General features: G+C 38.5%; 35 protein-coding genes across 46 annotated transcripts; 17 read left to right on the plus strand and 18 right to left on the minus strand.

The window, feature by feature from the left end:
* Positions 1-20630: 20630 nt before the first annotated feature.
* RB195_016856 (uncharacterized protein) lies at positions 20631-24323 on the minus strand (the record flags this gene model as incomplete). Its single annotated transcript, XM_013449819.2, has 6 exons — positions 20631-20718; positions 20808-20887; positions 22273-22386; positions 22974-23127; positions 23783-23865; positions 24258-24323. 6 exons carry the CDS (start codon positions 24321-24323, stop codon positions 20631-20633), a joined length of 585 nt encoding a protein of 194 aa, XP_013305273.2.
* Positions 24324-40734: 16411 nt separating this feature from the next.
* RB195_016857 (uncharacterized protein) lies at positions 40735-54836 on the minus strand (the record flags this gene model as incomplete). Of its 2 annotated transcripts, XM_064183590.1 has the most annotated exons (8): positions 40735-41194; positions 41260-41772; positions 42911-43441; positions 43584-45839; positions 46375-46475; positions 49281-49448; positions 52644-52751; positions 54720-54836. In XM_064183590.1, 8 exons carry the CDS (start codon positions 54834-54836, stop codon positions 40735-40737), a joined length of 4254 nt encoding a protein of 1417 aa, XP_064039471.1. The 2 variants fall into 2 exon arrangements, with proteins under 2 accessions (XP_064039471.1, XP_064039470.1); XM_064183589.1 differs by lacking the exon at positions 42911-43441 and having other exon boundaries at positions 43584-45833.
* A 953-nt stretch (positions 54837-55789) lies between these two features.
* RB195_016858 (uncharacterized protein) lies at positions 55790-57253 on the plus strand (the record flags this gene model as incomplete). Its single annotated transcript, XM_064183591.1, has 1 exon — positions 55790-57253. The coding sequence occupies one exon, from the start codon at positions 55790-55792 to the stop codon at positions 57251-57253; it is 1464 nt and encodes a 487-aa protein (XP_064039472.1).
* Positions 57254-57419: 166 nt separating this feature from the next.
* On the plus strand, positions 57420-57794 carry RB195_016859 (uncharacterized protein; the record flags this gene model as incomplete). The annotated part of the gene is made up of 1 exon (XM_064183592.1): positions 57420-57794. The coding sequence occupies one exon, from the start codon at positions 57420-57422 to the stop codon at positions 57792-57794; it is 375 nt and encodes a 124-aa protein (XP_064039473.1).
* Positions 57795-60051: 2257 nt separating this feature from the next.
* RB195_016860 (uncharacterized protein) lies at positions 60052-73051 on the minus strand (the record flags this gene model as incomplete). Of its 2 annotated transcripts, XM_064183594.1 has the most annotated exons (8): positions 60052-60140; positions 60219-60478; positions 61076-61474; positions 63456-63556; positions 67402-67432; positions 67499-67557; positions 70910-71017; positions 71808-71873. In XM_064183594.1, 8 exons carry the CDS (start codon positions 71871-71873, stop codon positions 60052-60054), a joined length of 1113 nt encoding a protein of 370 aa, XP_064039475.1. The 2 variants fall into 2 exon arrangements, with proteins under 2 accessions (XP_064039475.1, XP_064039474.1); XM_064183593.1 differs by lacking the exon at positions 71808-71873 and adding an exon at positions 72986-73051 and having other exon boundaries at positions 60052-60478.
* On the plus strand, positions 73017-74641 carry RB195_016861 (uncharacterized protein; the record flags this gene model as incomplete). The annotated part of the gene is made up of 2 exons (XM_064183595.1): positions 73017-73173; positions 73233-74641. 2 exons carry the CDS (start codon positions 73017-73019, stop codon positions 74639-74641), a joined length of 1566 nt encoding a protein of 521 aa, XP_064039476.1.
* Positions 73241-74641, plus strand: RB195_016862 (uncharacterized protein; the record flags this gene model as incomplete). Its single annotated transcript, XM_064183596.1, has 1 exon — positions 73241-74641. The coding sequence occupies one exon, from the start codon at positions 73241-73243 to the stop codon at positions 74639-74641; it is 1401 nt and encodes a 466-aa protein (XP_064039477.1).
* Positions 74642-74974: 333 nt separating this feature from the next.
* Positions 74975-75337, plus strand: RB195_016863 (uncharacterized protein; the record flags this gene model as incomplete). The annotated part of the gene is made up of 1 exon (XM_064183597.1): positions 74975-75337. One exon carries the CDS (start codon positions 74975-74977, stop codon positions 75335-75337), a length of 363 nt encoding a protein of 120 aa, XP_064039478.1.
* A 161-nt stretch (positions 75338-75498) lies between these two features.
* RB195_016864 (uncharacterized protein) lies at positions 75499-98973 on the minus strand (the record flags this gene model as incomplete). Of its 3 annotated transcripts, XM_064183599.1 has the most annotated exons (21): positions 92688-92833; positions 93111-93183; positions 93282-93464; positions 93656-93767; positions 93859-93984; positions 94153-94235; positions 94292-94447; positions 94771-94964; positions 95060-95234; positions 95714-95807; positions 95861-96050; positions 96117-96259; positions 96405-96492; positions 96567-96717; positions 96791-96912; positions 96966-97056; positions 97133-97306; positions 97363-97455; positions 97528-97648; positions 97719-97798; positions 98407-98502. In XM_064183599.1, 21 exons carry the CDS (start codon positions 98500-98502, stop codon positions 92688-92690), a joined length of 2691 nt encoding a protein of 896 aa, XP_064039482.1. The 3 variants fall into 3 exon arrangements, with proteins under 3 accessions (XP_064039479.1, XP_064039481.1, XP_064039482.1); XM_064183598.1 differs by lacking the exons at positions 92688-92833; positions 93111-93183; positions 93282-93464; ... (16 more) ...; positions 97719-97798; positions 98407-98502 and adding exons at positions 79313-79452; positions 79543-79630; positions 80768-80905; ... (8 more) ...; positions 86238-86318; positions 86528-86633; XM_064183600.1 differs by lacking the exons at positions 92688-92833; positions 93111-93183; positions 93282-93464; ... (15 more) ...; positions 97719-97798; positions 98407-98502 and adding exons at positions 75499-75626; positions 79342-79452; positions 84107-84211; positions 90781-90827; positions 98953-98973.
* On the minus strand, positions 75700-76968 carry RB195_016865 (uncharacterized protein; the record flags this gene model as incomplete). Its single annotated transcript, XM_064183601.1, has 2 exons — positions 75700-75822; positions 76861-76968. The coding sequence occupies 2 exons, from the start codon at positions 76966-76968 to the stop codon at positions 75700-75702; spliced, it is 231 nt and encodes a 76-aa protein (XP_064039480.1).
* A 1059-nt stretch (positions 98974-100032) lies between the features above and the next one.
* On the minus strand, positions 100033-104188 carry RB195_016866 (uncharacterized protein; the record flags this gene model as incomplete). The annotated part of the gene is made up of 9 exons (XM_013449815.2): positions 100033-100051; positions 100396-100506; positions 101686-101760; positions 101842-101915; positions 103151-103327; positions 103389-103532; positions 103637-103750; positions 103806-103993; positions 104125-104188. 9 exons carry the CDS (start codon positions 104186-104188, stop codon positions 100033-100035), a joined length of 966 nt encoding a protein of 321 aa, XP_013305269.1.
* A 1117-nt stretch (positions 104189-105305) lies between these two features.
* RB195_016867 (uncharacterized protein) lies at positions 105306-108187 on the minus strand (the record flags this gene model as incomplete). Its single annotated transcript, XM_064183602.1, has 7 exons — positions 105306-105435; positions 106020-106162; positions 106246-106326; positions 106426-106477; positions 106539-106665; positions 107669-107815; positions 108025-108187. The coding sequence occupies 7 exons, from the start codon at positions 108185-108187 to the stop codon at positions 105306-105308; spliced, it is 843 nt and encodes a 280-aa protein (XP_064039483.1).
* A 5733-nt stretch (positions 108188-113920) lies between these two features.
* RB195_016868 (uncharacterized protein) lies at positions 113921-121719 on the plus strand (the record flags this gene model as incomplete). Its single annotated transcript, XM_064183603.1, has 16 exons — positions 113921-114061; positions 114128-114220; positions 115497-115611; positions 115729-115823; positions 116472-116572; positions 116912-116981; positions 117038-117139; positions 117203-117271; positions 118285-118387; positions 118951-119060; positions 119128-119191; positions 119349-119437; positions 120148-120298; positions 120396-120502; positions 120803-120936; positions 121605-121719. 16 exons carry the CDS (start codon positions 113921-113923, stop codon positions 121717-121719), a joined length of 1659 nt encoding a protein of 552 aa, XP_064039484.1.
* A 1010-nt stretch (positions 121720-122729) lies between these two features.
* On the plus strand, positions 122730-124010 carry RB195_016869 (uncharacterized protein; the record flags this gene model as incomplete). Its single annotated transcript, XM_064183604.1, has 4 exons — positions 122730-122755; positions 122831-122966; positions 123046-123183; positions 123348-124010. 4 exons carry the CDS (start codon positions 122730-122732, stop codon positions 124008-124010), a joined length of 963 nt encoding a protein of 320 aa, XP_064039485.1.
* A 3066-nt stretch (positions 124011-127076) lies between these two features.
* Positions 127077-128363, plus strand: RB195_016870 (uncharacterized protein; the record flags this gene model as incomplete). The annotated part of the gene is made up of 4 exons (XM_064183605.1): positions 127077-127244; positions 127385-127667; positions 127721-128236; positions 128308-128363. The coding sequence occupies 4 exons, from the start codon at positions 127077-127079 to the stop codon at positions 128361-128363; spliced, it is 1023 nt and encodes a 340-aa protein (XP_064039486.1).
* Positions 128364-130908: 2545 nt separating this feature from the next.
* Positions 130909-131235, minus strand: RB195_016871 (uncharacterized protein; the record flags this gene model as incomplete). Its single annotated transcript, XM_064183606.1, has 1 exon — positions 130909-131235. One exon carries the CDS (start codon positions 131233-131235, stop codon positions 130909-130911), a length of 327 nt encoding a protein of 108 aa, XP_064039487.1.
* Positions 131236-131409: 174 nt separating this feature from the next.
* Positions 131410-132963, minus strand: RB195_016872 (uncharacterized protein; the record flags this gene model as incomplete). The annotated part of the gene is made up of 3 exons (XM_064183607.1): positions 131410-131562; positions 132597-132868; positions 132942-132963. 3 exons carry the CDS (start codon positions 132961-132963, stop codon positions 131410-131412), a joined length of 447 nt encoding a protein of 148 aa, XP_064039488.1.
* Positions 132964-136694: 3731 nt separating this feature from the next.
* On the plus strand, positions 136695-153520 carry RB195_016873 (uncharacterized protein; the record flags this gene model as incomplete). The annotated part of the gene is made up of 14 exons (XM_013449806.2): positions 136695-136719; positions 145672-145764; positions 145890-146012; positions 146122-146232; positions 146359-146474; positions 146702-146859; positions 146925-147042; positions 147967-148082; positions 148152-148299; positions 148392-148558; positions 148619-148727; positions 148785-148888; positions 150634-150703; positions 153380-153520. The coding sequence occupies 14 exons, from the start codon at positions 136695-136697 to the stop codon at positions 153518-153520; spliced, it is 1599 nt and encodes a 532-aa protein (XP_013305260.2).
* Positions 153521-156941: 3421 nt separating this feature from the next.
* On the plus strand, positions 156942-162416 carry RB195_016874 (uncharacterized protein; the record flags this gene model as incomplete). Its single annotated transcript, XM_013449804.2, has 10 exons — positions 156942-156965; positions 158479-158565; positions 160173-160319; positions 161068-161154; positions 161242-161334; positions 161427-161548; positions 161692-161788; positions 161840-162009; positions 162068-162262; positions 162350-162416. 10 exons carry the CDS (start codon positions 156942-156944, stop codon positions 162414-162416), a joined length of 1089 nt encoding a protein of 362 aa, XP_013305258.2.
* Positions 162417-164282: 1866 nt separating this feature from the next.
* RB195_016875 (uncharacterized protein) lies at positions 164283-172877 on the minus strand (the record flags this gene model as incomplete). Of its 3 annotated transcripts, XM_064183610.1 has the most annotated exons (10): positions 164283-164419; positions 164781-164938; positions 165606-165748; positions 168531-168589; positions 169785-169942; positions 170050-170211; positions 171244-171378; positions 171445-171587; positions 172389-172507; positions 172703-172877. In XM_064183610.1, the coding sequence occupies 10 exons, from the start codon at positions 172875-172877 to the stop codon at positions 164283-164285; spliced, it is 1389 nt and encodes a 462-aa protein (XP_064039489.1). The 3 variants fall into 3 exon arrangements, with proteins under 3 accessions (XP_064039489.1, XP_064039490.1, XP_064039491.1); XM_064183609.1 differs by lacking the exons at positions 164283-164419; positions 164781-164938; positions 165606-165748 and having other exon boundaries at positions 168432-168589; XM_064183608.1 differs by lacking the exons at positions 168531-168589; positions 169785-169942; positions 170050-170211; ... (2 more) ...; positions 172389-172507; positions 172703-172877 and adding exons at positions 165400-165534; positions 166018-166136; positions 166686-166860.
* A 4737-nt stretch (positions 172878-177614) lies between these two features.
* RB195_016876 (uncharacterized protein) lies at positions 177615-182340 on the plus strand (the record flags this gene model as incomplete). Its single annotated transcript, XM_064183611.1, has 7 exons — positions 177615-177717; positions 177814-177926; positions 178608-178750; positions 180051-180185; positions 180257-180436; positions 180508-180665; positions 182204-182340. The coding sequence occupies 7 exons, from the start codon at positions 177615-177617 to the stop codon at positions 182338-182340; spliced, it is 969 nt and encodes a 322-aa protein (XP_064039492.1).
* Positions 182341-182410: 70 nt separating this feature from the next.
* On the minus strand, positions 182411-184876 carry RB195_016877 (uncharacterized protein; the record flags this gene model as incomplete). Its single annotated transcript, XM_064183612.1, has 3 exons — positions 182411-182572; positions 182638-182762; positions 184723-184876. The coding sequence occupies 3 exons, from the start codon at positions 184874-184876 to the stop codon at positions 182411-182413; spliced, it is 441 nt and encodes a 146-aa protein (XP_064039493.1).
* A 4887-nt stretch (positions 184877-189763) lies between these two features.
* Positions 189764-202124, plus strand: RB195_016878 (uncharacterized protein; the record flags this gene model as incomplete). Its single annotated transcript, XM_064183613.1, has 18 exons — positions 189764-189835; positions 190927-191044; positions 191122-191228; positions 191303-191369; positions 191627-191719; positions 192667-192800; positions 194295-194357; positions 195640-195794; positions 197702-197809; positions 197965-198052; positions 199206-199391; positions 199457-199597; positions 199657-199746; positions 200532-200602; positions 200788-200920; positions 201748-201824; positions 201904-202048; positions 202113-202124. The coding sequence occupies 18 exons, from the start codon at positions 189764-189766 to the stop codon at positions 202122-202124; spliced, it is 1860 nt and encodes a 619-aa protein (XP_064039494.1).
* A 994-nt stretch (positions 202125-203118) lies between these two features.
* Positions 203119-211290, minus strand: RB195_016879 (uncharacterized protein; the record flags this gene model as incomplete). Its single annotated transcript, XM_064183614.1, has 21 exons — positions 203119-203270; positions 203344-203452; positions 203517-203580; positions 203680-203815; positions 203967-204051; positions 204925-205048; positions 205103-205242; positions 205344-205442; positions 205569-205688; positions 205783-205887; positions 205978-206076; positions 206154-206330; positions 206524-206654; positions 206742-206870; positions 207040-207109; positions 207249-207392; positions 207462-207515; positions 207786-207886; positions 207950-208014; positions 210676-210765; positions 211202-211290. 21 exons carry the CDS (start codon positions 211288-211290, stop codon positions 203119-203121), a joined length of 2283 nt encoding a protein of 760 aa, XP_064039495.1.
* A 273-nt stretch (positions 211291-211563) lies between these two features.
* On the minus strand, positions 211564-215056 carry RB195_016880 (uncharacterized protein; the record flags this gene model as incomplete). Its single annotated transcript, XM_064183615.1, has 2 exons — positions 211564-211698; positions 214919-215056. The coding sequence occupies 2 exons, from the start codon at positions 215054-215056 to the stop codon at positions 211564-211566; spliced, it is 273 nt and encodes a 90-aa protein (XP_064039496.1).
* Positions 215057-216396: 1340 nt separating this feature from the next.
* RB195_016881 (uncharacterized protein) lies at positions 216397-227242 on the plus strand (the record flags this gene model as incomplete). 3 transcript variants are annotated; one of them, XM_064183616.1, is made up of 22 exons in its annotated part: positions 216397-216467; positions 219586-219599; positions 219719-219817; positions 219872-219981; positions 220044-220152; positions 220213-220277; positions 220475-220599; positions 220704-220807; positions 220971-221093; positions 221157-221267; positions 222172-222351; positions 222413-222511; positions 225002-225120; positions 225183-225303; positions 225495-225616; positions 225894-226001; positions 226064-226180; positions 226241-226303; positions 226361-226449; positions 226601-226666; positions 226948-227062; positions 227144-227242. In XM_064183616.1, the coding sequence occupies 22 exons, from the start codon at positions 216397-216399 to the stop codon at positions 227240-227242; spliced, it is 2229 nt and encodes a 742-aa protein (XP_064039497.1). The 3 variants fall into 3 exon arrangements, with proteins under 3 accessions (XP_064039497.1, XP_064039498.1, XP_064039499.1); XM_064183617.1 differs by lacking the exon at positions 219586-219599 and having other exon boundaries at positions 216397-216463; XM_064183618.1 differs by lacking the exon at positions 219586-219599 and having other exon boundaries at positions 216397-216463; positions 219887-219981.
* Positions 227243-228672: 1430 nt separating this feature from the next.
* RB195_016882 (uncharacterized protein) lies at positions 228673-228954 on the plus strand (the record flags this gene model as incomplete). Its single annotated transcript, XM_064183619.1, has 2 exons — positions 228673-228773; positions 228825-228954. The coding sequence occupies 2 exons, from the start codon at positions 228673-228675 to the stop codon at positions 228952-228954; spliced, it is 231 nt and encodes a 76-aa protein (XP_064039500.1).
* A 219-nt stretch (positions 228955-229173) lies between these two features.
* Positions 229174-236815, minus strand: RB195_016883 (uncharacterized protein; the record flags this gene model as incomplete). 2 transcript variants are annotated; one of them, XM_064183621.1, is made up of 10 exons in its annotated part: positions 229174-229318; positions 230551-230604; positions 231838-231924; positions 231994-232089; positions 232162-232238; positions 232837-232918; positions 235056-235142; positions 235381-235457; positions 236628-236701; positions 236788-236815. In XM_064183621.1, the coding sequence occupies 10 exons, from the start codon at positions 236813-236815 to the stop codon at positions 229174-229176; spliced, it is 807 nt and encodes a 268-aa protein (XP_064039501.1). The 2 variants fall into 2 exon arrangements, with proteins under 2 accessions (XP_064039501.1, XP_064039502.1); XM_064183620.1 differs by having other exon boundaries at positions 236628-236728.
* A 1850-nt stretch (positions 236816-238665) lies between these two features.
* Positions 238666-240811, minus strand: RB195_016884 (uncharacterized protein; the record flags this gene model as incomplete). Of its 2 annotated transcripts, XM_064183623.1 has the most annotated exons (7): positions 238666-238711; positions 239091-239251; positions 239323-239406; positions 239466-239545; positions 239761-239821; positions 240451-240585; positions 240737-240811. In XM_064183623.1, 7 exons carry the CDS (start codon positions 240809-240811, stop codon positions 238666-238668), a joined length of 642 nt encoding a protein of 213 aa, XP_064039503.1. The 2 variants fall into 2 exon arrangements, with proteins under 2 accessions (XP_064039503.1, XP_064039504.1); XM_064183622.1 differs by lacking the exon at positions 240737-240811 and having other exon boundaries at positions 240451-240582.
* A 3073-nt stretch (positions 240812-243884) lies between these two features.
* RB195_016885 (uncharacterized protein) lies at positions 243885-249230 on the plus strand (the record flags this gene model as incomplete). Its single annotated transcript, XM_064183624.1, has 11 exons — positions 243885-243968; positions 244311-244421; positions 244588-244759; positions 245037-245127; positions 245269-245366; positions 245432-245587; positions 246644-246774; positions 246849-246968; positions 247370-247471; positions 247614-247715; positions 249147-249230. 11 exons carry the CDS (start codon positions 243885-243887, stop codon positions 249228-249230), a joined length of 1251 nt encoding a protein of 416 aa, XP_064039505.1.
* Positions 249231-250492: 1262 nt separating this feature from the next.
* Positions 250493-253212, minus strand: RB195_016886 (uncharacterized protein; the record flags this gene model as incomplete). The annotated part of the gene is made up of 10 exons (XM_064183625.1): positions 250493-250513; positions 250582-250677; positions 250741-250878; positions 251354-251483; positions 251545-251663; positions 251736-251897; positions 251956-252090; positions 252169-252291; positions 252962-253058; positions 253121-253212. The coding sequence occupies 10 exons, from the start codon at positions 253210-253212 to the stop codon at positions 250493-250495; spliced, it is 1113 nt and encodes a 370-aa protein (XP_064039506.1).
* A 1583-nt stretch (positions 253213-254795) lies between these two features.
* RB195_016887 (uncharacterized protein) lies at positions 254796-257683 on the plus strand (the record flags this gene model as incomplete). 2 transcript variants are annotated; one of them, XM_064183626.1, is made up of 7 exons in its annotated part: positions 254796-254934; positions 255123-255211; positions 255298-255406; positions 255470-255568; positions 255950-256024; positions 257110-257229; positions 257673-257683. In XM_064183626.1, the coding sequence occupies 7 exons, from the start codon at positions 254796-254798 to the stop codon at positions 257681-257683; spliced, it is 642 nt and encodes a 213-aa protein (XP_064039507.1). The 2 variants fall into 2 exon arrangements, with proteins under 2 accessions (XP_064039507.1, XP_013307546.2); XM_013452092.2 differs by lacking the exon at positions 257673-257683 and having other exon boundaries at positions 257110-257294.
* A 307-nt stretch (positions 257684-257990) lies between these two features.
* RB195_016888 (uncharacterized protein) lies at positions 257991-263383 on the minus strand (the record flags this gene model as incomplete). Its single annotated transcript, XM_064183627.1, has 13 exons — positions 257991-258143; positions 258336-258491; positions 259266-259394; positions 259460-259534; positions 260212-260317; positions 260813-260895; positions 261584-261675; positions 261736-261859; positions 262649-262730; positions 262831-262907; positions 262983-263055; positions 263176-263234; positions 263369-263383. The coding sequence occupies 13 exons, from the start codon at positions 263381-263383 to the stop codon at positions 257991-257993; spliced, it is 1224 nt and encodes a 407-aa protein (XP_064039508.1).
* Positions 263384-264611: 1228 nt separating this feature from the next.
* On the minus strand, positions 264612-273379 carry RB195_016889 (uncharacterized protein; the record flags this gene model as incomplete). Its single annotated transcript, XM_064183628.1, has 16 exons — positions 264612-264788; positions 264905-265055; positions 265605-265776; positions 265850-265971; positions 266289-266431; positions 266846-266914; positions 267159-267262; positions 268048-268224; positions 268309-268412; positions 269003-269076; positions 269732-269836; positions 269914-270003; positions 270739-270900; positions 271726-271809; positions 271998-272156; positions 273314-273379. 16 exons carry the CDS (start codon positions 273377-273379, stop codon positions 264612-264614), a joined length of 1959 nt encoding a protein of 652 aa, XP_064039509.1.
* Positions 273380-280524: 7145 nt separating this feature from the next.
* On the plus strand, positions 280525-281474 carry RB195_016890 (uncharacterized protein; the record flags this gene model as incomplete). The annotated part of the gene is made up of 2 exons (XM_064183629.1): positions 280525-280562; positions 281129-281474. The coding sequence occupies 2 exons, from the start codon at positions 280525-280527 to the stop codon at positions 281472-281474; spliced, it is 384 nt and encodes a 127-aa protein (XP_064039510.1).
* Positions 281475-288358: the final 6884 nt, after the last annotated feature.

Below are 288358 nucleotides of genomic sequence, written 5' to 3' on the forward strand. Positions count from 1 at the left end.
TTATGAATACAGCTCAGGAATGCTGCTTGCGATTTTCTTCTCCAGATTTTCTCAATACAATTTAATTTTTTTTTCTTCATTTCCAATTTCAATACAATGTAATTCGTGGCTAATTCAAGTAATTTCACGTAATAAGTAGATGATTTCATTATTTCACTTAATAAATAGGGAATAATTTTTATTTTTACAGATTTTTTCGCTTTTAAAATGATTGGCATTGAGACGAATTAACAGCTATAAACACCTGGTGCGAAAATTAAAGAAACTAAAAAAATTAAATTAAGTAAAAATTAAGAATTAATTAAAAACAAGTAATATTTAACTGATGGCAAGAAGGTGGCAGGTGTTAGATAGCACTAATGTGAGCGGGAAAAAAAGAAAGATGTGCACTTTTGCGTCAATTTCTCGCTGTGGATAATTAACAGTTTTTTTTTTCTTTCAAATAACTCTCTCATTTGATTGCACATAGAATAAATTAAAATAAATTGAATAGCCCAACTATCGTACATATAGAGGATTTTAATAGGTTTTTTTCCATAGCCATAGATTACTCGTCCCCGAATAGTCTGCGCTCTCAAAAACAATACATATTTATGACGGGGAACAACGTTTTCGTGTTGTTTACCAGGAATTTTCGAGGAATTTAAAGGACCGACAATTCCAAAATTTAAAGGATGGACAGTTGTGGATGAAAAACGTCACATTTTTTTTGCGGGAATCATCCTTTTGCAGAAAAAAAATGGGGACGAGAGCAACTCGTCCGCTCAGTCGAGGCTCGGCCCCAGCCCATATTTCGTGCCGAGAAACAGTTAGTCTCTGCAGATCTTTGCATTTTTCCCAAATGTTTCTCTTCAATGAATGGATGTATCCCAAGGATAAGATTAAAAATAAATTATCCTATCAGAGTTCAGCTACAGTACACCATCTGACGGGCTAGGACGTTAGAAGAAATGAAAACATACGACACACGTTTAAATAACAAACGACCTCGTTGAAATTTAATCTCTCCGGTTAGACTTAAAGTAACAGAATACTCGTGTGAATTTCCGTCTAAAAATGTGGATAATGCTCGAAAATCCACGTCTCGTCCCCGGAATCGTCTCCGAATCGACAACTTTGATATCTTTGAACAGTGAAGTTTAGAGAATCCTCAAACCTAAGTACCATGCAAATATTTATACAAGATCATCTCATCCTCTACCGTACTCTTTAAGTATTCACGTGTTACTGTGAAGCATTTGTCAATGGATAATGGATTTTGTTTACTGAAGAGAAGAGTTTCGTTCAACCGTCATTTGAGTGGTGGTTTTAGCATGGATTAAGGATTTATTTTTGTGCAAAAAAAAGTTAAATTAGGTTTGTAATGAAAATTTCGTTACCATACCCTCAGTTTTTGCTGATGACAGCAATCAGAAATTCGTTTTCTAAGCTGGGCTAATTTTACAGTAAACTTTAACTCGGCCTATTTTAACTCCTATTTTAACTCACAGTAAGTTAGTGAACAACAGAAATTCGTTCTTCAAGCAAAAAAATAGAAGTACATTAAGTTTATGAGATGAGCTAACCAAATATATTCGTTCAGAGAAGATTCTAATGAAATTGGCACAGCTGATGAACCAACGCAACCATTTCCCTGGATGAATTCGTTTAAAAGGAGCATTTATTGTTTGAGTTGCAGAGTTGATTCGAATTTTTGCACAAATTTTTGCAGAAAAATATGAGCTAGCCCGATAAAATTCTATTCTTATGGCAAAAAATTATTGAATTCTCCACTAAAATCACCCGAGCAAAAAACGATAAAATCCAATTGAATCCTCGCTGGCTTACAGCAGCGCCAGTAGCTCAATGACCTTATTTTTCTTGTGATGGTTAATCTGAAACCGTCCGTACAAATTTCCAGAATTTCTCTGGAGTTAGTAGATTTTAAATATCTTCCAAGACCTTATAACTGGAACGCTTTCTTTGATTTGAAAGAAAAGATATCGTTAAGAATTCAAAAACATCCGAAGAATCCCCTGGAAAAGGCGTCTAGTATGTACATGTTCCTTTGCACATTTCTTATTTGAAATTCATTGAATACCTTAGTGTTTTTGGAGGGTTTTTCTGGATAAAACAAAGAAATATGAATGTACGTGCTGTTGTTGTGTCAGGATCTCAAGGTGCAACTCGAACAGTGAGGATTTGAATAGAAATCCAGGAACCGAGCACCGAGACCGAGTCATCGAAAGGAAAAAAATCCGAAATCGCCCACAAAGCTCAAAATTTCCCACGATATGGACATATTTCAGCAGAATTCAGTTAAACACTCAAACAAGTACAGAGAACAGCATCCAAGAAGTTCACTGGAAATGCTGGAAAAATTTATTTACGTCTACGCTGTACGCTTGTTCTATGTCCAGCTCTAAATTGTACATACATACATGGATTTTGTTAGATTGAGTCATAAATAACTTCCGCTATGTTTTTCATGCATTTTTTCATTTTTTTTAATTGTTATGATGATTGATGAGTGATTGTGACGTTTTGATGTTCTCTTCAAGTAATTTTCTTTGAGGTGGATTTTGTTCCAATATTTCCTTCAAAATATCGTTATCGAAGTCTGAAGGGTGATCACCCATTGGTTCGTCGTTCAGGGTCCCATCTCCAGAATGAACATTGACAAATTAATGTCTAACCGCTGACCTGTTTCCGCTTTTTCAACGCACAAACTGTTTCTTTTCTCATAAACCGTGCCCGCGGCACTGTTACCTTGTTCAAGTTCCTAAAACATCACATAGCGTAAGTGGAATTTTTTTGTGACACTACATTTTTAAGGTAAACAAAAAAGTATTAGTAGTATTAGTAGTATTTTTTGATAAGTACTAGTATTATTATTAATAATAATTATTATTAAAAATAAATAATTTAAAATGAAGAAATATTATTATTAATATTATAGTATATTATAGAAATATTAGTATTATTATTAAAATTATTATTATTATTTTTAAAAAAATATTAATGAGTGTATTTTTTGATTGTCCAATTTCAAGGTGAACAAAAAAAATTAACATAACGTGCACAACATTAGACTGCTATCTAACGTCTAGACCGAAGTTCTGTCTGGGTAACGGGAACAAAAATCCCTTACGTGAGTAACCCCGTTGTTTGCGTAAACAATAACAATGGGTACCACCATGTACTTGGGCGGAAGTTATTTATGACTAATTATTTAGGCTTCTCCACTCGGCGCCGTCGAATGCTCCTGGATTCTTTCATTGCACTGTGTGTGTACATAATTTTGCAAAAGTTCAAAAATAAGTCCCCTAATATTTATGAAATAAATTCCGTGCGAACCGTTAGGGGTCGGGGAAAAAGCGAGAAAAAGGAAAAACATTGAAGCATCTGGAATTTAAGGACAACATCACCTTCTAACATCTGTGATATTCTACATACTTCTGCGGGTAATTAAGGAATATTGAAAAGTTTCCGATCTGTGGAAACCCAACCTAAATCCGCTGTTTTGGTAATCCATTGTATGCGTAAACAACAACAATAGGTACCATGTACCTGGAAGGCGGATGTTGCTTATGACTCAACTTAATAACATGCCAGGAACCAAGTGACCAGGATTTCCTGGTCTTCATAGAATCGTAGACGAGTGGTCACGCTACTCATCCGACAATGGCCTTTGTTCTCCGTCGTTACCTCATCCTTATGTGATTTTTCTCGCCTTAGACTCATTTCCGCCACTCGTTAGTGGTAGCGAGCGTCTCAGTAGAAGTTCGTTACGTGAAAGTTCAAGTGAACGAATTCGTGGGAAACGACCCGCACGGACACGGAACTGGCTCAAGATCCGAGCATACACTTTTATTTTTATGGATTGAGGTTATTTATAATGCGAGAGGTTGCGTGTCCATGCACGGGAAACGGATAAAATTACGGGAAATGAAGCAATGTTTTGCCACACGATTCTCACAAGAAACCATGGATTCAATGATAGGATTTATGAACTAGTTATTACACTCCCACATAAATTCATTTTTCGAGTTTCTGAACTTTTTTTCTTGAAATATTCTTTAGTTTACAATAGTTTTAGAAAAAACACACGTTGCACCACGACAGACCACTACGGAGGAAGGAAAAATTCTAGTGGGCTTTTTATTCGCCACATAATCCAGCAATTCACTTCTTACCAGTTTTAGTTGGTAATTAGTTTTAGTTTGTGGTTTTAGAAAATTTTTCTAGTTGTTCTCTAAGAAAAAAAAAGAATGAATATTTTTGGACTGAGTCTGATTGTTTCACATTCTTCCTTACAAATCTTAAATTTAGGTTTAAAGTTCAAGATCAAAAACTTTCTGGTTTAATTTAAGTTCTTAAGTTTGAATCTTAAGAAAACTTAAAAACTTAAATCAAACCTAAAAGTTTAAAATCTTTATATCAATTTATTTTTTTCGAAGAAACTTGAAAATTGCATAATCTTTCTCTTTTTATTTTGAAACGTAGAAAACAAGCATCGCTAAACGTGACTTTCATACGGAAACACTGTAAAAATATAATAAATGAGCAAAATATTCGAGTTGGACACATATATTTATCATACCATCGATCGTAATTAATTATCCTTGAAACTATTCTACCTCTCTAAAAGATTTAGCTTACATGATTACAATTACGTTACTTAGATTATAAAGATCAATGATCGCGATAGATGCAAAATAAATTGCTGCCTGATGCCCACTCAGCGTCATCAGAAAAAACCGGATCAGAACAATAATTATTTCTGGATTTTTTTGTTGGTACACGGCAGACAGACTAGACAGCTTCTGTGATAAATATGCAATGTAAAAGTATATATACCTAGATAGATCCTTAAAACACTACTATAAAATCTTAATATCCTTAAAATGCTACTATAAAATTTCTGATATAAACTATAAAATCTCTCATAAATCAAATCCTTATTGAAAAAACCACTTTTTTTTTGGAATTGGATTTCGTAAGTTTTGCTCAGCAAAAAAAACACAAACACATAAAAGTTCTTTTTTGATTTCGAAATTACGTTTTTCCTTTTTTTTTGCTGAGACAGACGATGTGAGTTTAAGCCAAAGAACAAGTGAATAAATGAATGAGCGAATGAATGAATGAATGAATGAATGAATGAATGAATGAATGAATGAATGAATGAATGAGTGAATGAGTGGATGAATAAATGAATGACTGGCTGAATGAATGAATGAATGAATGAATGAATGAGTGAATGAGTGAATGAGTGGATGAATAAATGAATGACTGAATGAATGAATGAATGAATGAATGAATGAATGAATGAATGAATGAATGAATGAATGAATGAATGAATGAATAAATGAATGAATGAATGAATGAATGAATAAACAAATGAATGAATGCTAGTCGTGTGTTTTCTTCCTCTTCACCTCTATCCGTCAATTACAACGTGTTCCTTGGCGGAATTTTCTTCAAAGCACCAAGGATTCGTCGCTGATTTGCGTCACTGAATGGATATGTACATGAGTCGCGTATGTTCCACGGACGTCATGTCATCTGTCATCATCCTCTCAACATATCGCTGTTTAACGGTGTAAATTTTTTCTCGGACGAGACGGCACCATATGGTGGATCCTACGGTGCGATCCATGCGGTTGATGCTCTCCTTCGAAAATGGGAAAAAACCGGAGAACATCTAATCTTTTCCAAGCCAGAGTGATTTAATTTTCTGAAAAGTAATACTTCGTGCTCAGAATGGAAGGCCGCGATAATTGCCCGAATCATCAACGAATCATTCTAATATAAAATTTTGGTGGATTTTCGAATTTCGCAAAGAAAAATTCAAATAATTACAGTAATTTGTTCACCTCTTACCGTAATTGGTCATTACACTCAAAATAATACCAGTTATTTATTAACAACAAACAAACAAGTGCTCAAGTTATTTCATCATCGAAGGACGTACTTTACAACAACAACAACAAAAAAGCGGGAAAATTTGAAACCGATTTAATATTTTCGACAGTTTAGCTGGTTGTCGAAATAAAAAAGTTTACTATCGGAAGAACTAATGAAAATAAAATGGTAAACTCGTTTACGTTCTAATTTAAATATGGTGGAGAAATTTTCTAGATTATTCTGAAACGCCTAAATATGTGTTGTTTTTTTAACATCTCACAATTTTTTGAGAGCACAAGATAATTTGAACAACATTTAAAACTTGATGTTACCCGAAAAAAATGTTTGTTTTTCGGATGAACGCCGTCAATCCAGAATTCATTCAAGTCATGACATGCAAAACTGCTCTGTCACGCATCAAATGAGATTTTCGGCTTAGATAAATGAAAACAATTTTCAACTAGGAAAACATGCAACAAAAAAATAAGAAAAATAAGAAAAAATAAGAAAAATAGATTCAATTTGAGTGCATGAAAAAATTTGGGCCATTTTTCAATGGCCTGTCCCAATAATAGACAAGAAAATACGGAATAAAATACGAAGAAATTGCTTAGGATAAGCTCCTGAAAAATTTGTTAATGACTATAAATCTAGTTAAAAAAATTCAGTAACAGGGACCACGTTGAAAATTGAAATTTTGAAATTCTTTCCAGAAAAGTACGCCTTTCAGAAGTTTATTGATTTTTCGATTTGAATTTTCAACTTTTTTTGTTTTTCTGTTAGAAATCTTTATCCAATAAGTAATATATATCTTATTCCACCTACGCCTGTATAAGATAAAGAGAAAAAACCCTAGAAATTATTCACTACTATCTTCTTTCTTACATAATTAATACATAATTAACGTGTATGAATATTTATAAGAAATTATAATTATGTACTTCCTGAAAGAACCATCTATGTACTACTATTTTCTTTTTCTCCTCTTTCCACATTCCCTATTTTTTAGATCGTCTTAGTTCTGTATGGGGAAGGAACTAGCGAAAACAGATTTCTGATCTTATCCCCTTTCTAGGATTACAAGAAAATACTTGCTTTTTTTTAGTTTCTATCGAAAATATGCAAGAAATGAATGCGCTGAAGAATTAGCTTTGGATCATTTCAATAGTGCAGATAATAACGGAAATTTAATTTGAGGTTTGAGGATAGAGGTAACCCGGAAGAAAATAAGTAAGCAAAGATAAACAGACCGAAGAACTGCTGTACGAACGAATAGGTGCTTCTCCGCAAACTGTGTAATTTCACATTAGACGATCGCCAAGGCGATAAGATCCTGGAAAAATTAGAGATGGAGATGCTCGGATTCTTATGCCCGAAGGGCTTACAACAGTAGATAGACTTCATCCGAGAAAGAAAAATGACACGAAAATTTTACAGTTTAGAACATGAAGCAGAGCATCACTGATGTTCATCTTATTCATCTTTTTTTTTCTTCTTATCTTATTTTCTTCTCCTTATCATGTTCTTTTTCATTTTTTAAATTTTTTTATTGGAGAACCGAGCCAAATTTTTACAGCAGCAGGATGTTTGCGTTCAAATGTTTTTCAAGATTTTTCTCGGACCTTTTTCTAACATTTTTAGAGGAAATTTTATTTTAGATTTTTTTTTTGGAAAAACAAAGTACTAGCGCTAATGCGCTAGAGAGGATAGTAAATTTTTCACGTACCATGCAGTCTTGCCATTGCACACCGCAGGTTATCGTCAACCTTCATAATGGGACCACCATGGAACATATAATATTTTGCTAAAACCACGGGGTTATTTTTGGTAGTGGTTTAGTCCTTTTCTGGGCTATGGATTTCTGAAGAATTCCAAAACATCGAACTTTTTTTCCGCCTGGATGACCCTGTCAGGGGACAAACCCCTGCTGCCCATCGACCCCCACTGACACTTCTATGCCACTATGAGCAGTAAACCGTTGTAAGGAGTTCCGGAGATGTTCGTCAATAGAACCAGAATATTCTTTTTGCCGGGAAGGAATAATTAGAGAAAACTGCTCGAAAATGAATAAGACCTACGGAAAAAGGGAAAAATTGAACACTCAGATCAGGAAATATTACGCCAACCTCCGTTGAACTTTTTTGACTCACGCAGATTTCTGCGCTGGTAACCTGTGACAAAAATGAATGCACCCTGTTTACAAATCCTCACTAAATTAGAAAAATGCGAGTTAACCGCTTTATTTCCATTAGTTCTTCCAAACATGATTTTTTCTATGTAGACAACCAATTAAACTGTTGGAAAAATTAAGTTGATTTCAAAATTTCCCGTTTTTTTTTTTGTAGTGCGGAACGTCCATCGATGATTCACATTGAAATAAGTTGGATAGTGATTTGAATTTTTTTAACTTTTTTTTTAGAATTCACTATGCAGCACCTCAAACAATTTTTAGGAACTTCAAATTAAATTTACTTTATAATTACCAGTTGCTAGCCTCTAAATATCAACATTTCTTTGAAATCTGCAAAGAAAAATTCTTTTAGGATGAAATTCTTCAATTTATTCTGGAGAGCATACGGTAATGTAGTAAGCATGGAAAAAGGTTGTTATAGTTGTAACCGGAAGCTCTTAGAAAAGTAATATGATACGTATGTACCTCCTCTTTGTTTCGTCTCGTTAACAAGAATAGAAAATTTGCGCGGCGATGGATGAAAGGGAGGAAAGAGACGCGGTGATGGATGAAAGGAAGGAAAGAGACGCGGTGATGGACGGATGGATGTGTGTGTGTGTGTGTGTGTGTGATGAACATGGAAACATTACAATCATCATCATTCACCACGGTGTGCGCTTTAACCAACAGCGGCGATTACATCACTAAACAAGTGACAGGTGTTGATTTGTTCGTCAGTCGTTGAACACGCCTACGTTAAAAAATTTCATGGAAATTCACTGTCCTTTATATTCATCTATTTATGAATTATTCACTTTTTCCTTCTTTTTTCGTAGATAATCAAATGAGATCCGGTGAAGGAAATTAAAGTAAACTAGAAAATTGATTTAATAGAATAACGCACACAGTAACCGTAGACGAAGTATCAAATGAAAACAAAAAAAAACTATGGAAAAGACAAATTTGCTGTATAAATAGCTATAACTAGTAACAACTACTAACTAAAAATCAGAGTTAAAATATCACGAACGTGATAAAAAGTATTAAAAAATATAGAGGAAATTAAAAATTAAAATTAAATCAAAAAGTAAGAGGATTCCATCGACTGACTTCCGTACTAATCCATATATTGTCATCGTTAGAGTGCTTGTCCACACTATTATGCTAGATTATAACGGAAATGATAGAAAAATGGCAAAAAGTACATCTATCTTATAGCCCTGAAGGCATCACCCCACGAGTCTGGGGTGGTACGGGTATCAACCGAGTAATCCCCATACGGGGTCGTAGACTGTGGTGAAGAGGGTGATTCCGTTCATCTCTTCCTGTATCAGTGTAAACGGACAGCGGGAACGCTGTTTCTTACGTCGGCTTCTGTTGCGATGCGCACCCTTTGCGCCTCGGACCGCTTGCGATTCGTCCGAATGGGTTTTCGACGAATCGCAGGCGGGCCTAGGCGCAAAAGGTGCGCATTGCAACAGAATCCGTCATAAGAAACAGTTCCGAGGTCGTCCGTTCACACTTATAGAGAGAGAAATGAACGGAATCACCCTCTTCCCCACTATCTACATACGACCCCGTATAGGCATTACCCGGCTGGAACCCGTACCACCTTAGATTCGTCGGGTGGCTCCTTTAGTGTTCTAAATCGTTGGGGTTGCAAATTTCCACAACATGACTCATTAAAAAAAAAACTAACAGACGTTACGTGCTGGTAGGAATCATCATCGCTTAATACATAAAGAAGCAGATGTAACGTTTTTCAAAGTACCAGATGTATCGCTTCGTATATATAGGTGACAAAACCAGGGTAGATTAGTTAGATGATAACTTTTACACCATTTTTCTCTTATGTGCCACTGGTCGTGTAATACTCGTCTGATTTATCGCACTCGTATGATATCCATGTAGTATGCATCGCTGATTTGCATTTATTTCTTTGCACCACACTATATATGTAAAATTTGATTACCAAATTTAAGATACCGGTAACAAGTTGCTCTGACATCGTCTGTGTACGCCTTGTACAGTGGCAGCGTAGCGTTCGCCGCTGGAAAAGCGTACATAGAAGAAAAAAAAAGAGAAAAATACGTCTAAAATCTAAAATAAATCGAGAAGAGAAGGACCGAAAAGGGAAAACTCAAAAGAATTTTTTTAAGGTGGCTCCAAGTCCTGCTTATGGTTGAAGCTGAGCTAAAGAAGAGGAACTATGCGAAGGGTTCTTATCTTTACGCGGATCCAATCCGTGCCTAGAAACAGTTTTGTGATGCAACACACTAATTGTAGATGTTTTGGGACACAAGCGCGAGATGATGAGACGTAGCATATTTACATAATTTTTATAAAATACCTAAGGAAAAATGTAAAATTATGTACTGTACCTCTTAATGGGCTGTATGCAACGTTGTTAAATGACTTTTTTTCCGACGTATCGGCAAATTGCATTCTTCCGAGCTTGGAATGAGCGATTCGACCCACAATATAATAGATCAAATCTCTTCCGAACTGGGCAGGGGAAATTCTTAGTCTACTTTTCTATCATTAAAGACTATCCATTAGACCTAATACTCAGTAAGGATGGAGAAGCCCCGGACCGGTCACTGACTGATCAGCCACAAATGCGAGTGGTTCGCTGAAATAAGAGAAGCCGTCCCGTATATGTCACGAGTTGCTTCGTAACTGAAACGCATACGTAAATAAAAATTCCTCCAAACATTTTTAATCCAACGTTTTTTAGGTCCTCTTGATCAAGTTTTCATTCAAAACTGCTACGGCGATTTATGGACGGCTAGAGGTGTCGATTCCTTCCACTACCCTTCCCATTCGCGGTTGCTTCTTAACACGAACGGAAAACGATCGTGCCAATTCGTGAACATATGCGCCGGAGCAGCTTATGCAATAGATAAGGTAGAATCTATGGTTTTGTCCCTTAAAAATATGTAATAATACGGTTTTTATTCGACCGATAATGCCAAGCAATGGCCAAGATTGTTAACAGTCTTTTTTACGATGTTGTCCCCTTCGTCAGAGCCAAGAAAGTCAGAATATTGCTTGACATTCTCGATAGAATACTCGCAGTTATTATGCCAAAATTCAAGGAAAGTCAAACTTTTACGATTCTGGCAGTTCTATGGAATACTTTTATCTTACAAGACTTTATAAACTGACTGACGTTTCAATTGTTCGGTGGTATTTCTATAACAAAGCGACTGCTCACGTCAAACAGCGGTAATGACGCTTATTCGCTACGTTCGTTTCATCGGAGATTTATGGGACCCTATTCATTCAGAGAGTTTCTGGTCGTTGCGCCCGAGTAGCACGACTTTTGTCACATTCCAGGCTTTCGTCCATTGCATTCTTGAGAAATAGAGAGCTGCTCACAAGTCAGAGTCAACGATTTCATACTCCTTTTATACTCTACTGTCAACGCAACCTGCAGCCTCCTTCGTTTAAAATGAATGAGCTGAAAAAGTGCGCCAAGATGTTTTCGTTAATTCGTAAAGACTGCTTGGACTAACCTAAAGAATTAAGAGGGAATCTTGGATAGCCTTAGGCTTCTCACCAGTTACCAGTGTTTTATTTATTCGAACTACGTACACAACACATCAAAGTGACAAACTCTTCAACGAGAGAGCTCTTTCCCCGTTCATTCATACAATCATTCATTCATTGGTCTATTTATTTATTTATTTTCGTTTGGTCCAAGTGACAAAACAGTCATCGATACACAGGGAGTAGAACAACAGGGAAAATTCCAGAAAAATCTGGCAAAACCTAGAGATTCAGACATTTCATTTTCGCTACATAGACAGTACAGAGAAAAGGCATTTTAACTTTTGCCAAAAACAAAATAGTCAAGATGGCGCCCAACCTCCGACCCATGGCTAAATCTCCGAGTTGTGCGAAATTCATCCTGAACTACCTGAAGATATTGGGAAGTTGAAGCACGAATTGTTGAAAACCATCAGTTGAGAGAATGAGAATCTGTGCAATATGATGATTTTCATGTTTTTTTTTCCGGAGGTAGGTCAAGCACAACCTATATCGCAGAGTAATTAGACACATTTGTATACAGTTAATTCACGTTATAACACTATATTACTACAATTACTCCATAACGCTGTCTACGACATGTGCTACGCTTTCGCCACGCGCTACGTTTACGCGCCGTACACTTGTGCCATTACGCGGTCAGCGTCATCAAAAATCAACATCTTATTACAACGGGTGAGGTTTATCATAATGGATAAAGTTTCTGGCGTTAATCAATCCACTTGGGATGCGCCCCCACGTTCACTTCAATTCAGGATTGTTTGAGTTTACGAACGTGTAACTGGCCCAAACAATGACTTGCGGTGGCTAGCCGATGTGTCAAGTCAGTTTTTTTATCCTCCCAGACAGGTCTGGTACCAATTTATCGACCCCGGAGGGATGAAAGACTTGGTGAGCACAAGGGCGGATTCGAACCTCCGATCAACCGTGCAGGAAGCGGAACCTCTAACCGCTATACTACACCCGCCCAGGTTTATCATAGGTTCAACATTTCTTTCGTTTCACACTGCGAAATAAAACAATTTTATGATATTGGAGGTACTTCTTTTTGTTTGAGCAGCTTTTTATGTGCATTTTATTCGGATGAGCTGCCTCAGAAGTGCTAAAATTTTCTTTTAAATCGTAAGATTTTGAAATACATTGCCATGCGTACAAAGTTCTTCGCTTCTAGTTGGTGATAATGCGCAAGTTCACACGGTAAAGTCGATTACATAGTTACAAACTTTGGTAAAGGATTCAATCTATAACACGGGACGTCAGGAAAAAATCGCACGGGTCAGAATCAGAGATATTTCTCATTTCTTCATAAAGAGAAGACTTATTAGAGATATTTCATATTTTTCTATTTTCTTCATCGAGAAAAATTCTAAAGTTCTACTAGAAATGGAAAAAAAGTGTAATTAAGCGAGTCCCGGCACTGTGCACTGGCACTGAAAAGGATGACTGCAATTATTTCTTATCAAAAAAAAAAGTTGGATCCCTGTCATTTCATTCCTCAGGAAAGAACAAGACTAGGAAGTTTTTGTTTTCGTCGACTTATCAACATCATTTATTCAAGAAAAATTCTCAATTTCTCAAGCTCAAAAAAAAAAATTAAAATTTGAATCTATTAATCCAAGCAGTTGTTGTGGGAAAGATATGTATGTTCATAACGGAAAGAAAAACACCCATTATTTTCTTATGATTTCCTCCCGTCTGTCTCCCATTTAAGCACGAAGAACATCTAGATGTTGCAAAGTTTCAAGCTGTGTGCTTAGCTTTCCGGACACCGTCATTCATCGAGATAAGGATGCTTACGAATGCAGTGAAGAATGACACCGGGGAAAGAAAAAGACGAAACAGCGACAGCAGCGGAAGAATTCAAACGTTCAACTCTCAAAATCCGATGAAAAAGCTGCACAGATTTTCATTTGATGCGGAAATATCATTTTTTGACGAGGGATTTCCAACAAAAGACTCAGTCCACTATAATAAATAACGCTAATCCACTAATCCAATGTTGTCATGAACAAAGCGTAAGTTCAACTACAGTACCAGCATCGTTAAGGAAAAAAAAATCCCCAAAAACTACCAATGAATAGGTGTTCAAAACCGAATTTTTCTGCTTGGGACCCGGAATGGAGCACACTAATATGACTAATTCCAGAAATTTGTGAAATGAAATTGCGAGACGAGACGTCGAGGACGATGAGGTTTGATGCCAAACAACTAAATTTTATTTACAGCTCGTTATATTGTTGTTTAGTCAAAGTTTTCCCTGCGAAACAGGGAAAGAGGCTCAGCTAGGAGAGCCTCCATCTTCCTATTATGATGCATAAGAAATCAATCGATCAATCAGTGTCTACCAATCAATCAATGCGTATATACCCACGTTATTGAAATGATTTTGAAATGATTAATAACCTTAATATAAAAAAAATCAAGCAGATCTTAGATCCTCTACTTTAATAAAGTATAAGTGATTTTCTAATCTAGGATCTGCTTGATTTTTTTTTTAATATTAAAGTTATTATACAAATAATCATTCAGCGAGTCCCATTCCACTGCTTTTGCAGTTTGGATTTTGCATTTTTCACATATTTCTTCTTTTTTCACAGTTTTCAGTCAATAATGACTCATATCATATTCTTTTCTGCTAACATCAAAAAGGATTTGTGGATAGGGCACAATGAAGTCTTTTCAGGATTCTAACGAACTCCTGAGGACAATACACGGATGTTAGTGACTGATTTAAATAAGAATTGTCCTAAAACGAAACATAATTACTCGCAAAACCTATGATATTGTGTTTTAAATATTAATTCTTAAGAAGTAAGTTAAACAACTAGTGAGAACCTAAATAAATATTTGTTGGATTAGAAAATAAATAAACAAGGTAAGGAAGTGTCAAACGGGGCTTAAAACAAACATAAATTCCTCTTCTTTTGAATCCAGAAAACACTTAAAGAGGTGATGTGAATTTCGTGCAAAAAAAGCTGAGAAAATTTCTAAACTATCCGCTGGATTAACCATAAAAGGGCACATTGTTTATGAAAGTCGTTGGACGCGCTCACAGGGCGATGCATCAGGACGGAAAACATGCAATTTGTCTTCGTAACCAATGTGGGTGAACACGAAATCGAATATACACGAGCAGGTCCCCCCCCCCCTCCCCAGAAGGCCAACGGCTAACGATAGCTTCAAAGATTATCCGATTCTTGGAATATTAGAGCGGAATGGTGCGAATAATGTGGAAAAGCGGAGACTTTTTTTTCGGGAATCGAAAAAAAAGAGCGAGAAAATTAAAGCGTGATGGAAAACGTTTCGTTGGAGAATTTGAGGCGAGAAGAAGTGAGAGAGGTGGGAGGTGGTTCGGAACGATAACCATAAAATCAATGAGGTCACATCGATCGAGTACCATTTCTGGAGGTCAAACCACGAACTTTTCCGCCGCTGAAGAAGTTGCTTGAATGCAATGAACATGCGATTACTGGCCGTAATTGTTCTGAGGGGGGTTCGGGAACGGAAAGAAATTTGGAGGAAAATTCTATTGCGTTCTTTTCGGAGGAAAAAAGCAACACATCATTATAGAGTCCCATTACAAGCTAATTTTACTGGTTTGAGCGTATTCTACCCTATAATCTAAAAACCACAACGAAACTAATCCACAATCTTTCCTTAGTTGAAAATAATTGTTGTTACCTACGTAATTTTTAAAATTTCAACAAAAAAAAAGAATCTAAGCGCAGTGTAGCGCTAAAGTCAAAAATTTGAACTACAAAACTGACTATTATTGTAAATTCCACTAATTTTCTACGAGTGCTCTTCAAATTTTGTCTGCTGTCACGAACGGATATTGAAAAAAATTCAAAATAAGTCATTTTGGCAGCTCCAAGTAAATCGAAATGTTATTTTATTCTGATCCGTTTGTACGCCTAAATTTTTAGCAATTTTTTAGATCTGAGCCCATCCGAGAGGGTTTATGAATGCAGCGCCGTTATTTTTGAACAGGAACCTTTCGAAAAAAAAAACTCGTTGGCTTATTTTATAAACAAAAGTGAGATGTAGATTTTGTGGATGACATACACAATTTTCGGATCATAAACAACAATCAAAAACATAATCATAAACAACAGAGAGATGTTGGTTTTTAAAGATGTAAATTTTGTGGATCACTTGAAATTACTTGAAAGAAATTTACAGGATCCAAAGGAGGAGAAGGAAGGAAGGAAGGAAGCGGGTTTTTTTCCTGGTTGATGTAACTGCAGAGGGAGAACTAATTAGAGATAATGACGTCCATGGAAGCTTTCAGCGGGAAGTAATAGAGATGTGGTGCACAGTCAGCAAATGTGGACAATGAAGGGAAGAAGGATGGCAAAAATTAATAAAAAAAAAGTAATAAATTAATAGCAAATGAAACCTACAGCTCAAGGATAGAAGTAAAAATAACAAAAAATTATTCAAAAAAAGAAGCTAGCAGAACTAATAACGTTTCGTTGAAGTAAATCTGGATGAGGAGAAGTTTCGAAAGACATGAATGGAACAATAGAGTCGAGCATTTCGTCTCGCCTTCCTGGCTCTTTGTTCCCTTTTTTTTCAAAACCGCTCGCTCTTCATTTGAAAGTAATGCCAGTTTTGAGAAAGTGCATGCATCTGTCAACTACTAAGCAGCAACAGTTCGTCATGAATTTTAAACGTATGTCAGTCAGCTCGAGGTCGAAGTCTTGCACTGATTCTGGAATTACGTCGGGAAGAATGAGAGCAGTAGCGTGTGTGTGTGGCTTCGTTACTCGGCTTCGACGTCTTCTACGATCGACCCCACTACCCCGAGCTTCAATTCCCCAGGTTACGTATGTGATTCCACTTCGACGTTACCGACGACTATAAAGATCCTATTTCATTGCAGACAAATGAGAATGGATGAGCCAGGCATTCCAACGGAAAAAATTGCTTCAATTGCAGTTTTTCTGCACTATAATTGCTTTCCGGAATCCCATCAACACATCAAAGGGGATCTTATGGATCCCCTACTGAATCCTATTATCTTCTTCCGAAAGATTTACGATAAGTAGAGTAGTCAATTCCAAAATTCCCCTGGAAATTTCTCACGTTTGCCGCTGGACAGCCAATAGAATGATAAGAAAAAATGGCTAAGACTAATTACTGTACTGATTTCCTGATTTTAGGTCCCAGGTAGATCCTCCCCTGATCCAGATAGATTAAAAATTGAACCAAATCGAATGAATCTTTCCTATCGACACTTCCCATGTCATGCACATTGTCTCTGCCGGGTCCAGGTCGAACATATCGATGAAATAACAAATTTCTTTCTTTCTTTTTTTTCATTTCAATTTATTCCGTCGATCCTCAGCGGTGTACGTGAAAAAAAGTTAAGAAAGACTGCTATTTTTTATATTTCATAATCTGATTGTTATTTTTTTAACTGAAGTTTTGAAATCCTTTAATATCCTTCAATTTATTACACCCGGATTGTTATTGGAATGACTTCCAATATTTCGTCCTGCCAACTTTTACTAAGGTATAAAGGGTAAAGAACCAAGTGTCTGGAGTTAATCAATCCGCTTGGGATCCGCCACCACGTTCACTTCAATTCAGGGATCGTTTGAGGTTCACGAACGTGTATCTGGCCTATACAATGACTTCTGGAGGCTAGCCGATGTGTAAAGTCAGCGATTTTATCCTCCCAGACAAGTCTGGTACCAATTTATCGACTTCGAAGGGATGAAGGGCTTGGTGAGCACTAGGACGGATTCGAACCTCCGATCGATCGTGCAGGAAGCGGAACCTCTTGCCGACTGCGCTACACTCACCCGTGCTAAGGTGTTGTTGTACCTTTTCGTCCACTTTTTTACTATTCATTATGTCATTCCGGTAATAAACTATCAGAATGGAGAATTTGTTTTCACAAAGTATCCGTGAATTGTGTATTCCTTTTGAATCTCCGTGAGAACTTTTCGGTAGATCGTTCGAGTTGGCTTCGTTTATATGTGGGCCGAAAGTAGTCCTTATATTCTCAGTGAATAAGTTACAGTTTCCATTATAATGACATTTTTTATGAATGAATGTGAATTAATTCAACATGTGACTTACCTTACTCGAAATAGTTCAATCCTATGAGTGCCCTTTAAGGTAAAGCGTACCCTTTTCAACAAGTTTAAAGGCAGCGTATCACGATATTTTATATATTTTATATTTATATTTATATAATTTATATTTTATTTATATTTTCACGTGGTACAGAACCCAAAGCGAAAGCGTAGAGTTCGGGTAATAGATTGCAGAACGCAGCATGGGTTCGCTCATCTTTCCCTAGCCTCCGTAAGCATAGGCGGTGTGAAAGACACCATTTTTCCCTACGAAATCTGTTGCACGCGCCGCGTCCACAAGCGAGCGGTCAAAGATCAATGATGTCTTCTCCTAGTCAACCTAGTCAGTTGGAACCAAAAATGAATAGGCTGGTGAATAGACCGCGTCGTGCCCATAGAGGCACATTCTAACGTACCTCGTAGAAAAAAAGGACGTTCCCACGCCCTTTTTAACGACGATTAGGAAATTATGAGCGAAACCACGTCGGGTTTTGCATCAGACTATCTGAACTCTACGCTTTCGCTGTGAGTTCCGCATCACTTCGGATCACTTTGCTTGAATTCCTTCGAATAACGGTAAGCGTATTTCTGCCTCATCTCTCTGTATAATTATTGTTATTATGATTCTTGTGGTGAAAGGTGAGCGGTCTATAAAAAGAATGACATCTCTTCACGATTAATGATGCTATGGGGTGCGTTGCACCGCTGATTACCGAAGGGTACCTTTTTGGATGACCAAATCCATACTGAACCCTCGGAACTAGATCCAATATCATCTGTAAAACCGGATAAGTACGCGCTGGCTGTTAAGTGAGCTGGTGGACTTGGATACATTACTGTCTGATAAAATATCTGCCTACGGATAAATTCACAGTGCAGTGGAAATATTTATTCACTCGAACTTTGCTTGAAAGAGTGGATAAATATTTCTAATGGGTGATCGCGAAGAGATGTAGTTCTTGATTGGATTGGATTGGAATTGGAAATGTTTATCCAATGAATGCCTAGTCTCGCGGCAAAATACCATCGTAACGAGTTTGCGTCTCCAGATCCTCCAAAATATACTGGACAGCAGGAAAGGAAGGAGAAGCTGTCGATGGTTCCATTCCAACTGTATTTTTCTATTATTTTTTCTACTATTATTTCTCTTCCGAAAAAACAAATATACGGGCTTTGCAGCGGATTTTTCATCTACCAAACACATATCCAGCAATGAATCGCTTCCACGTGTGAGTTCAGATTGATGTCCGCGGAACAGCAGTTTCGGATCCTTAAAATAAGACGATGATAACGTCTGCAGAACCACTTTGTAAATTATTTATTATTATCTCCTCGCCGAATTTATTACCATGCATTCTTCTCACACATAAAACAGAGAATTTCTTTTTTTACGTCATATATATTTAGAAAGCGAGACGTGGCGTTTGTTAATCTATCAGAGTCTGTGGAAATTTTTACTTATTAAATTTAATCAATTTTAACTTCTACTTGTTTATTTATTTTATTTGATTTAGTCTGTAAAAAAAAACTTTCATCGATGTCAATGAATGATTGTGGGAAACCCGTAAAGAACGGGTGTTGCTTTTTTTCGTGAACTAGTAAATGAGTTCTTGACTGGGACACCCTTCAAGAGAAATTTATCTTTCAGTGATTCAGTCGCTCATCGCTGAACTGCAACTCCTTTTTTCCTCAGGTGTGGTTTTCCATCGAACCACAAAACTATCTCTTTCACTAGCTAACTCATCATTTTCTGAATCATATCCTAAATTTAATTGGGTCTCTGCAAATCTTTTTCGCCATTTTTGATCTCTTTTTTTGTATTCTGAAATACGCATGGAATTCATATTCTGTTCTGAGGAGCTGCTGGAGGATAATCAGACAATCGACGCCAATCTCTACATTAAAAAAAACTCAGAACTTGACCGATGCAGTGTGTGGGGAACGCCCAAAACGAAGTTGAACTAGCGCTACTGCATGAAAATCGCAGGATCTCACACTGAAAATGTCACGGGGGAATTTCTAGAGGTCCCATCCTCTCTAGGTCCCATCCTCTCTACAGATCTTTCCTCATCCGACCATCACTTGTTCCAAGTTCCAGCCAAAGCGGCATCTGGGCGAAGAAACTTTCAAAGACCTCCAGAAACCTTAGAAACGTACTCAACCGCATTTTATCGTCGTAGACACTCTCTTTCTGGAAGAAGGGCATTGAGATATTCCCCGCTAAGTGGCTAGATGTTGTGGATAATGATGACAATTACACTGTTGATCCTCGATTTGTACTAATAAAATGAAAATTTTCCACATTTTTTCCAAAAATTCGGGAAAAAGATTTGCAAAAACCCGTTATAGAAAACAAGGTGATGAAATATTCGGTATTGGTCGGTTTCTTCAAAATTCTCCTATGCTCTCGATTTTATTTCAGGATCACAGAGGTTACTGAGCGGGAGGAATGATGGTATCAGATCCGAGTTCTTATCCGCTGTGTTCTGAACAAGTCTGGATAAGAGAGATAATTGTCCTGGCGCGGCATCGAACCATTGACCGTGAAGGTGAAGTTGTGACTTTTTACCACTGCGCTTCACCCGGCAAAAAAAAATCCAATTATACAATCTAAGAACAGTCTTTATCAAGTGAAACACATACAATATGTCGAATTTTGAAAAACATGTGGTAAAGCGAATTGAAAAAAAATATGATTTTTGATATCGAGGAGAAGCGCGTTAAGCTAAGGATGCGACTCAAATACATACGTCCGAGGAAACGAAGTACGATGAGCAAGCATGAAAGCACATCTCTCAGAAGCTCCCGATTTCCGTTGCATACGTATAGATGAGCAACGTAATTTGGAATGTAATTTTCTGGATGTATACGGTAATATATGTAGCGTTAGTCAAAAATAAAGGAAAACAACTGGATGCATCGAAAATATTTTCTGTCTAATTATGGCAGTTCTCATTAAGATCGCGTAGCTTACGGCGTTCCTCGAAAATTTGTTCCATAATCTCCTTTGTGTTGACTTTGCAACTGAAAAAGGTAGTATATTTGGTGGATTTAAAAGTACACAGGGATTTTCTTTCTTTTTTCTTCTAAACCTCATTCTTAAGTGTACTTACTCCTCGGTCAATGGGCAACACTTGGCTAGTTCCGAGCATTGTTTGTGCCATATTTTCGTGTCCTTTCGACAGATAAGTGCCTGAAAAAAAATTGTTCCAGCACTTTTTTTAAACGTAAACACAACACTAAAAAGTGATCAGGTCAATATTTAGCAAAGATACAGTTTCGCTTCCAATATCGGAAAAAGAAAAGCTAAAGAAAAAATAAAAATAATAGTTTAGGAAATCTAAAAAAATCATAAATTTCGCAAATCGTTGACAAGTCTGAAAATTGGTAGAAAATCCTGGAAAAAACAAAACCAGCGGTAGTTGACGCTTTTTCTCTTTACCATATTTTTGACAAAAAAATAAAAATAATAGTTTAGGAAGTCTAAAAAATCATAAACTGCGCTAATAATTGACGAGTCTGGAAATTGGTAGAAAATCCTAAAAAAAAAAAAAAAACCAGCGGTAGTTGACGCTTTTTCCCTTTAACATATTTTTGACAAAAAATAAAAATAATAATTTAGAAAATCCAAAAAAATTCATAAATTTCGCAAATCATTGACGAGTCTGGAAATTGGTAGAAAATCCTAGAAAAAGACAAAACCAGTGGTACGCAGCTTTTTCCCTCTAAAATATTGTTGATTTCCTACTAATGATGTATTTTTGTTACCTTATTACAATTCACATCACATTCATCCGGAAACACGAACAAATTTAGTCGATTTCCTCTAGTCTAACTAAAAACTTCTGCATACTAACGGTTCTGGGAGTCGTAATAATTTACGATACACATTTAGAGCAACCCTAGTGCTATCGTTAAATACACTAATAATTCAGGAATAATCTATAAGACGAAAATTTCATCAATCTACGAAGTTCGACACGCACTTTACTGATCACTACCTCTTGCCTAAGGTCATTATAGCCTCTTAACTGGTTCTTTCGTCCAAGCATTTGAAAAATTACTATTTGAGTCTACTCCAAAGCAAAGTCAAATTTTGCAATTTTTTTTTCTCATTAACACTACTAAATTTTTTTTTTGAAATTTGCTAACAATAACAGTATTAACAGTCAAAACGATCATAATTTCGATTCTTTCTAAATACCCCTAAGAAAGTGTTTACTAACGAAAAAATCTATTTCAAAATCTGCTCTGAGTCAGCAAGAGAAAAGATTGGTAAATTGTTCGACTCATCAACGAAATGATCCAGGAAATGCTTTTCATTTCCGGATGACAAATATATTGAATGATTCAATGCATTTCAATCACCTTGATGACTCATTACTATTCACGGGAAATGATGAATTTTTCCAGAAGAAAAAATCAAAGCACATCTGCGATTGAACGAATCCGCATGATCAGAATATTTTTAAGAGATGAAACAACATTTCCTCGCGAATATGAGTTTTTCCAGGAATTTTTCAAAATGATATTCTTCTTTTAGTGTTTAGACACAAGCAGTTGTATGTTCAAACAAACCTTTTGCCTTGAATCTCCTTTTTTCGATCCCCGTTTAATGGTCGAAGAACGTTTCCTCCTTTGATTATCCGGTACGAATGAGAATTTCGAATGTACGGAGCGGCATGCTCGCAGCTGAACATAAATATTTCAAAGGGAAATTAAATAAATTAAAGAAAAAATTCAAAAATTTGGGCGAATTCTTCAAAAATAGACCTTGTGAATGTAGGCGAGAACTGGTCTTATTCTTTTTAGGAACATGACAGAGATTAGCATATTAACTTCTTTGGTTCTCTTGCGCGTAAATTTCTCTCCCCTTTATTCTAGTTTTCCCTAAACTCTTTGAGAATGTATTTTCCGACATGTTGTTTATTTTCCGATGGAAATAAGATAGACGGATAGACGGGTTTTTTTAAGAAAAAAAAAGTTACTAAAAAAAAAGGCAATAATTTTGCCTAGAATACCCAGAATAACTTTTCAGCCGTGTAGAGGATAAAGGAAAAAGTGTCTAGGATTAATCAATCCGCTTGCGATGCACCACCACGTTCATTTTTATCCTCCCAAACAAATGTGCGGTACCAATTTACCGACCTTGGAGGCGCGGTTTAGTTGCCGCTAGAGCGGATTCGAACCTCTGATCGATCGTGCAAGCACAGCGAAGCCTCTTACCGCCTGGGCCATAGCCATCCCTTGACCTCGTATAAAATAAAGAAGATACTCACCTGATCTTTGTTAAGAGTAGACTCGGATACAATAGCATCCTTGATATTTTTCTGAACACAATCCCTAGCCAATTCTGCTCTACGTAGATGAAGACCGTTTAAATCCATTTTTACGTCCCATTTTCGTCGTGTGCAGGAGTCGGAGGTGCTCATTCTGATTTTAATAATGTATGAATTAATAACGGAACTAATAAATAGAATGAATGAATATGGATGGATGAATGTGTGAAGTTTCGATGAGGAAAAGAATATACGATTAGCTGGATCAATGTGCATGTGTAGAAAAATAAATCAAAGAGATAGTGAACAAAAAGATAGAGGAGAAGAGGAATGAAAATTAGTGGATGGTGTCATCCATGATAAATTCATAGAAGCTAGTTAGAAACTGAATGAATGATAGGTTGACGAGTGGATAAAGTTATTTATTTATTTATTTATTTATTTATACACACAAATGGTGCAGTAAGAAAGGAAACCCTTATTTTATTCGAGCCAAAATAAAAGAAAATCCGATATTTAATTGACGTGACATAAAAAAAATTAAAATATGATTGGATTGACCGTTCATCTGGATGAATAGATAATCACCTAATAAATATTCAGTAAATATTGATAATTATAATAATAATACTGATTCAATATGACTTTACTTTAAATATTAATATTAATAAATATTCAATAAATATTCCCTTATCAAATAACTGGATTAGTGGACTGGATAAGAATAAGTTAGATATTCAGATAAAGTAAGGAATAAATCAAAGAGTTCGGATGAATAAATGAAAAGACGATAAGAAAATTGAACTTACTGTACATTTCTCTCAGTCAGTAAACAATCATTTTGTTTGGTTTCCAGACGTTTCATACAATCCAAGTAGTCTTCGCAGAATCCCTCAATATCATACAATTTTTGTTCTTTAAAAATTATTTCTGACTAGGCAAGCGTTTTTTTTTTCATCGTTGTCCCCATTTTTCGTACCTCTCTACGGTTCATGGCAAACATCACTCAAAAATCCAGTGCGCACAAAACTAGTCCTTTTTTGCCCTGTCCGTCTGTGGTGATCGACATAAATTCGAATATGAGGACAAATAATGTGGTGGTTGTCGAATGTTTACTCAACGACAGCTGTGAAATTGACACAAAAGTATGAGAAAAATTGAAGGTTGCCACACCACGAGTCAATACGAGGAATAGCACAAAATTCAGGAGGAAAGGAAAAGTGGTGCTGATAAAATCAATTTAAAAAAATTCATAAATAAGTAAAATAATACAGAAGAGCAAACCTCGGATGCAGTTGTCGCAGTTCCGACGACAGATGCGATCAGGACTACGAGGAGTAGAGCAGACATCACCGCATAGAGCACTGAAAAATCTCCATTAGCAGCAGGAATCCAGAAAATCCACGAAAACTGCACATAATGCCAGGCATCAACACAAAATATATTCTTGGATAATGTGGATGTGGAAATTTCATTTACTATTAAGCAAAATCTCTCTCCTTTATACAAAATAGAAATAGTATGTCTATAACAGGAAAAAAATTTATAATAGAAAAAATTGCAATAAAGTTATGATAGGAAAAATTAATGGTGATAAGTAAATATGTAGTAGAAACAACAAAGCGAAAAGAGGAAAATGGACAGGAAAACGGCTAAATCGCTCAATTTTCTCGATCTTTGGAAAAAAACATTCTAAGTCGACCATGAATTATTTATTTTATATTGTTTTGATCACTTTTCTCAGATTTCCTCACTTCTAGAGGATATCTTCATGTGGGATTTGAATTATTTAACAATTGTGCTCACCTATACACTCGAATATGAGGAAAAAATTGATAAACAAGAAAAAGGCGAAGAAAATAAGAAAACGGACAGGAACGTTTTCTCATTAATAGAGAGAAAGCAGAAAAAAAAGTGAGTGGGGAGAAAAGTACGTATGTTCCTCGTTTTTTATTATTTTTAGGTCTCCTATCGGGAAAACTAGGATTTTTTTCACTACGAATGTGTACATACCTCTGTCAGAGGCTAAATGAGAGGTGATGAAGCGTTAAAAGAACTGGTTCTTCACACACACACACACACACACACACACGATTCTTTATGTGTTTTCTTCTATAATCTGTCATACTTTTATGTAGTGCATTGAACAATGGATTGCTCCTCGCCACAATGAAAACTAAGTCATCGAAAACTTCACTACTTGTTTAAGAATCTAGTCCTTACTCGCTTTTTTGGTGAGGGAAGAGGGTGGAGGAAGGACACCACTCTTTCGGACACAGAGACACAAATTCTCGAATTCTTCTCCCGTTCGTTGGCGCTTGCACTTTTTAATAAAAGAAAGCCTACCACTTCCCCAAACGAAAACACCATTCAGCTGTAAGAAAATAAGAAAACCGTGCGTTCACCACGAGTTACTGCGGTTCAACCGCACCGTCTTCCTCTCACTTTCTTTCTCTTGCTCAAAGATAAGTTAAGAAGTCATAGTCTCATTGAAATAAACAAATAGTAGCCTGCAACCCTGGATACTGCAAGACGTGATTGCTAGGAATATTTCATGGAGCCGTGAGAGAGGTAGGAGGTAAGTAACTCTCGTATAACTGGAAGAAAATGACATTTCAAAAAATCCAAAAATTTCAAAAAAAAAACCACAGAAAAGGTGTTGATAGTTCTCAAGGAAAACAATGAAATACTACATTAAAGGGGAAACAATGTAGATTTTCTAGGTCTAAAAAAAGCTCATAGAGTTTCGGATGTGCTGAGAACATTGCGATGGATGCAAAAAATCCGCATAGACGGCATGGTACGGTCTAATTTTCCGTAATAGTCACACTCATTACTTTATGAAAATTATTTCAATGGGTTCCGAACGCAGAAAAAATTCAGAATAACTTACAAATCTTCCAAAAATTTCCCACTACAAACTTATTTTATGTATTGTAAAGTTAGTATGCATCTCTAACAGCAACGTAATAATTTTAAAGTTCCACAAAATTTATCAAAATTTTACTTTAGTCTTTTTTTTTTACCAAGAATTGATGAAAAGTAACTAAACTACGTAATGTAATTTGATTTAAATATATATATAACTTTATGAAAATTTATTAATTAATCTTTTTAGTCAAATACAACAATGGTGCGCCATAAAAAAAAGAAAATCATATTCTTTCCGTGTAAAAACAAAAGTTCTGCGCTTAAATTTTTGGTACCACAAAATTTTCACGGTCTACAAAGTCTTATGTAATAAAATATAGTTCAAAAGTATAATTTTTGAATTATTTTGTACAAGATTTTGTGAATAAGCTACGTGATTTATTTCTGTAAAATTTATCAGAAACTAGAATATAGTGAGAAAAATGGATTTCTAAGGATTTTTCCCAGTTTTACACAGCTTGCTACCGCTGTTCGCTGGAAGATGGCAGGAGAAAAACAGAACCAGTTTGTTTCAACGGTGCCTACTGCCATCACTTACAAGTGGCTACAATCCCACTATCTATCGAATGTCGAACGTTCCATCTATTAGCAGCAATTTTCTGCTGTTTTCATTGAAAAAATTTCTTGAAAATATTATCCAGTAAAAATTGTAGAGAAATAACAGAAAAGACGAGAAGGAAAAACGAGTATGTCCGCATAAGATGAGGTGAGTTCGCTCACGTTCACTACCAGTGGAGTGAGGTGAGTGAAAATATCGTATGTAAGAGGATAATTGTCAGAGACTCCACGTCCTCCGTTTGAGTGTCATTTCGTTTGTCGACCTTCCATCATTCGGCAGTCTTTCCAATATTGATCAAATATCGGCGATGCAACAATCATTTCACGATCGGATTAGCTCGTGGGATTACGGTAAATGTGGTATGCCGGTAAATTTGGTCGCAGTGGACTGGTTTGCTAGAATAAAGTGATATGAAAGAAGGAAAAACACAGGTGGAATGAAAATAAATAATATATATTTCACAAAAATTTTGAAAGAAAATAATAAAAATAGAAAATCAAGAATACCCACGGATAAAGGAAAGTCACTGGCTTACACTTTCAAGGATTAATACCTGCAAACGACTTCACCTCCAGGAAAAATGAGCTCGAAAGGAATTCCTTACAAAAATTTCTAATTTTCCATGAGTTCTGAGTGGAGTTGATAAGGAACACCACTGAGATATTGCTTATGAATTAGTGCTTTTAAGTCCTTACCATTTAAATCATTTAAGCCGAGCAGAATATGCTAATTTAAGTTTTTTTTTCAACTCAGGGACTTTACGCCTTGAAAACTCCCACTCTAATGGTTGGTTTCCATCCCTCTATTTGCTTTTTTTCGGGAATTCATCGATTACATTCCAAAAGAAGAAGAGTTTTTTTTTGAAATCCGTTCATTTATTCAAATCACACTACCGTCCCTCCATTTTCACAGCTCCCTCCATTCCCTGAGAACATTTTCCACTTCCATTTTTTTAATGAACGATTAGGAGGCTTGTTTTTTCCGCCCGAATGGAGACTAAAGTGGCATTTTTTCCAGTTTCAAAGAAAAAATCGATAGAATCTTAAAAGACTCAATGGGCTTCTACAATTTCTTAAAAACCAAGAGTGTACGCTCATTCTTATGAAAAATATGAGGCAATAAATATAATATATTATAAAATATAAAAAATATGGTTGCTTGTTCACCTGGTAACATAAGGACAGCGTAAGCTTGTGAAAAAGTAACTAGAATTAAGTTTACGATATGAATAACAAAATTTAGGCGATAAACAATAAACATTAGCCTAAAAAAGCTTTTTCCTATTTCCTAACTTTAAATTCTCTCTTTATGCAAAAGAGAAAGGAGAAAAATCTGGTTATATTGTTTCGCGTTCTGAATTCTTCACTTCTTTTTCCACAACTCCTTAGGATCTTCCAGTAAACACTTCAATTTCTACATAAACTTCATTTTAGATGTGTTCCTCACGTAATGAACCTCTTCGGGAAAAAATAAACAACTCAGAAGGAAAAACGGTAACATACAGAGAATACGAGCAGAAAACCCCCGAAGACATAAGTCAATAGGACATCTTACGGAAATTCTCCTGGGATATTATATATGTGGTGCGTCTTTCAGCAATGCAGCTAATAATTCTTAGAGAATGATGTTCTGCTGCGTGAAAGTGCAAGTGCCGCTCTAAGCTATCCGTGCATCATGTGGAATAAACATAAAGAACAAAATACGAGAGGAAAAATTCAGAAAAAAAACTGTCCACGGGGAAAAAAGTGGCGGTAATTTTTTTTTCTGTTGTAATTTTATACTGGAATTGATAAGAAAAAATTAGATAAAATTTCAAATTTACTAAATAAAAAAATGAACTGACTATCACATTAAATTTAAAATTTAAGAAATAAAAAAAAATAAACTTGAAATTACGTAAAATCTCAAATTTTGTTGAATAGAAATATCAAAGTGTCAAAGATCAAATAGAAAATTGCGCAAAATTTCCACTTCATAAGGATTGTTTTTGTTTTTGTTGTTTTTTTCCGTTATTTTTTAAAAACCAAATAAATCAAAAAATAAGTACTTAGGATTAAGTTTACGATATAGATAAAGAAATAAGAATAGAATAAATAAAAAATAAAAAAAAAAGAAATAAAAATATGGGAGTGTGGAAGTGTTTTCGAGGATTTGAAAGAGAGAAGATTTAAATTTTATAAAGTGATGATTTTTTTTCCAAAAAAAAAGAATGATATAGAAGAGAAAATTTTTTGTTGCATACGAGTTCAAATGTCGACCGTGGTGATCTCGTCCAAAATCCGGTCAAATCACATGAAATACATCGCTAAACATAGAAAAAACAAATCATCCTCATTATTATACAACGATTCGTGTTTGTTATGGGAATAACACGCTGTCGAAGTGGTGCGCAACTCGTCGTCCGTGAACTGTGTTGTCCCTAATCGCGAGCATACAGTGAATAACGAACAACGAAAATCACTGACATTGACGTAGCGCACCACGGCGTACGCTACTGCGCTCGAACACAGAAAACTATTTGGGGTCACCTGGACGACGTGAACCATGGATAACTTAGCAATTTGTTCGTGGATGCTCTCTTCCACACAAAAAAAACGAGCTGTCGCAGAACTCCTGTAGCGAATGCTCTTTTTTTTTCTCGAAATTTCATCGAATTTTTCCTAATTTTCTTATAATTTTTTCCTTATGATCTTATGTATTATATTCTTATTATATTATATCTCTTCTTTTTCTTCTCTTCTTTCTTTTTCTTTCTCGCACTGGAACTTAAATGTAGAGAGCGTAGATTCTGATTAGATCGCATTGGATCCACGAGAATGATTACCAGCTCCATCATCAACAAAGGTTGAAATCCTTAAAAATTTTGAGCTGAATTCGGATCGGATTTTACGAGTTGCAATTTTCGTTCAACCTCGAATGGGAGCATAAATACTTTCATAGAACTCTAAAAAATTTTATTAATGAAAAAATCGTAGAAATGCAGAAATGACTTATGGAAAACAAAAGACTCCCATGTTTGTTTCAATGGATGTCACAGAGATATGAGAAAGGGATTTGTGGATACAATTTAAAAAAAAAACTTTTGGAGATCAATTTTATAAATTATTACTCGCTAGGCAAACACTAAAAAACTAGGATAATTTTTGATCCATTTGAATTTTTCCATTTTTAGTTTTTGTTGCATCTGAGTGGAAAAAGAGGAAAGGATCGAGAATGAAATTTTAAAAAATTTTATTTCTATTATTACAAAAAAAAGGGCGAAGTTTTTCTGGTTTTCAACATGGAGGATACGGTTTCGGTTTACTGATTAACATTTTTTAAATTCATTTTAGGAGTTAATATTATTATTATTATTCATTTTAAGAGTTACAGTCCTTATGTAAAGAAATTCAGCAAACCTCCCATAACATGACTCTTATACAAATATGAGTATGATGAATATGATTTTGTGGAATTATTCAAGGTTTTAAAAATTATTGCTCATTTTATCAGCACTAAAAAAGGTACAAGAGTGACGAGGATAGAAAAGAAATGAAGACGAAAAACTGTAATGGTGATGGAAGACAGAGAAGAGTCCGCTCACTTTTGCTAATTTTCTATTCATTGCCGCATTGAGGGGAAAAAAGGAGGAATGTTAGAAGAAATGCCACCTGTCAAACATCCATTGTTGCATTTCTTCGACACTGGGACCCTTACGTCTATGCACACACACACGCACAGAGTAATATTATACCCTAGCAACTCGAGAAATTGGGAACCACAGCTTACCCTAATCGTAGCATGCTTGATGGTTTTGCCGGCGCCTCCGCATGGAAGAGCTTACGAAGATTTGCTTATGCATGAAATATTCTGTCTATTTCATTACTTTGAGGACCCAGCTACCCAAAACAAGGATAAAAAATGATTCTTGGATTTTCTGGGACCTAACTTTTAGCATCGATAGGGAGAAATTTTATTTTTATTATTTTTAGGATATTTCTTTAGAACTTATCAGAATAAGTCCCTTCTTCGGTGAAGGACCATGGGTGAAAATGTGAATTTTTGGTAAAAAAAAAGTAGCTTTCGAAGCAAGATGTGCCACAATTTAAAAGATCGTTGCCAATCCTTTGGAAGAATTTTACGCTTGAAACAATCGATTCGTACTGTTTTTTCTTCCAGAAATTCTTCACCGACGCCCACTGATGGATGATGTGAAGACATTGGAGAAAGCAAATACCTAACGAAGGACATCGTATTGATCGAAAGGTTAACAGCTATAACAGAATAAAGTAAAGTAAAGCTGTTACTAAAAGATTACCATTGCAAAAATTTTAAAGAATAATAAGAATAAAGAAAAAAGATGAGGGTGTAGGCGGTTATGTTGCCCCCGGACGAGCGCAACGCATCGCCGCAACTCAGAGACCGTAGTGCCGTTTTTTCCAGCCGTTAGAGACCTAGTTACCGTTGTGAAGAGGCTTTAAATAATGCTGTGTAGGTACGGTGTGACTTGTTTGTGGCTACTGTAGATGGATTAGAGACATTATTAAGTTACATAGCAGGTTGAGGGTTTTCATGTTTTGAAGATTAAAGTCGTCATTTACAGTAGCTGCGAAAAATCAGTTGACAAACGCTTTTTCGAGGTTTTCTCTTTTGAAAATCGCTGAAACGTCTCCAAATTTGTACCAGAGATGTCGTTTGGTATTAGAAACCTTTTCTAAAAAATATGTTTACTTTGCTGTTTCAGGAATAGTATTATTTCCGTATTAAAGTATTAAACTGAGGATGTCTATTTTTCACTTTTTCAATTTTTGACAATTCAGCGATTTTCAGAGAAGAAAACGTCGAGAAACTGTTTGTCAATTGATTTTTGGCCGCTACTGTAGCTTGGAATTTTTACGATCCTCCAGTTTTTCCCCACTCCCTTCTTTCCCCTACCAAAACTCGGAGAGCATAACAGCTTGTCGATTGTTCTCTAGCGATGATTTTTTTCTTCAGCAATTCCATGAAGAAAATCCTTTCTTTTCGGTTGAAATCATGAAAGAATTTGCGAAAATCCATAGGAACAAAAACAGAAAACAGATATGGCGTACGAGAAATCTTTTAAAAAGCAACGACAAACAAATTAACATAATTCAAATATTGTTATAAAATAGAGGAATAATAAGAGAGATAAGGAAAAAAAATTAATTTTTATGTTATTCATTTATACGTATGTAAGTGGTTTGAATCATAATGTGTATTGAATAAATGCGGTGGCGTTTGCTCAGGATGGAAAGGACAGCAAATATGGCTGACGATGACGAATCCACGACGCGTAGTCATCAACGACCAGACAAAACAAAGAAAACACAAGGAAAAGGGCATTCTGTATTGAATTAAGACGAAAATTTTGAAGAATCACGGGCGCAAATTTCTAGGGAAATCATAGGGAAATTTGTATAGATCTAGCACTAAAATGCAAAAAAAATGTAGAAAAAAAAACAATCATGAAACCTTGCAGTACCAGAATAGTGGGAATCTAGAGGCTAGTATTTATTTTTGTTTTCTGAATATTCATGATAATTATTTTGAGGGGAATTCGAGAAATTTAAATAGAACGGGAAAAGTCGAATGAAGGGAACGAAACGCATTGATGAGCAGTTTTCTGGAAAATTCGGCGATGGAAAAAATTTCCGCTGAAAACTGAAAGAACGACATACGTTGTTCGGTTAATACACACCCAATTCAGACACAAGTGAAGAAAAATGTCTGCAACCAGTTCACAAGGCAATTATTTAAATTTCAAAGATCATAACAAAGGATAGAGTAAGGTAATTTGTTCTGCAAGTAGATAATCGAACGGCAGATACGAGAATTGATTTTCTTTTAGATACGGAGATCATCTCGAATAATCACGCTGTAACTGCCGTAAAATTTACGCAAGTTCTCAGTGGCAAAATCTTGCAAAGAAGACTAGACATATTTTTATGACGAATAAAACCGATTAACAGAAACTATTCTACGTCGAACATGCACCTTCCGATGCCAATAAAATCGTATCAAACTTGTTTGGAAAAATAAAAACATTGATCCTATTCATGGACTATCCTCTGTAAGTCATTCTATAGGCCATATATCCCTCATTCATAAACGTCTGAACGATTCTGAATAAAAGTTGCATGTGTTAGGGACTTTCAAAGGTGTTACACCTCATTCCTTTTTTTCAGGAAATAGCAACGATCCATATGTTTGCAGAAAAAAATATATTCATCTTTGTTTTTCATTACCGAAGACCTCGTGAGGCTTTGTTCAGTCACTGTACTCGGTTACTTGTGGTCAAAACATGTGGATGTCAATGAACCCAGCTAGAAATACCTAAACGCATCCGTACCGATCCGGCTCGAATTGCTTTCAGAGATCAAAAATCCCCAATCAGAAAATAGAAAAGAGATCTTGATTCAATCCCTGGAAAACCAACCCTCCGCTAATCTCCGTGCTGGGGACGCTAATTACAGTGAAATATGTATGTATGTAACGTCATAAAGTGAGCATTGGAGAAAGTAATTACAATAGTGCAATTGCGGACGTTATGACGATTTTGCTAGAAAAAATGGAATTGAAATGCGCCTATTTAGGTTGATTAAAAGTGGAAAAAATGAGATTAGACCGAGAATGATGCGGATCGAATCCGAAAAATTACCCACACATATCGTTGTCCAGGGGGAAAAAGAGATGGATTTTATTGCGAACAAAATGCCGGAGAGGATGTCGGAAGGTTTCCATAAAACGTCAATTGGAAATGCAAGAATCATACTTTGTCGGTTATTTCATCGGAGAAAGTCATATGAAAATGTCTCAGCCACAACGTTTGTTAATGTTTTTTAAAATCTTGCTACAATGCTTTAGAGGACAATGGTTTTGTAGAAATTCTTTAAATGAGGGTTTGTGAGGAGGTGAAGCTGTATCCTTAAAAATGACGTGGTTTTTTCGTGGAAAAATGTATAGAATAAAATAAAATGAAATATATAGAAATGATAACATTTACTTGTTAAATTCAAAGAAAATGAGCAATAAGAAAAATAAGTTGTACAATAAAAAAACACAAATAGCATAAAATTGCGGAAAAATAGCAATTCAAGGAGAGAAAAATCCACTGAATTCAAATTTGATACATACTTCCCCAATAATGAATGGAACTCGTTAAAAGACCCAGGAATATTTGGTATTTGTTGTGCCCACCAGACTGGTGTAGGATTGATTGACACTGATCATGACCAACCTGCTGTGGTAGACCAGAAATAAATGAATTCGTGAACTTAAGGAGAAGAAGAAATTCCTCACAATAATTAAAAATTAAACGATAAAATGTGAAAAATTTCTTAGATAAAAAAAAACAAATCGGAGAATTTCAAGCGTATCTCAATGTTCTGGATAGCAGAAGCTTCACCGATTTGCTTTTTTTCAGAATGAAAGTCACGCAGAAAATTTGGGTTGTTTGAATTGTTGTTGATGAAGATTGGAGATTTGGAGAAAAAAATTGAAATGCACTTTTGGAATGCAAAGCAAATCTTCATGAAATGTCTCAAATTTGGTGTCTTCACAGTTGATCTGTGTTTTTAATTGGCTTTTCTTCGTCAAAATCCTACCTGCAATAAAGAAATTGTGCAAATAAAAATTAACAAAAATATTATTTTAAAAATTCGAAGAAAAAAATCATATTAATCGCTAACATCAATATGTAGGTAATAGAAAAAGCAGTTTAGAAAAATCATGGATGTATTGTTCTCCATTCTTTTTCCAAAGCAAAGAAGAAAAGTTGTGGATTTCACGAATCCAGCTCCTGCTCTTCTTCCTTAGAAAATCGACGCCGCAATTTCGGCTTAGGCAAACTTAATAATCTCGAAACGGATCATCGCTACGCTTTTGCCGCACACATATTCTTTAGCCGATAAGAGTTTTTGAGACGAAAAGAATGCAAAGCAATTTTTTTGGGGTTGACTCAATGGAAGAATCACACAACTTATAGGAAAAAAAACTAGACTTTTATTAAAAGATAATAATAAGCTTACCATGGAGAAGAAGAGAAAAATGAGGGAAAAAAGGAGAATGAAAGAAAAAACTAAATAGGAATAAGCAGAATAAAGTGGTCACATTATATTTTAAATTAATAGTTAGAGTGATCTATGGCGTGAGACTCAATCACTGAGTCACTAAAAATTGTAATGCAGATCAAAAATCGCTGTTTGATGCGTTTCAATGGAGAAAAAAAGAAAAATGAGGAAAAAAAGAAGAATGAAGGGAAAAGCTAAATAGGAATAAGCTGAACAAAGTGGTCACATTATATTTTAAATTAATACTTAGAGTGTTTCACAGCATGAGACTTAATCATTGAGGACAGTTAAGGATAGTTAAGGACATTTTTGAATTGTTTCTATTTAATTTAATTAATATTACAATTTAATTTAATTTATATTACTTTAATTAGCAAATAAATAAGAAATAAGCAAATAAATGTCTCAAATCCCAACGGATTTGTTATCTGGTATTAGGATGGTAAGGATAATTTCCTTATCCTTACCATCCTAATACCAGATAACAAATCCGCTGGGATTTGAGACCAAGAGCAAATTTCAGGAAGCTAGTCTTTGAAGCTACTATAAACAGATGATTAAGGTTCTGCTTTACTTCATACATACATCTGTATGGAATTCTTTATCGAGTTGTTCCAACTCAACGAGGATTTTTTTACGGATTTTACATGTGTTTTTTTTTCAAGGAGAAGAAAAACGAATCTCTGCTGGCTACTTTAAGTTCCATACTTTTTCTCCTTAGTACCAGAGTGATTTTTCTAACCTCTAAAATAAAAAGAAATATGTTGAGAAGAAGGCAACTAAACAATTTCCTAGCTAACATGAGGTATAATGTTTTACAAGACAAAGCAAACGGAAAAGAAGCTATGTAGTTTCCCTTGAGGATACTACCGTAGTTTGGAAATTTTCGGAATCGTTTAAAACATCAAAAAAAGGATATCAACGCGTTTATATTCAGCTCATGTCTTCATATTCGCATATTTTACTGGATTTGTAGAGCGTCCTCATTTTATCTAACTAAAAAATGTGCAAATATATATGCATAGACCAGAAAGTGCTTCCGGGAAAGGTCCACACATCCGCAAAGGCCTACGAAAATGGTTTCGTGTAATATTTTTGTTACGAAAGTTATTTCGAAGCTATCAAAAAAGCTATCAAAAAAGATTACTAAAAAAATCTTCATTAAGAAGACATTTATTTTCGTGGACACGGATCTGGGTGAAGAGGAGAATGGTGAGAGCTTAAAACCTCAATAAAACATAAATAAAATCCTACTAAATTAGGTTTCAGCTCAAAATTTCGCATTTCGTAACTCTCATAGTCATTATTCATATTTATTACCTTTATGAATAAATGCATTTTCTTATTCCTATTTACAAAAAAGAATCCGACAACTACAAAGGTTTTCTGATCCACGAACTCTTCACGAATCCGGGGAAAAGACCAACGATTAGAAACATAGTGAACCTATGAACGTAAGCAAGAACGTATCAAACATGTAAATCGCTGACTTCCGCCGGTGTCCACGATCTGGTGGTTGATGATCCGAAATTTTAAACTGCTCCCGGAAAAAATGATGTGATGTATCACAAAATCGACGAAGACTCCAAGGCTCTGATGAACAATGGAGAGGAGGCGGCGATTTCGATTTCATGCTAATGATGCCGAAACGCCTTTTCGTCGGGGGCCGCGAGAGGCTTCAGCAGTGTGTGCTGGTGGAGGGTGCGGAATAATGGCGAAGGGGACGGAAGGGAACTGAGATGATGAGTAAGAGTGAGGGAACGGATTAGACCGAAACGGAGATAGCTTCCATTAACACACTAACACATAATGGAATCGTGCAGTATCGGGAACAGCTGTTGTAGACGGCATTTGGTTCGGTTTTGAATCCTTAAGGAAACGCAGCGCAACTTCAAGAAACACTAAGAATATAAAGTCTTTTAGAGGGCTTTTCTTATTAAATATATTTTTAAAAAATATATATCGTAATCTCGTAAATCCTAACTTTTTGATTTTTGATAAGTCAAAATATCAAAAACAGAGCAAAACATTATCCGAAAATTCACTGGAAAAGATTTCTTTTGGTCATACTTCCATGCAAATCATTCACCAACTGGAAACGTCCTAATTCTGCAACCAAATGGAATTCGTCCACGTAATTTTATTTCTAGAAATGAGTTTGTCCTTTTCTATCTCTAGGAATCTACGAAATAACGAAGCTGTGGAGAAGGGGAATATTCGCTGGAAAATAGCTAAAATAAAAAGAATCTATGGCTATGAAAACAAGTATAATTCCAGTGCAAAAAATCATGGAAAGCATGCACTTCAATATGGATGAATTCAACTGATTTTCGAGAAAAATCCGACTTTTCTCAAATTTTCGTAAGTTTGTTTTGTTGGAATAACAATAACCACAGATTCGATTAGATTTTTCGATAACGAAAAAAAAAATCGGGTGAAAAAATATCCAGTGAGGAGATGTGATGTTAAAGAATTGGTGTGGCGTGAAAAAAAACGTATAAGGAAGTAAGGATATATTGATTGCTAATTTCCGAAAATGTAAACAGAAAGTTTGGAATAAGAACGGAAGCAGCAATTCCGAAGGATTAAGAGCATCGTCAAAACAATTCCATGATCGGAAAGAAGCTCTCTTTGTTTATAATATCCAGAGTGCGTCGGTTCCTTAAAATTCAAATATAAAAGTCATAAAAAAGGATAAAGTCACTGGCGTATCAATCCACTCGGGGTGCGCCAACGCGTTTTAGTGGAATTCATAATCGTTGAGGTTTTGGAACGCGTGTTGGCCTATACAGTGACTTGCGAGGGCCAGCCGATGATCAAATCAGTGTTTTTATTTATTTTTATATTTTTTTTTATTTTTATAAAATTCAAATATATATATGTATATATAATTATATATATATATATATAACTATATATGTATATATATATATCAAAGTTAGTGATATTTTCTTGTTTTGAGGACGAGGATTCGGTGAGACATTATTTACGGCCAGGCGTTTCGAGGATGTCGTTGATGTCCAAGGTCTGAATGGGCTCGATGTTTCTGATACCAAGTATTCATATTTTGTCTCCATCTTCCTCTCAAGCCTGGATGATGAGGCTCAATGGATCCAACTACATCTATATCGCAGTGGCATCACACAGCACAACAAACTGATCGGTCCCAACCACGAGCGGGTCCGGTGAACTATCACGTTGGAGGATTGTCACCCAAGGCGTATGAGATCTCCACACTGTGCATCGTCCTTGAGCAATGAGGTAAGGATATTGTTTAAAAAAACTAGATATGGGACAAAATTTCCAGAAAAAATTGGAACGCAAGAAGCTGCAGCATTTTTAACAGTACTGTAGTGAATTCCCATAGACAATGACGGGGTTTCTCTTTCTGTATCGTGCAGAATTGGGTGAAACTTGACTCCAAATGGTAATCGACGATACCAAACACGGACATATATATATATATATATATATATATATATATATATATATATATATATATATATATATATATATATATATATATATATATATATATATATATATAGCTAGTTGGCTAACAACACAACGTTCCGCTCTAATCGGCCCCGTATATTAGCGATCGCGTGATTTTGCCGTTCAGGATGCTTCACGAATAACTCACCATTCAAACTTGAAACAAATTATCCTCATGGCTAGTTTTGTGATTTCTTTCGTTCTCGATCTCCCGGTGAACATTTCTGTTGTTGTTTTAGCCACGTTGCGTAAAGTCGATCTTTAAAAAATATAGGATGAGTTTGTTCATCTCAGCGAGTTCGTCATTCATCAATTTGTTTTTTCAAAATTTCTCTGGGATACTTTTTCATTCTTGCAACGTGATTGGACACCCGTACACAAACATTTAAAGGCATCATCCCACGAATCTGAGGTGGTTTTTACGGATTTTCAGGTAGAGCATTCGTATACGAGATCGTAGATTATGGAGAGGGTGGTGATTCCGTCCATTCCTTACTAATTGCCGTAAAAAACGGCACGAAAGATGCGGCGCATGCACAAGGCTGGCGCGCTCCAATCGGACTTCTTGTAGAAAATATCGCGCCGGAACGCCCGAAGCCGTATCTTCCAGGCTGTTTATTTACGGCAATTAGGAAGAAATGGTACGAATACTCCACCTGATATCCGTACCACCTCAGATTCGTGGGGTGATGCCTTTAAATAAGACATTCAACCATGCCAATACCAGAGGCATTCTTCTTTGACAACACCACATAAGAGCTAAGCATGGCTAGAAATTCAGCAAGAAAAGACCACAAATGACTCTTATGAGGATTTTCGCTTCACCAGAAGCTCTCAACTGTTCAGCGTCGTTTAAATTATTAAGAATTTCGCGGCAAAAGTGTCCGCTGTGAGGAACAATTTGTCTTCATCATACGTTCAAGGTCTGATATCACGTCGACAAATCGCAGTCGTATGCAAATGAAGCATGGTAAAAGGATGGATGAAATAGATAGATCCCCTAGGACCACAACGGATCGAATAGATTAGAGACGAAATTAAGGAGAAGATAAAGTCTAAATACGTAGACCAACTGATGTAGGAGATTTAGATAGATGTGCCAAGACATGAAAAGTTTATTCCACATTCAATAATCGAATTAGGGCCAGAAAAAATAAAAAGATGAAAGGTCCCCAAATTCTGAACTTGATCACAGTACTTTTAAGCTCAGATAGGGTAAGTCAAAAAAAGTCAGTTAGTATAGCGCAAAAAAAACCTTCCAAACGATTATTAACGTTTAGAACACGAGCCAGGAATAAATAGAAGAAAGAAAGGAAAGGAAGGGAAACGAAACAGTAGAAAAGTAAAATGAGTCACGAAGAGCAGGCAGTATGGTCTTATATAGATGAGCATTGTTTTTACAAGTCAAAGTCAATGCTCGTCACACTTTGTTTTATGTACATGCTTCAATTTAGCATCTCCTTTCGGCTACATTTTCGGCACCACTCCAGGGACCACCCGTATCCGCTGACAGCACTCCAACTCATACTAATCGCTTAGATAAAGCTTGTCAGGTGTATTAAAAAAAAGATACACGAATTATGAGAGCGGGTGTAGCGTAGTCGGTTAGAAGTCCCGCTGCCTGCACAGTCGATTGGTGGTTCGATTCTGCCCTAGTGCCAACTAAGCTTTTCTCCCTTTCGGATTCGATAAATTGGTACCAGACTTGTTTGGGAGGATAAAAACACTGACTTGACACATCGGCTAGCCTCCAGAAGTCATTGTATAGGCCAGTTACACGTTCGTAAACCTCAAACGATCCCTGAATTGGAGTGAACGTGGGGGCGCATCCCAAGCGGATTGATTAACGTCAGACGCTTTATCCTTTTTCCTTTTACCAAATCATCAACTGGGGAGAATGACATCTCCATGACACAAACTTCAGCAACTTCACCGGTAGAACAATCAAGCAACAGTGCCGATACCAGCGGCATGCCAACGATACAGAAAAATCGAGCGACCTGACTATCACTCTCACAACACACACACACGATTTTCTCAACATTTAAATTTCGTCTGTAAAATACTAACAAATTACTACCGCTAACAAAATTGTCGACACATTTGTGGCCAGCGTAAAAAAATGTGGAAATAAAAACCACTCAAAGGTTCGTTTATTCTTTTTAAGCTGAATTTTAAGTTAGGTTGCTGGAAAAAAAAGAAATGTAAAAAGCGAATAGTCTTCTTAATAAATATATGGAAAGCCGGAGTGCATCAAATCCGTTCGGCAAAAAAAAGAAACCAAGCCAAGTGTTTTTTTCACCCTGTCGAATACTTTTAAATGTCGGAAAAAAACAAAATCTTTTCAATAATCAAATTTGAATTTGTAATGTATACAAACTCTTCTAAAGCTCCAGCAAATCGCTCTTTTTTTACATGAACTTTCTTCCAAAAATGTCTTCACCTTTTTAGAATTTCTCTAAACCTGTTTGTTTATATTTTACTCCCTGACAAATTGAGAAGAACCATCTGCAAGACAACGTCCATGCTTAACGTTTGAGTGAAAGTTCTGGATTGATTGATTTGCTCCTTAGTTGTTGAAAATACAAGTTGAAATAGGTAGGAAGATCTGAGAAAAATGTTCTAAATTTTATAATATACTTGACAACAAATGATACAACAAACATTTAAGTTTCCATTTACATTCACAGTTATTTTCAAATAAATTCTATAAATGAACAAGCCCTCCAAACAATATTTCCTGTTTTTGGAGTGAATTTGGCGCTATTGAACCTTTTCCAACGTTAGGAGAAGTGTTTTGTAAATCAGATGACTCCTTCCCCTGAGATGTTTCCTTCTTTTTATCATAAAGTTGCAACAGCTCTTTCACATTGTCTTTCGCCGGTGCTTTTTCAATTTTCTTCTGAACTGGCTTCTTAGTTTTACTCGGTTTTTGCTTAGCCTTTACAGCGGGTTTCTTCGCACTAACAGTCTTGGGAGCATTCGCTTTTAAAGGTTTTTTCTGACTACTGCCACTTTTTTCTAGTGATTTTTCCTCTTTTTCGATCGTCTTTTTCGAGGTACCTTTCCGTGATGTCGGTAATTTTGGGAATTTCTTCGTAATGAGAAACGCTACCACAACGCCAGCCAACACCACGGTGCCCAACGACAACAAAAGGATGAGAAGCCTAAAAAGAAGGGAAATATAAAGACAGTAGAGTTACATCTCTCTATTTTAGCAACTGTAACTAACCAACTACTTCCTTTTTCTTCCGCACTGGCACCGCTGCTCGGTTCGACAGCGGTGGATGATGTTGGTGAAACTAATGCACTAGTGGTTGTAATTCGTTCTGTTGTTGTTGTTAATGTTGTCGATCTCGTCGATGTGGTTGTGGATGTAGTTGGCTTCGTTGTTGTTGTTGATAACGTAGAAGTAGTGGTTGTTGTAGTTGTAGTTGTTGTTGTTGTTGTAGGTGGTTGTGGTGGTGGTGGTGGTGGTGTTTCCGGGGTTCTTGATGTAGTCGTCATTGTCGTTGTTGTTGTTGGTGGTGTCATCGTCGTTGTCGTTGTCGTTGTTGGTGTCGTAGTACTAGTAGTAGTTGTTGTTGTCGGTGTAGTAGTAGTGGTAGTAGCAGTGGTAGTAGTAGTAGTAGGAGTAGTAGTAGTAGTAGTAGGAGTAGGAGTAGGAGTAGTAGTAGTAGTAGTAGTAGTTGTAGTAGTAGTAGCAGCAGCAGTAGTAGTAGTTGTTGTAGTCGTTCCTATTATCCTTAAAGAGTACAATCTTACAAGTCACTGTTTAGCTTTGGCATAAAAAAATACAAGTATTTCAATTCCATATCGGAATTATTCTATCAGAGCGGCTGTGGCGCAGTCGGTGAAAGGTCCCGATAAATTGGTACCAAATTTGTCTGGGAGGATAAGAAAACACCGACTTGATCATCGGCTAGCCCCCGCAAGTCATTGTATATGCCAATACGCGTTCCAAAACCTCATCGATTACGAATTCCAGTAAAACGCGTTGGCGCATCCCGAGTGGATTGATACGCCAGTGACTTGACTTTTGACTTTAATTATTTTATCAGCAATCAGATTATTATCCTGCATTTTACGTAATCATAGTCATGATATATGATAACTGGCTTATCCTGTCACGTGTGTGTGTGTCAGGAAATTTGAGAAAAAGGGCGCGACGGGTCCACCGGCGTCGAGTTCGTGCGCCAGCGCTATAAGAGCTATAAAATGGGATGGGACGGGTCCCACGGCGTCGGATTGGTGCGTCGACGCTTCATCACCTTGACTCCTGTTGATCTTCGAACTGGTGCATACATAATTTATATATTTACCAGCCAGAATATCAAGCTAATGAATGAATCGAGAATTCTTGTGGTGCTCACGCTCATTGATCAATGAAAACTAGAAGAACTGGGACTTCCTGTATGTTTTTTCTATAGAAATAAGTTTGTCGTTTTTCTAACAACGCTTTTTTATCTTTAAAAATTCAGACAAGGATTAAAGATTCCATTGTGTTCTCCTTCTTGTGCTGATACTACTGTGCTTATAAATATAATAATTTTACTTATACAAAATAAACAACAAACAAACATGTTTGACATATTAGTCCTGTTATCCACCACAAAAAAGGACATCACCAGTTTCCTCTGACAATAAGTTGGGTTCCGGTTTTAGGAGAATTTCAAATTTTCCAACAGCGTCAAATAGGAGCCCGCTAACCACGTTACCATACGGGGTACATACATGTCCCGTATGGTAGCTCACAGTTAAAGTAGGATCACTATGTTTATCAGTAGTATGATGATATTCAGGTCATTTCATATTAACACATTGTCTTGTGGTATTCGTTAGGAAGAAAAGCTCATATTTTGAATCACCTTGATCACCTTCACTCCCGTTGATCTTCGAACTGGTCGAGCGGGCGCCAGTAATTCTTCCATTTGTCCCGATCGCGTGCCAGAGTAGCCCAGTGGTTCCTCCTTTCGCGTGGGACACGAAGAGCATCATATTTTTCTTTCAAGGACTTCGTGAAGAAATCTGACCATCGGGTCGGCGGTCTTCCTGTAGTGCGCTTAATATCGCGGGGAACCCAGTCGCTCACGGCTCTGGTCCAACGGTTGTCATTAAAGCGCATCACGTGTCCGGCCCACCTTATTTTACTTTCCTTGGCAAACGCGGCGGCGTCTCTAATCTTCGATCGCTGACGTAGGAGAGAACTTCGAATCCCGTCCCTCACTTGCGTGAAACGGGATACTCCTAGCATCACTCTCTCAATTGCGCGTTCAATGACGCTCACCGCGTTTTCTTCCTGCTTGCGAAATGCCCACGTTTCCGAAGCATAGGTCAAAGCAGGAAGTACGGTGGTGTTGAAGAGGTGAGCACGGAGCCGGGTGTTCCTGGTCTTCTTCACTACATCCTCGATGCTCTTGTACGCTCCCCAAGCCGCTCATCTCCTCCTGCCCAGCTCGGAGGTCACGTCGTTCATCATGTTCAACTCCCGACCCGTTGCTGGTGCATTCGGATATGTTCGTTCCGTTGAGCGTGAATGAAGCATCCGAGACCTACGACTTGCGCATGAACATCATCTTTTGTAGATTCAGCTGAAGACTGATGCATCCACATGTTTCGTCGAATTCGGTCAGCATTCGTTCCGCTTGGCTGATGCTAGGTGTTACCAGTACGATGTCATCAGCAAAGCGCAAATGGTGTAGCTGCCGACCATCAACCTTCACTCCCATGTCGTCCCATTCCAACTTTCGCATTGCGTTCTCGAGGGTGGCTGTGAATATTTTGGGTGAAATTGTATCACCCTGTCGGACCCCCCTCTTCACGTCAATGATGATGTTCTTGTAGAATGGCGAAATTCCGGTCGTGAAGTTACTGTACAACTCTCGAAGTACCTTTATATATTGAGTAGGGACGCCTTGGTTGTCCAAGGCTTCCACGACCGCTTCCGTCTCAACCGAGTCGAAAACCTTCTTTAAGTCGATGAAGGTGAGACAGAGCGGCATCTTGTACTCTCGTGATACCTCGATGAGTTTCGAAACAGTGTGAATGTGGTCAATCGTGCTGAATCCTTTTCGAAACCCTGCTTGCTCGCATGGCTGTCCTTCATCCAAGACTCTTTCAATCCTATTAAGGATTACTCTTGTAAAGAGCTTGTAGATGACGGACAGTAGGCAGATTGGGCGATAGTTGCCGATGTCATGTGGATCTCCCTTTTTATACAACAACACGGTCTTGCTGGTCTTCCACTGTTTAGGAACCTTGCATTCCGACAGATAACGTGTAAAGAGCCTCGCCAGGGTGTTGATGAGTACTGGCGGAAGGCTCTTCAGGTGTTCTGGTCTTATTCTGTCGGGACCGGGTGCCGTACGATTTCTTACCGACATGATAGCATGTCGTATTTCGGACGGGAGAACCTCTGGAATGACTTGTCCATCTTCCCTCAGATGGTGAGGAGGCAAGTGGACATGGCTGTCGAAGAGATCAGAGTAGAAGTCGTAGATGATTTTCTCCATCCCCCTTCTCGATGCAATGGCTGTTCCCTTTGGGTTCCGGAAAGCAGTCATCCTCGTCTTGCGACTGGCGAAGTCTCGACGGGCATAGCGGATGCTTTTCCCCGCCTCTGCAGCTTCAGCCAGCACTTCTGCTCTTCTCTCTTTAAGGTCTTCCTTTATCGCCTCTCGGCAAAGCCTTGCGAGCTCGGACGTGAGTTCTTGGTTCCCTGCGGCTCGTGCTGCTCCACGCTGGCGTATCAGCTCAAGAGTTTCAAGAGACAGGCGCCTCTTGGTGGTTTTAAAACTCTCAGCCTTCTTCGCGCAGTCGTGAAGGTGTTCGACAAGCCGGTCATATTCCTCGTCGATGTTGTCCATTGCGGAATCTTCCCAAAAGCCGGCTAGCGTAGCGAAGAGATCCCAGTTGATGGTAGTCCTGGGATTTCTCTCGCTGAACTTGGCGGCTTTCTCTGCTCTCCTTGTGAAGGAAAATCTTCCTCGGAGGAGGCGATGGTCCGATCCCGTGTAGAACTTTGGTACAACACCGACGTCCGTCAGGCAGAACCTTTTATTGACGATGATGTGGTCTATTTCATTACGGTACCCTCCACCTGGTGGCTCCCACGTCCAGCGTAAAGAAGAGGGCTTCTGAAATTGCGAGTTCCCATGGATGGTCTCAGTCGTCATGATGAACTCGGAGAGCCTCTCTCCCTGGTCATTCCATTGTAGGCCGTGGGTCCCGATGTGAAGTTCCTCCGGCGTTCTTCTTGGGCCAATCTTAGCGTTGAAATCGCCAACTATGACCTTGTAGAAGGCATGATCTTCTTGGTAGAACTTCTCCAGGTCCATATAGAAAGCTTCGACTTCTTCTTCTTCGTAGCTTGATGTTGGAGCGTAAACGACGAAGATAGTCAAAGCTGGTATTGGGCCACATCTTCTCATCCGCAGACGTCCGATTCGGGTCGTAAGTTGTTCAAAAGAGTCGATGTTCTTTGCCATACTCGTGTTGACGAGGACGCCAACTCCACCAACACCTCTACTGTCGCATGTCCCTAAGAACAGTTCTTCTCCAGTTTCATATACGGCGTTGAGAGGGTGACGTCGTCTCGTCTCGGTCAGTCCGATGACGTCGTACTTGATCTTCTTGGCTTGCATCATCAGATCTTCCATGGCCGCTTCCGATGCAAGCGTACGTGCGTTATAAGTACAGATCGCCATCCTAGTCCTTTTCCGTTTTGGTAGCCTACATGACTCCTGCAACCCCGTCCTACCTGGCGCTACCGTACCAGGCTTTCCTCCGGAATCAGGAGACTCTTTTCTATTACTGTGTTTCGCTTAAAATTTTAAAACCCATGGGCAGGTTGCAAGCCTCTAGTCCCATGAGTTTCTGGGAGAACTTTCGTTCTCCCGGTGTGGACATGTGGAGCTTATTTGTTGGAGGCGACTCCAAACCGCCTCCCTTGCACCTCCCAGTCACTTGATTGCAGGCTTTTGGCCGGACCGACGTGCGGGATACAAGGATGTCATGAGTCAGTCCTGGCTCAGCAGAAACAGGGAGTCCATCCCCTGAATCCACCTGCGTCTCTGGGCAAGCGCAAGGTCGCTTTTGGTCCGCGATTAGCCCCCTATCCGCCACCCGGGGACGCGCCACGTAGCCTCGCGACTAACCGGCTGTGATCCCTCTAGAGAGGGAGATCCGTGATCCGTCATTAATATTTTGAATAACGTTGTATTATGAGGGTAGTGCGTATGTAAATGAGTACAGATTCAACAACGATTGTATTTGATTGTAACTAAATCTAATAATGATAAACAACGTATTTGTGATTAATCTAATAATGATCCCCACAACTTCTTACCTGATTAACGCATTTCTTCTTTTAACAAGAGTATAATTAAACCTCATTAATCTCTCTGCTAGCATCTCAGTATTGATCCTTGACTTGCACTGTCTTCTCATCTTAAAATATCACATACTAGTAGGATAACAAAATGTTGCAAATGTTTAGCAAATGTTAATTTTTCCTTCAATCGCAGTCTGCTTTAGCTTAGAAACTCTATCGAAGGAAATAATTCATTGCGATGTTACATTGAAATCATACGAAACGGTAGATGATCTAACAACACTTCACCAAATTGTTAGAAGACAGTAAGACTTAGCATGAACTACTTAAATATCAAAACGTTGCGCAACTCACTGTTGATGATCCCCTATAGTACTTGAGCTCCTGCTGTTGGTTAATTTGCTTATGTTCATCACATCTCTTATATCGCACATCTCTTTCATCGCATACCTAATTTTATTTTCCTTGACATATGCGGCAGCGTCCCTGATTTTCGATCGTGGATGTTGGACTGAACTTCGAATCTACTCTATCCTTTGCATAAACCGGAATACATCTAGCATCACCGTTCAAATTGCGCGCGATGGCGTTGGTCGCTTATTCCTCCTACGTACAAAATTCTTAGTCTTGCGGAACGAAGGTCAAACTAGGAAGAACGTTGCTGTTGAACAAGAAAGCTCGAGACTATATGTTTTTGGTCTTCTCCACTACTTCCCTGATGTTTTCTGATGAAGTCACCTGGCATGACAAAATGCTGGAGCATGAGATCAGTTCAATTCGCTGGACCACAGACAGAGTGGAGTACAAGCAGCGGCAGACACATTGACGGAATTCTCCACTAATCTGCTCCAGAGGCCAGGCAACTCTCACTGCCCTTCATATTCGTCATAGATACCATAACGGAAGGTCTTCAAAAGCATGCAGCATGCATGCTACTTTACGCCGATGACATCGTTGACATCTCAAGACGAGAAGAAATTAAAAACTGAATTGTAGCGCGATAGGCTACTAAGTTGTAGTTGTAGTTTATGAAATATTCAGATATTTAAAGACATCACCCCCCACGAATCTGAGGTGGTACGGATTTCAGGTGGAGTATTCGTATACGGGATCGTAGGTTATGGAGAGGGGGTGGGGTGATTCCGTCCATTTCTCCCTGGAAACGGACAACTCCAGAATGCTGTTTCTTATGACTGACGTTGCAATGCGGAACATTTGCGCTCCATCCAAACCCGCCCCTCTGCCTGCGATACGCCGAAAACCCATTCGGACGAATAGCAGGCGGAGGGGAGAGTAGGGGGGGGGGGGGGGGGGGGGGGAACGCAAGGGTGGCGCGCTAAAATTGAGGACGTCGTAAGAAACAGCGTCCGGGTTTGTCAGTTTCCATTGATAGGGGGAGAAATTGACGGAGTCACCCCATCTCCATAATCTACGATCCCGTATACGAATACTCCACCTAAAATCAGTACCACCTCAGATTCGTGGGGTGATGTCTTTAAAATCAAAATGAAATCAACAGAAAACCCCAGTAAATGACGATTGGGGTAAACGCGACTGTCTACATCAACACTAATGCAACAGATCTCCAAAAAGCCTACGCTTTCAAATGTGTATGTGCGACGATCGTATCGATGACAGCATCATTGTGCACTAGGACTTTGTTTGTGTACGTGTACTGCATTGTTGAGGCAGGGATCAACCACTGATGTGTGCTGCTATAAGAAAATAATGATTGTCTAAAGTCAAAGTTATTCAAAGTTATATATAACTGTTATTCAACACCGAGCGCCATGGAGCGCCGAGATCAAACCGGCAATAATGGAAATTATGAAGAAATCTACAAGAGATAAAAATGCTACAATGGATACTTGATATAACCGGCCATGACCACATCCCGACATTGAGCAGAGACCAACTGTGGCCCTCGACAAATCGGTAGACGTGGCCCTGATGGTATGGTTAGTCTTACACAACTACTTTTTCCGCTCGATAGAGCTGGATTATCAGGCGAACGGCAAGAGGACTCGAATATCAAGTAGTTTAACCACGCTCCTTCCTTCTATACCAAATTCTTGTATTGGAATATTGATCAGCTAACGAAATTTTAAACGCCACCGCTCCTTTTCAATTTATTTTTTGCTCCAGTTTCCAAAATCGATCTCTATTTGATCTCAATTTTGAAACTTCCCAGATTGGTATAAGAGTCCTTTCCAAAACACTGAAAAGATAGATTCTGATGCTGGTGCTTCCGGCAGTTGATAGGTGGGAAAGGTTTACAGGTCACTAACGATTCCGTGAGCTCCGAAAATCCTCTGCCTGCTCATCCTTCTCATCTCATTACAAATTTGTAGGTAACTTTCCTTCGATCATCGATGAGGATTATATTTCTGCTATACCGAGGTTACAAACTTGCGTATATCCAGCACCGTAATCTTTTGTTTCCTATCTCCGTTATCTTTAATTTTTTCCTCCAATGGGGAAAACGAGGCAGAATAATAAATCTCAAAATCTCTTCCTGCTTTTCTTTCCGTTACACAATGTTTCAATCTCCACATCTCCAGAAAAGAATGCAGACTTCTCAAAAGTTGGAAATAAAAATTCTCTGGAAAAAACCGTCATCTCATAGCTACAATTATTTCAGCAGAAAAACGTTATTTTTAGCATCACTTCTAGCGTTTAGTTTTAGAAGTGACTGAGTTCTAAAGATGAACGGTTGTGAGCATATATGCAACTAAAAAAAACAGAATACTTTTGTACTCTAGTTTCCCATCAGGTAAATTTCAATCTTTAAATGCTTGAAAGAACTACGAAAATCTTACAAACTATTTTATTCAGTTCAGAGTGACATTTCTATGTAGTTCTATTTCTGTGTGAAACGATATGAGATTTAAAGTTCGGAAAAAGAATACGAAAGAACTAACTTCATAATTTATTATTCTCACGTAAGGACAGTTCTCATCGATGATGTAGCAGAGGTGTATAAATCCACGTATAAGTCTTGAACTGTTAATTTCTTGCCGCTCCGGAAGTTCACCTCTGATACTTTTGGGTATCATATGATACACCATATAAGTCATATGACTTTTATTCTGTAAAGCATAATTTTGACAAAAGCTTTTAAGGAAACTCTTTTTGTAGTGAACAAAATCTGAAAGAACAATTATGAAATTCTTCGTTCTGCAAAGGATTCATCTAATATTTCTCTATATTTTCTTATTTCTATTTCTATTCCTATTTTTAGAGTGCATTAGTTTATTTTGAACAATATAGAGACAAAAATTCTTCGTGTATCAATTTTGCAGTGCATGTTTTTCCGTGTTTCTATGCTCATCTGTTTCCTTGGACCCAGACCAGGCTGGATAAGTCTGCTCACAGACACAGCGGGACCTGACGAGACCACATACGGCTTCAAAACGATCTTCATATTCACTGCATAGACAAAAACGTTTTCCCTGGGAATTTAGAGTACACTCAGCACTACTAAAACGACTTAGAATTGTAGAACAATGTTCTCGAAATGTAGAAATGACACGTTTAGGGAAAAAAAACTGTGAAATCTTCCATCCATGAAATTTCCCTTAATTTTTGAGAAAAAAAGTTTAAGAGAACTTTGATAGAATAAAAGCAATTCTAATTTAACAGAAAACGTTACCACTATTAATTTTTATTGATCAGTGAAGACCGGCTTTAACCGGAAGCAACAGTTTACTTTATTCCTGAAGGAGTGTACAAGTTTGCAAAAACGTTTGTTTTCCAGTTGCCCTTGAAATTATCTGCACACTTCTACAGTAATTTCAAAAGGAGGTGAAAATCAGTGCAGTTCCGTAAGCGGCTGTGTCCGAAGTGGCGCGGTGGAGATAGCCGTTGAAGTCGAGGTTTCGCGAACTGCAGCGACGAATGGTGCTAGCGAGGATCCTCTCACAATCCTAACCGCTAAGCTCCACCGCTTCAAACGCTGTCGCTTACGCAACTCCACCATGCTTCGTGCCATCTTGACTCGACTATAACTGACCGATTACTTCATGTAGTAGTTCGAAAGTTCTTTTGCCTTGAAACCTCGGCATATTCTGTCTGTGTTTTGCTATAGTGTGCCTACGAGGTTTTTAGATGGAACCTTTATTTGCCTGACGTTTCGGCTTTTTCGCCGTCTTCAGAGGCCTAAATAGAGGATGACTGGAACAATGCTACGTTTGTCCGGTCAAGTGCCACACTACCCTGGGTCAGTGTTTCGATAATGATTCAGGGTAGTGAAAACAGGAACCCATCTACATTGAAAATGGTGGTCTTACGTGTTGCTCCACCGGATGTGGCGCGGCTGGTTACAAGCACTTGTCACTCAGTGTACCAGCGAATGAGTGTTACTGCGTGTAGATCACCAGCGACGACATAGATTATTTGATCTACACACAGAATATCAGGCGGTTATAGGTCACAGAGCGGTACAAGTGGCAAGAACTCATTCGTTATGGACAAGCATTCATTCTTATTATTCATTGAAGGGTTTCTTTTAAGAATAAAAAAGAATAAACCAGTACTGGCGATCTGCTTCATGAGCAGAATCGAAGAACCAGTACTTTCGCGTAGACCAATAATGTATTGCAGATATATTGACGACTGTTGCATCATAACATCAACACAGTCCGAAATGGACGAGTGTTTCCGAATACTCAACCAACAATCGCAATATATAAGACTCACACGAGAAACCCCAAAAGAAGGATGGCTTCCGTACCTCAACACACAAATAAGTACTTCAAACGGCATTATTAGAGTAAAGTGGTATCGCAAAGAAAGTTGCAAGAACATCATATTGCACGCCAAATCTGCACATCCGACTGCAGTAAAACGCGCAGTGATTCGTAATATGTTCAAAACCGCTAGTGAAGTATGCACTGGCAACCAAGAACGACACGAATCACGAAGACTAGCCTTGAAAATCGCATGTGCCAATGGCCATACAGTACGAAGAACCCGCACTGTAAATAGCAATATTCCGCGCGAAAACAAAATTTCTCTTTGTCTTCCTTTTATCTCTGACAGTGTCAGTGCCGCTGTTCAGCGCAGCATTATCCAAGCACAATTACAAAATGACGTGATCTTGGTAAATATCCCAAATGCAAACATCAAAAGCCAGCTTGTTAGAAACAGACTATATGATAGATACTGCATCTGTGAAAGATGTGTTATTTGTCCTTACGGAAAAACAGGCGACTGCGCAAAAATAGGGGTAATATATGAGATTGAGTGCTTGATACGCAATGCAACTTACGTTGGGGAGACCGGTAGGAATCTTGGAGTGAGGATTAATGAACACATGGCCGGAAAACGACGAAAAAGTTTGATAACACCACTAGGAAGGCACAGACATGAGGCCCACAACGGGAACGATTACGATGTGAAATGCGTTATACTGGCTCACGAAACAGAAATATCGGCAAGGAAGACGTTGGAGGCGTTTTTTTATTCTTAAAAGAAACCCTTCAATGAATAATAGGAATGAATGCTTGTCCATAACGAATGAGTTCTTGCCACTTGTACCGCTCTGTGACCTATAACCGCCTGATATTCTGTGTGTAGATCAAATAATCTATGTCGTCGCTGGTGATCTACACGCAGTAACACTCATTCGCTGGTACACTGAGTGACAAGTGCGTGCAACCAGCCGCGCCACATCCGGTGGAGCAAAACGTAAGACCATTTTCAATGTAGATAGGTTTCTGTTTTCACTACCCTGAACGATTATCGAAACACTGACCCAGGGTGGTGTGCCACTTGATGGGATAAACGTAGCATTGTTCCAGTCATCCTCTATTTAGGCCTCTGAAGACGGCGAAAAAGCCGAAACGTCAGGCAAATAAAGGTTCCATCTAAAAACCTCGTAGGCGCACTATAGCAAAACACTGACCGATTACTTATTTTCTATCTCTAAACGTCCGTGCTTTTTGAGCACTTTTCGATTTCTCACTTCAACTTCAAAATTTTGATTTTGGCATGCAGGTTACAACAGTCACAGTTATATCATAACGCTCAGGGTTCTCCACAATGAAGCTGAGCCCTTCCCCAAATTTCGACAGTAGAGAACTTTTACACCTTGAATTTCGTTTCTCTTAAAGAGTTCCCGTAAACGGTTGAAAAATATGAGGACCTGAGGTCCGCAAAGTAAATGCTCTCAATCGCGACAAGTTGTCAAACTATTTTAAGATCTAGAAGTTAGAAAGTGCTCAAGAAATCCAAATCGTAAAATCCTATCAAAAACCTTTGCATTTCTTATTGACTACACTCACAACATTTTCTTCAGTCCTGGGAAATTCGCTTGCAAAATTGAACCTGATATCAGACATCCGGCAATTCCTTACATTTATATACGTGCAAAGAAATACTCCGTTTCGATCCTACAATGCACATGGATTATCATGAATTAATTCTTCTTCCACCGCATGTTAAATCTCATCTCAAAAACGTCCATATCAACAACACTTTTTTCCAGCACAGAAAATGGATTATGTTGTTGTCAAAAACGGAGAATTCGAGTTACAAAAGTTCGTTGAAGTAGTGGATTTGTTGAGTTTTTTTTTTGAGTTCGTTCTATGGGTATGTCAATGGTACAGCACTTGCACAGTTTTGAATTACTCATGAAGCGGTAGTCTGCTTAAGTGCTTCACATTTGGTTGGACGAAAGTAGTTGTAGTGAATGCACTGGTTAGGTTTGCAGCCGAGCATGCAGAAAAGTTATAATTGCCCGATTGCATCTCTAAAATAAGGGAGTATGGATTGGAAGAGATTTCGCCATAAGTCTCGATTGATAACCACCAAATGGTAGCGACGGCATCGTTTCTGTTCTCTTAACTAGCACATAATCTATGCAACGTTGCTACGCTTTTCGTTACCTTACATAGTTGACCATCGGCTGCCTGATATTGTCGGCTTCGCCTTGTCTGCATCTTCGTCGAAGTGTGTTCGAGCATGGCTTTCCCCAACCTTCTCGATCTTCAGCAATACCTTGCACAGAAGCCATCCATTCGTTGCTATTTCATGTTCTGCAAAACTTGACCGCTCGCCTATACTACTCATCAATGCCGCGTATCCTCGGGCCCTCCTCTATCACTTCAATTCAGAACTTTGAGCTGGAAGAGGCCACCTGGTCGAAAACGAACATTAAAACATTCGTTTTCGACCGGGTGGCCTCTTCCAGGACCGAGGAGGCCAAAATGATTCTCTGAGGCTACATTCAATGTACTGATGCACTCCAGGTGACATTAAAATGCTGATGCCTTCTACATGTCATCCTCCTGTACATAATTTCCACATCCACATTATGTTTTCATTGTGACATACCACTTGCGTCTTTGGGCAGGCACAAAGTTGCCACACAAGAATTTGTCACGTAGCCTCCGGTATAACCTGCTTTATCCCTAGAGAGAGATCATTGGCCGTAGATCATGATGGAACGACGAGAGCGAAAAGGAAAAACAAAATTGCTAAATAGATTCTGAGTTCTTGTGGAGGCGAGCCAGGTATTCTTTCGTCGACCAATATTGAACGCTGACCTTCAGTAACTCATAAATCCCAGACGGAGGAAGGGATTTCAGCATTTCTGTGCTGAATACATCATAACCAGAATTTTCACTCTTCATTCTCGCTCTATGCTCGAGTTCAAGAGCTGACAGCGCATGCCGGTTCAGCAAGGTGATACCTTCAAATTCGTATGGCTGCTTCAGCGACAGCCGTTCCGTAGGCACTGTTGGGGACTTCTATCTTACCAATATACTGTTTCTGTAAAACATAGGGTTGTTGTTCTCCTACGCCTTCTCAGAAACTTCCGTTCTTGACGTCCATACGTTTTTGCTTTTTGTTTTTACAATTTACGACACAGCTCCTTCTTAGACGCTTTTATTGTTTGGAATCTGCATCCTGAAGCTTCCTTTTGGTCCGTAATCCAACGTAAGAGACAGAGCTTAGATTAGTGATCCGATTCCTTGAAGCGGCAAAAATGAAGACACTTGTGAAAATGATCTTACCAACGCATGCAAATAAAGATAAAGATGAGGAAAGATGCGGGCGCAATCTGTTTGAAATGATTTGCATTCGAATGGGATGACAATGCATTCGATTTGAACTCTGAATAGTTTAAGATCTATGAACACATAAACGACCTATACAACTAATTGCGGACGATAGCCGTTGTAACAAGCCTGGCCTTTCATCCTTTCAAGCTAATCTGTTATAACGGAGGGAATACCTGGTTCGCTCTAATGCGGTTTCAAACTAATGACCAAGTGAGCGTAGTGAAAGCTCTCACTGTTGTCCCACACTTTGCTGCTCAAAAAAACCTTATGTAGGGAATTAACGGTTTCGCTCACCCCTGGTGGGCATGTCAGATACGGTGCCGGATAATGCGGTTCATATTCCAGACGGCCAAGGTATAGTGCAAAGAGCAGAGGGAATGATGCAAGTAATGATAATAGGATTGTATTCATTCACAAAACCGACAATAACACCAGCAACAAAACAAGAATGAGACCGACTACGCATACTGTCCATACAAAATGTGAGATGAAGTGGTCACTAAGTAATAACAATAACATCTCTAATGCGCAGAACATCATTTGCGGCATTCTTCCAGTCAACAGCCATGTTCTCTAACAATGGGTTTTGTGTACATGTCTTCCAGTGCTCCGAAAATGTTTTGCCCTATGGTGATGGATTTGGGACAGTACTGATGTGCTCAGCACAAAAGATTGTGGGAGATTGCAGGGTTTGAAAACCTCTAAATCTTTAGATCTCTCCATCATCAAAAGACATATTGCAATCCCTTATCCCCTCAAGCGCCTCATCACCCTACAGAAAGCACTCAAACGGTAAGCAAACTCAACAGCAACACATAGGCTAGTACTTACCTCATTAGCTAGACTTGTTAACACAGCAGACCACCACGTACCACAACTGCGAGTCACAAGGGTTTTATATAGGGACCTCACGGCCCGCCCCGTAGATCAAAACCCGCATAGGTCTTGATATGGGGATAACTCGTTTGTGATCGCAATGCACTCATCCTTCTTGTTCATTTTTGGACTTTTGGCGGTTATCGAAAAAGCCTCTAGTGCACAGCGTGCTGTGATTTTGGACTCGTAGGATAATATACGAACTTCTACCTCTACTTCAGAGTCTGGATGATATATTCTACGGTGTGCTCCAAGTGGGGTGAAGGTTTTCATCAGTTCTGGATACTACAAGAATGACAACGTTCATTCATGACCACAGGCGGATCTTCAAAATTTTTGTGATGCTGACATTGGCTTAGATGATATGGTGAAGAGTAAACTTTGAAAAACAAAATAGACTTGTTAACACAGAAGACCACCACGTACCACAACTGCGAGTCACAAGGGTTTTATATAGGGAGCTCACGGCCCGCATTTGAAGGAGAATAATGGGTGAGTCAAAGTCCATTTGTGATTATATTCGCTCTGGTGCTAAATCTAGACTGCAGGAAAAGTTCAGACGATTAGTAGACCATCAGCAACATCAGAAGGTTAGTAAATCTGTTAAATCTACCTCTGTATATGCAGATCACAACGGCAATATTGATAATAAGAACAGTGCACAAGGTTCATTTCGTGTTTCTGTGATTGGCGATGTACTCATCTCAGCTGACGCGCTTTCCGTTTTGGATCTCGGCCCTAGTTTCGCGCCTGTGCAATCAATAAGTCCTGAGGTATCACGCAAGATTGTGGGCAGCCTCCAATTGGTTCATGGTAGGTTGCGACTGAGAGCAAAAGAAGAAGAGCGAAGGCAAGAGAACAGAATAGCCGAGCAAGTATCCTTACCCTCCATACCTTTCCCGCTTTCCCTTTTTATGATGTATAAACCACCTGAACTCAACCCCACGGTAGACAACAAGTTTCGAGTGTTCGCAACATCGGTGTATTCCGTTTTGGAGCGTTTCTCGAAAAAACATGTAAATTTCAATCTCACTGTCGCGCAATGCCGAGGCCTACATGAGATTCGCAATCTTATTACAGCTGGAGAGATCAAGGTTTCCGTTAGTGATAAGGGAGGCAAATTTGTTGTTCTATCACGTGAACTAGACAAGGCGATAACGAGACAACATCTTGAGGATGACAGTCTTTATGTCCCATCCTCCGCCAATGAGTTTAGAAAGCAATATCGCCGCCTAAACAGGGTTTGGGTAGAAACAACTGGAACAGCAGGGCTCCCAAAAAACTTTATTACGCGTCTCAAGAACGACTTACCTGCATGTCTAGTCCTATACACGCTAATCAAAACTCACAAGCTCTCTGAAAATGGCCTCACTTCGAACGATCCACGTGACTTTAAAATGAGGCCTATCATTAGTGGTATCGGGGGCCCCACGGATAGAATTTCCTGGCTGCTCAACATAATCCTAAATCAGCTGCTCAAATATGTTCCTGCCCACCTCAGCAGTTCTGGCAACTTCCTAAAACATCTCCGCAGTACCTCATTTGAGCGTGAATGTGTAGTAGAGACCTTTGACGTTACGTCACTCTATACGAACGTTTCAAACGATGTAGCGATGCAGGCTGTTCACGAACTGCTCACGCAGCGCCAGGCTTCATTGAACATGTATGGATTCAGCATTAGGCAGATCACGACATTGATAAACGAATACCTGAATTTCTCTATTTTCCGATGGTCGGGACAGTACTATCGACAACTTAGAGGTCTAGCTATGGGACAAAGGCTGGCACCCACTCTCGCCATTGTTTTCATGGCCAAGATAGAAAAGCCTATAATAGACCGCAAACCACTGTTGTATTATCGTTACATAAATGATTGTTGCGTCGTCTGCTCAACAACAAGCAGAACTAGACGCGTGCTTCAATATTCTCAATCAGCAGTGCCCGCACATTAAGTTCACAAGGGAGAGACCGATAGACAACTGGTTGGCTTTCTTGAATGTGCACATTTATTTGAGGATATGTAAGACTAAGTGGTACCAAAAACCCAGTAGCAAAAACATCTTAATCCACTATCTTTCAGCGCATCCCAGCAAAATAAAAAAATCTGTTATAGGTAACATGTGCAGAACGGCGGCAAGAGTCTCATCGAGTAGCCAGGAAAAAGCATGGTCTACAAATGTGGCCCATAAAGTAGCAATGTCCAATGGGTACCCAACTGGAGATGGTGCTACCCGACAAGCACGGTATCCCTCTCGAAGACCCAACGTAGTGGATGGCCCAGAGAAGATCCCTTTCTGTTTACCTTATATATCTGATGATATGAGCAGAGGAGTACGGGGCTATCTACGAAAAGCGGGTCTACAGAATGACGTGAGGGTTGTGGAAATACCTCCAGCAAACCTCAAGGGTCAGCTGGTACGTAACCGTGTGTATGATCGACTCTGCACAACTTCCAGCTGCGTACTTTGCCCGTATGGCAGAGAGGGTGATTGAATGATATCAGGAGTGGTGTATCGTATCGCGTGCAGGTTGTGCGGTGACGATTATATAGGGGAAACGGGACGCCCACTGTGTATTAGGGTCAAGGAGCATCTAGATGGACTCGCAAAATCAAAAACCTTCACCCCACTTGGAGCAGACCGTAGAATATGTCATCCAGACTCCGAAGTAGAGGTAGAAGTTCGTATATTATCCTACGAGTCCGAAATCACAGCACGCAGAACACTAGAGGCCTTTTCGATAACCGCCAAAAGTCCAAAAATGAACAGGAAGGATGAGTGCATTGCGATCACAAACGAGTTATCCCCATATCAAGACCTATGCGGGTTTTGATCTACGGGGCGGGCCGTGAGGTCCCTATATAAAACCCTTGTGACTCGCAGTTGTGGTACGTGGTGGTCTGCTGTGTTAACAAGTCTAGCTAATGAGGTAAGTACTAGCCTATGTGTTGCTGTTGAGTTTGCTTACCGTTTGAGTGCTTTCTGTAGGGTGATGAGGCGCTTGAGGGGATAAATCACTAATGGCTTTGAGTTTTCCAGGTTCTGACGAAGGCGATAACGCTGAAACGTTAGCCGTTGTTAAATAAAGACGATCAATACCAATCTTGGCTACAGCTCAAAGAAATCAATTGAAGCTATCCACTAGAATTTAATTTTTGTTTTTCAAAGTTTACTCTTCACCATATCATCTAAGCCAATGTCAGCATCACAAAAATTTTGAAGATCCGCCTATGGTCATCAATGAACGTTTTCATTCTTGTAGTATCCAAAACTGATGACAAATATAGCCACAGAATGAACGATATTTCTCTTCACATGTTTCCAATGTCCATTCCATTCCTCTTCCATTTTAAATTTCTCATGTCTTTTTCGCATGTCGTACAAATCCCACAAATCAGCTTCAGCCCCTTATCGGCTCGAATGAATGCATTTAAAAAATCTCACTTTAACTGCTCTGCACTTCATTTCAACTATTTGAAAAACCAAAAATGGATAAAATCTAACAATTCGCACTATCGCCTTACTGAGCAAGAAAAAATTCTCTATTTACAGGTTTATAAAGTTTTGGAAAAAAACTCTTCTTACTACTGTGTGAATTTTTCCCTTTCATAAAAAAACGCCACAAATTTCTCCACAACCCAATATTATCCACCCAGAAGGACTATGAAAATAACTTTGTGACTTAACAAACTATTGTTACGTTGATATTAGATCAAACCTGTAAATAAGGATGGTCATGAAATTTTAATCTTTTCCATTACATTTTGGGACTTAGGAGTGCATCAAACCCATTCGTTTAAAAACCTCAAGGCAACTGTTTCGTTCATTTTGCCGAAGACTATCGAATGTTAAAAGAAAACAGATCCTCTTGAGAACCTGAATTTGCGTGAAAATTTCCAACAGACCTTCCTGAAGTTTCACCAACGCTCTACACTTTATTTTCTACGTGAATGTTCCACCAAAGATGTTCTCGACCTTCAACGCTGCTTCAGAAGTTTCATTTTCTGTTTCTCTTTCACTCCGTGACAAATTGAGATAATAAGATAAAGAATAAAGTTGACATGACATGACTTGCGGTGGCTAGCCAATGTGTCGATTCAGTGTTTTTATCCTCCCAGACAAGTCTGGTACCAATTTGTCGACCCCGGAGAGATGGGAGGCTTGGTGAGCACCAGCGCCGATTCGAACCTCCGATCGATCGTACGGGAGCTAGAACCTCTAACCGCTACACTACACTTTCCTCTACTAAATTGAGAAGGGTCATCTGCAAAAATGACGACCTGACGTGATATGGGTTCCCCATGGAAAAGCTAGAGAGACGATTGGAGATTGCGTGATCAGGAGTGGTTCCGCTCATCTCTCCCTAATCGTAGTAAAAAAAGGCGTTTGTTTCTATGAGGTACGTAAAAACGCGCCAATTTGTACACGCTCAGGTTCCCTCAGCTGCCTTCTCAATGGTTTCTCTTTAAGCGGCAGTCGTGAGAACTCACTAGTTACGCTACGTAGTCAGATGTGGCACGTGCACAAGGACACAAGGAGGACCTATGCCACGCAAGATTTGTGGCATGCTGCCTTTGAGTGAATGTCCTGCATTTATTGATTTACTGCTTAGTTGTTGAAAATGTAAGTTGAAACAGCTAAAAATACCTCAGAAAATATGACACAAGTTTTATCTTCTACTTGACCACAAATGGTACAAAAAACATCTAAGTTTCCATCTACATTCAAAGTTGTTTTCAAATATAAAAATCCTATAAATGAACAAGCCCTCCAAATAATACTTCCTGTTTCTGCAGTGAATTTGGTGCCACTGGACCTTTTCTACGGTCAGGAGAAGAGCCTTGAGATTCAGATGATTCCCTCGACTTAGGTTTTTCCTTCTTTGCATCATACAGATGCAAGAGGTCTTTCACATTACCTTCCGATGGTGCTTTTTCAGTTTTCTTCTGAACTGGCTTCTTAGTTTTACTCGGTTTTTGCTTAGCCTTTACAGCGGGTTTCTTCGCACCAACACTCTTCTTACTACTAGTTCCGCTTTTTTCCGCTGATTTTTGCACACTTTCAACCTTCCTTCTCAACTGTTGTTTGCGCATTGTTCGGAATTTCTTCACAAGGAAAAAAGCTACAATTAGGCCTACCAACACCACGAGGCCCAACAACAACAAAAGGAAGATAGTCCTAAAAAAGGAAGATAAAAGTGCGAACAGTAGAGCTACATTTTTTGTTTCACCAATTTCATAAATACAATTTTTTCTCGATATCGTGTCTTTGGAGGCAGCATACCACGGATCTTAGGTGGTGCGGATTTCAGGTGGAGTATTCGTATACGTGGTCCTACGTTATGGAGACGGGAGTAGCTCCGCTCATCTTTCCCTGCATCACTGCAAACAGCCGCCTCCAGAATGCTCTTTGTACGACGCCATCTATTGCAACTGCTGCACTCTTGCGACGCCTCCGCCCCGCGATTCTTCGAAAATCAATTCGGACTGCCCCGATCGGCAGAAAGGGACGCTACGCGTGTAAGGGTGGCACGCTGCAATAGAGGGCATCGTACAAAACAACATTCAGGGGCCAGCTGCTTGCAGTGATTGAGGGTGAGATGAGCGGAACTACCCCCGTCTCCATAATCTACGATTCGTATACGGATACTGCACCTGAAATCCGTAACACCTCAGATTAGTGGTATGCTGCCTTTAAAGAAAGGATCTTACCAATCCTACGACTTCCTGATTCCTGATAGGGTTATGAGCAAGGAGAATAAAAATTATAACTAACATATCATCATCTTCTTTTTCTTTTTTCGTACTGGTAGTGCTGGTCATTTCGATCGAGGAAGGCAATGCTGCCGATGTTATAACTGTAGAGGGTGTAGTTGGTTCCGTTGTTGTTGATGATAATGACGTCGATGTTGTTATTGTTGTTGGAGTCGTCGTTGTTGTTGTTGGAGTTGTTGTTGTTGTTGTTGGAGTTGTTGTTGTTGTTGTTGTTGGTGTTGTTGTTGTCGTTGTTGTCGTTGTTGTTGGCGTTGTTGTTGTTGGTGTCGTAGTAGTAGTTGTTGTTGTTGGTGTCGTAGTAGTAGTAGTTGTTGTTGTTGTGGTAGTAGTAGTGGTACTAGTAGTAGTAGTGGTTGTTGTTGTTGGTGTTGTTGTTGTTGTTGTTGTTGTTGTTGTTGTGCTTAAAGAATACAACTTTACAAGCCACTGTTTAGTTTAAGCGTAAAAAACATAGGATTTTCAACCACATGTCAATATTTTAGTTCATCAACTCTCAGCTCATAATTCTGCATTTTACGTTATGTATGCATAATTTACCCGCCTGGACGTACCGCTAAGAATTCCGATAGTGCACGCTCCCCTCACAATGGAAATTAAAAGGAGTAGGAGATTTAACGACTAACAACGCTTTCTTCGTTTTTTTTAAATAAATTTAAACGTCAACAGAAGATTTCGTAGCTTTTTTCCTAAATTCACGTTTCTTCTAGACGTCGGTGCCACATTTCGAGATTAACTGAGAAACTGAGAATTTTACACCGTAACTGGATTTTACACCCTCATTCCTTCTATGCAGCTGTAATATGAAAACATAATCCAGAAGATGAGTTGTATCCAGTTTTCTCTGCCACATTAAATAACAGCGTATAACGGCATTGATGTGGCGGAGAACCAACAGTGAGTAAAGCTAGTAGATTTCGGAACTCAGCGTGGTTCCGCATATCCTTCCTTGATTGTAGTAAAAAAAACGGCGTGAGAGCCACTTTAGTTCCTACGAGGTACTTTAAAACGCGCCTCCATGTACACTTTCCGGTCCCTTCCGTCGCCTATCCATTGATTCCACGTGAGTAGACTGGTGAGAAGACATTACTGATCTCCAACCGCTCGCATAGTTCTGACGCTTTATTACTAAAATCATCGTAAAAAAAAAACGGCGCTCCATGATTCCGCAAGCCACTACCACAACACCACGCTTTCGTTATGGTTATCGCACTACGTCAAAATCGTGATACGCAGCTTTTAACACAGGACTATGCGCTAACATAAAATTATTTGAATATCATCACCTTACTAACAAAGATGAGGCTCCTATTTTCGATCGTATAAACTATTAGCTAGTATTTAAGCAGCTTCTGCATGTCAGTATTCAATTTTTAAAGGGAGCATACCACGGATTCAAGGTGGTGCCGATTTCAGGTGGAGTATCCGTATACGGGGTCGTAGATTATGGAGACGGAGGTAGTTCCGCTCATCTCTCCTTGCATCACTGCAAACAGCCACCTCCAGAATGCTGTTTTGTACGTGTTTTGTACAATAGACGTTATCTATTGTAACGCCCCACCCCTTGCGCCGCCTCCGTCCTGAGATTCGTCGAAAATCAATTCGAACTGGCTCGATAGGCAGTAAGGGACGTTACGAGTGCAAGCATGGCGCGCTGCAATAGAGGGTATCGTACAAAACAGCATTCAGAGGCCGGCTGTTTGCAGTGTTTCAAGGTGAGATGAGAGAAACCACTCCGGTCTCCATAACCTACGGCCCCGTATATGGATACTCCACTTGAAATCCGTACAACCCCAGATTCGTGGTATGCTGCCTTTAAAGAAATGATCTTACCAATCCTATGACGGCAGAGTAGGGCGAGAGTACACAAACGGAGGTGTACATGAGATAGCGAGATGCTACGCTTGCGCGCCAATCTGATGTTATTGGACCCGCCTCACTGGTGGAATTTCGTTACATACAAACATACATACATACGTACATATATACATGCACACGACAGAATAAGCCTGTTGTTATACAGTTTTTATGTTTTAGGTTTATGTTGTGAAGTTGCGAATTGAGAAAACTGCTGGAATCAGCGTAAAGTGTATTTCTACCTAGTTGCCGTAAAAACCGTCCGGACAATACGGTTTCGAGCGATCCGGCGCGCTATTTTCCATAACGAGTTCGAGTGGAGCGCGCCAGCCTTGTGCACGCGCCGCATCTTTTGGACCGTTTTTACGGCAACTAGGAAGAAAAGGACGGAATCACCCTCTCCCCCCTCCCTCCCCCCTGCTCTCCCTCCATTATCTAACATCCTGTATAAGAATGCTCCACCTGAAATCCGTACCACCTTAGATTTGTGGGGTAATGTCTTTAAATAGCGATTCACAACTGCTCACCTATTGAAGTCTCTTTGTCTTCGAATTATAGTGTCATTGAGTGCTCTATAATTTGCGAAAATGCCGACAAACGGGAAAGGAGGGGAGCACTCATGTACTATCTTAAAATAACGCATAATTACAGGTTAACAAAATTTAGCAAATAATATATTAAATTTTTCAGTTTAGAAGAAGAAGCGTAGTTTAGAAGTATGGAGACTAGGTCAACTCACTTTTGATATTGTTAGCAAGTTATGACTGGACATCCTTTGAATGTCGCTTCAAAAGCTTTTTTGCCCCCTGGGGATTCCATGTGCACTCATCAAAGTGTAAGCGAATCAGTTTTTCTCTTGTATGTCTTCAGACATAATCAGATAGCTATTCCATCTTTGATTGCACATTGTTTTATAAACTAAGGCGTTGTTTCGAAAGAAAGAGTTTAAAATATGCAAGTATCGCCAAACCCTTCAACGCATGAGAGCTCAGGTAACGGAGCCTGAAACTGTTCTCTTTCCTTGATACGTGACACACATTATTGTTGCGTTGCTGTATAATCGAGCGTAGGTTTGATACTCAGCGATGGCTGGCGCCATTTTCCGCGAAACGGCTTCCTTGAATTGTTTCTTTTCTTCTGTTTCTACATCTTTTTATATCAAATCCGTACACAGCCTCATAAAGGATGAAGAGTAAAGCTTCTGGCGTTAATCAATCCGTTTGGGATGCGCCTCCACGTTCAGTTCAATTCAGGATCGTTTGAGGTTTGCGAACGTGTAACTGGCCCGAACAATGACTTGCGGTGGCTAGCCGATGTGGTAAATCAGTGTTTTCATACTCCCAGACAAGTCTGGTACTAATTCATCGACCCCGGAGGGATGAAAGAATTGGTGAGCACCAGTGCGGACTCGAACCTCCGATCGATAGTGCAGCAAGCGGAACCTCTAACCGCTACACTACACACGCCCGCTAAGCTTCATAACTTCTCCTATTTCTAGAATAGTCAGTGAGCAGTCTAGTCCGCTTCCTTTCTCCGCAATCGGATTCCGTCACCAGCAACAACATCAGTGGCGGACACATTCCAGACTTCATTGACAATTGAAGTAGGAAGAGTTATGTTTGGACGTAATATGATAGCACGGCATAGATCATTTGCCACAGGTGGCCTATATACATGATTGGTAACACATTGTAAATTTGCGTTGCTTCTGCAAATATTGCTGTATTATTGGCGCACATGAGGTCGAACAATAGGAGTTCTTGATTAGGCTGGGACGTCTGGGAGCACACTCTCTTCTGGTCCAATTCCATCAATCAACCCCTTCTCATAGTTTCCATTACGGTTAGTCATCAGGTAACGGCATAGACCTGGGGAACGGTCAAGAGGTACCCGTATGATGTGCCGCCGCGTATCCACGAGGCTAATGAGCGTCGTTAATTGCACCGCGCGTCTCCTGATATCGTCATAATCGCTACAGTAACCTGACTGCTCCTCTTGTGCTACGTCTTCAAGATTTTCGCCGCGTCTACCGCTCTTACGACGATTTTTTGTCGCCGCACCTACAGCTCTTATGATGCGCTTTTAAAATCGAATGGAAAGGAAAGAACATGATATTAGATGTTGTTCGAAGGTCTACATAAAGTGTGCTTGTAAGTTAATATAAAAGAAGGAAAGAATGAAATAGGTTTGTATAAGTGATATGCCATTTAGAAATGCGAGTGAAAATGAAATTATCCTGTCTCGATTTGTTAGATGGGAAACACTCATTCATCTCTGGGAATGCAAGAGATGTTTCAAAAAATGTCCCACTGATCGGTGTTATGCTATCATTTTTACTTTTTTCTTCGCTTTCTAAGGATTTCTTTTTGCTCATCTAGCTGGGTAAAATTGACGTCCAACGATCAACGAGGCGCGAATAATGCCTCACAGACATACACTGTACCTAAAGGTATATCTCGAAGATACAAAGGTCTCTGTTCGCCACTAATATACCTAACCTGTCATATCGATTTTATACAGAGAATAGATAGAAATGAAGCGATAAAACGCTGTTGAAAGAAGTTTGAAGAACCATACAATTTCAAATTTCTATTATATAAAACTGTATAAAACGTACAAACATGTATTGAAATATTTGGCATGTGCTGTATATAAACATTATATCTATGTAAAATTTTGAAAAGGTAAAATGCAGAAAGGAGTTTAAAGAATGTATACAAAGTAATAAGCGCATAAATTTACTGTTATTATAGCTGCTGCAGTTGAAGTTGAACACGAATTCGCTGAATGGCATCGTGACAAACAAATACTTATGCACTGCTAGTTTATATCGAAGACATAGGGCATGAAATGTGTTAAATTATGAGATGTGTGGAAGTATATGCATGTTATTCTTTTCCCTGGAGCATCTTTTTGAGATAATTTCTACTTATGTAAAGTTACATTGGATAGAAGGATCTACTCCTTCTCTTTTATTCCCAATAATATGCGCTTAGTTTACTATATCCGTACATCAGAATTCGCTGCGGCAATTCGTTCTTCACTCCCTCTCCAAAATTCGCACTATCTACCGCTTCGTCGCGGCGCGAACGTCGCGCGCGGCGTTGATCAGAAAGCAATAGGTAGGCGGAGTGTAGGTGATCTCAGGCGGTCGTGGAGAATGTATAGCTGGTGGAGCGGCAGTCGTAATTACGCGGAGGAGTGCGGTGCTGAAGGGAGGACAGGAGCGGTCAGCCGGTTTTCACGGGTACCTCTTGTCCCGCACCCCATAGACCTTCCGCTTTCGGAATATGCCAATTCAATGATCGGATGCGAGAGCAGCATTGTCCGTTAGGTCTTCGCTATTGTATGCACTACATAGCTGAAGCAGCGATCAACCACCGGTGTGCTCTGTGGAAGGAAAATGCAGGTTGTCCAATTTAAAATGTATATACTGAACCATCATTCGACCTTAATCGCTCTATAGCGCCAAATGTTGACTTAGGAGCACAGAACAGAAAGTAGCATTGAAGTTATGTCGACGCCTAGGAGCGACTAAATGTGTTCCCCGCCCCCAAAAATGTGTGAAACTACCCTTTGACGATATGATGCGTCTTACGCAACTACGTTCCTCGTATGATCAGCATAGAGCTGGATTATCCAGCGAAGGACTGAGAGGACGACCGACACACCGATAGCTCGGTACGACTCACACTGACATGAAGCTGACGCGCAACTCGATCAAGCATATCAAAGTTTGTAATCACATGAATCACTTCGACAAAATTTTAAAAATGTCGATCTCAGCATCTATGAATCGTTTTTCCAGAGGGTTATATCAACAATTTGATGTGCTTCCAAAAAATTATGGCTGTCTTGTCATTCGTTCCAATTCCCAGTAGATTTTTAGAGAACTTTCGCTATAAAGTTCATTTCGAGCAGTATATTTCTGCCAGAGCCATGCTGCTAACTTGTATACAGTCAGAGTGGTAATCGTCGGTTTTTTTTATTTCCATCATCTTTAATCTTCTCCACAGGTAGAAAACGATTTGTCTCAAGGGACCACCATATAATTCCCATGACTATGGTTTCTTTCCATTTTCAACGCGTATATAGTATATGTATGCTTATTCTGGAGATTATTTATAATAGTCTGATGTAGAGATGTTTAGCCCTTTTTTAGATTTCAGCAAAAAAAACTAATTTTAGACACCTCTTTTAGAAGCGTTTAATCCTAGAACTGACTAAGTTTTAATGATGAAATAGGAAAAGAATATGTGCAATCAAGAAAGAAAACGGAGTACTGTGTACTTCAGTTCCCCTTCAACCAAGTAAATTTCTAGCAATCTTAGTCAATCTTTTAACTCTTGCCTGACAAAAGAAAAAGCATATGAACTGTACAAAGTCGGTTACTAAAAAAGGAGAGCTTTAGACAATTTGATGTGGAAGAACATGGAATGTAAACTGAAAAAAAAAGAATACGAGAGAACTAACTAAATTAAGGAGTGGAAACATCTGTTGAAAGCTAAAATATTGAAAATGGGTGTAGTGCATAACTCCAAGAATCCATATTGATTCATTAAATTCATACCGCAGTACTCCTTTTAGAGGACTGGGTGTGAATATCTTATAGAGGACGTAGGTTCGGTTCTGAAAACATAATTTTGACAAAACGTTGCCAGAAGCGCCTATTTATAAATGGGATTCACTGAAGACATTTTGTTTTCTTTTTAATTTTTCAATTTTGTTAACAAAATTCTTTGTTTTGCACAAAACTTTATGTAAACTTTTAGAGTGCATTACTTCACCTTTAACTATAAATAGATGTAATTTCTTCGTAGATGATTTTTTTTGCGAAATGTGTTTTTCTGATCTGTTTACTTAAAAATTCGTTTCCCTGTAGACAAACATGGATTAATGTTTGCGTGCAGACACAATGGAACACGCATAGACAAAATATAACTATTATACTGGCTCACGAAACAGAAATATCGGCAAGGAACACGATGGAGGCGTTTTGGATTTTTAAAAGAAACCCTTCAATGAATAATAGAAATGAATGCTTGTCGATAACGAATGAGTTCTTGCCACTTGTAACGCTCTGTGACCTATAACCGCCTGATATTCTGTATGTAGATCAAATCATCTATATCGTCACTGGTGATCTACACGCAGTAATACTCATTCGCTGGTACACTGAGTGACAAGTGCTTGTAACCAGCCGCGCCACATCCGGTGGAGCAACACGTAAGACCACCATTTTCAATGTAGATGGGTTCCTGTTTTCACTACCCTGAATCATTATCGAAACACTGACCCAGGGTAGTGTGGCACTTGACCGGACAAACGTAGCATTGCTCCAGTCATCCTCTACTTAGGCCTCTGAAGACGGCGAAAAAGCCGAAACGTCAGGCAAATAAATGGTTCCATCCAAAAACCTTGCAGGCACACTACCACAAAAAAAAACATAGACAGAATATGTCGAGGTTTCAAGACAAGAGAACATTCGAACTACTATCAACACGGTCTGCTAGTCGACTACGCTCATTGAAAACATCGATTTCAGCGATTCTTTGACTTTTATAAACACTCTTCCCAGATTTAATGAAATCGGATCTTGTTTTCTATTTTAGCTTATTTTAGCATTCGACCAACATTTCTATAACAATCATGTAAAACGGGCTTCTTCCTATGAATGTATAAGCATATTTTCACTTAAAGGCATCACCCCACGAATCTGAGGTGGCACGGATTTCAGGTGGAGTATTCGTATACGGGATAGCAGATTGTGGAGAGGGATTGAGTGTGGGACGATTCCATCCATTCCTTCCCAACTGCCGTAAAAAACGGCGATGCGGCGCCGCACAGGGCTGGCGCGCTCCAATCGAACTCCTTGTAGAAAAAAGTGCGCCGGAACGCTCGAAACCGTATCTTTCGGGCCGTTTTCTACGGCAATTAGGAGGAAATGAGCGAAATCACCCTCCTTCCCATAATCTACGACTCCGTATACGAATACTCCACCCGAAATCCGTACCACTCCAGATTCGTGGGGTGATGTTTTTAACGCTTTTCTAAAAGGTAGAAAGCTAAAATTTTTAATTTGGAATTCGTTGAGGGTAAAGAACACGACGGTAACATTTCATTCCATCTCCGTATTTCTCATCTCCGAAAGTCACAGAATCAAGTGCAGAGGTATAACTTGAAGACGGTACAATAGTATAAAAAAAGCAAAACTGTAAAGGTCATAGAAATTCAGTGGTTGCGATTACATAGGTGTTAAGAGCTAAAAAAGAAGGACAAAAATTTTTCCCTCACTCTGTTCTCTTAACCCAAAAAAAATTGTCCTAAAGAGGAGGTTGAGACTTTGGAACTTTATTACGTTGGTAACAAAACGTGCGAAACGCAGCAATAACGGCATTTCACGTTAACAAATGAAAAGGAAGAGATCCCCCTAACAGATAAAATAACAGGTCGTTAAAAATCTTCACGACATGTCTAAATATCTTTTGGACCACACAAATGTGTAAAGTATACTGGTGTCTCAGCTGTTGAGATCAGACGAGAACAAACGCTTTTTTGGAAAAGTAGCGCTGTTGTCCACAGCGAAATGCAGTCACTGCGCTGACATCCAAGAAAATAGGGCTCACTGTGATCGCGATCATATATTAATTACAATTTATGTATATACAATGTGTATGTAATGGCCTCAAAAATTCGAAGTTAGCAAAAACTGCAGCGCATTAAAATTTCAAACAACTAAACTGGAAGTAGAAATCAAACACAAAAGTCGAAGAGGGATATTGATCATCTGATCTAAATTTGTTGTGCATCACACAAAATCAGTGAAACCTAGTGCAGAATAATCGTACAAACAGCTTACTGTAGGTCCACACACAGCAAATTGTGACCATCTCTCAGTCTGAGCATATTCCACAGTAGACTAAAGCCTTAGAAAAAATGGCCACCTTACAATTCATTTGAAAATTGTTACTATCGTCTCACATAAGTTCCTATCCGAGTAACGAAGTATGTGTTGGCTTCATTCTTTAAGCGCTAGACATATACAGGAGTGATATACTTCTTTCTATAATATATAATTTTTGAAAGTTGGACGAGTTCACAAAAGATTTGCCAGTTGCTTTTGAAGTCATGTTTATGCTTCTAAAAGGGAGCGACAGCCGTTAATGATCTTAATGAAGAGTTTACTGGGTCTTCCTTATTCTAAATATCTTTAACTTTTTTCTATGACTTTTTTAAAATTCATGTATAAATTACAGTCATATTGCAGTTGCAGTTATGAGAGCCGTACAATAGTTTAACTATTTTTGAATTTTCAACAAATTTTCAAAAATTTTGGATGGAAATGAAAGGTGGATGGAGGTGAAGGTTTTTAAGATTGAGCTTGATAAACATAAGTTCTCACTTCCGACAAGTGACCGAGCTATTTTAAAACTCGAAAATTAGATAAAATGAAAAAAAATCATGTAGACGCTACAAATTTTAGAGGGGAAGATAGAATAGAAAGGACATTCAAAAAGTGGTCTTAAGCAACATACCTAAGGCTACCTAAGCTGGTTTATTTGGGTTAGAGCCACTAAATGGGGCTAGATGATTTAGTAATTCTGTTAGTTAACGTGAATACTTCAGGTTAATGACACTAATGTTTGTAGCAATTGAGCTTCAGGCGCACACCTTCGCTGTTCGTGTTTGCCGTCTCCGTGACTTTAGCGTGATTTTCACATGTAGAGCACCTTGTTAGTCTTTCAGACAAGGGCTTAAAAAATTACGACGAATTTTTACCCACGAAAAAACAATCGATGAATTAAGGTGATCATTCTAATCAACGTAATTGCGAAATGGACCAACCTTGTTTAGTGGCTCAGCCCTCATAAAATATGTTTAGTTAGGCATTACGACAACTTTTTGGTTCCTCTCCTGCTAACCCTCTTTTCGCCACTTCAGATCCTTCTTGTTCATGATATTGCTTAATAAACATACTCACTTTGAGTGCGTCTATCCTGGGAAATTCGTTCACAAATGTAAAAGTGTTGGAAACGTATGAGCAGTTGTCTATTTCTACATGAATACAAATATATACTCCGTTTGGATCCTGCAATTCAATCGCTGTATGTAAATCATTTATTACTCAATCCCAAATTTCTCAACAAAGAAAAACAAAAGTTTCGTATCAACAACCGTTTCATCATCACTCCTGGTGCAGTCTATAACATTTATCCGTTCGTATCTCTTTGGGTAAATAAAAGTAGATGGAATTATTAATGAAAAGAAAATTATGCGAGTTTGAAGAATGCTCTGTAGCAATGAATGTGTTTTAGGTTCTAGGTGGTTGAAAATGGCACAATATTTGTACCGCCTCCGACTGATCATTAATTAATACTCTGGTTTAATACGATGCAAAATACAGGTAAACGTCGGTAAATGTGGTGAACGCAATGTTTAGGGCGCTATCAAAGTTTGCAGAAGACGCGGAGTCACGCGATCGAATCTCCACAAACTAGTGATTATCGACTGAAAGCTGCCACGTCATGGCGTTTTATTAAAGGCATCACCCCACGAATCTGGGGTGGTACAAGTTTCCAGCGGGTATTGGCTATACGGGGTCGTAGATTGGGGGAGAGGGAGATTCCGTTCATCTTTCCCTGACTGCCGTAAAAAACGGTACGAAGTGTGCTGCTTCTAACGTTCCAAGGCGCTGGCGTTTTCTACGAAGAGTTGTGTTGGAGCGCGCCATGGTTGTGCACGCGCCGCATCGTACGACTTATAAGCATAACCTATCTGAAACCCGTACCACCCCAGATTCTTAAAGTGATGCTTTTAATAACTGTTTGTTGTTGCTTACTACGGGTAATTCATAAATTACTATCAGGTTGAAAACTAACTACACTTTGCAACATTTCATTTCTGGTTGAGCCGTTGGAAATCTCTTCATTCCCAGATTGAATCATTGGCAAATGCGAGAGTAATTGATGTAGGGCACCCATTTCTCATCTCCAGTTACCATGCAGTCCACTCAGTCAGATCTACAGATCTATCGCGGGAATTGAGCGTCAGAGCATCCAATTGGCGTATCTCCATACGAATATACGTCGATGAAGATGGTCCTCCTTGCTTGCACTGGAAGCACTTAAGCCAGAAAACAAGTTGTCTGACGAGGATCTTGTTTGACGGATTCTTCTAGACGATCTTCATTGAAGATGGATGGGCATCTGGTATGAGGTTCATCTTTTCTTTCTGAAATTTCCAGGCTTGAAGAGATAAGATCATCTATGAACCGTCAAGTGAGAAATCGTTCAGTCCCCCTCAGCAGATTGATTCCCATTGCTACTTCTCTCCCTGACAACTCCACACGAAACTCGAAAAGAATTATTGATATCAGCCCTTCACGAGGTAGAGTAATAGCACCGCAATAGGCAGCTATCAAGGGAAATATGCAGAACTTAGAGCAAATCAATAACCTATGGTATTTGGCTCAACCACGGATCTCCCTCACTAGAGGGATCACAGCCGGTTAGTCGCGAGGCTATGTGGCGCGTCCCCGGATGGCGGATAGGGGGTTAATCGCGGACCAAAAGCGACCTTGTGCTTGCCCAGAGACGCGGGTGGATTCAGGAAATGGACTCTTGTTTCTGCCTCTTTGTGGACTTTTGTTCTCTTTCTCTCTCTTTATGGACTCTTGTTTCTGCCTCTTGTTTTCCCCTGGACTCCCTCTTTTCTGCTGACTGACATCCTTGTATTCCGCACGTCGGTCCGGCCAAAAGCCTGCAATCAAGTGACTGGGAGGTGCAAGGGAGGCTGTTTGGAGTCGCCTCCAACAAATAAGCTCCACATGTCCACTCCGGGAAGATGGAAGCTCTCCCAAAAACTCATGGGACTAGAGGCTTTCAACCTGCCCATGGGTTTTAAAATGTTTTTGCATGTCACAGTAATAGGAAAGAGTCTCCTGATTCCAAAGGAAAGCCTGTTACGGTAGCGCCAGGAAGGACGGGGTTGCGACAGTCATATAGGCTACCGAAACGGAAAAGGACTAGGATGAAGATCTGTACTTATATGCACGTACGCTTGCATCGGAAGCGGCCATCGAAGATCTGATGATGCAAGCCAAGAAGATCAAATACGACGTCATAGGACTGATCAAGACGAGACGACGTCACCCTCTCTACGCCGTATATGAGACTGGAGAAGAATTGTTCTTAGGAACATGCGACAGTAGAGGTGTTGGCGGAGTTGGCGTCCTCCTCAACACGAGTACGGCAAAGAACATTGACTCTTTTGAACAACTTACGACCCGAGTCGGACGTCTGCAGATGAGAACATGTGGTCCAACACCAGCTTGACTATCTTCGTCGCTTACGCTCCAACATCAAGCTACGAAGAAGAAGAAGTTGAAGCTTTCTATATGGACCTGGAAAAGTTCTACCGAGAAGATCATGCCTTCTACAAGGTCATAATTGGCGATTTCAACACCAAAGTTAGCCCAAGAAGAAAACCTGAGGAACTTCACATCGGGACCCACGGCTTACAATGGAATGACCAGGGGGAGAGGCTCTCCGAGTTCATCATGACGACTAAGACCATCCATGGGAACTCGCAATTCCAGAATCCCTCCTCTCTACGCTGGACGTGGGAGTCACGCGGTGGAGGGTTCCGTAATGAAATAGACCACGTCATCGTCAATAAAAGATTCTGCCTGACGGACGTCGCTGTTGTGCCAAAGTTCTATACGAGATTGGACAACATCGACGAGGAATATAACTGGCTCGTTGAACACCTTCACAACTGCGCGAAGAAGGCTGAGAGTTTTAAAACCACCAAGAGACGCCTGTCTCTTGAAACTCTTGAGCTGATACACCAGCGTGGAGCAGCACGAGCCGCAGGGAACCAAGAACTCACGTGCGAGCTCGCGAGGCTTTGCAGAGAGGCGATAACGGAAGACCTTAAAGAGAGAAGAGCAGAAGTGCTGGCGGCTGAAACTGCAGAGGCGGGGAAAAGCATCCGCTATGCCCGTCGAGACTTCGCCAGTCGCAAGACGAGGATGACTGCTCTCCGGAACCCAAAGGGAACAGCCATTGCATCGAGAAGGGGGATGGAGAAAATCATCTACGACTTCTACTCTGATCTCTTCGACAGCCATGTCCACTTGCCTCCTCACCATCTGAGGGAAGATGGACAAGTCATTCCAGAGGTTCTCCCGTCCGAAATACGACATGCTATAATGTCGGTAAGAAATCGTACGGCACCCGGCAGATTATTTTCCGACAGAATAAGACCAGAACACCTGAAGAGCCTTCCGCCAGTACTCATCAACACCCTGGCGAGGCTCTTTACACGTTATCTGTCGGAATGCAAGGTTCCTAAACAGTGGAAGACCAGCAAGACCGTGTTGTTGTATAAAAAGGGAGATCCACATGACATCGGCAACTATCGCCCAATCTGCCTACTGTCCGTCATCTACAAGCTCTTTACAAGAGTAATCCTTAATAGGATTGAAAGAGTCTTGGATGAAGGACAGCCATGCGAGCAAGCAGGGTTTCGAAAAGGATTCAGCACGATTGACCACATTCACACTGTTTCGAAACTCATCGAGGTATCACGAGAGTACAAGATGCCGCTCTGTCTCACCTTCATCGACTTAAAGAAGGTTTTCGACTCGGTTGAGACGGAAGCCTTGGACAACCAAGGCGTCCCTACTCAGTACATAAAGGTACTTAGATAGTTGTTCAGCAACTTCACGACCGGAATTTCGCCATTCTACAAGAATATCATCATTGAAGTGAAGAGGGGGTCCGACAGGGTGATACAATCTCACCCAAAATATTCACAGCCACCCTCGAGAACGCAATGCGAAAGTTGGAATGGTACGACATAGGAGTGAAGGTTGATGTTCGGCAGCTACACCATTTGCGCTTTGCTGATGACATGGTACTGATAACACTTGGCATCAGCCAAGCGGAACGAATGCTGACCGAATTCGACGAAACGTGTGAATGCATCAGTCTTCAGCTGAATCTACAAAAGACGATGTTCATGCGCAACGGATAGGTCTCGGATGCTTCATTCACGCTCAACGGAACGAACATATCCGAATGCACCAGCAACGGGTCGGGAGTTGAACATGATGAACGACGTGATCCCCGAACTGGGCAGGAGGAGACGAGCGGCTTGGGGAGCGTACAAGAGCATCGAGGATGTAGTGAAGAAGACCAGGAACGCTCGGTTCCGTGCTCACCTCTTCAACACCACCGTACTTCCTGCTTTGACCTATGTTTCGGAAACCTGGGCATTTCACAAGCAGGAAGAAAACGAGGTGAACCTCATTGAACGCGCAATTGAGAGAGTGATGCGAGGAGTATCCCGTTTCACGCAAGTGAGGGATTGGAAGTTCTCTCCTACGTCAGCGATCAAAGATTAGAGACGCCGCCCGAGGGGTTCTCCGCGATATTAAGCGCACCATAGGAAGACCGCCGACCCGATAGTCAGATTTCTTCACGGAGTCCTTCGAAGAAAATTGTGATGCTCTTCGTGTCCCACGCGAAAGGAGGAACTACTGGGCGACTCTGACACGCGATCGAGTCATATGGAAGAATTACTGGCGCTTGCTCGACAAGTTCGAAGATCAACGGGAGTCAAGGTGATCAAGGTGATTGGTGAAGTCCCGACAGGAGCGGACTTCTTTCCCATCTCAGCTGCATCGCCCGAGGCTAAAGTTATTATCGCATTAAAGTCTTTTTTTATCGTGGATTCCTTACATTCCTAGTAAGCTCGCATGTGAGATCACTGTTCTCTGCGATTCCCACTACGTTTAAAAACTCCTGGCTTTTTCTTCTCTCTGTCGCGAGAGTATTCAATGATCTGATCATTTCTCTCGTCAATGCTGTTCATTGCAGTATCTCCGGGCTAACGAAGTGAACAAAAACCAGTTAATAGTCTTGAGGCTTCGCTCACTGGATTTTGCGCTTTTCCATTCCGTATGAAGCGTTGGGTTCAGAGCAGTCCATGAGAGATTGTGGCTGCACGATCGATTGATCTGTTGGAAACACTCTACTGCCGATCAGCCTTTCATCGCTCCAATAAAGGGTCCATAAATAATGAATAATAATAATAATAATAATGGTACCAGACTAGTCTGGGAAGATCAAAACACTGACTTGATACATCGGCTAGCCTCTGTAAGTCATTGCATGGGCAACCATGCTTAACAAATCTTTAGAACTGCAGTAAAGTGCGTTGATGCATCACAATTGGATTGCCAGACGCTTTCCTTTTTTACTCGTGTGGTGGAGGGAGGGGGCAATTTTCTCTGGAGGAATAATGCACCGGTGTGGTCTAGAACGTTGGTACAAAAGCGACATTCGTGGGGCAACACTTTTTACTCACGATAATGTGGTCCTTTTCGTTTACCAGCGTGCTCATCACCAGGTTTCTCTCAAGTCCAACGCAGAGAGTAGAGATAATGAGGATAGAAGTTCACGACGACGATTTTGGTCATTGTAATAAACTTCGAATCTCATCCTCCGTTCGCACCATTGTAAAGAATGGGGTCTGGTGTGCGATTGCTCAGGATTTCTTCGAAGGCCAATTTTTACATTCAAAACAGCAGCAGTTACCATATGGGAAACCGTTCTGAACCCGAAGGAACGTTTGAAGTCGCTTATAGACACCGTAACAAAGGAAGATGAGGCAAGAAGTAGTGACTACAGAAACCTTTCTGCTATTCTCTGCTCGATTATCTACACGTTGCTATCAAAGGTGACATTACCGTTTCTAAATAGAGACTATTCTTGGCCGTGCGCGTTTCATTTCCGTTGCTGGAATTCTACGAGCAGCCTATGACCAAAGTACATCCTATTATTACTCTTTGGTAAGAAATGTTGAACAATACCGCTCAAAGAATATCTGTATGAAAGGAAATATTCTAGGAATCGTTCTACTCACCTCCGGTGCGCATGCCCTGTATGGTGACGGATACTCTGGATCAAACATTAATTTAAACGCAAATAAGGAAGAGAATAAAGCAATTGATAGAAAAACGACTCTCTCCATCAATAAAGCCGATAAACCCCCAAAACAACGAAGTAATGAGTGAAACAGACTGCTGATATTGTTCACTCATCCTGTCAAACACTGATTACTGAGGGCAGGTAACAGAGAACATAATTTGCAGGAGTATTCCAGAGTGAACGGTCGACTTAAGCAGTGTCATGCGAAGGTCATGAGATCTATCAAGTCGGTGTTTTGTCCATTTGGCACCAATTTATCGACCATGAAGAGATAAAATGCTTGGTTAGCACCAGGGTTTCAAACCGTCAAACGTGCACTCATAGCCGCACCTCTTACCATACTCGTTATCCCCCGCACCACAATGGTATCAAAACATTCCTGTTTTCAGTTTTCGTTTCCTTCCTTAACCCCAAGAAGAATCACTAATATATTCATATTTAATGGATAATATATATTTAATAATATCTTATAAATCATTGATGTATTATAATTACATACCATCATTATGTTGCACACTATATATCACATAAAACTATTTTAGAGTAAATTATATCGTGTGTTGCGAATTCTTTACTGTTACACGTTGAAGGTAAGCCGGTAGAGTATGGGACAAGATCTTCCAGCCCTCCTCTGCATTTCTCTGTAAAAGTGTTGTGTGTTGTTGTTGTGCCTGTAAAAGTGTTTTTAAAGTTGATAACTTCATTTTCATTTTCTGCCGTCAAAAAGAGCAGGCACAAGTAGCGTAGCACAAAGGCAGCATACCACGAATCTGAAGTGGTGCGGATTTCAGGTGGAGTATCCGTATACGAGGTCGTAGATTATGGAGACCGAGGTGATTCCACTCATCTCTTCCTGTATCACTGCAAACAGCCGCCTCAAGAATGCTCTTTTGTACGACGCTATCTATTGCAACGCTCCACCCCCTGCGCCACCTTCGCCCTGCGATTCGTCGAAAATCAATTCGGACTGCCCCAATAGGCAGTAAGAGACGCTACGCGTGCAAGGGTGGCGCGCTGCGATGGTAGCCATTGACGAAGAAGTGGGGGGAAGGAACAGGGCAGTACTTATGGAAGGGGAAAGAATTCAATCATTACTACGGGTAATGTTTGGGTACTAAAAGTAAAATAATGATCCGCTTATCAAATAAAACGTTATAAAAGTGAACATATTGAAAATGAAATGAAATTTTGTGACGTGATTTCATTTTGTTGTTCTCGCTTTATATCTCAGCCTAACTCCCCCTTCTTTCATTTCTCATAGACGTCGGTAGGGATCAACACAAAACAACAACACAAGTGCGACACGTCATAGCGTATGCAGGTAATAATCCTATAAAAATAATTTTGCTCTAATTTTTCTAGTCGATATCATTTGATGAACGCGACACTAACCGCTGATCCGCTCTTCCTGGTTCTGCAGTTTTGACGCAGAGACGGGGCAGCGCTTTCACTCGTCAGTGCAAAAGATCTAACAGTGAAGGATTAGATCCCACAACTGTACGGCACCCGGTCACCACACCAATCCTGTATATCACTCGTCACTCGTCCGCTGTTCTACCCGACCTCCACCTGTGCGAAATTAAAGAAAAGAAACAGGGCTAGGGTATGAAGCGAGAATAACGAAGTAAGAAACCAGGTTCGACACTTCAAACTCTAATGTGTTCACAATTTTCAAGTTTTAGTTGATGAGCTAACCATTATTTCACTTCTACTACGTTTTCCCTCAAGTATAGATTAAATCCTCTTCTCTTCTTGATAACAATTCCTTTCTTTCCATCTCTCTCACTTCCTGTTTGAATCGTCCTTCGTGATCCATTGACACTACCAGTGGCCGCTGCTAGCTTGCCCTTGTGCACCTTTTTCGACGGCGGCACGTCTCCCCGTCAATATAAATGTGCAATACGGATTAATCCTCAAGAAACTAATCTATTAGACCCTGCATAAATTTCAATGAATTTCACTTCAACAGCTAGACCGGATTTACCTCATCTACGACCCCGTATACGGATACTCCACTAGAAATCCGCATCACCCCAGATTCGTAGCATGCTGCCTTTAAATCAGTGTACTTAGTACGAAAAGCTTTACATAGTCAGTAAATTGAGCTCTCTCTGATTCAAACCTTTTTCATATTGAAACATCACTTTGGATATCTTAGTTTTATTATGTAATAAATAAATTACTTATTATGCAACTTCGTGTTGGAAATCATAATTAGTCCCACTCATTCAAATTTTTGTACCCTTATTATCACATTACTATGGTCATTCTTAGCTCTGAAAACACTGATTCGAAAGTCTTTATTTCTGTAAACTTCATAAAATCAATGATATCATGCATCAAAGTGAAAATTTATAGAGAACTGTAAGAACCCTGTTTTTGTAACGTCACAGTTTCACGTCATTTTTGCAACTACAAATTTCTTTATTGGAGCGACATTTGTGTTGATCTCTGTCGGTTTTAGTCATTAGTAGTGGTGGTGGTCGTGAGCACTCGATCAATGTCAACAGTTGAATCGTAAGGAGTGCTAAATAAATGGATTACAGTGCGCAAACTGCGTTTTAGAAATGAAATGAAAGAAATCCTTCCCAAATTACACCTGAATCCACGCACTCACCTATCTCATTTCTGGTGTCGGCTGAAAACGTGCTCACCTCCCGCTTCGCAAGATTTGCCAATCGATCACTACGCTCAGAATAACCAAGCTAAAAGTTATGCTCTTAAAAATGAAATTTGAAAAAAAAAACTGCCGTTAATTAATATTCTCAACTATGTTTGATGAATCCACAATCAGGCATCTACTTACGAAATCACTCATCATTCTCGACTAGAGGATTTTTTCGCTCGTCAGGGAAATACGCAAGTTTCGAATACGATAATTTATCCTAATTTATCCCAATTTATCCATCATGTCATCTCAAATATCTTCAAATTTCAAATCAAACTTGCTCAGATACTGCTACAACCACCTCCTATCATTTAAGTGAGGAATTCCCACTGCAAAAGTACTTTCACGATTTAGGTAGGAGGCATTTTTAAATTCCTGACTGATAGTTCAAATATCCTATTTCAATATATTCATTAACACCATCAATCAATATTTTTTTTCTTTTTTCTATTTTTCAAGTTAAGGAAATACAGGAATGTTTACAATGTCTAATTTTGTCTTAGGTGCTGTTGTGTTGGAGCCAATACACCCTCCGTCTTCGAACTATTACTGAAAGTGGTTTGTGCATCGAAGCTGAAAAAAAAAATCAAGCCTTCAAAGATGCACAATCTAGAAGTTTCCAGACGTCACCTCTTTAGATTTCTTGTGGTCAAAGCGCATAGAAGTTTTACAAACTATGGTCAACTATTTGGCAGTACACAGTCAGTGATAGGCCTTGCCTTGCGTGCGTTTGAATTTTCCCAACGGGACGTACTGGGTATGGAGGAACGAGGAAAAGAGTAGAAGAAAAGGGAGGAGGGAGAAACGGAAAAGAGGGAAGAAATTCGATTGTGGTACATCACCTTCAAGAAGAAACAGAAAACAGAGGATTCCTACTTAAACAGCAATAGGATCTTCCTGGTCCGATACCAAATTGTACTCAAATTTTGCACAGGAAGAACCTAAAGCTCCAGCCTAATTATTAGTTCCTATCATTACACAGTTTTCAGTTATTTACACCTGAATTTCATGACATTCAACCAACAAAAATGCTGGGATTGTGTGAGCACTGTTTGGTTTAGAAAATCGCTAATAAATTAAATTAAAAATTAAATTAATAATTGTTATTTAAATCACTAATTGATAAATTTTGAATGTGTATTGCAAATTCAAAACATTTAAAAACTCAGCTCACCTCGAAAGGCCAAGCAAGCATTAATGCAGCGACAGCACTGCTCGTAAATACGTTTGCTATGATTGTCCGTCGAATTTCGGTGCAAACGGTTCGGCAAGCTGTTGACAGCAACTCGGCGGATTCTTGAGATCCATGGATCTATTTAAAAAATAGTTATGCATTTCAAAAGTCACAAATACCACATAAAAATGTTTTGGAACTATAATATAGGCCACAGTTTTTTTGATAAATACAATGTTGAACAGAAACACATAACGCACATAAATTAAATTATTAAATCATCATCCCACGAATCTGGGGTGATGCGGATTTCAGGTGGATTGTGCCTATACGGGATCGTAAATTATGGGGAGGAGCGTGAATCCGTCCATTTCATCCCATTGCCGTAAAAAAACGGCCCGGAAGATGCCCTCCAAGGCACAAGGCTGGCGCGCTCCTATTGAACTCGTTGCAGAAAATAGGGCCCCGGAACGCTCGAAGCCGCATCTTTCGGTCCGCTTTTTACGGCATTTGGGAAGGAAGAAATGGACGGAATCACTCTCTTCCTCATATTCTACGACCTCGTATAGGCATAACCCACCTGAAACTTGCTCCAACCCAGATTCGTAGGATGATGCCTTTAAATTGGTCTAAGATTCAATCCACAAAAAATCGAAAAGGTACGCATTTTTTCTTCACTACAACATTAATCTTGGGGCTCAAATATGAGGAAAAATCGAAAGATTATAATTATAATTATTTCAGAGAGCAGTAGTAAATGAATGAGACTACTTTCGTGCCATGCGTAAATTTATGAGGGAAATTTTTGAATATTTTTTTTTGTCTCGCAAGTCCATATAAAGAAGCACGTAAAAAATGTAGTAAGTAAAAAAGTAAAAAAGTAAAAGTAAAAAAAGTAAAAAGTGAAAAGTAAAAAAGAAAAAAGCACTATCTCCTCGTAAAAACGTCATGAAGCTAAATAAAGTGAAAAAATAAATAATAAATATGCACTCTTATTTAAATATAGGCAATAAAGAGATATATAAGGAGTGAAAGGAAGGATGAAGAATTTTCTGCTCTAGAACTGATACAATCATCCATAGAAGCTAAAATCGGGTGGAAAATGTCTAGTGGAATCGATCGAAATCCACTGAAGGTCGTGGCGTTTTGAAGCTATTTTACAAAGGGGTACAAAAAAAAACAGCTGCTTTTTTCTTTTTCCGTGTTTCAAACTGATTTTTTCCATGTGTCAAAGCTTGAATGGCTACTTCAATGGAACGTTTAGAAAAAGCTCTCAAAACAACCAACTAATTATCGAAAACACTAACCTTGTCCACTTTCACGACATTCTGATTGCAACACATTGCATGCGATGAAAAACATTGTGCAAACTTTCGGCAGCACAACTAAAAACAAACATAGAACTCTTGGAAAATGTTTGCATGAATGATTGGGGTAGTTCCGAGGAGGATATTTAGTGATAATTATACCTGTAACTCTTCTTGTTCGTCTTCCATCACATCGCATAACAAAAACTCTTTCCATGCGAGAACAGCAATCGCAAACTGAAAATTCAGCAAGTTTTTCTGTACTTATTTTGTTATAGGTCTTCACTAAAGTTAACAGTAACAACAGTACGTTATTGTAGAAATTCTTGAAACTTCTGGGCGGATGTCCATAAGTAGGCCCCTAGTTTTATTCTTTAACAACTAAAAATTCACCAAAAAAAATTACGAACTGATATAAATCACACGAGATCGCGCCAAAATCACAAACTGAAACCAATATCCTTGCGCTTTCCCTTCCTTTCCACAGAAATGTTGCATCGTAGGAATAGATTTGCTAACAAGAGTTAGTGTTCCAATTTTACGTGAACATAAACAACATAAACGTAAATATTCACGTTTTATATGTGTATTAGAGCAAAATTAATCATATAAAAATATTACAATGATGCGCAATTTTGTAGAAAATCTATAATTTTGGAAACCGAGTCGTAAGTCGCTAGGTCCATTTTCATGGGTCTAACTCTTCACGAAATTTCAGATAGTTCTGCTGTTGAGAAATTTAACGCTTAATACTAATGCGTCATTCTGAATAAGTCATTTATGTCAGAAATATGTTCAGTACTCCTACTTTCTTTTTGTTTACTTCGATGTTCTTTTTTATTTTTTAAACTTCATTTATACTTCTCATCTTCTCTTATTCTCAGACTTCTGCATTTTTGACCTAAGGAATCAATCATCCATCCGATGGACATTCAGTACTTTTCTCGGCCATATTTGTTGATTTGGCTATCTCTGTTGCCAAGCATTTTTTTAAATGTCAAAAAAAAGTTGCAAAAAGGGGCAGAAGAGAAAAAGGCCCAACCTAGTACTGTTTTGTATACTATATATAAAAACGCAGCCTCATTTCCTTTCTCAGTGTACCGGATGTACACGAAATATGTTCAACAGAAATTATGGATAAACAACTCACATCCGCATCATTGCATCCTAGATTCGCCTTAATTGCGAATGCTACCAATGGACATGAATCCTTTCGTAAACTTAGTTTGACATACCCTGAAATTTTTTTCTAAAGCACTTTCTTATCCTCATCATTTCAGAAAATTTTTATTAACATAAATGAAGCATATCGACAATCCCGTATAAGTGTAACTACATATGTATTAACGTCTACATATTTATTATACTTATGTTTAAATTTTAAATATAAGCATATTTAAAGACGAAAAAATGTTCTCAAATACCAATGAATAGAAAAATAAATGTAAGGAATTTTAGACCTCGAATACTTTGTTTAAAAAAAACTGCCACTAATTTTACAATAACTATACCGCTCTATTAGTTTTTCTAGTTTCAATTTTCTCTCCGCTGTTGGATGAAGCATTCTATTTTTGGCAGAGAGAGTTAATCTCTTTTTTGATCCAAAATTTCATAATCTTTCACAATTTTCATGATCTAAAATATTCGTTAAAAGGGATCTTCGAAATCTATGGAAATCATTGAACAAATACTTAATCGTCTACATACTTCTAAAGGAATGAAGGTTAAGCCAAGAAAATCTATTTGCTGCAATCCATTAGATGTTTCAAAAAGAAAAAGTAAATCGGTTTGTTCTGCCTCTAACCTCGTGTCTTTTTCGTGGATGGATCCAGAGAACACATAGCTTGCTGAAGTTGAGTGAGTGTCACCCAATGAGGAGGATACTTAAAACGAGCCACATCCATTATCAGCACCTTATCCGTACCAGAATGAAAAGCAGCAAGTGGAGAGAAATGACCTATATATCAGTGTCAGGATGTTTGTAGTACGTTGGAACGTCGCAAGAAAATACATTCACACAGAAAACCCAGACCGGTTCCGGTTTGTTCGAGTTGTGAACGATCGTAGCTGGCTACAATCACCTCTGCATCACTTCGTACTGAAGCAATCACATCTTCTCGAAGCATCCGGAGAAAATCTGAAAAGTTCTCTGTTCCTGAGTATTCAAGGAGCAGAAAAAAAAACCGGATAGACGCAATAATATCACAAACAGCTATTAATTCATTAATTACCAGTTCAAGTATTAACTTAAACAATTAACTCATATTTACCTCGTTTACGAAAGGAATCACGCAATATTTAGCACGCAAAAAGTACAACTTTTATATATTTAGCGTGGTGCAGATTTCAGGTGGAGTATTCGTGTACGGGATGGTAGATTATGGAGAGGGGGTGATTCCGTCCATTTCTTCCTAATTGCCGTAAAAAACGGCCCGAAAGATGCGGCGCCGCACAAGGCTGGCGCGCTCCAGTCCAACTCCTTTTAGAAAATAGTGAGCCAGAACGCCTAAAGCCGTATCTTCCGGGCCGTTTTTTTACGGCAATTAGGAAGAAATGGACGGAATCACCCCCTCTCCATAACCTGTTATCCCGTATACGAATACTCCACCTGAAATCCTGCCACCTCAGAGTCGTGGAGTGATGCCTTTAACACAAAAATAAAATAATAATAATAAAATAAACACAAAAAAGACTCTGAAATGCTGGAACCAGTTAAAATTCGATGCAGATTAGGTTACGTAGTGAAGTCGCATAAATACGAAGATGAAATCACTTTCACACCCGACTCTTTCAAATAAAATTACTTGAATGGAGCAGAAGCGACGGTTAAATAAAAGCAGCCGAACAGGAAGAGTTTCGTTTGGTGTACGGATAAAGGATGACACTGTCAGAAATTGGAGTCATCACGTTGAAGAAAAATGCTAATAAAATAAAACTTTAAAAAAAATATAAATATGCTAAGAGAGATGTTGCTAGAGATGGTTCTTACTGTGCCGTTCCTCAAGAAAGTCGCAACATTTCAAGATAAACGACTACATCGTAGATCTTCACATTGAAAAAATATTTTAAAAATTTGCACTAGATTAGAGACCATTTAGTCTATTCCCGAAAAGGGTGCATTCATTCTGCGAAAACCCCCTCAGAAACCGTCCCTTCTACGTATCTGCATCAGATCACAATTTTTTTCAGAATTTCATGGGAACTAGTTGATGACTCATAATTTTCAGTTCAATAGGACCTCAATGGAAGTTAAATGATCCGAAGACGACAAAAAAGAATTCAGCAATCGTGGCAATTTTTTTTTGAGGGAAAGTCTTCAATCGCAATTTTTGCACTGTCAAAAACCCACTCCATTTCTACTTTGCTTTCAAAAAGTACAACACTGAAAAAAAGAGAAACGTTCAAAAAGTACAACACTAGTTTCCATGAATTCGTCAAAAATAGGCAAATATTCACGGTGTGCATCTTATTTTTCCCACTACAAAAAGTTTAATTCGATCCTTACTTTGTTTCCAGAAAATTACAAATATACCTACATATTCTTGATAAAATTCCTCAGAAATACACAAATATTTATGGCGTTCATCTTTAACGTTCAAGAAGACATCGAGAAAACCAACAGTATAAAACACTGCACGCGTGATTATTTATCACTGGATCTTCAGATTTCCCATTCAAAAAAAGATGATAACAACACTTTAAAAATCCTTACCTTCTCCTTCCTTTCCATAACGCACATCTGCATTAAGTCGATTACATGAAGCCAAACATGTGAACTGCGGCAAATTGATACCAGTCCGAAAGAAAACTTCTCAGTAAACATTTTATGCCAATTTTCAGAAGCATTTGAGTAAGTGATAGCTGGATACACGAATAAAATTCCTAATCAGTAATAGCAAAATCAGAATAAAAAATATGAAACCAACTTTTTCACGTGTTCTAATGGAACACAACAGTCGAGCATTGTTTCGTGATAAAATCTCCACGGTGCCTTCCAAATTCGACCTGGATCCACCTCCAAGGCGTTCAATACCATCACTATAACAATCATTCAAAATTGTTTACTCACTTTCGACACCGCTAGCTCAATAATTTCTTTTCAAAATTCCAAGAAACTAAGGAAAATTCCTGAGTTTTCATTACAGAACAACGAGAACACTTACCCAACGTGCTGAGTCCACAATATGCTGGTTCATCTTGTGTTCGAAACTGTGCAGCTAGTTTAAAGTAAATGTTTGCATTCCCTTGAAAATACAATTAATAAATGCAGAAAATTATGAAAAAAGAAAATGAAATAAAAAAATTCTCTAGTTTTCCAAAGATAAGGGTTCGAAAAACGTTCACAGCGATTTCTTACAAAAAATTTTTTTTTTCAAACGAAGAAAAATTTTGCTCATTTTTTAAATTTCTTATGGGAAATGTTTTCAAAAAAAAAAGAAAAAAAAATAAAGACCTTCAAGTAGACTCTCCTTAAATAATCGTTTCCCTTCTTCGGAAGAGAAATCCACACATGTTGACGGGAGTGAACGCCGATAAAAGTTTTTCGCCGTCACCGACATCTCAGCCTAAAATGCCATGAAACTCATTGTACTTGAGACCTACTCAGCTCAAAAGCCGATCCTAGCAAGGAAAGCAAGTGAACGACTAGCTAAGCAGAAGAATGTAGACGTCATAGAAATTTGTAAATATTTACAAGTGATCAGTTGTGCACTCCACCGGCAACTATTCACTGAGGAATGAGAGGATAACGATTCCGGATCTTCTTAAGAAGACGATTGCAGATGGATAACCATAACCTAGAATATAGAAAATGAGACTTGTTAAAGGATTGAAAGACAGAAGAAAATTAATATATCGGAAAAAAACACTTCAGAAAATAGATTAGACAGAGAAGAAAATGAACAGAAAAATATATTAAAAAAATGGAGCAAATATCAGAGAGAAACATGTTTCGCATTTGGGTTTAAAAGTATGAGAAATCCCAGCACTTTTTCTTAAGGATCTTCACACGTTCCTTCTTTATAACTGGCGACAATCTATTGGGTTACAGAAAAAATCTAAGAAATTAGAAAAGAGAATTTTCGCTCTCTTCTTCAAGCATTTCGCAGTTTGTAAAATAAAAATTCAATCTCAAGACCAAATTTCTGATTGGTACCTTTCCCGCTGGAGATGATTAACACCTTTATCGATCAGAGAGGATCAACATAAATGCACAGGCATGTAGGGTGGTGCTTATAGAGCAAGCAATTAACTACACTACTGATAAATTCGACTTTCAATTAACCTCGGCATAATTAAAGGTATCACCCCACGAATCTGAGGTGGTACGGATTTCAGGTGGAGTATTCGTATAGTAGATTATGGAGAGCGAGGTGATTCCGTCCATTTCTTCCTAATTGCCGTAAAAAAGAAAGCCCGGTAGATGTGACGCGTGCAACAAGGTTGGCGCGCTCCAGTCGAACTTATTGTAGAAAATAGTGCGCCAGAACGCCCGAAACCGTACCTTCTGGGCCGTTTTTTACGGCAATTAGGAAGAAATGGGCGGAATCACCCACCTCTCCTTAACCTACGATCTCGTATACGAATACTCCACCTGAAATTCACACCACGTTAGATTCGTTGTATGCTCCCTTTGACCCACACATTTCCTTTTGATTGAGCCCACATCCCATTCAAAAACATGTTGCAGTCCTTCGATCCAGTAAACTTATCCTACTTACATTCCATGCAACAAAATTCGAGCAAACAAGTGATAGAAATGAAAATCATTCGGAAAGGAAAATGTTCTTTGTACAACAGATCAACCTCTCAAAAAAAGATCTCATATTCTAAAATGGGACAAAACGTTCACGCTGTGAGAAACCTGAATCCACACATTCAAGATCTAAAAGAAGCAGAACACCAGAAGACCAGAAGAAGACAAAGAAAGCGCTTCGAAATGGGTTTAATCAAATTTGTCGTGGAAGCCGTCCAGGTAATTTGGTTTCCACAGTGAAATGGAAAGAAAAGACAAAGCACGAAGTAAAACTAATATATTTATACATAAATAAGTGAATATGTGTTTACAGACAAACGTGAACAGCACGTAATGTGAAAAGCAAAATAGCACCTAATACAGTCTCTGGATTCAAAAGTCTCACTTTTTCCCCAGTTACAAACGTATTAAAAGAAAACAGTAATGTAAGCTATCGGTATTACAAAGAGAAACAAGGCTGAATTCGCATCTAACTAATTGTTGGTGTCTGTATTCCAGGTAATCCCAAATTTAATCAGATTAAGTAACAAAACCATGTGCTTTATCTACAGTCCAGAACCATGCTAAGAGGTTATCCTCCTAAAACTCGGTGTCCGACAAAATAATGACAAGCGAGGAGCACGGTCACAAACCAGTAATTTGGGAACAGCAGAACAAATTTTGCAAACTTCGTAGCACACTTATTCTTCCAATTTTTGCCATTTCAGCTGCATAAATAAGTAAAAATGACCTCGATAACACCAGAATCTTTGGAGGGGTGGCTGGACTCGTACAAATCAGAGACATTCCAGCGGAAAACTTTCGCGAGAAATTTTATTTGAACAATATTTTTGAGAAAAAAAAAACGAAGAAATTGAAAAAAGAGGTTCAGACATACAAAATTCAAAAACTGCCACATTAAAAAATTAGTTTTATTTTTTTAGTTCCTTCTGTACTTTACCTTCTTATTTCTTTCAAATCGTAATTGTTACCTAAATAGTTAATCAGTATAAGGACTTCGCTTTGGAACTCATGGGTTTGTGCTGAGCAAAATTTCTGAACCTAAGCCTCCTTCCTTTCAAACGGTTTACTTATTTTTTTAAGAAATAACTAAAATTAACTACTGGCTGGTTTCTATAAACCACATGCTTATTCCAGTGATTCTTCTAAAAATCCTCCACTTTCAGCAAAATTAAAACTGCTTTCGAAGAAATTTGTCATGACAGTAAAAATGTATTTCTGAATGAATCTGAATCCAATGAACAAAGCGCTATCTGTCATCTTAATGCATAAAAAATGTTCACGAACAATGAGAGCTGCTAGCCAAAATCCAGATTTTCGAGGAAAACACGTGGGTTTTCGAGAAAAAAAATCATTTAAATGTTATTAGCTTTATGACGTGAAAAAAACCCGCTGAATGAACAAAAATAAATAATTAAAAATACAATAATAAATATAGATACAATAACAAATATAATATATATATATATACAATAATAAATATAATAAAAAGTAGAACTGAAATAAATTATAGAGGATAAACAGCGGATAATATGAAATCCAATACACTTCGAACAGGAAGAGCGCACTCAGGTGAAAAAAAAGCATCAGAGCGGACGAATGTGCGGTATTGCAGAAACATACAAGTGAAAAATTCGATTCTCATCGATGCCGCTGTCTCCAATCCATCATATCTCTTCTTTCTTTATCTTTTTTCTTCTTCTAAAACATTTCCAAGGTCGCTTTAAAACGAATGACAGTCAAAATTTCGTCAATGCAAAAAGATTTCGTTATGAAAATTGATTATCCTGATTCTCAGATCAAATTACATAAGTCAGGTGATAACATCTATTAGATTCAATCTAAGTTTCCTAACAAACAAAACCAATCTGGCGAGTTACTCCCAGAAAGACGGGGTTAGGAAACAGTTCAAATAGAAATAAGCTGCTTTCCCGAAGAATGGAATAGAATGAGCAACTGCCAGGAACATCGGAAAGTCTCTTATCAGAAGCAACAACGTGACTACTCCACAAAAATGCAAACGGTGAAGAAATTACTGTCACAAGTTCTTGTGTGATTATCTCTAAGACTTAAAAATTTGGTAAGATCTTTAGTATGAAATTAGCATGAGATTGACCGTATTCTAGAGAAAATCTTCATAAGAGATCACTTGACAGGCAGAGAGAGAGGGAGAGAAAGAGAAAGAAAGAAAAAGAAAGAAAGAAAGAACAAGGTACTGAAGCCCTCGTTACATAAATGATTTTCAAACCCGTAGAGCTTTTATAATGCTATACTATACTACTCCAAATCTGTTGAATACACACATAAATCATGACTAGAGCATTAATTTTTAAAGAACGAACATCACGCCAAAGATAACGAAAATGTTCTTTAATAACGAAGAATGTAGGTGAAAAACATATAAGCACCCAATCGGACGCTTCATTCTTCACCAGTCAAAAAAAAGAACTGAAGACTGCAGGAAACGACGACAAAACGGCTACATAAAAGTCCTTTGAAGAAAGAAAAAAAAACCTCCAAAACTTCAGGCACTAAGCTTATTTGCTCCCAAAAAAAAAGAGAAAAGATTCAAAAGCAATCTTCGAAAAAAAATCCCAAATCAAAGAGAATATTCTCCAAAAAAAAGCGATTTTAACCAAAAACAATTAAGAAACACGTGGAAAACCCATAGGAAGGAAGTAGGCAGAAACGCAAACAGCTGCTCGTACAATGCATGCAGTATTGACAAATGGTGGCAATAGCAACGTAGAAAGATCACTTCCGATCAAGCGGGGAGATTATCCAACAAAAACATCCATCGACAACAGATGTAACTCTGCCCGAATAGATCTAACAACACGCTTTCCAAGTAGCAAATTCAATAATTATAAAGAAAAATGAACTCTGTGAAGACGGAGGTGGCTATGGACTTTAGAGAAGAAAAAAAAACCTATTCTGAAGTACAAACATACCTTTTTGTAGGTCACATTTGACTATCTGTTGGGGTGGTTTTGAATCCCTGCAAAAAAAGAAACATCGAAGTTAATGCTGGATTGCCGTTTGATCCCAATGTCCTTGACGAATATGGGATTTGGCACTACTACGCATAGTTGACATTAAAACCCATCCCTCAGAACCAAAATTCAAACACTGAACAGGCAGGCAGCACTTACAGTACTATTAGTAAGCGTGAACGTCTTGGTTATTACCAATCAGCGGATACATGGAGATGAAATCAGGATCTCATATGCAGACACATAGCCTACGAGGCCAGAAACCCTAAATCGCTTCAACTGCCTCTTTCCCCACCCATTATTTCACTTTAAAAAATAATCAAAAATGCGTAATTATTCTATTTCTTATTATATTATTCTATTTCTTCTTATTCTAATATTCATTCTCTCTTCAACAAACAACAAGACTACCGAAGATTCTTCTGTTTGCTTTTTTGCAACTTGAAACGTCAACTAATGAAATTTCTACAAAATCCGCTCTTTCGCCTATGTATGTGTTGTGTACGTCATTATTTCAATCATTACTATTCAAAAATGTGTAGGAACACACAAATATCCTTTCAAAAAAAAGTCGAAACCATATTTTTACTTGACCACTTCGTTGCTGTTACTTGTTCAATATCCAAAAAGCATGCAATCCGTATCGTAATTTGAATAAGCAATCCAATAAGCAGCATCACTGCGACCACATGTACGCAACAACTCTTTACATCGATAATATCAATAATATTTCATTCCTATCACAAAATACATTCAAAAAAAAGTATCATCACAACTCTTGTGGAATGTAGCAAAGAATGCAGAAGATTCAAACACATTTTCAAATACACTAGTTAGCGGCAACACTACGCAGACCGGTACTCAAGTACATGTAAGAACGGAGAGAAGAACTGTTAGCGATAGGTGAGCCCGTCTAATTTAGCGATGTAGTGAAAATTCGCAATGAGATTTAGTGGAAAAAAGGATTAAAACGGCAATTTCAAAGCAATGAAGAACGCTGCAAAATCTGCCATCCTCATAAAAAGAAAAAACTGTGAAGTGGAAAAGAAGGGAGGAATAGAAATCGATGAAACCGCGCCCACTTAACCATCACAAAAAAAAAAATCGAGCTAGAGGTAGAGAAAGAATATCGTGTTTTACTGTTAAAAGATGAGATAAAAGTAACAATTGAAACGGATCGTTTAAAATCGATGAAATTTTAAGGGCATGCATGCAAAACAGATTGAAGAAATCAATACATTCCGCTCTGTTTCATTCTTGTATCATGCCAGAATCACGCAAGATCGGCCAAAAGTACGTTCGGAAGGAGGTTGACTACATTTTAATGCTGGAAATGGTGGAAAATTTACTGTACTTTTCTAATGAGGAGATTAGCAAAGACAGTAATAGAGCAATCCTCCTACTTTAACCATCCATCCGTGTTTTCGGATAGGAAGAACGTATTCGCGTCTGCACTTATCACGTTGAGGAAACAAATAACTAAGCATTTATATGAATATAATGAGAGATTAAAAAAGAAGGTTCAAGTAAATGCTGCCCATTCAAGAAAGAATATCAAGATGTATAGGTTGTTGCTAGAAGCACTAGTTTGGGAAGATGTGGAAGTTTGAAAGTTAACCTCATGCTCACTCAAAGGAAATAAATTGGGAGCGAATTCGTCCCAGTTCTCAGGGGAAATCGGAGATTTTTCTCTATCTAGTGTAAGAAAATATCGTCTAGTGCAAGCAAAACTTAAAACTTCTAAAACAACATCTATAAAATGCTAAAGCGATTTCTACAGTTAATGCGGTCGTTAGCTTTGGGCAGTCAAAAATTTCGTGTGAAGGCAGTCTCATACACAGGATTAAATTAACAACTTTTTAGGATTAGAAGACATGCACAACCAGCTCAGCAACGCCACCAATCATCGTCATACTCCACTTCCACCAGCCAACCGCCATTTCAGGTGTTTGTCGCCTTGCTTGGATAAGATGGCGAAGCTGTCGTACAGTCTCAGAATCTTGATGTTCTCCTAAAAGTACAATATTTAAAAAGAATAAATGAAAATGAAAAAATCCTATTCATCTTCTTTTCTCTCTGTTCAGTGAATTAACAACTACGCTTGGTTCGCTTTCCGTTTCAAAGCTGATTGGTTCTAAATGAAAAGAGTTCCTTGCAGCTACGTAACAATTATCGAAACGATAATGAGCGGCCATTCCCTAATGGGGTGAGTACCCATCCCAAAGAAAATACAGAAAATCTCCTACGGTAATAACAACAGGTTGACTCGAAAGTAAAAAAAAACTTACCGTGTGCATGATGAGCAGCAACGGCGATCTCCAAGTTATGCGTGTTATCTGGATCAGATGGGGTTGCAGCAGGCTAAAGAGCATTTAAAATAAAACTTTACTACTGAAAAATTGCAAAAATTGGAAGCTGAAAATCAATTAGAGAGCACATAAAAGAACAAGAGCACCTACATTCTCGAGCAGAATCCAAAATCGCCGGTACGCTGGCATTTCGAATCCGTAGGTGAGGAAAACAAAATATGTTGTTCTTCGTCCAAACTCTTCTATATCTATATTCGTAAAGGACCAGGTCACCAACTCATAGCCGGAGAGAGGAGTCACGTGGAGGGACATTTTGTCAAAACCGCCGCGAAGCTGAATTTTATAGGAAGAATTAATATAAAGGTGCGGAACGAAAAATTGGCCAAATTTCTCGAAGTTATATGTGGAAGAAACAAACATTCAGCGAAAGCTTGATGAATAATCCAAAATATGAAGACAAACTTTTTTTGAAATAGAGAATGAGGACCAAAGATTGAAAAAAAGGATAAGAACGATGAGCTTGCCTCAAACGTGATATTCAGCCTGTTCGCGCCCACTTTGACACGATCGATCATCGTGAGCTTGATCGGGTATGGTACAGGTGCGGGTGATGGAACTGGTACCCATAGGGAATGCCTGAAAACCTCAGCTATAACACAATAAACAGTAATTTCGATAGCAAAATCTTGTAAAACCCAAAAAGAAGGGTAAAAAAGCTGAAGCTCACTCAGGTGGAAATAGTTCATGGATAGCGGTATAGTACGGTAAGCGACAATACTCGTCTTTGATTCCCGTACAGTTGGGTGCGGAGCTTCCTTGAAGGAAGGAATGCGCCGGTAGATCCTCAGCACCTCTAAAAACGAAGTTATAAACAAACTAACAACAAGTTCAAAGTTCCTACATTTTATGAATTATGCTATCTACGGAGTTGGTTATATATAGGCCTAACATTTTAATCGCAGAAATGTCAACAAATAATATACGAGTTTCTTCCCAAGTTTCACCAAACTTGGAAATTTACCTGAAGTCAAGTGACTGCACGAAAAGCCCGTTATCCTTCTGCACTACATTTCCTTCGAAATCATAAATAGTCCGATTCGTGTGCTATAAAAAGAATTTTTACTGCAAAAATCAAAAATCTGATACCACACCAAACCTACCAAGGCCACAATTCGTCTCAGACGAGGATGGTCATTACTATACTCATAAGGTACTCCTAGACGAGTAGTTACAAGTGCAATAAAGAAGAATATGAAAATTGCACATCCACACTTTATGAGGTAGTTCATACGTCGCGAAATGTAAAACAAGTTGTTCTGAAAAGTAATTTCGTAGTTAAGTAAAACAGATCCTTGTTCCATGCTACATCGGAGCATTGCAATTACCGAAGATATGTGAATTTTATGCTGAAGCTAAAAAAAAATGTTGAGCAGTGCGCTTGGAACGAAAAGCCTCATGACATTGGTCCTGTTTACTCTGTTTCGAGCCAAAGCAAATTAGCCACCACTTTTATTTCAGCGCATCAGATGCTCTGTAGATTCTATGACAAACAAAATCACAAAAAAAAAGTAAATTAAATGAGTTCAGCAAAGATTTCGCTCGTCTATTCGGCAGTGCTTTTGAATACTGCACAACTTACCACAAACAACACGAAACTCGAAGCAATGGCTAATCCAATAGGTGCCATGACGAATTCCGGATTCACAGCATTGCCGAGTCTTCCCATGACTGGCACGAAGAAGTCCACGCATTGGCTGATGGCATAAACGGCAAACACGAATACAGGCGCAAAGCATACAAGTTGGGTGTAAAGAAGGACACGCGGAGTTACTCCTACAGGAGAAAAAAATAAGAGAGATTGTAGTTAAAAACACGTTAACCGAGAACAAGAGATTCAATGTTTCAAAAAAAAAGAAACAAAAACTTACTGTTCACCAACCCTACGGCACCCAACACAAAAATGAGCGGGTCTTTCAGGAGCGGAAATATAACGTAATTAAAGACGAAGAAGGCAGAAGCAAAGTGATACGACGTCATCACGAATAGTACGGCGGCATATGTGATGACAATACTGTCATATTGTACCATTTCAATATGGCGCACCTAAGTGAATAATAATAGCGAATAGTCTTAGCTGAACAAAAAAAAAGAGAAAATAGCACAGATAAATGCAAAGAAAGTACTAGAGAGAAAATGACAAAGTTGTAATTGGGAAGAAAACCAAGTATAGACGGAAAAAACGGTGAGAAAAAAGAATAAGCGCGGTAATTCACAACATATTACTCCAAATTTCACTTATATAATGGAGTGATAACTTAAATTGTAGTAAACGTATTCTGAAAAAAAAAGAAATGTCTCTAATATTGATTTTTACTCTAATGTTTCGAGGTCACGATCTTCGGTAAAAGTATGAATGCTGATGATGGAGGCTATCGAAGTTATCACTGGCATTTATATAAATGTTCAGGGTCCTTGAAAGTCGATAACTTTGACCGAAGCAGAAAACAAGCAACTCTCAAGATATAAAAAACGACAGAATTCCTTTACGAGTAGCGTAGTAAAAATCCTTTAAAGGAAATCACCTTTGTCTTATCCGCAAAATACGTATGCACTGTGCATCCAGCGATCAGCATTGGTAAAACATAGAGCGGCCCAACAATTTCCGGTAATTTGTACCTGAATTAAAGTCCAAACCACATGATAAGGTAGATGACGTCGAAAAAACCCACCAACACATTAGGAGATCAAACTTGAGCACTAGTACTACTACTACCACCATAGTAAGAATCATAGTGAAGAATGCACAAATATGATGCCAGAAAGCTTCTCCGAGATCACTTAGAGTATAAGCACCACGTAGAATACGAAAAGCTACCAGACCTGCTACAAATGCACATGCGCCATAGTTGAGAATTTGTCCTGTAACAGAAACTTTATTTCAGAATGTTTTCACAACAAAAAAAAAACAGATATTGCCATACTTACCAATAGTGACTGTATAAAATATAGTAAAAAGACCAACAACGTCGTAAAACACCCATTTATTTGCTTCGTCGAACGATGCTGCCTGTACCAAATACGGACTTTTCAGGATGGCTCGAACAACTGCTAGTACATTCTCGCCAGCTCTGTAAAAAAAACGATAAGTGGAATTCTAACGAATTACTGAAAAAAAATAAGCGAAGCCCCCAAAGAACAAAAAACTTCAACAAATGAAGCTAAAAATTAAGTATTTCAATAGCACGTTAGTATTTAAGGATAAACATAACTTACCTCTGAATTGCACCAGCTTCGATCCGCCACTCTTCATCAAACTCGGTGTGATACACCCAGCCATTCTTTGTGTACGCAATATCAAGTCCTAAAAACCTAACATTAGATGTCCAATTAGAAAGCAATGTCAATTTCCTCTGAGAACTTTCTGAATCCACAAACCAGAAATTCGCCCATGATCACGGAAAATACGGAAATCTGTGTCAGAGGGAATAATACCAGACTGGAAAATTTCCTGTGCAAGAACACTGCAAAAAGGATGAGGTGCTGCTTCGAGGTAAGTTTGCAGGAGCCAGGAATTTCCAGGCCCAGCCTGAAAATGTTTCACTCCATTCACAGTTCAATGAATTTCTTCTAGTACACCTGTGAAATTCTCAAAAACTCACTTGGAATAAAATTTCACGTCCTCCCGCACCTGTGCCTTCGAGATTGATGAAAGCATGGATAGTATGCCGCCAAGGATGATTCTCAATAAACCCGTGAGCGCCTTGTAGAAAATTCTCTTCGGCTGAAAAACAACCTTTAGAATAGTGAACATGCTTCGAAAGAACTCAAATTTACCTCCATTGAACAGAAAAACTACATCATTTTGGAGCGGTTCTTCGGAATGCGACAAGACATTTAAGACATCCATCATAATAGCACACGACACCTGCGAAACGCAAATTGATGATTACCTCATCGAAATTACGAATAAATAAAAAACGCTAGAACATTTTTAAAATTACCGCATCATCAGTAGCTCCAGGAGTGTCTGGCATGGAATCGTAGTGACAATTTAGGAGTAAAGACTGCTGCGATGGGCCACTCGCAGGTCCCACACGTACAATGATGTTGGTGATTTTGTCGTAGCAAAGCGTAAAACTTGACAGAAATTTTAGATCGAAACATCCAGACGGCCTCTAAAAATCACAAATAGAATAGCGATAAAAGGAGAGTGTGGTTCGAAGAAAATCACCTGAACGTCCATCTCGAAACGGTTAACTCCTTTAGAAGTAATTGTTTGTTTAATATTGCTGATATGCCGCTGCATAACGTCGAAGGCTTTATGCTGAACATCATTGACGTGTTAACATTTTGAAAAATCTCTGGGAAAAAAGAAGCTGCATAGCAAACTGGCTACCTCCAGCGCAACCGAACCACTTGGTCTAGGACCAAGAGCAGTTAGTTCTTTGAGTAGTACACGAGCGCGTTCTTCGCTAAATTTGCTCAGATGGTCGGCTCCGATCACAGGTGGCATGTACCTAAAAGGTAACTATGTTAGAAAAGGAACGTTGAAAAACAAAAACAACGAAATTGTAGAAAAGGAACTACCTGTGTAGATAAACAACTCCCGCATAGATGACGCCAACGACAGCGATCACCAGAAGCCAGTGCTTGAAACCAATCGCTTCCTGGAAAATCCTCAATTTGGAAACGGTCAAGGAGAAACAGAACTGCCGACTAGAATTAGACAATATAGGAAGATTATTTATCCAAAAGAAAATCAAGAGATAGTATTTTAATTGAAAAGGATGAATATTTGAAAACAAAGAAAAATCCACTCATAGCGAGTGAACGCAGCGAAATCATTCCTTCATCACTGCAGTTCCGAGAATTGTGCGATTTAAGAAAACAGCTACAATAATCTCATGCGAATAATATATTCTGCGATATGGTCATAGGTAATCAGGCAAATACACTCGTTATCTCCACGAAAAGGGCGGAAACTTGCAATATATACCAATATTCTCTGCAGCGGATGAGTAAAATACAACAAAAATAGAATTACTAGAATACTACTAGAATTATTACTGGAAGAACAGCTGAACATAATCTGTTTCATCCGAAAACAAAATTGTGTGCTTTAAAAACAGTGATGTATAAACGTATAAAAACCTGCAAGACGGTTCTCTATCCATAGTTTTAACTGGAATTCAAACCAAAAACTCATTTCTACTCCTACGGATCACCCCTCGAGAAATCTGATATGATAAGAAAGCAAAGACTTTTTTTAACTCACGATGGTGCGGCGAGCCTTGTCGTCGATGCGCTCATAATAAGGTTGAGCGTTCGTGCCATTTACTGATGATGCAGCTGTTCGCCGCCTGACCTCCATCTACAAACATTAGAACGAATAATCCAAACTCAATAATAACTTAATATTAATGTCATAAGAACTGTACAATTCCACATATTAAGGAAAAAAACACTCTTCTGCACAATACGATAACTTCGAAGATATCCTTACATACTGTCACAACAGAAATATTCAAAACAACACTAACATTCATAGATAAGTACTCTTTTTTGACGATCCTGAGAGAAATAGAACACTCCAACAGGGAGCAGAATGCACCAGAAGAGTAATAAGTCGTTACAATATTTTATGGGACACAAAGGTGTAGCCCCTCGCCTAACAGTTGTTCATTATTAGAAAGGTGATTCATACACCAGTTATATGAACTACTACGAGGAAATTCTCACAAATTCATTCTATTCATCATCGTTGCCTTGGACCTTCCAAACCACCTGTCATTCTTTATTTCTCTAGCTGCGTCGGTAGTACTGCGCTGCCAAAGACGTACATCTAAGCACCTCAAAAAAATGGCAAAGGTGGTGCCACTCCCTCTCCCATGTACATTATCAAGAAACTAATTCGATGCACATAACACCAATATACCCTGCTGAAATTAAAATAACGACACAAGAATAGCTTAAACGAGGAAAGCACCTAACACCCCTGATAAAACCTATAAAAGAAGCTCCACAAAACGAATAACTGCGGAACTGAATAACCAAACTTTAAAAATGCTTACATAGTAGAATAGGCAAATTTACAGGCTTGAATACTGTTTTTACAAAGGTAATAACTGTCCCAAACAAACTAAATCTAGGCAGTGTCATCTCCTTCAGTCAAGACGAAGAATCGATAAAGTGAACTCTTTGGAGTCCAAAAAAAAAACACTAATGTCTTTAAGGGATATTATAGGACTCTATAGATGCGTTCCTGAAGCCAAAAAGCCAAAGTAGACTCCGACTGATATGCTATGTATTTTGTAATCTCTGGGAGTCTAAGAACCTGATTTTACTGCATGGGGATAATTTTGAACATAATGCGAATATTGAAATGAGGGTAAAAAGAAGCAGAGAAGAACAAAAATCAATCTAGGAACGTCACAACACACTTGATAACTACAAGCGAATGAGTGATATTCGAGAGAAAATTATTAAAAATGAATCTTAAAGTAGAACTGTAGACAGGTCCTGAAAATGCACTAAGGTAGGCTCTCCGCTGAAAAAGTGCAATCATACACATCAAAAATAGAAATACGAGAAAGAAGAAAATTTATTGCCAAAGTAGGCTAGAACAGTGAAAGGACCGAAATTATTACTGTTTCTGACGGAAGGATTCATCTTTTGAAAACAAAGGATAAATAAATTAGGAGTGCTACTCGCAAATGAAGAATATACATATTAGACAAAAAAACATCCGATTGACAGTAACCACAACACATTCTCGTTAGTTTTAACAGCGTACAAATGAAATCATTTCTTAGCAGCCAACTGCATAAGAATTTAGGAATACAAGGTAGGTGATACGACAGTAATAGTGAATAAAACACATTTTCTTGAGAATTTGGAACCTTCAATGGCGACGATCCCGCCTAAAAATAAACAGTATCAAATTGTGCCACATTTCTGAGTTGATTTTATGCAATTGCTCATGTAGGGAGTGGAAAGGGTGGCCCATTTTATGTACAACTCTGATAGCATTATCAGCGCCTAATCTCATTTGATAACTACGCAAGTAATTGACAAAAGAGATAATATGCAACAGGAATACATTACAACTATCTCAAAACTGGACCTTTCTCGGAAATTTGACAGAAAATCCAGAAATATCTCACGAATTGATAACCTAGTAAACGTTGGAGACTCCACATAAAGACATAACGATAACTCTCCCGACTTATTCGTAAACCAAAGGTCGATTCTGCCATAACCTTACCTGTCTCGATCACGATAACTCTCTCTTCCGGAACCTCGACGGTCATCACGTTCCCGATCACGGCGACGATCGCGATCGCGGTCGCGATCACGGTCGTTTGAGCGCGAACGACTGAAAGCAGCTTATAATATGCCAAAGATAGAAGAAAATGATAAAATATGCTTTAAAAATCATTGGAAAAATTTGATTTATATATGCATTTATAAACACAACAAGGACAAATGTGAAGCAAGTGTGAAAAACAATAGACACTCAAGCTGGTCGTCACGGAGCACCAGAACAATGCTTAATATGATTATTACCAAATGGGCATCTTCCAGATGTGCAAGAAATTATTGTCTAATGCTGCCCGGCCAAAAATTCGCGCTCCCTGTGCTGCGTTTAACTCTGTTTTCTACAAACATGCAGTAGGCGTACAGCAGTGATACCATCACTCGATTTCGCCACTGGGCTTGAAGCCAGCCACGAATAGCGTTGCAATGATATAGTCCTAGTCGCTTGCTCTCGTTTGAAAATCTCATCGTTTTGACCTGACTAATATGAAACTCTTTGATGTACATAGGGTGCATACAAGATCTTTAATTTGATGCATATAGTCCGCTCAAAACGACCTGACTTGTGGTGCAATTATGAGGACGACTGTGCTCGAAGTGAGTGGTGGAACCCTAGCTTAACACTCCGCAGTCCGACTGAAGCTTATAAATGTCCTAACACGAGCGCAAATGATTGTGCAACCCGGCAGTGAAATAGTGAAAGGGCGAGGAAAAAAATAAAGGAAATGTAGAAGCTCATCTTGTCTGTTTTATCTTAGTACAAAAATTGTCTAACCTAGCCTATTTTTTACTCTACGTTATTTAATGATCGAATGATGATGATCTTTTTTTATTGATCCCTCGTCAGCAAACTGCTCTCTCACATCCTAGTGATTCTCTTTTTACATTCTTACCATTAACTGAATCACTAGGATACTAATATAACATACAAAGGACCTCTAATGCAAACTGTTACGTTGCTAGGAGCAAGAAGAAGAATGCGAACTGTTACGTTACTAGGAGCAAGAAGAAGAATGCGAACTGTTACGTTACTAGGAGAAAAAAATGTGTAAGAGAACGAAGTAAACTATTAAAGCTCATAGGAAGCGAGGATAGAAAAGCAAGATCGATAGATTGCATTTTACTTATCTGTAATATCTCTATCACCATCGAAAGAGATTCATGGAAGGCTCAATATGAGTTGGATGTTGCGACTTCACCTGTTTGCAACATGAGCTGAATAGAAAACTGATCTTACCTCCTCTTCCGACTACTTCCAGTGTAACGGTCCCGGCGATCTCGTTCTTCGCGTTCTCTACGTGGCGGTGTTCGTCTGCAAGTTAAAGGACTGTACAATAACATAAACTACGGATAAGAGGAGAAAATGTATGAGATTATTATTTATTTATATTACCTTCTCTCTGCAAACCTTGGTCCAGCATCAAGTCCTCTTTCTCTCCGCTCTTTTCTACGTTCTTCTATAGTTGCCTGTAAATGATGTACTATGAAAAGATTTTCACGTTACCACATGGACTAAATAAAAAATCATGATATTGGTATATATAATATTATAGAGACTCATGGAAGGCTGAATCGCGTAGTACGAGCGAGATGACATGCGGATTTATCCAGGACGTCAGCGTGTGACCTTTGCGATTTCGTCACCCGTAGAGAATCCAGCGTACGGTATAGAGTGCTCACTCACTCGCTAAATTCAACAGCAGCCCCGATCCATGGGCGGTCAGACTGACTGAGAACTTAGTCAGAAAAAGACGAGAAAATCGTTTGCGTTCTTATCACAATTCTACCTACAGGATCGCTATTACAGAGTGTTCAAATAGAAACCCACGACAACTCTGTCAAATGCAACGGCAACAACGCGAACTTAGGCGCGACGTAATACCGACCTTAAAAAAGGCCACGATGAGCGATCCATCCAAAAACTGATTTGCATCCACAATGAATTTTTGCAAACAAATTGTGTATGACGAGGAAACAACAGTGAAAACAAGTTGGTTAAAGGGTAATAATAAAGTTACAGACAAAGTTAGCAAAAGAGGTTGCTTACTCCAAAGGTACAAAATCTGGAGCTCCTACGAACCAGAACTACAATAGATGAAATTGAATAGATGAAATTCCACTGGAAATGACTCTCATTCAACCGGACAGAAAGAGTCATCGAATTCCAGCGACCAAAATCCGGAAAAACCCAAGGTGGACCCTGCTTTACGTAAGATTTTTTTTTTACTTTTTTTTACCGAATAGATGAAATTGAACCACACCCATTTTTCTTCACGCAAAAACCCTGCATTTTTGGAATGAAATCTATCTACAAAAGAGAAGAACAATACAACCAACGTGCGCTATTGAAAAACCTTCAACCAATTTCTTGGGAGGACAACTAACGACTCATCACTCCATGTTTAGGTTAGTTAGTAAAAGCACGATTTCCATGCTAAATCAGTTAGCTTAGTTAAAGTACGGACTTGCGACTAATTTTAAACAAAAAAGAGAAATCAAAGAATTGTGTCCAGTTTGGATTCTCTTCCCAAAGTCAATATCCGGCAAAAAGAACAAAGCACTACTAAGCACTACTGCTACTATTATTATATTATTCTAATTTGTACAAGCGAGAATTATACACTAAAGCTCCAGATTTTGCTCATTGCAGTAAACAAATCATAACACGTGGAGCAAGCACACAAATCTAACAGAAAACTCACTTTCATTTCAGCATACTTTTCACGACATTCAACCATTCCGAGGTGCATTTTGCCACCAAAATGGTCTGCGATTCGGGACTCATGGTCCATTATGTTCAGCTGAGCCCCACAGTCCTCGCAAACTCGAAGCCTAGCGGCATTCGAGCCCGGACCGGCAAGACGAAAATCAGTCTGGCCCTAAAGTTTTCTATTATAGTTTATAGTTCTTCTAGCCGAATGAAGAAAAAGATGCATTCACCTCAAGCTCAGCCTTTCGAGCTCTCAGGTCTTCAACTGTCTTGGAAAGTTTCATTGACTCCTCGACCTTACCCATATTGCCTAGCTCTTCCATTTCAGCTACAGCTTTACCGATCTGTTCGCTTAGATCATTTATACGTTGTGCCTGAATATAAAAAAGAGATTAAGAGCAAAAAAATTGAAGATAGCCGTACAGAATTGAATCCCAAGTACTAAAAAAAGTGCACGCATATATCAAATAGAGATGACCTTCACAGCCTCCGCAGAATCTGTTTGTTCCCGAGCTTCTCTGTCCAATTTATCTTTGATACGTGAGATTTCATTGTCAACAACGCGGATAGCGTTCTCCAATATGTCGAAAGCCTTAAAAGCATGTGGTTTATCATTGCAAAGAGAAAAAATTAAAAAAAAAACTTACGTCCACATCATAGAAGTGATCTCTTTCCTTTTGTGCTTTCAGAAAATCTGCTTTATGAGCTGGTTCATGCGTTTTTCTACATGACACAAGTCCTTGCAGTCTGCTATCGGGTACTAGTTCGTAGGGACAACAGCCAATAAGGTACGCTCGACACACAGTGGGATGATGGTACGGAGGGAGATCCCGACCTTAAATAATAGAGATTATTAGGTTTAAGAAATGAAGAGAGTTGCAAAAAAAGGTAGGCGAGTCTCTACAGCTATCAAGTAAATGTAAATCGAAAGACAAAATTTAAAATACCGATGAATAAGTTCATCACCTTCTTCGCCTTCCTTTTGGCTTCCCATCAGTTGAGCTATCATATCACGCATTACGTCCGTCATATTGTCAGCGACCAATTATCCAGAATGAATCCTTTTCCCTGAGGCTAAAAATGACTGTGCGCTCCAGCAAACTACTACAAACAACAGTGGGCATGAAAGTGGCAAATATATGAATGGTGGATGTTACACTGATGATAACGATAACATGAGGAATCTCAACCTCAAGTAAGAAACAAATTCTGACAGGCGCACACATGGATTTTTTTTTATCAAGAATTTGAAACAGAAATCCTAACATGAAGAAGAGGTTACAACAACCAAAATTGATATACAGAAAACGAAAGGACTGTAGAAATCTTACATCGATGTGAAGAAGGTCATGCATTGAAGTTAACAACATCCTAAAAGAAGGCAATGAATGAGCTGAACCGAGGTTCGAACTTGTCTTGCCTTCCTCACTTACATCTTATGTCTCCAAACAAGCAATACATAAACCTTAACATCCTCTAGATTCTAGAAATTATCTCTAATCTACGACTAATCTTAAATGAAAACGGTATGGAAAACAGAACAGCGTGCGTCCATCACCAGTTTTCCAGACCAGTCCATACTATACTATAATTCGACATGATTGGCTAGGTGTAGCTTTTAGATCGATTGAGGCATAAAGTTCTGAAATTGACCGAAAGATGTCGTTTTGACAAGTATGACTGCTACGCAGCCACATTTAGCCAAGCATTTCAAATTAACCTGAACCTAAGGAGGAATTGGTGGGCAGTGGAAGTCCGGGTAAGCTTCGATCAATAAATTTCTAATCTCTTTTGAACTTCAAAACTTTACAAGTTAACATAGCAGTATGTTGACAAAATCGGCACAGTGCTAAGTGCAGTGCACTGTAGCGTGACCAAAGAAGGCACACACTGCTAGAGCAACACCTAGAAGTCAACACGTTAACGAGCAGAACTTCTTAAAATCGATCCTGAACTATCAACGACGAACGAAGGAAAGCTCTATGGAAGATCTGCATGGAAACGGCGAATTGTAATGCTGCACTACTCAATCCGATCAATAACAATCATGACGTACTATAGTGCGAACAAAGTGCGAATAAAGAACTATCCCTTGAAAAAACAATGGATGAGGTTTCATTCACACATATGAACCATCAGTTTTGAATTCATTTCGAATCACCGCCACTGCTACCGTTATTCTTCTGCTTTTTGGCAAGAAATCGTTGTCGCATGAGACGTCCGTATTGAGTAAGAAGCCAGGCAATAATTAAAACGCCGAGCGCCAACTCTATCATCCTAAAATAAAATTTCTTATTGCAGTATTGAGTAATAGGAGACAACGTTAGATGAAACTAGAGAGCACAGTCAAAAATTTACAAAATCACAAGTCGACACACACACCTTCACAGCGTTTCAATCAAATACATAGAAGATAAAACAGGTTACAGTTACATGCTTAAAGAAGGTAGTTTTATTTGAAATTTCTAAAAGGGATCCCCGATTCTATTTTTGTTAAAATCCAATTTACGCTAAACGATACCAAATCCTACGCTTATCAAGTAATCATTAGTGAAGTTTAGGCTTTTGGAGCCACTCCTCGCATTTATACTATACTGTCTATGAACACAAGTTTTCGTTTAAAGAGAGTGCAAATGCGAATCCTTCTTCAAAGAAATCGAAGTACTTTTGCAGAAAAGTACGTTATGTCATGTTAAAAAAAACCTCCAAGGTAATACAAAGGCCTAAATCTAACAGAAACCGACCTAGAAATGGCTCATATTAGCTCACAAAATGTTTATACTTAATCGTAAAACGTCCAGCGATCACCAATTAAGGGACTATACCGGCTACTCGGTGGGGGGAAAGGAAAGAACAACAACCTGAACGTCGTCATGCCTCTGAACAAATCGATTTGGACTCCATCGGACAAGGAAATACCCATATCATCTTCTTCCTTACGAATATCAGCCCAGAACTGTTGTGCATCCTTCGAGTATGCGACAACAACAACTGGCTCATATGCCTTAACGAAAAAAGGTAATGGTAGTGTGCCACGACTAAATTTACAACTTTTCATTTCTATACAAATAACCGAATAATACTTACCTTCTTTCCGTCTATCACAGCCCCTTCATGCAGAAAAGCAACCGCTCTGGAGTAGTCGGGACAAAAGATGATCCGTCTCACCTAAGCATATTGTGCCTTCAGTCGATCGCTGTCGCCTTATTAATAGTTATATATTGTGCTTCAGCCATGAGCGTGAAACGAAGGTGGGAAATTCCTCACCTCTCCAGCTCTTAGATAGCTTGTCACAAATGTTTTCATATCGATGCCTTGCCTATAAAAGAAAAGCATTAAAAAAATCAAACTTCTGTAAGAAATAAACTGCACTGTTTTACCTCGACAAAAACTCTGGCTGAAGTCCTTCCATCTGACCTTGACCTGTTGCCATTTGCGACAAAATTAGAAACGACATCACGAATGATAGGCCACCAACAATTAGCACGTATATACGTAGTTTGCGCACTGGAAAAAAAATGAATGTGCTTTGCGAAGGAAATTTTGCTTTGAGCGAGAGCTACACCAACAATTCCGGAACATACAGCAACGACTTGTAGTCTTAGGTAAGAGTACAGCTAACAATAAAGAAAAGGGCCAGAGCGAAGGAAAAACCCATATAATAATTTTAAGGAAGCGATACTTTCGTGGCCCCATCTTTCTTCACAACGCGCATGGAAATTAATTGCAAGAATAAGCGAGAGGCAAAACTCTAACCACCCCATCAAATTTGGAGACCTTCATCAACTCCTTACTGCCTAATCCTCTTTTTAGGTGTTAGGTTCTCCAGCAAATAATGTACGCTCAGTTCAATTAAACATATTTCAACGATAGAAATAGCATTCTTAATTGAAATAAAACTGTCAAAATCCATAGGTTTGACTGACATGGAAAATACGCATTCTATACACGTGACGATAATCCTAGATGCTGGGCCCTTTAAAGTCACCTTCATCAACTCCTCAGTGCCTAATCCTCTTTTTCCTTTAATAACCCGACATCAAAATAATAGGCTTGAAACTTTGTGAATTCGGAACTATCCAATGGTAGCCGAATTAGCAAATTCCATCATAGGTGCGACAGGGAAAAGCCGGACCCTCCTCAGGTGAAGGGGGTTTAGCCCATGGGGTGCAGCTAAAGTGAAGGAGGTGCTTTCGCCATCCGCCCAAAAGTGAATGAGGTAATTTCGCCAACCGTTCAAAAGTGAAGGGGGTCAAGGCACCGGCTCCGACTTTCGCATCTATGAAGTCCATCTGGAGCATGAATTGTGGCAAAACACGACTAATCCTCAAGATATTTCTCAAGGAAGTCAAGATTTAAAGGTTACTTGAAAATGTATAGAGTTTGGATTTTCAACCCCGTTTGTAAAAAGTTAAGACCTGTAATGAGCATATACATGACGGTCTACAAAACCTACAATGAAGCACTTGCTTCTCCTAATAGACACTTCACTATCGGAATAAAATCTTACGTAAAGCAGGGTCCACCTTGGGTTTTTCCGGATTTTGGTCGCCGGAATTCGATGACTCCTCTTTCTGTTCAGTAGAATGAGAGTCATTTCCGCTGGAATGGTGTCCATTGTCTCTATCATTTCCACGGGATCGAATCCACCGTATTGCTGCAATCAATATTAGAATCAGAACGCATCTAATTCAGATCACTGTTTACCATTAATCCCACCAAGATACGATACATTTTCAGAGATAAGAATTTTCTATTAGATAAGAACTAAAGCAAAAAGCGCCTATCTTTGCAGAGATTTCCAAAGTTTTCTATGACTCAATATAAAGCTTCTAAGTAAAACAGTAGAAAGAAAAGATGACGTACCGAACTTATCCACAAATACGAGGTCTTTGCAAAGCGTCGGAAAGTCGATGCAACTGGAATCGATCCCAGGCCTCCAAACCACAACCCCAGAATGAACTCTCGAGAGTGCTCGATACGGAAGTTGAATGCTCCGACAATGCCCACGAAATAGCGCCGATAGCATTTCTAAACCATAAGAATGTCCATATTAAAATCGTAAGAATGTGTAACAAAATATTTGGAATGGAGATCGTAAAAAGAATAAGAATAATAATAAGAGTTAAGTAATAAGTAAAAATTAAAAAGGTCACGGATAAGTTCAAGACTATTAAACCTAGGCATACTAAAGCAGATAGTGCAAATTAATGGTCATATTGCAAAATACCTTTTTTTTGTTTCTAATTTTAAAAAAACAGCTAAGAGATCTAACAACAGCGAAGAATTTTTGATGCTGGTGTCATTCCTATCCCAAAGGAAGCAGGAAGCAGCAAATGTAGGAAAATCCCTCTCCGTAAGTTTTTTGATCCGGATGGGCGTAAAACTCTCAACACGTAGACTACGAATCCTGGCTAGCGTTTTCAAAGCTCCCTGTTTCTGGATCGAAACCAAGCAATAAGAGCAAATTCTACGTTTTTTTTAAACCATACTGATATTCCACCTCTACTAGAAGCAGATAAAAAGCTAGACTCCAGGCAAAGGATAGTTAGGGGAAACACAATAGAGTCGCAAGAAAGAGCGTACGGAGAGTGGAAAGAAAAACACAGCTCTAAGACCTGGAGATGAAAAATGCCGTACTGCATGTGTAACAAAGCAACATGATGTCTAGGAACTACTTATAATTGTTAGATATACAAAACCAAGAATCAGTAGTTTCAAAGAGTAACAGGAGGGCTACACAACACTACAACAAGATCCTCATCGAAGAAAAAAAAACCGGTAAACTTCAAGACAAAATGTTTGGTTTGCAGACTTAGGAAAAGAAGAAAAACGAAAGAAAACGAAGAAGCGCAAGAAACCCAACATCCGAAAAGAGTACTGCGCCTCTTTCTGGTGATAAAAACATAACATATCAGATTCGCAGCCACTTATTTAAAAAAAAAACTAAGTGACCTGGAATTAACCCCTTCACCCATTCACAATGACAACAACAATGCACCCGCCAAAATTCGATAACGACAGCGACGGAAATATGGCATTGACCGCAAATGCAGACACGCATGAAACAGGGACGGATTAGAATACGCTTAAACTTAGAAAGAAGAAAGAAATAACTTAGACTTAGAAAGAAGGGAAACTAAATGTATAGCTACGTAGAGTAGAGTAATAAAATCCTCAGGACACATACAGTTCCTGCACTAGAGTCCCAGCGGATAGACAAGAGTTCGAGTCAATAGAGTTAAGGTTTGTGACATCAGATTACTGTAAAAGATAAGGCTTTGTATTGTTGGATTTTATGGGATGGGGACAGTCGTTACGAACCCACAGCCGATTAGGTGCAGCCGAATTTGTGCCTGCAGAATAGGTTGTCGGTAGGTGGGCAGGGATATCATGGACCCGCTCTGATCACTAAACTACACCTATCCAAATGAAGTCGTTTTTCTAATTCAATAACAGATGAGATTTGTTTCTGAGAAAATAAGAAAAAGAAGAAGAAACATAAAGTAACAAGTGCGGAAAAGTGTAATCCATGAAAAAGGAATGATAGACACAGGAATACTCATTAGTTCTAGAAAATAAATCAGAGAAAGATTATTGACTTCTGTATAGTCGTGTCAAAATGAAATGGAACTTGGTGTAGTTGCGTATCCGACTGCGTTCGAAGTAGTGCAGTGGAGCGTGGCAGTTATGTTCGACTGGAGACCTTTGTTAGCACCATTCTTCGCTGCAGTTCGCGATGGTCCCACCTTGATTCCAACAGCTCCTTCAACCGCGCCGCTTCGAGCAGAGCCGCCTACGTAACTGCACAGGGCTTCATGTCGTTTTGACCCTACTATAAGTAATCAATATTTAATCTTCAATTCTCATAATGTCTTATTCTTTGTGTTTGTCTTTATCTATCTTCTATTTGGGCTATTTGACTAAGAATTACAGAGGAATCGCTCGATTTATCTTCATACTCAGTAAGGCGGTACCTCCAAAAACGGCCGTAAAGTCAGTATAGCATAGAATATACATCGGAACCGTGCCCCAGGTTATTCTTACGAAGAATACTTTCCTTTCTTTTCAACTTGTTTGCTCCTTATTTGACGATTATTAGCAGAAAGTCAATCAAAACAGATTACAGTGGAGTCAGAACGAGATGAATCCAGATGCGGTTGCGTAAGCGGCTGCGCTCAAAGTAGTGCGGTGGAGCGTGGCAGTTATGTTCGAATGGGGACCTTTGTTAGCACCATTCTTCGCTGCAGTTCGCGATGGTCCCACCTTGATTCCAACAGCTCCCTCAACCGCACCGCTTCGAGCGTCTGCCGCTTACGTAACTGCACGAAGCTTCATTTCGTTCTGACCCGACTATAGGTAGTAACCTATCAATTCTTCAATTTTAATTTTTCAAAAAGTGAGACAAGTATTCAGATAGAAAAATAAGAATCTGAATAAGAAGTTAAGGAGTGAACAAGAAAATATTCAAGTATTTCAAACTTTAATCGTAGCGGTATAGTTCAGTACTACTTGCTTCAACGTCGCTTTTCATCATCTTCATAAATTTGAAGAATAAAATCACGAATGCATGCATTAGTTTCATTATTAATACCGGATGAGCGGGTTAGATGGCTGAGATAGGTGAAGCATAAGGTAAGAACAGCGCAATTGTCTGTTGATGCTGCTAACTACATACTGCGCAGCAAAATTACCGACCATCGTTCCCAGTCATTTCTCCGAAGGATAAATTGTCGAAGATGGGGTATGGGGTACTAACGATACACACCCAGATTTTATCTCTTGATTTTTTTAAATGAATCCAAATACAAAGTGAGAACTAATTTCCATCAGTTGGCTCACATTTTGAGACTTAAAATAGACGCACTTCAAAATTAGGCGTGTTTATTCCTAAAGGCCCGAACTGACTAAAAAATCAACGTCATCTTCTGAGCCTAACGTCGTCTGTGCTAAATTAAAATGACAGAAAATGTTGGTGTTGTGCTTCAAGGATATTGTGGACATTAAGGATGTAAAATAGGTATAGAAGAGCATAGGTACAGAGCAGCATAGTCAACAAAAACCTACAATCCAATTGAGGAAAGAAGGTTTTAAACAAGACAAAGGAAGCAGAGTAAGTTTTTTTTCTTTGCTGGTATGAGAATAAGCTTATTTCTTTTCTTTTCTTTTTTTTCTTTTTTTTCTACTTCTTTTCTATCTTTTTCTAGTAGTTTTCATCGCTGAAAAAAAACCTAGTAAATTGTTCTTACGACAAAATTAGTCTAACTCACATGACATCTCTTCTTCTCTCAAACTTAAAGTTCACGAAGCAATCAGCCGAGTAAGTTTAATCGAAAAAAAAGCTTTTCAGAGCTGTTAAATTGAATCAAACGCATTGATCGCAGAGAAAATTACGGATAACCTTCAAAAGAATAAGAACAAGGTTTCGTAACAGAAATGTGTAAGAAAATAGAAAAAAGACAACAAGAAAAAGTAAGAAGTGTTGAGTATTGTAGAAAATCAAAGTTTTTCGCCAGCCATGTTTTCGTATTGTAGAAAATCGAAGCTTCTGGAATAATCTGAGAACAAATACAGTGTCATCAGAGTGAAGGACGAAGTAGTTTTCAAATCAGAGTGAGAAAAGGAGGCCAAGGCTAGTTAGTGTTGGCGAAAATATGTATGTAAAGTCGTAGCCTTCTAGAAAATTTTAAAAAACAATTAAATAATTGGAGTTGACTTTCTGTAATTATTGATGAGAAAAATTGCAGAATAAATCTATGCAAAAGCATAGAGCTCACGAATTTTCGAGAAATCGCCCGAAAAATTCCCATATAATTCCTGGGTCAAAGAATATTCATATATTCAAAGTAAAGACGAAATAGAAGGGAATGTGTCCTCAGAGAAAAGAAAAAAAAACATGCTGAAAAGTTAGTACTTCCTATTCATATCGATTAGATTGCGGATACCTGCAGAACTGGCCATGCGTTGCGAACGCGCTTACATGCGTCGTCATGGCACCCGGTAAATTATATGGGCCTCGCATACATTTGAAATAACTCGTCAACTCTAAACATGGTGAGTTTTTGTTTTTCTACGTTGACAACTTACAACAGATACGGAGAAACCTCTACATGGTCATAGCTTAGTCGAAATCCTTTAATTCCTCTTTCCGGTCAGATAATCTGTGCTGAACTCCATATCCACTACAGATTATAAGCGTATTACGCCGAGATATTCGACGGATTTGCTTGTAAAAATTTCTGATCTTTGTATTAGAGGTGAAATACCACAAAAAACAAATTTCAAAGAAACGCCGAACATGGATATTTGTTTTGAAAAGGAAATATGTTCACGAATTACTAAAACTACTTTTCCGGGAGGTGTGGTCTGTTTTCTCCTCGAAATGAAAATCGACGTGTCTTTCATCGGAAAAATGAAAGTCGATGGATTAATTTCTTTCGTCAAAACAAATTTCAAGGATTTTAAGTGTAAGACTGAAAAGACGTCTTTTTTCTTAATCTACTCACTTATATAAACTCTTCAAAAAGATGAAAAAAAGCAATACTGACCTATTCATTATTATTAGCGTATTTTTCATGTACTTTTTACAACCTCTTTACATCGCTTCACAAGTGCATGGAAAATATCGAGAAATGATATATTCCACTCGCCCTTTTCGCTTACTCACGTGAGAGATCGAGGATGACCTGGAAGATTGGTGTTGTACAGTTGGACTAAAACGATATGACCTGTGATTTTAACGTAGAAGCGGCTGCGTTCGCGGTAGGACCCTCGGTAGCTCCAGCCAAAGAGCGGGGATAGGACTAGGACCTTTAACGCCACTTCGGCCGCAATCGCTTACACATTTGCGCCCCTCAAAGGCATCACCCCACGAATTTGAAGTGGTACGGATTTCTGGATTCGCATACGGGATCGTAGATTATTGAGAAAAGGGTGATTCCGTCCATTCCTTCCTAATTGCCGTAGAAAACGGACAGGAAGGTACGGCTTCGAGCGTTCCGGAGCGCTATTTGCTACAACGAGTTCGATTGGAGCGCGCCAGCCTTGTGCACACGCCGCATCTTACGGGCCGTTTTTTTACGGCATTTAGGAAGAAATGGACGGAATCACCCTCCTCTCCATCTACGACCCCGTATAAGAAGTCTCCACCTGAAATCCACACCGCCCCAAGATTCGTGGGGTGATTCCTTTAAGTCAGATCAAAGTCGTAAGTGAAGTCGTCGTGACCAGTCTACAACTCAATATTTTACATTTTATTAGAATATTTATTGTATCTCAATTTATAGCAGAGCTTCGGGTTCATAATTCCCAACTACGAGTAACTCTCAACCTTGAACGATCTCCAGGAAATCCCTCCTGATAAAGAGTCAGATATATGATATGCGTGATTATGCTCGAATCCTTCTGATTTCTCTAAAAAACGACGTGAGAAACCGGCTTCGTGACCAAACATTCCTACGAGGCACCTATTGACACGTCATATCTGTGGGCGTAGTAGTACGCGCAGCGCCCGCAAGCGAGCGGATAATCAACGGGGCTGCCCTCCAAAGCAAAACTTGAGAAATTTCCCGATGCAGTTTCCTAAGCTTCTTTTCAGGATAATAAGGAGAAAATAGGAGCATTATCACGCCCATACTCGTGATCTACACACCTAACCCTATGTTTTTGTGCAAGGATCACAACATCTTCAATTTCTGTAGGATGCTGGTTTTAATGTGGATACCAGGTCTATGAGCGCCGCAATCACATGAATTTCACATGAATGTTACAGCTCTTATCTCGTCTTCGACCGGCCAAAAAGAAGCAACCAGCGGCTACTCGTCCAAAAATAGCCCAACAGATCCCGGACCTCAATGAATTCCTCTTGAAAAGAGACTATGCAGCTGCTATATCGCTATTGGAGGTAACGTTGGACTTATAAGAGAAGCTATTTTTTTCAGAGTCAGAAAATTAATTGAAATTATTTCAGTTCAAACAAAAAAATGGCGAGAAAAATGAAACCACAGAACTATGGCTTGGACATTGCTATTTCAGATCAGGAGACTATAAGAAGGCTTTAGATGTAAGATATGAGCTCGGACAAACCTAAGTGGGATTCAGAGTAAGATATGAGTGAGATACGTAGAGATATATGATTTTATTCTACAAATTTATGGAAATGAAAAACAGCGGCATTGAACTATGGTAGATTCCAAAGTATAGCGCTATGCTTGAGGTTTTATTTCTTTGTTCGTTCCTTAACTTCTTATTCAGACTCTTATTTCCCTATCCGATTATTATCGTTGATCTGATCTTATTTCACTTTCTGGAACATTAAAATTAATGAATCAATAATTTACTACCTCTACCCGGGTCAAAACGATATGAAACGCGGTGCAGTTACGTAAGCGGCTTCGCTCGAGGCGGCGCAGTGGAGAAAGCGGTTGGAATCAAGGTGAGACCATCGTGAACTGCAGCGTAGAATGGTGCTAGCAAAGGTGAGACCATCGTGAACTGCAGCGTAGAATGGTGCTAGCAAAGATGCACAGAGCGTCATGTCGTCTTGATCCGAGAATAACTGTTTCTTTCCCTCTGCAATTTTTTCTTTTTTCTGTCTTAATGAACCTCCAATCCTACTCTGACCTTTCTATTTTTTCCATTATTTGTTTAAAAGAATGGCTGTGTAAATGGCCCACATTTTTAAGCTCCTGAGCAAACTATCCTGAAATATGTATGTGTCTCATCCTTCCTTGGATTTTTGAAGGCATCACTCCACGAATCTGTGGTGGTGCGGGTTTCACGTGCGTTATGCCTATACGGGATCGTAGATTATGGTGAGGAGGGTAATCCCGTCTATTTCTTTCTAATTGCCGTAAAAAAACGGCCTGGAAGATGCGGCGCAGGCACAAGGCTGGCGCGCTCCAACCGAACTCGTTGTAGAAAATAGCGCCCCGGAACACTCGAATCCGCATCTTCCGGGCCATTTTTTTAACGGCAATTAGGAATAAATGGACGAATCACCCTCCTCCCCATAATCTACGAAGCTGTATAACCAACCTGAAACCCCCACCACTCCAGATTCGTGGGGTGATGCCTTTAAAATCGTAGCCAGATCACTGCAATCACCTTATTTTCTGGGTCTGGTACGAGTTTCTGAAGAAAAAAGTCTATGTGAACCATCAAAAAGATTTTTTTTTGACATCAAACATTCAATTCTTTGTAAACGCTAATACCCATCAACATTGAATCCCATTTTTAAAAAATCCATTAACATTCTCTCCCGTCCCTGACTTGAGGCGTTTGCTTCTCTGCTGACGTTTCCCCATCCAGTTCTACTTCATCCAAAAATGTTCCTTTAGGTATATGAGGGCATGAAAAACAGTGGGAATGAAAATCCAGACCTTCCAGTGTTCCTAGGAATATGTTATTTCTACCTGGGGATGTATGAGGAAGCAAAAAATATAGCTGAGAAAGGTAAGTCGTTTCGAGCTTTCTCTTTTTCTGTTCCTGATACTCGATCTTCAACTTTTTCAAGGTCTTCTTCCCAATTCTATATTTATTTTTGTATTTCAAAATGTTTTTCTCTTTCAGCAGAGCGATCTCCACTACAGAATCGATTGCTTTTCCATGTGGCTCATAAACTTGGAGAGGAGAGACGATTAATGGCGCATCACCAACTTCTTGGAGTAAGTACATATGTGGTTCCCTTGGATTTGATGTGACCTACCCTCTGGAACACAGTTTCACTGGAAACCTTAGCTAATAGGATTTATGTTAGCTATCAAAATTTCGCGCTAACTGCGTCTCATGATCTCTCCAGGACCAATCCACGATCTGTTCGTCAGCACTTGCGTATACAAAGAAACTCTCAAATCGATAATAAACCCCTTACGTACGATATGTGAATGGGAAACAATCCAGTATAGAGAGTAATTCAAGAAAAAATAACGATAAAGCAATCCGAAAGAAATTAAGGAACCTTTCAATTATTTTATTCGCTAATATTTTTATTTTCCCAGATCTCACAACCTTATTTATTAATTCTCTTAATTCTCGGATTTTTCTCTGGAATTTTTGCGAAGATTCAGGAATCAACTTTGCGAAGGTGGCCAATAATAAGATCAGATTGTTTTTGTAGGTTCAATACATAATGATTTCCCTTAGGATGTTAATATTTTCGTCGGCTTAGGCATCAAACCAATAAACAGTAGAATGATCTAGAAAATAAATTCTAACATTATAATTCACTATAAAATACCATCGGACGATATTTAGAAGTTTGGGAAATATTCCTCAGCATGGTTTTATGGAAATAATATTTCCACGATTTCCAGAATACTATGGAGGATCAATTGTCGTTGGCTTCAATTCATTATATGCGTATGCACTACTCGGAAGCTATCGAAGTGTACAAATCGATACTTCAGGAACACGCGTAAGTGAGATCAAGGAACGGATCATTAAAAGTGGGCGTGATTCGGATAGTTTTACTCATTCTAGGGCATACAATATTGTCTAGCCTACAAAAATAGTGTACATAATCTCAGAAATATTTTTGTTCCGATATCTGCACACTATTTTCACTTTTTTTTTTTGTTTCAGTGCTGTTCGAGTGACTTTTAGAATCTGAACAACATAGAAAAAACACGAAAAAAAAACCCGAGAAAGGAAATGAAAAATCCTCATTCGCATTCTTGAACAAAATTTTCGATAAGAAAAGATTGTTATGGTATCCAAAAGAAAAAAGGAAAAGATAAAATCACTAAAATTCCAGAAATATGATCGCCTTGAACGTCTACATGGCTATGTGTTATTATAAGATGGACTACTTTGATGTAGCACAGGTTTGTTTATTTTCGAGGATTTTGACACATGGATACCTAGGATCAACTGCTCTTAGGAAGTGCTCGCCGTGTATCTCCGCTCATTCCCGGACAGTCCAGCTGCACTGAATTTAAAAGCATGTATAACTTTTAAAACATACAACGGCAAAGCAGCATTAGTGAGACGTTCCTTGTTTTTCATCTCTTATTTGACGAAAACTTCCAGGAATATTTATTTATAGCCAGAAGTGGAGGCACTCCAGAAAGCAACTTTGTATCCGGCTGCTGCAGATCTTCTTCGCCACAATACCGTAAGTTGGGGTAGATTTAAGACCATGACAGTTCTTCTTGGCGTTTTCTGAGGGTTTCTTCCTGAAGGCAGGCATTACGGGATTGAGGACGTTGAGATCTCTCCACGAATAGATAGGGTTGGGGTGCAGTTCACGAGTATATGTAGTTTATCAATTCACCCTAATTATCCTCAAAAATTACGTTTCCGCACCTGCTCCCCTACGATGCACTTAATAACGTGCCATGTCTGGAAGCACGCATGCCGCCTCTGCCAGTTAGCAGACAAATCAATGCGGCGCTGACACCGTTTCTGCCGGGGATCCAGCGCGAGAACGCCGTTCTTCTGGATAATCAGGAGGAATTGACCGTGATCGCACTCCTACTCATGAGCTACACTCCAAATCCTATCTATCCGTGGAGAGATCCCAAAACCCTCAATTTCTTGGTATGCGGTCCTTAAAAGAAGCGTATATATCACGAAATTGACCTGGGACCCAGTACGAATACAGAAAGCAGAGAGAAGCCTTGGAGTTTCGGTTCTAGATTGGAAAAACCAGTGTGGCTCTGCTCAACTGAACCTAATCGGTGTAAAAAAAAAACGCTACATGGAAGGCGACGTTCTTTCCTACGAAGTCAGTTGCACGCGTCGCGTTCACAAGCGAGCCATCGTGGATCAATGATGCCTCCTCATCAGCCTGTTCAAGTGAGACAAATGAATATGCTGCTGAGGGGACTCCGAGGTTCACGTCGTTTTGACCCTACTGTAAATTCCCACAGCGTTTTTCTACGACAATTGGGGAGGGGGAGTTGGGCAGAGCCACGCTTTTTCTACAACAATTGGGGAGGGGGAGTTGGGCAGCCAAAATTGTGTGATTGAGAATAAGTTGAGAATAATATTCAGTAACTCAGAGTAACTTGCGTTTCCGCAACTTAGAACTCGAACTCCACGGTTTTCCTGGAGTTTCCGTGATACGTCAACTTCGTGATATATTCCTTTAAACTGGACTGTAGTTGTATGTGGACGATCTTTCAGGTTGTATTCAAAGACGGCGATGGAGCAATGCAGGTTTTCCCTGGATTGATGGATACGCTTCCAGAGGCAAGAGTGAACCTGATTCTCTATCACCTCAAAAGAAGTCAGTGCAGAATGCTCCATATATAACGTTGAAATGTTCAGTTATACTTCCAGAAGTCTAGATGATCACTTTTAAGCAGAAGTAAATGATTTCTAAAAGCAGAAGTTGCTAAAGATTAGTCGAAGTAGAACATTCCTGGTGAAATATACAGTTATGATCTTTTCCTTAGCGGATAAAAATTGGCAAAATCCCTGGTCCATAATACTAAAATGATTTTCTCAGCTTTAGAGGCATTAGTGAACCCTTGGAAGTACAGTATCACCAAACTGTCCTTAGTTAGCGGAATAAAGTATACAATAGCTAAGATTCGTCAAATGCATCGCTTTTTTTTTGATAGTGATAAGGAAGATCCATCATCAAATCCAGTTCTTCTACGGCAACGAATGGATTAATGAGGGTAATTTCCAGCTAACTACCACACTAATTGGGAGGTACGCTGGAGAATGGGTCAGGGAATGAGCTCCCAATTTAAAATAAGAAAATATTAGCAAATAAAATCATTTTAAAAAAGTAAAAACCAGTGATCCAAGAAGAAGCACCATTTCTAAAAAAGTACTTTACAGATGATATTGAGAGTGCGATGACGTTGTGCAACGACTTGGAGCCTCAATCCACCGTTGAGTTCCTTGTGAAAGCGGTAGCTTTTGCTTATTGGGGACAACTAAAGGAATCGGTGAGTATTGAGCACTTATAAACAATAATCCCACTAACACTAACTCAATTTACCGTAATCACTCTAGAAAGATCATCTAAAGACAGCGGAACAGTTCTTTAAGATGGTTGGAGAGTCTCCTTACGACACAGGTGAGTTTTTTTTTCGTACAACAACTGTCAACTCCATCGATATCGGTTCCTACAAAAATTATCGATTTCCAAGAAGTCGTCCAAAAATCGTTTAAGCTCTTCATCTCTATCTCTTAAGTCTGTTTGGGTGTAACTAAAATGTAAAACATTTCCACAGATACCATTCCTGGACGTCAAAGCATGGCATGCTCACTTTTCCTAAGCGGACAATATGAAGATGCGTTAGTCTATTTAAACTCAATTCAGGTACGTACAGTATGTTCCTTGAACTTCGTTTTTTTCGATTTTCGTTCTGCTTTATGCGTATTCACGTATTCACCAAAGGCACACAATTTTCCGCACTTCTTTGCAGCCTGCTTAGTAGACTTTCTGTCCAAGACTCACATTGTTCTTAATGAGGAACGAATTGCTTCATTATTACTTTGCAAAATGTTTAGCCTAAGTAGTTTAATGTTCCGCGTCATTTTAGTGCTTCCATGCTTTGAAGACAGCGTAACGAAATTGACGATGTAGGGGTCTCTGTAGACAAATATAGAGTTTGGAGTGTAGATTACGAGTATTAGAATTCCCTCGCTCAAATTTCCCTAATTGTCCTGAAAAGAAAGCAAACGTGAGAAACAGCATTGGCTCCTATAAGATACGTGAAAACGCTCTCCCTTGCGCGCGGGCCGCATCAACGAGCGAGCAGTCGAAAATCAATGAGGTCTCCTCAGCAAGCTGTTCAAAAAAAGCCAATGAATGGGCTGCTGAAATAACCTAATAATAACGAATGCTGAAATAACAAAAGTAGGGTGTTCTACCGTACCTCGTAGGATCTAAAGAATTTTCCAGGCCGTTTTTCAGGACGATAAGACGATCACTGAGAAACCGAGATCATCTGTTTTCTGAACGATGATTTCTGCCTTTAAGATTCTTCTTCTTCTTCTTCTTTGCAGCGGAAAATCAAACCAATTTAGGCCTACCACAATAGCGACGACGTCTTTTCGTTCAACACTGCCCAAACAGAAATGCAATGCGGGATGTGGAAAGAGGCTGAGGAGCATTTTCTTGCAGTCACAGGGCCTGATCGAGACAAACCAGCGTTTAAATTTATGCTTACTAAAACTTGTAAGTTATAGAGTTCTAGTTAATGAGTCAATAGGGACACTGCGCATTCAATCGATTGATCTACCATAATGATGTATCAAAGTGTTGAAGTTTTCAGTTATAATGAATCACAAGCCTCAACTCGCATGGGATATCTACAGTAGATCCACGGATCCGAAGGAATCCTTCAATATACTACGCATCATTGCAATGGATTGTTATACAGTATGAATATGGTTTTTATACAGTCGGCGCAGAACGTATTCAACCGAGAACCCGGTTGAGCGCGTTCGATGCGCGCGATGTGAGCTGTACTTCAGTGCACCGCGCATCCTGAAAGGGAATGTAGAGCAATATCCTTCTTTTTTTCCGGAAATTTCCCACTAAAATAGTTGTTTTGCTTATGTAAAAGCCATTGGACAAGTTCAAAGAGTTATTTTCTAATAGAAAAGAAGTTCAAAAGAATTTTTTAGCAAATGAACAGCAAGATCTCTGATGTATTTGGAAAACCTGTGGAGATTATAGGTTGGCGAATTCTACTATGCCGCAAAAGCGTTCGATGGATTAGAGAAAATTGATCCATCACCGGAAAATTGGCAAGGAAAACGAGGCGCCACCTGTGGTCTCTTCAAGATGCTTGTACAAGGCAGAGCAACCAAGTGAGTGTTCTTTTTATTTCAAATTTAAATGGAAAGATTCTAGATCCTAGCATGGGAAATTCCTTTGGTGTAACTCATCTGAAGTCTTTTACCTCAAACCTCGTTTAACTTTAACTAAACTTAAACAACTTTCTCTAAGTTGTTTAAGTTTAGTTAAAGTTAAACGTTCGAAAATGTCAAAGTGTCCCTGTAAAGTCTTAACTACACCCGCCCCCTTAAAGGCATCACCCCACGAATCTGAGGTGGTACGGATTTCAGGTGGAGTATTCTTACACGGGATAGTAGATTATGGAGAGGGGGTGATTCCTAATTGCCGTAGAAACCGGTAAGGAAGGCGTGCACAAGGCTGGCGCGCTACAATCGAACTCGTTGTAGAAAATAGCGCGCCGGATCGCTCGAAGCTGTATCGTCCGGGCCGTTTTTTACTGCAATTAGGAAGAAATGGACGGGATCACCCTTCTCTCCATAATCTACGATCCCGTATACGAATTCTCCACCTGAAATCCGTACCCTTCTCTCATCATACCTTAAAGTAATATTACCATTGAAATTGATTTATAAAGTAGTAAAAGAGAATAAAATCAATAAGCTGACATTATTATTAGCCAGTAAATTATGTTCTTTAGAAGTATAAACCAACTGAAATACACCGATTCCCCTTTTTTCAGCGAGCAAATGTCGGAAGTTCTACAACTGCTCGATCGAGGAAATCATCCGCAAGCCGATTTTGTATCATCGACGATACGAAAATGGGCCAAAACACATGAAATTAATTTAGATTAATTTTCATATGTGAGACTGTTAAATGTATACGGTGTAAATAAAATTGTCGTAGTTCAAATATTGATCGAGACATTTTAGAGGATATCATCCAAACGTTTGATCATCGATTTGAGTAACGTAAACCGCATAAAGAAACAAAAACTACATATAACTAAATAAAAGTGGAATCGAAAAATAAGTAGGTACAAAAAATTTTTAATAGTCATTTATGTCCTGGATAATTCAATAGGGCCCCGAAATTGCCTTCTATTGATATACCTTCTGCTGCCAGAGGATTTCCGCGATCCGCATCACCTGAACGGAGATCGCGTGATCGATAGGATATTCGAAACAGCTGCCCGAGTTAACTACAGAAGATCTGTGGAAGAGAAACGAGCCAAATATGTATGATACTGTAAGATTATGTCAGACATACTGTAATTACCAGCACGAGACTGTATCTCTTTAGGGGAGCTAGCGAAGAATAAAAATTCCCTTCATTATTTTAACAATACTACAATTTCAATTTAAAAAATAGAAAAACAATTAAAAATCAAAGATCTATTTCTCTAAATTGTTTTGAAAGAAGAGAAAACGGAAGAAAAGTGAATCGATCAACCTAACAGCACTAATGGTGGTGATAGGAAAAAAAACGCTATGCACATCACCTGACTGCACAGCAAGAAAAAATCAGAAAAATTCGAAAAGAACGTTAAGAAAGAAAAAAAGTTATTTTGAAAAATTTTCACAAGTGTGAATAACTGGAATCATTTCATCCAAATTTTTCGCCCCTAATCAAATCTCATCATCCACTAATGCATCGCGAACCGCTTCCTATTTCATTAGGATGCCTTCAGCAAGATCTTCTCTCTTCTCATCTACCGTACAACAGCGACATTTGCATATCTCTCTTATCGTTGTGCATTTGATGATCGCACCGATCCCGACCCATATCCCAAGGACAATGCCTTCCCTATTCGTATATAAGGAGCGAATTATCTACAATCGGCAGCCTACGTTGCTGTCTCGTTATGGAGGGCAAGGAGGATAACCAGCGGTGAGTGTTTTTACTTCATAAGGACCCTATAAGTCCAAGACATACCCCTAGAACTACTATTATATTATTCTACAGTATGCGATCCATCGCCTTCGTGGCGGTTGCCGTCTCAACGGCTGCCGTAATTGCGTCGGCAATCACCACGCCTATGCTCTACAGCTACGTGCAAACCCTCCAAAGTCAGGTCAACTCTGAGACTGAGTTCTGCCGTGTAAGTTTCTCTCAAATCCTGTAGATCTTCTTCTTGTTCTCCAGAAGAGAAAAATTGCGACTGAAGTCCTTTATTGTAGATGCGTTCTCGTGACATGCTCGTCAGCATGTACCAGATGGCTCCTAAGGGACGTGCAAAGAGAGGATGGCTCTTCGGACAATGGGTACCTGATGGTGGTGCCGGAGGTGGTGCTGAATACGGAGCTCCAGCAACCGAGGTAAGATATTTCGGAAGCATTTAGGAATCCAAATTCTTTCTGAATATAAACTAGTCCGCTTCATTCTTGTGAAATCGGATGCCCTAAAAAAGAAGGGAGGAGGTGAAAAAAAAAGATACTGGAAAAAGATCACTACAATCCTAAAATAAAGATGATTATTTTAGCCTGGATACGCTCCAGCTCCACCACCAAGCAATGGCTACGGGCCCGTCGTCAACGCCGAACCTGAACCACAGTGCTGCACCTGCCAACAAGGACCAGCTGGACCTCCAGGACCTCCCGGAGATGACGGCAAAGACGGTAACGACGGAGACCAGGGAACTGATGGAAAAGGAGGAAAGGACGGTGGAATCGAGCCCTCTGATGGCCTCCAGAGTGAACCCTGCATCATCTGCCCACCTGGACCTCCAGGACCACCAGGAAACGCCGGAGCAAAGGGACCACAAGGACCTCGCGGAACTCCTGGACTTTCCGGAGTTGACGGACGCCGTGGAGAGCCAGGTATGGTTGGACCAGCTGGACCAATGGGAGAGCCCGGAGTACAGGGACCAAAGGGAAAGAAGGGAGACGATGGACATGTCATCAACGTCAATGGACCACCAGGACCACCCGGTGCGCCTGGAGCTCAGGGTCGCAAGGGAGAGCGTGGTCCCAAGGGACGCGTTGGATCCGTCATTCCTGGACCTCAGGGACCTCCTGGAGACCAAGGAAAGAAGGGACGTTCAGGCCGCAAAGGAGAGCCTGGAGTTCAAGGACCACTTGGATCAAAGGGAGCCGATGGCGATTGCTTCCACTGCCCCACTCCTCGTACTCCTCCTGGCTATTGATATGGCATCATATGAGAGTTTTCACTCCGGTTAACTTAATTTATTTATCTTGTGCAATAATAAATGTTGCATTGAAGTTAGTTCTATTTCCATGGGTACCGTAACGATTGAAATTGGGATTGAAAACCTGTAGCGCGCTTTCTATCTTGGAGCGAAGTTAAAACGCTATCTCTGGGTGACCTGTTCAAGATACCGGTTTCTTCACCTGCATAAGTTCGTCACCTGTGTGTATTAAGGGGATGTAGAGCAACCTAAATAGAAAACAAAGCGAAAATTATTGCCTAGTGAGCCAGTATCCACTTCCAGGAATTTTCATTTATGGTAACGTTACCAAAATACAGAGTACGAAGCATAAGCATCACCACATGTGATACCTACAGTACAACAGGTGATAGGAAAGCCCCACAGAATTGAAGAAATCAAATTTTGCTGAAGAATTTCTATTCAATTGAATTCCTGTTAACAACATTTCCCTGCAGAAAAAATTGAAAGACCTTTCTGTTTTCCTTCTCGTTTTTTTTTTCCTTCTTCAGAATTAATTACACAAAAATTTTGGAGAACAGGCTTGAGCACTGCGCCTATATTCACTTAGAATTTGGCATTCGACGTGAAGTTTTGCAAACGTATAAGATTTTTTTTACAATTACAATCGCATTCAAATAAGACGAACGGAGTTATGGATGGAAAAAAGGGTAAAATTGCAACAGCCATCATCCGTGACTATTTTCGACATATTCTTAAGTTACAGCACGCATTCTCCAATTATCATGATTTAAATAGAATTTATGTTTTTTTTTTGTTGTACCAACGAAGTTTTGGTGGAAATTCATTGATGGTCTGACATTTCTACCCCTTCATCTTTATAAAACCCGTGAAAATGGTTCAACGTTTCTGATGCTTCGCATTTCCCAGCAAACTCGTCCTTTCTTCTTGCGAAGCCTCGATTTCGCTGTAAGGATACCGTGGAAGAACTTCAAACAGGGAAACAAACAAACTAGTCCTTACAATTTAGAAAAAATAAAAGCTGGACTGAAATTAAAAGGATAAAAGGATAAAGTTTCTGGCGTTAATCAATCCGCTTGGGATGCGCCACCATGTTCACCTCAATTCAGAATCGTTTGAGGTTTACGAACGTGTATCTGGCCTATACAATGACTTGCGGTGGCTAGCCGATGTGTCAAGTCAGTGTTTTTATCCTCCAATACGAGTCTGGTACCAATTTATCGACCCCGGAGGGATGAAAGGCTTGGTGAGCACTAGAGCGGACTCGAACCTCCGATCGATTGTGCAGTAAGCGGAACCTCTAACCGCTACACTACGCCCGCCGCCCGACTGAAATTAATCTTAAAAAGAACACACACACACAGCTGACCCCAGCTGTTACCGTACCATCACCATTAACCAGCCTTTCACTGCACTTTTGCACACTCTCATAAGATGAACAGGCATCAGATGTCTCTCGCCTTACAAACCCCACCCCATCACTCCTCTTGTAACTTCAGAACCACTTAATAGCGGCGACTAGCTTTGTTTTTATCGCGTCCTTGAAAACGGCGAAAAATTTGAGGATTCCTGCTGAAACCATCCTGAAATTGCCCCCATATTTCACAACACGGGCATCACAGACGAGTAATTAACATTGAATCGAAGGCGTTTTTCTGCTGAAGCGTCCCTGCAAAAATTTCCCGCGTGAAGTAAACAGAACAATAAATCTTGTTGTCGAATTCTACTCACGCTGATGTAATGTGATAAAAACGTTCGTTAAAATGAGTACCGTAAGAAAAAGATTTCTTGCGAACAGCGGTTGCAATAAAATCCACTCCGATGAAGAAAAATTCCAACGGCAAGTCACTGGTAGGTAGCTCACGGGGTTATGGCAATGGCTGTGTTTTATCCAATCCACATTTTTGTTGAAAACTCCGGCTTATTTTCTTGTTGAAACAAAATTTTTGTTTTATTGAGAGGAAGCAGCTGGATACCTGATATTTTAGTTTTCAATGTAGTGGAATCATTCCTCAGGAGCCAAATGCCATACGGACACCTCAACTCTGATCTCAGCGTCGTTTTACAAAAATTTCTTCAAGAAATTCCTTGTTAAAACTTTTACCCTCAAAAGTTAGTTAAAAGGAAATGTTTCAGGTATTAGAAAAGCTAAAAAAAAGAGGTAAGAGAAAGCCCACGTGCTCTTTCCTACAAGCACCTGGTGTGACGAACTCCACTATAGCCACATGGTCGATGGTTCGAAACGGCCCTAATGCCAACCAAGCTTTTTATCCCTACGGTGTCGATAAATTGGTCCCAGACTTTTCTGCGAAGATATAAGCACTGATAGGTCAGTTGGTCTCGTAAGTCACTGTATAGGGCAACACTCGTCCCAAGAATCTCAAGGACTACGTGCTCCAGAAAAACTCGTTGACGCATCCGAAGTGGATTGATACGCCAGTGGCTTTATCCTTTACTTTTTCTAAGAACAGGACATCTCTGTGTGCCTCTTTTTGTATTCAGCAAAATACTGAGGGATTGTATTTTGTAGGAGTGTCTTACTGGATGTAGATTACATAATATTAATTTCGGAAGATTAATTCTAATGATTGCACTAAATCCAGATGTGCACATCAAAATATTTTTGAAAAAATTGTCTTATAAAAGATTAATTAGTTAGAATTTGGTCGAAATAGCAGTTGCAAGAGACTATCTTCATTGAATTATTATTATTTTTTTCTCCTAGGACATGTGATGAGAGCAGCAGCTGCAGATAAGGACAATAGTACAGTCACTGCAATGATTACAGTAGCATTCTCTCTAAAGTACGGTCCCAACCACCACGAGTATCGATAAGCGAAGTGGTAATCGCGGAGAAATCGTGGTCGCCGCTACTGCTCAAGTTCCTTCACTTTCACTCGTTCGGAACGATCATTACCATCACTTCCACTCATGCTTTCCGGGACATTGTGTGGGCGGTGCGCAGCGCACGCTCATACCAGTTATTCTCGATCTCATTTGTTCGGTTAGGGTCGAGCGTATAAAAGCGTGAAGCTTTGTCGACTTGGTCGTCAGGTCTGCATCATGGATCAGAAGGAGACGGAGGAGCAGCGCCAGATGCGGCGCGTAGCGTTCTTCGCCGTTGTCATCTCCACCGCCGCTGTTATCGCCAGTGTCGTCACTTTACCGATGCTGTATAGCTATGTGCAGTCCTTCCAGAGTCACTTGATTGTCGAAACGGAGTACTGTAAGGTTGGTCGTCAATTTTTTTTCTAAAAGGAGCGGTCCTATAGAATGATAATAAAAGAAACTTTTATTAACCGTAAAGTAGTGTAAAGTTAGCTAAATGATAAACCAGACAGTGACATCAAATTAGCCTGCACCAATTCCAGACACGAGCTCGCGACATGTGGGTAGAGATGCAGGTCCTACACAAATCAGGAGTGCCACGATCTAAGAGAGATACCAAAGGCACATGGCTCTTCGGACAATTCGTCCCCGATGGCGGTGCCGGCGGCGGCGGTCAATACGTAGGCAGCGCCGGCAATAACGCAGCCTATGCCACAGGCCCCAGTGGGGGAGGTGGGGGAGGTGGTGGAGGTGGTGGCAGCTACGGAACTGGTGCTGGTGCTGCATCCGTCGATATTGGACCAACATGTTGTCCCTGCCAACAAGGTACGTTGAGGTTCCCACTTTTAGACGAAAGAGATTCAGAATATATGCTTTAGGACCTGCTGGCCCGCCTGGACCACCTGGAGATGAGGGACCAGCCGGAAACGACGGTCATCACGGAGCTCCAGGTGCTCCTGGAAAAGAAGGCTCGGTTCTTTCATCAGCTCTCCCACCATCTGAGCCATGCAAAATTTGCCCACAAGGACCGCAAGGAGCAGTTGGCATGCAAGGACCAAAGGGGCCACCTGGACCTAAGGGCAAATCTGCTGAACGCGCTGCTGACGGCAAACCTGGAGAGCCAGGCTTGATCGGGCCTCCTGGACCACCCGGAGTTGTTGGAGAGCCCGGACCACCTGGAACACAAGGACAGCCCGGTCGTGTCATTCAAGTCAACGGAGCCGCTGGTCCAGCAGGCCCACAAGGCGTTAAGGGACCACCTGGACCAAGAGGCGTGCCAGGAATTGATGGAACAAATGACGCTGGAGAGCAAGGACCAATCGGTGACCTTGGTGCACCAGGACCCGCTGGTGGTGCTGGTCCTCAGGGACCACCAGGACCTCCCGGACCACCCGGTTAGTGTTTTTTCTTCTAGTGAGAATTTCTTCGAAATGACGGGATGTCTTCTGAAAAACAATAATTTCAGGTGAGGAAGGTTCATGTGACCACTGCCCAGAACCACGTACACCGCCGGGCTACTAAATCTGCGGAATGGTGTGAGGATTTAATTCTCGCTGTTTCGCCGACGGTTAAAAGCCGGTGACTCTTTTTGCTGCATGTATATATCCCCAAAGATCACGATCACGACCCGACTAATAATAAATCACATTGCTCAGATATTGTTTATATGATTTGGTCCAGAAAAAAAGGTAAGACTCTGGAAACTGGAGAAATTATGAAAATAATTGAGTTGTAAACGTTACTAGTGAAGAAAAAAGAAAGAAACCGTTAGTGACAGATCACTGGTTGTATGAGACAAATAAACATCAGGTGCGTACAAAATAAAACAAAAAAAAAGAACAGTACATGAAATTTCTGAAAGGGAACCCTTTACACATTTACGTAAACAACAACAGCTGTGTAAACAACGTACATAATTGGGACATAAAAGGTTCTTAGTTACCAGTTTAACCCAAACCCTGGACTCAGGCCGACAAGTATAGCAGTTATAGACAACCGAGTTCGTCCAGAATCCAGCATTTTCATACTCATTCCTAGTTTCGCAGGGAAATTTTGTGATGCTCCCGCCAAAATAAACACAGCCGCGTAAAACCGAACGGACACAACGAGCAATAATCCCTCAGCTCGGAAAGAGAAGAAGAAAAAGAAAAGGGAAAAAGAAAAACCAGAAGAAAGCAAGGGAAGAACAGAACCCCACAGTGGGGAACAAGTCCTAAACGTCAGAAAGAATTAGATCCAACAATAAGCAGAAATAAATTCTACGCGGAAGAAAGAAACGCTCAAGTAGGGATCAGTTTAGGATGAGAGCGAATTGTCGTGTGATATAGCGTTTTCACCGTAACTACATCTCTTGACTACCATTGCTGCGCTGATATTCATGGCCTTGCGAGCAGCAATCAAAATCGGCAGGCAAAATCGCCTATGCGGACCGTACAGAACAGGTCGTAGGGTGGACTGTGTCAGTACATTTCCTGGTATCATCTGAAATTCTCCGATTTCGAATTTTAAAACCTCCATATAAGCGAAATATTTCCGGAACATCGGATGGATTTGGTTCGAAGCAGATTACCTACGTAAGTCATTTATTTCCGAGTCCCTAATTCAAATATTCAGAGAAAAATTGAAGTTTTTGGTGGTTTCGTACCCTCATCCGTCCTGGTTTACAGTTAACTACGGCTACTAGGACCACTTCGATGATTTTGCTTTCTTTTTTTTTCTGGAAGGGAATGCTTCCAAATCACCTTAACACATTGACGATAATGTCCGACGATATCGTTGTGCAAACTTTTTTTTGCCCCGTGGGACAATGTCCGACGATGTTGGGGGACAGGATCATAGAAATTCTTCATAAGTTGCGCCCATGTTCGACTATCCTTGAATACGTAACTTTTTATTGATTTGCTTGAATTGTGGCCAAGATTGGTATTGATATTTTTTAACAGAGGGGCGGGTGTAGTGTAGCGGTTCCGCTTCCTGCACGATCGATCGGATGTTCGAATTCGCCCTAGTCCTCATGCCTTTCATCCCTCCGGGGTCGATAAATTGGTACCAGACTTGTCTGGGAGGATAAAAGCACTGACTTGACACATCGGCTTGCCACCGCAAGTCATTGTATAGGCCAGTTACACGTTCGTAAACCTCAAACGATTCTGAATTGAAGTGAACGTGGGGGCGCATCCCGAGCGGACTGATTAACGCCAGAAACTTTATCCTTTATCCTTTATTTGTTAACAGCTAATGTTTCGGCGTTTTCGCCTCCGTCAGAGCCTGGAAAAATCAAAGCTATTAGTGATTTATTCTCTCAAGCGCCTTATCACCTACAGAAAGCATCCAAACGATAGGCAAACTCAAACAGCAACACAATGGCTAGTGCTTACCTTAGCTGTTAATGAATACTAATACCAATCTTGGCTACAGCTCAAATAAATCAATAAAAAAGCTTCATAAGTTGTTATCCAAAATTTAAGCGTATAATATTAATCAGTAAGCTCGCTGGATATATAGTTGGGCCAAAACGACATGAAGCACGGACAGTTGTGTAAACGGCTGCGCTCGAAGCGGTGCGGTGGAGCGTAGCGGTTGTAATCTTAATATAATATATTAAATACTTGAATATTTTCTTGTTCACTCCTTAACTTCTTATCCAGACTCTTATTTTCCTATCTTTTTACTTGTTTCACTTTTTGAAAAGTTAAAATTGAAGAATTGATAGGTTACTACCTATAGTCGGGTCAGAACGACATGAAGCTTCGTGCAGTTACGTAAGCGGCAGGCGCTCGAAGCGGCGCGGTTGAGGAAGCTGTTGGAATCGAGGTGCGACCGTGGTGAACTGCAGAAATCGATGGCGGTAGCGAGGATCCTTACACGATCTCAACCGCTACGCTCCACCGCACCGCTTCGAGCGCAGCTGCTTACACGACTGTCTGTGCTCCATGTCATTTTGACCCGACTATACATCTGACATGGTCCGCGGAGATCTTATTTGGTTGCTGTTTTATTCATATTCTCATACAAACAATATAACACAATAAAAAAACCTATGAAGTAGAAGAAGATTTGTGGCTTGTTAGGAAGCAATCCACGGAGAGGAACTTTGACAGACACTGGACAGAGTCCTCGACTTCCTCAGATAAGTTTTGGCATACCGACGTCCATGTTGATCAGCCGGTGTACGATAGCTGTTTCGGCTAGGCTGTTTTCGTTGTTTGCTCTTGAGATCTGGTCTTTCATTCAACTTACGTCTTTTTGCCTGAGTATCTGGTTGAATAGGATCAGTAAACCAGTAGTCGCGAAGCTTTGACAACCGGACAATCTCTATATCCAGACAGGTGTCTATGAAGTGTCTGAGTTCATCGACAGTAGTCTCTGCCCAGTCTTTGTTCTTCTTTCTCATCTTCTGACGTCCATACCTGTTTATCTCTCTCTATCATTAAGAGGTCTAGGAATTGGTCATTCAGGAAGAATCGACAGTAGTTGATAGGCGTCTCAATGCATTGGACATCTGTTGTACATGGAGAACACATTCCAGGACGAAAGTAAATCCGTCGTGGATGACGGCATCTTCAGACTACGTTTTTTCTTCATTATCGTCACTCTCATCATAACCATCATCGTCCTCGGATAAGTCTGATTCCACGGGCACAATCGAGTTTTGAACAGTAGCTTCGCCATCGACGAAAGGTTCTTCTTCATCACTTTCAATCAATAACTCATCAAAACTCTTATTCAGTTAAGTAAAGCCGTCGCTTTTATTATCGTCCTCGGATAAGTCTGATTCCCAGGTGGAGAAACGAGTGCTGATCTTGAAATCCTCTTTCTATTTGTAGTTATCTGACCTTGAGGCCATGAATAACATGGAATATACCATAGACATTAATGACTTCCATATCTTTCTAAACAGCATGAAACTTCTTGAAATCTTCAACATGGTTCTTACTAATGCCTTTTTGAAACTTTGCCATCTATTAAAAAGTTGCAAAAAATCCGTTTTTTGTGACGTTGTCCGACGACAATCGGCACGCAAACGATACCCGTGGTCCCATGCGGCAGATACATAGGCAAAAGAAAAACCGCTTAGCCGTCAATGTGTTAAACAAATTTGAATAGAAATCACCGGTTCAAAAAATCCGCACCAGGTTAGAGGATGAAAAATTCCAGAGAAATTATTCAGAAAATCCAGAAAAATTATATCCAGAGAATATCCCGAAAATCCAGAAAAATTATATCCAGAAAATATCCGAAAAATCCAAAAGAAATTAGCAGTTTGGAACAAATTTAAGCGAAGTGATAATCCTCCCTTTGTAATCTAATTAATTTGTTTTTTCTTTCAATTTAATTCACTTCTTTCTTTTTTCTCAAAAAAAAGGAACTCCTGGTCCCTTCATTCTCGATTACTTTCTTCATCAGTCCAAATTATTTGCGTGCACCATCCGTATAGAATGGAATAGGCGTACATACCCTGGATGATTGATGAACTCCTGGTTTACAATTGTGCGCAATGTGACGTTCGCGTTGATCGTTTTCGCCGTGCAAAAAAAAAAACAATGTACGATTTCAATAGGATAAATTAAGCGCATGAGCGAAAAAAAAAAACTTTATTCTCTAATCTTATTAGAGATATTCTTATCTTATTTGACATTTACCTTACTAAAGAGCGCAGATAAATATTAAAAATGATTTTAGCAAAAATTGTGATTGTTCCTGATCTAACAACGACCACAATAATGATTTGGTCGATCCGTGTTTTTGGCCCACCGTTTTAGTTTCTTTCTTCTTTCTTTTATCCTTTATGACATTACCAAACTGGAATTCTACCTTGATATGCTCTTTTTCAACTTCGTCCCGATAATTGATCCTTATTCTCTCCGAGTGGCGGTTAACCGTTGAAGGATAGCAAAATCGAGGTGAGCCCTTCCTTTTGAGGTCCGCCCATCCGTTCACTGAGGGCCCTGCCGAACTCGTCCATTCTGGATTAAAGGCATAACCCAAACGAATCTGGGATGGAGCGGGTTTCAGGTGGGTTATGCCTATACAGAATCGTAGATTATGAAGAGAAGGGTGATTCTGTTTATTTCTTCCTAATTGCTGTAAAAAACTGGCCTGAAGATACAGCTTCGAGCATTCCGGCGCGCCATTTCCTACACGGAACTACGATTGGAGCGCGCCAGCTTTGTGCACGGGCCGCGTTAAGTTGGTCACCTAAACCCTGGTAACCTATGTTTTACTGTAGCGTTCTGTGTTTGGGAAAAAGGACCTCGTGTGAGGATTTCTCACCTTTCTGTAGCAGAAAAATGACTAGTCAACCGCCCACACAATGTGCTATGAAGGGCTAATCTTGCTGTATAAAACTTGGGTGAAATTCTAGTGAGCTCTGTTCCTTCATATTTCTGTTTTATGGCACATCTACGGGTGTTTTCAGACAAATAAACAAATAAATAAACATACTGGTTCGTGAGTTGCCGCGTTCTTCGCTTTAAACACTGCGGTCCTCCCGCCGAAAACACACGTTAAAATGTGTGTTCTCTAGAAGAATGCGGAATATTTTTTTAAAATCAAAATCTTAAAATGAACAGTATGATATGGTACTGATCAATTAATCCATAAAGTATGTTTAATATTTTGGGGAAATTGACGACGAACAACTGTCGGTGAAGCGTTAATTACCGAATTTTTTTCCAGGATTCAGAGAGGAAGAAAAAAAATGGAAGAATAACAATTAGACCTTTGTACAGTATCGTGACGGAAGTAAATGAAGAAAAGTCAAAGAAAGGATGAGGGTCTAACTGACAGCCGAACTGATCGAATGATTATTTGGCTTACTGAGGTCAACATATTGATTCGATCAGTGTTAGGTCAGTCAATCTAAATTGGATCATCCAGGTAGAGGTGGAGCGATCCATCTTTTCAACTTTAATGTCTATCTTTTTTCTTCATATGTTTCAAACACTTACCGACAAATATTCATTTAGTTCTGGAAAAAATAATTTGAGAGATTTTCGACTATAAAACCGAGATAGGCACGGACCAAAGAGACGAAAAAAAACGGACAAATCGACCGATGAGCAGACGAGGTGAACTGGAAACGAATAGATGCACTGATTAAAAAAAATCTCGTTTATATTTCATTAGAAAATCAATACGACATCTTTCTGTGCCCAGATTCATTAAAAATCGAATATTTCGATAAATACATTGACTGGAGTCAAAAACAACATATCAATAAGGGTTATCTGTCCGTCCTTCTGTCTGTCTTTTGGTAAATTTTTTCAAAAGATTCTCAGAAAGACTTGAATTATTCTATTCGAAAGTATCTATCGATTAAATAAGAATTTAATTTCCACAGACAAAAAGTCTTCTCAAAAATCTTCTCGAAGAGGTTTAGAACACTGAAAAATCACCCGTAAACCATCGGTGGACAAGTTGTATGGGATTTCCCTACTTTAGTCTTTTCGATTCCATTGTTTTTTTATTTCTCTAACAATATTTTAAAGAGATTAAATAAAATAACAAATAAAGGTATTTTTGAGCAGTGAAAGTAATCTGTAATTCGTTCTGTAATCATTTTTACAGAAATGGTTGGGCAAATAAATCAGTATTGTTTTTTCAGCAACAAATGGTTTCCCTTCCATGGAAACACTTTCTCTCCTCTATAATTAATGGATGAATTTTTGGGACGGGAAATGATTAATGAATTGGAAATTGTTTCCAAGAACAGGAAACTATAATCACCTAGGCGAATTCTTCGCCGAAACGTTTGTTGAGTCATAAATAAAAGTAGAGAGCAAAGATCAATACTGTAGCCTAGCACACTATCGATCTTTACAATCTACTTTTATTTAGTCCTTAGCTTTTACTGCGGTGAATGCTTAACAAAGTCTAAGCAGTAAAACGGTGAAATTTGTCCTCACTTCTTATTTATTGCTTTTTTCTCCATTTTTTTTGTATTTTTTTCAAAATTTCATTCTCTTATTTTATTTATTTTTAATTTAGTTTAATTTTTTCATAGTCATTACCATTCTGGATTCGCAAACTATACATTTTCTCTCAGATATGAACGCAGCAGCGCGACCTTAGGGGCTAAAGCTCCAGTCAATTTACGGAAACTATAGCCCTAGCGGACAGGAGAAAAATACCGTAAGACCGATCAATCAATTTAGGAACGAGTCATCCGAAAAATTCCTAAACAAGAAAAATTCCCTCACCACAACCTACGAGGATTGGAAAGGATCCACAACGCTATATAGTGAGCTCTTTCGTATTTCTCTAGCTGAGCATTTGTCCCGGTGAAAAAAACATCTTTGAGGACGCTTTCGTGGTTTTTTTTCTCTTCCTCCGTACCAACCAATGGAATGACACCGTTTTTCCGTAGATGCGCAATGCACGGAAAAGCTAAGGCCAGGTAAAGACAACAGCAAACAATCGATGTATCTATCAAAATGATTAAAATGATTTAAAATAGAGAAAAAAAATAAAAGAGGGTTAAGCAAAGAGTAGGAAATTGTAAATGTCACTAGAATTTCAGCATTTAATTCATTATCATTCATTATTCATTAATTCTGTCTAAAATTGTCAAAATAATTAGCACAAAATGATACAATTGTCATTTTCCATCATATCAGTGGAAAGTTATTTTTGTGATGTTGTGTGAACCTTTTCTGGCCACGAATCATTTTTACGTATTTTTTCATTGTTCAGTACGAACAAACCACCGTGTCCACGGAAGGTTTCCTAGAATTAAAGTGTAAAAGTGCGTGCATTCTCAGAAAAAAAAATGCGGTGCGCTGTAAATACTTTTTTTTGTTTATTACGCTAATGAAATGGCATTGAGCGATCAATGAAGACATTAACGTGAGAATGCACCGCCGAAAATGACAAAAATGTTTAAGATCTATGCGCCCCGAGAAAGAAAAAGCGGTTTTAATGGCGTGTACAAGAATTCGAATAGACAAGGACACCGGAAAAATTTCCAGATGACAAGGATCGGTGTTTTTGAAGCAAATTAATAAAATAAATTATAAATTGATTTATGAATTATAAATAAACTAATAAAATTAAGTTAACCAATTTTCAAATTACTCAATCGGGGTTGGAATAATCGTAAATAAATGGAACAAAGAGGAAGAGGAGGAGGAGAAGGAGGAGAGAGAAAGAATGATATAGAATGCTAGGTTCTCATTATGAACGTTTCCATCCTTGCAAAATGGAGGATTTTCCTTTGAGGGAGATGATCAGTACCTTTGAGATGATGAAAAAAAATGTTATCCTTTTTTTTTCGTATGTTTCCTATTAGAGTGGAATTTTTGAATAACGCAGACAGCGAACTGAATGATTGAGTTTTTCTCTGGTTATTTACAGTGCAAGTAAATACATGTAGGAAAGGATATTGTTTGTAAAAAAAAAACTTGCATTCAACATCGAAATCCCAGCTGGAATCGGATCCTCCGGATTTTTTGGCTATTGGCTATCTACCATGATCAACTTTGGAACTCTCTGGTTCCTTGCAACCCCCTTTTCCGAGAGCCCGTCTTGATTCATGTGACTTCTTCCTGGACTTTAACCTCATAGACGGTGCGAATACAGTAATCTGCGGACTATTTACTAGCGATGTTATTTACTTTTATCATCGTTTTTGATTCGGGAATTTCACGTGCAACTGTGAACAACGGACGTACGGACGGACCGAGGGACGTACGAAATCGATTCAAAGGCAGTGGCCGCCCACAAATGTCACGCCTACCCTCCTGTTCTGTGTGTGCAAGTGTCTGTGTTGGGCGTTGTGTGTGCGTGTGTGTGTGAGAGAAGTTCGAACCTCCACGACATCCTCGGGAAGCCTCCTCACTCCCATCCAGGGTTATGATGAGCAGCCAAATTGGCACAGGTAGGTGATTTTTTGGAAGAATTCTCCTTTTCTATTGTTCAATCCTCATTTCCACTATTTATTTTAGTGCCTTTCCGAGAACTTTGCTGAACTTTCTTTCCACTGTAATGTTTTTAAATTCGGATACTCTTTTTTCTTGTCTTTCCGTAAATTTCTGATTTATTCGATTTTCCTAAGCTCCTCATTCGACCGTCGTTTGACCTTCACCACGCTCGCTGCAGTAGCATCAGCTTCCCTTATCGTCGTCTTGTTTTCTTGCCATTTTGTCAACAAGTCATCGCATAAATGTGAACTTCCAACCTCGAAAACAATCCTTTTCCCGGCTATCGATTGCATTTTCCGCTTTTTAAAGTTTTCGCCGAGTAAGGGGATCCCATATGAACAAATTTATCAGGATACGGTGGATCGAAGTGTTGTGTTTGTACAAAAATCCATGAAAGGGACAGGGTACTTTCGAATAGATAGTTCAATTGGATATGTAAAAGTGCAAGTCAACTCTATCCAGATTTCTGGTGAATTATATAGATGAGGTGAAATTGCTGCCACTGCGAGGAAAAAAAACGCTTTCCATCTGAATACATCGTCTCTCGGATTCTAGAAAAGCCAGGAACCGAAGCGTTAGCAATTTTGAACGCGAAAGCATCATTTCCCGCCATTTCCGGCGCTGCTTCGCTTTGTGGAAGAATGAGAAGAATAAGAGAAATTATCATGGATCGTGAAAAACTGTTAGTAATTAAAGACCGAAAATCTCTATAAAAATCTTCTTCTGCACTTCTTATTTGAAAATATGCAAACGAGGAATAAGCCGTTAATCTCGAGTCGAATCCATGGAAGTTTCTCTGGAATAATAATTTCTTTCCCGAATAGATAACTATATTATCTGCAAACGTCCCACACCGCCGCCTACGCATGGTTTCTCCATTTCGTTCTTTTATTCGAATTGAAAATTTAGATTTAAATTTATTTCTTCTATTTATTTATTACTTTTTTCTTTTATCCGTTTGAAAATATCGTATTTGAGTTGAAAATTGTTCTCATTAGTATAAAAAGTGTTTAGTTTAATTTGACATTAATGGATTAACTAAGAACTGTACTAAATCCTTATTTAATACTCAGAGTTTCCAGTAGTAATTGTTGCATGGTCCATAAAATTAGCCACTTAGCATGGATCTGATGAATCTTCTTGGAAAGATTCGAGTTAAGCAAATATTTCTCACCTTAAGTCCGAGTTGAATAAAATATTTTTATGTATCCAAATGATTCGACAACCCATATTTGGGGGAAAAAAAACTCCCGGCCTTTTTTTACGCTGAACTTGTTTACCTGTTCCGAATGTTTCTTTTTCGGGGCGGATGTTACGACGTGGGGCCAATTTCTTCTCTTTTTTTCTTTTTTGCTAACATTCCTTGAACAAATGCTAAGTGCAGTTGATTAACAGTGCTTTGCACGCAATGTAAGTGCCATTTAGATGTGAAAATCTAGTTCTACGGGGTTTTTTCCGGGAATTTTTTGTTGTATTCCACAGACGAGTGGACGCTACGGGGAGGAGAGAGGATAAGATAAGTTGAAGCAGACCGTAGCTTACGATGAAAAGTGTATAATTACTTTCCGAAGATTTTGGATTTGCGTGAATTCCATGATTTGGCAATCGGCCAAACATGTCAGAGAACGACTTCAATCGTTGATCTACGGAGTTTTGACCATAATCATCGATTGTTCCTTTATATATGCTATTTTTTCTAAATTTTCTTGATTATTTCTGTTTGTGAACATTGTCGAAGCGGGGAAATTTAGTGTGGTGAACTTATAAGTGGTACTCAAGCACATTTCCTCTTCACTCAATTTGTTGAGTGCAGATTTGTTCACGTACCTCAGCTCAACTGCAACATTTCCGGGCGAGTAAACATTCGGATGCGTTCAGTATGCGGTCACAGACATTGTCGCTAAAATCTTGGATTATTTGCTGTCTGGAAGTCAAAGATCATGTAAGCGGCAAATTAAAGCATCAAGCGCATCCTTGACATAAAACTCAGTGTCGTTCGAGGTCGGAATTCTGGAAGAATCAAGATTTATATTATTTTAAAAAAGTAATATAAATAGATGATAGAATGTAGTATGGATAAATAATAATGTAGAAGGGGTAAATATAGTGAAAAGACATACATGAACGAAGCCGTTTGAAATTTTCCAAGAAAAAAGAATTTAAGAAATTCCAAAAGTTTGTTGAAAAGTTGAAAAAAGTGGAAAAAATTGGATTTTTTTTTTTGAAAATTAAAGAAAAAAAAACTGAAAAAGAAAGAATCCCAGAAAAATCTCCTAATGCCCCTCTAAGAAATATTCGTTGGTGTAGCTTGCGTGCGGGTTTCTTGAGTACGTGCTACTCAACATAGAAAAGCAAAAATCCACGAAGCATGTTAGATAAGAATTAATCGGATCAAACGTACATATATGTAGCTGATTGCGCTCGCTCGCTCACGAAATATTGATAGTGCTGCGGAATTCCCGATGAAAAAGAACTCTTTTTTTTCGACCGTTTAAACGAAGACAACAGACGTGATTCATTATGCTCATGTATGTGGAATTTATAGGCGCAGCAGAGCGCAATCATAACATTTCCCTGTGCGCTTCAGAATTTATGCGGATAATTTGAACGAGAAAAAAGAGGAGAATTTTACCGGGGATTAATTTTGAATAAAATTACACAAATACCATCCTATTGATGTATTTTCACTAATCTCACATTTATTTTCTTTTTTCGAACTTCGAGAAGGTCCATAGAAGTATTCTCCATGTTTTGAATGCATCCGAACCTATTTTTGATCGTGGTCTACTGTAGCAACAGAGGGTTTGTTGCGTGTTCCTAAAAATATGTGTATGTTTACGTGAGAAAATATAAACTACCGTGAATAGGAGTCGGCTTCTTTATCAATTACTGTTTTATTTCAGGATTTTTCTTCTACTGCTCCCAGTTTTCTTACAGGACACGCACGACAGCGCTTTTTTCTTCCAATTTTCATGATTTTGCAAATTCTTCATGCCTATTTTCGACCTGTTCCCTTATCAAACAACTATGTGATCAGTTCTGCACCACGCCACCATCACAAGAACTGGTTCGAATAGTCGTAAACTGTTAATTTCACCGCGTGTTTTGATGATTTTCACGGTCCGCTTGCTGGAATCATAACAGATAGTGTTCTATGATGCTTCGGATGATGTTTTCTACAGACATACGACGTTCGCCCACATCTGATTCTTTCGATGTGAAATTATGAAGTGATCGGCTCAGCTAACCGCAAAATATTGCTGATCTCATGATGAATCGTTGTAGAATCGATCATAAACCACTTAGGCTGAACAAATATTTGATTTCGTACTGAAATAATCCATCATCGAAACAGTACGGTAATTGAATTACAGTAATTCTTTGTTTTTATAGGTGATTTCGAATGTGTTTTTCGTTACAGAAATCATCTCTTGGAGGGAATTGACGGATTTCGTTTATTTTAAACATTTTAAATTTTATTATATGTGAAATATGTATTTAGATACTGTAAATATCTATCTGGCTAATTTCCTAAAAATGTAGGTGGAATGAGAAGATTTTTTTTTTGCGACTGAGAATTCTACTATTGGTAGTATAGCAAGTCGTAACTTCGGTAAATCATAAATAATATTTTTTTCTATTTTGTGGAAATGGAATGAAAGGCGTGGAATGTATGCAGACGGGTTTTTGTCGAAGTCAATTTATTGAAACCGGATGCAGTTTGGATGCCCCTGGAACGCATGAATAATGTCTTCCTTTTTTTCTTTACTGACTCCTTATATATTCAGACATAGGGATCTCTACAGAAACATTCATAAATCACCAGTGACAGTAGAAAAGGTGATGGAAATTTCAAAAAGAAAATTAAAGTAAAAAGTAAAAAACTGAGGAAAAATCATTCTGCAGAAAAAAGATACTTTTTTAAAAGAAAACATACCTCTGTACTATTAGATCCATTCAAACGTCTTCATTTCAGCAATTAAAAGAATAATTTTTTTCAGATCACGATGGAAGTTTTGTTTTGAAATTTGAACATTTTCGAAGTCAGAAAAAAAAAGAAATTTGAGATTGTGAAAGAAAAAACGAATATAGAATATGAATTTGAATTATGAATTCAATAATGAATAGTATGAATTTGTGAATATAGAATTTCCTGGAATGAAATAATAAAACGAAGTATCTTAGAAAATGTCTGGTTAACTACGATGAATTTTAGGAAAAAAAGTTTTGAAAAGATTTCTACGAGAAATGAAAAGAAAATTTTTTTTCTGTGAAATGTTCTAGAATTAGATTTATCTCTCGAATGTACATCTTTTCTTTGCTTTGTAATATTCCAAGGAAACGTGCAGATTTTTTCTCCTAAAAAGTTCTCATGTCACAGATTACTAATGACCGTTTAGTTTGTTACAGTGAAGTAACAACTGTTGCTAAGGAGTTTTTTCACCTGCACGCGTTCGTTGTTTCTATAATTCGTGCATGCGCGTGACATCCACGGATATCTGGAAAAGTCTCTCGAACTCTCATTGTTTGAGTGTAAATCGTTGTTTTTCTGGATACATCTTCAGAATTTGTGGGGAGTGCAGCAGAAACTGCTGAATTAGTTTGAACACAAGCGTTGTTGACGCGAAGACCCCTCTGAGATAAGAGAAACGTTGACTGAATCAAACTGTCACATGGCTCGTCACTGATTTCGAAGTCACTTGCTTTAAGGGCTGAAAACAGGCATACGATCAGTTTTTCCAAGAAATTCGTGGATGAAAAAACTCCTACACGATCCTGAAAAGAGAAAAAATCTTTAAAGAAAAAAAGAAGTATTATCGAAAACTGAATAACTACGGAAGAATTCTATTAACGAAAATCCTGTTTGTACTCACTACAGCATATGCTCGAGTCAAAATGAAAAACTGGTTTTTTTCCTGAATTTTTTTCCTGAACTAGAATTATTTGTTTTTTTTTTGTTGTAAAAGCCTCTACATATTGAGTAATTCTTTTTTGTTAATGACGTCACCCAATAAGAACACTTATCGCCTTTTAATAGCGAAAAAAATTCTGGACGCAAGGCAGCTCGTTTTTTCAGTCAGGATTTAACTCTGGCTCCTTTTTTTTAAACAGTAAATTGCTAGCGAAAAGGACGAATCTACTACATATTCACGATACACCTCTTGTTTTTGGTCTCTAACTCACAAATTTATAATTTTCAAGGTACTATTGTTATTTATTAGTGGTATTGTTATTACAAAAAATGTTGATATGAGAAAAATATCCAAATAAAATACAAAAAAGGGATACAGAAATATATCCGAACAAAATATTTGCAATTTTATCCATAATCGCCTTGGTTATGACTAATTTATGAACATAATAGCAAAAGTGTTGCCCCAAAAAAACAAACAGACATAATTTCAGCTGTTTTTCTTGCATACGGTGATACCCGATATCTTTCAAACATCAGCAAAATCCTGATAGATCACAACTGTCTTTCTACTGGATTGTCACATGTGTGCAATTGCGCGTTCGGCGTCAAAGAAATGCTGTTATGCTGTAATAGCGATTTTCTTTTTCTTCAGAGAAAAATATGCAAGGATCTATCTGAAAATCAATGTGAGAGTGGTGAAAATTTTCATGAACACCCCGCTACGTAGCATTTTTCAATTCTTTATGATCATTGTTCTTACGAGATCCACAATGTCATTAAATGGCGCATCTACGGATTTTATTTAGTACGTAAATAAACGAGAAAAAATTGAAAATTATTATATTTTATTCGTGTAACTCAGCCTCATTCTATAATGAGCTTGCGAATCCATTTTTGCGGGGGTTTTTTTCGTGAAAGTTTTTTCTACCTGCGATTCTCCCCAAGAAGCACAGATTGCTTTGTTTTTAAGTTTTGAGTGCAACTGAATTCCATTACAAGCAAAAATGCTAATTAAGAGACCTTTAAGAAAAATTTTTATTAAGAAAGCTACGTCATTTGATTTTCTTTCCGAAACTGAAATTATCTGGAAATTCGACAACATAGAAAACAAAAATTAGTGATTTACTAGTGTGTTTCACCTTAAGACTGCGCTTCTTCTTAAATCGACATAATTTTCACTATGCAAACGATCATAGTATCGATTTTTTGTTAGAAAAAAGAGCACGTGGGCTTTCTCTTACCTCTTTTTTTTAGCTTTTCTAATACCTGAAACATTTCATTCTAACTAACATTTGAGGTTGAAGTTTCCAACGGGGGATTTTTTTGAAGAAATATTCGTAAAACGGTGTTTTGATCAACGTTGAGCTGTTCGCATGGAATTAGGCTCCTGAGGAATGATTCTACTACATTGAAAATTAAAATATCAGGGATTCAGCTACTTTCTCTCAACAGAGGAAAAATTTTGTTTCAACAAGAAAATAAGCCGGAGTTTTCAACAAAAATGTGGATTGAATAAAATACAGCCATTAACCATAACGCTTGGAGCTATCAACCAGTGATTTGCTGTTGGATTTTTTCTTCGTCGTAGTGGATTTTATCGCAGCCACTGTTCGCAATAAATCTCTTTTTTACGGTACTCATTTGAACGAGTGTTTTTATCACATCACATCAGGGTGAATAAAATTCGACAACAAGATTTATGGTTCTGTTTACTTCCTGCGGGAAACTTCTGCAGGGACGCTTCAGCAGAAAAACGCTTTCGATTCAATGCTAATCAGTCGCTTCTGATGCCCATGTTGTGAAACAGCAGGGAAAAATTCAGGATGGTTTCGCCAGGAATCCTCGAATTTTTCGCCGTTTTCAAGGACGCGATAGAAGCAAAACGGCTCGCAGGCTACTAATTGTTTGTGAAGTTCTAGGAGGAATGGTGGGAGTCGGTTTCAAAGAGAAACGTCTGTTCATCTTATAAAAATTAAAGTGCATTGAAAGGGTGTTTAATGGAGATGATACGGTAATGGTAGCTGACGTCAGCTGTGTTTTTTTTTCTCCCGGCGATGAATGAAGGAACAAAATATCTCTAGTCCCTCCCATCAAATTGAGAAGCATTAGGTAAATCAAATAAATATTATAAATAATAAAATCTAAATAAAATATAAATATGTAATACATAAATAAATTGTAATAAATAAATATATAATGTAATAATAAATAAATAAATATATAATATATAAATAATAAAATAGCGTTTTATGCACTTACGTAGACACATTTCGTCGAATTAAAAATGCTGATCTTTCCACTTTTTTTCTTCTTTAAACAATTGAAGATGAATAATTGCCTTCTTTTTTTTTTGGTTTTTCAACCAAATTAAGCCTCCTATCATCAGTACGAATGTGTTTCAGTAATATGAGTAGTGTAAAGGAATTTGAAAGGTTACACTAACAACAAATTGTGTGCCGATTTTCACAAAAAAATGTTCGGACACAGACAAGTATGTTTTCTTTTTTTTTCATTTTTTCTTTTTTTTTTGTGCACCGTTGCTCTATAGACTGGGTGTAGCGCAGTCGGTAAGAGGTCCGCTGTAGCCGCACGGTTGACGGTTCAAAACCCTCCGGTGTCAACCAGGCCTTTCATCTTCCCGGAGTCGATAAAATGGTACCAATCTTGTCCGGGAAGATAAAATCACTTACTTGATCATCGTCTGGCCCCCGCAAGTCATTCTTTGGGGGGGGAGGAGGGGGGTGCAACGGGTTCCAAAACGAATAGGAATTACAGTAAAAGGAATCGTCGCATCCAAAGTGGATTGATGCGCCAAGCGCAACATCCTTTTCTATCCATTGGTCTATTTGAATAAATAAATAAATAAATAAATAAATAGAAGGGGTGCAAGACTCTGCATAAATCGATTAAAATCTTATTAAAATGATCAAATTGTTCGAAGCGAGGGGATTTCCTCATTCCATCAGTCTCAAACGAAATAGAAACCGCGTTTAAAAAAACAAAATAACAAAACAAAGTGTCATCATTCTACAGATTGAAAAATTTTGAGGAAAACTAGTCGATTTTGACCGCGTAACTCTATTGCATTGACTCTAACATTATTCAAATACCAGTTCTGAACGTCGTTGTCAATTTTTCATCATAAATTACTCGCTGGGCACACCTTTGAGCGTAATAAATGAAATAAACAAATAACTAAATAAGTTACATTTCCTGAATAATTCGAACACTTGCGCTAGTATATGTGGCGATCGATATTTTTTTTTTGCAAACATAAAAACAGTCTCTCCTTTGATTCCTATTCCTTGTTGATTCATCGGCAGGTTATTTATAACCATTTCTAGTGTTGTTTACTTAGTATGAATCGACATTATGAATTCAACCCCATTCTCAACGCGAAGAGAGAACGTTATTCATTTATTGTCACTTATTGACACTGTTTCAAGTTCCTACATCGTCTTTCTTTCTTTTTTTTGAGAACGATTAAGAAGTCATAAGGGTATGGTAATGTGTTAAGAATGGGTGACAGTACTATATTTATGATCAGTGATTAAGAAGAAAAATTAAAACATTTTCTTCTAGAACTTTCTATACACAGCAGTTAGGTTTCTAACCACCTAAATAACCCTTAAAGGAAATAAATACTTTTCACTTTTTCGGTTCCAGAACACTTTCCCATCACAGAGATAATAGGCGTTTCTAGAAAAAAAAACAACGATTTCTAGTGATTTGTTGATTTATCGCAAGGTTATTTATGACGATATTTTATAGCGTTATTTATTTAGTATGAATTGAGATCATAATTTCAACCATTGATTCAACGAAAAAAGAACTTTTTTCATTTATTTGTTCATTTATTGATTATTTAAAATTCCTTCTCTAAGCACTCAAAAACTCCTTCCTTTCTCTTCTTAATTTCTTGGAATTTTGCCAAGAAATTGTCAATTAAAAGGAATTAGAATTAATTAGAAATTTATAAATAAATTCATTTCAGTACGATCCTTGAGGGTTTGTGTCGAACCGGCTGTACTTGAACTTGACGAAGATGACGGTTTACTATGGACATCACTACAGACAGCTTTTCCGGGTGCGGATCAAATCCATTGTTGCTCAATTATACCTTTACAGTTTCTATAAAACTCATTTATTTAAATTTAGACGGAATTTATACTTATTTATTTAATTATTTACCATTATTATTGTTTGTTCTAGGATGCTCCGGGATGTACTATCGTGATCGTGAAGCAGATTGTCGTAGTGCGGTGAAATTTGATGGGAAAAAATTCATGCCACCAGGTGGATCGTGGGACGATCGACAATATTATGTGACTCTAAGTTAGTTAGTATAGTTTCGTATAATTGCTAAGGATACTATTTATTATACCGAGGATTATGACGATTACAAATGATTCTATGGAAGAAATTGAGCTCTGGAAAAATTTAGGTCAACGATGCCATGCTGGGATGCAATCGTTGGGCAACTATGAAACCGCTACGAAACAGTTTGAACGTTCTGTGAATGCGGTGCAAAAATTGCTGGGGACTAACTTATTTGGTGAGGACCACTCTGCGATTACAGTATACTCCACTACCGTATCCACGTGAATTTTCCAATGAAAAAAGCGCAATTATCACGATCAGGACGAATTTATGTTACAAAACATGTGTTTTTTTCTTGCAGAAATTCCCTACCGAACGCGAAAAAATACCGGAAAAACATCACCGGATAGTGGTCTGGAAAACGAGAAACGTCTTGTTGTTGCAACAGAAAATGCTGAGCCGTTAAAAGCAATTCAGGTAGGTCCTTCACTAAAATTTTTTGCGAACAGACAAAAAAATAGACGAGAAAAAAAAACAAAGCAGAAAGAGAGAGGATAAACTTTGCCATATGTTCCTATGGTCTATGTGTTTGCTCCCGCTGCGGCATCCACTGTTTTCAGAAACATTCTCTTCGCCAGCAAAAAAAAAAGGGGGAAATTTTCTTACAAATCTAGGATTTTGCCCCAGGCATCATTCCATTCCAGGAACGAGAACGACAGTTACAAAAAATCGGCCGTAAACTATCTCCAATCGAGCAGCAATTTGTCGATTTGGCAAAAATTTCCACCGGAAAGGATGTGATTATCGATCAGCAGCGTGAGGAAATGCGAAGAACCAGTGAAAAAATGTTGCAAGGTGAAAAGTGAGTTTTCATTGTGGAATTTTCTCATAAAGATGAAAAAAAATACTCTAGGAAAACATTTTCAGGGAGCTTAAAATTCAACAGGAAAAATGTGAAGATTATGTGGCACGACTTCAAGCGATGGACGAAGAATTGACTATGTTGAGAAAGTTGAGCACTGAGCAGAACTACCTTGGCGATAAAGTATGAGAAATTATTGATTTTTCAAACTGTGATCTACGGATAGATCAGATGGTTTAGAACTTTATGACTTTCGGGAATTTTATTTCAAAAGAAGAACCTGAAGGACGAAATACATAAACAAAAATTACTGGTACATAAAAAAATACGAAAAAAATGCAACTACTTCACTACTAGAAATAGATTATAATTATTATATTCTTTATTAACTAATTATTATCAATTATTTTTATTATATTATATTAAGTTATTATTATTATACTATTATTTACTATAATTATATTAATTTATTATTATTATTACTAATTATAATTATTATAAATTATAATTATTTATTATTAAATTATAAATTATCATTCTATGAGTGACATACACCTCCATGGGAACAAGAATTCTTCCAAGCGTTGCTACTTGCTACATATTCATTTAGGTTTATGAATTTAAAAAATTATGAGGGCAACAATTCTTCTCTTGTAACTTCAAATATTATTTATACTATGGAGCTAAATGGAAATTCGCTAATGATCAATTAACTCTTCCAAGATAGGGTTAACTTACGATTTCCTGAATTACATGAAGTCATCGAATATATCGAATTCTTTTTTATGGCTTCTCCTTAGAAGAAAAATGAGAAACAAATGAGAAAAACCTTTAAATGCGTTTCAACTTCCTTTCTGAAGATCTTTCATTCTCCTAGTTATCACCAGTATAATTGGATTTACCTGATTTTATATCTGAGACCTTCCTGAAAATTGGATTATAAGTATTTCTTTCATATACGCTCATTTATAATATAGGTGACTCTTCAGTCTCACTGTGGGACCTACAGGGACCTAACCGGCGGTCGTTATTCTCTTTTTCTCTCGTATTCAATAGTTTTCTAGTGTGGACACATATGTCTGTTGAGATAATGGAATGTCTATTAAGGTAAGAGAGCTAACTACAAGACTCCTGGATAAGGAAACTGAACTAGCCAGGACTAAAGAAGAACTCGAAGCGAAAAACAGAAGACTTGACGATGAGCTGCGTGAGGCAAGAGAAAAGTGAGGTCCTACTGTAGATGGCTACAGTATTCTGAAGTTGTCAAGATTATAAGGGCCTTTTTATTCAAGGAACTCTTCGCTGTCGATTAGCCTGGAGGCAGCTGTGGCGAAATCAGCGGAATTATCCGAGCAACTACAAATGGCTATCGTGTCTCGTGAACTCCTGTCGAATGAGTTAGCCCAACTTAGGCCACTGGCCAATGCCATTGACATCAATGTTAGTCACTTAAAATCTCCTCCATCTCCAGAAAATTCTAAGCTAGAGTCAACAGAGATGAGTTTTCGAGGTTGAAGTGCTTTTTCTTACAGAATGCAGACGGTGTCCTTGCTTATCTGGATGCGCTGGAAAATGCTAAACGTCATGAAGTTCAAGCAGCAAAAGCTCAAGCAGCTGCAAATGAAATTCAGGGTAAATTTGACGAATTGAATGAATTGCAAACGACGGTCATGCAGGACAACACATTATTGCATGCAAGGTAGAAAATTTTTCGAGAATTTTCTAATTCTTCCACGATGGGTCTTTTGCGAATTTTCAGAAATGCCGAGCTCGAAGAACGAGTGGCAAATTTCGAGAAAGAACTACAGAATTTAAATGAGGAATGGAAGAAACAAGTGCAAAAAGAGAAACATGAATGGGAGGAGGCTGTGAGGTGTACTAAATGCTCAATATTTTCCGATAACCTGCATATTTTTTTATTTAAGCACCGAGAAATCGAAACCGAATGCACTTCAATGAAAAAACAATTGGTTGATCTCCAAGATGTGCTGGCTACGGTAACACGTGACGCTACCGAAAATTCCCGCAGGTCTAATGATCCTCTAAATACGTACTCGTTATTATAGCGCTATCCAATGCTAGCAGTAGAAGTGCTGGAATAAAATTAATCACATTGCAGCTGCCTTTATTCCGCTAATGATGAAGCTTTGAGCTACTTTTTTTTCCCTGATCATTATAAAGGAAACCTTAGAAAAACCGGTTAGAAATTGTGATTTAGATTTGTAGTTGCGGGTAGAGCTCATAGATATATGTAGTTACGCTTTTGTTGTCTGCTTCTGTGTCTCGTCACAAATCCATCCTGCTTTTTTTTTGCACCACAACGATCATCCCACCAACGAGCTTCTTCTAGCTAGTCACAGTGTAGAATTTCGCTATATAGCGCTGCACCATAAAACGTTGAGTGATTATTTGGCGATTGATGTATCAGTCAAAGAAACGAAACGGTTCTCTAGCACGCTCTTGTAGGATTTTCCTGCCTAATGCATTGAATGCGTTCTCCTTCGCCGCTTAGTAGGCAGATGAACCGTCGTAGTTCGGTGAATGTCAATTGCTTCGAACCAGGCATTTTACTGGTCACGTTTATAGTTGGCGACAAAATTGCTCAGCCGAGATAACGCGACGCGTCAGTGACGCGACTTCTTTGCGTGACGGAGGCATCTGCTTACGCAGTTTCGCCACTTTGATAGGGGACCCCATAGGGTAGTAGCGCCGGCCTTTGACGCGGACGTGTCGCGTCGCTATACTTTTGCGCGCATTCGACGCCGATTGTAACTCGGTCGCTCCCCAAAAAGGTTTTCACACATTTTCGTGTTGCTTTTTTATAGAACCAAATAGAAAGTGATACTGGAACCAAGGCAATGTTAAGACCTCCACTTTCCTAGGGAGCGAGGTGTAAATAGTGGAATCGGAAGAGATTTATAAGTCTAATCATTACGCGCCCCCATAAAAAAAGTAGAAGCGTTTAGGTCATCTGAATCTCTGTTTAAGATCCCAATCTCTCGCTCTCTATTTTTCCTTATCAGATCGAGTTGCTCAATTGGTGTGTTGTCAAGAAATTTAAAATAAATATTTCGCGGTAATTGTTGACATCACAGTGTATTGTGTTTAGTGAGTACTAGTACTAGTAGTAATTATTATTTTATTACGTTATAGTGTAGTAAATGACTGATCCTGAAGCAATTTTAGTACCAACACGTTCATCTAAAAATCTCCGAATTTCTCATCGTAATTTTTGTCTTTCAGTGCTTAATGAATTAATCTCCGAAAATTCTGAACACTTTTCTGCGATCCAGATTTTTTACCCCTTGTTTAGGCTTTTCCCCACTTTAACTGTTTCGTGTCCTAGTGTAGTTGCAAGGTGACTGCAAAGCTTTGATTTGTTTTTTTTTTCAGTTGTTTTCATAGTGAAAAATATGCTGAAGAGAAAAAAAGACTCCTATACTTGCTGCCAAAAGCGTTCAACCGCGGTGTCGCGACGCGTCAGCTGCAATTGATGCTGGTGTCCCGAAAAAATTATCTGATGAACCTGATTCAAGGAAAAGAACCTGATGAAATTGTGTCATTCATCGGCGGAAGCATCAAAGAGGCGTAACAATTCGCATCGCACGCAGACGCGTCACGTCAGCCCGGTTGAACGCTTTCTGAGATGACCTTATCTAAGCATGAAACCTACCATAATCCCGATCTTTCACATTTTATTCCCCTGTTGCATGATAATCTATCTGTGTGCAGTATAGAACATAACTTTAAGTTCTGTTTTGTTTTTTTTTTCAGAGCTGCTGAACTTCAACAATCACGTGATGAACTGAGACGAACGCTGGAATCGGCCGAATATAAAATGCAGGTTAGGCCTAGAAGCATCACTAACAATTCATTACGCTTCTAATATTATTATATAGACATGGCTATCTCTCGTAACTTCACTAACCTAGCTAAAGCACATCTCTGCACCGTCTCAACCACCTCCTTAGATGGTTCGCACGGATCTTGTGCACTATTTGTTGTCGTCGCATGCATTGTTTTTGTTAGTGTGCATGATAAGCATTATATATCATTTTGTGTTCACCTGTATATCAACTAGCGAGTCGGAAAATAAAAATATTTAATTATATACATATTTAGGGAAGTGTTTTTCATTCCGTATCCATGTTTACGAGGTAAACTCATAAACAGCTTTTGAACTAGGTTAGATAGGGCCAGCTCTTCTTGACGACCGTATTTTTGTTGTAATTCCTGAAAGTAGAGAAAAAACACCAATGAAATATTTTTGATCTGATGTTTACCCATAATTTTTTTTCATAACTCATCAAAATGTTCACAGAACATGAGCTAAGAAAGTGATAGGATCTTTCCTTACCATTTCGACGGATTCCTTTCCTACTCGAGAGAACTACTGAGAGTTACCTTACGCGGGTGAAGACATCACCCCACGAATCTGGGGTGGTGGGGGTTCCAGGTGGGCTACACCAATACGGGGTCGTAGATTATAGGGAGGAGAGTGATTCCGTCCATTTGCTATGTAATTGCCGGTAACGAACAGCCCGGAAGATGCGTCTTCGAGCGTTCTTTTTCCTTTCCGGGGCGCTTTTTTTCTACAACGAGTTCGATTGGAGCGCGCCAGCCTTGTGCTCGCGCCCCATCTCCCGAGCCATTTTTTTACGGCAATTAGGAGGAAATGGACGGAATCACCCCCTCCCAATAATCTACAACCCCGTATAGGAACTCTCTTCCCGAAATCCGCACCAACCCAGATTTGTGGGATGATGCCTTTAATGAGATTTTTTCTCAAATATGCGAAGAATAGAAGATTTTTCCTTCAAATTTGCGAAGGATAGGCGATTTTTTCATTAATCTCCTTAAATACACCATGATGACATGCATAATGACATGCAGGAGTGCATATTTATTTCTTATGAAGTGTAAACAATGTAAACTGTGGTATAAATTTGTTACTGTCGCTAGCTTAACTCCTCTAATGGTCTCTGAACGCTTTTTCCGCGCGATCTCAACAACGAAAATGTGAATGAGGTTTTTTTTAAGAAGTGCTGAAGGAATTTTTCTTCTTTTTTCTGCTTCGAAATCACAATGTTTTCTTCTTATGAAGATTTTGACATTTACTTCTCCACTGTTTCAATTACTTTTCATAAAACCCTTGAGTTATGAAAAATTACCATTGTTCTCTCAAAGGTATCACTCCACGAATCTGGGGTGGTACGGATTTCAGGTGTAGTATTCGTATACGGGATGGGAGACTATGGAGAGGGGGGTGATTCCATCCATTTCTTCCTAATTGTCATAGAAAACGGAAGATACGGCTTCAGGCGTTCTGGCGCGCTATTTTCTACAAGGAGTTCGACTGGAGCGCGCCAGCCTTGTGCGGCGCCGCATCTTCCGGGCCGTTTTTACGCCAGTCAGGAAGAAATGGACGGAATCATCCTCCTCTCCATAGTCTCCCATCCCGTATACGAACATTCCACCTGAAGTCTGCACCATCTCGATTCGTGGGATGATGTCTTTAAAATACCCTGGTCCTCAATCTTCGTATAATGATTGGATAGGATTGATTGATTGATTTCTGATGTTTTTTAAACAAGACATTTTGAGCAAATGAGTGTCATGTTGTTGAATCTTTTGAAAGTCTTACATTTATCAAATATGAGATGACGACTACTATCACAATTTTTTATTAATTAATACTAATCAGCTCAGTAAATCGAAGTTATTGATTGCCGATGATCTCGTACGTGACGACGACTTTTTCTGCATCATACATGGAATTGCGATGTAGTTGTATTATGGACATAAGGGATAAGTCTGCAGTTAGAATATGTGAGTATATTGATGATCTTCTTGCAAATGATAAGTTTTTTTTTAATATTTAGATTTAACTGCTTCCTAAAGCGTTAAAAATAAATCGTGCAAAGTTTTATGAGGTGCAGACAATATAAACCCGACATCCGTAGTTGTTAACTTCTGGCTTCTGTAATTCGCGCATTAAAAATCTATTATTAAAAATCCATTTCTGGTTCGTTTTTGATCCGGTAGCAATGGACCATGGGGTTTTTTTGGTTCTTTAAGAGCCAAAAAAATCCTGAATAAATAAATACAAAAAATAACAATATAATAATAAAATAAAATAAATAATAATATAAAAAATAAAATATTATTTCTTCCGGGTGGGTTTGGATTAATTTTCTAGTAGTTTCCTGGAACAGAACCTAAATAATAACAAACAGGCACGTGAGCAGGCAAAAAAATTACAGTCACTAATATTTCTATTGTCAGTACACATACGTAAAACGATACGTATAGTCAAAAACGTAACAGTCACGTAATGAATGTTGCTCTCATTTCGCATCCCATTTCATATTCGAACTTCGCCTGCACTTCGCTTGCTTAGGATCCATAGAGATTTCAATCACTTTCTCTACTAAACTACTATGGAAAAAAGGAATAATATGTATTTACTACCTACAAGTACTGTTAATGATCCGATCTACCGAAAAAATTCTACTTTTAGGAGCCATTAAAACGTAAAATTCGTGCACTGTCAGATGATCTACGTGAATCTGAGATGAAGATTTCCGAATTGAACGGACTCGTACGAAGTTTAACCGCAGATGCTCACAACAGTCAACGTGACATGGGAGATATTCTCTGAAGACATATTTTCATAATATGTGAAATTAGTCGATTTTATCGCATGTTTTTATTAGAACGAGATATTCTTAGGTGCAAAAAAATTACTGTAAACCGGTGAGAACAGTGCAGTCGATGCCTTACTTATAGTGAACGCCCAATCTGGTTAAGTAGTTGACTGGAAATATTGATCTGAATCTGAATTTGCTTTGTAATTTTCTTCGTTTTCTTCGCATACTTGTGGTAAATGTATGAGAATGCTTTGTGAAATGTACTTATCATAAGAACATAACAGAAACCCTTTCAATCCTTGATTGCTATCATAAAATCTGGAGCAACAGAACTTCCACATAAATCAGTTCCAATGATGCAACTTTAACATCGTTTAAAGGCATCACCCCAAGAATCTGAGGTGGTGCAGATTTCAGGTGGAGTGTTCCTATAAAGGATATTAGATTATGGAGAGGAGGGTGATTCCGTCCATTTCTTCCTAATTGCCGCAAAAAACGGCCCGAAAGATGCGGCGCGTGCACAGGACTGGCGCGCTCCAGTCGAACTTCTTGTAGAAAGTAGTGCGCCAGAACGCCCGAAGCCATATCTTCCGGGTCGTTTTTTACGGCAATTAGGAAGAAATGGACGGAATCACCCCCTCCCCCTCTATAATCTACTATCCCGTATACGAATGCTCCACCTGAAATCCGTACCACCTCAGATTCGTGGAGTGATGCCTTTAAATACGTAGCTTTCTACTTTTCTCTCTCCAGCCTATTCCAGTGAAATCAATGAAGATCACGCTGGAGAGGAGATCGGATGAGCTTCTGATATGTTCTGTACACATCTATGTGTGTATTTCTATCCACACATTGTCCAAAAAATTAACCTGATGAACGACTTGACCTCTGAGCTGAGCAGGAGAAAACGAGTCGGGTCGGGGAACGTACAAAACCATCGAGCAAGTGGGGAAGACCAGGAACATTTGACCACGTACTCAATTATTCAACATCACCGTTCTTTCCACTTTGAACTACGTTTCGGAAAAGTGAGTTTTCGCAAGTAAGAGGAAAATGCGAGCAACATCATAGAACGCTCAATTGAATAGGCGATGCTGGAAGTGTCCCGCCTCACGCTAGTGAAAAAAAGGGATCCGAAGTGCGGGCGTTTTTACACGGTTAAGATGGCGTTGGGGAATTATACGGCTGACTCTAATCAATTGCATTCAAAGAGTTTCGAAATTCCACGACAACCAGGCATGAAGAATTCACGAAGACGATTATGAAGTTAGCCCACAAGTCCAAGTACTGGAGTCCAAGTGCCTCTCTATTCACTCGGCGGAGTGCCTGTGAAGGGATCTTGTCGCCACTGCGCCGAGCGCGGCTGAAATAGTGTGCAGCAACGGCAACGTTCCTTCTATGATTTCTTGCTGGAAACAAGTAATATCTCGGGCGGCAACTTACTTGTTTTAATAGAAACCCACTTTCAGCATGAGCTTTCTATAAGTATCGATGTTGTCTGCCTGCACCATGTTCCCATGTGGTCTTATTTCAAAATCGATGCTTTCATGTTGTCTTTCACGTTATTCTTGTCCACTTGCAAATATTATGTGGAAGTTTCCTGAAAATGAACTGTTAGTTCATGAAAAAAAAATGAAATCAGCAATATATGAGCATCTGTTTGGCTCTATTGTTGATCCAAGACTAGAAATATCACTAAAACATCAGTGAAGGTAACTGCAGTCTATATAGATATTTTCAAGAAATTAGGTAGAGCTGTAGTTTTCTGAATAGTAGCCAGTGATTCGATCGTAAGAAGTGGCGAAAAGAGAGTTTTCGTCCAAGTCATGTAGGCTCAAATATTTCTCCTCAAATTAAAATCCTGCAGTAAATGCTCCTTGCTTCTCAGAGAAAAAGAGCTTAAATGCCGAGAACAAAAAGTTTTTCACCTTTTTTCAGCAAAGGAAGGTAAACTTGGAAACGCATAACATACTTTGCACTTCGCACTATATTTCTTAAAACTGTAGAAACCAATATTCCATTTGGGCGGGTGTGGCGCGGTCGGTTAGAGGTCCGTTGTAGCCACACGGTCGATAGTTCGAAACCGTCTTAGTGCAAACCAAGCCTTTCATCCCTCCAGGGTCTATGGATTGATATCAGACCTCTCTGTGAAGACAAAAACTGTAACTTGATCATGTTTTGTGATATTGTGCCTGCGAGGTTTTTAGATGGAACCTTTTATTTGTCTGACATTTCGGCTCTTAACAACACGTAGGACTATTTTCAATGTACAGGGGTTCTGTTTTCACTACCCTGAACGATTATCGAAACACTGCCCCAGGATAGTGTGCCACTTGACGGGATAAACGTAGCATTGCTCCAGTCATCCTCTATTTAGGCCTCTGAAGACGGCGAAAAAGCCGAAACGTCAGGCAAATAAAGGGTTCCATCTAAAAACCTCGCAGGCACACTATAACAAAACATAGACAGCATATGCCGAGGTTTCAAGACAAGAGAACATTCGAACTACTGTGACTTGATCATTGGCAGGGCTCCAGAAGTCGTTGTATAGGCCAACACGCGTCCAGAACCTCAACGATTACGAATTGCAGTAAAACGCGTTGGCGCATCCCAAACGGATTGATACATCACTGCCTTTTATATTCTACTTGCTGATACCAAGTTGTAATCCTATCGGATGTTCATGGACAAATTTTAGATCAATATCTGACGACTCTGAATACGAGAACAATTTAGTCGCTTCTACTTCTCATAGACAGCAGCCAAACAATGAATACAAAATAAAACTAACAAATTAAATTAAGCTGTACGTGGGTCAAGGAGCACCCACATCAAAATCAAAATCGTCGATCCCTTAAAGTGTTCATCGCAGACGGTGTCGTGAAAACACCCATTCCAACATAGCAGTCACGAGTCTGACGTTGAGGCGCGCAAAACATTGGAAGCGTTCTACATAACGGCCAATAGTCTAAGCATTAATCGTAAAGAAAGAATACATCGCTGTTACCAAAAAGCTGACGCCATGTCGAGACCTATGCGTGTTCTGATCTGCCGGGTCAGGTGCAAGGGATCTCGTGGAGTGACGAGGAACTTAAGCGCTTAAATTTCTCGTTTCTTTGGTTTTCCAGTCTCTGAAGAAAGCGATGACGACGAAACGTTAGCCAGAATCAAGATCAATAACGATCTTGGTCCTGCCAAGAAAAAGTAGTGCACAAAATTAAACATTTGCAAAAAATTTGCGATCTGACTGCATTCAAAAGAAGATATCTTTATGTCATCATGAGCGACAAAAAAAATTATATGAGTATGAACAGGACTGATTTGAAGGGCCAATACAGTGTTTATTGCTTATCATCAGTAGCAGACTTGTTAATACACTAGCAAGTAGGTTCATTTCTGGATCACAGTTAATGTGGGCAGGTGGTCAGTAAGATGTCAAAATTTGCGAAGGAGGAGGTAATCATGTTTCTTTTCTCAATTATTTCCCTTACATGCCGAGATATATGTCAATAAAAAAAATTGTCACATCGTTAAAGTCATCACCCCACGAATCTGAGGTGGTACGGATTTCAGATGGAGCATTCGTATACGGGATAGTAGATTATGGAGGGGGAGGAGGTGATTCCGTCCATTTTTTCCTAATTGCCGTAAAAAACGACCCGGAAGATCCGGCTTCTTGCGTTCTAGCGCACTTTTTTCTACAAGGAGTTCAACTGGAGCGCGCCAGCCTTGTTCCTCCCCATAATCCACTATGCCGTATACGAATACTCCATCCGTACCACCTCAGATTCGTGGAGTGATGGTTTTAAAGTTACTCTTTATTTTGATGTTTTTCGACCACAGATAAGTAGGTTGTGGTAGAATTCGGAATTTCTAACAATATTTCAACCTGAATATCTAAAAAGTCCCAGACAGCTCTTATGGATGTTTGATCACTAGATGACAAAAGAATGCGCTGTAGGGTTTCTTCATTTCCTTCCGGATACTTCTCTTCAAAAGAAAAAGTTGACAATAACATGGTAATAATAAAAAAAAATATACGAGTTCCTCGAACATGAAGCTCAATCACAGCGCCAAAACAATATAAAAATATCGCAGAATCGAATTTGAACCTTCTATGGGAAAATTAATTTTTTTTTTCGAAAGCAAAGACAAGGGGTCCTCGTTTTGGGGAATGACAAGTTTCTCTAAGGTTCAAATAAATAGCACACAATTAAATTTCAAGTAATTTTATACTTCGTTCAAGTTTTCAAGAAACATACAAGTTAAGAAACTTTTTGACGAGCTGATTTTCGAGAACGAAAACGATTCGTTAAATGTATTTTCTCTACTTGATCCTAGATGACAAAAGAATGCGCTGTAGGGTTTCATCATTTCCTTCTGGATACTATGTGAACGAGAAAAATAAACCATACAATCAATAAATCACTGCATACTGCGGAATTCACGCCTTACGATCCGTTTAATGCATTGTTCTCTTCCGGCAGCGTTTATGCCGATCGCATCATAATTTTCTTCTAACAATATTTACGTCTAAGTAAAGTGTTTTCTTATCGAAACATCTGAACTATTTGTTACATTGAGTGCCCCGTGACACGCTTTCACCATTAAGATATGCAAATTTCATAAAAATGATTCATAAGGCATACATAAAATATCATTGCGCTTCACTTCGCCCTTCACTAATCATTGTGCTGTCCGCGCCATTTTTTTTCCAAGCCTTACAACAAGGAGATAAAAATTTATTGACATCATGTTGAATGTAGGGATTTTTTTCGTTCTGTACCCGTGCATATAATAAAAAAAAAGAATCTAAATTTATAGATTTTCTCTTCTGTTCGTAAAACCGCAATTTTACTATGAATTCCTAACAATTCTATAATAGTGAGGGAGTCTTTTCTTAGTTTTTTTTTGCTCTACAATTATGACCATGTGCTTTAATAGTGGTATATATCTCTAAAATATTAAGGATGATGAAACTTCTCACCACGATACACAGTCAACAATACAACAACCTCAGCAAAATTGTTGCAGTATCGTAGGAGCACTTCTTCAGGTAAACATGGTAAACATCATTTTTAAATCATAAATATCTAGCATAACATAGCATAGCATTCAACACGGAGGGCTTTTTTTTATTTGAGAATTGAAATTTTTAGAAATCAAACCATAAAGCATAATGAATGTGAATAGTGGTGTTCAGCTTACCACTTTAGCTTACAATGTAGTTCATCTTATTCAGAATGAAGAATGTTTAGGGTTTTTCGAAAACATTCGTTGCGTTCATCGCCAGAGAATTCATAGAGAATAGTTTTTTTAAGCACTCCTGCTCTGAATTTATCAGATTTCAAAGGACTTTTTCCGACGAAGTTTTCGGAATCGATCAATAAAGATGTACGCTTACTAATAAGACGCATATGATACGTCATTTTTGTATATCATTGTGAGAATGCTGTGTTTCTCGTTCTAGAACAATTTGTAGAAGTCCCGTGATCTCTTTGGAAAAACATATGCATTTGGACGTTTCGTTTTTCTTCAGAAAATAATGAAATCAAATAGAACACTCCGGAAAGGGAATCTTATCACAATCTTTAGTTGGTAGGATTCTGAAACAGGATAAGCTCTCAGATTTTGATTATCTAAAATATTTTGGAAGGAATCTTGAGTAGGAAAGTAGGTAGGATTATTAGATCAAAACTACGAAAATGCTATCAGTTTTCATTCAATCGATAGGGTTCCCATAGTTTCTATGAGAATATGACATCAAAATAAACAAATTGATAAAGGATAAAGTGTACGGCGCTGCGTCAATCCCTATGGGGATTTTCCTACGCGTTCGCCTCAATTTATTTATTTATTTATTTATTCACATACGCCAATGGTGCACCAGAAAAGAAAGATAAAAAAATTGAACACACTTTGTTTGATTCAGAGAATCTTACGAACAAAAAAAAATTACAAACCTTACTAAAATCGGAACCCAATTTATCATCAGAGAAGACTGGCGTTGTCTTTTTTTTGCGGCGGATTGCAAGTACTACATGTCACACATGTCGTTCTCTTACTCCAGAAGGTGAAGAATCCTCTTGTGACATCTACTTTCCCATCCAGAGCGCTTACCATTGATCCAATTATCGAAACATCACGGGTCGGACAGCGGAATTAGCCCAGGGCATAAGGAGCACGTTTGAAGTAGAAGCGAATCTGATGGGACCTTAAGCAAGAGAGTTCACCAACTTTCGTGATCCTCAAACGACTGACCACCAGAATCTAGATAAGCGGCAGTCAAGACCAAACCTGCCAAAAGATGCGGAACTTAGCAAGAGGAGGTTTTTCAGAAGTGATTGAGAGAAGAGGTAATATGACGGAACAAATTAAAGAGAGATTTGACCAAAAGATATCAGTATCCTCATTAGCGAATGAGCTTCAGTGACGGGAATAGACTTCATATGTCGGAAGAAGGGAACGAGTGTCCTCGCAGCAAGGTGAAAAAGATAACTATAGAAGAATAGAGTGTCAAATTGACTATCGTTCTTTTTTCGATGTTGATTTGAGAACTATCGCACACTAAAGGGTAAAGAAAAATCTGACTGCTCCCCACATACTACTGCATTTCCGTTGTTGATTTCTGAATAAATTTATGTGAAAAATTCACTATTTCAGCTGTGCGGACTTTGTTGCTATGTTGGCTGCCCACCATTTCCTGAAAGTATAGCACGTAAATTAGCTTTTCATCCTCCGAAAAAAGGTGTTTCATATAGTGTACGTTGTGTTGAAGAACCCGAGAAAGAAATCTGTGGAGCAGATCAGGTAGGTGAAATAAAAATAAAATAAAATTACATACATCTGGGAGTAGACTTGTTTTCGCTTAAGTTTTCTTAAAAGGTAACAAATGAAATTTATTTCCGCAGTTCCGACAAATCTAATTTTTCTTTCTTCGTAACTTTTTAATTCAAAAACTTCGAATTTGTACGTAATTTAAAGTTTGTAATGAAATGAAAAAGCACGAAGAGTTACGTTAGCATATTACGAGAAACTGGTGGAACCAACCGATAAAAGGGCAAAATTTCTCAAACGAGTTCGGGATCGTAGAGAATCCAATCCGTTCATGTTCCTTGAGTTTTTTTTGAAAAAAGTATTCACTTGATAAACAAAAATTGCGGTGTCAAACAATCGCGGTATTATCTCGTTTTGGCTGTGATGATCGTAACTTCATTCCTAGCTAAATCAATCCTTTATTCGAAAGAAATCTCACAACCAAAAGCTTCTTTTAAACCAAAGCAGATATTAGTAAGTAAAAGTTGGATAAAAGTTATTTGGATCGTGTGAAAACCGATTATTCATACTTTTAACTCGCACTGAAATGTATCTGGGGCACTATTATACTGGAAAAATGCATCGGTCCTAATTTTTAATCTTGCTTATCTTCTGCTTATGTTTGTTATATTTTTCTACTCAGTTTTTATATTTCTTATTTGTTTCAATATGAAAGAAACCATCTAAATCCAACAGTTTCATTTTATTGTTGCAGTCTACCAGACGATCTCTAAATTTCCAGTTAGTTGATAAAGAATTCATCATTGAACCAACACGCATAGACTTGACCACTGTTTTCGACTATGAACGTCTGTTAAACCGTGTCAAGGTGAGTTGGTGTTTTTTTTTGAGATCGTTAATATTTGAAAACTTTGTTTTTTTTAAACAAAAATTGAACGTCAGTGGATTTTTTAAGCCTTTCGTAGTCCATACCAGTAGTGGTCACCATCTGATAGCGGTACGGTGTTGGCCCAGTCGACAGTCGTTCAACGCTTGCATGAGGAAGCAGGTTCGGCCAGACGAATTTTTTACTTTTCCGTTCATTTGCTTACCAGGCATAAGGTTAACGAAAGAGTTGGAAAAAAGGAAAAATATTTGTAGGTCATCATTTTCACTCAACCCAATTCATCTGATCTTGGAAGTTTTCTACAACCACGTTATGTGAATCTACCTCAGTTAGCAGAAATTTTCGAGATGGAAGTCTATGGTTTTGATTATTCAGGGTAGGCGATCACATATATGCTTCCTTTGATTTTTCTTTCTGTTCACTTTTTCTTTCTTTCCATATTTCATCCCTCTTTTTCGTATTTTCTATTTCTATTTCTCACCACATTTTAAATTACTGCCATTTGGCGCCATATTTCAGTTATGGTTATTCCACTGGTATCGCTTCAGAAAAGAGCATTTACGCTGATATTCGTGCTATTTACGAATATGTTCGTCGAACCAAACCCAACAAAAAGGTGTCTAAGGTGCTACAAGCTAACATAACGTTGTCACACCGTTTTTTACAGGTCGTTCTACTCGGCTACAGTATTGGAACAACCGCAGTAGTTGATCTGGCCTCCACACATCCTGACGCCCTTGCCGGGGTCATTTTAGTTGCACCATTTACAAGTGGATTACGATTGCTAGGAAATCAGCCGAAAAAAGAGAAGACCACCTTCTTTGACAAATTTGTGTCGTGAGACAGAAAATGTTCTTGTACTTGCTGTAGTTCTTTTTGAAATAGTAATTTTTAGGTGCGACAAAGTAGCTGAGATCAGCGTTCCTGTATTGATCTGTCACGGTGCACGTGACACGGTTGTTCCGTCCGAGCATGGAATTGAACTGCACGAAAAATTACAAAAACCGGTCACTCCTTTAATTGTACATGGTGCTGATCACCAATCGATCCTCAACGGTGCCTATCCGCAAACGTTTTGCAGAATTCACAGGTATTACATATCTGTGGCCACGTTACTTTGAAGTTAATTTTTTTCCAGTCCCATCTTCTTATTACATCTGGAGCAAAGGATTTTTAGGTTCCTAAAAACAGAAACTGAGGTTGAACTGACACCGGAGGAACGAAGAAACTTTGTGATGTTCTGAATAATATATTTTTAACAAATGGTTCTACGTACTATACATTAAGTGTAATAAATATAATTTCATTCGCATTTAGAAACACACTTATCACGAGTTTATTCACTTGTACATCCTTTATTGTTTTCTTTACTGCGACAATACAGCTTCAGAACAAGTAACAAGTGGTAAAAAATGTTCTTATAATAGTAGTTTTTAGTGTTATTTCCTTTTTACGACAAATTCGCAGACATCACATTGCTCTTCCTTCCTTGGTTCGCTCACAATTGTATAGTTGAAAGGAAGACATCACACTATAATGACTGCTGAAGGTGGAAATATTACATCTAACTCTGCTCAGGCTACTGTACTGGAGCAAAGTATGCACCGTTGCATCGAGCGAAAACAAGGAAAAATTATTGAGATAGCAGTGAGGAATGTACATGAAAGAGGTGAGGCTGTACGAGTACATATAGAATATAATAGTAGTGTAAGTGAGAACGCTATCTCCAAACCCGCTATGTAACCTCTCCTCTTCACTCATCATCACATTGCCTTCGGTGGCCGGAACTTTGATTGGTGTAGTGGCGCAAAAACGTCGAACTACCCTGCCACATCCAGGGAAATATGTGGTAACTTTGAGAAGCGCACACACATATAGGAACAAACGAGAAAACTCATTAACTCACTGGTAGAAACAAACTCAACTTACTCTATCACTGTTAATTAGGATGACGCCGATAAATTTGCTTTCAGACGAAAATAATGGGCCAGCCTTGCTTGTGGGTACTGTTACATACACAGAATGTACGAAGACAACGCATTTCTCAATTTCCTCTAAAGGTTATAGGAACTCTGGCCAAATAGTGATGGTGTCAATTTGAAACCAAATACAATATAATCAAAATAATATATGTGCGCAAGAACTCGACGAACGTAGCGATCAGTCGAAATTAATTTTCTTATTCTATTCCGAGCTCGAGTTCTTGATGTCGAATGATGAGATCGTCCTTCTGCAAACGAAAAATTAACAAAAGTTGTGGGTAGTGCTAAAAATTAAGACAAAAAAGATCAAAATCAGTTATGACAATGACTTCTGAGAAAATTCCGTGTCTGTAGTGTACGGTGATATACTTGCAAAAAAACACCTTCAATTATTGCCCAAACGAGAATGCCCACCAAAATGCATGTGTGGCGTATAATTGCATTGAAGCAATGGCGGTTTCAAACACGGCCAGCGAAACGAAAAAAGGAAGAAGGCTAATAATGGGAAAGGGGTTACGGTGGTGCACCCCCAGATGCTAGTCTCTCTGCTCCAGTCCCGGAAGCTCATTCATGTGTTGGTCCCGTGAAATACTAGCACCGAATCCTTATATCCCAGGGATACGACAAGGTGCAATTGGCTAGAATGTACCCACACGGAGGACTGGTAGCCACTAAGCTTGCGTCCGATATCGATGGTTCACGGCCTGCCTCGCGGAATCACTAACTAGGGAGGGTCTAAGGCTACCGCCGTATTCTCATGTGTTTTACCCTTACTCTGACCTCACGAAGGCTCGTACACTATACTATGACACTTGTGCGATGTCGTTGGGCGCCGCTCTGTGGAGCACTCGGCCGGACTCATTTGCCCCATTCACGATACACACATATATTACTATACATATGAATTGCTTCGCCATTCTTTTGTGGCTTCTGTGTACTCGACTGCATACAGTACACAGTGTATTGTTGCTCAATATTCATCCAACTCTATGCATGTATACACATGTATACTACAATCTAAAAGGGACGTGTCCTAACCAGCCATTCACTATGGGTCCGGCAAGTACACGTCTCCGGACGTATGGGCTATAGTGTAGTCTATAGTGTACTCCACTCCACCAGACATCCTCAAGGACGCCGCTGACCTCCAGCTCGTGTCATGTCCTCGTTCTCTCTTTTCGAACATGGTATTGCTCGAAAGCTGCTCTGTTGTTCGTAGTCGATCGCATCCCCTCCTTGAGTCCGTTCCGGGTATCCCTTATCATCTGACGTATTGATGGAATGAATTTCGAAGCACGGAACGACTCTTTTTGATAGAGGCAAAAGTGGGCGGAGTATAAAACGCGCGAAACGGAGTTCAGCTAAGAGAGCTTGTCGCGTCCGCGGCACACGTCCTTTAGAAATAAAAGATATAGAGGCGCGACCAAAGAGGTTTCTTGGGACAGCACTCTGGAACACTTCAAAGCAGGTACTTTGCATTTTACGAAGTTGTGTGAAAGTGGATGTGCGAACTCAGTGATTTATATGTTATTATTTGTGCAATTATCCTGTATCTATTATTTTATTTATCCTCTATCCAAGCCTATCCGTATCCATAAAGAAATTCTTGTTTGGGGAGAAACTCACTTATCACTTCTCTCTTAATATCAGCCCGAATTCGTTTAGGAACACCTGATTTCCTAAGCACCCTGTCAAATTCTTCTGCAATAAGCAATTCCTGGTTCGATGATTCGGGATACACAATCAAGTCATATGTGCTAAGCTGCTTTTTGAAATTGCACTGCCTAGAAAATTTCTTTCAACTCTAGTAACTTTTCGATTCACATATTTTGAAGAACATGTGAGCAAAATGAACAATGTGAAAAAAGCAGATAGTGCAAAACCCGTTCTCACCAGCTTTGCGGAGCAAAGTGTCTTGCCACGTACCAGATTTCTCTGGCTAGATTAGTTCGATTATAATGCATGCCATATAGTAAATGAAATAACCGTTCGACAAAACATCGCATGCTGTATCCGCATGAGAGACAACGAACTTGCGGCGAAAAGTTGTTCTCACTAAAAAGAAGTGGGAAATGCTTAGATGTTTGGCTTTTTGAAGTGACCAGTCTCATCACAGTAGGAAATAAATTCCTCTGCTGCATCACAAAAGCAGCACTTCGGAAATATAAAATATCTCAAAATTTTCCTGAGAAGAGGAATATAAATCTCTTGCAATCTAATCTGAAACATTGTTAATAACGCATACTTGAGGCATTTGTCAACATATCCACTGAGAAATCGCTCGAATGGATTGCGAATCAGAGCGAAGCGTTTGTATTTCTTTCCCATTTGCCTCTCTACGTCATCAATGTTTGAACGATAGTTGGAAAATCCGCAAAAGCTAAGAGAAAGTTTAGCGAATTGTTTATTCCCAATCCTACGACGTAATCAAGCTGTTATAATATCGCATACCTCTCGCTCCATGATTCTGACGATATCCGTCGATCATGTGCTTTGAATCCGATTGGATCGCGTAGATAACAGAAAATTGCATCACGAATAGTTGTCATTACCTTCTCAATTTGGCATGTTGCCAGGTCGTAGTTAGGTGCTATCTAAACGTGTAGGGTCACTGTACGTGTCCCACTTTTCCAGCTTTTAAGCTTACTAGCTTAAGCTTTAAAGCTTACTAGGGTTCTTTTTGAAACATCCCCGTGCGTAGTAAATAACCGTTCTCTAGCTGTCATTCTATGTTGCTAGTTTTCTAAAATTTTTCAAAGAAAAATTCTTCTTCGTCTCAAAAAGCACTCTCCTCTATATCCCTCCAATCGTGAAATAAAATATTAGGAACTCGTTTCTTTTTTGACAAGAAAACAAAATCTACCAAAATGTTTTCTCGAAGAGATCCGAACGCTGGTAATGCCCATTCTTCATGTATACGATATGAGGCGTTCACCTTCGCTTCTCTTTTTAACGCTGCTAGTAGAGAATTAGCCAACGGATCTTAATTGGAAACATTCATTGATGTACTAAGCGGTAAGCATAAATATGCCGCTAATGGATCTAAATATTTCACCTAATTCGAAATGCACTAAAGTCAGTATGTCACTGAATTCTCGATGTCATGCGCTTAGTTCTTCCCCTTCCCCTTGGGTGGGAGAAATCCAAAAAAAAACGAGAGTACAGGCAACACGCCCGGTGTGTGCACTTAAGGGAGCTGCTGGTGTTTATATCACTAATATTGGTTGTATCGCGGACGGTTGGAGGAGGATTGAGCTGCCCGGGTTCTATTAAGTAATCGGTTGCATCGTTGAGGAACTGAAAACATATAGGGTGACTATGCACGGTTGGATTAATCGTGATTTCTACGAATTCTGAACTACACTCCTACCGCTTTTTCTGCCCTTACACTGTCCTGCAGCAGTCCTAACATCGAGAAATTTCGTGTAATTTGTCTTTAGTGCCAGCAAGTGTAATGATAATCAGCTATCAAAACACCACACATCAAAGAAAAAATTGTAAAGTACTTCTCTCTAACAAAACAAAACTTACGTATAGCATATTTTCTATACTCAATTTTGTAATCATATGATTTATTCCACCATGATTCATTTTTGTGCAGTTCGGCTTCATCATAAGACCATCCATTTCCGCTGACTTTACCAAGGAGAATAAGTGCCAATATGATTGAAAGCGCTAAGAAGAAACAGCGGAAGAGAAACGGCATCTCGGGATGCACTAAAATTCCTAAAATTTACACAATAATGTCGTTGTTTTGAATGTTAGTACCTGCTCAAAACCTTCCTGAAATCGCAGCACCTCAAAAAGCATCTGCAATTCGCAACAAAAAAATCGCCTTTGTAATCCAAAACCTCTATGAAAAAGAATGAAATTGCCGCCAACTTAGGATCCTGTAAGAAGAAAACAACAAATCTTGTCCCTGACTTCGTTGGCATCTCATTCATTTGAAACTTCTATATATACGGTGTACTAAAACACAGAGGTTTTGAAGTTTGCTGCAAGGTAATATATATATATATATATATATATATATATATATATATATATATGTATATATATATATATACTCTTACAGCACAACTGGTTGTCAACAAGGCAGAAAAGTAAATCTTTTCCATAAATAAACGGAAAACTTGTTCATTTTTAATTCCTATCCGAAATTATCAAATCTTTTTCTTATTTAACCTTATTTTATTTATTTTTTTGATGAGCCGAAAAATGAGTAAAAGTAGAAGTATCCGCGACACAAGATCTACGACTTCAAAGAACGGCGCTTAATTAGTTTGTAGGTAAAAAGCCGTGAGCATGAATAGCCGTCAAGGCCGAATGTGCTCAAGCGAGTGATAGTCATTCGATTACGTTCAAAAAAAGCATGAACGAGATATCTGAATTTTCCATACTGAAGGTGAAGCACCGATGATCTCGTGCATTTCCACTACTTTGAAGTATGGATTTAAGTAGTGAAGAGTTCAGTTAGCTATCACAATGTATGTAGTTCGCGGAGAACCATCAAGATTCCACGAGAATCTTAAACCTATTAAAAAAATAAATTGACAAAAAAAAAGTGGTTTGAAACAAAGCGCTCATTCCTCACAAGAAATTGGATCGACTGAAAACAGTTCTGGCTACCAGCGTCAAAGGATACGATCGCAATATCAAAAATTTGCAATCTTTCGGCGTCAAAAAAAGAGAACAGCAACATTGTCTCCGACCAAATTTTCAAGTTTAGACTCAAATCAATCTAAGATCTGCGCAAATCTCTGGGTGCGTAATTTGCGTCGAGGACTAGTTTCTTCTAAAATATTCCATCCTATTACGGCTTTGAAAGAAGCCAACCATCGTGGGAATAAGTTGTTCCCAATAAATTCGTAAAAAGAAATCGTGACGACATTTTTTGGATTTTTTTTTCTAAATAACATTTTGGCCACAAGACTGTTTGGACATCTGACAACGCTTCCTGTTACGAAAAAGCCTACAACCAGAGGAAAGAATGTGGGAAAAGAAGTTGTAAATATTGTGGAAAATAAATAGAATGTTTATTGAGTAATGGTATAAATAGGCAAGTATTGTGAGATTCATTTTTATTCCTCTTGTTACTGGAGCTCCTTTCAGACACCCTACAATCTTCCTCAGAAAAAAAAATGATTTCGTTACTAGTAAATTTACAAATTATTCTTCCAGATTGGAATTTCCAAGCCAGGTTTGCTTATGCGTGCTGCTAAACACAAAGACTACTAAACATTTTTTTCTCAATCTTTTCTAGAAGTTAAGAAAGGTCTAATCAAACAGCAATGGTGTCAATGGAAAACCAAATACAATATAGTCGAAATAATAAATGTGTGCAAGTACTCGGCGTACATAGCGATCACGCATTACCGATTTTCTTATTCTATTCCGAGCTCGAGTTCTCAATGTCGAATGAGGAGATCGTCCTTCTGCAATCGTGAAATTCAGGGTAAATTTTCAGTAACGCCAAAATTTCTAGGAAGCTAAAAAAATCTCCAGAAAATTTGAAATAAGGGATTAGAAAAGATTGAAGTCAATAAAATCGGATAATTTTTTATATATTGTATGATCAAAACGATATGAAGTCGCCTATGCGGATGTGTTTGCGGATACGTTTGAAGCGGTGCGATGAAACGTAGCGGTTAAGATCGAAGGGAGACCCTTGCTAACACTACTCTCCGCTGCAGTTAGTTCGCGATAGTCCCAACTCAATCCCCATCTCTTTCCTCACCTCGCCGCTTCGAGTGCAACTATTTACGCAACTGTACCATAGTTCATGTCGTTTTGACCCAAAATAGTTTCGTGTTTGTGATATAAGCATTTATCTAAAAAAGTAGTTTTATATGTTCTCTATACAGGTCGCCGAAATGTAGCATGTTAGAAACAGTTGTAGTGAACTGATAGCGATTTTGTAGCACGAATAAGAAATTGTGGAAAAATGTTAGTGATGGGAAAGGAGTTGTCAGAAGATCTAAGAAATTAACAAAGAAAACCTAATTACATATGATGCACTTTCTAAATACTACTAAATATGAACAGAAATAAAACACAAAGAGAGAGAGATAGGATACCTTTGAGAATAACTGTGGAAGCACGGGAGGGTGTACAAAAGAGACGAAAACGTGGAAAAGAGTTACACTAGAACGGATAGAAGAAAACGTGGGGAGAATTCATTGAATAGACCTCTAAGAGAAAAACAGATCGGAAGACCGAAGGATTACATGAGGAAAAGTTGCAAAAAAGAGTAAATACAAATTAAAGAGGATTAGGTCTCTTTGTGGATAAGATTTAATGTACAGTTGAGATGCATGTTAAAATTACAAAGATTTGCTAATTTTAAAAGAAAGAACATGAAAGATCTCTATTTGTTTCAAATTGTTTTATACAGTATTCTTTTGAGGATTGCAAAGGTAATGAAAATGAAAGATAATGAAAATAGATCACCATGAAATGGATTTTTCCCCCTTCGGGAAGACAAACCTCCAGAAACTCTTTAAAGTAAGCTATCCCCATTTTACGAGTTAGTGGAAAAATCTGCTAGCTAACGTTGGTCAATGATTTATTTTCTAAAAACTCCCAATCAAAACCTCATTTTTTGATATTCTTATCTGGAACGGAACTCACTTATCGTTTCATTTTTAATATAAGCGCGAATCCCTTTGGGAACATTTGATTTCCTGAGTACTCTGTCAATTTCTTTGGCGATAAGCAATTTCTGGTTGGCTGACTCGGGATACACAATCAGATCATATGTGCTAAGTTGCTTTTTGAAATTGCACTGCCTAGAAAACTTTCTTTCAATTCTAGCAAGCTTTCGATTCACATATTCTGAAAAAAAAGTGTGAAAAAATAAATAATAAAAATCAAAGAATGCAAAACCTTTTCTCACCAGCTTTGCGGAGCAAAGTGTCTTGCCACGTACCAGATTTCCCTGGCAAGGTAAGTTCGATTGTAATACATGCCATATAGTAAATGAAAAAGCCTTTCGACAAAACATCGCATGCTGAATCCGCAAGCAAGACAACGAACTTGCGGCGAAAAGTTGTCCTCACTAAAGGAGCTCAGATATTTGGCTGTTAAAGGATTACTCCTATAACAGAAGAGTATGAAACCTTTCATTCCATTTGCAAAACAAACAAAACACAAATAGAAATGAAGAAAAATTATGGTTTTTAAAGCTTTTTTGAGGCCTTTTCTGATTTTCTTTTGACTTTTTGATTGGTTGATTGATTTGATTTCTGACTATAAATCTATTTGTTTAATCTGAATTGGTGTTAGTAACACATGCTTGACAAATATATCATCATATACACAGCCACAGGGGCGGGTGAAGTGTAGCGGTTAGAGGTTCCATTTCCTGCACGATTGATCAGAGGTTCGAATACTCCCCAGTGCTCACCAAACCTTTCATCCCTCCCGGGTCGATAAATTGGTACCAGACTTGTCTGAGAGGATAAAAACACTGACTTGACACATCGGCTAGCCACCGCAAGTCATTGTATAGGCCAGATACACGTTCGTAAAGTCCAAACGATTCTGAATTGAGGTGAACGTGGGGGCGCATCCCAATCGGATTGATTAACGCCAGAAACTTTATCCTTTATCCTTTATACACAGCCACTGATTACTTGTGGTAAAGCATTTACAGTTGATTGAGGGAGACGAAGCGTAGCGCAATTGGTAAGAAGTTACTCCGCAGGCCGATGTTTTGAAACCGCCTTAGGGCCAACAAATCCTTTCATCCCTAAGGGTCGACATAATGGTACCAGACTTCCTTGGGAAAATCGAAACACTGGTTTGGTACATCGGCGAGTCCCCACGAACACATAGGTTTTATACGCGTTTGTAGACCTCAAACGATTCTGAATTGAAGCGAATGCGTTAATGAATTCCAAGTATTTTGATTAATTCCAAACACTCTATTTTATGTCATTTTAACAGCTGTTTTGAAAAAATTGACAGTGTCAATTAAATCCCACTTCACTAAGTTAGCATTAATACAGGCACTAAAAAGCAGTCCGTTTCAAAGTTGTCCTGAAACTACTATATACGGCGAGTGCAGCAAATTTTCGTCTATACTTACTTGAGGCATTTGTCAACATATCCGCTGAGAAATCTCTCGAATGGATTGCGAATCAAAGCGAAACGTTTATACTTCCTTCCCATTTCTCTCTCAACGTCATCGATGTTCGAACGATAGTTGGACCAACCGCAAAAACTGAAGTCAAGTGAATTGTTCAGTTTCAATCGTACTACGTTATCAAAGTGTTGAGGCATGGTTTACCTCTCGTTCCAGGTTCCCGAAGATATCGTCCGATTGTTTATTATGAATTCGATTGGATCGTCAAGATAGCAAAAAATCGCGTCACGAACAGTAGTCATTACCTTCTCAATTTGGCACGTTGCCAGATCGTAATCGGGTGCTATCTAAATCTCCAAAGCATTAACTTCGCAATGTGATCATGGCGTATTCCATATAAATGTAGTCCAGGTAGAATGCTCACTTTTCTCAGTCTGCGCGACGACGGAAAACCTGCTGAGGGATTATCGTCTTACGGTAGCATTTGCGCGCCAGCAAACCTACGTAAAGGACGTTCTCTTGTTGATTCATCATCAGTTATACGTGCGATTTTATTTTTGTTCCCCATTTTTGTATATTGTGCCGCAACTGAATTTCGCGGAACTGCTAACCACTTGGGCGGGCCGAGAGCCGTCCGACCCCCTACGCACTTACTAGTCTCGGTGTTGTGTATGTGATTTGTAAATGCACATCTATTGCGTTACTGACATTCTACCGCTTCTATTGATGTTTATTAAGATAAACTACTTGTTAAATCGATTGTGTCTCGCAACACATTTTTGAACACTTCGGAGCAGGCTGAGAAGGGGGGATTGGGGCCAACCCTAAAGCCCTCGAAGAGACGAAGCAGAGGAGTGGGACCCAGCACTGGTCCGAATAAGTTAGGAGTGCCATATGGTTGGTTCAAGCCAGCGCAGTGCTTTACGGATCCGGACAGAACGGTTCTTCCCATCGACCCGCTACTCCTATTTGGAGCAGATCTGAGGTACGACAACTTCAGTTTTTGTCATAGAAAGATTCTGTTCCATCTCCACTCAGCCCACACTCGTCCAGAAAATCACAAACAAATAAAAATAAACTACAACACAAATTGTTGCCGCTTTCATACAAAAAAATTAACTTCTTTCCGACAAAAGAACAGACTTTACCAAAATGTTTTCTCGAAGTGGTCCAAATGGCGGTAACGCCCACGTTTCTTGTATGCCATATGACGCGTTCGCTTTGCTTTGTCGTTTCAAAGCGATTAGTAGCGAGTTAGCCAACGGATCTAGAGCAGGAATAGATTTATTGAAGTAAATACCGCGAACATGCATGCAATTCACTTAAACTCATAGATCTAGGTAGGATCTCAGGTAAAAATACATAAGTTATAACTAATCTAATGACTATGAGTTTAAGGAAAAAATATTGAGTCGCTGTTTTTCAGGACAACCACGAGTTTCGCAAACGCAGCAAAACTCACGTATAGCATATTTTCTGTACTCAATTTTGTAGTCGTAGGATTCATTCCACCACGCTTCATCTTTGTGCAATTCGGCTTCATCATAAACTCTTTCTTTTACGCTGATTTCGTAAAAGAGAATAAGTAATAATACGATTGAAAGTGCTAAGAAGAAACAACGGAAGAGAAACTGCATCTCAGGATGCACTAAAACACCTAAAATCTGCAGCATAATGTCGTTACAGTTGCCATAAACGTTAGTACCTGCTCAATATCCGCTTGTAGTCTTTCCTTAATCCACAAACTCTCTTAAAAAGGCTGAATCGCTCAGCAGATTAGAATCCTTTAAGAGAAATTAGCAGTTTTCCCGATTCATAATGTCGCCATTGGTTTAATTTGCCATTTGAATTAGACAGACACGAAACATTGTGCAAGTAGTTAGAATGTATTAGTTTATAGAACAAGCTCACTCAAAAAACACATTTATAAAAAATATCGATAACAGATGAGTATAATACAAATGTTTAATAATATAAAGTAATGGAAAATTAAAATGGCATGTTTGAGGTAGTTGCGATCTTAGGCGTGTGTATTCGATTTGCAATGACTGAATTCGAGTTTTTACCAGTAAAAAAGCAAGATCAGCGCCCAATTCGGGACCAGCACGAATAATGGCTGACAATACTACTCAAACCATATTGAAAATGAAGCAGCATTTGCTTTAGCTTACGAATTTTTATTCTTTTTGATGATTTTCTAAAACCGATACTTACGCCCGAAACAGTTACAGTTTGTGTTAACATGTTAGGTTACCGAGTTTCTAAAAAAAATCAGTAAGCAAGGAAAAACTTATGAACAACATTCAGCATTGACGTCAACGCAACTATCTATTCTTGGAACGAATTGAGAACCTAATGTGAAGTTCACCCAATTAAATTCACGTAGTTTGCGCAAACGAGTCAAATATTCAACAACATCCAAGACAAACATAAGAAAACACAAAATAATGAATAAGTTAGTTTAGAATGAAGCAGACATTTGCTAGAAAATAGCTTAACTTAAAGCAAAGGACGGAGCAAGGATTAAAAGATATGGCTGAAAATCCAAAAATTTGCAATCCAGGGTCAAAAAACTCGAGATTTCAACCTCATTTTTACGTCTTTCTCTTGATCAAATGTTTTAGTTCAGGGAGTTCAATTCTAAATATAGAGAGATCTTTTGTGATGGAAGAGTTCCTCTCCTTACACCATCACTCCATCTCGTCCATCGGCGGTCTCCCTCGATGGCGTTTAGCATCGAGTGGGATCCAATCTAGCGTTTGGCCTATCGTCAATTCTTCTTATAACGTTGCTAGTCACTGTATGCATTGCTTCCGATATATATTACGGCGGGTCGCAAGGTCATGACATTGCTCTTAAGTCGGAGCTGCGAACACCATCTTGATGCTGTGTATGGCGGTGGAACTTTGAAAGACATTTCTCAAGGATTTTGTGTACGTGTTAGCTGTGTCTGCTCACGTCTCCGCTGCATAACAGAGGGCAGAAAGCACTGTCCAGTCGAGCAAATGAGCATCGTGCTCTCGATCCGTCAGTTGGCCCACAACTTCGAATACAAATGATACTAATGGAGCTAACGCTCGCTTCATCCCTCTATTCACTTCCTTCAAGTCGTTCTCCATATTCGTAGGACGTCCAAGACACACGTATGAAGACGTTTCTACGATTTAGAAGGTTTACCGCTATACTCCTTCGTTCTCGCAGTAGACGTTCTACTTAATGTGTCTTTTTTCTTGTTTTGCAATCTTATTCTTTTCCTTGCTTCGTTCAATTCTTTGAGCATTATCTCAGCTTCACTGTTAAAAGATAAAGCATAAAGTTTCTGGCGTTAGTCAATCCGCTTGGGAAGCCACTTTCACTTCAATTCAGAATCGTTTGAAGTTTACGAACGTGTAGCTGGCCTACACAATGACCCGCGTAGGCTAGCCAATGTGTGAAGTCAGTGTTTTTTTTATCCTCCCAGACAAGTCTGGTACCAATTTATCGATCTCGAAGGAATAAAAGGCTTGGTGAGCACTAGGGCGGATTCGAATCTCCGATCGATGCATGCAGGTAGCGGAGCTTCCAACTGCTACACTACGCTCGCCCGCTTAGAACATTATCTAGCCGTATTGCTTGGGTCGGTTCGAAAGTTAAAAATCTACCGTGATTGCAAACAAAAACCAAAAATCAACCATACTTCGAAATTCTGGACCAAAACCATATTTGGAGAAAAAAAAAAAACGAAACCACTAGCCGCTTCATTGTTTATAGAAATTTCTTTGCAAACCAACAGAACAAATCTTCAAATCTCTTTGGATATTTACGACAATGCTGCGAATAACTGGTAGTAAAGACCACGATGCCATTTAAATGAATGAAGAAAATTCCTGCACTTGCGGAAAATAGATAGAACACATATGAAATAACTGTTGCTGTTTGATGGTATGCTGCAAGTAATCCATATATGAAAAAATTAATACCCGACGCCGAAGATATCGATCAATTAGTTGGATACCGGTGGTTGTAATTTTCATTCCACACATCGAAATTATCACCAAATTTAAACGTCGGTATATTGAGGATTTTCTGCGTTGTTTGGGCGACACAATACAAACAAAATTGCAAAAATTATCAGAAAAAAAAACAAAGCTGTTCAAAAACTGAAATTCTGCTCTAAATTCACCTAGACCCTCTTACAACTCATCGTGGCTTATAAATTTTCCATTACGGCAAATATAGCAAAGCAATAGTAGTGTCAGGAGATTTGGTTTCAAATGAATATTCTGGTTGAAATAATTAATATATTAATTATTAATTATTATATTCTGGTCTAAACTTATGCTTACAGTTAGATTTTCTTCCACTTTATTCCTTCATACCACTCGTCAACAACGGCAATGAATTCCTTTGCAATGAGTGAAAAATAAACTATGGGTGCGGAAGTGGCGCAGTCCGGTAAGCGATCGAAGGTTCGAAAAGAAAAAAATTCGAATCCGCGCAACCGCCAACTAAGCCTTTCCTACCTCCAGAATCGATAAATTAGTACCAGACTTGCCTGAGGATAAAATCACTGACATGACACGTCGCCAAGCCTCGTAAATTCACCATATAGGCTCTTAACGGGGGATTGATTAACACTTCATCTATTAAGTAAAAACTAGAAGCTCGACTATGTCGAGGAAAAAATCCTAAAATTTAACCACTAAAATAATTTTCAGAAATAATTCCTATTGGCTGTTGTTATCGCACGATTTCAACTAAAACGAAAGTCGATGCCACCAATACGCACACGATTAATGCTGCTGCAGTCCCGTTTCATATTTTCAAAAAACACAGAAAAAAAATTCCCGCAGAAATCCTACAATGGTTTTTCTAAATGGATTGTCCACGATCCCGCGTATATAAACTGCTTCAATTTTTTAACTATTAAGTAAATAAGCAAGAGTATGTTGTATAATTTATTTACGAACACCATCAGGTTCATCAAAACCAAGAAACTTAAAGTAGTAATAATAGATCACCTGAAGCATGATGCAAAGATGCTTATCCAGAAGAAGACGTTGTTTGATTCGTGCCCTCTGTGCAAGCTGGGCGTTTGAATCCATTGACCTGATTTCTGCAGAATCCCCTAGTTATTGCAATTTTGATTTTTGCTGAAAAAAAAGAGAAAAGAAGAAAAAATGTTAAGCTCACTAAGCAATTCCGTGGAAATGTAGATTCTTTCCTCTTCAGGAACATGGGCAAATCGAAGTAGTTGATCTGTACCAGCCACTAGTTTCTGAATTCCTTCAGATCGTGAGTGATACCGTATTAATATATAGTAATCTAAATAAGTTCCGAAATCGCAGTACCTAAGCAGAGAATAAGAAATATGTAGCAGCAATGTAGTGTCGAATAAACGTTGAACCACATGCTCAAGATTCTGGAAAAAAAAATTAAAAGAAGGTTGTGGAATTTTCTACCTTAAAAAATATGCCCCAAAGGGAATAATAATAATAGTTATAATAATAGGAAATAAGAAGTAGCTTGAGAGTTCCCTTAGAGAAAAAAACACTAGCACTCATTCCTTCTTACTACTGATAAAGTTTGTATGAGTCAAATGTAAAATAATCAAATTCAAGTCAAATAAAAAAAAACAAGATAAATTATATGGTGAAATCGTACGCAGGTCTGTTGCGCTCTCTTCCACAGGTATTTTCTGAGATGATGAATCCAGGAATTTCTCAACCAATATGTGGCAAGAAAAAATTTGGATTTTTGAACTCTTTCCTGTGACACCTGAAGTGAACTAACAACTTGTACAATCAGTCACATTTACTAACACAATCTTATTCGTAAAGGTTCGCTAACAGAAATAGAATCCGCTACGCTACCACGTTCACTTCAATTCAGAATCGTTTGAAGTTCACGAACCTGTAACAGATGTTTGATTGTTTGGTTGCAGACTGGAATAACAGTTAGTATTTTTCTTTTAGTATTGTTCATTTAATTGTTGTAATCATTTGTCATCGATTCAGATGAACGTTCCATGTATACGTATACGAAAACTTTCCGCAGCTGTACCTACGCGAAGAAAAAAAGAACACTTTCACTACTTTGAAGTAACGTCCAATAACTATTCTATGTACATGCTATTAAGGGAAATTCCTATTAAATCCTTGAAATCAAATGGATTTCCATGCCCCCGTAAAGGCCAAGCGGAAACGAGATAAGAACAATAATACATATGGTCCTATATGAAGTTTGGCTTTGTCCAGGAACACGTTCCCATTGATGATTATCGACGATAGGAGCCACATCTACGAGGCGGCCACGCTGAGTCGCGGTGGTAATCTCCGCAGGTGACAAAAATCATGTCATGGCAAGGAATGATTTCAAAACCGCCTCTTTTTTATATGATACTTTTTTTTGTTATATTTGTAACATTTATTTGGCAACGAACTCCAAATGAAGTCAGTCTTCCAGCGCCACCACCATCTACAAACTATGAAATCAAATGTGAGTTTAATTTCCTAGATAGGATATTGACAGAAAAATATTCGCATGAGGAAAACAATAGAAATTAAAAGTAATTAAATAAATGTTTGGTTCCAGACAATGAATTTAAAAAACATTACGACGATGCCATGGACATGGAGCAACAAACCCCATCAGCAAACTCATCCCGCCTCCTTCCTCCTTATCACAATCTTGTCGAAGCTATTATGGTGAGTTTTCGTGAGTGAAGAAATTATTCAGGGGAATTTTCAAATTATTTTACAGAAATGTACTTAATGGAGAACTAGAGGCTATTGTAAATAACACCATTTTTTTCCATCAATGACTTATTAACTCGTGCCTGAATCCCAAATTTCTGGTTCAGCCGTATAATTTTGATTTCACAGGTATGAAAAGAAAATTCTTAAAAGTAAGATTTTTTCCTGGAGCTGCTACTAAGCTAAGGAACGAGGAACAAGCACTTTTCTAATATACTGGAAATTCTTTCTTTTCACATAACCTTGATTATTTTTCCTTAAGAAATTTTTTTCCTTATGATTTATTCTCGACTCTATTCATTAGAGAAAGGAAAATTATTGAATGATTTCACTTCTTTATTACAAAATATACAAATGTTCTTCAACTCTTCGGTTTTGACACAAATTGATATCAGAATTGTCTAAGAGAATAAAAACGTTAGCTTGATTTATCGGCTATCCTCCTCATTTTTTGTTGACGCCTCATACAAGTTCGTAAACTTCAAACAGTTCCAGAATTGAAGTCGAACGCAATAACACCAGACAGTTTATTTATTTTTTTCCATAACTCCTACAAAAAAAATGCAAAATTTTTAATCAGGTATTTATCTCTAGAGTACTCGCCCTAAATAAATGTATGAACAGAATATTTAGGTTGAGCCGAAGTATAATCTTGTCTCATGCCAAATCGAGAAGGTCATGACAACAATTCGAGATGGGATATTTTGTTATCTGACCAATAACACGGAATTTCTGGCGCACAATCGATCGATAAGTACGGAATACTGGACTTCAAGGTTATCTACTTCCATAATTATACTATATAAACTCTCTTTCAGAGATGTTCTCACTACACATATTATATATATATATATTGATTGTATATGTATCTTTAATATATTGTGTATATATATTCACTCTATTCTCACTGTATTGTTTATATATTCTCTAGGAAAGCTGTTTCTTCCAAGAAAACGCACACGAATAAACACTATCCGGGAAAAAACAGCTAGTAAACAATTGGATATGATAAACGAGAAAAATAAAAATCACGAAAAATAATTATAAAGATGACTTCTTGCGCGCAAATCTGCGCTCTGCCCGGTCGCGCGCCATCCCGATCACGAACGATTTTCCTCGAATTCGAAATCGTAGCATTGACTCAAATTGTAATGACCCCATCACGTTTTGTTTGTCCTTCTGAACCACGTATTTGAATCCAGAGCTCCAGCGCTCGATGGTGGCGTACGTTGAGTTGTTTAAAGCATGACCTCATAGCTGGAACCTTCCTCTCTTATTCCTATTTGACCTATCTCTGATCATCATTCAATGAAATTCGGGGAAGGCGGGAATTTCGAATAAGGCACATACACGTACCTAAGCAATGATTTTGATAATTATTGGTGATGGGAGGCAAAGGTCCGCTTGTAAAGATGTTCTGAATATTTTTTTTCTTTTTTCCATCTGTACTCCTTCTCCATTGTAACTGCTTGCTTACTCGAATTCATACAGTTATCCTACTCTTTGCCGTCTATAGAGATGCGTCGTCGAAGCAGGCATCTCTTTTTGAGCGACGAATCCACGAAAAGTCCACGTTAGGTTTTGGTAAATATCATCCATATATAGTATGATTGATCAATAATTATAATTACTTTTTTAATTTTACTTCATAAGAAACGCTGACAGATCTTTCCTTTCTCCTTTCTTTCTCTTCACTTTTCTTTCTCCATCAGTGGATTTTTTTTATTAGTATTCTTTCAGCTTTCAGCACTTCTCGGTCAAATGTAAACTGCTTCAAGTTTACAAATTAAAATTTTTTCAACATAGATAGATTTTTTGTTCTTTATGATTATTCTATTTATTTTCATTCAATCAATTTTTTATTTTTTAAATCTGTTTTTTTAAACATAGATTTTTAATTTCCAAGTTATTTCCCTCCATTTATGGAAATATTCCATTTTGCTAATAAACATGGAAAATGCTAGAAAGCAATTTCCGCCATTTCATGGACATTTTCTTAACTCACCTCTCTTTCACGTTAGCCTCTTCGATCCGTCTAAAAGAGCTTTGGTTTCATCCTATGTTTTCTTTTTTCAGATTTTGTGACAACACATTTCTTCGTTTGGGCGTAGAAGAGGTTCTAGAGGAGTTTGGCCCCAATCTAACACTGTTCACAGTAGTTCGACATCCTATCGATCGATTTCTTAGCGGTTACGTTGACAAATGTATCAAGTATGCTATTATTTTTGTATCGATTCCAGATCCAGAAAATCACACTCCATTGACGAATCGATGAATTTCAGCGAAAAAGGTTATTTTCCATCCGAAAAGCTCTGTTTTTCCTGTGGACACGATTTACGATGTTTCATTGAGAAGCTGTACAAGATTTTATGGGAGTATTATATGAATAATACAAATGTACATACTATAATAGGAAGAGATATTACTTACTATCATATTCGACATTTTGCTCCACAAACATGGTATGTGAAGAGAAAAATCGTCCTAGTTGTCAATATTTCTCGTGCGTATCTAAGTATGTGAGTTAATTTAGGTATTGTAATTTTAAAAAATTCAAAAATGACTACATTATTGTCGATTATCATACCGGTACGAACGGTACGGTGAGGATTGCGGACGAGTTCGACAAGATATTCGAACAAGCACATGTTCCCGATGATATGCGAGCAGTTATACATAGCGAAATGCTTAGTAAGTTGTTTACTTGTATGTTTTTTTTTGTTTAAAGGAGGTGTTCAGAAAGAAATTTGCAAAAGTATGGAAAGCTGATGAAAAACTAAGAGTTCAGAGTGTAGATTACCAAAGTAAGCGTAGTCCCACTCAATTCCCATAAATTATCCCAAAAACCGCGTGGGAAACGGTGTTTGTTCTTACGAGGCACATGAGAACGCGCCACTTTTGCACACGTTTCACAAATGAACGGTCAAAGATAACTGAGATCAATCTCCTCACCAGTCTAATCAAGTAAATCCAATGAATAGGGAACCGAAGCATATACAAGAGGTTCTACCGTAGTTCGTAGAAATAAGCGCTATTCCAACGTAGAATTTCCCTTACTTTAGTTGGTAATTAGTAAAGTGGTTTTAGTTTTTTAAAGTTTTTTTCTCGTTTTTTTTGGACTATTAGAGAAAATTGAGTGGGACCACGCTCATACTTGTAATATACAACCCGACGTCTACGTTTCCCACCAGGTTTTCACACTACGTCAATTCCTCGATACGCTGCCTTTAATGGCAGTGCAGAACAGAAGAAAGGGAGATGAAACATCTGATCCTATATGCATATTGTTCGGACATTCGCGAATGAGTTCAATCGCAGCACTGGACGTTCGATTGGGGCGCGTCAAAGGGAAGTGAAAATGTATGTGAAAACCTAGAGTGAATATGCGTTCCCATTGGCGCGATACGATCAGGTGAACTGGCAGGATCAATGGATTATCCGCCAACATTTCTAGAAAATGTAAAACCTCCCAAAATACATATACATGCCTTTAATTGTAACCTAGGTGAATCGGGTAAAATGAAGGGGAGGGAGAGGGGGTGAGCTGGAGAGGTGGAGGGTGGGATTGGAGGTCGGGACTCAGTGGCGCCCTTATTTCTCGAAGTAAATAATTAAGTCAATCGAGGCCATAAGAACTGAGCATTAGTCTTAGAGAATCTATAACATGTAGGTTGAGGTTACTAAGAAAAAAAAGTAAGTTAGAGCGTCGGGAAATAAGAGCGCCACTGAGGGCCATCCCATTATATTTTCTCCGCCTTCTATCGTTCGCGTACGTTCGTGGATCTGATGTCGTGAAGGGATGCTTTCAAAGAATTTGCGAAGAAGGGCACTACTGCTGATCTGCTGACAATTTAGTTGATAGTGACCTTAATCCAGACTTCTTAGCATCTTTTTTGTTAATATTAATAGGATGAGAAACAAGATGAGATCTATTGGATAGCGGAGGATTTATGAATGACTTCAACAGAAGACAGAATAATCTGTGGATTGATTTTAAAACTTCCTGTATTTTTATTCTGCATCATGTTTTATTGTTCCCTAAAGATCTCCTGCATCTGTCGTAATCTTAACGCTCATACCCTTTGACCAGAATCTTACCAGATCTGATTATTTAGGATGCCATCGAATCCTAGAATCAAACTCTAGAAATCGTTCTTTATTTATTTCAATTCTCTCCAGATTTTTTTCTACAAGAAGAACATGAAATCGAGATCAAACTAATGTTTCAGAAGGCACAACACGTCATTCGACGTCTCATTCCGAAAAGCGAAAAAGAATCGAGGAACAGCTCCTTTCAAACGAATACCTCATGAGGCTACTAATGCAAATATATTATTATGATTTTGTTGAGTTCGGTTTCAGATAACCTCCTCGTGGTGATTTTTGTGCACGAATAAAACATTTTTCAGAAATAAAAACTACATTTAACATTGGAACTATGAGAATGACCCGAAAATACAATCGATAATCTCAAAAGAGTACTTAATATTTAGATTTGTAATGCCGATATTAAAAGTGGCGTTAATACGATCGGAATCAGTGATGACGTAGTCGCTTGGGACCTGTATGCTGAGCATTCTGCTGCAGAATTTTAATGGCTTAAATAATCATATTTTTCAAAAAAAATATCAATCCAATAATGAAATAAGAACTGACAGCTGACCTGATGATAAAGACATTTATGATAAATATTGACAGTAGGCGAAATTTTTCCGAGTTTAGCGCCAGACCATACAACTGTGAAGTCTCCAGTTTTTGTTGGCTTCGCTTCAGCTAATTTCAATGGTACTAAAATTTTGAAGTGATTAAAGGTCCCAAGGAAACTGCATGGTGCTCACTACATGTCCACAAATTGTGAACTCACTAAACGTCCTGGAAAATAAACACTCTCTTTTCCTTTTTCTCTCTCTCCCAGTCTCTCTCTCAAAATTTATCCATTTTTTCGACTCAAAGGGATTTGAAGCTCTGTACAGTGACCTAAGGGTGAGAGAGGGGCACTCGAAACGGACCGTGACGGTTAGGATCGAGGGAGGATCCTTGCTAACATCACTCACCGCTGCAATCCGCGATGGTCCCATCTCAGTAACAGGGATAAGTAGTAGTAACAGTCAGTAATAATAACAAACGTATAGAATTTGCACCCGCGTGAAAGTCGGACAACAATCCGTGCTATGTACCGCTGTTTTATCTCCATATAAAAATAAAATACAAACGCAACAAGGAACTAAAGGCAATTACTGAAATTGTTCACCTTAAAGGCATCACCCCACGAAACTGAGGTGGTCCAGATTTCAGGTGGAGTATTCGTATACGGGATGAGAGACTATGGAGAGGAGGGTGATTACGTCCATTTCTTCCTAATTGCCGTAAAAAAACGGAACGGAAGATACGGCGCCGCACAAGCCTGGCGCGCTCCAGTCGAACTCCTTGTAGAAAATAGGGAACGCCTGAAGCCGTAGCTTCCGCGCCGTTTTTTACGGTAATTAGGAAGAAATGGACGAAATCACCTCCCTCTCCATAGTCTCCCAACCCGTATACGAATACATCGTAAACGAATACATCACCGTACCACCTCAGATTCGTGGAGTGATGCCTTTAAACTGATGATGGGAACGAAAGAGCTAACGTGAGCGTAGCAAACGCAAGTAAGTCGTAATAATTGAGAAGAATAGAGGAATCCACAAAACTCCGCCAAATGTGATATGTGATATGATATTCAAAGTGTGCAATACTATGTACGGTAGGGTCAAAACGACATGAACCACGTACGCAATTGCGTACCCGGCTTCTCTTGAGGCGCTTCGGTGGAGCGTAGCGGTGGGGAGCGTGGTGAAACCACACATCGCTGCAGTTTGCGACCTCCTCCCACCTCGGTTCCAACTGCTGCCTGCACCGCGCCGTTTCAAGCGCGCGCAACGCAAATGCACAGCAACTACACTCGTGATTCACGTTGTTTTGACCCAACTACAGTCTCAAAAGTCACATATGTGTGTATGTATGTATGTGTATGTATGTCTCCGGAAGATGCATTCTGACTTTCGCGAAGGTGCAAATTCTATAATTCAATCTCCATATAATGAAAAGTAATCAAATGCAGCAGAAGCAGTCATAAAAACTAGCTTGCATAATTTCAAAGAAAGAGAACGCAGAAGCAAATAGGATAAACAGGAAAAATGAGCAAAGGAAAATGAAGGCAATTTAGGATCACATTTTAGAAACTGCATTTAAAAAGCACTTCTTTCCTTTGTCCGCACATTTCTTTTAGGCTCTACTGGCCGTTATGGTAAGAAAATAGAGTAGGATGGGTAGACGTATGTATGTATATAGTAATTTTGAGCAGTGTAGCGCAATCGGTAAGAGGTTCCGCTATGGCTGCAGCAATCAATCGGGGGTTCGATTCCGCCCTAATGCCAACCAAGCTTTTCAGTTAACCGGGAATCGACAAATTGGTATCAGCCTTGTCTGGGAGGATAAAAATACTGACATTTTAGTTAGAACTGTTTGAACCTCTAACGATTCCTAGTTGAAGTGAACACGGTGGCACATCCCAAGCGGACTGATCAACGCCAATCACTTTATCCTTTTTTTATCCGTATATCCGTTGTATATACGAATATCTGGCATGAGTATTTTGTGGAAAAAGCGTACATTTTATTATCCTACGCCCTTCATGCATGAATGTTGCATACCTATCATTTTTGGAATGTGCGTGAAATAAAACTGCACGGTAACAACGGGAAGAACTAACCGAGCAAGCCTTGGAAGAGTATCACCTTTGCATCCGAGTATCCGGTCCCATTACAGACTAGTTTCCCCTGTACTCGTACCGATTGATGGAGCGTTGTTGTTGAAACCAGAAGCGTAAGTTGATAGAAGGAAAGGGACAACATCAAGGTGATCATCCTGAAATGTACTACTCATTCGTGGAATTAGTAAATTTTAACGAAAATTTTAGAATATTCTAAAAATAGAACTACTACTCATTCATGGAATTAATAAATTTTAACGAAGATTTCAAAATATTCTAAAAATAGAACAAGCCGAAAAGGAGACAATAAAATAAGCGATAAGGCTAAACTTCTCCTATATATATATTCTTCACAATGTTACGTGTATTTTTTCGGATCGAATTCGATGGTGGCTGTGAAAGTGCAATTACACAAACGGAATACTAATCCTTCGAAAGAATGATGAAGAAGAACAGCGAGAAAAGTCAAAGCTATGAATCACTTCCGTAAAGAAAACGCACGCTTTTCGGGAATAACGACGTTCGCAGCTTTTCTAAACAAAAACTCTAGCAAAGTTCCTTTGCATGGAAAAAAAAGAATTGTTGTAAGGGTGCACCAAAATTGGGACGGGAATTTTTGACAGCGTGAATTTGTCCCTACTTAGCCCATTGTAAAAATATTAATCTAGGCAAGATCACGTTGATCTCCATCTCTTGCAAAGAAAAAAAAAATAATTGTTCTAGGGGTATCTCTTCTATCAAATCAAGCAAACAAACTTCAGTTTCAAAAAGAAGGAACGCGGAGAAATAGAGGAAAAGACCTGTGGAATAGAAAATCGACAATAATTTGCTAGATACGAGTTGTCTGACGCGAAAATACATCCTAGATTCCAGAAAAATCATCAATTGACAGAGTTTGACGAATGTTATTGTTGAAGTCGTTCTTTCAACCCGGAAAACTTGTTGCACACTTTTTTTTTGTCAGATGAGGAAGATGTATTTTACTGTGTTTCAGAAAATGTTCCAGAAAGTGGCAATTCCAGAAATTTTCCGCAGAGCCCGGGGTCTACCGAACTGCTCCAAATAAATAAACAGATAAAGTTTTGATAAACAAGGACTAATTCGTAACTATAGCTACGCATTGGGACGTAGCAATAATTTACCTCAAATTAATATTTTTTTAAAAAAAAACCTATCAAACACAGTGTTTTTGGCCAAACAAGAATTTATGAACCAACGTAGAAGGTGTAGATACGCACCTGTCTACTGGTAGTGACTGCGTTGCGTTGTTTCAATACAACATAAGTAGCGGCACATATAATCAGGAATCGTTCCAGAGAATGACCTTTGCGTGAGAAAACAAACGCTACAGCAGATGAAAAATTGGCGATTCAACTGAATTCTTATTATTCCACTGCTATTAACAGCTGTTACGTATTTTCCAATTTAAAATTTGCACCTACTATTTTTACATTAACATTTATATATACATATAGTTTTATATTTTTTATATTTTACATTTATTATTTTTCATCTACGTATTTTTACCTTATCATTTTTACATTTTACATTTATTATTTATACCTTATTTTTGTGCTGAGATTTTAATTTTATATTTAAATTTGCTCCACTGTCAAATAAAGTACATAGCTAATCATAGCAAGGTACCTGAACATCAATCCTGACCCACTCAGTCACAGAAGAACAGCTGAACAACGACGGTAATTGCAATATTTTTGTTAATTAATCATTCATCGGGCGGGTGCAGCGCAGCTAGTTAGTGGTCCGATGGACCAGCACGATCGATGATACGAAACCGTCCCGGGACCAACCAAGCCTTTCATCTCTCCGAGGTCGATTAAAGGAATCATTCCACGAATCTGAGGTGGTACGGATTTCAGGTGTAGTATTCGTATACGGGATGGGAGACTATGGAGAGGGCGGTGATTCCGTCCATTTCTTCCTAATTGTCGTAGAAAACGGAAGATACGGCTTCAAGCGTTCTGGCGCGCTATTTTCTACAAGGAGTTCGACTGGAGCGCGCCAGCTTTGTGCGGCGCCGCATCTTCCGGGCCGTTTTTTACGCCAGTCAGGAAGAAATGGACGGAATCATCCTCCTCTCCATAGTCTCCCATCCCGTATACGAACATTCCACCTGAAGTCTGCACCATCTCGATTCGTGGGATGATGTCTTTAAAATACCCTGGTCCTCAATCTTCGTATAATGATTGGATAGGATTGATTGATTGATTTCTGATGTTTTTTAAACAAGACATTTGGAGCAAATGAGCGTCATGTTGTTGAATCTTTTGAAAGAGTAAAATAAAAAAATAAATAAAAAACATAAAAACACTGACTTGACACATCGATAGGCCCCGCAAGTAATTGTATAAGCCAACACATATTGATCAAACCTCTGGAACTTGGAATTGGAGTCGAACGAATTGGAGGGAAACGAAATGGATTGAAACGCTAGACGCTTTATCTTTTTTTATCGCCTTAGGTGAAAGTTTCAGGAAAAAAACTTTTGGCAAACACGCGTTCCAAAATCTCAACGATTACGAATTCGAGTAAAACACGTTAGTGCATCCCAAGTGGATTGATACGCCAATGAATTTAACCTTTTCTTATCCTTCAATCATTTATCTTCACCTATCAAACTATCACAGAACTAAGCGTAGTGCTGCATCGTAGCTAATTATCTTTTAAAAAAAAACGTACGCATCCAGCAATCTCCTCAGGACTGCGTCACGACACTAGTGCGTACGTAATCAACAACGGTTGCGTGTGTAACTACTGATAAGTTCACCTTCTAGCACCGCATTGTGCGATGCCGATGCGTTATCGAAATCCGGCACATACGTCGCTGCCGCCGTACTGCTACGCCCAGCTTAGCTAATTCAATCCAATTGAATCATCACGCACTTTTTATCGCTCTTATCGAACACACGGAAATTTTGCAGAGATCCATAGAATTTTCGGAAGTACAGCTTCGTTCCCTCCCTTAAACTCTTACGAGCCTTAAACTTCAATGACAGAAGAAAAGTGAAAACCTTTTTTTCCAAAATCTCTTCAAGTCTTTTCCTATTTGTGTTTAATCTGCTTCTGGTAACAAACAGTAGAATTTTTTTTTATTAATTTTTGAAATTTTTCTTGATCATATGAAGATGAATCTGTGCGGGATACTCATCCGGAATTTTTCATCGAGAATTTTTAGTGAGTGGTCGTAAATTTTGGTAACTTTAAAAAGTTTATGCTGCAGCTTCTTAATCCTTGTCCCTGGTTGGAACAGTAACTCTCCAGGAAAAAGATTTCAAGCCACGTTTTCTAAATCTCATCGCATTTACGTACGGTGTGTATTCAAATCCAATCAATATTATAAATTTAAAGAAAAATTAAAGCATGATTTTTCTGATTCGATAAGGTAAAAGATAATAATAAAAAACTCTTTGATTAATAATAGGAGATTTTTTGAGTAGTTGTTAAATTGTTTTGTTTTGGCGTATTCTTAGGTTTTATCAGTCCTTCATAGAAATTTTCCGTCCGCAATAGAACCTCCTACTGAGCCAGTACAAGGTACAACCTTGCAGGTAGATAATTAGAGATAAATGGAGTTAGATGTGCATAATTATCTTTGTTTTTTCGCTTTCTCATCGAAAAGATTCATTGTGTTTTCTTACAATGTAACAAATCATTTTAAATCATTGTTTTAGCTTTTCATTCTCAAAAAAAAAATCTTATGGACGCAGACTCTCATACATTCTTTTTCTTTGCCTTCTACGACTTTTATTCATTGTTTTCTCTGATTAATTTAAATTAATTTGAATTTCAAATCAAGAACACAAGCAAACTCCGCTGGTCTCATAATCGCACATGAGAATGTGTGGCTGAGTTGACGCATTGATAGAAAATAAAACGTATTTACCCATCCACAGGTTCTCTGATAAGAACGCTGCAGAATTTGTTTTCACACGCTTTGACACTATTGCTCTATTAGCTCTTTAATGACACATTGGAAATTCTAGCAAAAGGAATCCCTAGCTAGTTGAATGAAAATCATTAAATTCTTACATAGCATTTGATAATTTCAACCAAAGACTCGTTAATTCAATTATAAAATTATAGAATTTCTAATATCAATTAAATATAATAATAAAAGATAAAGGCACTGGCATATCAACCCACTTGGGATGCCCAAGGCATTTTACTGGAATTTGTAATTGTTGAGGTTTTTGGAACGCGTGTTGGACTATACAATGACTTGCTGGGGCCAGCCAATGATCAAGTCAGAGTTTTTATCCTCCCAGACAAGTTTGGTACCAATTTATCGACCCCGGAGGGATGAAAGGCTTGGTTTGCACTAGGGCGGTCTCAAACCCTCGACCGTGTGGCTACAATGGACCTCTAACCGACTGCGCCACACCCGCCCCAATATAATAATAAAATTATAAAATAAGTAAATAATTGAACTTATACACGTACATACAATATTTTGATGTTTCTTGAAGGAAATCGCCACTTTTTGTTCATTGTTTTCTGATTCTGTTTTCTAAGCAATTGTGATTTGCTAAATGATTCTTCACTCACTAAAAGCACTGGGGCCCCACGGTCGATGGTTCGGAACTGTCCCGATGCCAACTAAATCTTTCATCCTTTTGACGTCAATAAATTGGTACCAGACTTGTCTGAGAGGATAAATCACTAACTTCAAACAGTGGTTGGCCCCCGCAAGTGGCTGTATAGGCCAACAAGCGTTCGAAAACCTTAACGATCAGGAATTGCAGTAAAACACATAGGCGCATCCCAAACCGATTGATACGATAGATATTAGAGAAGAATGGATGATAGAATGGATACTTCTGTTTATATTTGACAAAATATTTGTCCGGTGAAATAAAAATAGAAAAAGAAGAAAAATGTAAAATGACTATTATTAGTCACAATCACGTATGTTCTATGGCAAATTCTTCTATATTTTCGCAGTTGTCCTTCGTTTTTTCTCTTTGTTTTTTTCTTCTTCCAAATCATAGAGAAACGATTACAGGGTTAGGCCGCATACATCATGGATAGATCCTGGTTATGGTTGTTAATGCTAGGATTATCGATTGCAATCACTTTGGCAGCAGAGTGTGATGTATGTCGTATGTGATTATTTGGCCATCCGATATCTTCATGTATTCATTATTTGCATAATTGTGGAAAAATCTCATGTTTGATTCCCTACATGATTTTTTTCGACAGTAAAAATAGAAAAAAAAAAACAAAAACAAAGGGCGCAGAGAAAGGAACCGTAACTAGAAATCTACAATCTCTCTTATAAGAGCTTATCGTCAATAACAACATCCTGGAACTGCTCCTTAGTAGATCTTAATGTGCTGGTGCATCTCTTTTGCAAGGACCCGATAAACTAAATAGGACATTTGTTGGAAAGTATAGAAAACTGTCCTTTAAGTTCTTGTAAATCGAATGGGGCGAAACGGTGAAGCGGATCACCGTAAGGCAGCTACGCCACAGTGTGCAACCATGACTAATCGATGCTCGGACGTAATAAATGAAACGTTTGCATGGAAGCAGCGAGCATACCCTTAAAAGCGGCGTATCACGAAATTACCGCGTACTGTGTAAACCTGATGGAAAACATAAAGTTAGGGATGTAGATTACGAATATAATTGCGACCTTGCTCAATTCCCCGCAGTCATTCTAAAAAAACGGCGTGGGAAACGCCATTTGTTCCCACGACGCACGTAAGGACGCTCGATCCTTATGCACGCGCCGCGTCCTCGAGCGAGCGGTCGAATATCAATGAGATCACCTCGCCACCCTTCTCAAATAAAACCCATAAATAAGCTGCTGAGGGGGACCGGAGCATGTACAAGGAGGTGCAGTTTAATGTTCCTCATAGAAATTGAGGCGATTCCCACGCTGTTTTTAGGAGGATTGGGCGGAATTGAGCGTGAGCGCGCTCATATCCGTAATCTGCACTCCGAATTCTGTGTTTTCCATCAGATTTCCACACAACGTCAGTTTCGTGATGCGATGTTCTTGAGCATACCTTGCCTACTGTCTTGTGCTTAGGTTTTAGCGTCTTGGGACTTGCGTGTAGAGATCCCCGTAAACGACTAGAATGGTTTTCCTAGCTCAACCATGCCAAGCATTAACACACAAATTCGAAATTAAACTTCTCGATTATTATTAGCTCATTATTAGCAAAATTAAAATTTCAGAATGAAGAAGAGGAAGAGCCCCTGACGCGATATCCGATTGCATTGTTCAAATGGAAAGAAGTAAAAGTGCCGTTGACTGTTTCCCTGTGGCTAGTTGGCGCTAGTATAGCTAAAATAAGTAAGTCTTAGTCTTAAAACTACAACTTTCTATCTTCAATTCAGTAAATATTCATAAATCGATCGAGTCGATTTCAGTTTTCCATGCTATTCCCCACCTGACAGAGATGTTCCCCGATTCAGCTCTACTTATTATGATTGGTCTCATCATAGGAATTATATTTAACCTCATAGGTGTAGCTAAAGTACGTTACCTAGGTGTTTTTTTTTTCATTTTTCTCGGAAAGTTAAAGATGAAAACAGAAACCTATTCTTTCAGAATGAATTCTTTTTGGGAAGTGAAGTATTCATGCTTTATCTGCTACCACCGTTAGTGTTCGACGCAGGTTAGCTTATTCATTTCATTTCAATCCGCGAAAATCAATCAATATCATTGCTTCCGACTAGGATTATAAATTATATTAATATGTAGAAATTGATTGAAATTGAAAAAGAAACTGACTAGATCGTACAGGAAAAAAACGGAACTGTTTTGTCAGATACCAAAAAATTTGACAGCTCCATTCCAATGGGTGTGACATCCGCAAGAAGATAAACAGCACTCAAATTGGTCCTTAATTTATTAAATTTCATTTAAATCCAGGATACTTCATGCCGGCTCGACAGTTCTTCGACAATCTCGGATCGATCCTCTGTTTTGCCATGATAGGAACCACGTTCAATATTGTTGCTATTTGTGAGTTGATCCGTGTTGTTTATCCTAGGATTTGGGATCTGGAAACGACACAAAGGAACAGCGTGAAAACTTTTCAGTTATCGGTTAATCCAAAACATCGGAACATAGAAAGAATATGTAATTCAGTGAGCTTTCCTAACTATCGATTTGTGCAGCATTGAGTCGAGAGTAATCGATAGTTAGGAGAGCACAGGAAGCTACATTGTGATACTATTTTTTTTCATTTGTTTACATATTTACGACAACGGTTTAACTTCCACAACAAACTCTATTTGAACTTTTGAAAGTAGCACAGTGATCTAAAGTTAGGTTAAATTAATTAATTAATTTCATTGCTAAAACATATAGGTGCTATGAAAAAATTAATGTATTTAAGCAAATTAACAACAAAAACGAAACAAATTAACAAACAAATAACAAATGTAACAAATAGACTAACATATGACGTACTTCAAAACAGTTGATAGAATACTTTATGGATTAAAGCTGATTTAAAACGTAGGTGAGGTGTTTGGTTCACGTTAAAGTGATAAATATTTTTGAAAAAAAAACACTAAATGTTACCAAATAGATGATAAGCTAGAGGATAAGGACATAAAAAATCATATCTTGTTTTTAGTAGAAAAAATTAGAAGGATACTGTTGTACTAATGTTAATACTAACCATTCTAGAAGTGAATAAACAATAAATAAATAAATAGTGAATAAAGAACAATAAATAAATAAATAGTGAATAAAGAATTTCGCTGGTAAGGAAATCAATAGGAGTTGAAGTATATTAATATACTGAATATTGAAATAAAAAATAGAAATAGAAAAAATATTGAATATGAGCAAGAGGTCATAATCTAACTTCTTTGTGATCCTCTGATCAATCAATTCACACAAAGTTCGATCATTTATTGATGTTCTCGTAGATGTCACCCTAACACATACTATTATTCCAGCACTTTCTCTGTGGGCAATCTCTTTAACCGGTTTGTTCTCTGTTGAAACACCGCTAATTCATCTACTTCTGTTTGGATCGGTCGCTGCTGATGTCGATCCAGTGGCGGTTATTGTCATTTTTGAAGAGTTGGGGGTATGTTTATTTTTCTGGATCTGATGGGAGCACTGCTCCCAGTTTTCTATCTGGAATTTTTATTAAGAATATTGCATAATCTTTAAAAGGCAAAATATCTGAATACTCTCACCTCATACTAGGGTATTTTCGTGAATGTTCCACAATTGAAACAATCTAGCGCAAATTTATGTGATCAACGTATAAAATACCATAGTAGAAGGCTTCCATTTTGCTACACCATATCTACCTAAAAGTCGAATTCCATTCCCTTTCCTCCCTATCTCTCTTCTTTTTCCCATTTCTTATTTTTTGGTTACTTTTCGAGTGCTCACTGAGTTTAGCGTCCAATATTCTACGGCTTAGATCCCTTATGTAAGATTCATTTGCATTGGACACATTCCCAGTTCTCTGTCATCTACTTTCATCTTATTGAGAATACAGGATGACATATTTTTCAAACAATCCATGTATTTTTGCCTATCTAATCTGTGAATACACAAGCTCAAGTCTTATCTCAATCCCGTAGAAATAGAAGTACGTAATTCCATGATTTCAGCTATTTAGTAACCTCATCCAGGCAAAAATTCTTTTTACATAAAACCTCACATCTTGTCTGATTTTTGTAAATTAAGGTAAGGTAGAATCAAAACGACGTTAAAATCGGTGCAGTTGCGAAAGCTGGGAGGTCAAGCTGGCGGTTCGGATCGCGATGGGACCATCGCGAAGTGCAGCGATGAATAGTGCTAGCGAGGGTCCCTACACGATCCTAACCGCAGCGCTCCACCTCATCGCTTACACAAATGCACCGAGTGTCATGTTTTTTTTTTTTTTTTTGAACCAACAAATATTAGGAAATTAATAACTGCTCTGTAGAAATACTGTGAAAAGGTAAGTAGTATTATCGCAATTGGAGATCATGAATGTCTTGAAAATTTTTAATGCTTAAAAATATCGTCCTAGTATTTCTCCTGTGTTTGTTTTCTACGCTTATGCTCAATATTACCCTGAAATCCTCCCAAAGGTTGAACTAACTTGTCTGGAGTAGTCTTTCATTGCTCAAAAATATAAATACTTAATAATAATCATTATTAATTAGTAATTAACTAATAATTACTGGTTAATTTAGTAATTAATAATCATTTACTAATATAAAATAAATACAAATATTAGTAAGCCTCATGTAAACTTTCCCTTCAAACTTCTAGACATTCCTCCGAAACTTCTGGTCTCTTTTATCGATTCATCAAATCCATCAAAGATCTTCATTGGTGCCTATGATGCCAGTCAGGGAAAAAAATCAACCGATCAATAACGATCTGTCGTAAAACGATGGGCTAATTTACGACCACGCATGCGTTAACGACTCTTCCTTTATCAGCTCTGGAAGCAATGTTGCAGATTGTAAATGAAAGTAGTGCCGAAGAAACGCGACTTATGAGAATTCTAGGATTTCTTCAGTTGGAAAGAGTGAAAACATAGGGATGGGTCATTGTATAATTCAAAGATTTCCAGGTCAACGAAGTGCTCTTCATCAGTGTCTTTGGTGAATCGTTACTGAACGATGGTGTGGCTGTTGTAAGTAAATTAATATTTTTATCAATTCGAATATTTTCTTGATTCAGGCATTCATGAAAGAGTGAATTTCTACAGTAAAACTTAATACATCCATAAAATATACATATCGTCGGCAACACAAAAAAAAAACTCGTCAGTGTTTGTATTCGAATTTCCAGAAAAAAAACCCGGAGAACCTGTGGATTGACATTACGCAAACTGTGTCCCCAATGGAATCGTAGCGAATCACTCTTTGTTTTCTCTTGCCTCTTCTGCACCTCTAAAATTATAGTGTTCCATTTCTAATGCTAATCCTGATCGCATACATCCCGACTGACCCACGCTAGTGGGTTCAAGACAAAAATCCTAATGATATGAATTTTCAACTGAGTCCCTCACCGCTCTGTTAAAAAAACAGTTATAGGAGAACTAAACGAGATCGACAATGACAGTTTACTCTCTCTCTCTCTAAATTAGTATTAGTCCGCACAAATTAATATAAGCCCAAAGATAACCCTACTAATTGTGAGCAGGCTGGACTTTCTTTTTAAAGACAGCGGTGTCACGAAACTGACGATATTATGATTTCTGAGGGAAAATATAGAGTTTGTGTGCAGATTACTAGCATGGGTGTGCTCTCACTCAATTCCTCCGAATCATCCTGAGAAAGGGCGTGGGAACACCTTTGGTTCCTACGAGTTACGTTAGAGCACGCAACCCTTGTACACGCTTCGGTCCTCTCAGCATCCTATTCCTTGGTTTTGCTTGAATAGGCTGCCGAGGAGATCTCATTGATTTTCGACCGCTCGCTCAACGATGCAGCGCGTGCACAGTTGTGGCGTGTTCTCACTTAACTCGTAAGAACAAACTGTTTCTCACGCCGGTTTTCAGGACGATCTCAAATAAACAACACATGAACTCGAGCAATCACTCTTGTTATTATCCGGACGTATGGTAGGGTCACAACGACATGAAACAGTGCATTTGCGTACGCGCTCGAAACGGCGCGATGGAAGCAGCAGTTGTGACGAAGGTGTGACCATCGCAAATTGCAGCGATGGCTGGCGCCGGCAAGGGTTCCAGTACGGTCCTAATCTCTCCACTCCACTGCATCGCCTCGAGAAGACGGGTACGCAATTGCACCATGCTTCAAGGCGTTTTGACCCTACTATATTTTGCACTTCGTGCAAATGCAAATACGATCATACAGGCGATTGTGTATGAGTCTTTGCTTGATAATAAAGGATAATAGTAAGTTTATTGAAAGTTGTACATGGAGAAATCTTATCATGCGTCATTAAAGGTGTTCTATCGTATGTTTGCCTCGTTCACTGAAATTGGAACGGAAAACCTCATCACAATGGACTACGTGAATGGCGGCATCTCATATCTCGTTGTTTGTTTCGGTGGAATCGGTGTTGGTCTGCTGGTTGCTCTGTGTGCCAGTTTCATAACGAAGTAAGTCCTCTTCTTGACAGATTCTTCTTGATTAAATTCCAATTATTTTCTTTTTTTTTTCATTGTATCCACTTTAATTACTTCTAAAACTAGTTTTAAGTCCTTTCCATATTTCTCCCCGTAACTTATAGCTTTCTTGATTATTTCCTTAAATGGTTCTGTTTTCCAACCCAACACACAGTTCTCATAGAGGAAAGAAATGTTTTACTGTGTAACTACAATATCGATCGTGGTCTACTATTAATTTTAAGGGCGGGGTGGGACTAATTACCATGTGTCACATAATCGTTTTGTGTTTCATATCTACTAGTGCGCCACACGGTCGAGGGTTCGAAACCGCCCTACCGCTTACCAAGCCTTTCATCCCTTCGGGGTCGATAAATTGGTACCAGACTTGTCTGGGAGGATAAAACACTGACTTGATCATCGGCTGGCCCCCGCAAGTCATTGTATAGGCCAACACGCGTTCCAAAACCTCAACGATTACGAATCCCAGTAAAACGCGTTGGCGCATCCCAAGTGGATTGATACGCCAGTGACTTTATCCTTATCCTTTATCTACTAGTGCACAGTCCGGTCAAAAATTGGCGATTACTTCCTGCGCCCCGGGGGAAAGTGTTGTTGGGGTGGGGGGCCACTCAGTGCCGCCTTTATTTACCGAAGCTGTAACTTACTTTTTCCTCTGAGTAACTTAAGTTTACATGTCATAGGTCCTTTAAAGACTAATGTTTAGGCCTTAGGGTCCCATTGATTTGATTATTTACTTCGAGAAATAAGGGCGCCACTGAGTGCCCCCAACGACACTTTACCCTCATACCCCAGCCCCGTAGTGCTGCCAAAAAGAAGCAGTCGTGATTAGCACAGTGGGACCCTCGTTTAACTCTTTTTGACTTTTTGCTTTTAACAAGGCATAAACTGCTCTACACTAACGCGCTCACCGTCCCATGCGAAAAGTATAAAGAAACACAGTTTGTACGTAGTCGCTCTCACGTGGTGTTTTGCCATAGATCACGGTGTTCTTAGCGGTTACATGGACATCCTTCCAAGTGTAAAATTGGGTGAAAACGACATGAAGCACGGACAGGTGCGTAAGCGGTAGCGCTCGAAGCGATGCGTAGCCGTTCGGACCGTGCAAGGATCCTCGCCACCGCCATCCATCTCTGCACTTCGCCATGGTCCCAACTCGATTCTAACCGCTGTCTTCACCGCATCGCTTCCACCGCACCGCTTACGGTTTCTGAAATTATGGCGTAAACAAGAACTGGAAGTAATTTTGTTTTCAGTTAATTTATTAGACTGAGATTCATCCGACTTCGATTTTATTCGATGGGATGGGCTAGAAAGAAAAAGATTCGTCAGTTGTCGAACAGAAGAAGGGCGTATATTACGGCAGAAGACCGAGCTGCATGGTTAACTTCGAGTAGTGATGACCTCGGGCGACTTAACGAGGCTTTTTCAATAACTTCTTGAAAAGACTCCACTCTTTTCTGCTTTTCCCGTTCTCTCCAGTTGCTCTTAGTTCTCAACATCGTAAAAACTACTATATATTGGGTCAAAATGACCTGAGACAGCGCAGTTGCGTAAACGGCAATCGAAGCGCGGGGGCAGTGAAAGTAGCTGGGTCGTTATCGAGGTGGGACCCTCGTTGTTTTCACTCATCCCTGCAGCGAAATTCACCCGCAACCCCGTACTCAACCGTACGGTCGTTCATGCGACTGCACCCAGCTTCAGGTCATTTTAACCCGACTATCGGTCCTGAGTGCCAGAGCTCCCTAACTTCGCCTTCGCCTCCGGTTTTTTCATCTACTTAGTTAAAGCATTGCCCTTCCTTATTTCTCTTTCCTTCTTTTTTTTTCTAAATAAATTTTATCTGTCTTTCTTCTTTCTCTTAGATTTTACATTTGCAGGTACACGCATCATGCTGAAGTCACTGTGCTCAATCCGGTATTTGTTATTGTGTTACCGTTCGTTGCCTACCTGATATCCGAAATGTTCGGTCTCTCCAGTATCATGGCGTAAGCATCTATATTCTAAAAATGTTTAGTACTTGAAATCCAAGTATGGAAGTAAATGTGTAGGTGGAAAGCTTAACAAATCGCTTTCAAGCAATTCATCAGCGTTTTGCTGTGAATTTGTTTTTGAACCAGTCTAATTTGTTATGTTAGTTCAGCATAGTGTTCTGTGGGGCTGCAATGAAACAATATGTGAAAGCAAATGTCCCGGAACAAGCATTGCTCTCGATCAACTACTTCATAAAGGTTTAATTCGTTTGTTACTTACAGTTCATTTCACTTTGGGTCTTGAGCGGAGCAGTTGACGTGTATATAACATACGAACGCTCAGCTGGCGCCCTTATTTCTCGGCTCTCTAACTTACGTTTTCTCTTAGTAACTTTAGCTCAATATTGTTTAACTATTTTTATTATTTAACTATTATTTAACTCAATATCACTATCAATTAAATTGCCAGCAGATCAGAAGTGGTGCCGTACTCAGCGAATTCTTTGAAAGCATCCCCTCACGAGTGAATGAATGGACGAATGAATGAGTGAATGAATGAATAAAAGAAAGATAAATGACTGTATTAGGGACGGACAAGTGAGCAAGTGGACCAATGTACGGCTTATTGAATGAACATCAGATCCACGAGCGTACGCGAACGATAGAAGATGGAGAAAATATAGTGGGGGGGCACTCAGTGGCGCGCTTATTTCTCGACGCTCTAACTTTTATTTTTTCTTTTAGTAACTTTAGTTTACATGTCATAGATCCTCTAACAATAACGCTTAGGTCTTAGGAGTCCGATTGATTTAGTTATTTACCTCGAGAAATAAGGGCGCCACTGAGTGGCCCCCAACTACATTTTATCCTAACGTCATCTGTTCCATTTGTCATTTCTCGGACTTTTTACGTACAGTGCTTCTTAAAGGCAGCGTAGCAAGGAATTTACATGGCAGTGAAACCGCAAGAAAAGCGTTACGTTCGGATTGTAGATCACGGAAACGAGTGTGGCTCCGTTCACCTTCTCCTGGTGGTCGTGAAAAAAACGTTGTGGAAGATGGCGTTCATTCCTACGAAATCAGTTGCAACGCGCAGCATCTACGAGCGAACGGTCGAACACTAATGAGATTTCCTCACCAGCCTATTCGCGTAAAACCAATGCATAGGTTGCTGAGGGAACCGGAGCATGTAAATGTTCTGGGTGCACGTTCTAACATACGTCGTAAAAAATAAAGCGGTTTCCACGCCATTTTTCTAAGACAGTCGAGAGAATTGAGCGGTTCCAGACTCATTTCCGTAATCTACAACCCGAACTCTACGTTTAAAATAGCGAATAGAAAAGGAATCTCCGCTGAGGACTAATTCAGTGAAGCAAGATACCATGTTTACGAAAATAAAGTCAAAATTTAAGGTTCTCTCGATGTGCTCTGAAACTGTTATTTTCGTGTTCCTCGGACTTTCCACTGTCTCATCCAATCATCACTGGGATACACCATTTATCGTGTTAACCACCGTATTTTGTCTTATTTATCGTACTCTTGGTGTTGTTGTTATGTGTTTTGTGCTGAACAAATACCGTCTCAACAAGTTCTCAAAGGTTTGTGCGATGCTAAACTTTTCAAGCAGGACTCAGTCGACACATGATTGCCTTGAATCTTCCAGGTGGATCAATTTATCATGGCTTACGGTGGTCTCCGTGGTGCAATCGCTTACGGTCTTGTGGTGGCCTTACCGAACATTCCAGCAAAGAACATGTTCATCACAAGTTGTATTGTTGTGATTTACTTTACTGTCTTCTTACAGGTAAATCGGATTGAATTCTCGATGTAGTTACGTATTTCGTAACATAAAAAGATGTTTAGGGAATCACTTTGAAACCAATAGCTGAGTTTTTACAAGTGGAGAAGAAGAATATTCACAAGAAAAATATGACAGAATATATCTATCAGGAGGTAGGTCCACAAAAAAAACAAATTCTGTGCTTATAGCCCCATCTTTCTTTCGAATAGATTTATGAACTACTCGCTGGGCAAATCAGAGCATCATAAATCTTCATGAGAAGGGCATAATTTTTTCAATGAATAATTCCCATCAGGTTACCCTGATGATACTCGTCTGAGAACGCGTGATTTTTCTCTTGCCAATTTCATTTGTGTTTTCATCAGATTACGGTAATTTCTTGCGGTCGTTAATTAGATAATTCGAAAAACCGTGTAGAGTACCGCTTACGTTTGGGTGAGATAATGTGCCGACACCGTTGTTTTGTACCTGATACAGCCTTTTTTTCGACTGAGACCATGAGACCGGTGGTCAGTGGCAGTCACTGAAGCTCTCTGTGGAGCTAAAAAGCTTCCATCGTAGAAAAAGAAAGAAGTTGAAAGGCGAAGAACTGATGTAACTTGTACAGTTTTAGCGAAGATGAACAGTTTTAAAAAGGGCAAAATAAATCTCCCCTTCCTCTTCCCTCCCATCCCCCTTCAGATTCCAAATGAATGAACCACCAATTCATGAAACAGCGAGCGCCGAAGACCGTTTACTTCCTTCCGAGCTGACATCCGTGATGGATCTTTGAGACATAAGAAATTGAATTTCTGAAATATTTTCGTTTGTAAAAAAGCGCATCCATCGACTTTTCCACGATTTTGTTGTACAATTTGTGAAGATGATCATTTTGGCATTCAGAATAATCTCGCAAGTAATGAGATAAAGGAAAACATAAAAATCTATGTTTTTGCAGCTTATCGACTACACAATGTCCGGTATGGAAGATATTGCAGGGTTCAAAGGACATCATTGGATTAGAGACACGTATGTAGTTACAGACATTTGGTGATACACTCTGAGGTAGCGCAGATTACTTCAAAAACTGAAAAGATTCCGTATATGATTATCCATGGATTATCAAACTGCATAATCAAATTGCCATTCCACAAAGTTCTATAATTGTTAAACTAATGATGCAAAGCAGGTACGATTACTTTTTTGTCTTCCAGATTCCAGTACGTGAACAACAACTACCTCAAGCCTATACTCGTGAATCGTGCCAGCATGAAACAAATGGACAACACAAAAATCGTTCGAATGTTCGAACGTTTACAGTTACAAGATGCGAAAGATCTCGTCAAGGTCAGAGAATAGCAAAACCTACAACCCAAATCTTGCATATTTTCTCAAGCCTCACAACTTAGCGCATACTTAATAGTGCTGAGTCAGTTTTTAATTAATTTGTTGATATAATAGCACCAAACAGTAGAGATATCGATTCTAAGCGGTGATCCGAAGGAAATGTATGACTCCAGACAGAACATCAACGAGTAATTGGCGACTCTATGTATATTTTGCTACCATTTCAGCTTCTTAAGGAATTTATTTCAGTTAAAAAAAGACATGCGATTAATCACTTTGGAATTAGTCGTTCTGGAAATCGAATGCGCTAATGAAAGTGAAGGCAAGCACGATCATACAAAAGCAATTGATCTAAGTCGTTTCCTATTTTCTTCTACTAAAAAATTTCTGAAACTTTACTGCTACGTTCATTATATGTCATTTTTTGTTTTTTTGTTATGCCAATGAATGCTTTTGTAAGCAGCGCAACAGGAGTTAAAGGCCTAGACAGTCACGGATTCCAAGAAACGGTATAACTGATCCTTGAGGTGTTTGGTAGATGACCACTGAATGCATTTTTTTTGTTGCTCACAAACACATTTCGTTTCGTATTTGAAATATATCGAGAAGTTATACATCACCCCACTTTTGCGTATGGGGGTGGCGGTACAGCAAAATTTTATGACAATTGCAAGTCACTGTGAGCAGTCAAAACAAAAAAAAACTGATAAAATTGACGTATACTTCGATTGATAAGATAAAGGAGTAAAATAATACAGTAGTCCCCCGGAGAATGTAAACTATGATAGGAATTTGCTCATCTAAAAATTTCTCTGAAAATTTTCCAGGGTAAAGGCGATTTCTCGAAGAATCAAATATTCGCTCAAGCTCTTATCGACCACACGAGGAGTAGGAGCAATACTGGGTAGGATCCCGTTATCCGTACATCGTATAATTTCTTAATAGAAAAAAGTGGACCACTAGAAGCGCTGAATTAATTTCAGTGGTGTTGACGGCTCACCTGGATTCACTTCTGTGGAAGTTATGCGACTCAAGGATTATCATGGTATCACTGTTTACGAATCTCCGACTGAAACTGTAGAATGCGGGATGGGACGAACAACCACGTTCAGTGAACGTTCAACTCAGGTGCTTAACACAATTTAATTTATATGACTCGACTATTTACAGTTCCGATCAAATCAAATTCCAGGGAACGACATAGGTTCAACGGCTGTAAAGATCAAGAAACTCGAAATTTATTATTATATACAGCGTTATGTACAGCATTTTTCATAAAGGTGAACTACACAGTGATTTTATGAAAACTAAAAACTTTTCAAAGAAGAGTTTAACGCTAACAGCATATAACAACGCTAACAACGATAAAGTTGACTGTACAAATCATACGAATCTACCCATGAGTATGGATTAACTGAAGCATGAGTACCATGAAATAACTCTGCGTAATCTATCTATGATAAGATAACATTCTCAGCATGATCACACTAAATTCTACGCTAACATAAAAATAAGCTACATTTGAACAAAGTCAACCCTACAAAATTAGAAAAGGTAAATAATAAGAATGAACATAAGAAAATATAATATTCTAAAAATATCACGTTAACTAAAAGAATTTTAAGATCTGATGAATGGTATTAGAGTAAGGGATGGAAATCGCTGCCTCGAACCTTCTATGGCTCTATCTATGGCCTTTCGATTGCAGAATTTGCACTTCAAGCAATTTTTCACTAAATGCGAAGACTCCATTGTTATCAAATGCTGGGATGCTACACTTCAAATGCTTTCAGTGACCAAATTGCATTAACATCGTTTTTCCTTGCTAATTTCTTTCCAACTCGGATACTCATTGAAAAAAGCTATGTTTTCCCGTAGTATTCGCGCTGTGTTCTTTGAACTGCGTGCTCTCCATCAATTATCATTGGTCAAAAAGGCAGCCAAAACCTTACTGAGGCACCCTTATGAGGGAACAGTACTGAAATTTGCAATGTGATGAACGACATAGCAAGAAACAAAGTTAGAACTTCCTCTATGGAAATCCTGGAAAATCTTGTGCAATCTTTGATCGAACAAAATGAGTTTTGAGAAAAGAAACACTAGAAAGAGATAATGAAGGCATAGTGATGTTGTCAATGGCATGAACAAAGTGCGCTAAAATATGAAGAGTTTTGACTCTTACTCTAACGAGGTAAAATTTAAGATGCAAGTCCTTCCAACTGCGACTTCAGTTCGGCTAAGCCGGTTATAGGAGCTCCACATGCAAAATTACGGCAGATGAACACTGTAGGCTCATTGGTTTTTAGCATTTCAGCATAAGTCGAACACTGGTCGGTAATGAATGAATTGTCTAAAACATAGGCTATCAAATTTGGTGAAATTTCCAATAAGGTTTTCTTATGTTGGATTGAACACATACTAACCTTCAGTTGGATCTAGAAACAGAAGCAGCTTGTTCCATATATGGTGCGAGTCAATTTCCTTCCGGAAAGCCGCTACTTTTTCGTCTGAGGCCTTACCGACAATCATTATCTAGATCAATCATTTCTACCGAAGAAAAACTGAATAATATCAATAGGTTTAATCAAATACTAACCTCTGCTGAACCCTTTACCATTCGATGGTAACCAGAAATCATTTTTGTCAGAATAAATGGATATCTGAAACAACATTTCTAGTCTTGCCTACGAGAACGTGTTGAAATGTGCTGAAAATTATGAGGAAACAAACAAACAAACAACAAACAAACAACTACAAACTTTATGAGCCTGCTCGAAGAAGCGGCAACAATTTTCTCTGCCTTCCGCTTATATTCTGTTGCCTCGAAGTAGTCATAGAGACGAACCAGATTCCCAACAGCTACAGAATTAGCGCAAGGCTCGGCGCCATCTTGATCTTAAACATGAATAAAATTATAATACCTAGAGAAACGCTCATAATAAATATCTCGTGCAACTTAACCTACTACCAGGAACTTTTCAGTTCCAGAAAAACACCAAGGTTTCAGCTTCAACATTCCACGGAAATAATTTTACAAACGACATACCTTCCATGACGCGTACCTTCACATCTCCTTGATCACTCCCGATATAGTAACCAGACTCAGTTTCAGTATCCCAAAATTTGGAGTCCTCAACAAGTTTCAACAGAATTCCATTATTCATTAACGATATTTCTCAATACCAAAACCAGTAACAGCTCCATCAAAAAGCGTCCATGCGAAATTAGTCATTGTGTGAAAAGAAGTTGCAACGAAGTCGTGAAAGGTTTCCATACACTAGGAATGGATGGGAGGTGATTCAGTCATGTTACAATTACAAAGTATTTCGATAGTGACATTAGCGTGACGTATACTTAGCACAACTATAACCAACTGATTGGATGGGATAGTACGTTTTATCAAGAAACTATGAAAGTTGAAAGAAAAATATGCTTTTTTTTTACAGTATGGTCGCAGATATAGTGTCAGATAAGGTCGAGAAAAAATGAGCAGTGATAACAGGAAATTGTAATCATTGCTTAATAGTTTTTCTTCAAGTCAGTATCCAAAGACATAATTTCTCCTCGAGATTCGAGGTTTCGTCTATTTCAGAATTCGAATGAACTGTGAAAAATACAGAAAACTGGCGACTTCCAAATTACTGCCTCCTCCTGTAGTAGCACAGAAGTATGGAAATAGTTGTTTTCCAAAATATGACAGGTTTAAAAAAAATGGGTAAAGTGTTGAATTTGCGCACTGCAGAATACTAGTCGATTTCTATTAATTTCAAAATTACCAATGGTTGGCCACCTTGGCCGCTACATTCGGTTTTCTGCACCCTCTCGCACACCAAAACACGTTGAGGCATTAGAATAATGCGATGTTGTTAGTTTGAAATCCGCTGGTCATAAGGCAGGGAGAGAAGGTGTGAGCACCAATTTTGGTGAAGAGCGTGAGAACTTAGAGAGGATAATTTCTTCCATTTCAATTCAAACTTCAAAACCGATTATACCATGTCACTTACCATATCATCTTGTAAACGCTCTGCCAATTTCAATAACTCTAAATCTGGTTTAACTTGATAGAGATCCAATAAACCTTGGATGAGGAATGCATAGTCATCAGAGAATGCAGGAACTGGAGCAGATCTTAAAAAAGTAAGCAGGAATAAGATTTCTGATGCATACAAAGCGCTTCCTCACGTGTTTTGCACACTTCCATCCTCTCCTCTATAAGCTGCTCGCAGTAATTGACCATCTTCGTCCATTAGATATTTCTTTACAAATTCTACTGTTTTTACTGCTCGTTCGATGTAAGCTGGAAGTTGGAGGGCAACAGCAGCCTAGAAATAATAAAAAAATAATATAATAAATAAATAAATAAAAATAATACCGAAGAATAAAATATTTGTTATAGTGTGTTAAGGCATCATTTCCAACAAACCTTGGACAACCCAGAAATGGCTAACCCTTGCCAAGCTGTCACCATCTTCGAGTCCAGATGAGGACGAGGTCGATGCGATCGAAATTCAGCAAGAGTGGCCTAAAATAGAAAGTTGGAAATGAAGAAACAACAAATATATGATAGCGGAAATTAGCAAAAAAACAGTCCCAATGGAAGGAAAAAAAAACAAGTTAAGAACCGAGAAACAGAATAGACGCATCCTACCTTGGCTCGACTTATACCTTCTGAAAGCACATCACTTGAGACAGCAAATCGATTCTCGTAGTAATCATGCGATCTTTTCATTCTCAACACATTTTTATGCACTAGCTCTCCGTGAGGATCCTGTAAAGAAATAGGCCTGTCCAAATGCATACGATATCCCCAAGTCTTTGATAAGAAGATAAAGGACGAAATCAGAAGCCATCAGCGTACCTACCTTTGAACTAGAAACATTTCCGTCCTTTTCAATGTTGAAATACTCGCAAAAAACTTCACCTGCGGGATGGTCACCAATTTTCTGGTCTTTCAATAGCTCCTCTACCTGAACAAAAGCAGTGAATAAACTGTACCTCTGGAATTATAGAAGAACCACTGCTTCTAGATGGGCAATCGCGGAAATTCTCTGATATACCTGAGATCTTTCCCACACAAAGTATGCGCCTTCTTTTTTCTCAGTTGAGTCGGCCGTTGGTAACGAATCTGCATCTTCCGCTGCGTAAAACCCTCCTTCCTGTGTTAGGGATCAAGATAAATGATATACCGCTAATTTTCAAGATGTACAGTAATTTAGAGACGAAAATTACGAACCTCATGTGAAAGACACTCTTCCATGTATTCAGCAATATCCTTAACGACGTGTTTGTACTTATCTCCACAAACTCTGCATGCATCCGCATAAACTCCAAGTAACTGAGCTTGGTCATAGAGCATTTTCTCAAAATGTGGAACATGCCATTCTTCATCTACAGAGTAACGATGGAAGCCCTAAAATATGGTGGCATAGTACCTGTAGTAGAATTGTTTATTTTTCACAAATAGACCGCTGTGCAAAGCTTCAAAAGACGACCAGTGTTCTTCTACAGTTGCCAGTAATTAAAGCATATACAACAGAAGAACGAATCAGTGCAGTAGAACGGTTCTGGGCATCATTCTCTACTTCAACCAGATAAAATAGTACCTTTCCAATGTGATCATGGATTCCTCCTCTGTCCATTGCATCCAACGTAACATCAAGCATATGACGGCACAGTTCTCGTTCTGAATCTACTTTAGACCAGCAGAGATGGTAAATTAGATATTCGAGATCGCCTGAAGTGTAACCACGAACATTGGGTTAGTCACGAATCACGAATCTGTTTACGTGACAGAAAAAAGGAGCCAAGAATAACGCCTTACAAGCCTTAGGGAACTTTGGCGCGTTGCCGAATCCACCGTATTTTTCGTCGAAATTCGATGTTTTATACTTAAAGGCACCTGCAAGCACAGGATCCAGCGGAGGCGCATCGCCGTGAGTATAAACATAACCTTAAAAGGATGGTATTCGACAAAACTAGTAGTTACAATCTGAAAGAAAAAAATGCAACTCATTCTTAGTATAATGAAAATGGACATTTTTTACATCATATGTCAGAAATCACTTGAAAATGGTGAACAAAAACTAATAATACACAGGAAAGAAAGTTAGTTATAGTACCTTTTTTTAGTGCATCTGTAATCATTTTCCCTTGTCCGCCCATCGCCTCTCTGGTGCGCCTATCGCTCCACTACAAAGGAATAGAATACTACCAGTACAATATAAATAAACTCAGGATTTCACCCAAACAAATATAATATATGAAAGAATCCGCCAACAAGCAGAAGTGTACAACGCTCAATTCCTAAACTGCGAATTCAAAATCTTACATTTTCAGTTACCAATCGTAGCACTGACGTTAGCCCCATAGATCCTACTGAATCATGAGGTGGAAAATATGTACCGCCAGTGATTGGGTCCAAATCAGGTGTTAGAAAAACAGTCATGGGCCAACCGCCTGAACCAGACAATGCCTATAAAATATAACAAAATGATCGATAAACCACGTGCTGAAACCTTCAATTTAAGTCTGTGAATGTTACCTGAATGAATGACATGTAAAGTTTGTCGACATCAGGACGTTCTTCGCGATCGACCTTGAAAACATCAATATAACACGTCACCTTCATCTGGTCTCATGAATTTCCAATCAGAAAAATAATACCAGAAATAGAAAATTCCCGAAAAAATGTAATTGGGGTGGTGGCACTCAAAGTACCCTTATTTCCCAACGCTCTCACTTAAAATATTCCCTAGCTCCAAGAATTAATTAATAGGAAGACTGATAGAAAAATTAATAGAAAGAAAAAGAAGAATTCTTAGAATTAAAGAAATTGTTTCAAGTGCACAAACAGAAAAATTCTCACCTTTATACTAACGAAATGGTTGTTAAGGTATCGAGCGATGTCCTCATTTTCGAATGACTCTTTCTCCATAACATGACACCAGTGACAGGTCGAATAGCCCACTAGAACAGCACCGAGCGATTGAGATAAAACAATCAACGAAAAAAAAAACGAGAAAAAAAAACCTGAGAGAAAAATGGGACGATTTAGTTCTCTTGCTTTCTGGAACGCTTCAGGGCCCCATGGGTACCTAAAGCATTTCTTCAAATTCAGAAATCAGAACTCTAAGAATAGTAATGAGGGATAGTTTTTTCTAAATTTGCCGCAAGCAAAATTTTCAGAAATAGATGATTATGGAAGACATCAATTACACGTCAGTTAACAGTAGAAGAATTTGAGAAATCGTACAAAACATAAGTATAAAAGTCAAGAACATGAAAAACCCCGAGAAACTGATTCGTACCGACGGAGCAGCAGTAGTGCAGCGAATTTGCAGAATAAGCGTTAAGTTACACCACTTGCGCAGATTTTTGCTGACTGTACAGTATCGTTATGACCTCTCGTTAAGTACCCGAATGATCAAATCGACCATATACCAACGAATCAACAAAAACATGAGGACGAAGAAATTCCTGAGAAGAGTGGAATTTTTCCCATTTTGCAAAGTGGAACAAACAACAAGTACCGGAGCAGATCAAATTCTAAAAGCATTTTTTTCACTGCTTTCTACTTTCTACACACAATTTTTTGGCATTGATAAAAGACGACGAATAGTTCGATCCCCGCCGGAATCTTGATTTTTGCAAAACCGCAAAAAAAAAAATACTGAGAAGAACATTTCACCACTGGCCAAGGCTATCACTGTAAATCATTGCTGGACTGGTTAATTAGTTTGAAATAAACATGAATAACGGAGTGCAGAAGAGATTGAGAAGGAAAAAAGTGTCGACTTTTTGTACAGGAAGATTTGCGCAATAGAGGAGTTAAAATACCTATTTTAGGGATACTCTGCCATTTTTTCCGAAAGCTAGTTGAGAAATTTGTCATTTTTCTCAATTTTTTCTCAATTAGCTTCTGACAGAATAAAAACTACTTGGAAGAAAGCGAAAATGGATTATGATAGCACAAATCTTCTTCTACAACATACTTCAAAAGAATTCCCATTTATAAACAAGGAGCTAAGTTATTGGACTTTATTTGAAGTCGTACAAATTTTGACGCGTTGCCGAAAATCTGAGTTTTCGCACTTTTTTCCCGTTGCGAGATAGCATGGTTGAAAAATTCAGTGCCATACTTTGATACAGCATCAAGGAAAGCCCTTAAAGGCACTACTTCACGAATTTGACGTGATATGTATATCCGATGGTCAAAGACTACGGGATCGTAGATTGCAGAAACGCTCATTTCTTCCTAACTGCCGTAAAAAACCGGCCGGAAGAGCAACTTCGAGCGTTCCGGGGCGCTATTTTCTACAACGAGTTCTATTGGAACGCGCCAGCTTTGTGCACGCAATGCATCTTCCGGGCCGGGTTTTTTTACGTCGATGGACGGAATCGCCCTCTTCCCCACAATCTACGACCCCGTATAGGCACAACCCACCGGAAACCCGTACCACCTTAGATTCGTGGGGTGATGCCTTTAACTGCAAAATTTTGGTTTTTGTAGGTGCTCTGCTTTCTTCAAAAAGTAGTTGAGAAAACTCGAAAATATGAGGAAAAACCTGCAATTTTTCCCAACGAGGTTTCAAGCAAGAAAGCTAGAGGCACCAAGGTTTGTTGTAATATAGAAGAAATTTCTGTCTACAAACTTGTGACAGCTTTATTACACGGAATTCACTTTGATCGTCGTTATTCAGAAACTCATGGAACTTTGTACTACTTCAATGGCTAATACCGACAGCAGATATCTTTTTTTCGCTCAGTGAGAGCGCCGAAATTGCTTTTTCCGGTGATAATAAAAAAAATTGTCACTGTCGGATGAAAAATGTGCTTTTTAAACTCCTAAACGCTAAATGCAAAAACCACATATTTGTGTGAGATTGATCCCTGATAGTCAGAATAAAACGAGCAATGCATCACACTGCGCCATCGACTGTCAATGAGCAAACATCCTTTCAATAGACTATGTATGTATTCATTTAGTTGGAATGAAGGAGTGCCGAAGAAATATCCAAGCTATGAAAGAAATGAAGTTTGCCTCCTTTAGCATCTTAGTATGAAGTAGTACTATCAATATGAAGTTGAGAAAGAAAAGTATGAGAAATAGTCTCTGGTTAGTTTCATTTCTTCTATATAAGATAATGCAGAAATTTGTAATGCTTAGATTTTATGGTTATGACAGTGAGTTAAACTCAAAGGGGGTCCAAATTTTCATTTACCCATGTGCATCTTAATCAACTAACTTTAAAACAAGGCTATCAGGGTTAGTTTGGAATGCGTCGTATATTTTATACCCGTTTTCTTGTCTTCGTACTCATGACCTCTCGCATTTATAATAATCTCGATGTCCTTCATTTGCTTAGTATTTCCGCACACAAGTCCCGTACCAAAGGCTGTGAAATTATACTTTAAAAACCTTTAGAAAATAATTCACGCCATCTATTTTTCTCACATTTTGCATGTGTTTGTTTGACATCGACTGCCCCCTCATCTTTTTCTCCTCTTCTAAAAAGCCTTATAACATTTCCCTGCTCTGATAGCCTTCTTACGACCGTGCCTCTCGAGAAATTTTAAACGCACGCTTGACCCTGCCCATAAGTCTTTACATTCCTATACATTATCTATTGTTTTTAATTCAGACCGGTCCTATCACTAAAGCAATGAAACAAATTCCAATGCCTCAGACGAGGATGAAGAGGATTTTATCTTATCTGCACTACCACACCGATGTCAGATATCCTTCAGAGGCTTACCATTCGATAGGATTGTGCTGATGCTGGAGAAGATATGGAGACTTTTCGTTGGAAAGTTTGTTCTTGAATGATGGATTGGTAGACATCTTTCTGAAACAACTTTAGACAAAGTTCTAACGAGGTAATTTTGAAGTACCAAAAACACATGTCCTGAGTTTTTAGCTTTTTTTAAGCAAGGAAAAATCACATTCTCGTCGAGAAAACAAACCATCTATATCCACATCCATAGTCAACGTGAAGACCAGCTTAAAATCGCGATACTTATTGCATATTACTTGTTGCATCCATTATAATTTGAATTTGATGGTAGCGAGGAGATCCATTACAGCAGAATCGGTTCCAGTGAGGTCACAAAATGTCGTCGCCGGTAGAAAAAACGCGGGCAGAGTTTCCGTCACCTTGTAATCTACCCAGGTTATGTGCAGCCATGAATCACTTTCCATTACATCCTACGTCTTTGTCCATTATCCTCAGCGAATTACAACAATAATTCGACTCACAAGAACACAAATTGTATGGAACTTACAAGTTATGCGCGCACGTCAATATCCGGTCCTTCAAAAATCTGCGAACGGGAAACAGCGAAAAAGTGGCTAGGACCCGCAAGGTACGCATGCACAGTTCAGAAAACTATGCCTTCCAGCTGAAATTGGGCAGATCATTAATTACGTAACAACTGTCTGCCAAAAACACATGAAACTACAATCAGAGGCGTCGGAAACACAAAAACACCGAACCAACAAAATCACAGGACTTGTCCATAGTTTGGATTTGATTGCACATGGTTCATTTAGAGGAAAAAATACAGTAGATAGAACTACATCAAGAATTAAAAGTAACAAATGAGAACAATCATTTATTGAGTAAAAAAATGACAAAGAAATCAAATCAATCATCAAGCGGTGACTTCTCGGGAGGAGGACCACACGGTAAAATCATACGATTCAAAAGATTGTAACGAGTCCTGGCGCGAGACTCGTTCTCGACAATGGCGATAAACGATGTCATACCTGGGTGGCTCATCTGAAAATGACTTTTTCGCCGAATTCTCCGACTTCACAGCATAAAAGTATAAGTATTCCATGAAATAGGAAACTCTTGAATATTGCCCTCCTCCAACTAAACGATAATCAAGTTGAAGGTTGATTTTTGTCTTGGAGGTATTTAATTCTTTAAATTGGTTTGATTACACTGAAGAAACTTCCAGAAACTTTAGCTGAGTTCGTTTTTTTAAGGAATTTATAGTCCTCTTCAAAGCCATTCAAACTTCGATCCACAGCCAATATCTCTTAACATTTTCAGCGATGGAGAGATAAGTATTGGTTTAGAACAGTGCAATGTTTGCTAAGTTGTTGCTAGACCACGGAAATATCAGAGTGCACATCATTTAAAACGCACGTAACGTGCAAAAATAGATATGACATAGTGGAACACTTCTTTGCTATGACAAATTCTAAAAAGCGCAGAAGAGTTCAACATTAGTCCCACACTTCCAGAAAAGCACGTATTGAATTGCGTAAAGTGTGCTTGAGAAGCCGCGGAGAACAACAGTGCGAGTCACTAACAACTGATGACGAAATGGTGAGAGCAAAGTTCTCTAATTACAGTTGACAGTTACAAAGAAAAACGAATAATCAGCCCACTAACAGCAAAGATTCACTCCACTAGAACAGCTAACTCTGTTCTAAATATATGCAATAGATGGTGCCCAAGAACTTCTTCTTTTTCTTTCTTTCGACAGGATTTCTCCTGGTCAGTGGTCGCGTTCCAATGCAGAGTGTAAAGGTCTCCACCTGGCACCTATTCATCAATTTTCCAACGCCAAACTTAACACTAGTAACTACGGGGAAGTGGTATAAAGGAAAAAAAAAACTAAGGAGACAACACCAATGAAAAACAGCAAAAACGGAACGTGAACATTTGCAGTGAAACACGCAGAGAAAAATGAAGCGATCAAATGATCATTGGAACTTCATAACGAAAAGGATAAAGTTTCGTTTTTTTTTGTTTTTGTTTGATAAAGTTTGCCCATTTGCAATCATTTTTGTTTCTAAGAAGCAGGCTATGAGAATCTATCATGAACTTAATAATTCAACATATGAAAGCACAAGGAATTCATCACATTAATATGAGTTGGCATCTGCAAAATAACAAATTACGCTCTGACACTAACTCTGAGTGGACACAATCAATGCACAGAATGCGTGAACAACGAGAATGATACTTTGTCCACGAAGGAGCAGAGGAAGAAAAATTAATCCAAATAGTCAAGAAAAAAAAAGAAGGAGGGCAACCAAAGTATCTGCGAAGAGACACGTAAAATAAAAATACACGTAAAATGTGCTACAGGTGCTACAGGTGCTACAGGTGGGGGGAGGGAAAGTTCGCAAGACATCTTTTTTTTACGGTTAGACGTTGACTTCTTCATTTACTATGGAGACTTGATGACGATGAATGAAGCTACGGATGAATCGCGGAAGTCGGTTCACCAACCTCGTAGGTCGGTGAGACTGGTCAGTTAGTTTTCCTGCTTCGAGTTCTTGGGTGGCTTATTTGGAACGATATCGAAGCTTAGCAAGGAGTGGGATGGGACATACATATCATCATAAACCTCGAACCATTTTCAGGCCTTTGACAAAAATACGAAACTGTCGGAACGTCAGACCATAAATAACATTTCAAATAACAAAAGACGAAACTGTCGGAACGTCAGGCCATAAATAACATTTCAGAGAAACCTCGGCAAAAGCAAGAAAACAAAAATCACCGCAGTGCCTGGCTGCGACAGCAGACATTGTCCTTTTTTAATCAGCAAGATTGACTATGACTGGATAAAGACAACGTTCTCCCTCCCCTCCCAAAAATCCTCCTACAAATCATTTCCTCATCCAATTACCCAAGGGTGTCCAGCCGAAGAATGCAACTCTCGTTACTAAATAGTCATACTCATAGGCATAGCTGCGAAAGGGGGGGCTGGACCCATCTCGGGTGTAGGGCTCTTCATGGGGGTGCACCTCAAGGGGGAAGATCCCTTCGCGAACCGTCTAAAGTAAAGGGATCCTTTCTTCCAACCGCCCGAAAGTGAAGAGGTACTTTCCCCACCCAACGGTCAAAAGTGGAGAGGGTGGAAGCCCGCTATCGCATCTGTGCTCTAAGGCAGTGAAAAATATTTTTAAGGTACTAAATATAAGAAGCATCTGATTCATATGCGTGCCAAATCTTAATTTCGAAGTCGAGTATGGAATAGAAAAACCCTTATCGAATCTCATGTTGTAGGAGAAGTAGTTACAAGAAAGTGGTTCTAAACAAGATTTAGGTAAAAACCATGTCATATCAGTACAGACTAAAAAAAAGAAAATTTAAATAAACAATAAATAGCACAGCGTTGGTCAATCCTAACGGGGATGCCCCTACGTGTTCGACTTCAGGATGAACATGTGTGCAGAACTATAATATATAACGACTTGCGACGCGACCCTATGTGTCATATCAATGTTTCTATCCTCCCGGACAAGCCTGGTATCAATTCATCGAATTCGAATGCATGAAATGCTTGGTTGGCACGTTTTCCTACTTCTAAAGAAATGCAAAGTAATTCTGTACGGAATTTATTCATAGCGCAGAGGAATGTAAATGATATCTTAATTTTTAGAGGACTGGATCGAAATCACTAAGCGTTTATCCAACTACGTCCAGATTCTATTATAAAGTCCAACTGTGCAATTCAGTGTTTATTTTCTTTTTGATAAAAGAAAAAGAATCAATCGTTGGAAGAAGAGCCTAACAATACGCGTACAATTGTAGTCGTGTCAAAACAACATAGAGCATGGTGCAATTACGGCGGCGCTTGAAGCGGCGCGAGGTGAATCTAGCAGTTCGGATCGACATGGGAGCATCGTGAACTGCAGCGATGGGTGGTGCTAGCAAGGGCACCCACCGATCTTAACCGCTACGCTCCACCGTACCGCTTCGAGCGCAGCCGCTTACGCAACTGCAGCGAACAGCATGTCGCTTTGATGCGACTATAGCAAAACTGTATAGCAAAACTCTTCAGAGATCACACAAAGAGTTCCCTTCTTGATTCTACTCATAGTCAAAATAAGCTCACTATGATAATTCCTTACTAGTTTTCGATGATGAATGCACCCTGCTAGGATAAAAAAAAACAATCCACTAAAAGTACAACAAGATTTGCATCCAACAGTAACAATTTGAAAGATATATGTGGAATCAACAAGCATACCTGAGAGGCGCGTGTGTCTCTCATTTGATTCGTTAACCACTCATATCGTGATGTATCTGCATGACCAGTTCCGGTATATTTCGAGTGCAGATGATCTAGCTGAGCCAGAACATGGAAACGTTCTCCTGGCCCAGACATTGCTTAATTAGTAAAATCGAAACAACCAAATGCATCAAAGAAGAGATACAGCCGAATCTTTTTCTAGGAACTTGACGAGAATATCCTAGAGAACAATGTAGGAATCAAGCAAAACAGCGGAGGAATCGAGGAAAACAAGACATGGCTTCGAAATGCAGGAAAGCAACAATGACATGACCACCATAAAGAGTGAGCGTCGTTGCAACGTTTTTATTCTGCAAAATCTGCGGCTTGGAACGAAATTGCATCATGAAGGTCGTTGAACACTGCGGAACAGCGTTCGATGAACTCGCTGAAGATCTCTGGTAAATAAAACCAAAGCGGTGACCTACTGCGCTCTAATCAGGATGGAGAGGCCACGTTCGACAACTAACATAAAGGGTTCCTAGCGTAATGGAATAATTAAACGCTGCTTTGGGCTCGTATTCACATCTCCAGGATTATTCTCGTAGTAAAGAAGATCCTTAAAAAATAAAAAGGTTTCTCCATAGGTATTCGTTGAGAGGTGATCTCCTAGGTGGTGTTTCATCCCATAGAAACTTCTCTTTACAGTAGCCGCGATGAAGACTCAGCACGGAGGAAAAATATCCAAGCAAACATTTATCTGTAGAGAACAGCACCTTGCAACAACTTCACGTTCAGAGATGTAGTGTAACACTGCGTTTTTCCTCCCCCGAAAACGAAATCTGGAACAAACTCCAGAGGATTCGTTAAAACCAAAGTTCTCTCATATTTCTTACGGAATCCCACGTTTGCTCCAGAACTTTCTCAAAGTATTCCAGAAATTTCTCGTTCAATTCCATCACTGGGTCCCACTAGTTGGCTTTCTATTTAGAATGCAAAAAGACCAGGATATAAATAACCACAACCGAGGATTATCCGTGAAGATCTTCAGAAGAAGGAAATTACCACTAGGACATCCTAGTTTTAAGAATCCCACGAGATTGATTCAAGAAGTGATTTTCGTCATGTGACCACGACCATCACACTCTCATTTGTTTCAGTTGTCCACGGCATACGGGATGAAGACGGCGAGGCACTATCGTAGAGAGCACGCCATGCCGGAGACGCAGGCTCCCAGACGCAAGCGCCCGTAATTTTCGCAATACTACAACTCCGTCCTTCAATTTTAGTTGTTTACGCTTACTTCTTTTTTTCTTTCGTCATACAATTCATTTCTAAACTATTTTCTATACCCACGGTTATTTACATCCTTTGCGTGGGATGCAGGGCATGTTTGGATTTTGAGAGGACGAACGTTCCATCCCTTCTGACTTAGGATCTCTGCGCTCGTTTTGATTCATAGTGACATTCAATTCGAGCAGAATTTCAGTTCCGTGATGAGTAATTACGGTTCACCTGATGATGGAGAGCTGACGGACGACAGTCATGGACAACAAGAAAATTGTAGGTTTTAATGCATTCTCTTTTCTTCTTTCATTCATTATTTTTGTCTTAACAATTTTTCATTGTTTGTAGGGATTTTCTATAATCTTTCTTTTTCCAAAAAAAAAAAGATACTAAACATTTCGAGGTATAAGTTAGTTCGCTCGCTTTGAACAGAACCGATTTCATCACCCCACTAATATTACCCCAATATCATACTAAAATTGTTTGTGATTTCGCTGCTTATATGAATGTGGTGAAATGTCGACTTTGGAGAAGAAGCTCCCATGACTGTCAACTGAATCGATGCAATTGAAACGCCTCTAAAGTCATTTGAAAAAAGGAACATCTGTCCTACACTGTATTTGATCAATGTTGCATGTTATGTAGAAGATGGATCTGATGTAACTGTTCGATGGCTCTGAATCTGTTGGTTTCCTTGATAATGTGACCTTTATAATTACGCGAAAACTTAATTTTTCCTTCACTAATTCCTCCAAAGTGTTTGGATTTTCTTTTTGGAATGTACGTCTGCGTTCAAATTACATCGGAAGCTGCATTAATCGGTCTTGCGGCGTACACGTCACTCCAGCTGTTATAGGTCCGCAGCTTTTTGTTATTCTCTCGATACAATATTGTTGTGTTCAGGAAGAAGCAAAAGTCAACCCCTCATAGGCATATTTTTAGTTTCGTTTGCGCAAACACAGACAGGACAGAATTATGCATTGTAGAATCAAACAGAGCGCTTGGACTTTTTCATTTATATATATTGATATATAGATATTGAGATATTATCGAGCAAGATAATAGTTAACTAGTAGTATGTTGCCAACTATCATTTATTTATTAAACTAGATAATTAAGCAGAATAAGGCTTAGAATAAGAAAAATAAGTAGATATAATAAGGAGATGTTAATTAGGATAGCATTTCATCCTCACTTCAAATTTTGTAGAAATAGAAGCTCCATCTTACCATTATTTGTGAAGTGCGTCGAGTCTTATACGACGAAAGCTTTCTGATGATTTTATCTCCGTATACAACCATTACCTATCCTCATCATTGACTACACTCATATTTGTTAACAGTCGGCGCCGAATGTCTTCAACTGAAGCTGCCAAGAACGACGGTGTATCTGAAAGAGTGTGGTTGCTGCAGACCCATTGCAGCCATCATATTGAAGATATTCGACACCGACTATGTGTATGTGAGCACGAGAAAACATCAAAGTTCTAAGGATCAAATCCTTATGGAATAAAAGTTCGCACCAAGAGAAGGCGTACCCAAAGCAAGCTTTGCACGGATGATGTCACATGCGAGGCGGTTGGACCTTACACAAGACGTATGGACGATTTCACATATTGTGCTGTTGTAGGTTTAGCACATCCATAACATGCATAATGCAATATTAATAATTTGTTGTTAATATAGGGTTGATTCAAATCTGAATAGATTTATTTAATTAGAAATCAAATTAGGTGATGCACGGAAACCACGTTAAATGAATATAACAGTTGATGGGTCTCGGAATTAGTACATAATCGATCATATTCATAACCTCTTTTTAAATTCACCGTCAGGAGCTATTTTATTTTGGTGCTTTTTTATGAGTTGGGACGTTACAGCTTACTCCATTACTACTGTTGTACTTAGTAATGTGTCTTCAACTGTTTGTGTTTGATTGTAGAATCGTAATTAAAATTTTGGGTTCTTCCATAAAATTAAAGGTTGCGCCAAAAGCAACACAGATTTAGAAAGGTTCCTCTATATAGGTTGTATGTAGGAGAGTTGTGTGTTGCCCTTATATTGAGTAGATTATTAACGCATTCAAGTATTAGACGGATTGCAGCAAACCTTTGCAAGAAATTTTGTATTTATATCCTCTGTGGAATTATTCTTGAGAAGTATTGTTCAACTCTTAAATTGCCCTACTAACTTATTTGTTTTGCTATGTGTAGATTCTAAAAAAATCCTCAGTACTTTTCAAAAAGATAGGAAAGGCTCCGGTTTTTTTATTTCATTAGTTGTCTCCGCTGCAAATAAGCGGAACTTTTTGCTCAAAGTTTATTTAGTTTAGGTGCAAAAGAATCGTGAAACTGGAAAATTAGGCGCGTATTGCGGAAAAAGAAGAATTGAAAAAAGGTTCTATCTTGTTCTGTTATGTTCAAAGTGGCCCATCCATTTCGCACAGTTCGGGCTATTCCTATCGATATGTTTCCACATAGGAGAAATAATTTTGTTTTCTTAGGTGGAGATATTCTCTAGTGATTGAGTTCTAAACTGTTTAATCAAATACAGTCGTCTTTGTCACAGAAAATTACTGATAATACATGAGTGGAGTCCTTAGGAAGTAAGTTCTTTTGTATGTTGAAGTTCTGTGATGTAGCCTTAGCAGCAATTTTAGTTTTGGATGGGAGTCCTTAACACAATGGGTTCTGGCGCATTAATCAGCTTGGGAGACACTTAGATACATGTAGCATGGTTACAAGCACAAAACTGCTCGATGTTAAGTTAGTGTACTTATGTTAAATCTCAGAGGAGGGAAAACGTTAATAAAAGTTTAGATGAACTTCGGTTGACAGCCGTGGTAGATAAAATAGTGTTTTGGCAAAGCATTCTTTCATTTTTGGAGGTATTGTCAGAATAATCTTTCTGGCTGACAGGTATTTGTGGCTTCAGTTTCTTTTAAACCTTTTTTTGGTGGGAAGTTCGAAAGTCACTCTCATAGACCTGTTGAGTTTCCTTTTATAGCCAGGATGGCATTTCTTAAGAATCTACTGATATAGAATCGTCATAGACATGGCTAATTGTTCCTAATGTTATTTATTAAATATATCTTTTATCTATCCCAAAGAAGAGAAGGATTGGGGAGAAGTTACAGACAATCTCTTATGATGTTGAATTAGCATCTGTAAATGTATTTCGATTTGTGTGTTAGAACTGGCACATATAATATATGGAGTGTAGCATTACTCTGCCTGACACAGTAGAGGTTCATGTAGATGTCAGGGCGCCGGTTGCCCAAAATGTTGTTAGCTTCAGCGTTGATCGACAAATGACAGTGGAAGTTGTGAAATATTTCACTCTTAATAAGTGTAGGTTTTTTGAAGCCACTTGATGTCGATAATGGATCTAGTTTTTCAGCGAATGGCATTCTGGTGAGCCGGCGTCCTTGTAGCTCTTCCCAAGTCTGCCTGAAATCGGACGGGCTACACATTTTTGTCTCCGTTAAGTTTTTGGTTTGCACAACTTTTATTAGATTCAGCAATATCTTCAGCCGCACATAGTCAAAGATCCTCATCGAGTTCGCCTGTCGCCATGCCTACACAACCTGTTGAGAGAAAGAAGATCGAATTCACCAAGATGGATATTGAAAGTAAGAAATATATGTGCAGTGTTTGTGGTTGGTTCGTGATTTGTGCTCTTTAAGGGCTCGCTGATTTAGGCGAGGAAGACCGTTTACGGAGAAGGCTCCTCGAAAAGCGCGAAAGGGAGGCAAAACACAGCGACGATGAAGAGATGTTCTCAATACAACCCAAGGTGTGTTCACTTTTATCTGTTCTCTCTCTTTTTGGTCGCTTCTGAAGTCAGGGTATTCTTAGAAGATCAAGAGCGATAAGCCTGATAAGCCACGAGAAAAGCACCGAGACAGAGATCGGAAAGACCGTGACCGGGATCGAGAAGGTGATCGCCAAAAACATAAGCACGGAGGTGCGGCAATGATGCCAACCTTATTTACTTTTCGCGAAGACTTTCATGTAGATATTTCAGATCGTCGTGATAAAGATAGAGACCGAGAGCGCAATGACGACAAGCACAAAAAGAAACATGAACTAGTAAGTTTAGATGTGAGGGTCTTTTTTGTTCAACTGTTGCTTGTTATTGTTAGAATAGAAGGTTAGCTCTCTGCTTTCGCATAACAAAATTCTACAGCTAGACATTCATACCTGAATTTTCTCATCTAGTCTTTTCAAATAAGACTTCACACGTTGCTTTCCAAAGACTGTCAACACTATTATTTTTCGTTAATTAGGACAACCGAAGCAAATCAGCTCCTCGCTTGTTAGGGAAACACCATCGTGAGAAGAGTGATAAACGGCCGAGAGGGGAAGACAGTGAGAGAGCACGAAAGGAACGTCAAGTAAAAAAAGAACAAAGGTATTTTACATTTCAGGTTTTATTGTGAATAATTTCTGCACGTTCAGAATTCAAAAGCAACATATCAAATTTCCATCATGCGTGTAATCAAGACAACTTTTTAGTCGAACACCGTCTCCTGAAGAGAAATTTGCTGGTGTTGTGAAGAGGAAGGAACGACATATTGCTATAGACGTGTTGAAAAAGAAAGAAAGGGATGTTGTAAAGGGTTCGTTTCATTTCTACAGATCATTGTAACGTAATACTGTGTTATTTCTATGGTATTCCACTACAATTTCATGAAAACTTTCACATCTCTGTGTAGTTTTGTATCTTTGGTTGTTCTAACTAGCAGTGTTTCTTCCCTTTCTCTGAGTTTTTACATCTTGCAGAACCAAAGAAGCCTGATCCGATCCCCATGTTATTAGAGCAAGAGCGAGTAAGCATAACGGTTACAAAAACTGAAGGTGTTGAAGCAGTGATGGAAGAGGAAGAAACTTTCCTTGCAGAAAGCGGTGAGTCTTTTTTTGCAGATTTAGTCTCCGTTTTCTCATTTTTAAAGGATCGTTTCTTCTCAGAAATCACTTCCTTCACTTTGGATTCTCCTGCCGGCCCTCAAAAGTACTCAAAATTTGACAGCAGTCCAGAAGCTGGTGGACCCGACGATCAAACACCGGAGCACAGTGATGGTAAGTGGCATTTGCAAAGCTTTTGATAATTCAAATTTCTTATTAACGAATAGTGAATATTCTGTGGTGAAATGCGATCGTATACCTATTCCTTATGTTGTCGTTGGAGGCCTGGAACTAGAACGCTCAAAAGTTAACTTTTGTGTTAGGGGATCATCTTGTTAACAACACATAGAAATCTATTCTGTATTTAAAGGCATCACTCCACGAATCTGAGGTGGTACGGATTTCAGGTGGAGTATTCGTATACGGCATAGTAGATTATGGGGATTCCGTCCATTTCTTCCTAATTGTCGTAAAAAAAGGCTCAGAAGATACGGCTTCGGGCGTTCTGGCGCATTTTTTTCCACAAGGAGTTCGACTGGAGCGCGCCAGCCTTGTGCGGCGCCGCATCTTCCGGGCCATTTTTTACGGCAATTAGGAAGAAATTGACGGAATCACCTTTCTCTCCATAATCTACTATCCCTTATAAGAATACTCCACCTGAAATCTTTACCACCTCAGATTCGTGGGGTGATGCCTTTAAATACAGTAATCATTTCATCCAATCATTTCATTTCACCATTTTGTGACCATCGCGGAAATGAAGTTTGCAAGTGACCTTATCCAATGATGCACGTCGTCTACTTGAGATGGCGACTAAGGATGTGGACCTCTCTAATTTGTTTTGGGATCTGTAATCGATTGGATAAGAATGGGAAAAAGCAGAGCTTTTTGTTAACTAACTAAGTGTAGATAGCGCTTCGAGTTACTGGCTTTTTTGGACTACTTCTTCATCTTACTACATTTCATATGTATGTTGTATGGTATGGTTGGAATTAGCGTGTTTGGAGGCTTAGGAAAGGTTATACTATGCAGTGACGATTTCACACCCGGTTTCTTAAAGCGGGAACTTTTTTTTTAGGGGGATACGATGAAATAGAAGCCGAAATAGAACCTGCAGAGCCAGAATTTGATCCTTCCACTGCCACTTGGGAGACTTTAACAGAGGAGCAGAAATTGTTGCTATCTCCTGATACGAAGAAGCGGTTAGAAAGTGAATATCAATTCCGGTTGATAGCACAATTACCGATTTATTATGCATGTAGGTTTTTGGCAGCTCTTTTTTCATATATTACTTTCATTTTTTTCCTTTTGCATTTCAGCTTTCATGGGATGTCGAAATGTTGTTGAATTTGATTGTGTGAATCGAGTAGAAGAAGGAACTTTTGGAGTTGTGTATCGAGCAAAGAACAAACGAACAGGTGAATAATTTTATGATGTTCATATAATTCGAAGAGGTCTAACAACTACTTTATCTTTAGCTGTTCTTGAAATTCTCAAATAGCTGAGCATTTAGCTCCTGCCTAAACGGGGAAATTGAGAAGTCAAAACCCACCGAAGCTTGCAGCACTCCCGTCCAAAAAGGCTGTTGATGTCGCTGCTTGTAGCATTTAAGTGTTGAGAGATGAGTTCGACAAAAGTGCGATCGAAACAGACTGTTTTGAACAAATAACAGTGGTTATCCACTTCTTACGAACATGTATTGCTGATATGGAGGCCTGAAAGTGTATGTAGTGGTGGACTAAGTTCTCAGCTGCGATGACCCCAAAGCTGCTTTCGTGGATACCTTCAGCCCACAAACTCAGTTTTGAAGAGAAATCTTCACATATTAATACGATTTTAACTAGGCAAGGCTTCATATACTTTTGGTTTGGTTCAAACGAAGTGACAAAAGGATTTATTTCATACAACATACGTATTAAACCAGGTGATAGCTAGTTATCGATAAGAATAGTACAATGTTGCAATGCAAATATTGGAACTATGTCAATCGTATGGATGTCTAGAAACGAAGGTGGGAGGGTTTGCATTATTTAAACCGAGTAGCGTACGAATTTCGCTGCGCGGTTTAAATAATACAAATGACGAGAATTCGTTCGCTTGCTTGTTGACATGGATCAACGAACAACGCTGCAGTGCAAACACCAGCAGGATGTACAACCGTTTGAGGTGGTGACTGGAGAAAGACAAGGGGCAGTGGCAGGACCTTTTCTGTTGACCTTCGCTATACATCATGCGAAGAACGGTCGATCGGTGTTCTGCCGACATCGTCTTATCACCATCAGGGTGTCCCTTGACTGATCTCGAGTACACCGACGATGTTATTATTTCGCTGAAAAAGTACGAAACTTCATCATGTTGTCATCCTTGTACTGGCGAAGCTGGCTGCAGCCTATGGATTACGTCTATGCCCTGATGGTTCAAAAAATAGAAAAAAAAAGAATAAATGCAAGCAGATGTGGGTTTGCGAGACCTCGGACGAAAATCAGGGTGGACGGATAGCCGATCGAACTTGTCGACTCCTATCTATCTGCTGGGCCGTATGCTGAAGAACAACGCTAGCTTCGAAAAAGATATTCAGCAAAGATGCGCTGAGGCCATTTCTGCATTTAACTCCTTAACGAAATTCCTGTGGTCGACCTCCACTACCAACGAAGTCAAGCTGCGAGTCTATCTATCCGCTATTCATCCCATAATGATGTGCAGGAAACTTGGGCAGCATCATCCACGGCGATGGAGAGGCTTGATTGCACGGAAAGGAAGCTGCTTAGAGCGTTACGCGGAAATCGATGGGTGTACCGGCGGATGGTACGTGGAGGATATCAACATCTTGCACCGCCATCGAAACTAGCTACAGAAAATCGTCTCCGCTTCTTCGGTCATATATTAAGGAGACCCAGATCGCCTTGTTCAACGAGTTTTGAGCAGTTTGTCGCGTTCAAACTGGAAGAGTCCACCTGGCCGAAAACAGAGTTCTCGGCTGAGGTGGTGAAAGAGGACCTATGTACACTCGGCGTGGATAGACACTTCAGGCAGGATGTAAGTTTTTGCCGAATATGGATCGCGTCAGGCGGTAATATCAGCGCGCCGATCAAGTCAAGTAAGTCAAACCGAGTAGTCCTATCGCTGGGCAAGACGATTATAAGCAACCATTCTCCTGCAGAGATCACTTTAGGCTGGACGCACTTGTACAAGTTGAGAAACGAAATAAGGACTGGTATATGTGTTGATTGGATACCAACGGGTTTGATCTGAATTCACGCACGTTTTCGAATCATTTGATGACAAAACAATATTTGTGGAATGTGTAGGAACAATTCTTATCTCACGTTCTGCTCTTGAATTTAACTTATAACTATTCCGGTGCGGTTAGAATGCGGGACTATTTGACGTAGTATGCAGTGCAGCTCTTCAGGAGCAGTAAAGTTATTCACATCGACAACCAAAGAGATTAGTTGCATAATACTTTTCAAAAATTCAGAATTTTTTACTAGAATCATGTGGTTTTCGCATGAAACTGATGTGTTGGAGTAGCTTACAAATCCTGTGGCATCTCTCCGTGTCACAAGAAACATATCCATTGTGCTTGCACTTTCCTCTACCTCTTTTACTTCATCCTTACCAGGTAGAAAATACTAGATCTCAGGCGGAGTATTGTTTGAACGTTTCTGCGTTATAAAAAGCTGAACTGAGTTTGAATGAGAACAGGTTTCCGTTTGCAGATGTTATTTATATAATCTCTTGTTTATGAAACGGTACAAGATTTCCGTCATACTTCAATTAGTCGGGGAAGATTCTAGTTATTCATTAGAAAGAAGTCAATGAAAAAAAAAAACATGCACGTAATACAGTAGGACTATAGCACAAGACATACACTTACTCATGCTCTTTTCAGATTTTGATAATTTTAGACGAGATTGTCGCCTTGAAGAGGTTAAAGATTGAAAAAGAACGAGAAGGATTTCCAATAACTGCACTTCGAGAGATCAACATGCTTCTAAAGGCCGGAAAGCATGAAAATATAGTAAATGTGGGGTTTTGTTCCTTCGAATCCTTCAGCTGTGACAAATTTTCAATCACAGCTATATTCAGGTACAAGAGATCTTGATTGGGAGCAACGCGGATAAAATATATTTAGCTATGGAATTTGTGGAACACGATATGAAAAATCTTATGGACACGATGCATAAGCGTGGAAAACGGTTCAGTTTTGGTGCGTTTACATAGTTCAACATCCAAATAACATTGCAGACCAACATTTTGCAATATTTTTGCTGTGTATTGATAACCAGATTGAAACCCACTTCAAAATCTGTTGTTGTTTCCAATCATTTCAGTTTTCCATGATGAAATGTGGGCGATAACGTTTTATTTCATCCAGCGAGTCATACTTTAATGTTTCAGGTGAACAAAAGACATTAATGAGGCAGTTACTATCGGGATTGAAACATCTTCATGATAACTGGATTCTTCACCGGGATCTAAAAACCTCGAACCTACTATTTTCTCACAAAGGGATTTTGAAGGTATGTTTTAGTGCACTTCTCTTATGCTTACCTCTTATGCAGATTCATTTTATTTCGTTTCATTTATTTTTAGTTGAGCAGGAAACCATTTGGTTCTGTAATGATGATGTTACATAATATGCATATTTCCTCTTAACGTAGATTTAACGTTATAATGAATGTTCTTCTAATCTTCATTCCTTTTTACCCATACTCATTCTCTATGAAAAGATTGCAATTGATCCCATACTAGGGTTATTCGAAATATTTGACAGGATGGATATTCTCTATCTTGCAGATAGCTGATTTTGGATTGTCCAGGGAATACGGCGATCCTCTCCGGCCTTATACAGCTGTAGTTGTTACATTGTGGTACAGAGCCCCTGAGCTACTACTCGGTCAAAAGGTTGAACTTCTTCGTCAAGATCTTCTTCACTTGTCACTTTTCAAACTTCAGATTATTTTTAGATTTACTCAACTCCTATTGATCTTTGGTCCGTCGGTTGTATAATGGGAGAGTTTGTATTATTAAAGCCACTATTTCCTGGAAATGGGGAGTTAGATGAGATAAACAAAATATTTACGGTACTATTTAGCTTTTGAGTGGAACTTCATCTTTGTTTCATGAGCAGATTGCTTTTTTAGGAACTCGGGACGCCATCGGATACCATTTGGGAAGGATACAGTGATCTGCCTGGGCCAAAACTCGTGAGTATTGAAATGTTCTTAACTGATTTCTCTCAAAGTTGACCTCTGCGTTTTCAGATGAAATTAGGGAATTACCCCTACAACCAGCTTCGAAAAAAGTTTCCTGCTTCACTTATGAATGAGAGCGGTTTCAAGTTACTAAACAGGTTAGGAGAAAGCCGCCTTTTTTCTTTAAAACAATATCTTGTCGTCTCCAGCTTTACAGATAAAATCATTTTTCTTTACCTTATACGGAAGTTACCTTTTTGTTCTAGGATTCCGCTGCTCAAAATGTAAATACTACTTCAACTTTTTCAGGTTTCTTACCTACGATCCCAATCGGCGTATCACAGCTGAAGAAGCATTAAATGACAAGTGGTTCACGTGAGTGATGTACTTGCTGGACTTAAGTAAAATAAAAGTTCATATTAGGGTTTGTAAAATCATAAGCCCGCCTCTAAATTACTGCTACTAAAGATTTGATTAGTCGATCATCAAATATTACGATCCGTGCAGCTTTCGGTTATTTGTTAGTCGCACCATATTGGCAAGTCTATCGTTTGTTTACAAATACGTCGGATGTGCTGATCAAACAGTAGATTACTATTGATTGGTTGTACTGATATGTTCCATTTAAAAGCAAAAAAAAAAAAAAAAACTTTCAGGGAAGATCCAAAGCCCACTCCTCCCGAGATGTTCCCAACGTTTCCAGCAAAAAGCGAACAACATCGGGCACCACCCCCTAATGCTGCTTTAGCAAATAAGAAGACCGAGATCATTGTAAGTTCTCTTCCTATAGTTTTTTTTAAAAATATATTTGCATGTATTGAAATAGTGTTCAGTTATCTTAACATGTTGCAGAATCCTGAACGTGCAAAATTACTCGCAGATCTCAAAGTCCGACCTGATCAAGTTACTTCCGGTTCTTTCTCTTTGAAATTTGACAAAACGAGGTTTTGACTGTATATTTGTACATTAAGTGTTCATCTACCGCATCAGTTGTGGCGAGAAAGTGACTGTGAATAGAGGTGTTGTAGTATTTTATCGTTGTTACTGATTTTTGTTTGAATGATTTTGGAAAGCTGTCTAGCTGTCTTTGTTTTGTCTCCCATGTTAAGTTGTGCTTTTAACTTCACTTTTATGAGTGAAGTGAACCCTACGAGTAAAATATTTTACAGTGGTTTTATATATTAAGCCGAATTTTAACATATGCTATGAAATAGGATTGTTATTTAGTGAGCAATACCTATTATTATTGTTTGTTGACCAAGATGTAATGCAGATTTGTGTAAATGTTAAAATGCGCATATTTTAGCGTTGCGAAATCTTCATAGACACGAATATAGACTCAGTCTACATCAAGTGAGATTTTTTATTACAGATCTAGAACTGTGTTTCCAACGAGTTGCAACAAGTATACGGAAAGCAAAGAAATTTAATGTGCCATATGCGGTAAAGTAAGAGGTCCAAGGGACTGGCCTGAGTGTCATCGAGTTCCTAGAAGAGCGGATACTATTCAGCTTACAGTACCCGACCCGAGTTCTTCCCCATGAGGGTTTTTAGGGGTACTCGATCCCACTGCTCACGAATGGGACGTTCATTTCATGGGAGAACCGCTCTAAGCACCAGATATCGGTGGAACCAAATTCGCAAGGAAATTAACTGTCATTAGCATTTTATTGTAGTAAAAGAACAAATCAACAATAGAGCGGAATAGGTCATAAAGACAAAGTCACTGGCGTATCGATCCACTTGATATGCGCCAACGAGTTCCTACTGTAATTCGTAACAGTTGAGCTTTTGGAACGCGTGTTGACCTACATAATGACTTGCGTGGGCCAACCGATAATCAAGTCAGTGTACTTATCCCGAAAGACAGGACTGATACCAATTTATCGACCCTGGAGGGATGAAAAGCGTGGTTTGCACTAGGGCGGTTTCGAGCCATCAACCGTGTGGCTGCAACGGACCTCTAACCGACTGCGTCACACCTGACCGATGGAAATTAGCAAATGAAAATCGATGACGTAAAAGAAAACGATTTAACACGGATATCGTCGCGCGACAGTGTCTCGAAAGTTGAGAACGACATCGCCGCTGCCGAACTCTTAGCGCCAAAGGGTAGGTTTGCACCGTAAAGCGAGATAAAGGTAGGTAGGGTCAACAAAACATCAGTGATATTATCCTGCGTTTATTACGTTTCACAGCAAAATGAACTATTCCAATTGTGGATAACGAGGATCAGTGAGCTGAACAGGGTTAAGAATAAACCTCTTTACCATGAGTACATCACGCGCAGAGTAATTATTTTCGCAGAATGTCAATTAAAAAGAGAGTAGAAATGTTTCGTATACCTATCCGTTCATAACTTCAAGACGTTTCTCGGTGGGATGACAGTTCGTAAATTCTCCAAAAATTCGCCATCGTCGTTCACGGAGAGCGGTACAGCGTTTCAAAACGTATCGGCGCAGGAATGCGATCAAATATCGAAGTGGGAAGTATAGGTAGTGAATGTTGAATGATTTCAGTTATATTTCTTTAGGAAGAATGTTTTCTGCGAATACTTCTGCGCTAGCGCTTTTTCATTGTTCGTTTTCAACTTGTTCGAAACAAATGCCAAACTGCCACAAATCCACGCAATACCCTATGCGTCAGTGACTGTCTTTCACTAAATGAACTTCGAATCCGTGAATTTGTGCTGTCTTGACTCTTCAGGAACGATGCATGACTACATTAATAATTGTGACTACAACTGCAAAAGAAATGAACTCGAAGGGTTGAGTTGAAGGTTTATTTAATTAGTAATTTGTGCTGGTAAAATCACGTTCTCAAGTTCTTTAACATTTGTAATGCGTTGAAAATCATTTTAGTGAAGTTTCAGTGTGATTCTTCTACCATATCTGCCACCATCTTTTCTTGATTTCAACAGGTGACTTTGGTAATGGTTTCGGTTTCTTCCGTCTCCTTTTCGTTTTCTTCTCCTTTTTCTCTTCTTTCTTTTTCTTTTGTTCATCTGTTGTTTCCTTACTTTTGATCCTATAAATCCAAGTTATTGTATAGTAGTGTCAATGCGAACACGAAGCATGTTGCGTAGGCGACGCGAAGCGGCGTGGTGAAGCGTAGCGGTTAGGATCGAGTGGGGACCTATACTAGCGCCTCTCATCGCTGCAGTACGCGATGGTCCCAGCTCGATTCCAAACACTACCGTGTCGCTTCGAGCGCAGCCGCTTACGCACCCGCACCGTGCCGCGTGTCGTGTTCACCCGACTATTTTTTTTTTTGCAAGCCGCTCATATTGCGTATGGAATAGATTATGGAAACAGTTATGTTACGTTGTAAGTATTTTTATATCAATCTACAGTTGGGTTCAGGTACTTTGACACGAATGTATCTTCGAGAGTCATAAATTCTAATTTGCTAGACTCTATCAGGGCAAAATTTAATGATTTTAGCACTGTCCATTAACGAAGAATGCAAAACTAGGTTACCATTTCTGAAATGTTAATTTTTATTAATGCAGCTGAGCTACTTCGTAACGATGAGTGTTGAAAAATTAGAAGCTTTCATAATTAACTAATGAATCTTCTCTTTAAAGGCATCACTCCACTAATCTGAGGTGGTACGAATTTCAGGTGGAGTATTCGTGTACGGGATCGTAGATTATGTAGAGAAGGGTGATTCTGTCCATTTCATCCTAAATGCTACAAAAAAAACGGCCAGTGCGGCTTCAAGCGATCCGGCGCGCTATTTTCTACAACGAGTTCGATTGGAGCACGCCAGCCTTTTGCGACCTTTTCCGGGCAATTAGGAAGAAATGGACGGAATCATCCCCCTCTCCATAATCTACTATCCCGTATACGAATACTCCACCTGAAATCCGTACCACCTCAGATTCGTGGGGTGGGGTGATGCCTTTAAACGAAAGGATCAATTGTATTCGCTAATCACAGGAGTGTTGATCAAATATGGTTTCATAGTAAGGTTAAAACGACATGAAGTACGATGCAGTGAAGAAGCGGCGCGGTTGAGCTAGCGGTTTCAATCGATATGGGACCATCACGAACTACACCCAGGAAAGGTGTTAGCAAAACTCGGCTTAGATTCTAACCGTCACGCTCCGCACTGCAGCGCTTCGTGCGTAGCCGCTTGCGCACTTGTACCGTGCTTTATGTTGTTTTGACACAACTATAAATATCTAAAGAAAATGTGGTACAGCAAAAAAAAGTATATTAAAAACAGCACACTAAAAAAAAGTAAGTGATTCTTACATAGAGTTTGGATCCATAGGGCTGTCAATCTCACGAGATGTTCTAGAGCCGGCACTGAAACAGAAATCATTCAGCATTTTCCAGTGTTCCAGAAAGTCCTTATTTTTGTTTCTTTTCAATTTGCTCCTTAGAATTAAAAGGAAAACATTACATAGAAATAGTCGTCGATTACGCAATTCATCAGCTTCATTTTTTCGACCGTATACCCACCCAGCGGGGAGTATTTGTGACCATCTTTTCTCGATTCCGCCTCCGAAAGACCGTAATCACATAACCGGAAAGATCTAAGGACTGAAACAAGAGCCGCGAAGGGGTTGGAGACGAACAATATCCATACTCGGGTCAAGCGGCCTGAACCTCGGTGTTTAAAGGGAGCATGTCACGAAATTGACACGATATGAAAGCCCTAGGAAAACGTATAGTTTGGGTTATGGATTACGGGAATGAGCATGGCTCTGATCATCTTTCCCTAATCGTCGTAAAAAAAGCTGTGTGAAAGGCCGTGTTCTTTCCTACGAATTCGGTAACAGAACGACATCCTTGCGCACGCGGCGCATCCACGTGCGAGCGGTCGCTGATCAATGAATTCTCCTAACCGGCCTATTGAAGTAAAGTCAAGGAATAGGCTGCTGAGTTGACCGAAGCGTGCGCAAGGGTGCGGATTCTTACGTGCCCACGTTTTCATTGGGGTTTCCGTACAATGTCAATCCCGTGATACGTTGCTTTCATACGGCTGCGCTCAAAGCGGCGCAGTGGAGCTAGTTGGTTAGGATCTAGGCGGGGTCATCGCCAGCATCAATCACCTCTCCAATCCGAGTGAGAGGCTTGCAATGGTCCCGCCTCGATCCCAACCGCTAGTTCCACCCACGTGCCGGTTCGGGCTCGGGCAACTGTAGTGAACCTCAGGTTGTTTTGACTCTACTGAGGTGGAAACAGCAACGACAGCGGATTCCTTTAACCGGCTGAATGCGAAAACGCTCATTTTTCTTGTTTCGACTGTCTCCCTCCCTTCTTTGCATCCAGATAGTTCGGTCATCCAGATGAATGACAGATGTTTAGCGCTGACAATATATTCAGGTGCACACTGCACTCTAATTGTTCGGCATTTCATAAGCATTCCTCAAATTTGAGGGTTAAAGAGTTTTTTAAGAGCCATATTTTAGTTGTGGATGTTCATTTCTAAAAGGTCTGTCATGTATTCGAAGATGAAAATGAGGGTTGAGTCAACCTAAGAGCACTAGTGCATCGATAGATTAACCAACTGTTTCGAGTATGTGAACAGCTCACATTTTCGATGGTCCCGTTTTCGCATCACTTTCAGGCCGGCTGCTTTCCATGATCTGTTTCGAAATTCCGGACGGTGTGTCTGATACCCTGTGATACAAATTGAACATGACTTCATTTCAACTATAAAGTAGATGTTGACTGGTAACTCAAACTAACGCTGTGGTCGTATCATCCAACATCGAACTCTGTGGCGTTGGCGATGCACGTTTCCTACTTTGAAATACTCGACGAAGAAATCCAGCTCGTTTTTTCCTTGAAATGGATCAACATGGATGGAAATATATAGATCTTCGATGGAGGAACGAACAAAAACAAAAGTCTCACTTTCTCTTCTCAATTTCTTCGGTTTTTCTCCCTGGAAGCGAAGAATGCCATGTTGGACCAGTCATGTTCAAATCTTTCTAAATTCTTTAATGATCTTCGATAGGTCCTTTTACAAGAGGAATTGTTCTTTAGAGCGCATTTCGGAGAAAATGTAGTGGGGGGGGGGGCACCCAACTGTACCCTCATTTCTGGAAACTCTATCTTCTTTTTTCTCTTTACTTTAGCTTACACGTCATAGATGCTCTAAGATTAATTGCCAGGTTTTAGGCCCCTGATTCATTTACTTATTTACTTCCAGAAATAAGGCCGCTGTTGAGCGCTCCTTCCACTCAACTATATTTTAGGTCGCATTTCTTAAAAGTACCCCACGAATGTGGAGTTATGCCTATACGGGGTCACAAATTGTGGGGAAGAGGATGATTCCGTCAATTTCGTCCTAATGGCCGCAAAAAAAAAACGGCTCGGAAGATGCGGCGCGTCCACAAGGTTGGTGCGCTCCAATCCAACTCGTAGAAAATAGCGCCCCGGAACACCCGAATTCATATCTTCCGGGCCATTTTTTACGGCGATTAGGAAGAAATAAGCGAGATTCCACCCGTTTCTACAATCTACGATCCCCTATAGTCTTTGACGATCGGAAATCCATATCATTCGGGAGTGATGCCTTTAACCTACCACATCCATTCCATCCATAAATTGTTCTAATAATGTCGTTGGTTGATTGGGAGGTACTGAATGTTGAAATGGTTCACATGATCTGGAAAGATGGACACTCGTCCTCAAATTATGTGAGTGATTCTATATTGATGGCGATTGTAGCGCAATCGGTTAGAGGTCCGTCGCACAGTCGAGGGTTCGAAAGCGTCCCAGTGCGAACCAAGCCTTCATCTGATAAATATAATAAATAAATCTGAATAAAACTGGAACGAGACTTGTCTGGGAGGATAAAAACACTGAGCTGATACATCGTCTAGCCCCCGCAAATCATTGTATAGGCCAGATACAAGTTTTTTTTTAAAGATGCATTTTATTTTATTTGTGAATAATTTGTCCTACACAAAACCGCAGAGTGCTCAGCATTTGATGGATGCATATAAAATAGGTGCATAAAATATCGGTTGTAAATGACAATTTGGGGCGTGCATCATCGTGAGCCGCATCCCGCGTACATAATTATATTGCTTATGATGCATTTATTCGGCAGCATTAGAGACGAGAGAACACGAAAAAAGAACAGAAGAAAGAAGAGAGGGAGAGCAGGAAGAGAATAGAAATTTGTCGGATTCTGATACACATGAATGATAATGAAGAATGAGGTGTGGGCAGTGAGAGAAGAAGTTGCGGTCACAGTAGTATGCTGCGGTAGAACCGCCCGACTACTCGCTATCGTTGCTTGATATCGATAGTGCACATAGCCCAACATGTATGGTAATTGTCGAGTTGCAATTCAAATGCGAAAATGCTGGATAGTAGAATCCACGGGGTGGATTGCAGTCTCACCGACTAGCGGGGCTGGTGAACCAACCGCGCTCTTAAAGATGGTCACCGACGTGAACGAATGAACTGAATAAAGTTCCTTAACCTCAAACGTTTATGGATTGAAGTGAACGTGGTGTCGCATCCCAAACGGACTTATTAACGCCAAACAGTTTATCCGTTTTCTTTCTTTTTCCTTTATTATTTTTGAGGTGATGGATTTTAAGACGTATCCTGCTTTTTCTGTGGCAACGGATCTGGATTACGATAGCGATGTGTCTTTGTCAATAACGCCTATGCAACATCATCGACAGACGTAAACAATGCATCAATGTGTTGCGTGGAGGCAGTTCCTACCACTGTTGTTATTGGGGGTTTTCGAGGACGATGAGAAACATGTGTAAGGATGCTGCGCTAATCAGAACTGTCGAACTGTGGTTTTGTACTGTAGTTATCATGAACTCCTATGTCTTAGAAAGTAATTACGGGAAGGTTTTGTCACTATCATGTGATTGGAATCGTTATCCGTCAAATATTCGCAGAGAGAATGTAAAAATAGTCCTCAACAATGCGATTTTCAAAAGTACCGTAACAATAACAGTTAAGAATATTCAAGTGATGCAATTTGTTCCAAAGATCCCAGGATTATCCAAATAATAATTTGTCGATGAAGGTGTACGGACGGCATGCTACAGTTGTCGTCGAAGTTATTGTCTACACGTTACGTATAATCGGGTCAAGACGACCTGAATGGTGCAGCTGCGTAAGCGGCGCGGTCGTGAAAGCGGTCGGAATCGAGTTCGGACCATCGCGAACTCGAAGCGATGATTGGTTTGAGCAAGGGCACTCAAAGGTTCTAATTCTAACCGCTAAGATCCGTTGCATCGCTTCGAGCGCAGTCTCTTACGGAAATGTGTCGTTCTTCATATCGTGCTAACGCTACTATGTTCTTCACGCATTACGTACGCAATACGTTCGCCATCAGCAGAGGCGGGGACTCTGTTCGCTCCAAACGATCGATGGGACAAAAATCGATTGGGCGGCGGTGCTAATAATCTTCTCTCGGATCCATTTTTCTGGTTTCTGTAGATTTTCCTGTTTTTTTTTAAATGAAATTGTAAATTGTCATGATCATTCTATGGTCGCAGTCGATAGTATGTGAATCCTTTCTGTTAGTATCGGCGCCGTCGCCCTATCGGTTATCATCCCTGTCGATCGGCGAGTGCAAAAAGGAGGATAACAGTGCACGCGACCTCAATGTAATCGAAGAGGATTTAATCTGTCTGGTCGACACAACAGGTTCGACGACGACTGTATAATAAGCATAATTTCCGGTTTTCCTGCTACGGTTCTCTGCGTCATCCAAGGATTGGTTGACGTACTTATTTACAACACAAAAAGCTCCATAAGTTACCCACAAGATTGCAAAACTTTCACGTTTTCGTTCGCATTCCTCCATTTTGTTGACGATCACCTCTACACTGACGTCCGCGTCATCCTCTGCTCTGAAAAGTCAAACGGACCATACGTTGTAGTTCAAGAGTTTTTTTTATTCAAGTTGCTAAGTGCCATCAGAAAAATCCTCTTTTCTCGCTAAAAGACTGCACCTTTTCACTTTTTTTTTTGCTAGAGCAATAACTTAAGAAATTAATGAAGCAAAAACAAAAGCCATATTTGCTCATAAATTTGATAGAAATAGTTATGCATCCGTAATATGTAATCCAATAAAAAAACCTAACACACCTAAACATTTCTTCTAACTCTTTTGATGCATCTTCGAGAAATTTCTCTAAATTTTTAAAACATTCCTCTGCAGCAACCTGGAACATAGCATTGAACGGTACTATACTAAGATGTTCTCAGCTCTCTGAAACAGTAATGCAGAATTAAACCCTCTAATCTTAATTTGACGATTAGAATATATTGGGCCAGAAGTATGAAGTAGGATCTCACTAGAATTATCCCTGGACCTCTTGGATTGCCTCCACTTGAGGGACGCTTGCGAACTTTCGTGGCGGTCAACTAGATAGATTTTAGATTGCGGCGGTTTCGTCGATTAAGTCGGAATTTTTGCGAAATTATAAATCGGCGGAGCAAAGATGTTGCATCAAAAATTTTCTCATCCAGAATCGTAGAGGGATCCAAACATTGTCATTGTGGATCGATGGAAATGAGTTTGCTAATATCGATCTTAAGCTGTGAATTTTATTACCATAAGACGCCGTTAATAGCTGAATTCACTTTCAAAATATTTATCGGAGAAATAGTTCTCCTTCTAAAATGGGCCAGGCAACGGGATATATGGATAAAATAAAAAATGACTGAGAGAATATTCATTAGTGCCGCGTTTCAAGGTCAATTGACATTTTGTTTCTAGTTGAAAGTTAATCTTAACGCCTACATTGCGTCACAATGCGAAACACCCACGCCACCGGGCACAAACTTGCAGAAGACTGCGATTCTTAAAGGCATCACCCCACGAATCTGAGGTGGTACAGATTTCAGATGGTTATGCCTACACGGGGTCGTAGATTACGGGTAGGAGGGTGATTCCGTCCATTTCTTCCTAATTGCCGTAAAAAAGCCGCCCGGAAGATGCGACTTCGAGCATTTCGGGGCGCTATTTTTCACAACGAGTTCGACTGGAGCGCACCAGCCTTGTGCACGTGCCGCATCTTCTGGGCCGTTTTTTATGGGAATTAAGAGGAAATGGACGGAATCACTCTCATCCTCATAATTTACGACACCGTATAGGCATAACCCACCCGAAACCCGCACCACTCCAGATTCGTGGGGTGATGACTTTAAAAATCAAAGTAATTAGTAATAAGTGAAATCAAAATAAAATCTTATGGAGCCCAACAAAAAACAAGACACATATATGTACACTAGTGTAGTAGATCTTATAAGGTTTGTGTTCGGAAGGTTTTGTACATCCAAAAAAAAACACTTTTCAAAAATGGTTCATGTACAAAAGAAGACCTAATTACCCTAATGTACTTGTTCGCTTTGACAATTTTTTCCGCATCATCTTCTCGACCATCTTGTGTCTTTTCGATATCTTCTGAAACTTGTGATCTCAACAGCTGCCCTGGACATCTTTTAAGATCATCAAATCTTTCTCGAAAAAGCAACAAAAATAAAGCTTGCCTTGCGTTTTTGCAGGATCAGTGTTCATTGACAAGTAACTACCGACAAGTGAAGCTTACAAATTAAATATGAAGTGAGAACATTGAGGTAATAATCTGATAACCTATCATTCTCACTTTTTCTTGCTCTATCACAACTTTTGCTAGCGGTTGTTAAAATCTTATTGAACACAAATCGCCTTAATATTGTGGACATACCTCTATCCATTCATTCCATCGAAACTTCTTGTGGACACGAGCTTCACTCATGAACAACATGTGGATAAATCCGGCAATCACCCCCTATGAAAAAGTTGTGTAAAAATATGTGATTAAGGGTACGAGATAAGCAATAGACATAAAAAATCGTCTTTTAAAATTTAATGAAACACTAAAATTAAATGAAATAATCCATAAAATATCGTCTCTCAGGAGAATGTTGCGAGCGCCATTGCATTATCATTTGAAAAGAAAAAAAATTCAAGATCTATCCTATACATCCTACAGATCTATCCTATCATCTACAGACGATTATCGTCAGATGCGATCCCCACATCGATGAGGATGCTTATTGTAACTGCTAAGCAATGTATTATCCACAGAGCAACCGAACAGGATACCGATTAGCACCAAGTACGTTCTGAACTACGATGTCGACTGCCAGAATCCCAGTATTTGTACGACCAGGATTTTTCCCACGGATATTGATTTCTCTTTTAAATACATTCTCCTTCAACAACACCGTATTTTCACACTTATTTTTTTACATTCTTTAAAATTTATTGCTGCTATTATTATTCTATTATTTTATTTTAATTTTTACCATTGAAAAGCAGATTCTTCTCCACTACACATGATTACCATGTTCGATTTCTCGTGGAACTCGGCAAAATGATTTGGTAATTTTTTTACCTGAACTGACTTATACAATTTAGGCAAGATTTTCCTCCGTTTCAACTATTCCTTTGTCCTAATAGCGTTTGAGGTAAAAAAAAAAGTCACTGGCGTTCAATCCACCCTAGATTCGCTAACGCCTTTTTACTGTAGGTCATAGTTGTTGAGGTTTTAGGACGGTTTTTGGCCTCTACAATGACTTGCAGAGGCCAGCCAATGTATGAAATCAGTGCTTTTATCCTCGCAGACTAGTCTGGTACAATTTTTTACAAATTTGGACCCCCGCGTAGGGAAGAAAGGCAGGCTTGTGTGGCCACAGCGGGCCTCTTACCGACTACACTCGGCCACGTTTGAGCGTTAGGCAGTACTACTCGAATCCTTGCCAGATATAATCGACGCTGAATATGTTCGGTGAGGTGAGCGCGACGAGTCTAGTCCACCTCACGTGTCTCCCTCTGCTTGGCACATACTCCCTCATTCATATATTCGTGCTCTTTTCATCGGTGAACTGCTGAAAATACTCCTCTCTGAGTGCATTCGGACATCATTGTAGTAGATCTTATAACTTATATGAAAAAAAAAACTCTAAAAACTTCAAAACTTTCATACATCAAACATCTGTATCGCTGAAGAACTAGTGTGATGATGTAAACTCGTACACTTGGGGAATACGAGTTACATTCCTCCCATGATACGTTCGTATTTTGTGCCCCCTAGGCTTGCATCCGTACATTAGTGTAGTAGATCTCATTAGTTATATGTAAAAAAAAAACTTCAAAAACTTCAAAATCCCCATAGAAACTCTTTGTGTTTATACTGTTTCTGGCCTATGAAATCTGTAGGAGTCACAGGATCGTTGAATAAAAATGATACGATAAATTGAATTTGTATCCGTAAACTTGAAGAAAATCCATTTATATCAATGTTTATCATCAGATGAATAGAAAGTGTATTTAGGAAATGTACGAATTCGAATCGAAAAGATCTTCGTCATTTTTTGCCAAATTTACCATATAGTTGAGTTGGTGATGCATGGTTGCGGTAGATTTTCACTGAAACTTTCGATATTATGATGATATTATGATATTTGAATTATCCTTGGGAATTGAACGTTGAATTATCCTAAAAAAATAGAAAAACATACGGTGTTTTCAGTGGCATAAATTGAAATCTAGGGGAAATTTTGGAAGAGGGACGTTGGAAATTTGAAGAAAAGGTGAAGGATTGTAGAAAATCGAAGACGAAATGTTTTAGATTTCAGAGAACGAAATTGTTGTTTTTAATTCTAAAAAGGAAATTCTAAAATTCTAATTTTGTTATTTCTTTTAATTCGACAAAGGGAACATAGAATACCCCCTTTTTTTAACGATTGAGTCAAAAATTCGGAAAGGAAAAAAGCAAGTAAGAAGAAAAAAGGAAGGAAAAACAGACGAAATTTTAAACATTGCTCCATAGTTCAGCTTCACGCTATTCCATTCAGTTGGTGTTAGTGTATCTCGGACAAGTCCAGCGACAATTTTCATAAAATCCGGTGTCATTTGTCGTGACATTGCCAAGTACGCCAAATCAGGAGTTTCTCCTTGTTCACTGATCTGAAGAGGCTAAATTTTCTGAAGGGAACTCGTCAAAAAGTGATTTTTGAGCATCGAATGTAAAATGTTACCGTTTCCATTGCTGGTGTAACTGCGTACGCGACAACTTTCTTCACTCGTTCCATAACACCTGCGGCACCTTCGTCACCTAGATCCTGAACCGAGGGGATTCGAAGTAATCCATAAGGGGCAGACCAAAAAGGTACTGATTAACCTTAACCAATCCCTTATATCCCTTCGTTAATGTCTTCAGCTGTTCTTTATTGAGTGCATTCGTAAAATAATCGTATAATTCTGAAAAAAAAACTAAAAATTATCTTGACGTAGTAATTAGTTATATTGTTCAGGTGTCAAGTATCTCTGAATAATGGCCAGTGTTATTGTTAAAAAAATCACAGAATACTCCGGAAATCTTTTTTACGCCCACGATTTCTTAACACATATGGGGTTTTCATCCATTAGAGCGAATTATTGCGTTACAAAAGGTTTTTTCCTCTCCATAAGCTTACCTGACATTATTTCTTCAGCACGTTTCCCATTATGGATTTCCAAAGCTGCGATATCGATTGCCTGTGAAAAGTTTTTATAGAAAACTTCAATAAAGAAAAAGTTTAAAGGACCGAGAGTAAAATATCATCATGCGAAAAAAATATCAGTGTAAATAGCAATGTGAATGTAAATAGAATGTAAATAAATGTAAATAATGCTAATGTAGAGAAGAAAAAAAGAACAACACAGCATCGCAAACAAATTACTTTAATCTTCTAGTAAATGTGATGATTTAATGACTTTTTAGTGAATTTACTCTCATTTCTATCAAAGTAGTAAGAATTTGTGAGTAGATTGAAAGGCTTTAGCTTATGACACATTAACGGGAGCTCAATTGTTCATTTTTCTGCAAAGCTAAGTGTTTTGGCTCATCTTTTCAATAGTTATCAGAATTTTCTGTAAGGGTGTATGTCCTGGTAGAATTTCAATTTTTTTTTCGTGAATTCAGACGATTTCAATATATCTTTGACATTTTTTTTCCTGGTGATTTTGCTGAACGCACATAAAATTGAATAAATAAATAATTTGAAATTTCAGTAATCTCTAGTGGTGACTTTTATTTAATGAACCCTGACAGAACTCTTAACGCCTACGGATGGACGGATTTCTACAGTAATAATTACAGTATTCCGCATTTTTCGACAACTTACCTTTGAAAGCTGATCATCGGTGAGAAATTCGGTGACAAGTTCTGTGATCTTCTTCATCAGCACCATTTTTGGTGTAGGTGTTGTCATCGACATTGTGATTCCAACAACTGTTACGAATAAAATATTTTTCATTCTCTGAAATGGAATTATTAACTAAAAAAATCTTCTCTTTGATAACTAAGGAATTTTGGGAGTGGGTGGCGAATGAGCATTCGTTTTAATAGCTTAGAAAAAGAAAATATCGAAGAAATTATTCGAATGGTCGAAAAAAGGTGAAAAGGTGTACCGTCCTCCTATCGGGAGGGTTTTGTACGGTGTCCTTTGCAGCGCCTTTATACTCGTATTGTCGAGCACTGAGCATTTTGGTAACAACGCGTCCAGTTCTGCCTTTTGTGCTTGTTTCGTGAACCTTGACTTCAAAACAGAAATAATCCATAAGTTGCCGAGAAACCGATTCAGTGCAGTGATGCCAATCTCACAACTATCATAAAAATCGATTTTCAGTGATTCGTGAGTGATCCGGAAATGTTCCATAATGAAAGAGAGGACACTTTTACCATTCATACAATAAAGTTGTCAAATATTCCCTGTAATTTTGAGGTAGAGAGTCAATCATACATTTGTCTTGCAGAGAGACGATCATGTGTTGTGTTTACGAAAACTCAGACGAATTCCTATCCATAGGTCATTAAGGAGTTGAAAACAGAAATCCGTAAAAGATTAGGAAAAAAAAAATAAAACTTTAAAGCATCACCCCACGAATCTGGTGGTGCAGATTTCAGGTGGAGTATTTGTATACGGGATGGGAGACTATGGAGAGGGGGGTGATTCCGTCAATTTCTTCCTAATTGTCGTTAAAAACGGCCCGGAAGATGCGGCGCCGCACAGGACTGGCGCGCTCCAGTCGAACTCCTCGTAGAAAATAGTGCGCCAGAACGCCTGAGGCCGTATATTCCGGGCCGTTTTTTACGGCAATTACGAAGAAATGGACAGAATCGCCCCCCTCTCCGGCAAACGGCATAATCTACTAAGCCGTATACGAATACTCCACGTGAAATCCGTACCACCTCAGATTCGTGGAGTGATGCCTTTAAGGAAGAAAAAGATTCTGTCCCGATGAAACCGATGATGGTATCGCGGTCCTGAATCTCTGAATATCAAATTTGCGATGAGTATTTAACTACTACTTATTAATGTATTTGTATTGTGTTGTGTTGTAATTATTTACATAATACTAATGAAGGATTTGATATTATTACATAATATATAACAAATTATTTAACATATAATTACACAATTTCTGAATTTTGGAGTTTGAAGCTTATGTTAAGCTCTTATCGGTATTCTTAAGCTTCTCGGTTGTGTTTACACTTACGTGTTTACGTTTGTTTTTTCGAAAAATTTGTTGGAAAACAGGAAAAACACAGTAAATTTGAGAGAAAACCACTTTTTCAGAAGCTTTTCTCTTCAATTTTGTACTATTTTGTTTGAAGAAAACTTCCCAGTGCTTATACGTTTCTTGCATGGACTCAGAACGTAAATGTAGCATTGCTACTATCCATGTACAGTACGGTCGGAAGATATTACATTCGTTGTCTATGATTATTTCACATAACAGTAACGGATCTTCATATTGATATTCGTTTCAGATATTGAAGTGCAGACATTCCACCGGATGAACGAAATCTATAGGGTAGGAAAATAAACTGTCAAGGATTCATCGCTACAGAACTTCAAGACCTTATCACCTCATCGAATCGTCGCCTCAGTTACAACTTCAATACCAACAAACAAAAAGGCAGTATCTTCTCTCTAATTCCTTCTTCAATCCGACATCCACTAAATACCTGCTCTCCAAAATCCGAAAAGCAGAAACGGTCGACATCAGTAATTCTGTCTATTGATTATCGTAGTAATAAAAAGAAGACATAATAATACGATCATCAGAATAATATCGCCAATAAATCTATTCCAGCTCAGTCGAGTACCTTACAATATAACGCGTGACAGTTCCTAGGGAACATGGGCGAGCAAAATTTGACTAAACAGTAAACAAAAACCCTTCAAAACACAGAATTCATAGATTCTCTATCTGGAAAATTCTTGAATATTTGCCTATAAATGCGTTCAACCCGTCTAAATTAATTAAGACCGGCAAAATTTGAGTGTTCATGGAAGCTGCGTTTCGCTAATTAATCCTTAGTTCCCACAAAGTAATGTTTACATTCGTTGACCTACGCGTTCCTCTTCTCGTTACCTTATCATCCGATTTTGTGGCCATTACACTCGTACGTTATCGCTGTCATGGACAATCGTTTCTCGATTCAGCGCAACGCAGCGCAGATCGAATGACCTCGAACCTTTTTTTGTGATCGTCTATTCGCGTTGTTGATAGCACAGAACAAAAACTAACCATTTAGTTGTTTTTTTGTTTTTGTTTTAGTCCTAAAAGCTACCGTATGCTCATCAATTTAGTGTACACGGGGTTTGCTTCTATTGAAGGGAATTATTATGTGCCAAAGTTTTTCTTTTCTTCCGGAATAAGTTCACCTAAACAAAAACGAACAAATTTGATGGTTCTATCGCTGTCGCTGATCATCAATAGGGATTTTTTTCAACAAAAAAAATCCGTTTGTTCCACTTTCTGAGAACCACTGTGCTCAAAAATTGCGTCTGCTTTTAGCTTTTTTTTTGTTACTTAGTTGTATTAGCTGGAAAAATCAATCATCCTTCGATCCCTATCATGTTTTTCAAACAGATTTGCTTGTTGCTCTAAGAAATCACCAATAATTCCTTAATTTCTTGCATCTTTTCCTTCTTTCATCAGAATATTGTGATTCTTTTTGTTCTATTTCAGACTTGAATCTTCTGATAATTAAAAAGTTCCCTGTGAAAATTTTTCTTCTGTTCTGCTCTGTTTCTTTCAATTTTTCGGCCGATTCACTTCTGGTGAACTAAAGGTCATGTCGAGCGTGTTTCCACTTATTTCTCCGACCGATATCGATTCTTCCAGTATGTTCGTGCACTTCGTTGTGCGTTCCAGAATGAAATATGTTGTGTTTGACAAAAACAAAGATTTTCCATCAAAATATCCAAGAAATCTAGAAATTGCAGTGAAAGTGAAAGAGCAGAACTGATCCCGCATTGAAATTTGATGTTTCATTCGCACTTTTATAGTAATTTTCCCCATATATCCTTATAAGTGTTGTTTTTTGAGGTTTATTTTTTGTAAAAATAAGTGCAATAAGGAAAATAGTGGATTATGTCGCTTTTTTTCTTAAATTTCGCATTACGACTAATTTTCCTGCACATATGTCTTTTTTTTTTTGTTATGAAATCATTCAATCCCGTAAGACAGTGAATTTTGTCGCAAAGAGTTTTTCTTGGGGATTTCGCTTCAGGACTAATTCGCTTGAATGATTCTCTTTTCAGGCATGAAATCATTCATTCCCGTACCGGAAGGTTCAGATTTTCCTATCCAAAATTGTCCTTATGGCGTATTTTCCACTAAGGACAACGTGAGTTCTCGTCTTAATCATTTTAATTTTACTTTTGTTTCCTATTCCTAAAAACTAAAAACACCATCTTCAAGAGAAACAAATGGTCTTTCCAATAGCATGTCAAATAACGCTGAACTTTTTTTTTTGAGCGCGAGTTTAAATTAGAAGAAAAACACACAATTAGTTATACATCAACCAAATACGTGCTGAGGATGAATAAATGAATAATTAATAAGATAATAAGTAACAAATAGATGAATTTGAAAATAATTTAAAAGAAACTCCAGTTAGAATAAATGTGACACTAAAAATTTATTCTGTTGTTTCCAAATAATTGATGATTTTTGAAGTTCCTTACAGCCAAAACGTAGAATTGGCGTCGCTATAGGAGAATCGATCCTGGATTTGTCCGCAGTAGCTCATCTTTTCGACGGGCCAGCTCTTACAAACCATCAGGATGTCTTCAAGCAGGTTCATCCGTTGAATTTCTTTGAATTTTTCTAAGCATCTTTCTCAGAAGTAGTTGTTTCTAATAAGGAGAAAAGACCGCTTGTATATTTCCATTCGCAGATCAAAAATATGTAAATCCTACCTATGATCCAATAGATATCGATTAGTTCCCTAGTTCTTTATTTAGGAAACGCTCAACGCCTTTATGTCTTTGCCCCGTGCAGCATGGATAGAAGCACGTTCTACCATCCAGAAACTTCTCAGCGATAACGTGCCAACGCTGAAAGAAAATCCAGAATTACGCCCGAAAGCTATTGTCAGCCAAAAGGACGCTGTCATGCATTTGCCGGCGAAGATAGGTAGGATTTAAAAGGAAAGGAAGGAAGAGGAAATTCTGATCCTAATCATTCTAATTTTTACTTTAGTTTTGGATTTCTACAATGTAAACATAGGTTTCAAATTCATTTTTTACCGAGTTCTACTAAATAAACACTAAAAAAAGTCTGTTTTAATTGTGAACGTTAACATATATTCACTTTTCCACTGGTCTCTTAGCCCTTTTGTGAGGAAAGAGAGAGAAAGGTTAGAAATACGTCAAAAAAAAGAGAAAAAAAAGTGAAATTTTGAATTATTCAGGAGATTATACTGACTTCTATTCATCGATCTACCATGCCACCAACGTTGGGATCATGTTTCGTGGGAAGGAAAACGCTCTGATGCCAAACTGGTAAGTATAAGGATTATTTCAAAGTAACTGAGAACAGTCTTACAGGATCTAAAATCTTAGGATACTTAGCGCTTGTTGTATTGTATTGAATAATACCATAATGATGTAATTAAAGGATGCCTTAAATGTTTTAATGTTCAGGAAATGGTTACCAGTCGGCTACCACGGTCGCGCCTCATCGATCATCGCCTCCGGCACACCGGTCCGTCGACCACGTGGCCAACTAAAACCAGAAGGAGGTGAGCACCAAGAGACGCTTTCGGTGCAGTTTATTATAGTTCTCCAAAAATCCTGAAATTTTTAGCAACTGAACCCACCTATGGGCCTTCACGATTGTTGGATTTCGAACTCGAGATGGCATTCTTTGTTGGTGGGCCCGCAACTCAACTCGGTCAACCGATTCCAATAGAGAAGACCGAGGATCACATTTTTGGAATGGTTTTGATGAACGACTGGAGCGGTAGGTGATCCAGACTATGCATAAAAGATAAAGTGTCTGGCGTTAATCAATCCGCTTGGGATGCGCCCCTACGTTTACTTCAATTCAGAGTCGTTTGAGGTTTACGAACGTGTAGCTATACAGTAACGTAGGTGGCTGTGGTGTGGCTAGCCGATGTGTCAAATCAGTGTTTTTGTCCTCCCAAGCAATTCTGATACCAATTTATCGGCTCCGGAGGGATGAAAGGCTTGGTGAGCACAAGGGCGGGTTCGAACCTCCGATTGATCATGCAGCAAGCGGAACCTCTAACCGCTACACTACACCTGCCCTAGGCTATGCGTATGTGAACTTATTTTCTCTCCTACATGAAAGATAAGGGAAATAACGAGGATAGTAGCTCTGTACGATTTTTTTCGCACATATTCAAATCCACTCAGCTTATTGAACTCTTGCAATCAGCGGATTAAATCCCAGGTGCTCAAAATTTTTTTTGGAGGGAGGAGGAGGAACGGGGGGAGGGGTGTGGTTTCTTTTCCTGGGCTGGAAGAATATGATTGGGCAAATTTTCTGAAAAAGAAGAATCAGCATCTGTAATGAAGCGTTTGTTTGATCAATTATACTTCCGGTAATGGAATAGAATTAGGATTTTAATAGAATTCATGGATGCCATGTGGCCTCTCGGGGCGGTGTAGCGCGGTCGGTAAAAGGTTTCGCTGTGGCTGCATGATCGATCAGAGGTTCGAATCCTCTCTGGTGCCAATCAATCCTTCCATACCTCAGGGGTCTATAAACTAATACCAGACTCGTCTGAGTGGATAAAAACACTGACTTGATGCATCGCTAGCCCCCGCAAGCCAGTGAGCGGCTAGTTACGGGTTCGTAAACCTCAACGATTCTGAATTGAACACGGTGGCGCATACCACGAGGATTGACTGACGCCGGACACTTTATCCTCTATCCCTTATGTTCTTTCTTCCTCTAGTTATGGATCTGTCACCAAAAAATCACAGCCCCATGTGTTATCTGGTGCAATGTCAATAAAAAATTACGACTCCATGTCATTTTTTGCTTTTTTAGCTCGTGACATTCAAGCTTGGGAGTACGTCCCACTAGGTCCCTTCCTCGGCAAATCCTTCGGCACCACAATTTCACCATGGGTAGTCTCTATGGAAGCATTGCGACCCTACATGGTTCCAAATCCAGAACAGGTATACGAAAAATTCCCAAATTCTGAATTTTTAACACCACTGAAAAATCACTTCTTCATTTTTTTCTAATCTAGGATCCTGCTCCATTGAGCTACCTTGTTCATTCTGATCCGTACAGCTTGGATATTAACCTTGGAGTGACAATCAAGCCAGAAGGAGGTGAAGATCATTCAGTTTGCAAGACTAGTTTTAAGGTAAGTTACTTTGTTGTTCCATCGAATGTTTCGAAGAGAACCAAAGGAAAATTGTGCTGTGGACGCAAAATGACGCTCCATTTGATCATCCTCAACGAATGAAATTTTTATTTATTTATTTGTTTATTAATGGCAAGCCAAAAAGTATGTGGCAATAACGAATACAAAAAAAAAACTACTGTAAATAAACTGTTTTGAAGGTATAATTCTATGATTAATTTCAAGCAATAATAAAAGTAATTTTAATAAGACGTTTAAATTTGAATATAAATGCGTATTTTATATGAAGCGTAGTTCATTGTGCAAAATAGCGCAAAATATAGGCATTGATTTGCATAATACTGACTGGTATAAACTTTTCTAATAGTTCTAATTCCTAATTGATCAAATTGTTGTTTTAGCACCTTTACTGGACGCTAAAACAACAGCTGGCTCATCACACAGTAAACGGATGTAACGTGAATCCTGGCGATTTGATGGGATCTGGGACCGTTTCAGGACCTGTACGTTATTTACTAGAGTTTGTAAATTATAAGGTGTTACAGACATTATAAGGTGTTACATTTAGCTTTTTCTTTTCCTTCTGTGAAGATTCTAGATTCGCTCCCATAGATCTTAACGCTACCATAATCTGTTTCCACCTAGGAAGAAGGTGCGTATGGCTCAATGCTTGAGTTATCGTGGCGAGGAGCGAAAACTGTCCCTGTTGGCGATCAAACGAGGAAATTCTTACAGGATGGTGATGAGGTAGGATTGTTTCTACTTTTAGCACTTTCCATTTGTTATTCACGCATTATCCACCTAACCTGTACGTGCAGTCAGCGACAGCTGTTCTTTTGTCCTTGCCTGGGTGGTCGCAAAGCACCCTCCTTCATTTTTGCCCTACCCTAATCGAACGTACATCGCAGCCGTCCTTCCGAGGATGGGTGCAGGGACAGGCGCCAAATTTGTCTCTCTTTTGTCTCGGTTTCAAATTCATTTCCCTTAATATTATCCTATTCTGGTCTCCCCACTAGTTCCTGACGTTTCTTTCTTTTTTCTTTCTAAATCATTCCTTCATCTATCATCCAATCGTTGTATTTGTTATTTAACTGCTTCCCCTTAGCTTTTCACAGTATCTAGTATTCTTTTCTCTCTAGAAATGCTTTTTTTCTTGTTTTTCATAGGTATGCTGCACTCGTGGTCCACAGTCGGCGTCGAATGTGTTCAACCAAGCTACACGCGACGCGTGACCAAGAAAGATGTCAAGGCATCGGGCATGCATCACTCCGCTGCTCACCTTAAAGGCATCACACCACGAATCTGAGGTGGTGCAGATTTCAGGTGGAGTATTCGTATACAGGATGGGAGACTACGGAGAGGGGGGTGATTCCGTCCATTTCATCCTAATTGCCGTAAAAAACGGCCCGAAAGATACGGCTTCATTCGTTTTGGCGCACCATTTTGTACAAGAGGTTCTATTGGAGCGCGGCAGTCTTGTGCGGCGCCGCATCTTCCGGGCTGTTTTTTACGGCAATTAGCAAGAAATGGACGGAATCACCTCCCTCTCCGTAGTCTCCCATCCCATATACGAATACTCCACCTGAAATCTGCACCACCTCAGATTCGTGGGGTGATGCCTTTAACCCCCAACACGTCGCATTCTCGCTGTTGAACACGTTCGTGGACGATTGCACTTCCATTTCCCAGCTCCTCGTTTATTTCGAAAACTTTCATCTGTTTCTCTAGCATTTTACTTCCTCTCCACCCTACGACCCCGTCACCCTTCCGTACCTCGTTCGGTTTTCCTAATTTTGGTCTCAACTACCCAGCTGATATGTGGCTGGGTCCTGCATTACACCTTAAAATCATCCTGATATGCTATAATCTGTTGGAAACCAAGTGGAATCATGGTCATGAGAGGTGGTTGAGATTTAAAACAAACAATTTTACATGGTTTTAGATTTGAAGCGATTTACTGTGCGCTGTGTGTTACTGTTACAAGATGGGCGAGATTTATGTCTTTTTCTCTTCCGGCTATTCTTTCAAGAAAATCCTATACTGTTTCTTTCCTACGGGCTATTTTAGGATTTTCATTACTCCGTTTCAGTCAGATATTTTATTTGTCCAACGATATAGTTTTTTCTTCTTCTTCTTTCTTTCTTTCTGTCTACTGTTAAGCTAACATACCTCCTTCAGGTGAATCTCATCGGATACTGCGAAAAGGACTGTATTCGTATCGGATTCGGTGAATGCCGTGGAAAAGTACTACCGGCTCTTTAGGCGGTGACTTCCATAGTTGAAAATGACGCTGTATGGAGAATTGACCGACCCTATTCGTGTACCTCACCAGAGTATCCTCATCTCAGTTCTATTGAATTTTAGTGGATATTAAATAAATCTTTATTGAGGAAACCGGTTTTCAAATTAGAAAACAGCACGAAATAGTTCCTGGTAAGATAAAATCACTTGGAAGCAGCGGAAATCCGCAATCAGCTCAATCCCCAATATGCAAAATCCATTGCTCTCTTGCAAATGAATATGCTAATAAGCGGCTGGCAGAGCTTAGTCGAAGATGTCACCTAGGTATCGCAGCAGGCAGTCACTCAGGCAATTGAACAACATCACTCCACTATGCATATTGACGTTTTCCAGAGACTGCCATGGAAAATTCAATGTTTCCGTTTAAAGAAGGGAAATATGGCGCTACGAACACAATTTTCTCAACAGAACATTCGAACCTAAAAATTATCCTTCTTCATTCCCTTTTCGTTGAGTATTCTATGACTGAATTACCGTAGATTCTGCTGATTTTTTTTTCTCTATAGACGCTTTATTTTAAAAAGCAAAATTTGTTTCTTGATGAAAAACAGAGTTTTTACAAAACTCTTACGAAAGGCTAAATCTAGAGGTAGACGGTGAAGTTGAAAATGGCCTTGTCATAGAGGCGAAAATTGTTCCACATGAAAATTTGAAAAAAAAATCCAATCGATTTCACATTTGGCCGCCGCGTTTCAACGTTCACCAAAACTATGTCATGATTTTATAATTTCACGAGTTAAAAGAATAAAACAGAGCTTTTTAGTATTTCAGTTGTCTGAATCTTATCACTGCAAGTGACGAGAAAAACCACACGAATACTTGGAGCATATTTTAGGGAGAAAACAGTTACACATTTTCCTGATGCAATCGCAAAAAATAGACTTTTACTCACACTGACTCAATAAATACAACGGACATTTTGATATAGCAGGAACTAGTTCATGGGAGCGCAAAAAAAAAAAGAAATAAAATAAAAGACATAAATTCATGCACGTAAAACAAATGAACGTTCTGAAAAAAAGAGGAAAATATCAGCGCAGTCACAGGTACCATATGCATAAAACTCGAGATTTTGCATGCCAAAAGGTCCCCAACTGGCTATTTGCATTACGTCGATAAAACACCAGCACAACGGGATCGAATGTTATTTAATCTATGCAATATCTACAAAACATTTGACATATGAGGATCCAGATGGCATCGAAGGCAAACTTCTTTCCGGTTTAAGTTTTTGTGGTTGCACCCTAAATTTGTCATAACGTTACTTTGACAAATGTGCTGAAAGAAAATCTTGTGATAAGCATGACACTACCTCTTCAGCCTGTTCAGAATGTTCAGCTTCTTCCGACGAAGCGTTAGGTACCCATAATCCAGAATCAATACAGCGTTGGAAATGATAAGAAAACACCTGTTACGAGAAACATGAACGATCCCAATTTATTCAGGAAACAAATCTAACATTTTTGTATACCTCTCTATCCATTGACAATGCCACCTCCTGCAACTTTGACACATCCTGGCTGTCAAAAGCTGCACGCATCTCCTCAGGAAGCGATTCGTACACTTCCTGAGGATCGAGACCGCCGGGCGCGGCAGCGATGCGTTTTTCCTAAATCGAAAACATTGATCGAAGCAAGAGAGATGAGATAGTGCTATTTTTACAACTACTCTTTAACTAATTAATTGTTAAAAAGAGATAGGACAGCAACATTGTGGTGTATACTTGGAAGGAACACAAAAACTTTGGAGAACTCCTAACGAACCTTTGCAGAAGAAAACAAGTATCACATCACGATGAATTAATTAAACTATTGGTAAAGTATTGATGAGATTTTAATGATTCTCAATAAGTCACAAGTGACAACTGAAAACAAATCTCCTATTCTCTGAAAGCTTCGTTTATTTCCAGATAGTGCATCAGGAGCGGAAGTAATGAGTTAAAATTTCTATCGATCTGACGTTTTCGTAGCAAGAAATGGTCACAGTTCGGAGAAAAGGGAAACGTCGTCATATAGAAAAAACAGGCTACAAAAAAGATTCCTTGAGAATACCTCGGCCATCAACACAGTTATATCAAAATGTACCTTCTCCTCAGCCTCATATTCAGCTAAGGCAGCATCTCTTTTCTCTTTAGCACGTCTTCGCAGTCGATCCTCAAACGCCGCTACTTCGTCAGTGTACAGTTTGAGGTATTGCGGATCTGCGGAGCGGAACCTAAACATCAAAAGCTGAATTGCAAGAGGACAGCACAACATAGAACGAATATCTAACATACTTCTTGAAGAAAGCTTTAATGATGTTCACATTTGTCGGAATGGCGTTCATGTTCTTGGCAAGTTCAAGCAGATATTGGATCACAATGCACTGTCGTGCAATATTACTCATTTCCTCTTCCTGAAACAATGCTGAGGTTGATGATCGTGTTTGTGCTAAAAAAAAATCAGATTAGTATTTTTTGTAACCGACCTTGTGGTCTATTGCCATATTCAGAGCATCAATGGTGAGGTAGTTCGCCGTATACTCGCTGGCAAGATGTGGATGTTCCAAAATAAATGCCTCAGAATCCTCCAAAGAGCTAAGTTTACCGTATTCTTGGATGAGGCTTTCATTTTTGTCGAAAAAGTTCGTCTGTAACAATGAAACTAAGACACAATGATGCATCGTAAAACAAGTATAAAATACATACCATTCTCTTCGAATCTTCTTCATCTGATAGCTTCGGTGGTTCCACTTTTTTGTCAGAGACCTTGTTAACTCGTGAATAACTGAATCCTTCGTGACCGATTGTGTCTACATTCCAAGGTTCGAGCCGTTCTTGTTCCTCAAAATTGAGAATTCTTATAAAAGAAAGGACGAAGGGACTAAAAAATTTTCGCAGGTGCCAAAGTTGTCTTCTAACTTCAAGTTCTTTTTCCTTCGCAAGCCATTTCGCCTCTTGTTCCTTGATTTCAGCTAGCTCTTTCTCCAGTTTACTTTTTTCGTCGGCACCAATGTCAGTAGATTGTAGTTTTTTCTCAAGTTCCTGGAAGAATATTTGTTAGGGACAGATAAAAAAGGAACAGAAAACCAGAACAGGATGCACAGTTAAGCTTAGTGTACTAAATACCAGTTGTGTACAATATGGACAGGTAAAATAATATGGAAGGAAGAAATTTACGGCTGTATCATTTGCGGTAGTTAGTCAGCAGTGCTACACGCTACAGATTACGGATAAGTGGTGCTATTGGCAAAGAAGCTTACAAAGAACAAGACAAAATTTAAATAGAACGTTAGATTTAAATAAAGTTAGAGGCCTATTTTCCTTCCAAAGAAGTAGCTAACGGGTTCAATGTTACGACCTCTGAGAGAGACCACTAAACCGATAGGAGTAGTTACCGTACGCAACACTACATATGTAGCACGTATTTTAGCAGTGTTCTGGTGTAAACCGTCTGCCACATTTAAAAGCTTAGCAAAGAAACACTTGAGAAATTTCAGTCAAATATCATTGAAAACATTTTTTCATCCCTCATCCAAATATTAATGTTTCTAGTCCACTCATATAAAGATTGATCAATCTCAATTAAAAAAAAAATATTTAAGCAAACAAGCTTTACGCGACGACGATGTCAGTTCCATAGAAACGTTTCAATTTTTAGCGATGAAAAGAAGAAAGAAGTTACTGGAATTATTGAATCGAAAAAAAAACATGCCTCAATTCTATTGTTACTTGTCGTTCTGTTCTTCTCAATTTCCTCCCTTTTCTGCTTCTTCTCAGCCATTCGCTCAAGGCGGGCTTGATGGCGCCATCTAAGGAGGACTTTATTTAATTTTATCGCGAGCGCGAGAAGGGATATCTTATTAAGAGAAACCTGAAAAGTGATGGAGTGTCGATGTTTGGATGAGTGTCATCCTCATCGTCTGACACTTCAATCGCCTTCCACTTCGAATAGTCGATAGGCATTATGCCGTGCGATGCGTATGGCAGGCAATAAATGAGACCTGCTAGCCGTTGAAGTACACCTACGATAAAAGTGATATAAGATAAGAGTTGGCATTTCCAAAATAAATTATTTAAAGCGCTACTAGTAGTCCATACAAGAAATTTTCTGAGTCTGAAATTCTCGACCATCATTTACATTACTCTAAGACTATTTTCAGTCAATAAGAAAAAAATGGCTGTGGATTTGCAAACTCAGGATAGAAAACTTGTACGAAAACACTAGACAAAAAAAAGAGGAAAAGCAATGGGAACAAGAAGAGGGACAGAGAGAGCGTGACGACAGAAGCGTTCTGGTCATCTGATTGAAGAATTTCACCGCCGACTGTAAATAGAGTGGTTTTTGCTTTGGAAAAACTCCGATACTCGAATTTCGAAAATGAACCAGATGACTCAGAGTGAAATGTCATCAAGAAAATGAAATAGTTTACCATGATGTCATCACGAAAAAGAAATCAAGAAGTGATAAATGGCTCTGACACAAAAAGACGTCAAAACTCTTTTTTTTTGCACAAGGCAAAATAAAGATAGGGAGAAATAACCTTTCGAAGATGAAAATTTAAAAAAAAAAATAAAAAAGTAAGATGAAATTAGAAAAAAAGCGATGACTTGTAGGGAATCTACGCTAATCTCTGGAAGAAAAATAAGGGACCGAACTTAATCCAAATATCTCACGAAAGATGGGCTCATTTAGGGTCAAGGTTCATAAATCTCAGCATATTGGGAGTTTGCTGCTGTGCCAAGTAATATATCCACAAATTTAGCCATGAAGCATCAGAAGGAAGGGACGAGCGGGCCCCGTGGGAAATAATAGATATATGGAAATCTGAGTATAGATGAAAGCAGACAAAACGAAAGCAGAACACACTCCAACGATGGAAGCAACAGAAGATTTCCCGCTGCATATGGACCGAATCCGGGAATCGAAGGGATGTTCGAGAAAATTCATTCGTCGGTCCTGTAACGTTTGACGCGTGTGATTGCAGTTTCTGCGGACTACCGTCGACAGAAATTACGTTTCATCGCCCAAAACTCTTCCAACATTGACGTTGGTGGTTTTGCTGTATGGTTCCGCATTCCAAGCGTACCTTAGCTGATAAGACTAAGAAGATGGGTTTTTGTAGTCTTACAGAATTGTGGCGTCCACTAGTGTGTTTATGACTGCTAGGTCCACTACTGCGATATCCGTAAGATTTCCTTTTTGCTATGAGTAGTTTTTTGTAGACGTTTCTTCACGTAGATGGGGACGATTTTTCTTTTTCTTTCCGTAATTCACCATTTGGTTTGATTTCTTATGTTTGAAGAAGTATGGATTCGTTGCTGTTTTCTACATTCTCTTCCGTTATTGCAGATTAAGATTGATTCGTGGGTGTTCAAAAAAAGGTGCAGGATTGCTGTGATTTGCAGTGATTCAATACAAATAATAGCAGTCGTTCGCACTTTCCATTACAACATTCTTTCATTTAGTGAAATTCTCGGAACGTATTTATTCCGTCCATACCCATATCCAAAGTATTTCAGAGTAAGTGACCGGCGACCTAGACATTATGGGTTTCCTTTTCTCGAGGCTCATCAGAAATATCGTCATTGCATACGTAATATTCAGCTGTGTACAATATTTGTTGCGATGGAAATCGTACAATGTTTCACCGAAAGAATTCCGCAATATTGCTAGCAAAGCTCAAGGTTCGTTTTTTTTTTCTTAGAGCGCTATCCTATCATGTTTCTTGGGCGCAAATTATGTCATGAAGAAGTTTCTCTTTTTTCCACTCAGATTTCAATTCAAAATTAATTCTGTTGAGAGAAAATTGTTATATTTTTATTTGAGAAGATTTTTTCCAACATTTGGAGACTTCTCACCACTACAATTTCAGGCGCAGATAACGTTGCATCAGCTGTAAGTCGTTTGACAACTGATCTGCGCCGATCTTATGGGGCAGCAATAGCTGCAGAAACTTCATGGGTAAGTTTTATTCCCACAATGAGATCCCTAATTAGTTTCTTCTGTACCTTTATTGTTTTAAAATGCAAATATTCCATTATTTTTAGGTGGCACTTTCCCTTGGTAGCCTGCAGCTGAAGGCACTGTTCCTGCATGCATCTCTCACCGAATTCATTGGTGTAATCGGAACTCCATTTCCAACATCGGGGCGAATTGGTTAGTTAATTCACATGCTGTTTCTTTCAACTTTTTCTTAGTTCGCCCTATTTTCTTTCTCAGGTATGCATTGGAGTAACAGCACTTGCACTGTGTTGACCGGATCCATTACTCGTCTATCCGACTTGGGACATATGCCAAGCAAAGAAACTTTCAGTGCAGGTAGGAGAAAGAAGATGGAGGGAGTAAAGTTCACTTATAATCATTGGCAATTTCCATGGCTAGTCGCTACTGCTCTCGTCTCAAACGCGTTTTCAAGTGCTGACCTCCAACCGCCGAACATGTGCGCGACCTTTCGACAAATGAACATCACTGAAATTTGTAAAACTGCTAATTTTGCAGCACATTTTTTTTCAGAGATTATCATTGATTCTTAAATATCTTGAATTGTGCTGATTAGGGGACGAATAATGTAAGTAAGGAATATGATGATGACTGTTTCATTGATAGTTGAATGATTTTAAATTATGTTTTCTTATTTCTTCTCAATTTCTTGTGAAGACCTTCGAGAATTTTTTCTCACGAAAAGCTGTACTTGTTAAGGAGGAAATTTCCGGCATGGGCAATTCGAATCGCACATCTATTCTTTCGGCGCTGATACCTATGCTGTTTGTTACGGTGAGTTTCCTTTCAAGGTCATACTACTCGTAGTAATGTAGTATGATTGTTCCAAACTTGTACTTCTAACATTGTGAAAATAATTCACAGGGGACTTTTCATATGCAACCAAATTTCTTGACCCGATTATGACGTTGCTTTTTTTTTCGTCGATTATTGTATTGACTAAAAGTATAGTATTGCCTTCGTACAGCATGCTATGTTAAAGAAAAAAGCGATATTTGGAATTATTTTATGGATAAATAAGCCGAAATAAATTTTGTAATCTCCAAAAACTTGATAGTTGCATGCCTTGCACCAACATGTTGTAATAGACAATGTATAGAACAGTTGTTTCATGTTTTCAAATGTGCACTTATCCTCTAGTAGTGTAATCTTTGTTAGGCAGTGAAACAGAGCACAATCAGTTCTGTATAATCAGTTGATTATGCAGTTTCTAAAAAAAATTGTTGCCATACTTTAATTGTTCGTGACTTGCCTATAACACATCGTACAATTTGCTTTCGATGATCACAAAGGGCTACACTATTTTTTTTTCTTGTATTCGGTTTATATTAGAAAAGCGACTACCATTCCGATCTTACAGCGCTGTAATCGTGAAGCTACGGGTTTGCAAACATTTTAAAACTACGTGAGTAGAAATTTCAGCACATTAATCTTCCTCATTGAGAGCTTGTACTAATCCATGTAACACTTCCACTTAAATCGCTTCAAAATTCCATGGATACTACTTAAGGCATCTTGCCGCTTGTAACCATTCATGCGATAGTAGGATTGGGTGCTTCGTCCCCCTTCATTTTTGGGCGATTGGGAAAAGAACCTCCTTCACTTTTGAACTGCTGAAGAAAGGACTCTCTTCACCTTTGGACTGTTGGCAACGGGACCCACTTCACTTTTCGACAGTTGTCTAAGGGACCCACCTCACCTGCGCTGTACCCCATGAACCAGAACACAACACACAACACACTCATCATTTTCCAAGCGTTAAATCTGCATTGAAAAAATTCAACGTTTTACCAGTTATTAGGTTGTCATATTTTTTTGTGATACTTGTTATTTACGCTTACCTTATTACTAATATTCAGGTCGCGGTGTAATGCCAGTGTCTGGGTTATGGGCTGCGACTGGTGCCCTTGCAAGTGGTGAACCGTTCTCGTTGGCGCGTTTGATCTACATTTACGGCCACGAGTCATTCAACCAGTTAAGTTTGGCGATTACGAACACGTTCAATTACTACAAATCAAAAGCGACCGGCAAGAGCGAACTTTGAACTGCCTCTTGAATCCTTTTTTTTTTTAATCAAATCTTTGCCGTTACACCCATCTCCTCTGACTACAGTTACTTCATTCGGGCTCATAGCATCATATGTTTTCTTGTGTATTAGTAACGAACTGGATCATTGCTGAATGATTTTTCTTTTCATAACTATTCACTTCACTCAAATAGTGGATGTAATTTAATGCAATGATATGTGTTCTCTCTTCCTACCGATGTGTTTTTATACTGTGTTGAAGTAGTTGTGATTGTTTTATTAGATAATTTAATAAATAAGTGACATATCATTGTAAACATTTTAAAAAGGCTAGATTTACATTGAAGAGTCAAGTGTGATTCTTGAAGGAATTCTGAGTAACAGCAATTTATATAGAGCCACAATAAATTTGCAAAGAAATGCCGTATAATGCGACTAGATTTAAATTATGTAACTCTGACTCTGTAACTAACTATGCGTAAAAGAGTTGGCAGATTACCTGAATAGAACTCCTGCCATTCTAGCGAAACGGTTGTGACCGCCATTTTAAAGAATACGGCACGATGAAATACATAGAAGTGCTTATTGCCACAAAATATGAAGATGAGCAGCCGAGGCAGTGCCCATAAAGCATTGAGAGTATTGTAAAGGAATTAGAGACCATGGTATTATATACAAGTAACACGTAAATTAATAACTATAGTAGCTAAAGATCTAAACTTCTGTTCCTTCCGGCCTTTGCACAATATCGTGTTTTATAAGGAACTTAAGAGTATCCTTATAGCCCAAATCAAAATAACTTTGTAGTACAGTTCTTGACGGAGGAAATAGTGCTTGCGCTCCTCGAACAATATTTTGTAGGTTGACCTAAACATCTTTCTCTATAAACCTGAACCAGAATAAAGGTTATTTATAAGCTATTTTCTGAAGCGTGCGGTCATGGACTAACTAGTCAACTCCAAATGGGAATCATCTACTTAGATAAGGCATATATTAAAAAGTAAAACACGATGAGAATGTTTACTTACTCAAAAGTCTAAAAAGCAACAAATAACTTACGTTCATTATTTGGTTACTGACGGTCATTTTCCAGTCAAAAAAATTTGCTTCGTCCCTTGGTGAGATTTCAGCATGACCGGAGAACGGTGACACCGTTATTGTTCGAATGTCCTCGAAATCTGGCAAATTATTCGTGTATCCTCCATCAATACAAGCCTAAAAACAGTTTAACAACATCAATACGAAGAAAAACAGATTCAGAATGGAATGAATCAGAATGCAAAATAAGCTAGGACGCACGAGTGGATCCCAACAGGAAGGGACCAAAAACACGTATTATTGCCTCATTACATAGCACTTAATGCCACATTTACATAGCACAGTGCTCGGAAAATGTATATATTCGTTTAAACAAATATTTACAAGCTCAACGATCGTCTGGGTATTATTGTGCTTTACAAAGCGAATTGAAATAACGGAGTGAAATTTAACACTGGACGTTCTTGAAATTTTTTTCTCATGAGCAGTAACGAGAGAACATCTATTACCTTCATAGAAATTCAAATGAATGTGTATTTAATTGAAATTCTCAAAAAATCAGTTGATATGCGTGACAAACGATTTAAAATCTAGCACTGAACTATAACATGAAATTATTGGAAAAGGTGAAACAGTTACATATTTCTACTTGTACTGAGTCAAGAACTGCGGTGTGTTTTTTAAACCACACATGGGATGTACATCACAATAAAACATTCAATCAATACTTCCGCTCGTAAGGGAAATCACGTGCCAATCGGTTCATAATTCCGCAAATCAGAAGAAAAGAATTGAACGTAGTAGAATCAAATCTAATCCACGTAAAAGATTTCCTCTAAGGAAGGATTTTTGAAACAAAAAAGTTCTGATTTGCATTATAAGATCGGAACCGAGGAATTTCGTCATAGAATGCAAGAAACGTTTCACTTTTCATGACAGTAAAGCACTCACTTCACCATTTATATTGGGTGGTTCCGCCGCATAACCCATGGAGTACATAGGAATGTAGCAACTCGCCATCAGACACGTCAGTAATTGGTCTCTGCTCGAAAACCGACAAATAAGTTTATTTTTGCGTTCCTAAATGTTTTATTCATTTCTTTAGAGAAAAAATGTACAAGAAAGATCCAAAAAACTGAACATACTTTTCTTAATGTAACTGATATGTATAACCTCTCCTGAGCAGGCGAAATGTCCTGAGGCAAGAAACCGTCGACAATCTGAATGTTATCGATAGTCGGAATCTTGAAAGAAAGCAGAGATGGCAATTTCAGTAAAGCGTATCGAAACAAATGTAAACTATCCCGCAGTCATTTATTTTTAAATGGAAAATTATTATAGTGGGATCTTACCAGTCAATTTCTAGGATTTAGTTCCTTACACAAAACCAGTCTGAACGTCCGGCTTTAGCCGGACGTTCAGACTGGTTTTGTATAAGGCAAGAGATGAGGATCTCGTCGCCAACCGTTCAAAAGTGAAGTGGGTCCCTTTGCCAACTATCAAAAAGTGAGGGGATTCTTTCCACAAACTTCCGAAAGTGAAGGTGTGAGAATAACGGCTCCGACTACCGCATGTATGACAGTACACTTCAACGTGAAACTTTGAATTTCCGATCGATGTGCGAATTTTTCGATACCTGTCCTACTTCCTAACACACAGACATTCTAACACAAAAGCCTCAAGTTTCGTCTGGAAAACTGTCAAAGATCTTACTCCGACGACAGGAGTGACGATGACTTCATGAGTGAGGTCAATGGTGAGCAAAAATTTCAAGAAGGGAGAAAAGTGAACTGCTGCTCTTCGAAGGTACAAAAATTCACATTTGTTGTGACCGCAACTTCGTTCGACTTTAGTTTCAGATTATGAATAAATAAAAATTCATTAGAAATATACTCACTTTGATTAATTTTTTATTTAAACAGTAGCCAGGAGTAAGTGCACCAAAATTCAACTTCATGAGTTCTTCTCCTAATTCAAATAAAACGTTCAAAGCTTGATCGAGCCTGAATTAGATAGGATAAGGAAGGTAGTACGAATAGAAGAAAGGTTTCAAAGAAACGTCAAACCACCATAGGGGTATTTCAAATATGAATTATTGAATTCCCTTGCACCGAATAAGGAATGAGAAAGCAACGGCAAATTTAGTCAGATGCAATGACGAAAAAGTAGCCAGTTTATCACGCGAGATTGTAGGAAAAGAATAGATTCATTACAATCTTGAGAAGAAGCAATCTCGTTAGAAATTGATACATGCAGGACAGATCAAAGAAATCGAGCGGGTCAAGTCGAGAGCGCTTGAATTTGACACGTGAACAATGAAATGCAATGGAAAAAGTGCAACAAGAATTTTGTATCGCTACGGTCTCTAACAGAGTTTTAGTTTTCAGCCATCAAATTGAATGTAACAGTTACCAAATTAGATTAAGTGAAGAAAAGTGCCAATACTGTAAAGAAAACATTCTTAAGCAAGCAAGAGAAAAAAAAAGACTGTAACTTACTTGTCCGGAGCAAGTACCAAAAGTGAGGCAACTAAACTACCAGCTGAAGCGCCACTTACTCTATCCAATCGAGATATGACATGCTGGAAGAAGGGAAATCGGTAATCATTAGTAATGTAAATTCTAGCTTAAATGTTAGCAAAGTGAAAAGCAACATTATGTGATTAGTGAATGTAATTAAACTTGTATAGCACACGTGATTAGTCAGCTAAGAGATTTTTGAAAAGATTCTTCTACTAGATCTATAAGAAATGTATCATTCAACGATTTTATTCATGGTGAAATGTGTGCATAGAAGTGAATAACAAAGTCAAGTTTCCTACATAGAATTCACCACCATGGTGATCCTGTTTGCTACAAGAATGGTAAGTGACGTTTTACTCCCAACCATAGGTGCTATAGGGTCGAGCCGGACCCTCCTCAGGTGAGGGGGGTTTAGCTCATGGGGTGCAGCTCAAGTGAAGGGGATCCTTTCGCCAGGCGTCCAAAAGTGAAGCGGATAATTTTGCGAATCGTTTAAAAGTGAAGGAGGTCCTTTCCCCAACCGTTCAAAAGTGAAGGGGGTCAGAGCACCGGTTCCGACTAGCCCATCTATGCTCCCAACACTATAATGCCCGATCAAAAAAAAATTGTAAGCGCAAATTTGGTTGAAATTTTGAGCGGCAGCGGAACTAAGGAAGTACTTTGTGAACTACGCAAACAATTCCACAAAATCCCCTCATTACAAAGAAAAAAGGTAAAAAAAACTCCAAGACATCAATAGCAACAAACCTTTCCATTTTTTAAAAAGCAGTTGACTGCACCAAAATGGTAAGATCCAAGGAAGCCGCAACCGCTTAGTGAAATGCAAAACCGGGAAATTGCTTAAAATTTCTTTTTTAAAAACATACTCAAAAGAAAGGAAATAATATGAAAGAACGTACATTTAATCGGTTGACGGCAAATAGCTGGGCGAGTGAGATACATGTCTTTTTCTCGTAGTTTTCGGTCCTCTTCTTTTTCGAGATCACTTTTTTCTTTTGGCACCAAGTTTAATACACTCACAATCTAAATAAATGTTCAGTCTAACTGGATGAGGAAAAGTTTGTAGACACTGAAAGGGTAAACTTAAAAATGTCACAATATGTGCTTGTTATTGATGGGTGGTGATGAATATTTGCGATGGAGACTTCGATTTTGACAGGTATTGATTGTTGATGGAACGACTGTAGCGATCGTAACTACTGGGCTATACAAATTCAACACTTAGCAAAAATGAATTCGACACCGTAAACGTTACTCATCAGCGTTGACAAGCATGGAATGTAGTCGCATTTAAGGAGCATTCTTATGAACGACCAACATCACGATTCTAATTAAATTTTTTTCTATCCGCGTAAGTCGTTAATTTATCAGTATCGGCTGTTTTTAATCAATTTTGCATATATGAACAATAATTGTAAATGTCGTGTATAATGCAACGACAGTGTGCGTATTCAGTTGTCGTCAGAAAACATCCGCAGCTGTGATTGTTATGAAATAACCGAAATAGTCGCAATTATTATGCACGTCATAGTTAAGAGTAAAGATGTAGTTTTAGTAAAACGAAACACGATACAATCAACATTGACAACTTAGCTCCAAATAGACAATTAAAGACTTATTTTGGATTTTTTTTGTCAGACTATTCATAGTCCTTCATGACTTGATAATAATCTGAATCTAATACCAGTTTAATAGTAATCAATCCTTTAAACAGCGTTGTACAAAGTTATTTTAAAGCGATGAAATGAGATCTTGGTTAAGTTGTACGCTGAAAAGAAAAAAACACAATTAATGACGCAGTAGCTAGCATACCCTTCGTACTGATGTTTTCCACGTTGGTACACTTTCATTCGGAACTTCGTTCGTTGTGGAACCAAGCGAAGAACCGTTGGAACTGAATGCTAATTCCTAACCCATGCATTCAGGATTTCCTTCATGCTAATCTTTAAATTTTGAAAAAAAGTGAATTACAGGAAAAAAATTCGAATACTCACATGTTACTCAGGGAGGATCTAGCAGTGTAAAGTGACTGTAAAGTTAAACTATTGGCACTGCCTCTTTCCTCACTACCCTAAAAATTCAAGCATTATTCCATAGTAAGTGGAACTTTACAAATAGAAACCCAAATGACAAAGTTGGGTCTCACAGAGTGCTTCCTAGACTCAGGCAATGGATAAGAGTTGAGTTTATTTAAGTTCGGGCCAGATGAAGAACGTCTTCTAAACAAACCTGAATATTTATTTCAGGGAAGTAGTTGGAAATAACACGCGCAAAGACTGAAGAAAAGAAAAGAAAAAACCCTGAATCATACTAATACTTGAAACATTAAGAAAACCCACACATTAATTGCCGATATGGAGCGTGATGGTGAGTCTTCGCTTGAAACAGGACTATGCCCCTGAAGTAAGTAAGGATGTTTAAGATGAAAAGGACAGAACTGACCCACCGTTCAGAAGGGAAAATAATAAAATAATGTAAGCAAGGTTAAAAAGCAACAATTGATTAAAAGAAAATCCAAAGAAAACATCTAACCGTATCTTGCGGCATAGAAATCTCCTTCCTAGACACTACAAAGATATATCCTGGGGAAACAGCAAAATACTAGATTTCATCAACGAAATATTTGATTACTGTGTTGAAAACACATGGTGCATTTATACGAACAAATGCACAATGTACTTATGGCAGCAAATTCAGTAAATTAGCGAAGAGAAAAGCATTGGAACGGTGGTTGTACATTGGAAAGGTAATTAGTTCATGGATAAGAGATTGTCTTCATGTTATACTGTACTTTGTTACGTATTGCTCGTTAAGGTAGTATCCTTAGGTCGAGAATGAAGGAGTAAGCCACAAGTAAGTTGTCCAGGATTAAGCACACAAGAAAAAAAGTGAATAAAAAGTGCGCTTTGTGGGTTATTTTGACGAAAGTACGGTACTAAACTGTTGTTTACACAGTTAAAAAGAAGAAAACAGTTAAAAAGTGGGAAAAGACGTAGTATAACAATCGAGTCGAGTTAGTTGAACTATGGGACGCCTTCGTACAATCAGTCTAGTGGATGCGGTTGTAAAAAAAAAAGAATAATTGGTATTCCTATAATTATACCTAGACTATGCTATTATCGAATTTATTATTTTAGTGTAAATTGCCATTCAGAGATTGATCAAGCAATGATCAGTTGATATTAGGAGTTTTCAAGTGGAGAATGAACGAGCGTGATAATAAAAGATGTCTTCAAGCAAATGTAATCGTATGGAGCGAATAAATTCTTTGGATTAAGATTTAAACTTAAATTTAACTAAATTACCCAACTGCATTTTGAGCTAGACGTCCGCCAATTTGAAATAATTAAATAATTTCAGTTCCTAATCGCGGCGACAACCCCACTCTCTACTGGCGATAACCAAATTATCGATTGAATAACACCCCACGAATCTGAGGTGGTATTCAGGATTTCAGGTGGAGTATCTGTATACGAGATCGTAGATTATGGAGAGTTGGGTGATTCCGTCCATTTCTTCCTAATTCCCGCAAAAAACGGTCCGGAAGATACGGCTTCGGGCGTTCCGGCCCATTTATTTTCTACATGGAGTTCGATTGGAGCGTTTCAGTTCAACAACTTCAGGTATATTTTTTGATCTCCGATCCTGATCGATTTGTTTGATCGTTTAGTAGGAACATCATATCATTGGTACTGTACATCGTTAACATTATAGATATATTTATATGGCAGTCATATTTAATATATACGTATCGATCATATCTATCACAGAAAAATTATGTTTGTTTCATGAGCGTGAACTGGGCAATAAGCGATTCCCTTGCGGTTGGTATATGCTCTTTTTCCTCTAACAACTTGGTATCCAACGCACAATTCCCTTTTGTGGCAAGGAGCAGTTGTCCACGGTCCGTTCCAGTGCCAATAGGTTGTGGATCTATTGATGGATCGACAATCTGAGAAAAGAAAACCACATTCCAGTGAAATTTCTGGCAGAAATAAAAGTAGAACTGGAGAAACAACATGGAAATCCAGAAACGCATTTACAAGAAGGATTAGGTGATGGACAAACCTCTTTGTATAGCCGTACAATCTCATAGAGGCTGATTGGCCCAGGATTAACAAGGTTGAGATGTCCACCGAATCGTTTTTCCATCAATGACAACATCGCTTCAAAACAGTCAGGAAGAATAGAAATCGACACCGGTAGATCAAAGATTTCCCTGAAAGAATTGCAATAAATCATTCTAAAGTAAAAGCGAAGAGTTTATAGTATGTACGATCATTTAATTCAATTTTTCTGATCACCTAGGATATCTTACGACATATTATAATATTATCATATTATTATTGTTATATCGTTATAATACGATTATTACTATTACAATTCATATTAAGTTGGCGAGAACTGGTCCCCAAACAAATGTTAAACGTCTGGCAAAATGTTCGTCGTATGAGTCCATGCAAACAACGAGTTGTTAATAAATAACATGTGGTTTCTAGGCAATGATCTATACATTGGATCATAAAATAATTTTTTTCCTAAAAAGTGAGTTTTTCAGCAGCGTATATGGTGGGTAATTGGTAACTAACAAGAACTATTTAATAAGTGGTAGATGTTTTGCTTCAATATATTCAATATATTCCGTGAAAATTGGGTCCCAGCAGGGGATCAGTTCTCGCATGAGTTTCATGTGAAAGGAAACACTTTCTTCTGAACATATTTAATTACTGTTATTGATTGATCATTTTCAAATAATATTTCTACTCACTTGTAGTTGATAATCTTTGAAAGCAAATTCCTTGGTTGATTCAATTCATAACTCAATGGCAGTGTGATTCTGGCATTAATATTCTCCCAGCCTTTCTCATTAAAATACGACATTTGTCGATCGGTGAAACCTTTTACGACTGAATACGAGGAACCGAAAAACGTTGGTATATCTGGAAACGATTGTGAAATTATGTGCAGAATTTTTTTTCCAATATTTCCGGGAAATTTCGGGAATTCACCTACCTTCCTCGGTGAATCCTGGTCCGCCAATCGGATGATCGGTGTCATAGGCAAAGATATAGCCAGTTCCTACGTAGGTGAAGTGTATTCCTAGTTTACGACAAAGATGTCCAAGTACGGTGGCGCTGGAATAACGTGTGGATTTCTTTTTTTTCCCTTAAGGGCATAAGCTGAGCTAAAATAAGGAGATGATGTGAACACATGAAATTTTAGCGCGTCCAAAGTTTAAACTACTCGAACAATTAAGAACGTCGGTCGTTCGATTATTCAAAAAATCCAGAAAAGTGTGATTTATGGAGACAGTTTCTGTGTGCTGTGAAAGTGTGGGGAAAATTACGACATAATCAATTGGACAATCAATTGGATTTTAAGGTTAAGAGACTTAGGAATCCAAAATCAATCTTCATTCTCACACAACACAAAACCTCCACTCCTGACCTACCTGTACATATTGTCGCGAACGTTCTCGTACGTACGATCCGGACCACCCTCGAGATATTCGATGGTGTTGATTCCGTTCCCATGAGTCCGACCCGTGACACAAACCACGTGCGTAACATTCAACGTCGCCAGCTCTGTTTCTATCTAAGAAGGAACTAATTTTTGAAAAAATTACAGAACACGCAAAATTTGCACAGGTATACAGCGCGCCGAACGTATTCCACCGCTTGTTGTGGCCGTGTTCAAGCGTTTACCCTGAAGCGCGGCCTTAGCGAGGTTGAAAACAGTTCGCATCGACTATATAAGCGCCAGTTCTTGCGTTGCGCTGCGCCGTAGCGATCGATGGCGCCACATTGGGCAGGGAGACCGTGCGCCAAAATCACGCAGTTTCAGTAGGCGCGTCGCGGCTCCTCGATCCAATATAAGTCTCAAACCTCACGTGGATTGTGCACGAAGAAAGGCAGGACAGACAGATAAATAAATAAACAAGTAATTTGTATAAACTATCTTAACATCACAAAACAAACTCCCAATTGTTTTATAACAAGAATAGCTTACCTCCTTATCACTATCTACTCCAACCTTTCCCTTGGCAAGAACATATGGGACCCGTCTATTCGTCAACACCTGCAATACGCATATCATATTATGCTTTGTGCAATAATTAAGCCTAATTTGATTTCGAATGTTCTTTTGTCTTGAAACCTCGGCATATTCTGTCTGTGTTTTCTTATAGTGTGCCTGCGAGGTTTTTAGATGGAACCTTTATTTGCCTGACGTTTCGGCTTTTTCGCCGCAGGCACACTATAAGAAAACACTAATTTGATTACTTTCAAGAATTTTAACGTAAGCGAGAAAGAGAAAAAAACACCTTTTGGAGTTCTTGTCCAACGTAACCCTTTCCTCCATAAAGAGCAACGTGCATCTTCACGCTTTCCTTTGGCTTGAGAGCCGCCGCCACTGTTTTTCTCATACCTTAAAATTTAAAAAATTGAAGAAATCAGACTCTTTTTTCAACGCCTACTTAAAATTTTTTCTTAATTTCACTATTTTTTCGTTTCGTCTGGTTTGGTCCGTAGATCTAGATCTTAATTTCATGTTTTAAAGTGAAACCGCCGTAGATTTTTCGTTTGGTCATAATCTTTTCTATTTCCTTTCTCTCTTTCCTTTTGCTCTTCATTATTCTCTCTTTTGCGAGGTAAATGTTGAAAATTCTCATGATTAGCGCTTAGACATTGCTGTGATCAGAATAAAGTAATTCTTTGCAAATATTATGACAATACCGGGGGAAAACAATTGTAGTCTTCGGTAGTTATCGTTACCTTACGGAAAGGGACACGTTTTTCGCAACACAATCTCTTTCTCTGCTTTATAGCTCCATTTCAGGTACCTGCGTGGTCTGAAATCATCTACTGTAAAAGCACATGTTCTGGTCCTCTGGATCATGGTTCGTTTTTGAAGCGGAAAATAGAGGCAGCGGTCAGTTTTGGTTCAATTCAGGCAGTGTATGCAACAGTAAGCTAGAAAAAAAAACAACAAAAAAAAACAACAAGGAAAACCGATCACGAAAACAACTAGAGACTACAGTAACTCTTAGATTACAAAGTAAAAATGGTGCAGGGTGCAGGTATAATGTCTAAAGTTTACAATTTTTTTTCAAAAGTTTTCTTCTTCCAAAGTTTTAATCAAACCTTTTGTTTCCCTTTCTGTTTTGGTTTCATTTTTTCAAAGTTCTCAGGTGAAAAGGAAGAGCTACTCACCTTCCTCAAAACTTATTTGTGGTTTCCAACCAAGATGTTCCTCAGCTTTACTGATATCGATCAAATATCGCAAATCATTGTATGGTCGGTCGGGAATGGAAATGAATCGTGGTGTGGTCACTTCTCGGCCGAGTTGACGATCCACTTCAGCTTGGATCACATGTGCAAGGTCGGCAACTGAGGTTAGAGAAGTTAAGAGGGGAAGAGATCGAAGAAGAGCGTTGTTGTCTTTGTTCGGCTACCAGCCTTCTGTAAACTCACTGTTCTTCTCAAAATAAGTGCCAAGATTGTATATTTCGCCGATTTCCCCACGCTCACAAACTCGTTGAATACCAATGCTTGCATCGTCCACAAATAACCACGATCTAAACGACAGGAACTAAGTAAGCGTACTGTAATCCGAGGATACTGGACATGTCCTGAACTTCATGCAGGGAAAATATTTCTAGCGAACAACAAAGCTATTGTGGATGTTGTTCTTTTCATAATAAGCCGAAATAATGAGTTGAAAAAATAAACAAATATCAGAAATATTGAAGTAACTGTTAAAAAGTTGATGGGTAAGTAGTAAATAAAAGGTGATTTGAACTTTTTCATTTAATCAATTTAACGACTTTATTTAGTGACTTAGTGCACTGCATAGGTCCCTTAAAAGCCCGTAACTACGCCAGGCACGCAAAAAATTAAATTAATCCAAATAATTGAAATTTGGAAATATTGTACTGGAAGAAGGATAGAAATAAAATGGAAAAAGAGCTGAGAATGGAGTATTGCCATTATCAAGTTATCTCACACTTGCGACAGCTGGTTGACATTTTTCCGGGCTGAGAAGAAATATAGCAAATATTATTGAAAATTTGGCTTGGAAAATCATGTCGAGACAATTGTATTTGGAACAATACCCACTTCAGGTAATAGGAAGAGGAAAGAGAAAAAATCACTTCATTAGACTTACCGTAACTGTTTTCCAGATCCCTGTATAGTGTATTCACCTTGTACTTTCGCAATTTCAATAAATCTTGGGACCACCTGAAAAACAAAAAAAAAAACCCTGGAAAAAAACTAGGTAGGTTAGTGTTTCATTGTGTTCGTTTCGTCGTTTACTTCTCTGTACTCGAAATAAGATTTTTTTTGAGAAGTTCATTCCATTAGATGATTGATTTCTGGGACTATGTCAGGTTATCCGGCAAGAGTACCTTGCTTCCGAGATTTTGCCGGCAGCACAAACAAAATCGATGACAAATCTAGAAGAAATTCCGTTTCAGAAGGCTCCCAAAAGATATGGCGATATGGGGAAAAAAGTCAAAGCTCTCGGTCCGGCTATAACCAGTTTTCTGAAATTTCCCAGATTATCGAACGTTATCGCAGAAGTTCAAAAAATGAGTTTAAAAAAAAGAGATGGTTCTGAGCAGTAGTTTGACCTTTGAAAAAAAAAACTCTCTATAAGCCTTCATAGTTTTTTGTTAGTTCTCTTAACTAGTCAAGCGATATGAATAGATCATCTGAAAAATTCTATGGGTGACTTCGCAGGAGTTAAGTTTCAGAAAAATAACTTAGAGCCATGTTTCATCGCAAAGAAAAGTGCAGAAGTGGTAATCGTTGTGGTTTGTCACAGGTAAAATTTATTTATTTATTTATTGCCAGATTAGTTATAATTTCCTGAGAATTTCTCCCTGACACTGACCTTAACATCCCATTGATTTGGTCCGTAAATATTGTTCATTCTTGCTGTAATGATCGGGAGTTTGTATTGAGCGGTGAAAGCCCGAACGTAAGCCTCGCCAGCGATCTAAACACAATTTTATAGAAACAGAAGTACGTATTGGATGTTTTTTTAAAAGAAAATTCCCGAATTTCTGTAGCCACCTTTGTAGCTGCATAGGGGTTCCCAGGAAGAAGTTGACTGGCCTCAATCTTTCCCCTTTCATCATCGCCAAGACCCGAATCACCGTACACCTGGAAGTTCGATATCAAAACATAGACGGAATAAATCTGTTATGGAAAAATAAGGAAGAAGTCAAGTCTTCCGGAGAAGGAAGAGAAAAAAAAAAGAAAAAATGCATCTTGTTGTCACTAAAGTGCCTGTCTGGGAGGCAGAAGACCACATCCACAGACAATTTTTCAATTGAAATGATCAAAACTATTTAAAATTCAGGATTTTCTGCCAAAATAAGAGCAATTTTCTCCAAGAAACGAGAAAGGCGTGTACAGAAATTATTTTTAATCATTAGAAATAAATATGTATGTTAATGAATTGTGGTCAAGTGAACCGATATTCACATTTCCGATTTTATGAGAAGAAAAATTTAGTCCAATCAATTGTGACGTATTTCTATTTAAATTTATTTAATTGTTTGTTTTAATTGTAAGTTGTTGTGATTTTATATGTTTTTATGTTTTTTTTTCAAATGTTTGGTTGGGTCTGACGGACATAAAATAGAAAATACACGACTTTGTACAATAGTGTATTAAAGATTTTCTCAATTACTTTTTTGAGAGAAGAATAATAAAACTGAAGTCGAAATAAAAAAGTTTTTCCTTTTTAGAACACATCACTTGGTGTAAACTCATTTTGGGAATAGTTCTTGCCCTCCATTCGTATATTTCAAACTGCTGAGTACATTCCAAAAAAAAAACTATCCAAAGGTTCAAAAAATAACATATTTGTAGAAAAATTCAGCGAATTCTGACCTCATCAGTGCTAATGTGCACGAATCGTTTAATCTTCCCGTATTCTTTCACAACTTCCAGAAGCTCGATAAAAGCGATCACGTTATTTTCGATCGCCTCAATTGTTTCATTATAGCATCGAGTTGATGTGCAGTCAGCAGCGAAGTGGATCACCGTATCGATCTGGAAGAATGTCCTGCTGCTGAAGACAGTTGATTTTTCTTGAATTACCTTCAATATACGGAAAAGAGCCCTATTAAGGGGAATTGTTAACAAATTATTATTACTCAATAGATTAATTATTATTAACAAAATGTTATTTTTCTTCAGATGATCATTTGCAATGTTTTTGGGAATTAAGCCTTAAAAACGGACGAGGTTTCAACAAATCCTGCGACAGCAAAGCCGACAAATGAGACCCACTTCGGCCGGAGACAAGTAGGACCCAACGATGGGCAACGGTGTTCTAATTATAATATCATCTTCGGCTTTGATTTTTTCTGCAATTTTCAAAAGGACCTCTCCAAACTAGGGTATACGAGGAATTTCGTGGAAAAAACATCCTAATTTATCCTACAAAAACAAATCGCATGATGGCCATGCTTCGCTATATCATGCGCTAAAAAGTGCCCTGATCTACTTGTTAGAAATCTGCGTGGGTGAGGTAGCCCATCAGCTAAGCTATTCATGCATCCGGAATGGAATTTTAACCTTAATTTAATTAATTAGCCTTAACTTATCCATGAACCCAGCGAAATGCTCTTCAATGCACTTTCAAGGATTTTTTTTCTGAGGGGCTCATAAAAACATTAGCCAAAGCAACAGCCCTGAATCCTCATCCACCCAACTTCCTCGAAAAAAAAAACAACTGCTTAATGTTGAACCGACCGTTCCGCTCTGCGACAATCAAAAAATTCCTCTTGAAAAAAAATTTGACTTAGTTAAATTAATCAATAAAAGAATAACAAAAAATTAAGAGAAATTAGTTAAGATTTTAGGACTACTCACATTGTTCTCCTTAAAGACAGCCATCATTGCTTGCCGGTTCTTGATGTCAGCTAGAGCTAGCTTATATCGAGGCGATTTACGGACCTTAAAAATAACTCACATCGATTCTTACGCAAAAGAACCTAAGTTTTAATAGAAATCTTTTGTCTGTTGTCCCTTCAAGAAATAGTACTCCCTCAAAGTTTATAGTTTCTTTCATGGAAAATTTCCACAGTTGATTCAATATTTTTCATTGGCTGTTGAAAATTCGAATTGTTTATACGAATACCAACCTTTTCATCAACATGTTGTGTGTCACTATTTAATATAAGCTTGTCCACATTCACAAAATTACACCTCGGCCAAGCATCATGGATATGATTCACAAAATTTGAACCAATAAATCCACATCCACCAGTGATCACCACGTTTTGAGGTTCGTACGTCATACACTGGAATCGATTCGTTGAGAATGTCGCTCATGAAACACTTTTTTCTGCATCGTTTTTCATAAAATAACTCAATTGCATAGTATTCTTTAGTCTAATACAAAATAAAAAACTAAATAAATATGTACGTGGAAAAAATTTCACTGGATTTTGATATGTCTTTTTTTTTATTGGAATGGTTCAAAATAGTTCTCCAAGTTATCGATGATAAAAATTGATCTGCCATTCACCAAGATCACCGCACAAATCATAGTCTACCTTCAAAAATAATAAAATTAGGCATTAAAAATTTAGCAGTAGAGATTCTGATACTCAAGTTACCATGAATTCACATTAATTCACTCCCAAAGAAAAAGAAACAGGATTTTCAGCAAGTCGCACCACCTACGCATACAAATAACAAGTACAAGTTTCGAAAGAAGAAATGAGTTTTGAAACGATAGAGAAAAAAGAAACAACGTACGGATTTAGGCGATAAAACACAAAAGTGAGTAAAAGTAAAAGTAAACACTTTAAAATAGTGTTTTAGAGGTTTCTGCTTATCATTTTTCTGCTGATTTATATACATCGAGGATTTTTCGGGCCCATTACTGCGACCATAATCAAAAAATTTCATTGCTATCTGGTTTGGGTATAGTAATAAATTAGCTGGAATTAGAGAAAAATCCACAACTGGAAACAGAGCCGGGTTTCTATGAGTTGATTTCTGAACCTTGTATTAAAACGCTGTGTAGTTTCACAATTTCGAGTTTTTCAAAGGATTTTCTTCGGCTATATAATTTCCAGACTAATCAAAAATTTATCCAGGAATGATATCAAGTTCATCAAAGAAGAAAGTTGAGTTGGTTAGTTTATTTGCACGTAGCGGTTTTTTTTCTTCTTAAATATTTTTTAATTGAGACTAAAAATAGACCGATTAGGAGAACAGACAGAACCTATTGATCCATAAGACTTGTTTATTAAAGTAAGTAAGGGTACAAAATGATTTCAATTTAAAGAAATGGAGCAGAGAGCCAATCCTTTTAGTTTTCGTAAAACTGTTCTTCTAAATTTTCATTTAAAAAATGGAAGAAAAGAAAAAGAAGGGGAAAGGAAAAAAGGAAAAAGAAAACCTTTCGGATTGTTAAAAGGTTAAAAAGTAACATTGAAAACCAGCTTACTGGGTTTGTGGGTGGCGTTCGAAGCGGCGGCGACGGCGACGTCGCTACGACCGGGTCAAGGCCCATCACCACAGCCACGTCCAGATCGATGCGCGTTCGATAACATTTCGATAACTTGGACTTATGGAAGGGGTTGTGTTTTGCGTTGCAGTACGGTAAATACTCAAAACCTATACAATTATCTATTTAGATTCCTATTCTGAATGAAAAAATGGGCAGATAGAAATCGGGAAATTTCATGGATTTGCATTCTAACAACAAGTGGATTTATTTGAAAAAACAGTAGGTTTGAATGGATGCGATCGGATGATAATGTCCTATAATTTACGGAGTATTTTCACAGGATCTGGGTCTTTAAGGTTTTTTCTTTGAACTCAGGCAAAAACATCGACTCAGAATCTCTAGATTCGTATTCTTTTCTTTTCTAAAACATTGTCCAGAACAAAGAAAACTATCATAAAAAGATATAACTCATAAAAGAGCATTTAAAGTGCGTACGCAACGAATAACTGAAGTGTAATTTTTTATACGGAGCGAAAAAATTTATAACGACGTGCTGGGCATTCCAGCGGCGAAATGATTTCAATCACGGCGTGTTTGTTGTTGGGATTTTCTCTTGTCATCGAAACAATCCAGATGAGCACTCGAATAGTACACACGTATCATTTTGTACATACATCATAAGGAAACCTGTAACTTAAAAGAGAGAAAATTTCAAGGGTGTTAGAGATAAAATTGTCTAATGCTTGATGCTTTCGAATAGGAAAATTTCAACGTTATCAAGGATAAGAAATTCCCTAAGATGCTTCCGCAACGTATAAACCTAACGTTACTCCTATACTGAGGATTTTTCAATGATCAACGGTTGTCTGAGATATTTCTGAGAAGTTCATGTGGCAATTAATGCATATTTTTTTCTATTTCCGACTTTTTTTTTCAACCACGTTCAGCATTGAGGATCAGAGACGTGAAGTCTACTAGTAGTTTCTTTTTTTTTCTAGAAATACAGCTGAATAATGTGCTAAAACTGTTCAGTCATGGTTCCCACAAAGATTTTCTGAAGTTCTACTGCGTTCTCTTAATGCACTACGAAATATTGCTCGGATCATGAAACTCATTTCTTTTACCTATAATTTTTCTGAATTTAGATTAAATTGAATTGAACTTTTGTAAATTAAAATTTTAATTAAAGTTTAGATCTGCAAAAATAAGTGCAACTCTAATAATAAGTTTGAGTGAGCTTTGGCTGCTTAGTTATGAGTTTCACAAAGGTCTTCTAAAGTTCTGTCATTTATGATCACTTATTGCAAAAATTGAGAAATTCTAATCTTTAATATTTATAAAAAGAAGAAACGTAATAATGAATGCAGTCCTCCGAAGCCGAAACATCCCGGAATGAAGTGGCAAAAGAATTAAAAGAATAAAACCTTTTAGTTTCTAGTATTAGTTTAGTTTCTATTTTCTTTTCTTCTTTTTTCCTTCTTCTTTTTTGTTCTATTTTCTACGAGATACCAAAAAGAGCATCAGATTATAAGGTTCTCGTCACAACTGCATGTAAAGCTTAGCTTAATAAGCGGCTTAGGATGACGAGAGTATAATGAAGAAGTAGCAACACACAAACAAACAAACAAACAAACACACATCAAGCCCACGTGTGATTGTTTTCCCTGGGGCGATGACCATTAATCCCTCACATTAAGCCTTTCTAAGCTGTTCAGTTCAGCTCACGATCACCGATTCCTGCAATGGGGACGACAAAAACATTTCGAATTTTGCTATAGTCTACGTTAGTCCTCAAATTTTATCGTATTTCCAATTGAAAGATGCTATAGAATGATTTTGAGATGTTTTCGTAACGTGATATGTCTTCTGTTTTGATTTTTAAATACATCAAAACGCTATAGAAAACAAACGAACGGTCCCATAGGAGTTTCATTGCGAGAATAAGAAGTGGCCTATAAACGAGAAGTGACATTGCTCAAATTTTTTTCTTTCCTGGTGCTGTTCCGTTCCGTGTTTGTCAGTATAACCTCATTTTTTGCAGAAATGTTTTAAAAATAAAAAAAGAAATAAAATAAAATGCAGATTTCAGATATGTTTTATGAAGTTGAAAAATAGCTCTATACAAAAGTTTTCTAAAAAAAAAAGAGCCACCATGTTTATTTGGTCCCTTGAGGAATACTTTGATTGCCCAAAATATAAAAAATTGTATTCTACTCCGGTATTTTTAAGCGCAAATAAAGTTTTTGCAGCATTTTTCCTTCTTTTTCCTTTCTTCTACAGTTCTCAGTAAAAACGGTGAACTTCTCATGTTAGGAATAGTTTTAATGCCTTTACCGCTATTTAACTAAGGTTTTCTAAATTTAGAATTAATAGTTAAGAGTTCCTGAAAATTTTAACAATTTCAGCTAGACAAACTACTCATCTCCCTTACAGCATTGGTCAACCCTCTATGAAAGTACTTCAAGAAAAAAAAATTCATTGGAATGGTCCACGATCCATTATTTCATGAGGTATTCTCCAATAAAACAGTCTCGGCAAAGACTGTTGTTCTTTTCTTGCAATCAGCTCCCATTCAAGTGCCTACAAAATATTTTATTTCCCATAACTCCCTAATCATCCACTTATTCAGAAAAGTGATGAACCAAAAGTGTGAATAAGTCCTAGTTACAGGAGAATATTTTTATGGCTAAAGTCCAACAATCAACTCAAGTCCTCAATTTCTCTTGCCGTTTCAGTTTCCGGTTCTGAGTCTTATTTTTGTGGCTTTTTTGCTCTTAGAAATCATTTTCTAACTGATTTCTTAGAAATATTTATTTTTGTCACTTGAAAACTTGTTAGAATTTAACTTAGTTTCTAGTGATTAGTATGGTAAAATACCCTTCCATAAAGAGCACTTAATTTTTAGGAGTCTCTAATAAAATAAAAATTATATAAATTCGATGTTATCAAGGCAATGTGCATCTAAAAAAATTCAAAAAATCAATTTTCGAAAGAAAAGAAGCTTTTATTCGTCGTGCAATTTATATAGATCAAAAATTGATCTGATTGATCCGTTTGATCTGATTTTCTGTTCCTGTATTCTGGACAACAAGACGTCAATTTCATTGGTTTTTTTTCGAACGTGCGATATCATTTCAACATTTTAATACATTTTATCCTTTTCTTCTGGAAGAAAGAGATGCAAGCATTTTCTTTTCGTTTTCCGAAACTGTACTAACTTTTCTCTAGTTCTCTGATCGTTTTCTATTTTCTTCTTCATCTATCCTTCTTCACTTCGTCGTTTCGGTCCTATACCACAACTCTTCACTCTAGGATTATGGTATTTTTTTCGGATTCTGTCAACCATATAAAGAAACGGAGTGGTTTCTAGTGTTGTACTACTGTAACGGGTCAAACTTGGTCACACTGTTCGAGAATGTTCTGATGTTCAATGTTTTTTTGCTCGTGAAATCGAACTCTTTTCTCTGGAAGGTATACTACATATATTCTAGAACGTTCCGTCTACGTAATTTATTCCACGTTCTTTATAGTATTTCAGTGTTTCCATATGCAAATAATTCTAAAGAACTAGTTTTTTTTTACACAGTTCACTTATATAATCCTAGAAGTACATTATAGCGTGTACGATTAGTGTTCAGAGGAAATTTTTACATGAACTTCATGAGCACTGTGGTTGAAATATTCGTAATATTTGAAAAATATCGATATATATCCCAATATAAGCTATGGATTAAAAGAATCTAAGATTAAAATTTTACAGAAATATTGGTCGGTAAAAAATCTTGAAAAGGTCTGATTCCTTTGAAAATTCTTAGATCTTTGTAGGCATTTTTGATAACTCTCTTCTTCTTCCATTAATTTAATAGAATTTTTTTGTGATCTTTAGGAATTTTTTGAGTGAATGAAGTTAGTGTTTTGTGGCTTTTAAAATAAACTTCCATGGTGTTGCTTTCAGTTTTCTGATTCCTGGATCGAATGTTCAACAAAAAAAAGAATGAATGTTTTCCAATCGGTAACATTCATTCTTTTTTTTCACAGATCTCATAATGAATTTTCCGAAAAAGCAGCCAGCGCGAATAAACAAAAACAAGTGAACGATCATTTACAGTAAGTTGAATTCATCAAAGGGATGAAATACAACTTTTGTTATTTCCAAATGTTTACTGATCAGCGATCATTGATCAAAATCTTTTTATGGATGGATACGAACATTTTTCCATTATCATTTCCTGCTTACTTCAAAAAAAAAAACCAACTACCGTTTCGATTCCTTTACTTAGAAATCGCGTCAGCTTCATCTCTCTTGAGATATAAAAATGATGTCTCACATCGGCGCAAACATCTGTAAAATTTTATATTTGCGATATTTTCTAGATTTGTTCCCTACAAACTGCAAAAAAGCTACATAGGAAACATTAGAATAAAATTAGAATTTCTCTTAGAATATCAGAATATTGAAATACCTCTCAGGATTTAATTTGAAAGTTATACGGAAATCCAAGAAAACCACCACTAATTTGCATTTTAGAGTTTTTCTCATTCTCGAACCTAAATTTTTTCTTTCTACTAATAAACAACACATGCTGTCCCACCAAATGCTCATAGGAAGAAGTCGTCACATTCTTTCGTATCATTCCGTTCCATCATAATCTCTCTTGGTCATTTGGTTAATCTGTTTTATTTCATACATATTCATTTCTGGAAAATTCCACGGGTTTGCAGTGTCGGATTTTAGTCAGTGTTTCGTTACGCATCTCATCTTACAGTGATCATTACTGAACACATTCTCAATCGCTGAATTACTGCATAATTTATTTATCTGTTCATTATCACCTGCTAATTATTCTCAAATTCAAAATAATTAACAATTATTTTTATTCGATTTTTTTACGCAAGATTTTTTCGTCGGCACCGTCACCTCAGCCCCATGATAATCAATGGTAAAATGATGAGTTTTCAAAGGATATCCTCAGCAATTAGCTTGTAAGTTCATTCTATATCGTGTATCATCGTAACGACAAGAGCTTTTGGCACTTTTTATAGTTTTCAAGGAATTAGTTTTTATTTATTTATTTAATTGATTAATTAATTTATTTATAATTTATTTATTTTTATATTGTTTACCAAGGTATTTTTGCAGTGTATTTATCACTAAATTCAAAAGCGAGTTTTTATTCTTCAGGAACAGATTTTTATTTGAAAAGGGGTTGTATGGTTTTAGACCAAACCCATCTTGGAAGAAATATGGTAAAATAAAATATAAAATAGAAAATACTCTTTTGTCATAATTCTATCTTTTTCTTTCCTTTCCTCCACTACGTCATTTTCACGGTTCACTGAGTGCTCCTATAGTAAACCCTTTCCGATTCAGATACACAAATAAGTAAATCAATAAATAAGTAGATAAATAGATAAATAAATAAATCAGTAAATGAAACGTGTTTTGTTTTACTTGTCACGAGTTGAGGAAAACTGATCTCCCTCTAAAACCCTTTACAGTATATTCATCGATGAAATTGTCTTGAGCTAGGATACTTCCAATTCTTTAGGCTGTCAGACTTTGATTTTTTTTGTTTCACGGCTTTATTTTCTTGAAGGATTTTCCTTTACCTTCTTTTTTTTGGGACCGTTCGATGTGTGCTTAAAGGCATCACACCACGAATCTGAGGTGGTACGGATTTCAGGTGGAGTATTCGTATACAGCATAGTAGATTATGGGGAGGAGAGTGATTCCGTCCATTTCTTCCTAATTGCCGTGAAAAACGGCTCGGAAGATACGGTGCATGTACAATGCAGACGCGCTCCAATGGAACTCGTTGTAGAAAATAGCGCGCCGGAACACTCCAAGCCGTATCTTCCAACCCGTTTTTTTACGGGAATTAGGAAGGAATGGACGGGATCACCCTTCTCTCCATAATCTACAATCCCATATACGAGTACTTCACCTGAAATCCGTGCCACGTCCGATTCGTGGGCTGATGCCGTTAATTCGTTGATAGCGCTTCTCATCTCGGTAGGAATCTCTCTCTCTCTCTCCAAAGAACTCTGAGGATGAGGATCCGTTCCATCCGAGACCTCAGCTTACCTGCTAAGAATTTGATAAGATGGTGCCTAAGCGGATGTAATTATTCCTAACCATCTTCGATTATCGCTCATATTTCTACACATATACTTTTGTGTGTAAAATGAGCCCCTGCGTGCTCCGCCCAACCGTTCAGAGGGAATTCCCATCTCAATTTTCGCACAAACTTGCAAGAATAGTTCTTGATGCTTTTTTTTTTCAAAGAAACGCCACCAAATTGATACTATTATCAAACTCTATTAAGTTTACTTAATAATAATAATAATAACAATAATAATAGTTTGAGTCAAACCTTTTTCAAACAAGCTCACCGTTGCCTAACTGGGCTGCAAACTGCAGAAATAAATGATTTTAGGATTTTTCTCACGGATTTCCTATCCGATTTAAGCGCTAAATATTGCTAACTATCAGCTTACTATTCATACTGTTTGTTTTTTCTTTTCTGCTTCTTTTGCCTCTCATACTTGTAAAAATTAATATTCTATTTTCTTTTTTTTAATTGTGGAAGAATAGAAGAAGAAAGGATCTGTTCTACCTTTTTTTTTGTTCCCAGAAATATCTACAAAACTCCTATACAAAAGAAGCAGATATAAATGAATTTTTGGGAATTTTTTTCCACAAATTTCTGATCTGATTCAAGAGCTAAATATTAGTTGGACCATTAGGGAGTTATTCATTTAATTTATTCAAGAAAAAATGCTTTACATTTTCTTTTATTCCTAGGAACATTTAGAAGTCTCTTACATATATAAGAAAGTCATTTAGAATCGTCGATTACTTTTATGGAGGCAAAATCAATGCACTTGCAAGGACTGCAAAAGGCTATTTGGATTTGTTTGTTTTTTGAATGTTCAGAGTCTGCGTGAGGCAGCGCTCATCCATTCGCCTACAGGATCTGTTTTGAAATTTGTATGCGTAGTTTTCGTAGTTTTTTCTCTTGTTCTCCAGGAATAGGTCCCTGTGTTACAGTGCCCACATGTAAACAATAAGATACATCCACTATCTTCAATATCCTAATATTTTTTTGTTTATTTTCTTCAGTAATTGAAAGCAGTTAGATTCCGTGCCATGACAACCGCAAGAGTGTGTTGTGCACATCAAAACATTAGAAAGAAAACACTTCACCATGCTCAAAATCCTTTTTACTGCAATTGCAGCTTTGAAGTAAGCATTGAGGAGATGGAATAGGACGCTTGAGATTTCTTGGAAATCATTTCTTGGAGAGTTTTTCTCATACGATTGAAGAACGGAAGAACGCGTGGATTAAGCATAAATCCATTCGAAAGAGAGCCAAAAACAAAAACTGTAACTTGAAAAATTCTTGAGAATCTGAATCACAAGAATTGTTATTTTTTCTGTAGATTTACGTTAAGAATGCTCATTTGTAGTGATCACCGAATCAATTACTAAAGGAAAAAATATGGAGAAAAATACTGGACAAGTTCTTGAACGATCTGACCAATACTGATTTGAATATTAATTGAAATAAACAATAATGCGGATGTATAATGATATACACTGCTTTTGGATCCCATATCGCTCGGATTAAGTATTCTAGGAGGGCAGAGATTGTTGCAATTGGGGCGCAAGTGACCTCTACATATCGTTGATTCTAGTTCTTCACTATGCTCTTCTTTTTTTGTTGTTGTTTGAGAGTTTCTGCTGAGGATTAGGTGTTTTTCCACTTAAATTACCATCACTCCTGACTTTAACGATTAAAAATTGCTTAGCTTTAAGAAGGACCTATTATTATTATTATTATTATTATTATTATTATTATTATTATTATTATTATTATTATTATTATTATTATTATTATTATTATTATTATTATTATTATTATTATTATTATTATTATTATTATTATTATTATTATTATTATTATTATTATTATTATTATTACTATTATTATTATTATTGCTATTATTATTACTATTATTATTATTATTATCCTTAAGTATTATTACTATTATTATCATTATTATTATTATGGGCGAGTGTAGCACTGTCGGTAAGAAGTTCCACTGTCTGCACGATCGATTGGAGGTTCGAATCCGCTCTAGTATCAACCAATAATTTCATCCTCTCAGCGTAGATTACTTGGTACCAAAGTTATTGCCTGCGCAGGCTAAAAACACCTTCTGGACACATTGGCTTCATCGCCTAAGTTCATCTCTGATCCATTTTACCTGGTTTCAGTCAGTGAATCGTAAGAGTGTAAAGAATTGCTTCGTCGGACGAATTGATCGATCTGCTGCTCTCCTTCCATTTGCTTTATATGTGTATTCAGAGGGATTTCTTGGGGTAGTCGTGCTTGCAAACAATTCAAATCTGTATCTGTTAATGAATTGCCATAACTCTATAACCTGAAAAATTATCTTTTAGTTTCGTTGCCTTTTCTCAATATTTTTTTCTTTTGCGATTCAGTCCAAAGAACTAGTAACAGCTATTTGAAATATGTACAAAGTTAACATCGGCGACGAAACGTCACCTAAACGAAGAGTGCTTGAAATTCTAAATTGAATATAACCTAAAAAATTACGCGAACCTTATCCTTAATTTTTGTTTCTTTTGTTCAGCTCTTAAAATTTTTTAAATTGATTTTTTTTTGTCGACAGAGTTCAAAGAACGAACAACAACTATCTGCACGATGTACAAAGTTTGCTTCGGCGAGGAAAATTGGGGTAAACGAAATTGAAATTTTCGTTGAAATTCAATTCAACGTGAAGGTAAACATTAAACGTTGTAGGAGGTCATCGTTCACAGTTGTCGTTACTTTCCTTTTTCTTTTTTTTTATTTTTCTTTGGTTTTTTCTATGTAAACTTAGCAATTATCAAATTTGTAGACAAATCTGATGAGATGTTCAACATTTTGCAGAAAGAATACGTGTAACTACTAGTTACTATATTCAGGTCTAAGAGACTATTATTATGTTTTTTAATTATATTGTTAAGTATTATTTGTTTTTTTTCCTTTATTTGGACCACTCAAAAGACGAGAAATCGAAAAAAGAGAAGGAAAGAAAGAGCTAACTGAAAAGAATTGGAAAGAGAAGTGAAGAGAATGAAAGAGTAAAGCTGTATTTGTGTCAGCTTACGGTACTACAACCGTTTAAATATTTTCAACGATATTTTATTATTATTACTATTATTATTATTTGAATATTTTCAACGATTGTTGAAAAAAAGGCGCGGTGAAAGCAGCTGTATTTGTAAACTGAATTTTTTCTTTGTATTGTACCTTCATGGAAGAAACGCATGTTCTTTTCTTTTTTTGGATTTATTCAAAATGTAGATCATACCACGAAAAACTATACTCTGTGTGAGCCAAAAAAAAAATGCAAAAAAAGAAGGAAAGGAAGAAGAAAAGAATGCATTTTAGAAGAACAAATAAAGAAAATAGTTTCTTTGACATTTAACTGTGTACGTTTTCCGCAGCGTGCCCTAGAGATGAGCTCTGTGCGCCAAAAAAAAAATCTTTCACGAGGCTTAATCCCCCAACAAAAATTTTCAGTAAGAAAAAAAAAAAGAGAAAAAAATAGTAAGAAACCTTCGTTTGTCAAATAGACCTCACATTACCAACTATACATCCAATTAAGTCATTAAGAGGTTCCATATGGATCTTTTCCTGCTTGTATGTCATCTCATGCGAGTGTGCGACAAGTGCACAAGGCTGGCGCGCTCCAATCGAACTTGCTGTGGAACATAGCGCGCCGTATCGTTCGAAGCCGTATCTTCCGGACCGTTTTTACGGCAATTAAAAAAAATGGACGGAATCACTCTTCTCTCCATAATCTACTATCCCGTATACGAATACTCCACCGGAAATCCATACCACCTCAGATTTGTGGGATGATGCCTTTAACCCTACCTATGTGTGGATAGGTCCTAAAACGACAGAAAAAGTAGCATTTTGTTAGCTGCCTATGGGGATTTGTCACATAATGTCAGACTTTCTTTTTTAGGATTTCTGTAGATCTAAGATCGATTGAATTAAAAATCGCTTCATAAACACAGTGTTTTCGTGTACATGTAAGTTTTGTATGGATCTTGCCCGGTCTTTTTTCTTAATTGAAATACCTTTGTTTTCAATATTTTTTCCCAACAGCTGTGTGCCGTACCGTAAAAATACGCAGACGTATGCAAAGAGATCACTTCAGGGGCTCGTAATAATGATGAATTAGAACCGTAATGACTTTTCTTACTGTCTTGCTTAGTCTTAAATTTTCATAACAACCAGAACAACTTGCTGGATCGAAACTTTTCCAGAAACAGTTGGTGCAATAAGTAATCGCTTATTTAGCTTATTATATTTTCTGGGATTGTTTTTTTCTTCACCGTAGTAGTTTTTTTTTAGTTTTTTAGTTTTTTTTTGCTTACTTAGGTAATTAAATGCCTAGTCGTCACAGAACGTGCGGGCTCCAGCAACGTTTCCACTCGTTTCGTTCCCTCGCCATTGTCATCGAAAATGTTCTCAAATTTCGCGAGTGACGTTGACGAGGTCCTTCAACCGGCCGTATCCAGCTGAGCTTTCGGAGTAAAAATTCCCAGGAAATGTCGAAGCGACGGACCTCTCACTTTAATTTCGTGGTCTTATTTGCGTCCTTTCGTGCTACAAATGTAATTATTCGTTTCGCCAACGTTACGTGAACATCTTGCCTCATTCGTGAGCACTCCGATCTCTTTAAGGACAACATCCAGTTTTTAACATCTTCTCTTAGAAATAAATACCAAGCTTTAGTTAATTCAATTAAGGAAGAACAATGAAATTTTCATTGGTTCCCAACTACTTCAATTAGTTTTTTTTTTGCGTTTTTCTAAATGCTTAAAGATTGTGTTCAGTAATTTATTGTTTATCCTTCTATCATTCGATTTTGGTTTTTTTTTGAAAGTTCAAATTCGCCGAGGATTGTTCTTCGGAAGATTTGCAAGGAAAACAAAGCAGAAGATTCTGGTGTTATTTTCCTCGGAATTTCTTCTTCTCAGCTAAACTCAATTTTTCGCATTTTAAGCATGGCTGAATCTGTTTGCTTAATGCTCTTCGCCCATTCATGGAAGCGATACATCACACCCTCACTTTTTTTTGTTGACGAGTTCCTCGTAAATGCACTTTTTCTTGAGCGATCCCCGCTTAAAATTGCAATGAAAAACTTTCGGGAAAAGGAGGAAAAAAGCTGTAAAATAAAGGGGAGTCAAGGAAAAGTCGTTGTTTTACTGCGTAGGACTTCGTTGTTGGAAATAATGAGTAGCAAAACGCGTGTATTTTCAAAATTAGTGAATTGTATATCTGCTAAAAACTATTTGTGCTAAGGTGAGGGCATGACACTCAACTATGCTCTCACTCCCAAACTGTACTCAAACTGCGCTTAGAACGTGAAAAACCGTTCCTGGAACACAAAAGCCGTGCTTAACTGTCAAATGTGAATCGTGGAGTAGTCATCTATCATGCCATTTTCGTTTGTTTTTCTTCGTTAAAATCACTAGACGGTATGACTCAGCTATTCACCTCCAGGAAGCCGATTCTGAGAGTTTTGTAAAGTTAAAGCATTAGTGGTTCCAGCTCTATGTTCATTTTTCTTTCGCTATCTTTAACTTCTATGCGCATAGATCCTGGAGGACTCATGCATAGGTTTCAAGGACCCTACTGACCCAACTATTCACTTTCAGTGGTGACCTGTCCATGGATGAATTTTATGGCATTATAGCATTATAGCATTCTCAAAAAGAAAAATACTTTGTCATTTAAATTCATCACTCCACGAATCTGAGGTGGTACGGATTTCAGGTGGAGTATCCATACGGGATCGTAGATTATTGAGAAGAGGGTGATTCCGTCTATTTCTTCCTAATTGCCGTAAAAAACGGCCCGGAACATCCGGCTTCGGGCGTTTTGGCGCACTATTTTCAACAAGGAGTTCGACTGGAGCGAGCCAGCCTTGTGCGGCGCCGCATCTTCCGGTCCGCTTTTACGGCAATTAGGAAGAAATGGACGGAATCACCCTCCTCTCCATAATTTACTATCCCTTGTAAGAATACTCCACCTGAAATCTGCACCACCTCAGATTCGTGGAGTGATGCCTTTAAGAACGTTTTTTTTTTTGCCTTCTATGAAGGTTCTTGCGCTCAAAATTACGGTTTGTTTGGAGTAGTTCTGAGTGGCCCCCCAACCACCTTTTCACCAAATTATGTAGCATAGATGCGATAGTTAGAGCTGGTGCTCCGACTCCTTTAATTCAGTACGGTTGGAAATGGGACCCCGAACGCTGCAGTTGCGTAAGCGATTGCGCTCGAAGCGGTCCGGTCTGGATGGGAGTTGGAATCGACGTGGGACCGACATCGCGACATCGACGTTGGAAGGATGGATGGTTCCTATCGCTACACTCCACCGCGTTGCGTTGCCCAGCCTCTTACGCCGCCACGCAACTGCACTGTGTTCCATGTAGTTTTGGTCCTACGTACCATTATTTCTGCTGCTCTCAATGGGAAAATTGTCAATCCTTGCCTTTTTTCATTCATAGTTGTTTCGCTAACCTTGATAAAGAGTTGGTGCACTTAATGAGCTCATGCGATTACGCTAATCTGACTTCCATTGTTCAACGTCCTTCCAGGAATGAGTGAGGAGCTTAGTTTCAATAATCTTATTGTTACTGCCGATTGACTGTTGTTTGATCGTTGAGAACACATTGATGCCTTCGTGGATTTAAAGGCATCACCCCACGAATCTGAGGTGGTACGAGGATTTCAGGTGGAGTATTCTTATACGGGATAGTGGATTATGAAGAGGGAGGTGATTCCGTCCATTTCTTCCTAATTGCTGGGAAAAAAACGGCTCGGAAGACGCGGGGCGTGCACAAGGCTGGCGCGCTCGTCGTGGAAAATAGCGCCCGAAACCGTATATTCCGTGCCGTTTTTCGGAAGTTATGAAGAAATGGATGGAATCACCCTCCTACCCATAAATCCACGACTCCGTATAGGCATAACCCATCTGAAATCCGCACCACCTCAGATTCGTGGGCTGATGCCTTTAAGTTGCACGTGGTTCTATCATGTTATTCCCTTTTCTGAATTATTAATGCTCAGTCTATTTTTCTTGGTTTCTTTTTCATTGTTTTCTATTATATGTTATTATTACTATATTATATTATTATATTATTCTTTTGTCATTTTACTATATTATTATATTATATTATTATGGTATTTCCGCGCAAGCTACAGCTTCTGCCAGCATTTATGTCCACGTGACGTGACGCCGCCGCAACGAAACGCGGACTTACGCTCGGTTTTACGCTCCGGTCCAAACTATGGACTGGGATCCACAGCAATAGTCACGTGATTGTATTCCTGGATCAAAAACCTCAGTAGAGATTGTATATGAAAATCGTTATGCTTCACAATTTTAATTAGGCTCATCTACTTTGGCGAACTCCAGAAACTGAGGTTTTATTTTATTATTTGTCTATTTTTGGAACAAAACTACCGATGCTTCCTTAAGGCCATTAATATTTAAGAAAACTTCAAACTTGACCGAAAAAGAAGTCAAATTTATAGTTTCAAAGAATTTTACATATGTCATATTGGTTTTTTTTTAATGAGATGTACACGAGGTTGTTAATTGTTGATTTTTTATTGGTTAATGTTCCGGCAGATCGACTCATTCTCCTGAATTGTGCAACTAAATCCACAATCTGAATGACCAAATCTTTCCAAAACTAAACAGAGGAGCTCTAAGATTACTTTCTGAACAGCTAAACTAGCGACTATACTAAATGCTGAGTTTTAACTGTAGATGCGTAGAAGTGATCGGTGATCGATTGATCACGAGAACGAATGATTCGAATATCTCATTCAACAGATGAGCCAGATTCCAGAGATTTGGTGCTAGTTCTCATGTTATCGAGAGGCATTCGCCTTTACGATTCATTTTAGAGTTTTTGGTTTTTCGTTCCCCCAGGCCTTTCGTTACTCCTGGGCTGATGAATTTGAAATCCTGAATCGACTTAAAGCGGAGCTTCGTCAGCGGAAGTCTCAGTAAAAGAAACTTACTTTTAAAAGTCTATGTCATTTGAAGTTGTGAATTCTAATGAGTATTAATTTAAAAGAATTTTTTAAAGTAAACATCATTCATTAGACCAGAAGCATAAGCCTCGTTTTCAAATTTGAACTTATTTGAATGATACTATTTCCAAACATCGTAGTATATTTATTTTTAGATGAGACTTTGTTAATCTTGTGTGGTTCAAACTAGACTTAGTGAGCTCACAGGACTTAGCTACGTTGATCCTGGATCGTGATTCTTCGTATGAAATCCTTGAGCTATTTTAGAGAACCCGGTAGCTGTTAGCATGAAACTACAGCTGAAATCCCAAAATACTCAAATTTTCGCCGTTTAACCGACACGCTGGGTTTAACTGCTTTGTAAATCACTGAGGTTTTTCTCCTGAAGATTGCAGCTCAATTGAGAAGTTTACCGTAATCTTTTCCTTTGGAATTTTCCTCAATTAATCACTAAAAGCAGCCTAAAAAGCAGGATATTGTCCATTTAAAAGTATCGTACTTTATTAGCCTATACAAAATCCTTTGCGGAAAATTATGTTAGGTGATTTGTGTCTTCTTTGGAAATTGTATGCTTCAACTCAGGATTTTTAAAACAGCATGGAGTAAAGTTTAAATCAAATAAATTTATTAAAAAATAATAAAATAAAATAAAAATAATAATAAAAATAATCATAAAAATAATAATACAAATAAAATTTAAATTACATATAAACATCTATATTTACATTTGCATTTGTTGCAAAATAAACTTAAAACTAGTAGAGAATTTCAAGATTTACATTTACCATATTTACTATCTATCATAGTTTATTTATTTATTTATTTATTACATTATTTACATCTATTTGTATTATGTTTGCATTTATTTTTACATTCGTAGGAAAAATCACTAGATGACTATCCGG

This window comes from Necator americanus, chromosome II, assembly GCF_031761385.1.
Source record: "Necator americanus strain Aroian chromosome II, whole genome shotgun sequence".
Lineage (NCBI taxonomy): Eukaryota > Metazoa > Nematoda > Chromadorea > Rhabditida > Ancylostomatidae > Necator > Necator americanus.